Here is a 288,358-nt window from a genome sequence, read left to right on the forward strand (position 1 = left end):
TAAATATTTTTAAAAGTTTTTTTTAAAAAAGCTATAACAGGGCTTCCCTGGTGGCGCAGTGGTTGAGAGTCCACCTGCCGATGCAGGGACACGGGTTCGTGCCCCGGTCCGGGAAGATCCCACATGCCGCGGAGTGGCTGGGCCCGTGAGCCATGGCTGCTGAGCCTGTGCGGCCGGAGCCTGTGCTCCGCAACGGGAGAGGCCGCAACAGTGAGAGGCCCGCGTACCACAAAAAAAAAAACAACAACTAGACTGTTAAGTGTTGGTAAAAGTTTTAACAAATAGGGAACAAAATAGGGACTCCAGAAAAACGACCCTTGATTTAAACATATAGAGCCCTTTGATTCATGGCAGAGTTTGCACCAAAGAGCTGAGGGAAAATTACAATCGTCTCAATAGGTGATGCTGGATCAGTTCAGTATATACATGGGGGAAAATAAAACTTGGCCCCTATGTCATGTCATACACAGAAATCATTTGCAGGTGGAGGATGGATATAAATGCAAAAGTTAAAAGAAAAAACTAACAGAAGGCAACTTTGGAGAATACCATCATGTTGTCTGAGTACAGAAAGTTCTTAAATAGGTTACAAATAACTAATTACAAACAAAAAGACTGAAAACTGGACATTAAACTTAGCAACTTCTGTGCATCAATAGATACCACTGCCAGAGTAGAAGTGGGAGAATCATTTGCAACATGTATAACTGACAAAAGTCTTGTATCCACAATAAAGAACTCCAAAATATAAATCAAGAAAAGACAAACAACCTGTAGAAAAATGGACAAGAGGACTCAACAGGCACTTCACAAAAGAGAATATCCAAAAACGTCAATGAACAATCGAAAAGGTGCTCAACCTCTGTAGTCACCAGGGCAATGCAAATTAAAAAACATTTCATCATTACAGAATGGCTGTAATTTAAACGATGGACAATATCAAGCACTGTGAGGATGTGGAGCAACTGGAATGCTCATACACTGCTGGTGGGAGTGGAACTTGAAACCACCATTTGGAAAACGGAGTCTCACCAGAACTACAGGATCTAGCATAACATACACATACTCTATGACAGCAATTTCACATCCAGGCATATCCCAACCAGAAATAAGGACATATACAAAAACCAGCACAATTTGTCATTACCAAAATTGTAACCAACCCAAATATCCATCAACATTAGAATGCAAAAAATTTTTAGTTTAGTCTTACAATAGTTTATTACATAGCAGTGAAAATGAGCAGTGGTTCCGCCACACGCAGCAACATGGATAAATCTCACATTGTAACCTTGAGCAAGAGAGGCCAGACATCAAAGAATACATACTGAATAGTTCTATTTAAATAGTTTAAAAATATATAAATCTATGATGTGAGAAATCATCCTGTTGGGAAGGAGGGTGGGATTATTGATAGGGAGGGGACAAAAGAGAATGTCTAAGGAGCAGATAATGCTCTGTTTCTTGGGGCCTATAGGGTATGTTCAATTTGTGATACACATTGAGCTATATAAACTTAGGATTTGTTCATTTTCTATATTTTATCAAATTTTTAAGTTAAAACACAAGAGATATATATCTTATCATTTTTTTCAGTTTTCTAAAAACCTCATGAATCACATGATGTCACTTCCTGCCTTGCAGGTACAGAACGGCTTCCTCTATAACACTCACAAGGCTACCTGATCCAGCTCCTGCCTACCTTTCTGTCCTCAATTTGCATCCCTCTTCCCCCTTCCTCACAATGCTCCACACTGGTCTTCTCACTTTTCTTCACACATACCAAACTTGTTCTTATCTCAAGGTATTTGTACTTGTTCTGTCCTCTGCCTGATGATCCTTCCTGATCCTTCTTTGTGCCTATTTCTAATCCTTCAGCCCTCCATTAAAATATCTCTTCAGAACTGCTTCCCCGACTGTCTACCGACTGTACCACATTCCACCCCACTTTCCAGTCACTCTCCATGCCTGGGGTCAGTCAGCATTTTCTACAAAGGGCCAGACAGTAAAAACTCTAGTCTTTGCAGGCCAGGTGGTCTTGGTCACAATGACTCAAAATTTCCATCTTAGCAGGAAAGCAGCTACAGACAACATGTAAACGAGTGGGCATGGCTGTGCCCCACTGAAACATTACTTATGGATCCTGAATTTGAATTTCATATCATTTCACATGTCACGAAAAACCTGTCTTTTGATTTTCTTCCTCCCAAGCATTTAAACATGTAAAAATGGGCTTCCCTGGTGGTGCAGTGGTTAAGAATCTGCCTGCCAATGCAGCGGACACAGGTCCGAGCCCTGGTCCGGGAAGATCCCGCATGCCACGGAGCAACTAAGCCCATGCGACACAACTACTGAGCCTGCGTTCTAGAGCCCGCAAGCCACAACTACTGAGCCTGTGCTCTAAAGCCCGTGAGCCACAACTACTGAGCCTGCGCTCTAAAGCCCATGAACCACGACTACTGAGCCCACGTGCCACAGCTAATGAAGCCTGCGCGCCTAGAGCCCATGCTCCGCAACAAGAGAAGCCACCACAATGAGAAGCCCGCTCACCACAATGAAGAGTAGCCCCCGCTCGCAGCAACCAGAGAAAGCCCACGCACAGCAATGAAGACCCAATGCAGCCAAAAATAAATAAATAAATTTATTTTAAAAAATAAAAACATAAAAACGACTTTTAGCTCACGCATAAAAAAGGCAGGCAGTGGGGCCAGATTTGGCCCCTGACCACAGTTTGCCAGCCTCGGCTCTAACCCATGTCCCCGGTCTGCTTTCTTCCCAGCCTTATCCCTAACTAAAATAGTTCAGCTCTTCACATGTTTATCTTCTATCTTTCCCCACCCCTAAAATTTCAACTCCAAGAGGGAGGGGCCTCATCTGTTTTGTTCACCATCGCGTGTTTACTACCCATCTCAGCATCTGACACACAGAAGCTGGAAGAAGTGAAGGCCCAAGCCCACCTGGGTGTGACTGTGGCCTTGGCCTGGACCTTGATGGGTTTCTTCCGAGTGGTGCTCACAGGAGCCAACACAGGCTCCTCCTTCGAAGACTCTCCAATTGAGGATTCGGGTCGGGCTGACTGAGATCGTAATAAAAGGATTTCTCCTGAGTATAAACTCAGCTTGGTGGCGTGCTCAGGATAGGGCCCGGACCTTAATCTGGTCCGAATGATTTCTGCCTCTTCCTTTACCGGATATTCTACGGTGAACAAGCCTCTGAACAGAAGACACTGGTGTCACTCCCCGGCGTGGCCTGGCCGCCATGCCCTGCTGTGAGACTGCACAGCTCCCCCTCCAGGCCACTCTCGCAGTCTGCTGCCTCCCGTTGTCTGGCCCAGTGCTCCCACCCTAGTGCAGCTAGTGGATCAGTAAGTGCTAGCTGAATGGAAGAACAAATCAATCTCAGTTCTGGCCATCTGTCAAGACCCAGCTTTGATCCATCCTCCCCCACGGGCCTGTGTTTCATTCAGCTTTGTGTCCTTTATAGCACTCAATGTAGAGGCTGGGTACACTATGCACTCAATGTAGAGGCTGGGTACACTATGCATCCATGTTGTTCCCTGTGCCTCCAGACTTAAGTCATTTCCATCTATGTTCTTTGTTTTATTTTTCTTTTGCTTTCTCTGCTAGACTGGCCAAGGGCCTCTCATTTCTTCATTCACTTACCAAACATCTACTAAATGTTGGGCACTGGTCATAAAGATGACCCCATACAGGAGTTCCCTGCCTCTGGGAACTCCAAGCAGGAGTGGGGGGCGGGGATGGGAAAACAAAGAAATATTTATAACGCTAGGTAGTAAGATTTATAATCGTACTATATAGTCTCCTTACCTGCCGCCAGCAGGACGGAGTTCATGAACTGGGACGCTGTCTTCTGAAACCGCCTCTTGATCTCTGCCAGGGCCCGACTCATCTTAGACATCTTTTCATCCATGCTGCTGATTCTGCGGGTCATCTGGGGAAAGGCCGAGGGGAAGGGCATTGTCACCTGCCCCGCCAGGAGCCGTCTGCCCAGCCCAGTGACCACAAGGCTAAGCCCTGGCTTAGAGGATGTGCCGCTCCTGCCTGGGACCCACCTCTCTCCCCTCAGCCCAGTGAATCCCCACACACTGACCCAACCCACCTCAAACGTCCCCCCCCAGGGAGGTTGGTTGCACTGGGCAGAACTGTTCCTTGCCTTGGACCCTCACCACTTTCTCTATGCAGCCTGAAGACAGAGGTTAGCCCTTTGTGAAGTGATCAGTTGCGTGGGAGCCTGTCTCCCCAGCCAGACTCTGAGCTCCTAGAGGACAAGGATCGGGTTTTGGTCTCCTTTGTGTCCAAGTGCCCATCACACAGAAGGCACTCAATTAATGCTTGTTGCGCTATGAATAACTGGATGGACAAACGCCTCTCTGGACGTTTGCTGCCTGTCTCCCTCTATCGCACGACCCACAGAACCCTCTTCACCCTGCTGGCCACTCTCTGCTGAGAGACTGCCCTAGGCCAGGGTTACACAGATTGACTGGTTCCCATGGGCACCAAGTCCCAGGCCTCCGGCCTCAGTTCAGGATTACTCCGAAGGGCCACACTGGCTCCGGAGCTCCTATGGGACAGTGAGGCCGCCCTGCAGTTCAACCTCTGCCTCTGCCGGGGCGGAACTAGGTTCAGATTCTGAAGTTAATGGCAATCAGGGTGTGACTTTTTCTTCAGGAAGGCGTTACAGACTTGCTAAGCTACCAGCAATCACTCCCCACATTGAGCTTGCACATCTGCTCATTCCTGTCCTTCTTGCCCTGGGTTCTGGTCACTTTTTACTTTCTTTATCCCTAAACTTCGTCAGCCCTGAAGGCAGGGTCCATGCAGTCTATATCTCCCACTTCACACAGAGGAGGTGTGAAATAATTTTTCCTCTGCAGAATTGAAGCCTCAGGTGGAGAGAGCAGGGTGAGTGGTGGACAGACTTTCTGAAGAGCGATAAAGTCAGCCACGTATCCCTCTTTGTCCTGTAGGCAGGGCTTCTGTAAACGATGCTCCAATTAATAGCAAAGCCTCAACCATCCTTCTGTTTGTTGGCCCCAACCTCTGCCTCTGGGCTAATTTTATTTATTTATTTATAATTTATATCCAGTCTTGCTTCCCAAAAGGATCTGAGGCAGCACTGGGCTAATAAAGCATTTAAATTGAGCCATTTCCTTGCTTCCAAAGCGCTGTCTTGATAGAAAATTTAGTGAGGAGCCTGGCCGCAGGGCTATAAAAGCTGGGACTGCCATTCTGCCTATCGCTCTGATGGGTGGTTCCTTCCAGGGTGATGGGTTTAACAAGTTTTCCACTGACAGGGAGTGTGAGGGAAGAAACCACCCTACTCTCACCCCTCAGCTTTCCTAGATGGCCACAGGTTTGCTGATGAGTGGGTGACAGCCAGCTCCAAACACACACACACACACACACACACACACACACACACACACACACGATTGCAGTTGAATGGATTTTTAAAGTCCCAGGAGAGAAGTGTGGGATAGCTGGGTGGGCCTTTACACATCACTATACAAATTGGGAAACTGAGGCCCAGCAAGGAAAGGGAAGGCCTGAGGCCACCTCCTAGCTGAGGCTCTCTGCCAGCCTCGAGATTTCACATAAAAATATTCCAAGATGTTTAACCTGGAAGCTAGGGTCAACATTTGGAAATCCTGTTACCCACAATAAGTCTTCATTTGTTGTTGTTTATCTAGTCAGAAGGTTGTAATATACAGTACACCACCCTGCTCTCTCAAACAGAAGAGGTTAAGACGAGGATGCTCTGGGGCAAGTCAGTCTCCTTGGTCAACATCAACAACTATCCTCTAGAATGCAGTGGTTTTCAGAAGCTGTTTTAATGTATTTGTCTGTTTATCCCTACGCTAGATGTCTCCAAGATGGTTATGCTTTTTGAGTTACAATGTTCTTTTTAATAGATAACTTCCAGCCTCCTTCCGCACTGTCAGCCTCTGCAAGCTTCCCTTAATGAGGATTCCACCTTTAGATCCCCACTGTTCACTAAAAATATAATGCGAACTGCATGTGTGGCTTTGAACATTCCTGAAGCCACATTAAAAACATTCTCAGGCTTCCCTGGTGGCGCAGCGGTTCAGAGTCCGCCTGCCGATGCAGGGGACATGGGTTCATGCCCCAGTCCGGGAAGATCCCACATGCCGCGGAGCGGCTGGGCCCGTGAGCCACAGCCGCTGAGCCTGTGCGTCCGGAGCCTGTGCTCCGCAACGGGAGAGGCCACAACAGTGAGAGGCCCACGTACCGCAAAAAAAGAAAGAAAGAAACAAACAAAAAAACATTCTCAGGGAACTTCCCTGGTGGCGCAGTGGTTAAGAATCCGCCTGTCAATGTAGGGGACACGGGTTTGAGCCCTGGTCTGGGAAGATCCCACATGTCGTGGAACAACTAAGCCCGCGCACAGAAACTACTGAGCCTGCACTCTAGAGCCCGTGAGCCACAACTACTGAGCCTGCACTCTAGAGTCCGTGAGCCACAGCTACTGAAGCCCGCGTGTCTAGAGCCAGTGCTCCACAGCAAGGGAAGCCACTGCAATGAGAAGCTCGTGCACTGCAACAAAGTGTAGCCCCCGCTCACCACAACTAGAGAAAGCCTGAGCGCAGCAACAAAGCCCCAACGCAGCCAAAAATAAATAAATAGATAAAAACATTCTCAGAAGATGAAATTAATTCTAATAACATATTTATCTAACCCAATACATCAAAAATATGATTATTGCAACATGTAATCAAAATAAATGATCAATAAGAAATGCTACATTCTCTTTTCACACTAAGTCTTTGAAGTGCAGCGTGTGCTTTCACTTCCAGGCCATCTCAGCCTGGAATTGTCACATTTCAAGTGCTCAAGAGCCATTTGTGACTCCTGGCTACCATATTGGACTGCACAGCTCTGGACCTCTGATTCTAGCTCTCTAAGGCTGCATTTAGCTAAGAAAACATAAGATGTTAATGACTGAGGGGATTTCCTAGGCCAAGAGGACATGTTCGGTACATGGAACTTAGAGTGATTTCTCTCAGCTGTTCATGGGGGCCTTCAACTGCTTACGTCCTGGTTCTTAGCCATGTTCCAAATTTCAGAGATTACCAGACAAGAGGTTGCCAGAAAAACAAAGCATTACTGCAATTTTATGTGAACAAAAATTTTTCTATTATCTATTGCCTTTGATAAGTAAATGCACATTTTTTAAAATACAAATTGACAGAATGGACTCATTGTCATACAAATTGACAGAATGGACTCATCAATCAGCAGTCATCTCAGCCCTGATGGACTCAAAATCCTGGCGTTGTTTTGCTCTTTGGCATGAGGAATGTAGGCTGAAGTCACTGGCATCTGAGTTTCCTGGGTGCTCAATGAGATCCCTTTAACGAACCCACCAGCTCCCTCAGCGCCCCTCTCTCCCACACACCACACCAGTCAAGCTGGATCACAAACCTGTGTTGATGCTTTTGCCCCTTCCATTAGAGTGAAAGTATTTCAGAGACTAGAGGGAGTGAGGCTTCTTTCACTTCGACATCCCCAGCAGCCAATCCGGCACACGGCAGGTGCTAATACATGTTTTTGGGGTGTTTTTTTTTGCGGTACGCGGGCCTCTCGCTGTTGTGGCCTCTCCCGTTCCAGAGCCCAGGCTCTGGACGCGCAGCCTCAGCGGCCATGGCTCACGGGCCCAGCTGCTCCGTGGCATGTGGGATCTTCCTGGACCGGGGCACGAACCCGTGTCCCCTGCATCGGCAGGCGGACGGACTCTCGACCACTGCGCCACCAGGGAAGCCCGCTAATACATGTTTATTGAATTAGCTAATGAACTAATGAAGTTGAAATGCTGCTGAAATGTAAGAGCAGTGAAAAAAACAGGTGTAACGCTTCCCTCCAGGAAAAACACAGGTGTTCTCTGTGTCTTGTTTAGATAACATGGGTCTCCAACAAATGCCAGCCTCGCGTGTCCCCATGTAAAGGGGAGACGTGGGGCTGGCTGCTCCTATGGGCTCTGTCAGCCCTGCGAGCCTGTTGGCATGTGGTGGCAAATGCCCTCACAGTGCAAACGCCTCCTTCAGAGTGACTATAATTTATCAGCCAAACTGGGACACTTCTAAGAGGGATGCTACTAATAACTCCTGGGCTGATAGGCGTAAACCGGGACTGGCCCCGGGAAGACTGGGAGGTGTGGTCCCCCCGGCTCCCACTCCAAGGAGGCTTCTTGAGTGAGCCAATCCCCTGTGTGTAATGCCAGCGGTCAGTGCCACCAAGGAGCCCATGGCCACCCCAGTCTCATGGTGAATGTCAACTATTCTCTTCCAGACTATAAACTCCTCAGGGATCAGGGACTTTGTCCCCTCATCCTCTCCATCTCTTTCCACAATGTTGACTCTGGACCAGGCACACAGTAGGATCCACAAAGACCCAGTGAATGAAGAACTGAGTTTCCAGACTCCAACATTGGCTCACCTACCCCCTTAGCAAGTGCTTCATTTGAAGCAGTCCCTGTGCTTCAGGGCAACAGTACCTGTAGGAATCACAGGGAATTCCCACTTTGGTAGAGAAGGCTGGCTTGTAAATAAAGCAGTGTTGGAATGGAGGTGAGTCACTGCTGGGAGGGCTGAGCAAGGGGACAGGCAGACTCTACCTGGGATGGGAAAGGGGGTGGTGGAGAGGGTCATCAATACATGGGCAGTTACTCTATCCGGCATCATATCTCCCTTTTCTGGTAACAGCACCGTGATTTTCCTTTATGGAACACACTCCTGCCTAATCATTTGCCCGAGTGGTATACCTGGGGCTGATCACACCCCTCGGCTCCTGGGATGGACATGACTACTCGAGCCTGGCTAGTAAGAGCAACACACATACCTCACCACAGAGAACATTTCAGGTGCAGGAAGTAGATGGAGCCAATGATGTTGGTGTTGGCACCTCTACTGAAGTGCTTAGCAAAGAGAACTCCTCTTTTTCCTGGGGAGACCAAAGCTGGTAGAACAATAAGCCTGGAGAGGCTCATGACCATCTTGTCACCATAAGAGAAACTCCTTGGAAACAGAGCCAACGAAGAGGAAGGCAGAGCCAAGAGATGGGAAGATCTGATGAAATCCTTTGAGGGCCTGGATCCAGCCATGCCTGATGCTGCCTATCTACAGACTGACTTTTCAGTTTATTGAGCCAATACAGTTTCTTTTTTTTTTGCGGTACGTGGGCCTCTCACTGTTGTGGCCTCTCCCATTGCAGAGCACAGGCTCCGGATGCGCAGGCTCAGCGGCCATGGCTCACGGGCCCAGCCGCTCCGCGGCATGTGGGATCTTCCCAGACCGCGGCACGAACCCGTGTCCCCTGCATTGGCAGGCAGACTCTCAACCATTGCGCCACCAGGGAAGCCCCTGAAAGACTCTTGATAGAAGTTTCACAGAGAAGGTGGTACTAAAGTCAGACAGTGAACGATGAGTACAAGTCCATTAGACAGGTAAAGAGGTGGGGCCTTGTATGGGTAGGGGAGGCAGGAAGAACAAAGGCATTCCAAAGTGACAATCCATGTTAAAACACTCTGGGGTCAGGCCTGGGTGACTGGTCTGTGTGCCTTACCCGTTTATTGTGCGATGTCACATGTGGACAGCTGTTGGCCGATATGGGGAGTGTTACTGTCTCATTCAGGGAGGTAAAGGTGGCCATGATAGAATCCTGTCCTAGCACCATCAGCTTCATTTGCTCATTCACCTGTGGATAAAAAAACCAGGACTCAGTGGATCCCTGCTTCTGTTGTCCCACCTACCCGTTCCTGACCGGGTAGGGGGGACAACAGAAAACCACAAAACACAAAACCCCTCTTGGCTTGGGCCTAAGAGAGCTGTAAGATCTTTCTGGTTATTATGCTAGAATCCTGTTTTCAGGGAGAACACATAGGAATTCCAATTTTTCTTTGAGGGATAAGCAGAAAAAATAATGATGGTTCTTTACCCCTGCCCTTTCCCTTTCCAACCCAAACCTGTAACCAACTGTGAAGGAGACACAGGGATCCAACAGGCGAGTCAGCTTTGGCTCTGGTAGAGTTGGATAGGAGTCAGAAGCCAACACTGTCCCTGATTCTGATGCTGGGTCCACCCAGGCACCAGGTCTGACTAGGAAAGCACGCAGAGCTACCTTGGCAGGGGGACCAGACCTCACCCCTCTGCAGGTGGGTGGGCAGATGGCAAAAGGGAACCTAGCCAGGGTCGTGCCACACATGCTCATTTCCCTCTCCTGCAGTCACCAAATGTGTCACCACTCCTCCCCTGAGGAGGGGCCACCCTTTTTCATCACTTCCAAAATGGTGGGATTTCCTAGGTAGCAGTCCCAGAGAAGAACACAGGGAGGGTGAGTTGCCCTTATAGCAACTCACTCCTTACTAAGAACTCTGTGGCCTGGAGTGAGTCCCAGGTCTGCCTCTGGTTAGCAAGCCACTGGGCCTCCCTGAAGCTCCCAATCTTCAATATCAGAGTCAAAATGCTCGTGTTAGGTTCAAATAAGATAAAGATTATGGAAGTGGCTTTCTAAGTCACAAAGGCCCACACCAAAGACGAGCAGATATTGTCAGGATGTGGCAGAGCAACGTGCACGTAAGGCCCTGGATGGTTCAGGTGTGCAGAGAGTTATTTATGCACAGTGGCCCCACCAGGGCCTGGGCATCTGTAGCTCTACAGCCCCTGACCTACACGTGCCCCAGAACTCCTCGGAACTAAGAAAGTGCTCTCCATCTTCACTCCTCCCATTTCCTTCTAGGATTCCACTTGCTGGTCCAAAGGTCCACACTCAATTTCCTCACCATCCAGCCCCTTCCTCATTCTCTGCAGCCTGGATGCTAGTCCCCTTCCACACTCTGAAAACATCTGATCCATGACCATCTTCCTGCCAAGTGTGTGACATCTTCAAACTTGTAGATCACTCTCACTTAAGAGAGACACTACCTGCTCCAGTTCTCCTTCTAGAGACTGTAGAACAGAGCTGTGAGCTGTGGCTGGGAGCTCAAGCACTGTGGTTGGACACTTGAGGCAGGTTGCTTAGCTTCTCTGAGCCGGGGGACAATAACAGAATCTTTCTCTGGGGCACTAAGCAGATTTCACAGGTAAAATAAGCAAAGGGCTTAGCTTGGTAGAGCTGTTTTTAATTATCTTGGCCCCTGGGTGGTTTCTCTTCCTCTTCCCAATGTCCCAACGATGGTGCTCTGTGAACTCAGCCACTGCTCATCTTCCTGGGAGTTCGTGAGCCACATGTATATGACGTGCATATCATCCCCAATCTCTCGTTCTAGGTGAGGATCCCTGTCCAGAGAGAGATGTCCACTGAGCCCAATTAGCACATCAAAAACCATATGGGTCTCTGAGCCTCTCAGAAACTGCTTTGTTTCCACCCAGACACACACACTCCATGTGGAGTCATCTATAATTCCCTCCTCCTCTCATTTATCCCCTACAGCCCATTTCTGAATGCCACTGATTTATTTTACTGAAATGGCCCCTTTAAAAAATATTACTAATACCCTCCATCATGTCAAGTCTGGCTAGTAACTCCTTAACTAGTCTTTCTACTAGCCCCATCTGCTGATCTTTCCCTCTCCAGTCAACCTTCCACATAAATGCTGGATGGAGCATAGCAGCCCTCAGCTTAAAAACTAACCAGCTGGTTATACTCCCACTATAGCTGAGTCAGGTCCTAACAGGATGATCCTCCCACAGAACTTGGAAAAAGTACAAAAAACAACTACTCAAAGGCTCAGAAGAATAAGCAAAAGCAGGCAGATTTCGAAGAGTCAAAACTTAAAAGGATCAACATGGGATGAGTTCTTTCTGGCCCAAAGAACCAAAGGACAAAACCTGGGGTCAACTACAGTCACAGAAAAGTAAGGAGAGAATTACAGAAGGGACAGAGAAGTAGAGTCCCAAATGCTATGATTAAACAGTCCACAGCTTTGGCTGATCCCTGAACCATGTGTGAGCAGTGAAAACTCAAGGCAGTTTACTTCCAGGGAAACAGAAAACTGAACTGAGATTTGAGCTGCTGCCCACTGCGGGTGAGACAAAGTTTGCATTATGAGTCTAAACAAGCCCATTGCCTGTTAAAACAAAAAAAATCAACACTCTTCAGAGAAATACATCAGAACTCAGAGACTCTAAAACATAACATCCACAATGTCAGCAATCCAAAATAACTCAACATGTGAAGAGCCAGTGAAGTGTGAGCTGTTCTCAAGGCAACAAATAACCAATCCTGTCTGATATGTCCCAGATGTTGAAATTACCAGACAAGGCTTTATAGCAGCTAACTTAACTATGCTCAATGAGACAAAGGAAAATATATTTGTAATGAAAGAAAAATTAGGAAATCTCAGCAGAGAAACAAAAAATATAAAAAACAACTAAACAGAAATCATAGAGTTGAAAATAAATATCTGGAATTTTTAAACATCACAGGATTAGCATAACAGCAGAATGGAAATGACAGAATAAAGTCAGTGAATTTGGAGATAGATCCATGTAAATTATCCAATCTGAAAAGTAAACAGAAAAATATTGAACAACAACAAAAAGAACAGAGACTCAGGGACCTTTGGGACAACATAAAAGGTCTAAAATACATGTAATTGGAGTCTCAGAAGAAAAGGAAGGAGACTGGAGTGCATTCTTCCCCTAAAACAACAGCAGAAGACTCCCCAAAATTTGTTGAAGGATGTGAATTTACAGATTAAAGTAGCTCAGTAAACCCCAAACAGAATTTATATGAAGACAACCACATGCAGACACATCATAGTCAAACTTAGAAAACTAAAAGAGAAAATCTTGAAAGGAATGAGAGAAAATGAACAATGATTTGAATAACTACAAACTTCTCATCAGAAACTATGGAGGACAGAGACAGTGGAACATCTTTAAAATGCTGATAGAAAAAAACGTCAACCAGAATTCCATATCTGGCAAAAATATTCTTTCATAAAGACATTTTTCACATGAAAGAAAACAGAATTTGTTGCCAGAAGATCTCCATTTCAAGAAATGCTAAAGGAAGTTTTTCAGGATGAAGAGAAATGATACTGGAGGGAAACTGGATTTTCAGAGAGGAATGAAAATGCTGGGAACGATAAATATCTGGGCAGAAACAAACTTGCCACTGCAGCCTCCAAGACAGCATGCAAACTCCTCAGCATGACATCCAGTGCCTCTCACCTCCACCCCCCTGACACATACAGCTCTTCCCTACGTTTCTTTCATGAGAAGCACTTGTGAACTTTTAACGATGCCACCCTGAGTCCCAACTCCAAGCCTTTACAGATGATATTCCTCTATCCAGAATGCTCTCCCTCCTTCTTATCTGTATCTATGAGAATAATATGCACACACACTCATGTTACAACTCAAGGCCACTTGTGTTCCAGGCCACTCCTGACTGTACCAGCCCCTGTTGTGCATTTCTGTATGCAGCTCTAGGGAACAGAATAATGAACTAAGACACACTGCTGAAACACTTTAGTGTGTCAAAGCACCTTCCCCACCACTGTTTCATTTAGTTCTCACAAAAGCAGTGTGAGGCAGGAGGGAGGCTCTTGTGACCCACCTTGTATTGATGAGCCACCAAGACTCAGAGAAGCTGAGTGGTTTTCAGAAAGCTGCACACCCAGGGTTTGGCAAAGCTGACACTAGTACGTGGCTCCTCAGACCCTCATCCCAGAGTTCTCTGTCCACTTGGCCATACTGACATATAACATATGGTGTCTGCCTGCAACCAATTTATAATCTTTTTGGATTGTAAACTTTCATATAACTACAAAAAGTTAAATAGTAAGGCAATAACTCAATACACTCCTGGACTGGAGATCTTGGACCTGGTCAAGCAATAGAAAGACTTGTGAAAACTACAAACTCCAGAACCCACGACAGACCAACTGAATCACAATCTCTCTAGGGCTGTGCCTGGGATCTATATTTTTGTTAAAGTCCCATGGGTGATTCTGATATGCAGCCACAACTGAGAACCTCTTCATTACATGACTAATTGTACAATGACTGAAATTTGTCATTTCAGTCCGGATTACTTTTTAATCCAGACAGTGGGCACTGGGAGAAGAGAGAAATGGGTGTGGACTGGAGTGCCATGAGAACAGGAAGTCTGAGTAGGGCTTTGAAGGAGGGAAAATTTGGATTGGCAGAGAGAGAAGATGTATTATATTTCAGGACATTGGGGTAGGAAGGGTGATACACGTTCAAGGAATTGAATGTTTCTGAGCAGTGGTATGGTCTACAGGAATCGAGATATAAGAATGAGAATCCAGTGGTCAACATAGAGGATGAACAGGAAGGGCATGAGACAGGATGCTTGAGCCCTACCATGAACTCTAACAGTGCTTCTGTCTGTAACTCTTACCTTGGGTGGATTCTATGTTCTGTGATCTTTCTCTGAATCCCAATCCTATGAGCTTGTCCTTCTCTCACAGCCCTTATACTTTTCTACCACATATTCTTATTATTCCCCTAGATTTCTGAGTTCCTTGAGGGGTATTGTCTATCTTTCTATCCCCTAGATTGGTGATTTTCAACAACAGGTGATTTTTGCCCCCCAAAAACATTTGGCACTGTCTGGAGATATTTTTGGTTGCCACAACTAGGAGAGGGGGTACTCCTGGCATCTAGGGAGATACTGGTAAATATCCTACAATGCACAGTTATTAAAAGGATTATCCATCTCAAAAAGTCAGTAGTTCCAGGGATGAGAAACTCTGCCATAGGTAAAGTGACAAGCACACTTAATTGCTTTATTAGTATATTAAATGTATTAAGTTATTATTTAATATTAGTAATTAAACATTTATTATTTAATAACTCTTTGATGAATAGCTGAACAACCAAATGAATGAAAAAAGGATTTGTGTCTATCAGCTTCCTTTACCTCTCAGATTTTTTTGTTTCACAGATAGTAAAACTATAAAAACAAAAACTGGGGAGACCAACATAGAATTACTTTTCTTATTGCCACACATAGGCATTAAAAATAAAACTATCAAACTACTGTAACAGTTACTTCCTAAAATAAAGGACATTTTAACTATAAAATATAATATCATTAATAATAAAAATAAAACAGGAAGCATATTACCAAGAAAGGTCAGTACAGCAGCCAACAGTTGCTGTAGGCTGGTGAAAAGTTCACTTCAGTCAGCCCTGGACCACTGCCCATCAACGTGGGAACCTCTGATATTACAAGCTCCTTGAGGCTAGGGCTCCTGTCATACAGGTAGCCCTCTGGCTCTTAATGCTGGACAGCCCAGTGGCAAGCCCCACCTCTGCTGCCCACCCCTACCTTGTATTCCAGAGAGAGCAAAGTCTCTGTCTTGGAGGTCCAGCTCCACTTGTGGACTACATAGCCGTTGTAGTCGTTGGCGGTCCCACCTTCTTCATCCAACACCAAGACGTATGGGCAGCTAGAAGAGATACATAAATGAGGAGCTTCCTCCAGGACCTGGAAGGAATCCCCCATCACTACAGGCTATAGGCAGGCAGGGCTCTGAGACTCTGCCCCAGGTGGAGGAACTGTGGACTCTTGCAGGTGGCCCTACTTACCCAACCTAACATGGTCTGATGTCCCCTCACACCTCTTGATGCTACTGGGGAGTCTGCTGGGAAGGTCAGATCTGAAGGAGATGGTGGAGGCTCAGGCCTAACCCAAGGGGGAGAGAAATGGAACGTGTGCCCGTAGCCCAGGAGCCTGAGCATATAAGATCTCAGGCACCAAAATGGGAAACGGAACAACCGTCACATGAAAGTAAGTCAATCCCTCCTAGAACAGTTCCTTAGGAAAATCAGACAAAATCAACATTTGGCTACCAAGAATATGTGCTACCCATGGCCTCTCCTACACTGCTTCCTAGTATAAAACACTTCCCTTCCCTAAAGAATTCTTCCATGAATCTAGCTAACAGTGAAGATCTCAGTGCTCTGGCGGGAACAAGTGGAGTAGGACTTGGGGAATTTCCCTTCTCATTGGCTATGACATGAATCCAGCAAGTAAGGGCCTCAAAGCACCTATGTCCCTACAGGCATTGCTTTGGCCCTGCCACACTGTCTTCCTAGATCTCTGGACACTGCCTGGTCCATCTTTTTCCCAGGGGCTCCTACTTTGCACCTCGGTGCCCCACTTTGTCACCCTCAGAGATACTTCCATGGGGCCAAGATTCCCCCAACTGACTCACCAGGCCTTCAGGTTGTAGGGAATGCAGCCCTGGCCTTCAGCATTGAACACGGCCAGGAAGGAGAAGCTGGGTGTGTCATTAAAGAGGCAGGTGATGGCTCTCCCTCTGCAGCACATGGGGATCTGACACACGGCGATGTGTCCAGAGGGATAGCTCGCAGAAATTGTTAAGTAGAACTAACAGAAAACTCTCAGAATTCTGCTCTTAGGTGCCTCATGGAAAGCAAGTCTACATGTCAGTGTTTTAGCTGTTTGGTACATCATTCCCAGTCTTCTGCACTTTGCATAAGTAACAACTAAATGACTATGGAACCAACCATGCCCTGGGTGCTTCCCTGTATCCTCTTTCTACTCCTCACAACCACCCTGTGGTAGGTACTATTACCTTCATCTCACAGATGAGTAGGGTTTCCCTGCATGTAAGGGGTTTCCTGAGATGCATTACTTTCAGTGATAAAACCAGGAAAGTCCCAGACAAACCAGGGTAAGTTATTCACCCAACAGATGAGGAATCCAAGGTGCAGAGAAGTGATCTGCCTTACATCACATCACAGGAAGTGGCAGAGCCAGTATCTGAACTCTGAGGCCAGGATATTTCTAATGCTGTTAGGCTGCTTCCCCTTCTTACCAATCTAGAAGAGTAGACAATGTCTCCCTGTTCATTTCCTACTTAGGAGGCCGCAAGGAGCACTGGTCCTGACTAAAACAGATATGGTGTGGGCAGCTACTATCCTTTTTGCCAGAATTTCAGAAGTGCCCCAGACAGGAAGAATTTCAGTGATCCTACAATCCCACTCCTGGGCATATATCCAGAGAAAACTATAATTCAAAAAGATACACGCACCCCAATGTTCACTGCAGCACTATTTACGATAGCCAAGACATGGAAGCAACCAACATGTCCAGCAACAGATGAATGGATAAAGAAAATGTGTTATACACACACACACACACACATACACACACACACACACACACACAATGGAATATTACTCAGCCATAAAAAAGAATGAGATAATGACATTTGCAGCAACATATAGGACCTAGAGATTAACATACTAAGTGAGTAAGTCAGAGACAAAGACAAATATCATATGATATTGCTTATATGTGGAACCCTAAAAAAATGAACTCATTTACAAAACAGGAATAGACCCACAGACATAGAAAACAAACTTATGGTTACCAAAGGAGAAAAGTGAGGGGAGGGATAAATTAGGAGTTTGGGATTAATATATACACACTCCTATACGTAAAATAGATAACCAACAAGGACCTACTGTATAGCACAGGGAACTATGTTCAATAATTTGTAATAACCTATAATGGAAAAGAATCTGAAAAATAATATACATATACACATATAACTGAATCACTGTGCTGTATACCTAAAACTAACACAACATTGTAAATCAACTATACTTTAATTTATTAAATTTAAAAATAAACAAATAAATAAATTAATTAATTATTAAACCAAAAAATAAATAAAATTCATTAGATGGATTTCGCACTATGCTGGAGCAGGAGAAGAAAAAAATCAGTGAACTTGAAGACAGAACAACTGAAATTATCCAGCCTGAGGAGCAAAAAGAAAAAAGAATGAAGAAAAATGAACAGAACCTAGGAGACCTGTGGGACACCACCAAGTAGACCAATATATGCATAACAGGAGTCCCAGAAGAAGTGAGGGGACAGAAAGAAATAATGGTTGAAAACTCCCCGATTTTTATGAAAGATATGACTCTATACATTCAAGAAGATCAACAAACTGCAAGTAGGATAAATTCAAAGACAGCCACGTTATTATCGAACTGCAAAAAGACAAAGAAAGAATCTTGAAAGCAGCAAAAGAAGAGACTTGTCATGTACAAGGGATCCTTAATAAGATTAGTGGCCAAGTTCTCATCAGAAACCAAGAAGGCCAGAGGCACTGGAATGAAATATTTAAAAAGCTGAAAAAAAAAGCTATCAACCAAGGCTTCTATATTGAATAAAACTATTCTTCAAAAATGAAGGAGAAATTAAGATTTTTCCAGATAAACTAAAGCTGAGACAGTTCACCACTAGTACACCTGCCCTACAAAAAATGCTAAAAGGATTCCTTAAAGTTGAAATGAAAAAACACTTGACAGTAACTCAAAGACAAACAAAGGAAAACAGAACACCAGTAAAGGTAACTACATAAGTAAATATAAAATTCAGTATTATTATTTTGTTTATAATTCCTTTTTTCCTATATGATTTGAGAAAACAAATGCATAAAACAATACTTGTAAATCTATATTAATGGCAATGTATGTATAAAGAGTTAATTTCTGTTAACAACAAAATAAAGGAGGAGGAATGGAGCTGTATAGGAGCAGAGTCTTACATGCTACTGAGGCTAAGTTGGTCTTAACTCAAACTAATACGTTGTCAAATGTAATTAGTTTCTTCAGGCTGCTGTAACTAAGTACCACAAACTGGGTGACTTGAACAGCAGAAATTTATTCTCTCACAGTCTGGAGTCTAGAAGTCTGAAATCAAGGTGCTGATAGGGCCATATTCTTGGAGGCTCTGGGGAAGAACACTTCCTTGCCTCTTCCTATTTTTCTAGTGGTTACCAAGAATCTTTAGCATTCCTTGGTTTATAGATGTATCATTCTAACGTCTATCTCAGTCATCACGTGGTGTTCTTCCCTCTCTGTGTGTCTGTTTTCTCTTCTTATAAGGACATCAGTGGATTAGGGCTCATTCTAATCCAATATAACTGCATCTTAATAATTATATCTGCAAAGACCCTATTTCTAAATATGGTCATATCCTGAGGTTCCAGGTAAACATAAATTTTTGTTAGACATTATTCAACCCATTATACCAGGGAAACCAATAAGAAAATAACTAGAAAGTGTGGAGAAAAGGCAATCAGAGAGCTACCATATAATCCAGCAATCCCACTCTTCATCATATACCCAGAGAAAAACATGGTTCGAAAGGATAAACACACCCCAATTGTTCATTGCAGCACTGTTTACAATAGCCAAGACATGGAAGTGACCTAAATGTCCACTGACAGATGAATGGATAAAGATGTGGTACATATATACAATGGAATATTACTCAGCCATTAAAAAGAATGAAATGATGTCATTTGCAGCAACATGGATGGACCTAGAGATTATCATACCAAGTGAAATAAGTAGGACAGGGAAAGACAAATATCATATGATATCACTTATATGCTGTATCCAAGAAGAAAAAATGAAAGAAATGAACTTATTTACAAAACAGAAATAGACTCACAGACTTAGAGAAGGAACTTATGGTTACTGGGGAGAAGGGTGGGAGGAGGGATAGATTGGGAGTTTGGGATTGACATGTACACACTGCTGTATTTAAAATAAAATGCCTTGGGACTACCCTGGTGGCGCAGTGGTTAAGAATCCACCTGCCAATGCAGTGGACACAGGTTTGATCCCTGGTCCGGGAAGATCCCACACACCACGGAGCAACTAAGCCCATGTGCCACAACTGCTGAGCCTGTGCTCGAGAACCCGCGAGCCACAACTACTGAGCCCATGGGCCACAACTACTGAAGCCCTTGTGCGTAGAGCCTGTGCTCCACAATAAGAGAAGCCACCATAATAAGAAGCCCATGCACCACAACAAAGAGTAGCCCCCACTTGCCACAACTAGAGAAAGCCCGTGCACAGCAACAAAGACCCAATGCAGCCCCCATACATACATAAAAATAAAATGCCTTTCCATGAAAAAGAAAGAAAAGAAACAGCAAAATGGCAGAATTCAGTCCTCCCATATCATCAATTACTTTAAATATAAATGGATTACTCTCCAAAGGCAGAGATCTGCCAAATGGATAAAAACAAAACAAAATATATTACTCAACTATATGCTATCTACAAGAGACTCACTTTAGATGCTAAGACACAACTAGGTTGAAAGTGAAATGATGGAAAAGGATATTCCATGCAAATAGTAACCAAAAGAAAGGTGGCTGTATTGATATCAGACAAAATAGACTTTAGTAAAAATTTTTACAAGAGACAAAGAAAGACATTATGTATTGAGAAAAGGGCCAATACCTCAAGAAGATATAACAACTATAGACATATAAACACCTAACAACAGAGCCCTAAAATATATAAAGCAAAAATGCACAGAATTAGAGGAAGAAATAGTTCTACAATAAAAGAGACTTCACTACCTTACTTTCAACAATGGCTAGAAAAACTAGACAGAAAATCAGAGGACTTGAACAATAGTATAAACCAACTAGAGCTACCAGGCATATACAGAACATTCCACTTGACAACAGGAGAATACACGTTCTTCTCAAGTTCACAAGGATTGTTCTCTGGTTTACACAGTATGTTAGGCCACAAAACAAGTCTCAATAAATTTCAAAAAACTGGAACCATAAAGAGTATATTCTCTGACAACAGAATGAAACTAGAAATCACTGGCAGAAGGAAATTTAGAAAATTCACAGACAGTGGAAATTAAGCACACACTTTTAAACAACTAATGGATAGAGAATAAATCACAAGGGAAATCAGAAAATACTTTAAGATAAATGAAAACAAAAACACAAAATACCAAAACTTATGGGATCAGGTGAAAGCAGTACTCAGAGAGAAATTTACAGCTATAAATATTCACATTATGACAGTCTCTAGGCCCAATCCATGTTGCTGCAAATGGCATTATTTCATTTGTTTATACAGTCTAGAGATTGTCATACTGAGTGAAGTAAGTCAGTCAGAGAAAGACAAATATCTTATGATATCACTTATATGTGGAATCTAAAAAAATGGTACAAATGAACTTACTTACAGAATAGAAATAGAGTCACAGATGTAGAAAACAAACTTATGTTACTAGGGGGGAAAGGGGGGGAGGGACAAACTGGGAGATTGGGATTGACATATACACACTACTATATAAAAAATAGATAACTAATAAGAACCTACTGTATAGCACAGGGAATTCTTCTCAATACTCTGTAATGACCTGTATGGGAAAAGAATCTGAAAAAGAGTGGATATAGTAAATCAACGATACTTCAATTTAAAAAAAGATAAAAAGATTAAAAATTTAAAAAACTATGAGTGGATATATGTATAAGTGATTCACTTTGCTGTACAGCAGAAACTAACAACATTGTAAATCAACTACACACTAATAAAATTTTTTAAATATTCATATTACAGGAGAAGAAAGATCTCAATTCAATAACCCAACCTTCTACCATAATGAACTATAAAAAGAACAGTAAAGTACAACTAAAGCTAGCAGAGGAAGGAAATAATAAAGATTAGAGAAAAGAAAAACAAAACAGAGAACAGAAAAAACAATAGAGAGAACTGGCAAAACCCGAAACTGGTTCTTTGAAACGATCTGTAAAATTAACAAAACTTTAGCTACACTGACTGAGGGGGAAAGAAAAAGGAAGACTCAAATTCCTAAAATCAGAAATGAAAGTGGAGACATTACTACTGACCTTACAGAAATGAAAAAAGATCATAAGAGAATTATATGAAGATCTGTACCTCTACCAGTTAGGTAACCTAGTTGAAAAGGACCAATTTCTAGAAACATGCAAAGCAAAGTTGCAGGATACAACACCAACACATAGAAATAAGTTGTCCTTCATGAACATGGGATGTCTTTCCATTCATTTCAGTCCTCTCTACTTCAGCAATATTTTGTAGTTTTCAGTGTACGAGTTTTACACCTCCTTGGTTAAATTTATTCCAAAGTATTTTATCCTTTTTGATGTTATTGTAAACGGTATCATTTCCTTTTGTTTATTACTTTTCTATTGTAGTTGTTGCTCATATAGCATTTCAGATCATTTGTTCCCGGTGTTCATGGATTGGAAGAATTAATATTGTTAATGGCAATGCTCCCCACAGTGATCTACAGATATTGGGTTGGACAAAAAGTTTGTTTGGGTTTTTCTGTAACATCTTAGGGTCTTTTTGGCCAACCCAATACAATGCAATCCCTAACAATCCCATCAATCTTTTTTGCAGCAATGGAAAAGTTGATCCTAAAACTCGTACAGAATTGCAAGGGTACCCAAATAACCAAAATAATCTTGAAGAAAAGAATAAAGATGAAGGACCCACACTTATTGATTTCAACACTTACTACAAAGTGATAATAAAACAGTGTGGTACTGGCATAATAGACATATATATCAACAGAACAGAATTAAGAGTCCAAAAATAAGCCCATATATCTATGGTCAATTGATTTTCAACAAGGGCGACAAGACCATTCAATGAGGGAAAGAACAGTCTCTTCAACAAATAGTGCTAGGACACTTGGGAACCACATGCAAAAGAATGAAGTTGGACCCTTACTCATACTATATGCAAAGATCAACTGAAAAATGGACCAGAGATCTAGACCTAAGAGCTATAACTATAAAGCTCTTAGAAGAAAACAGAGGAATAAGGAATAGTTTCTTAGATATAAAATCCAAAAATATAGAAAAACTGGACTTCATCAAAATTTAAATCTTTTGTATATCAAAGGATGCTATCAAGAGTATGAAAAGACACCTCACAGTACAGGAAAAATATATGTAAATTATATATCTGATAAGGGTCTAGTATCCACAATATAAAAAGAACTCACAACTTAATCAAAAAATTGGCAAAGGACTTGAATACACATTTCTACAAAGAAGATTATACAAAGAAGGCACATGAAAATGCTCCTAATCATTAGTTATTAGGGAAATGCAAGTCAAAACCATGACAAGGTATCACTTCACACCCACTAGAATGGCTGGAAATTAAAAATTGGAAAATATCAAGTATAGTCAAGGATGTGGAGAAATTGAAACCCTCACACATTGCTGTGGGAATGTAAAATGGTGCAGCCACTTTGGAAAACATTCTGAATGTTTTCATAATAAGTTAATAAGTTAAATATAGAATTATCATATGACCCAGTAATTCCACTCCTAGGTATAGACCGAAAAGAAATGAAAACAGTGTGCAAATAAAAACTTCTCCAAGAATGTTCATAGCAGCATTATTCATACTAGCCAAATGGTGGGAGCAATCTAATGTCCATAAATGAAAGAATGGATTTTAAAAAGTGGTATATCCATTCAATAGAATATTAGTCAGCCACGAAAAGGAAGGAAATTCTGACACATGCTACAACATGTATGAATCTTGAAAACATTAAGTGAAGGAAGCCAGGCATAAAAGGCCACATACTGTAAGATTCCATTTATATGAGATGTGCAGAATAGGCAAATCCATAGAGACAAAAAAACAGATTGGTGGTTGCCCCTGGGGGTAGGCAGAAATGAGGAGTGACCAATTAATGGGTATAGGATTTTCTTTGGGGGTGAACTCAATAGAGGAGTTGGTTGCACAACACTGTGAATGTGCTAAATGCCACTAAATTGTACACATTAAAAGGACTGATTTTATGTCATGTGAATTTCACCCCAATCAAAAAAACAAAAGGAGAGGGGCTTCCCTGGTGGCGCAGTGGTTGAGAGTCCGCCTGCCGATGCAGGGGACACGGGTTCATGCCCCGGTCCGGGAAGATCCCACATGCCGCGGAGCAGCTACGCCCGTGAGCCATGGCCGCTGAGCCTGCGCGTCCGGAGCCTGTGCTCCGCAACAGGAGAGGCCCACGTATCGCAAAAAAAAAAAAAAAAAAAAAAAACAAAAGGAGGGAATTCCCTGGAGGTCCAGTGGTTAGGACTCTGTGCTTCTACTGCCAAGGGCTGGGGTTCAATCCCTGGTCGGGGAACTGGGAGAACTGATGCATACTACAACATGGAAGAACCTCGAAAACATTATGCTAAGTGAAAGAAGCCAGATAAAAAGACCGCATACTGTGTGACTCCATTTATATGCAGTGTCTGGAATAGGGAAATGCATAGAGACAGAAAGGAGATGAGCAGTTGCCAGGGACTGTGGGGGAGGGGAAATGGGGAGTGACTGCTTATTAGGTACATGGTTTCCTTCTGAGGTGATGAAAAAGTGCTGGAAACTAGATAGTCGTGATGGTTGTACAACACTATGAATGCCACTGAATTGTACACTTCAAAATGCTTAAAATGGTAAATGTTATGTGCATTTTACATATTAAAAAAAAAAGTGCACCTCACACAGCAGTTCTGAGTGCTCAACAAATCCCTAAAGGAACAGCACTTAGCACAGTACTGGGCACATGGGGATTATGGTTTGTTTTTAATGTGGTGAGTTGTATCTTTGTATGAAAAAAGGACTTGAGGGAAGTTTGACAGGAGACTCAGCCATTGAGGAGAGAGGTCCAAGGAGATGCTGACAGCCCAAATGAAAGCGATGCCGGGGATGGTTCTGGGGTCTGACACTGACCAGTGCAAACCCACTGGGGCTTGGAGCTTTTTGGCAATCCAAGGGCAGACACATCACTTCTACCTGAAAGTTTTGCCCAGCAGTCTCCGTGAAGACAGAATTAGCTGCCAAGTCCAGGGTTCTGTGGAACCCATGAGGGAGGGAAGTGTCTCCCAAACATTTTCTCTAATCCAGAGGGATCCAACACCTGCACGTGTGTTTTGGCCATTTGATCACAGTAACGCAGATGCTGTCCTTCAAGATCACTGGGTCCAACTTTCTCACCTTATAATGGAGAGAAGTGAGGCCCAGAGAGATGGAATGGCTTATGCAGGGTCACCAAGAAGAACTGGGCCTAGAATCCAGGCCTCTTGGGACTCCCACAGCAGAAATACATTAATGACCAAGATCACTGGGGTCTGAGTCAAGCGCACCAGCATCGATGGCCTGAGGTCTCGGGTGGTCCCAGCAGGGGGTCCTTGGGATTCTGTGGCAGGGAAGGGAACATGGATCCCAGCAGGCTGGTCTGCAGTACCTTGATCCCCTGATCTACACTTGTCCACCCCTCTCTGGTCCTGCCAATAGCAACCTAATTCACGGACACGGCTTCACGAGTTCAGGGTGATGGTCCCATTCAATGCAGTGTTGAGGAAGAAAAGGGGGGAGAGGGAGCCCCATGACCCCTGTGAGCAGCAGCTGCCTGGGAAGGTGTGTGCTGAGTTCAATGCACAAGGTGCCCTGGAAGCAGGGCTGAGCAGAGGGTAATGAATGCACTCATTTATGGTCAGAGAAACCATAGGACTCCTTTGACAGGCACTGCAATTCTGAACTCCCAGTTCAGTGGAGAGGAGGCCAAAGGAAGCGAGGGGGGCCATGGCCAGAAAGGCCTGCCGAGCCGCCTGTTGAGACGGCTCAGAGAGCCACCTCCCTCTAAGGTAAAGTGGTACATTCACTCCATTCCATTAATCATTGCATATAATACTCGATAAACATCTGTGAATGAAGAAAGCAACCTGACTCCATTCATGCTAAAATATGCATAACTCTCAGCCTTTACCCTGCATGTTAGAAATCTTAGTTTTCCTCAGTCTAGGGTTCTTGGTGCATGGACAAGCTTTGAAGGTCTGCAGACCCCCTGCAATCACAGGAAATGTTTTACATGCATGTGTATCAGTTCATATTTCTGGGAAGAGGGTCTATAGCTTTCACCAGATTCTCAACGAGAAAATGTGTCCCCTTGTGCCACTCACACACCCCGAGGTTGGGACCCAGCTGCCCACATTCTCATGAATACCGCCAGACCTCAGCTGCAGATCAACCCGAGCATGTGCCAGGTGGGGTATGTGCAGTGCGGGTTAGACTCCAAATACAGGGATCTTGGGGGCAAAGTATGCAAGAACCACAGTACTTACCCATTGAGCCTGGGACAGAAGGACAAAGACACCCCCCCCCCCAGGATGGAGGGTCTCCTATCACCTTCTCTCGGCTAGAGATGAATTGTTCTGTGTCTCCAATCTCTTCCCACCTGGGACAGCCTCGAAGGCAGGAACTGCTGCTGCACCCCCAGCCCGCACTGACACGTAATCACAGATAGTCGGGTTCAGTACGTACTGGTTGATCAGGACTGAATTTGAGGCTTGACTCTTGGTACTTCTTCTCTGACCTGAACAAACTCTTAATATCCCAGAGGACCCGTCACCAGACTTCTCTGACCAAATGAAAAGCCAAAGGAAACACTCTGGCTTTGTCAAAGCCTGGAGTTCTCTGGGCTGAGCTGCTGGGGAGAAAGGGAAGCACCAAATAAAAGGATACTAAACGAAGAAGGACCCATCATAGAAGGTGTAATGCAACTTGATGGCCTTCTTGGGTGCCTTCCATTCCTGAGAATACCGGTCCAAGTGAAGATGATGGGCAGGAGGTTGGTGAGGGGTGGGAGTGGAAGTCTGAGCACCTGGAGGGTGCGGATGGTGGGAACTTGGGATCTGAGCAACCCCTTTGGGGGTAGACATAGATGAGGGGGCATCTTTGCCCTGTAGTTGCGTAAGATCATGGGTAGAAGATATTCCTCCCTTTCCACGATACCCTTTCGGCTTCTCTGCAGGGAAGGAGACCAACATATTTTCTAGCCACTTGCCTCTCACTCACCAGACTCTCTACAGCCCCTCCCCAGCTCCCCAGACTCCCATTCCATTTCCCTGTCCCCAAAGTATCTGTCCCTACCCTAACCCCTCGTCCTTATAGGTAATGTTTTTAGGAAGAACTGGGAAGGTCCCCATACCCCTTTGAGACCGGCCCTGGCCTGATTTCCACCTTTTGCACAGGAGTGGGGACCCATGGAGTGGAGCTGCGTGTGGAACGGGGTGGCAGAGCTGGAGGCTTTGATCACCTCTCAATCCTGAGCTTACAAAGGAAGACAGCTTCCTTCTGGAATGTCACAGTAAGGAGCAAACTGGGTGGCTGCCCTCTACACATATTCTACGACTGCAGTGACAGTGGCCTGTGAGCCCCAGGACACATATATGCTTAGATGTAACTAGGTTTGAAATCCTTTATGGCCCATGGTCCGGGCCTTTGGAGGAACGCAGATTCACTTGCTCGGACTTGTGGGACACACAAAATCATAAATACCATTAATCACCCATGTCAGTGTTTTTTGTTTTGAGAGCTGTTCCTTTTTTTCTAAGAGAACATCTGACAAATTATGTCAAGAAATAAACATTCTTAACTGTAAGGGTGTGTAAACTTTAAGAAGCCATGCAAAGGGGTCTCACTGGTGAGGAGGCAAAGAACATTGCCCTGGGACAGGCCCATTGAGCTGTGGGACCTCAGACAATGCCTTACCATGTGCTTGGGGTACCTCAGTTTCCTCATCTGTAAAACGGGAATAAACCTGCCTTCCTCATAAGGTCATAGTAGGACTGAAAATGACTGTGATTGTGGAAGGACTAGGGACCTGTGTGTGAGGGACAACTATCACCCTGTCACTGTGGCTGGGGGCACGGGGTAGCCAACATGTCCGTGATCCCCCTCCACGCACACACAGGCTGTGCCCTCCTCTCCCATACACCCCCAACCACTAAGGTGCTCACACAAGGCGACACATCTCCTGCAGCTTCTCCCGTGCTTCAGGGCAGGGGTCGCTGAACTCGATAACCTCAGAGGCAGAGGTTCCCGCTCCTCGTTGTGGGGATGTCAAGACTACTTCTTCCAAATTTGGGGGTTTGCCTGTAGCTGGAGATGAACAGGTTAGGGAGGGTTTTAGAAAATGGTTTCTCAAGATGTCATGTTCACCTGGGGTGAGGGGGCGGGAAGAGCAGGACAGCTGCATCCCTTGAGAATCAAAATAACTGTGGGAATCATTTATGCTTCCAGGGATAAGCATCCCCAGCAGGTCACTGATGAAACAGAGGCGGCGCTCTGTGAGTCAACCGAGTGTGTGTCAGGAACACTCATGCAGAGTGGTGAATCCAGCCACATTTCCCCAAGGGCGGCCTGGTCCTGGGTAGAGACAGCACACACATGGCTGTGGTGGATGCAGAAGGGATTCCCTTGTGACACTTCTGACTTAAGACAAAAAGTCCCAGCTCCATCTCAATGGCTCAATGGCTCAAGGGCTTCAACACTTCTCTGATGCTGGCTTACCTCGGCCTTCGGCAGAGGGCAGAGTATATCAACTGAGACTCAAGACTGTGATGTTTTGCGGGCTTTTGTGTGTGCTTGTGGTAAAATACGTATAACAAAAATTTACCGACTTAAATTTTAAGAGGCAAGTTCAGTGGTATTAAATACATTCACAGTGTTGTGCAACCGTTATCACCATCTATTCCCATAACTCTTTTTATCTTATAAAATTGAAACTCTGTAACAATACCCCCCATTCTCCCCTACCCCCAGCCCCTGGCAACTGCCAATCTACTTTCTATCTTTATGATTTTGACTACTCTAAGTACCTCCTATAAGTGGAATCATACAGTATTTGTCTTTTTTGTGACTGGTTTGTTTCATGTAGCATAATGTCCTCATGTTTCACCCATGTTATAACATATTGCAGAATTCCCTTCCTTTTTAAGGCTACATAATATTCCATTATAGGTATAGACCAAATCTTTCTTTTCAATTTTTTAAAATATTTATTTATTTGGCTGTGCCAGGTCTTGGTTGTGGCACTCGGGATCTTCATTGCGGCATGCGGGATCTTTTAGTTGAGGCATGTGGGATCTCGTTCCCTGAACAGGGTTCGAACCAGGGCCCCCTGCATTGGCAGCATGGAGTCAACCACTGGACCACCAGAGAAGTTCCAATGATTGAGTTTTATATGTTGAACCATGCTTGCATTCCAGGAATAAATCCTGTTTAGTGTCATGTTGTATAATCCTTTTATTATGCTGCCGAATTCTGTTTGCTAATATTTTGCTAAGGAATTTTGCATCAATGTTCATCAGGTATATTAGTCTGTAGTCTTCTTCTAGTGTCTTTGGCTCCAATATCAGGGCAATACTGGCCTCACAGAATGAGTTGGGAAGTGTTCCCTCTTCAATTTTGGGGAAAAATTTTAGAACAATTGGCATTAATTCTTCTTTAAATGTTTGGGAGAATTCATCACTGAAGTTATCAGGTCCAGGGATTTTCTTTGTTGGGAGATTTTTGATAACTGATTCAATCTCTTACTATTTATAGGTCTAGTTCAAATTTTCTATTTCTTCATGATTTAGACTAAGTAGGTTTTGTGTTTTAGGAACCTGTCCACTTCATGTAGGTTATCCAATTTGTTGGCATACAGTTAGTTGTTCATAGTACTCTCTGATAATCCCTTTTATTTCTGTAGAATCAGTAGTTGTGTCCCATTTTCAATTCTGATTTTAGGAATTTGAGTCTCCTTTCTTTTTTTCTTAGTCCATCTAGCTAAAGATTTGTCAATTGTGTTGATCTTTCTGAAGCATCAACTTTTGGTTTCATTGATTTTCTGTTGTTTTTATATTGTCTATTTAGTTTATCTCTGCTCTAACCTTTATTTCCTTCCTTCTCTAGCTTTGGGTTTAGTTTAAAGTTCCTTAAGTTGTAAAGTTAGGTTGTTTACTTGAGATCTTTCTTGCCTTTTAATGTAAGCATTAATAGCTATAAATTTTCCCCTTAGCGTTGCTTTCATTGTACCCCATAAGTTTTGGTATGCTGTTTTCATTTTCTTTTTTTTTGCAGTACATGGGCCTCTCCCTGTTGTGGCCTCTCCCGTTGCGGAGCACAGGCTCTGGACACGCAGGCTCAGCGGCCATGGCTCACGGGCCTAGCCACTCCACAGCATGTGGGATCTTCCCAGACCGGGGCACGAACCTGTGTCCCCTGCATCGGCAGGTGGACTCTCAACCACTGTGCCACCAGGGAAGCCCGCTGTTTTCATTTTCATTTGTCTCTAGTATTTTATAGTTTTCCTTGTAATTTCTTCTTTGATCCATTGATTAGGTGTGTGTTATTTAATTTCCACAATTTTGTAAACGTTCCAGTTTTCCTTCTGTTACTGATTTCTAACTTCATCCCATTGTGGTAAGATAAGATACTTTGAGTGAAATCTATTTCTTTTAATCTACTGAGACTTAATTTGTGGCCTAACATATGATCTATCCTAGAAATGTCCCATGTACACTTGAAAAGAATGTGCACTGTTTTTGTTGTTTTGTTTGTGTTCTGCATGTGTCTGTTAGATCTAGTTGATTTATTGTGTTGTTTTTTATTTTCTTACTTCTGTCTGTTATTCTATCCATTATTGTGAGTGGGTTATTGATGTCTCCCACTATTACTGTAGAACTACTTGTCTTCAACTGGTCAGGTTTTGCTTCATATATTTTGACAGCCTGTCATTAGGTGCATAAATGTTTATAACTGTTGTATCTTCTTACTGTATTGAAATTTTATTATTATAGAATGTCCTTCTTTGTCTCTTGTAATCTTTTTAAATTTAAAGTCTATTTTATCTGATATTAGTATAGTCACCCCTGCTCTCCTTTGGTTACTATTTGCATGGAATATCTTTTTCCATATTTTCACATTCAAACCCAATTGTGTCTCTGGATCTCAAGTGAGTCTCTTATAGCGTATAGTTGGATCATGAGTTGCTATTCATTCTCCCAATCTCAGTCTTTTGATTACAAAATTTAGCCAATTTACATTTAAAGGAATTACTGATAAGGAGGGACTTGCTTCTGTTACTGTGTTTATTTTCTATATGCCTTATTAGAGTTTTTGTTCTTCATATCCTGCATTACTGTCTTAATTTGTTTTAATTTTTTGTAGTGAAATTTTACAATTTCTCATTTCCTTTTCTGTATATTGTAGTTATTTTCTTTGTGGTTACCATGGGGATTACAACTTCAATAACGTACAAAACTTCAATAACGTACAAAAACTCTCCTCCTTTACAGCATCATCCCCATCACTGTCAGTTGTTAATGTCCTAAAAATTACATCTTTTTATATCGTATGTCCCAAAACATAAATTAACATTTCTTTTAAATCTTTCAAATTATGTAGAAACTAAGATTTGGAGCTACAAACCAAAGTTAACAGTAATACTGGCTTTTACACTAATTTTTTTCTTTAAATATATTAGTCTCTTAAATCATGTAGAAAAACAAAAAGTGCAGTTACAAACTGCTGTTATAATAATACTAGCTTTTATTCTTTCCTATGTATTACCTTTATTGAGGTCTTTATTTCTCCATATAGCTTTGTGGTTCTCTCTAGTGTCCTTTCATTTCACCTTGCAGGACTCCCTTCAGCACTTCCTGCAGCACAGATTTAGTTGTCATGAACTGCCTCAGGTTTTGTATGTCTTAATTTCTTGCTCAGTTTTGAAGCACAGTTTTCCTGAATTCAGGATTGATTCTTAGCTGACAGGTTTTTTCTTTAAGCATTTTGAATGTATTTGCCCTGTACCTTGTATCCTCCAAATTCTGATGAGAAACCTGCTAATGATCTTATTGAAATTCATTGTATGTGAGGATTCACTTCTCTCTTACTGCTTTCAAGATTCTCTTTTCGTCTTTGTCTTTTGAAAGTTTGACGATTAATGTGTCTTGGTGTGGGTTTCTCTGAGTTCATCTTTCTGGGAGCCTGCTGAGTTTCTCTGACGTTTATATTCATGTCTTGCATCAAATTTGGGAAAATTTCAGCCATTATTTCTTAAATATTCTCTCTGCCTCTTTTGATCTCTCTTCCTCTTCTGGGACTCCCACATGCATATGCCACTTGATGGTGTCCCACAGTTCCCTTAGGCTCTGTTCATTTTTCTTCAATCTCTTTTCTTTCTGTTCTTCAGACTCAATAATTTCCATTGTCCTGTCTTCGAGCTGATTCTTTCTTCTGCCTGCTCAAATCTGTGGTGGCAACGTTTTGTGCTTATTTCCATTATTTTCACAGTTATCCCCCATGGCAAGTCTTAGGTGGTATGAGGATATGATGACATAAAATTGTGGAGGTGATCATCCATGGCTGAATTTCCAGAAGCATCTATTCAGGTCCTGCCTGCTTCTGAGCCTCTGCTGCCTACTCAGCTGGAGCCACATGATCTTCCTTGATATATGTAGGCTCATCTTCACCTTGGACTCAAAAATAAAATGAGTCTTCAGGCCAGGGGCATTGCTTAGGCTCCAACTGAGCCCTGAAGGCCTCAGAATGGAGACTTTCTCACTGTCAGCCTCGAGGTTTCTGGTTGCTGCTTGGGTACCATGTCTGATATCTGTCACCTTCAGTGGTTCCTGGTCCCTTTCCTGACTCCTCCAGCCATGAGACCAGAGACTTGACCCTGAGGCCCACCTACCTGCTGGCTGACCTCCTGGAACATCTGCTGGCTTGAGCATCCATTTCTGGCCTGCCTCTAGTTGCTTTGGGTCCCCAAGTATGACAACCAGGAACCACTGTTGACAGATTTCTCTCAATTCTCTGCCTGTAAAGTTGGGCTGTGCTCCAGAAATAGCTGTTGTCTGCTCAGGGAGTAGGTCCAACTCCTGGAGCCTGTCTGCTCCAAGTCTGCATGACCCTAGAACTGCAAAGGGGGCCAGCTGGCAAGGTGTGACAGCACGTGTACATGGAACAGATAGCAGAGGTCCCAAACCCAAAGTGACTTAAAACCACAACGACTCTACAATATGTTCTTTAAGCTAGGGTACTTTGGAGTGAAAGTGGGTATAATTAATAGTTATGCCAGGACAACAGCATAAACTGGGACTTTCCTGGGCAAGCTAGGACACACGGTTACTTATAAACTATTAGGGAAGGTTAACCACCCATCCTAGCACACATGTGTGAAAATAATTTCTAAACAGTATCAGGAACCTATAAAAAATGCAGCAGCGTTGAACATCCTAGTGAGAATGATGCAACATCATGGGGTAATCACATCCTTGGGTGGCAGAGGAAAACAGCCACATAGACAAAGAGACCAACAGACATGTAACTTTTGTTTTGGAACAACCTTACTCAAGGCATCACCCCTGAGGTCATTAGGAAGAAAAATCATGAAATCACTGGGTGTCCTGAGGATACTTTGTTTCCCCTCAAAGTGACTGCATTGATTTAGGGCCAGCTCAGGAGGAGATATGATAAACCAGGAGCATATAAAGAGGGATGCTGGAAGTGATGCTCACAGTGACAGAAAATGTGTCATGAGAGGTAAAGGAACAGGGGAAACAAGAGTCTGAGGATGTCACCTCCATCAGGGAAGGTGTTCCTTGTCTTAAAATCCACACATGTACCCACAGCATTCAGAACAGTGACTGGGGCTTCCCTGGTGGTGCAGTGGTTGAGAGTCCGCCTGCCGATGCAGGGGACACGGGTTCGTGCCCCGGTCCAGGAAGATCCCACATGCCGCGGAGCGGCTGGGCCCATGAGCCATGGCCGCTGAGCCTGTGCGTCTGGAGCCTGTGCTCCGCAACGGGAGAGGCCACAACAGTGAGAGGCCCGTGTACCAAAAAAAAGAACAGTGACTGACAACTAGCAATTGTTCAATAAACATTTGTTCACTGACTGAAAGGCTACAGGATCAACTTGATACGGAGAGTGAGGCCTGGAAGAAGGCAAATCTCATAGCAACCCGAGGTGGGCTCAGGAATAAAATCCAAGCTTCTCAACTTCTAGCCTTACCTCCAGTGTCTGTGGGAATCACTGGACAGTCTTTGAGCATCCCAAACTTCTGTGGATCCTCCCACCACCACTTTGCGAATACAGTCCCTCCCCTACCCCACCACTCTACCACCACAGCCTTGGGGGCCCTGGAAGTTCCACGAGAGAAAGTTCCTTCTCTGCCCTCTCCAGCCCCAACTCATCTCTCCTCCAAGCTCTGGCTGCACAGTCACTGCTACCCTGTTTGGTCTCACCTGCCACCAGTTCTTTCCTTTAAGCCTTTCCTTCTGCTCTGTGTTTTCTGCAATAGAATAGAAATGGCCTCTATGTCTGTTTTCTGCCCACATAAACTGACCCAGCTGGGGACACACGGTTAGGCTTGGTATCCAAATACGTCCGTTCAGGTACTGGTTCCCCCACTTGCTGGGTGAGTATGGGTAACATAGGTCTCTCTCTGAGAAGAGGGGGTGAGTATGGGATAACATAGGAGGTGGAAGATGTGGGTTTGCTAGGGGTGTTGCCCCAGGTGAGAGGAACCGCATTAACAGAAATGGAGCACTTGTAAACATTCAAACGATGAGACTGCAAAGTGGAGTGACTTGGTTGAGATATGTCACCTTTTATGGGACAGAATCTGTCAATAGCTGCTGGGTCTCCGGCCAGGGCAGCTATATATCCTTCCTATCAGAAAACCAAATCAAATCATCTCATCAACCTACACAGGAAATCTTCTATCCCCCTCCCCATCCCACCCCCACCACCAAAGGTAGGTCAAAAGGTCTTGCTGGGAATCACTGTTACCTGTTTTTTCTTGACTTCCCTTCCGGTTGAGAGGGAAAAGCTCAGACAGCCAGTAGAGGACTCGTAGACAAGCTGGTAAGGTGAGTTCACTCCCATGGCTGGGATGTTTGTGGAAGAATCTGGAGTGGAACAGATGGGATTCTGCTTTCAATTTTTTTATTTTAATTTTTTTAATCAAAAGTATAATAATGAAGTTTTTGTCCTAGTTGTATGGTAGACCAGATATTCTAAAGTGCCCTGTTGTTACAAAACAACCAATTTCTGGAAGAAAAAGATTTTTTAATGCTGGAGAAGGCTCAGAGTAATTAAGAGAAATCTTTAAAGTTCTCTTCTACGGTGTTCTCCCAGTTCTCACGACTCTCCTGGTTCTGGCTCTGCTTGGCTCTGTCTTGCTACCCACCAACTGGCCCTCCCGATTTACCCCCTCCTCCTGGGTGCTGCCTCTCTCTACCTTGGCATCATTTCCACAAACTCCCCCTTTCAACACCTCACACTGTTCTCATGGCCAACGTCTCAACCTGGGCTCAGCAAAGCTGGAGGGATAGGAGGACAAAATGGAGAACGGAGAGGGGTGAAAGGATGATTCTTGGGGGTGGTCTCAGGAAGGAGCTGAGTTGCAAAGCTGACCGTTGGCTGCCACCTTTTCACGGCGCATTCTTGTAGACCTGTCTGGGGTGGGTGCAGTGGATACATACACACATGCCCAGGCCAGACCCTTCCAGGCCTAGAAAAATGAGCCAGGATCCGGTGAGCCAGACTTCGCTGACTTACTGGACATGGACTCCAGCGTGGCCTTCATCTTCAGGGTGAGGAGCTCGGTCAATAGGTGGATAGACTGCCTCCGGAACCTGTGCAGGGTCTCCTGGCTGGATGGCCCCGTTGGCCGTGGGTAGGAGAGTGTGTGGAGAATTTGGCCGGCCCAGTGGAAGCGGGCAGCATCGGCAGTGGTAGCACTGGCGGAGGTGGCTTGTTCTGGACAGGGGCCTGCACAGGGGCCGGTTCCATAAGCACCACGGGCGGGGCTCCAATGCTGATTTCCAGGCCCAGGATCTCAGAAGGGGTAGGGATCATGGGGTCAGTGATCAGCTCCTCCCAGGTAAACTCAAAGATGTTTCTGATGCCCTTGGGTACAGAAATGCCTGCACCCTGGCAGACGATGAGCAGCCTGGAGATGCGGGCCAGCACCTTGGGGTCCATGGCGGTGTATTGCTGGTATAGTTCTCGGTTAGTCTTGATGTCATTCATGGTCCTAGAGCACGCATACTACTAGGTAATACTGTCCATCTCAGACAAGAAGGACCTTCAGCTGTGAGGAGGCAGACACCCTGAGAGCTGAATGAGAGCCAAAGTTCTCACCTAAGGTGAGGCCTTGGGGACAGATGGAATGGAAGTGCTGAAATGGCCCTTACAGGTCATTAAGCCAGGGCATCCTATGCGGGAGGATAAATAATTGGTCACTCTCTCCCACAAAGGGATGCCCCCCCGTCACCCCACTTCCCTTCCTGGGGATGCGTCAGAGACCACGTTAGTGAGTCACTTTGGGAGGGGCCTGGGGATGAGCAGGTTCCCCAAACAGACCCTGGGCTGGAGTAAGGAAAAGGACGGGGAAGGGAAAAATGTTCCATCGCACCTTTTGTAGTCAGAGATCTGAGGGTGGAAGATCTGCTTGTGGTCTCTCAATAAAAACCTGCAAAAACAAAAAGATGTTTCATTGGTTCCTTCTGGGGGTAGGTGATGTGGATGGAAGCTCCTGGTTGCAACACAAGGATGGGCCTGGATTCAACATGTACATCCAAGGGCGAATGGGAAAGGAGGATGATGAATTTTTTTAGTCCAACGACTAATATCGTTTACCACATCTCCTCAAATCTAGAACTTCTGACAACTCCTGCTACCGCAGCCTTCCAGTCATCAGTTCTACCTGACAACCACTCCCCATGACAACCATCCTGACAACCACTCCCCATGACGTCCATGGCCCTCTTCTCCTGCCAGACAATCCTCATTCTTTCACTCTTCAAACTGTGTCCTCTGGAGCCACCCCAAATTTGCCATTCCAGAACTGCACCCCTGGTGCATACCCTCAGCATTTACAGTGCGGCTGCCCTGGTGTGAAAAGGCTATTATCTTTCTGGTTTCACTGATGAGGAATCGAAGGCTTATAGAGACAGAGCTCTTGGTCACCAGTTGCCTGCCTGCAGACTCTTGGCATAGAGACCTTTCCAAAGACAACACGACTTCCTCACGGGCTTCCAACTGAACTGCCCATCCACCAGCAAAAAAATCTCCTAGGAACAAGAGTCCCACAGAGCAACCCCTTCAGACATTCTGCTGGTTTGCAGATAACCTGGCTTTCTACATCTATTTGCTAACTCCCTGGCATCTCTATTCCTCAGCTTTGGAGACTCAGAAAAATAGGTTCATTTTTGAAATGATAAGTCTACAGAACAAAGAGACCACTCAGAATCTTGGTCATCTGGGCAACCAGCCAGAAGGATCTGACCCTGACCATGCAGGGCAGATCTGTTTTAAAGCCAGGATTCAAATGAAGAGAAGACGAATACAATCCTTTAAATGTTAACTGGTTTGAGGAACCCCACTCCACCCCCTACCAGTTCCTTTCTTGTGAGGTTAATTTTGAAGATATGCCTTACAAACAGATAAAAGCTGGGTTTTAAAACAGCTTTATTGAGATGTAATTCACATACCATACAATTCACCCTTTTTAAAGTGTACAATGGTTTTTAGTATAGTCACAGTTGTGCAACCATCACCACTACCTAATTTTAGAACATTTTTATCACCCCCCCAAAAAAACCCATTAGTACTCACTCTCCATTCCTCCTCCCCCCAGGCAACGACTAATCTGCTGTGTGCCTCTATATATCTGCCCGTTCTGGACATTTCATATAAATGGAATCACACACTATGTGGTCTTTTGTGACTGGCTTCTTTTACCATCATGTTTTTGAGGTTCATCCAAGTTACAGCATGTATCAGTACTTCACTCATATACTTCATTATATGGAAAGACCACCATTTGTTGATCCATTCAGTATTGTTTGGACACTTCGGTTGTTTCCACTTTTTGGCTATTACGATGGAACATTCAGGTACAAGTTTTTCTGTGAATGGATGCTTTCATTCTCTTGGGTTGATACCCAGGAATAGAATTGCTGGGTCGTATGATAACTCAATGTTTAACATTTTCGGGAACTACCAGGCTGGTTTCCAAAGTAGCTGCACCATTCTACAGTTCTTTTTACAAAACCTGTAATGTATGAGGTTTTAAATTTCTCCATGTCCTTGTCAACACTTGTTATTATGTCTTTTTGATTTTAGTGCCATCCTAGAGGGTGTGAAGTGGTACTTCATTGTGTTTTTGATTTGCACTTCCCTAACGACTAATGATGTTGAGCACCTTTTCACGTGTTTATTGGCCACTTTTCCACTTTTATATCTTCTTTGGAGAAAAGTCTTTTCAGATTGAACAACTGTTTTTTTTTTGAAAAGAAATGTCATTTTAAATTAAACGCACAAATAACCTCTATTTGTTACCATGTATTTATCTCTGCAAAACTCAGCTAGAGGTGACCACGTGACTCCATTCTGGCCTATGAGATGCAGGTGGAGCTGTTGGGTGGGATCCTGGATATCTTTTCAAGAAGTCTGTCTGCATGGAGAGAACACTTTTTCTTTACTCACTGCCCTTCTCTTTCTTCTTGTCTGGAATAGATGAGATGGCTGTAACTCTGGCAGCCATATGGAGCCATGAGGTTACCTTGAGGAGGGAAGCCATGCATGAAAGGTGGCAGAGCAGAGGCACAGAGCCTGGACTCCTGCTGACATTGTGGCACCCACACACCGGCACTTAACCACCTGCCTCCAAATTTGTTTCACCTGAGAGAACGAACCCCTCATCTCTTTAAGTCCCTTTATTCAGATCTCTGTTCCTGCAGCCAAATGTGATTCCTGACAGACAACCAGCCGTGTGGGAACAGCATCACTCCCTCCTTTCCATATATCTAATTTTCATTGTCACTCGTCCATTTTTCCATCACTGAGACACAGGCCTTGCCCTCAAGTAGCTCAATGTTCAACAGGCAAAACAGACTTACAAAATTGATATAAGGGTCACATTGCCCAAAAAATGTACAAAGGCCATGAAAACCCAAAGCCAAAAGTCTAAAGGAAGCTGCACTGAAGGCTGTCATAGAAGATGAATAAGAAGTCACCAGGCAGGTAGGAGGGAGAAGGCATTCTTGGTAAAAAGAAGAGTATGTGCAAAGGAACAGAGACATTTAAAGCATGGCAGGTTCAGGGAACCACAAAACACATCAGTATGGTTGGGGCCTTGGGGCTCTATGGGAAAGTAGCAGACAAAGCTGGGAAAGTGTCTAGAATCAAATCGTGAAGGGCCTTGCATGCCATGCCAAAGAATTTGCATGCTATGTAATCATATACTCAGTGAAAGTACTCAATGTATCATCTTGAATTGCTAGTTGCATCTCATGTGGTCTCTGCAAACAGAGGGCAAGCATCACGTCTTCTCCCCCTTTTACAGCCTCCACGACACTAAGACACCAAGTAAGCTGCCACATGCCAGAAAGTGAAAAATACTTATAGCATGAAAATCCGACAGATAGCCCAATAGGCCCATGTAGATGGCTATAAACAAAGTTTCAATTAACAATTCCCACAAAGAAATAAAAAGAGCGTGGAAGAAGTTTATAAAGGATATGAAAAATGACGACTCTCATTCCAACATCTTCAAAGTTTTGCGGGCTGTCTCCTCTTGAGGGCAGGACAGAGATGAGGGGAGGAGTGCACACGCACACAGGCTACTATGCCAAGTCTGAGTGCTCTCTGCCAGGCAGAGGGAAATCCAGAAAAGGCAGTGTCACCGGGCGGCTAAGAACTCAGGCCATGTGACCTCGAGCCTCGCACTAGTGGACACTAGGCCCTGCCTCCCAGGACTGTAAGGACTAAATGAGGGCATATGTGTTAAGGATTGGCACAATGCCTAAAAGAGGTAAGTGCTCAATGAATGCTAAGCAGAAAAAGATAACCATTTGAAGTGGTTGAAGAAGGCTGTGCAATGGAAATGACAGAAACTGGTTCAGAAGTAGGTGACTAGTGAACAAGGACAGGAAGAACACTCCAGGTGATGAGAACAGTGCTTGCTCAGGTTGGAGGCTCTAAATTGCCTGGCAAGTTTGGGGAACTGCAAGTAACTTGAGGATGCTACATGTTACTTGGGGGGGCGGTGGGATGTGTGGGAGGGGTGGGCAGCAGCCTGCTGAGAGGAGCTGGTGTAAACCGCTGAACCCTGACTTCATCTTGCAGATGGGAAACCACAGGACTGCTAGCAGAGGTGGCATCTATATTGTAGGGCGCTCCTCCCACGGGCCAGCAGTGTGGTGGGAAGGAGTGTGAGAAATACGACTGCAGTGGGATTAGCCAAGGAGGAGAGCTGTACCCACAGCACCCTAATTTCTGCCTACAGTAAAAAAGCAATTTCCAGCCCATGCACCTGAAAGAGTACTTCAAAAGGCACAGACCCAGCAAACTCCCAGGGGTACACCGTGGGGTGCAAGCAGAACAAGGGTGAAAAGTGGGAAAGTTCTAAACAGGCTTTGGGAAAATCAAGGGCACCCAACGAAGAAGGAAGCTGAGGGGGAAATTCAGGCATGGCTTTGAAAAAGAGAAAAGGGCATGCTTCCTTCTCGTACTGGCACTGATTCAAGAATCCATTTTTGGGTAGAAGTTGTATCCAGCTGTATATTTAAAACCAAAATTAAACTGTGCTCCCTCAAGTAATCTGGTCCTGATTTTCTTTGCTATTTTCTCTAGTCTCCGGCTCTCTCTGGTTTTAACCAGAACGCTTTTGGTAAGGACAGTGAGCAGGCCAGATGTAACCATGTGACTGCCATCTGTGAGTAAGTGCAGCTTCAGGCTGGGACAGGCAAGAGAACAAGCCCGCACCTGATGCACGAAAGACATGGAAATGGAATTAGAAAAACTAATAGACGCTGTCCTCTCCATTCAATATATAAAGAACGTTCTGGACAGATGCTTGAATTCTCTAGCAGATGAGAGGAAGAAGGGCTGAGCTATGGAGAGGAGTGGATCTGAGAGGAAGGAGAGGGGGGGTCATGTGCATACGATCAAGCTTAACTGCCTGCTGCCCAGCAAGGTTTGCTCTCGAGACTGCAACCTCAGTCACCGCTCTTCCTCGAGTTGAATCCACTTGCAAACCACCTGCATCCTCCACCAGGGGGATCCACTGTGGCACCAAAGGGCCATTAAGATGAGTCTCCCGGCAAGACCCATCGAGAGACAAAAAAATGATCAACGCTTTGACCCAGTGATTTTAGTTCTGAAAGTAATGCCCAAGGGAACAGTTTTAAAAGGAGGAGGGAAGATAGTTCTTCAAATGTGGTCAAACCAAACAAAAAGATGCTTAGAGCCACTTCATTCCTAACAGTGAAATAATGTAGCCAGCCAACAACTGAGGAACTGTTTGACAACGATGCAGATTAATATGAAGTATTAGGCAGCAAAAAAATAACTTGTGCTCAGTTTTGAGAAATGTTAAATTAAAAAAAAACCACACAAATGGTAGGTCTACATTGATTACACATCCCATAAACACCTATGCTGATCATAATTGGAAGCAGAGATACAAAGTCTTTCAGTTTTAAGGTAAAGATGACACTTTAGGAAAGAAGACAACAAACGAGGGCCCCTGAAAAAAAAGCAGCATGTTCTCAGACAGGCTTGTGACCTGGGAGACCTAGGCTGGGAGCAGGGCCCATTCTTGTATTTCCTGGTTTCCATATCAACCCTGAACAACCGAGACTGTCTGTGCAGAGAGGAGTGGTGTGGGGACTGAGAGGTCAAGAGCTACACCCGTGTTCAAGCTCAGGGAAGCTTACTTGCTGATAACGACCAAATAGAAACAGAACACATCGTACCCCAGGGAAGGTTTTTTACAACGGGGCAAAACCACCACCTAGCAGGTGAGCTTAGAGTTAGAGAGAACATGGCAGTTAGAAATGTAGCGGGGAAAGATGCTGTTTAAATGGAGGGTAGAAAACAAGTAATATTTGTGACCACTCCCATCACTGGACAGACGTACATTTACTGGGCATGGTTACACGAACAGCCGGGATTTACCGAGAAACGGTAACAGAAGATCAATACTCAGCCTGGGTGACAGGTTTTCACTAAAACACCCTGATTCTTTCGATTGTTCTGGTTTTCCCATCTTCCTAGACAATGATCTACACCATCCCACCGTTCTCCCCACTCTGCCCTGCCCCCCACACATGCTCTGAACGTTAAGCCAATGTCCGGGTCCACACCAGCAAATGCCTCACCACCTACCAGCAGGGCAGGTGCCAGGACCACGGGAGTTTCATTTTCTCTCATGGTTTTCAGCAGGTTAACAAATTCTTTTCAATTATCACGACTTACCTTAGCCATATAGTTTTTTACAGGAACTGCCTGACGTATAACTGACTTAGTTCAATTCACTGGCTGAAAAAAAATTAAACACATATGGCGTGGCTACTCTGTGTTGTATTAACTGTAAAGACCAGTACCCACTCCATTCCAAATTCTAAATTCTACTGCCTCATCTGTGTGTCACAAAAAGGTCAGCTGATAGCCATCTCCCAGGCTGCACTATGGCTTTAAGAGGAAATAAATTATCCCACAAGTCTTCAGCAAATGCACCGCTAAACATAGCAGGAATCTCATGTATATGGATTTAAAGTTTCTCCTTTGGGAATTTTGCAAGCAAACAAAATGATTTATTTAGCCAATTCAAACGAACTGTATCAAAACACACAAAGGCCTGGAGAAAAGATTACAATGAAAACAAATAATTCAAAGCAATTTCTGATCCAAAATATTTCGCTTAGCTCCACAATGCCACGAATGAGGTGTGGTCATGCTTTCTGATAGATTTCAGCACTGCTAGCTCCCAAGTCAAACAAGCCATAGGAGTAGCGTGAATGCTTAATGTATGCTTGGAAGAGATGTGTTTGCCAACCCTTTAGTTACTAACAGGAGAGTTATGTACAGTCAGACCACAGAACATGTAAAAACAGATCATTTAGAGTTGTGCTGTGCATTCAGTAGCACTAGACTTGTGTCTTTTGAGCATCTGAAATGTGGTGTAGTATGACTAAGGAACTACATTTTATTAAACTTAAAACTTGATAATTCAGTTATTGGCAAACTCTTAAATGTTTTCAGTATGTTTGGATGAACCTGGGTATGTGAATCTACTTTCAAATGTATTTTATGAAATCTAAATACAGATCAAGTATTCCTCATGAAAATTTAGCATCTGAATTAAGATGGGCTGTAAGTGGATACACAGATTTTGAAGACTTGGTGTGAAAAGAAATGCAAAATATCCCATTAAACGTTTTGTATATCGATTAAATGTTGAAATATTTTGGATATACTGGATTCAATAGAGTTGACCCTTGAACAACATGGGTTTGAACTGTGAGGGTCCACTTATGCGCGTATCTTTCAATACTACTACAGCACTACAGGATCCACAGTTGGTTGAAACCAGATACAGAACTGTGGGTACAGAGGGCCGCCTGTGGAACTTGAGCATCCACGGATTTTGGTTTCCATGGCAGGTCCTGGCACATACAGAGGGATGACTGTATACCACAAAATTAATTTCACTTTTTAAATGTGGTTCCTAGAAAACTGAAACTGACACACACAGCTTATACCTCATTTCTACTGGGCAGTGCTACCAGAGCACGGGTCTGCAGCCTAAGAACTCCAGTGCCATCTGCTGGACACACTCCTACAAAACAGGCCCACAAGAAACACTAAAACTGGAATTGTGTTAACGCTGAAGGACCCTGAGTCTGAAATGGAAGAGGATAAAACAACTGGGCTCATAAAACACTCAACATATGCTGTTAAAATGAGATTAGAAAAAGGCTTATACAGTCTTTGAAATCCTAGAGAATATCCAACTTACAGTTATTAGTCGACAGTGACCCTGAGTCAGCATGCACAGGCTGCTCTGCCGTCCAACGTGGGTGCCCTGGGCAAGGACAAAAGGTTATTTGGGGACCCCTTCCGTGACCACTGCCTCCTATACTCATGTGCTTGTTGCTGCCTGCCTAGTCTTCCCATCCCTTCTCTACACTATGCCTCTCGAGACCTTCTGCTCTACCTTATAAACACAACCTCTTCCCATCTTTCTCTAGTCTATTATTCACCTTCTCTTTTCTTCTATTTTTCCTTATGATTCTAGGATATCTAATAATTGTTTTTTCCTTTTAGTATTCCAATTTTTCTTTTTGTCTCCTCTCCTTTTGTCCTACAAGTTGTTTCAGTTGGTTTTACACTTTTACATTTAAGCCTTTGGTCCATTCTGAGGTGCTTTTGTTTTTTATGTGGTGAGACGTATGAGTCCAAGTCCATTGTTTTGCATGTGGCGAGTCAGCTGTCTCAGAACCATCTGTAGAAGACTGTTCTTTCCCTACTGGATGATTTTGGCACCGTCAAAAAATTAAGTGACCATAGATGTATGGGTTTATTTCTGGACTCTCAACTCTGTTTCAGTGATTTATCAATATGTCAGTACCACATTGTTTTTTTTATAAATTTATTTATTTATATATTTTTGGCTGCGTTAGGTCTTCGTTGCTGCACGCAGGCTTTCTCTAGTTGTGGTGTGCAGGCTTCTCATTGTGGTGGCTTCTCTTGTTGCAGAGCATGGGCTCTAGGGGCCCGGGCTCTAGAGTGCAGACTCAGTAGTTGTGGTGCACAGGCTTAGTTGCTCCGCGGCATGTGGGATCTTCCCGGATCAGGGCTCGAACCCATGTCCCCTGCATTGGCAGGCGGATTCTTAACCACTGTGCCACCAGGGAAGTCCAGGACCACATTGTTTTGATCCCTGTAGCTTTGTAGTAAGTCTTGAAATCAGGAAGTGAGTCCCCCAACTTTGTTCTTATTCAAAATTGTTTTGAATATTTGATATTCTGGGTCCCTTACAATTCCATATGAATTTTAGGATGAGTTTGTCAATTTCTGCAGAAAAAGGCAGCTGGGTCAGTTGGTTTTCATTTTTGTTAGGAGAGATATTTGCCTGATCAGGCTGACAAAATGACCATTTAATAGGTCTCGCAACTCCACCCTTGATCTGGACTTCAGAGGTTAAGTTTGCAAGAATTTGGAATTTTGTCTATTACTGATCCATACTGGGGCAAAAGACTGAGAGCAGAGGGTGCTGAAGAAAACATGAGTCTGAAGCAAACATGCACCTAAACAATCTGCCACTTAGATATCACGTGACTAGTCACGGACCCTCTCTGTGCTCCCATCAACACCACTGTGCTGTGGGAACAGAGACCACAGGCTCCAGCAGGTGCTTTGAGGACCTGCTCTAACACCTTCTTACAAGACTCACTGGCCTGGGAGGCAGCTGTAACAGCCCTGTGGACCTGGTGGTCAACTTCTACTGCTTGTCTGCAGCTGTGAAGAGAACATTGAGGTGTAGTAGGTAGAGGACGGGAATGGTACTCAGGCACAGGAAGTCCTTCTGGAGTTCTGCTCACCCACTTGTTAGTAAAGACAAAAGGACCTTGCTGTCCCTCACTCCAGCGCAAGTCCATCCTACCCAGGCTGAGATGACTCAGCTCCCAAGAGAGATCAGGGCCCAGAGCGGGAGAACCAGGGAGGCAGGTGGAGATGAAAATCCAACCCTGGTGGCTAAGGAGCACAGCTCTTACCATGCCCAGCAACCTCCACATGTGCTCATCACTCAATACACACTTAATGAACGCCCACTAAGCGTGGCTGTGATAATCGCCACTCAAAAAGGAGTGATAGTAAGAGCAAGTGACGTCAATGTCTACCTTTCTGGACTGTGAAGTCCTTCCTGGTCTTCCTGTTCATTTCAAATGATATGCTTAATTCTCCATTAGTGTCAGGGTCCTCCTGGAGACTAGATCACTTTGCCTCCCAGTGTACCCTCATGTGCCATCATTTGACAGGCTAAAATTCTTCCTGACAGATGCTCCACCAAATGACCTGGAAGCTGAATGCTTGGAACAAAGACACCTACAAGCTAGTACTGGCAAAAGGAAAGGAGTGGAACCCTTAAATCTGAATAAGTCTTGGGAGTGGGTATGAAGCAGACAGGATGGCAAACACCTTAGTATCAAGTATTACAGAGTATGTTTACTCTACCTCAGCTCACATGTAAATCCAGATGAACTGGTATCTCCATACCAATGAGAATGAAATGAACAGCTAAGTGGCCGGAGTTCCCACAGTACCATTCACTTTCTTCCCTGCTGACAAATACAGCCTGAAGTCTGGATCTTCAGGGAAAAGACAGGAAGAGAAAGTTACAGTTCAGTCCCTAAAGTTAAGTTATTTTCTCTGCTCTGGGAGAGGAAGGCACCATCAATAGTACAGACCCAAGTTATAGTGTTTTTAAGTTCATGTCACTTGTTTATAGTATGAAATCATATCATCCAGAGTTTCAAAAGTGACCGCCTGGGCTTGTGGTAGGCCGCTGGGGGCTGGAGTGGATGATGTATGTGAAGAGCTGGGGTCATGGCTCTGGCCAGGGTGCTGCCCCGGGTCACTCTGTGCAGGTGCAGGTCTGTTCCATGCCTGGCTACTCAGAGAACCAGTTCTTTTTTGGTCCACAAAGTAATTCGATGGTGGGGCAAACTCAGGGTCTCTCTCAGCCCGGAGATCTGATTGCCTCTTCAACCAATACCCAAAGGAAAAGTCTAGTAAAAATAAGAAAGAGTATTATTAGAACTGATGATTGAATCATTGAATGTTTATTGTTATTACTTTTTAATTATTGTATATACTTCTTAAAAGCCACCTTAAATTCTCTGGAGAACAAGGACAGTAATAACAGAACTATAATACAAGATATATGCGATGCCTACAAAGGATAAGGAACCAGGCCAAGAAAAAGGAGTGAGAACTTCCATGTGGAGAAAGGTTCAAAGAAGGTTCTGTGGAGAAAGAAGGCTGGCAGGCTCTAGAGACAATGCCAAAAAAGTACTAAAATTGCATGTGAGAGACAAACATAAAAAATCAAGCACTTAAATCATTTGCTTGACATAATGTTACAGGTACTTCATAGCAAAACACAAGTTTTGTCTTTTATTGAGTTTTAGAAGACACAAAAGGCACCTGTCCAGATCTATCTTGGTATTCCATCTCTATTTCTAACAGTAGCACTAACCAAAGGCACTCACCCATCTGCATATCTTTTACTTTAGTCGTGGATCTCATCAGTTCCAACAATTCACGCTAATGTACCACTGAAATGATCTTTTTCAAAAAGACATAAACCAGAGTTTTCTCCCAAAGAGAGGCTGCTGTAGGGACCGTGGTGTATTTACAGAAAAAATTTACAGACAATTCTGCATAACCCAATGGAACCGTATGTGAATCTGAGTTAATACACTGGGACACAGACTGTTTTCAACTGAACATAAAAGAGACTGCTAAAAACACGGAATACATTAAAGTACCAAACCTTCATAAGGTTTTAAAAACTGGTTCCTGAAAAACAGCATCCCAGGGGCTTCCCTGGTGGCGCAGTGGTTAAGAATCCGCCTGCCAGTGCAGGGGACACAGGTTCGAGCCCTGGTCCGGGAAGATCCCACATGCCGCGAAGCAACTAAGCCCATGCGCCACAACTACTGAGCCTGCGCTCTAAATCCTGCGAGCCACAACTACTGAGCCCACGCGCCACAACTACTGAAGCCCGCGTGCCTAGAGCCCATGCTCCACAACAAGAGAAGCCACTGCAATGAGAAGCCCATACACCGCAATGAAGAGTACCCCGCTCACTGCAACTTGAGAGAGCCGCGCAGCAATGAAGACCCAAAGCAGCCAAAAATTAAAAACAAAAAACAAAAAAAAACCAGCATCCCAAAGCTGTAAGACCACATGGGGGCAGCGGGAATTTCAGAAACCTTCCCCCAAGTGCTTCTCAAAAAAAAAAAAAAAAAAAAAGAAACTCATCCTTTAGGCATGACGCCTTGTAGACCCTGGTCTTTTATAATCACACTGTCTAATGCTCCTGGGTATTGAGAAGAAACAAGTTCAACGATGTGGAGAATTCCTTAAGCTTCCAAGGACCAGTAAGACTCACCAGAATCACACTCTGTTCAGGAGAACTGACCCCCTTACCTTTTCCTCTGTCCCACTCCCGGATGTGTGGCACCCCAGGCCGGGTATCCTTCCTCTCCTGAACGATGACTTCGACTTTGCTACTCTGGGCAGCTGTATGAGGAGCTGGCATGACCTCTGGTTCTGGTGGCAATGGCCCAATAACATCTCCATCTATTTTTGGCAATGGAATAAGACTTCATTATAACAAAGCTTAAAACTACTTTAAAAAATTAAATAGAACATGCTCATCCTGAGAGTACAAACAATAACCGGTATTTATTGAGTATCTATCATGTGCCAGGCAGTGGGCTAAGTATTTTGTATACAATAGTTCACTTAACCCTGTAATAACCCTAATAAAGTCAGGACTGGTATTCCCACTTTATACCCATTTTATAGATAAAGAAAATTAAGATCAGAAATGCTACACAGGTGGACAGTGACAAGGGCCAGGATTCAAACCCAGGATGGATGGATTTCCAAGTCTCTGTTCGCCACTATGCCACCCTGCTTCCCCTGACCAACAATCGAAGGACCAGAAACCCCCCAATTACTCAAATAAAGTAAGAGTCTCCGACTAAGCAAGGGGACTGAGGGTGATGAAGAGCTAGAGCCTGGCGACAGGCTGTATGCTATTCTATTTTGGCCATATTTTAAAAGAAAATAGATTTTTAAAAAGCACTGGTGGCACTTTACATCTTGTGGAAATGACAGATGTTCAGGAGTACAGCAAAAACAGAGAAACAAAACACAGTTTAACATGTCACAGGGAGACAGCATTTATACAAAACTAAATGGACCATTTTCCGATTCCCAAGTGTTCTGATCTCCTTCCAAAGCTAAACTGAAGTGTGTTCAGAATTAGAAAATGGCCCGTGGCTTAGCACAGGCTTCCGGGAGAGCTGGAGAAGCTTCTATGTGCCCCTAACACCCACACCCCCTTCTTCCTTTTGGGACTACAGTGCCCCCCAGCTTCAGCTGGATATGTGTCACCTCGTCAGAGAGGCCATTTCCCAGCCTCCCCTGCAGCTAGGGATGGCCCGTGGATTCTGGCCATTGGGATGTAAATCCGTAGGTTGCGTGTGATCCTGATTCACATCCCTAGAATGGAAGCTGGGTCCCCGCCCCTTCTTCCCCAGGGCTGGATCATGAACAGGTGCTGGGGAGCTAGCGACCGTGCAGGTGAGAGGAACCCTCTATGGAATGACAGAAGGATTAAGACAGGAACAGGCCAGGGAAAAGGTGACCGTACAGGGCAGAGCTACTACCTGCCCTGGACACCCACCACCTCTGAGGTGTTAAACTAGAGAAGCAGACGTCCACCTGGTTTGAGCCAGTCTCTGCAGTGTCTCTGTTGGGGAGTTTATCCCAGTCTAGCATAACTCTCACAGTGAGCAAGTCTGACCACAGTACTGAACGGTGCTCCCAGCATTTCAACAGTCCCTTGGTAAGCTGTCTATACCCATATTTGTAAATCCTTTATTTTATTACTTTCTGAATGCACGTCTTCTTTAAAATACATTACTTTCTAATAACCAACAAAAACCGCAGCCATAGCAAATGAAAATAGGTCTAAAACATGTACGTGCACAACTAAATTTTATCCTAAAATACCTTTCAATTATTTTACTTAAGTATTTTACTCCTAAGTCTCAGTTACTAAACCATGCTGTTCTATGAAACAACACAATATACTGCTAATACCCTTGTCTACAGCCTAAAATTTTCTTTGGAGTGTAATTCCATGCCACTTTGGTTATAAAAACTGTTCCTGGCAATATCTCCAAGGTGCACTGCTTGCTTAGAGAATAAAACTAGATGGCTGATTTCCACATTGCCAGTCCTATTATTGAGACATCAACAAAATTTTTCCTTTTGTGGTTTAGAAACACGAGCCAAGATATACCTCTAACTTCTTGCTCTGCTCCATCCTCTTTAGATGTTTTCATCTTTTTTTGTCGGAGTTTGGCAAGTCTTGCTTCTAACATAGCCTTTCTCTTTTCCTTTATATTTTCTCGTTTTGTTCTCTGATCTGTTGTCTGAACAGAACAGAAAATTAGAAAATGATTAGCGTATTCACAATATTTCTGTTGAAAAGGATGAAATAATTAATTTTATTCTAAAAATAGACTAATTGATTTTCATGCCACCTCTAAGAAGCCATCCTTGAGATCTTCAACATGAAGACCCGTTAAGTCCTCTTACACAAGCCCTCTGATGTCTTCTGAAGTTTAGTAAGAGTTCAGAGTATCCTGGAAGGCTTACCATTCAAGAAAATTCTGTCCTACTCCTTAACCACCCTCTAATAACTTTCTATTTTCTCACCCAGGCCGCTCCAAAAGTGCCATATTTGAAACCAAGTTTAAAACATCAAAGTTATACAAGTTACTTTTGAACAACTATAATCTTAAAGTCTGAAACACCAAAATAATATCGCAATTACCTTTATGAAACCGATAATTGCATTCTGAATAGCAATGTAAATTTCTAATTAATTTACTAGATTTTTTTGCAGTACGGTACAACAAGAAACCCAACCGCTCAAATCCTTAACATCAACTGAGTTTAATTTGTACCTGCTCACGCAGCATTTCTAAAGTTTTCATCTGCTTGTTTCTCAACTCTTTATCTCGGGCAAAGGCAAAGTATCCAACACCAAGTTGCCGGGCCTCTGAAATAAGTCAAAATTATCCAAAAGGTTAGATTTCCCTGATCAGTGAATTAAATTCAGACCAAATTCCTACCACAGCAAAAAGTAACACAATGATGTCTCACACATTTTGTTTTGTTTTTTCTAAGAAGCAGCTAAAACAAAAGTTAGAAGTTGTTTCCATCCTGTTTGCCAAGTGACAAATATTCATTAACATTTTAGTCATAGGCTGTCTCCACTTCTCTTGGGGAGCAAACTCGGATTAACAGACCCTCTGTTAGGAAGATACTCCCAATATGAATATTTTTAGGCTATGAAGTGAAAAAAGGGGTATTTTCAATTCCGAAAGCAGAATCTTTTATTTCCACATAAGAGCTGCTGCTTCACGAATACTTCCTTTTATGCTTGTCATTTGTTCAAGATAAAAAAATGATTTAAAAAAGCTGCCAGATGGGGGCTTCCCTGGTGGCGCAGTGCTAAGAATCCGCCTGCCAATGAAGGGAACACAGGTTCGAGTCCTGGTCTGGGAAGATCCCACATGCCGCGGAGCAACTAAGCCCGTGTGCCACAACTACTGAGCCCATACACCTAGAGCCCGTGCTCTGCAACAAGAGAAGCCACCACAATGAGAAGCCCATGCACCGCAACGAAGAGTGGCCCCCGCTCGCCGCAACTAGAGAAAGCCCGTGCACAGCAACAAAGACCCAATGCAGCCAAAAATAAATAAATTAAAAAAAAAAAAGCTGCCAGATGACTATACCATTTTCACGAATGTCTTCGTAATGTACGGGCCCCATTGGTCTTCTCAGGGACTCCCTCTCTTCTTCCTCCCATTGCTGGCGCTGGAGTTCTTTTCTCATATCTTCAGATAGTAAGGTTTTTTCATTTGCAGGACTAACGAAACTAGGAAAATCGAGCAAAAACCATCTTAGATAAGAGTTGTGACACGGCAATGCTTCAGTTCAGGAGTGCGATCATGGATGAGTAACTCTAGTTATGAAGAAGACAGTTCCTTACAGAGGCTTCTGACCCACAATACCACTGGGAACCTGCAAAAACTATTTTCACCTTTCTTTAATCAAAGCAAGCAACATGTTACATTAGCATAATGAAATCTTGCCTCACCACTCAGACAAATTATTTTCCCTCCCACCCTGGTCTTGGGCTGAATGGAGGGGGCAGGAGAGGCAGAGAGGAGGAACTACGGGCCTCCTGTGGACGGTCTCCCGTGCAGGACCTCATGTCCTGTCAGGTGGCTCAGGGCTTCTGCACTTTCTTCCCTGTGCCAAGCCCAGGCCTACCTGAACCTGGATGATGTGGACAAGGTGGACCTTCTCCCAACACTTTCCACACAACAGCTGCCCTTGGTTAGAATTTTATTCCCTGGGATGTTTTAGCAAGTTACCTCTTGGGTGTGTCTTAGGCACCACAGAAAAAATTCTAGCCATAAAGCCCTTACTTCAAAATGCAAAGGTGTATAAACGAAAAGTTAAGCTAACTACCTGCCTGCCCCCACCTGCTGTGGGATAACCAAGAGTATATTCTTAAACACTTTCTCCGCAGTGGTTTGTTTGTTGGCTTGGTCTGAGCTCATTCTCTATTTGTTACTCTGTAGGCAGACATCCTTCCAAGTAAACAGATAGGCTCTAACTCATCCCTTTTAGTAGCTACACAATCTGGATGATCAATCACTCAGGTTGTTCCCTGAGTGTGGACTATGTGTGTATGTGTATGCTAACCCCAAAAAAGTGCTTCCACTAATATTCTTATACATTAAAAAAATACTCTTACAGCAGAGCACCAAAGAAAATAAACTAAAAACAGCCTTGCGCACAAAACAATCCCCGTGTCTGCATGTCATGGGCAAAGCTTTGCATGTCACACACTTACAGCCTCCCCTGAAGATTTTTATCCATTTCCAGCAGATGTGGCAAATCCTTTCTCATACAGCGCCGGGATCGCCCTAAAGAATCCACATAATCCACCCTGAAATAAAAGTGAAAAGACGTGGAAAATTGTACATGACATATGATTCCGTAAGTTAGGAAGTTGGTGCACAGTAAAAAGTTAATTTAGGCCCCATCACCAAGAAAAACCCTCAACCTGAGAGACCACTACCATTGGTAAGAACATGTTTTTCAAAGGTAAAAGTTGACACACAGTAAGTTCATTGAGCCCTTTATTAAATCTTAGTTTTAGAAACTGTAGAAAATGATCATGTACATCTCTGACCTCAAGACAAATACGCCACAAAGACCCCTGCTGCAGCATCTCAGAACTTACTTTAATTTGGTTTAAACAATTCCAAATATTTTATCAGCATCATAATAACTTTGCTCCGTACCATATTCTCAACTTGCTCACTTCCTTACAGTCTTCCCAAATTTGACTTTTTATTCTTTCCTGTATTTCTTCAAATTGGTACAATTCTTCCCAATGAATTAGAACTTTCTTAATATAAGTATTTTGAGAGACTCTTTTTGACTAGGAGGAAGCCAAGCAACACACATTTTATACCAAAGAAGCACCTCAGCAGTGGGCCAGTCTGTTATCTTTCACCCCTGTTCCTCTTTCCTCATCCTGGCCCCAAGTATCTTTGTCCAGGTATGAGGCAGGGGAGCCAGGCAGCCGGCAAGGCCAGTGAAATACTGAGACTCTCCCATACAGGAAAAGGGCAGGTTTTCATGAGTAACATTTCATTTGCATTATGATGCAAAACATTTTAAATTTTTTAAATTATGGGCAAGGACTCCCTCACAGCCTTTGGCAGGAGGCTGAAGAAAGCACAGAAGGGCCAGCGCTGCTGCTGGACCAACTCAAGGTCAGATTACCATGCATGTGGCTTTGCTTTTGTTAGCCTTTTCTTTTGTCTCACACCTGCCGATTCCAACTGTCAGCCTATGATTTAAAAACTGAATGTTTGGGAATCCACAACTATAGTCCTAAAACTGATGACCACAGAAATAAAACCTCCAACAGCAGAGAGCAGGTTCTTTCTCCCTTTTCTTCTTTTCCTTTTTTCTTCTTCTATGAATGGAGAACAAAAAACATTGAGCCAGATGGTCTGAGTAGTTATTTACAGTATTTTTGTGGAAAGATTTTCCACCACCTGGAACTTAACTACTTAAAGGATTTTACAAGCAGTTACAATTCTGGAACCTAATTTAAAAACAAAAAAAGTGTCAGAACTGCTTGCAGTGCATCTTCCTTCACCATATGGTGGCATGTGACACCTTCAATTGCCCTCCAAACTCTTCAAATCAGTAACAAATTGATTGTAATCATACAGGCATTAATATGAGGGGAAAAAAAAGACATTAAACCTTTCAAAGGAGATGAGATTTCTCCTATGAAAAGCAATCACAGGCCATTCTGTCTCTGGAGAAGGCCTCCAAAACATTCAGATCCCATCAAAAAGAAGTGGCAGAACAGCAGCCAGCAACTGCCCCATGTAATCAGCAATCACTGAGCAAGCTCTCAGAGAAACAATTACTCGAGGTACAAGGGGGACACAGGAGGGCTTGGAGTCATGCCCTCTTCACAGGGCTCTAGGGGGAAGTTAGGGCACACGCTCATGAAACACTCCTAACAGGAGCAGGCAGGGTGTAAAAAGTACCAGAAGTTTGCCTCAATCTTCTTCTGGTAATGAGGCCAGTTATGTGTCAATATAAATAAAAGGTAAGACCCAAAGGAGCAGAAAGTATGTTTAAGTGCTACCAGAGTTGAGATGAGGGAGAAACCACTTAGACTAGAAATGATGAAGAGACCATGACAGAAGGGATGGCATCATACAGGCTCCTCTTCTGGTTGCTATAGCAAGTGTGTGGCCACTTAGCCCACACCAAATATAAGTGTTTTAGAAGGTAGGTAAGAAGACCCCTCCACAGCATGAAGATGCACGTTCTCTGTGTTCCCAAGCAGTAAGACTGCTCTCCTCACTCATAAATGACTCCTGCCCACAGGGGCAATGGCTGACAAAAGGTCAACGAGTGCTGCCAACAATCCTAAGCAGTTCCTAACAAACACCCCCATAAAGAGGACATTTGAGCCTTGAAGTGGGGGAGGGGTGGGCTCTGCACCAGCAGGAGGGGAACAGGCAGGGTTACTCCCAGGACACAGCATCAGTGCATCTCCATGCAATTTCAAGCCCTTTTGAACAAGTTTCTAAACAATGTCTTAGGTACAAAAAAATCATAATGGAATTTTCATTCTGGTCTCTTTGTAAAGAAAAGACTAGTTTAGTTTCCCCATCATTCACCTACTAGGCATCACCATCCCTGTTCTACAGATGAGGAAACTGAAGCTTAGAGAGGGTAGGAACTTGATCACAACCATATCACAAGTGAAAGGCAGAGCTACTGCTGTCCAGATCCAGGTCATGATGCCTAGACCACACTGCCAGAAAATGTCACAGCCAGAGTAAGGCTCACTGGATCAGCTCTGCCAGCCTCTTTGCACTGGAAATAGAGATAACACTATCTACGTGATGACTCTCCATGATGCCCGAATAAGGACATGGGTAAGGTAGCATGGGTAACAAAGGAACATTCTTCTGCCTAAACAACTTTTTCACATCAATGAAACAGGCCTATCAATGCCTCCATACCTGGCACAGTGCCTGGCACATGGCAGGAGTTCAGTCTATCTGTAATTATTTCCTTATTGGAGCTACTCCTTCTATACCTATAAATCCAATCCTATTTAAAGTGGAGTCTCTAAAGAAAGAAAACTGATTAAGAACAGAGAGAAAGGGACTCCCTTGGTGGCACAATGGTTAAGAATCCACCTGCCAATGCAGGGGGCATAGGTTTGAGCCGTGGTCCGGGAAGATCCCACATGCCATGGAGCAAATAAGCCCATGTGCCACAGCTACTGAGCCTGTGCTCTAGAGCCCGCGAGCCGCAACTACTAAGCCCGCATACCTAGAGCCCGCGCACCGCAACGAAGAGCAGCCCCTGCTCACTGCAACTGGAGAAAGCCCACGCACAGCAATGAAGACCCAATGCAGCCAAAAAAAGAGAGAGAGACTGGGACTTCCCTGGTGGTCCAGTGGGTAAGGCTCAGCACTCCCAATGCAGGGAGCCCGTGTTCAATTCCTGGTCAGGGAACTAAATCCCTCATGCATGCCGCAACTAAGAGTTCACATGCTGCAACTAAGAAGTCTGCACGCCACAACTAAAGAGCCCGCATGCCTCAACAAAGAGCCCACATGCCACAACTAAGACCCAGCACAGCGAAAATAAATAAATAGTAAATAAATAAATATTTAAGGATAGAGAGAGATGGCTTGATATCAACCAAACAACATAACTCTCAAAAACTAAACGCAAGTCTGACAATGTTAACATGACCAAATGGCATAATATCACCAACCATTCTTCACTGGGATCCTGGGGAGGAGGGATATCTTTTTCAGAAACGGTTTCTTCATCATCATCTCTTTCTGTCTTTCTATAATCTCTATTGGCACCAAGCTCTTCCATTTCTTTGCGTTTGTCTATGATCTTCTGTGTGAAATCCACAAGGTACATATCCTCCACTTCTTCATCTAGGACATAAAAAATAATTTTCAGATTCTTGACATCAAAGAAGAAGACCACACGTGGAATTGACAGGAAGCAGTCACATTCAACACTAGGCGGCTATATTACCCGACAATTCAGTAGTTGATGTCTCCACCCACCCCCTAAATGCTCACAAAGACACAGAGCCACCTCGAGACTGACAGGGAAGCTGTAAATAGACCACTGGACACATGTACCACATAAAAAAATCTTTAAAAGCCTAATGTTTTCTGCTGCATTGTCAATAACAAAAGGCTTTAAGATAACAAAACCATTTGATTTCAAGAGACTCATATAGCCAATTACATAATACAGAAGCAGAACTGTATTTCTCAGTAGTCTTTGTGGCTATCAGTAATACCCCTCTCTAATCATGTGGGCCATATCCCATAACCCTAATTATACTGCTACAGTATGGCAAATGTTTGAAGGGTCATAACACAAGTAAAAGAAGTCATCTGAATTCTTTTCAATCCAAAGAACACCACTTTCAGGTAAGGCACGGTGCCAGGATCTGCAGGGCATACAGAGATGTGTAAAGTGCCATCTGCCTGCAGGCTTCATGATCTACTTGAGCTAAAACATACACTGAAAGTTAAACAGCAATCCATGATTTTAATTTAACACAGTATAGTGGGTGTATTCACAATGTTTCATGAAGTTTCACTCTGCTAGATTTAAGCTCTAAAGAACAGATAGTAGGTTCCCTACTACCAGGGGCTGGTGTTACCCTCACTGTACAGTGGAGAAGAGCTGAGGCTCCAAAACTTGACTAGCCCGAACATGCTGGTCCAATATGCCTATCAGGAGGTGGGCCTGCCGGTATGGACAGAACCAAATCTCCACGTCTACACACTCCTTTGGACTTGATTTCTATATTAACAATATAAGTAAAGTTTGAATCAAACGAAAAAAGACTTTTTTTTTTAAGCCACAAAAACATGTAACTCAAATGGGAAAGAGATACACGTTCCCAGAACTGAGGTGTAAGACCATGTAACAGTGAGGCCTCCTGCTGACTGACACCCTGCTGCTTCTTTAGGAGGAAGGCAAAGCCTCTCCCAGGGCCCTCAGCTTTGCGCGCACCCAACCTGCCCAGGCTGGGCTCCCCACCACACAGGGAACAGGCCTCTGCTGTCTGGGCCGCCCATGACCAGGGTCCCGCCCCGCTACCCTCCTGCTGCCCCACTACCCCCTCTCCCTGCCCCTCTGACCCAGCCCTGCTAGTCGGCTCTGCCAGCTCTGGCCCTCTCCTCCCTCCGATCTGCTCTCTCCATTCTCCCCCTGCAGAATCCCTTTCTCCAGTTTTCCAACACCTTCAAGACCCCCATCAGAGGCACCTTCTCCCTAGAGACTTCCACACATGCCTTTTAAAGGCAATAAGATATGTACTGCCTTGTAAAATCTCTTCTACTGCTGTTGAACTGTAGGTTGGGTTTTATTTTTCTGGGGCAGGTATGAGGAAAGGGGGATCTTTTTATTATTATCTTAAAAGCAACTATAAGCACATCACAGAAAAAAACTAAAAATAGAGAAAAACAGGGGAAAAGGAACCATAACTCCAGTACCCTGATATAACCATAATTCCTCCCAGGTTTTTTTTAACATAGCAATAACTGTAATTGTGGCCTATTTAGACCTTGCTTCCTAAATTTGTTTTGTTCTGTGCCATTTTCCTCCACTGATGATACCCCGCCTTGAGGGCAGAGGCAGAGAATCTGGCTTATACCGTACTAGCTTGTCCCTTCATAGCACCTATCATGGAGCCCAGCACCCACGGGGCAACTGAAAAACTATTGCTGATTTTCTTGTCTCTGTGCTGGCACGGAAAGTAATCAATTTTATTCTTTAAATTTCTCCCTATTCTTACAATTATTTTAACAAATAATAAAATACCACAGAGGTATATGAATTACAGAAAATAAAGATATATAAATAATCATATTTACCTATAAAGGCTCCTTTAGTCATTTTTTCATATAATTTGGCTTTTTCTTCCAATTTCTCCCTAGTAGTAAAAAAAAAAAAAGCAAGTATTAGAAATGGTCTTATCACTGCAACTCCTGGTAAGTCTGCCCCATCCCCAGCCTTACTGCTGCAACCTGCCCAAGGGACCCAGCCTGACTACAGCTGAAACCCCGCCCTGAGGGGACCCTCAGGCCCAGCCAGGTCTGCTCTGCCAACTAAACGCAAGCTCCGTGAAATCCTAGCCCATGTTTCTCTCATTCATGACTGTATCCCAGGGCCTAAAACAGTATCTGGTGCATAGCAGATGCTCAGTAAGTATCTGATGAGTGAATACATGAATGAATTAAGTTTCCAATTTAATTTAAATGCCAAATGTAACTTAAATACCAAAAAAAGAGAGATGTCTAAACAAAAACATTTTCTATTTGCAACCTTCCAAATGGATCAACAAATTCTATTTGTTTTACAAATTCCTTGTCTTATACAAGGGTCCCCGGTCTCCCTTGGCTCATCAGGCCTAAGGGAGGTAGAGACCAACTTCTTGGAAGTCTGTTAAAAATATATCGTGTCTATTTTATACAGAACATGAATAATGTATTCATGACAAATAGCTAATAAAAAACAAACATCAACCCTGGTATTTCAATACAGCAGTCTCCCTGCTCATGTTAATTCTAGAGACATTTATTCTTTCGTGGGTAAGACAGCTGACAATTCTTTTATTCTAGAAATACCTATAATGGTAAAGAGCCCCAAACAAGTCATCTGAGTTTTTGCTTGTGAAGGATCACACTTAACCATAATAGAAAATTTCATTTCTAATGGTGTCCCAAGGGAATTCCCTAGTGGTTCAGTGGTTAGGGCTCTGTGATTCCACTACAGGGGGCATGGGTTCGATCCCTGGTTGGGAAACGAAAATCCCACATACCATGCAGCGCAGCCAAAATAGTATTAACAATAATAATAATAATAATGGTGTCCCAAGGCAATGAAGTTCCTTGGTCACACTGCTGTGTGCTCTGGAATAAGTGACTTAACCTCTCATACACCTCAATTCCCACATCACAATAGGAAAGATAGCACTGCCTCTTAGGGTTGTAATGAGGATCAATTAGATAATACACGTAAAGCATGCCACCAGTTACGGCCTCTTCGTATCTATGTCAGAAAGATTCCTCTTTCATTTTACACATTCATTCGCAAGCACTGACTACATAAGTGCCAAGCACTGTTTTAGGTGCATAAGACAAAGTTCCAGCTCTCATGGGGGTCACACTCTAGAGAAGGAGAAAGACAATAAATAAATCAATGAAAAAGAGGATTTCAGACAGTGAGAAGAAGGGAAGGAAATAAAAGCAGGTTTTCCCAATAGAAGCCCTTTGTCATGCATTGATGGAGTGCTCTGTGGACCAGCTTAGTCATATCAACTTCTAAGAGGTTAAGTTGCTCTTTTTCAGATGGAACTTAATGTAACAAGCAGTCTTGTTACAGAATCTCATCATCTTAGTAAAAATAAAACTTCAAAAAATTTAGAAAACAAAATACACTGTCTGGACAGAGAAAATGGGCAGGACACTAAGATAGGGTAGTCAGGGGAAACCTCTCTGAAGAGGACGTTTGGCCTAAGGCTTGCATACCAAGAAGTCAACCATGGAAGGAATCTTCAGGGAGAAAGCATGTCAGGCAGAGGAAAGATGAAGAGGGAATGAACTTGACATGTTCAAGGAGACATCAGCGTGGTAGAGGGTGCTGAACAAAGGGGAGACTGGTACAAAATAAACACAACAGAGACAGGTGGGGACAAGAGTGCAAGGGAAAGGATAAGAAGTTTGGATGCAGTGTAACAGAAAGAAGACAGTTTTAAGATGGCAGGAAGAGTCTTCAGATGAATAATGGAGGGACTTCCCTGGTGGCGCAGTGGTTAAGAATCCGCCTGCCAATGCAGGGGACACGGGTTTGAGCCCTGGTCCAGGAAGATCCCACATGCTGTGGAGTAACTAAGCCTGTGCGCCACAGCTACTGAGCCTGCGCTCTAGAGCCCGCGAGCCACAACTACCAAGCCCGCGCGCCACAACGACTAAAGCCTGCGCACCTAGAGCCCGTACTCTGCAACAAGAGAACCACCGCAATGAGAAGCTCGCGCACCACAACGAAGAGCAGCCCCCGCTCACCACAACTAGAGAAAGCCCGTGTGTAGCAACAAAGACCCAATGCAGCCAAAGAGTATACATTAATTAATTAATTAATTAAAAAGTAATGGCACTCAAGGAAGACGTCAGGGAAATGGCCACTGGATTTAGTATATGAGGAAGTCATTGGTGACTGTAAAGAACATTTCTTCAGTCAAGTAGTGAAGATGGAACTCAGAGGGCAAGGGTATGGGACACTTATCTGGAACCCACTATGTGCCAGACACTATATAACTCCTTTAATCTCTTAAGGGGCTTCATGAGTTAAGTATTAACCACCACACATCACAGACAAGAAAAGCATCTCAATGGAAAAGTAACTTGCCTGAGGCCTTACATCCTCATGGACCTACCTCGGCCTGTTGTAAGCTCTGGAGAGATGCAGAAGTCCTGCAGATCATGGGGAGACTTGATTCCCCACGAGCACAATGAACGTATTATGTAAAAAGTTACTGGATAGAAAAATCACAGCAAAGTACCAAGGAATACTCTCTTATACAGAGGAAACTAAAAAAGATCATGCCCATAGTTAATACTCAATGGTGAAAAGGTGGAAGCTTTTACTCTAAGGTCAGAAACAAGACAAGGATGCCTACCCTTAACATTGTTATTCAGTGTAGTATTGGAAGTTCTAGCCAGAACAATTAGGTAAGAAAAAAAAAAAAAGGCGTCCAAATCAAAAAGGAAGAAATAAAACTATCACTATTTGCAGATGACATAATATTATATATAGAAAATCCTGGGCTTCGCTGGTGGCACAATGGTTAAGAATCCACCTGCCAATGCAGGAGACACGGGTTTGAGCCCTGGTCCTGGAAGATCCCACATGCCATGGAGCAACTAAGCCTGGGCGCCACAACTACTGAGCCTGCGTGCCTGGAGTCCATGCTCCGCAACACCACTGCAATGAGAAGCCCGCCCACCGCAACGAAGAGTAGCTCCTGCTCACTGCAACTAGAGAAAAGCCTGCACGCAGCAATGAAGACCCAATGCAGCCAAAAATAAATTTAAAAAAAAGAAAATCCCAAAGACTCCACCAAAAAACTGTTAGCACTAATAAATGAACTCAGTGAAGTTGCAGGATACAAAATCAATACTCAAAACTCTATTGCGTTTCTATACACTAATAATGATCTATCAGAAAGAGAAAATAAGAAAACAATCCCATTTACAATTGCATCAAAAAGAACAGAAGAGACTTCCCTGGCTGTCCAGTGGTTAAGACTCCATGCTTCCACCACAGGGGGTGCAGGTTTGATCCCTGGCTGGGGAACTGAGATCCCACATGCCATGTGGCACAGCCAAAAAAAAAAAAAAAAAAAAAATCATAAAATACTTTGGAATAAATTTAACAAAGGAGATGAAAGACCTATACACTGAAAACTACACAGCACTGATGAAGAAACCAAAGATGATGCACATAAGTGGAAAGGTATTTACAGATTAGAAGAATACTGTTAAAATGTCCATACTACCCAAAGCAATCTACAAAATCAAAGCAATCCCTGTTAAAACTCCAACGGCATTTTTCGCAGAAATAGAATGAACAGCCCTAAAATTTGTATGGAACCACAAAAGATCCCCAAAGAGCCAAAGCAATTCTGGAAAAGAAGAACAAAGCTGGAGGCATCACGTTCCCTGATTACAAACTATATTACAAAGCCATAGTAATCAAAACAGTATGGTACTGGCATAAAAACAGCCACATAGATCAATGGAATGGAAAGAGAGCCCAGAAATAAACCCACACACATGGTCATTTAATTTATAACAAACGAGCCAAGAATATGCAATGGGAAAAGGACAGTCTCTTCAATAAATGGTGCTGGGAAAACTGGACAGCCACAGGCAAAAGAATGAAACTAGACCATTATTGTACACAAAAACTAACTCAAAATGGAATAAAAACTTGAATGTAAGACCTGAAACCATAAAAATCCTAGAAGAAAACACAGGCCACAAGTTCCCTGACATCCGCTGTGGCACTGACTTTTTTTGGATTTGACATGAAAAGCAAAGGCAACAAAAGCAAAAATAAAGAAGAGGGACTATATCAAACTAAAAAGCTTCTGCAGAACAAAGGAAATCATCAACAAAATGAAAAGGCAACCTATTGGATGGGAGGAAATATTTACAAATCATTTATCTGACAAAGGCTTAATAGCCAAAATAAACAGAGAACTTACATCTCAACAGCAAAACAACAATCCAATTTTAAAAATGGACCTGAATAGATATTTTTTCAAAGACATACAGATGGTCAACAGGTACATGAAAAGCTGCTCAGCATCACTAATCATGAGGGAAACGCAAATCAAAACCACAATGATATATCACCTCATACCTGTTAGAACAGCTACTATCAAAAAGACAAGAAATAACAAGTGTTGGTTGGTGAGGATGTGTAGAAAAGGAAACTTTCATGCACTGTTGGTGGGAATGTAAACTGGCATAGCCACTATGGAAAAAGAGTATGGAGATTCCTCACAAAATAAAAATAGAACTACCATATGGGGACTTCCCTGTCAGTTCTGTGATTAAGACTCTGCACTTCCAATACAGAGGGGAGGGGTTCCATCTCTGGTTGGGGAACTAAAATCCCACATGCCGCACAGCGTGGCCAAAAAAAAAAAAAAAGAACTACCATATGATCCAGCAATTCCACCTCTGGGTATTTATCTGAAGTAAATGAAAACACTAATTCAAAAGATACATGCACCCCCATGTTCATTACAGCATTATTTACAATAGCCAAGATAAGGATACAATCTAAGTGTCCACTGATGTATGAACGGATAAAGAAAAGGTGACATACATACACAATGGAATACTATTCAGCCATAAAAAGCAATGAAATCTTGCTATTTGCAATGCTATGGATGGACCTTGAGGGCATTATGCTAAGTGACATAAGTCAGACAAAAGAAGACAAATACCGTATGATTTCATTTATATGTGAAATTAAAAAAACAAAAACCCAAACAAACTAACAAAAAAACCCTAAACAAAAAAACTAACAAGTTCATAGATACAACAGGATGGTGGTTGCCAGAGGTGGCAGAGGGTGGGGAGGAAATGGGTGAAATGGGTGAAGGGGGTCAAAATGTACAAACTTCCAGTTACAAAATAAGTAAGTCATGGGGATGTAACATACAGTATAATGACTGTATTGCATAGTTGAAGTCTGTTAAAAGAGTGGATCTCAAAAGTTCTCATCACAAGACAAAAAAAACTGTGTGGTGATAGATGTTAACTAGATTTATTGTGGTGATCATTTCACAATATATACAAATATCAAGTTATTATGTTGTATACCTGAAACTAATATAACATTATACTTCAATTATATCTTAATAAAATACATATATAAAGCATTAAAAAGTTATAGCATCTTTCAACAAAATTAAAATTCTAAGAATGATGTCCAGTAGTGAGAAAAATGTCTCAAAAATGAACATACCTTTAAGTCAAGTCTCATGTCTGTTGAGGATAGGCCAAACATTAAGAAAAACAATCCCCCAGATGGGCTAATATTCTGCCCTTTATTCGCAGACCCAAAAGAGCTGAGGAGCCTTAGCAACCACTGTTTTCAACTTTCATTATGCAATAGATCCAAAAGCACATATGGCAGTCATGACAGACATTAAAACTTGGGATTCTGAGTCCAGGGTGATACTGCAAATAAGGGAAGAGCTCTTCTTTACAGAAGAATGCCAGCTAATAAACAGAATGAAAAAATAATAAACATGGAATGATAGAATTAGAAAAATCCTAACTTTGAAATCATCACTGTAATAACTGACCCATCAGTGATGACAAAATCGTCGCATGAAAACATACTGGCAAACAGGATATTCACAGTCTCAGTTTCCCTCCTTAGATTATTATTAATTACAAATGCGGAAGAGCATCTTTACAGTGGAAAAATCTAGCAGACCTATCTTAACTAAGTGATCAAAGTTATCATCACCAACAATGACTTAAACTGACATCATGAACCTCCCGATGTGATTCAATGGGAGGACATATCATTACCTATATATTCAATAGTATTCTTATCAACAACAGTTAGTGTGACTCTAATCAGATTGTGGGACACTGTAGAAACAACTGGGCTGGACTCTTTAAAAAACATTAACGGCATAACAGACAACAAAAAGGGAAGGGAACTGTTTTAGATTAAGAGAGACTAAAGAGATATGAAAATTAAATGCAATATGTACTCTTTGATTGACTCTTGGATTAAATGTTTTAAAAAACAATAAAGGACATAACCTTTATTTAGGATAAATGGTGAAATCTGAATATGGACCATATGATAGTATTATTTTATCAGTGTCAAATTTCTTGGGTATGACAGCAGTATTGTGATTATGCAAGATAATGTCCTTATTCTTAAAAGATATATGCTGAAATATTTAGAGGTAAAGTATCATGATGTTTAACGAAGTTTCTCTACACACACTGGAGAGAGGGAGGGGGAAGAAGAAAGTAAATTTTAAAAGATGTTAATTGGTGAACCTAGGTGAAAAGTATTAGAATATTCATCACACTCTTCTTTCAAATATTCTGTCAGTTTGAAGTTTTTCATATTAAAAAGTTGAGGGGGAAATTCACTTTCTAAATGCTAATAGCATGCCACCTAGTAGCCCCAAACCACACCACCATGAGGACACTTCTTAAACACTTGTTGATAACCTCAGTGCCTAACAGGGGCTCAAAGTGGGACTGTTTCATCTTTTAAACTGAGGCTTTCTCTTGTCTTCTTATAAGACTATAAATATGTCTGCAAATTATATTATTTTCAGAGTAATAAGAGTATTTGGCTATAAGGATGATAAAAATTAAAATTGTAAATCAAAAAGAGTAAAAGTTGAACTTTCATTCCTTTACCTGGGTAGCCACAACAGCAGCTACATTTATCAGAGCGAAACTTTACCTCGCTTTGTCCAAAGTCTTCTGTTCCTCAATCTTCTGTTCAGCATCCTTCTCAGCTCGATTTGAAACTCCTGTGTTTTGTCTGCTCCAGATACTTGGTTTCTGGAGAATAATTTAAAAAGACAAGACAGAATCTCCAAATGATCGCAAAAACTCTCTACTTGTCTTGTACATCAGAAGGAAAAAAAAGATAATTCGATCTTATGAATCAGTGGAAATAACTAGACTTCTGACAGCCAGCCTATGTCCTGTAAATACACTGTACACAGCAAAGCTGGAGCTGAAAAAAAAAGCCCTAATTACATAAAAAAAAATTTCTTTACACAATTGCAGTTACTTTTCTTTTATCTCCTGAATGATTACAACCTAATTCAAGACTAATGAAAACATATATAACAGAGATTTAGTAACACAAGTAACAGATACCATTAGCTATAAAATTGTAAAAACATTCACAACTCTTAAAGACCCAGTTATATTTCTGCTATATTTCTATATTATCTAATTGTTTATCTCTGTTTGGATTTATAACACCTGTAAAACTAGATCATCTTCCATGGAAATGTAAATAAACACATTCTAACAGCATGTACTATTCCAAAAGAAGTGGCTAAAGAATTGGATCATTACAATGCGCTTTTTTTTTTCTTTTTTCTTTTTTTTTGCGGTACGGGGGGCCTCTCACTGTTGTGGCCTCTCCCGTTGCAGAGCACAGGCTCTAGACGCGCAGGCTCAGCGGCCATGGCGCACGGGCCCAGCCGCTCCACGGCATGTGGGATCTTCCCAGACCGGGGCACGAACCTGTGTCCCCTGCATCGGCAGGCGGACTCTCAACCACTGCGCCACCAGGGAAGCCCATAATGCGCTTTTAAATCTTACTAATTTCTATCTTAATATTTAAAACATTTCATGCAGATGTTCAAATACAAGACAGGGATTTTTATGTAGCAGACACCATGAACACTTTCAAAAGACCTAAGTACAGTGTAATTTCCCTGTTTGGAATTGATGGAGATAATTAGATCTTATTTTTACCTTAGTAGTTGGTTTTGGTTTCCCCAAAACTCCAGCATCTTTTAGAAGTTTTTCTTGTTTGAATTCTTCTTGTTTTCGGAAGAGTTCAGCCTTAAGGTCTACCAACTAAAATAAAACCAATAAGCAAACAAAAACAATTAATTCTAATGAGTGACTGGATTTCTAAGTTTTTACAATTCTCAAAACAAGATTACAAGCTCCTATAAATGGATAAAACTGGATATAAAACTAAAAGTTTAAATGTAGAATCTAGTACAAAATAAAACCAAGTCATATTTCATTCCAGCTCTGTTGTAAATGTATTTAACTTTCAACACTTCAAGGCTTTCCTCTGGGCAAGGGGAGAATGATAAAGCAAGGTAAATGAAATCTGCATCTTTTAGATTCAGATTCAACTAACATTATTAAGCACCTTCTGTCTGACTGGCACTGTCCTTGGCTTTTTCTTGTAGTAATTTCACTTAAACATCACAACAATTTATTATTTCTATAGGAAAACGTCTTTGTTCAGCAACAATCTGAGCACCAGTATATGTCTGGCACTTAACATTGAAGAGCAGGATACCAACATGAATTAGACATAATGCTGCCTCAAAGAGCCTACAATCTCCTAAGAAATGTAACTTACAATACCAGTCCGTTGTAAAAAATGCCGTGAAGAGTGGAATTAAGTAGCAAAAAGTTCAGATAAAGGAGTATTTCCTTCTGGCCAGAGTGATCAGAGATGGCTCTGAAATGAAGCTTAAAGGATAGGCAAGATTTCAATAGCTAGAAAGAAAATGGACTGAGCGAATTTTGTTTCGGCATGTTTTGGAAACTGCAAGTTTAGCTGAACAACAGGGTTCAAGAAGAGGAAAGGCCAGAGCAAAGGGTACAGGGGAGTTGGATCAGTCACCACTATCTACTCCAAAAAAGGATGTAATGACAGTTTCCTTTTTAAGGATCCAAGTACAGCTGCTTATACACATGGTCATTTATAAAGCAGATACTTATAAAGCCCAGCATCACAAACTGACTTTTAAGGTAAATCAAAATGACTGAGCTCAATGATTTCTATTTTGGAAGGAAGCAATTTAAAAATAGGCTTGGCAGGGTTTTTAATAATGCCAAGGGCAGGTTCATTCTAGGGCCTAATACTCTAAATTTAAAAAAAAAAATTTTAAACTTAAACCTTGGGACTTCCCTGGTGGTCCAGTGGTAAAGAATCCACCTTCTGATGCAGGGGACGTGGGTTCGATCCCTAGCCGGGGAACTAAGATACCCACATGCCACGGGGCAACTAAGCCCACGTGCTGCAGACTACAGAGCCCACGCTCCACAACTAGAGAGAGAAAACCCGCACACCACAATTAGAGAGAAGCCCGCGCACCACAACGAAAGATCCCGCATGCTGAAACTAAGACCTGATGCAGCCAAAAATTAAAAATAAATAAAGTTACATGTATCACTAAAAAAAAGACTTGTACATTTAAGGAAAAAAACTTAAGCCTGTTCTTCTAAGCCTTTTTTTTTTTTTGATGTGGACCATTTTTAATGTCTTTATTGAATTTGTTACAATATTACTTCTATTTTGTCTTTTGGTTTTTTGGCCCAGAGGCATGTGGGATCTTAGCTCCCCAACCAGGGATCGAACCCACGTCCCCTGAATTGGAAGGCGAAGTCTTAACCACTGGACTGCCAGGAAAGTCCCTCTAAGCCTTCTTAACTACATTAATTTTCTAGCCAGACATTTTCCTATTAAACTTTTGAACTTTAAAATGAAGATGCTCAGAAAAGTGTCAATTCCCAGATGGCATTCACATTATGAGTATTGCTAATTTTAACCCGTCAGGAAAGGATAACTTTAATTTTACAGCTTTTTGATCCCTAATCCTCAAACATAATAACTAGTACCAATTTTCAGTATTAGACGGGGGAAAGGAGCTCAAATATTGGGCTACTTCCGTCTTCTCCTTCATATCGCTTGCATCCTAACATTCTGCAGTAAATCCGAGATTAAACCAAAGGTTAGGCAATTTGCTCTGATATAACGGAAAAGACAACAGCTTTGGAGTCAAACAGATGGAGTGAGCCCAGTTCTACCACTAAGAACTCAGTATGTAAGCTGGAGAAAGCCACTTCATTTTCGGAGCCTCAATGGCATCACCTATAAAATGGGGATATTACTAGCACCTGCCTCCTAAAACAGTCAGGAAGATTCAATGAGGTAGTGCATACAAAGTGCTGGCACAAAAGTACTCAGAACAGGTTTTCTTCCTAGAAGCAACTAACTTAACAATGCTGTTTACATTCTGTTAGACCTTACAGCTTCCGGGCAGCGCAGCCTACGGGTGTATTAACAACTGTTTAGTTCCTGGTGGGGACTCTGGGCATCTCGGACCCTGGAGAACAAATCACACTAATGTTCTGGGGGGACCATGCCCGTCCCTGAACTAAAGGGAGACATATCTGCACAGCTAGCAGAGGCTGCGTTCCCCCTCCGACGGTAACGAAGACAAGGCTGGCAAAGAGACCTGGCCTGTTGTCGCGGAGGGGAGGCAGGGACATTCCAAACCCGGAAAAGACACCAGGTTCTGGTCCGCGTCTGAGGGGCAAGCCTGGTGCCGGTGCACGGCGGAGGGGAGACGTCACGTTCAGGGTTCTACAAGCAAGAAGTGGGCCCTGGCTTTTTCTGGGAGAAAAGCCAGGTACCGGGGGTCCTGTCTGAGGGGAAGCCAAGTTTGGGTCCCCGAGTGAAGAAACAAACGAGGTCGAGATTCCTGTCCGGCAGAAGCGAGGAGACGTGGAGTCCGCAGCATCATCTACACCCGTACTCACCGAGGACGCCGTGACGTCCAAAGGCTTTTTCTTCCGGTCCATGGTCGCACTAGAGCGCCCCAGCACAAAGCGAACGCCTCACCGGGTCTCCGCAGGCCTCTTATACAGGCTTCCGGCGTAACCGGAAGTGTCCTCATGAGAGCGACGCTGTTTACGACGCTGGCGCCATCTTGAGAAGGTCAGGATGTGGTGCGTGCTGCGTCCTTCACCATTTTGAGAAGATCAGCGTACCCAGGAGTGAAGCTAACTGCTAAGGCCATCTTGAAGAGGGCGGAAGGCAACAGGGCTAGTATTGTCGCCATCTTGAGAAGGGCGGCATACGTCTTGCAGAGCAATGCACGCCAGCTTGAGTGGGTCAGTTGCGCGGGGCGGGTGTGTGTGGCAATGGCGCCATCTTGGAAGGGCAAGGGAACTGAAATGAATGTCTTCCAGTGACAAGAAAGATAGGTTAATCGGACTGCAAAGATCTACCTAAATACCATTTTAAGACCTGATGTATGCTGGGCACTGTTTGGTGCTTCTCAAAGGTTAATTTATTTAAATTCTCACAAGAGTCATATGAGATAAGGATTATTATATTAATTTTAGTAAAAATAACAACAATAATAATAACTAACATTGATATAATGCTATATATGTATAGTGTGTCACTTTACATATTTCAGCTGGTAAGAACATGAACTCCAGAAGCCAAGTTCCTCAGCTGGAATCACTGCTTCACCACTTATTGACTGTGTGACCTTGCAAAAGTTACTTACTTGGTGCTTCAGTTTCCAAATGGGAATAAAATAGTATTTACTTCATGGGGTTCAGTTAGTGTTAGATGAAGTAAATGAGCTTGGTAGACAGACCAATGACACGTGCCCCCCCCCCACACACACACATACAAGATGTCCATCTTCTAATCCCTAGAACCTGTGACTGTGTTACCTTATATGGCAAAAGGGAATTTGCAGATGTGATTAACGATTTTGAGATGAGATTATCCAAGTACTGTAGGTCCAATGTAATCACAAGGGTGTTTATAAGAGGGAGGCAGAAAATTCAGAATCAATGAGAGATAAGAAGTAGCTACACTGTGGGCTTTGGAGAGGGAGGATGGGACCACTGCCGAGGAATGCAGGCAGCTTCTAGAAGCTGAAGAGACAAGGAAATGAATCCTTCTCTAGAGCCTCCAGTGTAGCACTGCTGACACTGAGATTTTAGCCTTGTAAGGCTCATTTCAGACTTCCCATCTCCAGAACGTTAAGAGAATAAATTTGTGTTGTTTTGAACCACTAAGTTTGTAGTGATGTGTTACAGCAGCAGTAGCAAACTGATACAAATGATAATGATTGCAGCAATAGCATATGTGTGTACCTCTTTTCATGGATTATCTCATTTAATCCTTGCAAGGATCCCAGAGGTGGGAGCTATTTACACCATGTTACCGAGGAGAAAAGTGAGGCCCAAGAGGTTAAGTGACATGCAAAGGACATTTGCCAGCTACCAAGTGATGGACCCTAGGGTCAAAAAATAACTCAAAGGCATTGAGTTAATTATTTGCATGCTATTTACTTGTAAAGAGGGGAACCCATATAGATTGACTTCATCTAATAAAGGCTAGAAGAGGATTTATATAAAAGAAAGAGGGGAGAAGGAAAAGCCATAAATAGATTGGAAACCATGAACTTCAGTTTCCTTGCCTAGTTGTCCACTGGTAATGAGGCCAGTCAGTGTACTGATCTTGGGCTGCTAGAAAGCAAAAACTTTCAGTTGTTTATGGATGCCGCAGAAGACCTTGAGAGTTTAGCTTTCTCTGTATAATGCCTGTCAGTGTCCTGGCTGTCATCTCCACGTTCATTAGGCAGGTTTGTACCAATACCATACTCCGAAGTTCTCGCTCCCGTGGCATCCAGCTGATTTCAGTTACCTACCAAGTCATTTAAATTACTGGGAGCAAACCAGTGAGTCTCCTCTGTTCCCCGAGCCCTCGCACACACCCAGGTCTGGAGAAGCACAGAAAGCTTAATCCTGGATTGGCCAGCATGCCCTCCTGGCACATCAACCGTTTTTCACATATTCCGTTCCTCAAATTCTCCTCTTCCTTTTATACTTTCCAAACGTCTGGGTCTGTCTGGAATTGCCTTCCTCTACCAGGTACGAAAATTGAGGCCACAGCCCTCTGTTCTTTACCACACCATGCTCTCTTCCTGGGGTGTCATCCTCTAAACCAGATCTCAGTCCACTGGGTCTCCTACACAGACCTGGGTTTGTTCTGGAAGAAAGGGGGTGGTCAGGACCCTCATCTGCTGAAAAGCACAGGATTTCCTCCGAGATCAGGCTCAGCCGAGCTGCACCCCTCTGGTTACCTTGAGAACCTCACATCAGCCCCCTCTGAGCCTCACTTCTCGCACCCAGTTGGGTGCACGGATGTTTGAGATAAAGAGGAGTGTGGAAATGGTCTTCTGGCTGAAAAGTGCTATGCATGCATCTCTCGAGGAATAGAGAAGTTCACTCAGCGCCAGTTTTCTCGCCGCAGAAGGCATGTGCCTGGCGACAGTCTGTGTTATGATGCTGCATGTTTTGCAGCGCTATGAGCTCAGCTTGTCCCCCTACCCCTGTTGGGTCCCACAGGGGTAAGGCTGGGTGGCAGAGCTAGTATCTTCTTCCTTTTCCTCTCCTATTGGCCTTTAGTTGTCTGTCAAATCTCCTAGGTACTTTAAATAAAGGTGGAGAGAGGCGGCCTTTGGAAACACACAGCAATTATTTCCCTGTGAGCACGGCCAACCAGGCATGCTCTTATTTTAAAGGGGGACCCCGCAGTCATTTTCTGGCATGAAGATTCATAGCGACAGGGTTGCAAGTTGTAGCCTGTGCTGCTATTGTAATGTTTTAATTGGTAATTAAGTCAAGAGGTTTAATTGAGCCCAGGCTCCTTTTGGCAAGTGAATGATTTCTCTCCACCCCGTATCCTGTTTCCTCAAACTGAAAATGTGTCTCTCCCAGATGTGTCCAGCCTGCAGTGTCTTAACATTTGTTCAGTCTCCAACACACTGTCTCTGATAATAAATTACGCAGCAGTGGATGAATTAGCCAAGTCCATTGTGTGAAAAAAGATTAGGTCGGATCTAAGGAAATTTAGGTTCTAAGTATGAGCATAGGATGAGGTATAAAGATACCGAGCCTCGTGCCCTGGATGACAGAGAAGCTAACATTTATTAGTCTCAGGCACAAAATCAGTTATTGGCATTATCTCATTGAATCCCCACAACAGCCTCAAGGGTGGGTGCTATTATTATTTTATTTGGCAGATGAGTAAAATGAGACACAGAGAAGTTAAGTAACTAGTCCAGGGTCACACAGCTAGTCTTGGCCCCAGGATTTGAACCCAGGCAGCCTAGTGCCAGGACCTCACACTGTCCTCCCTCTGTGGATCTGAGACTATATTCGCTTTGCATTAATTAATTAATTCATTTATTCATTCATCCATTCAACTTTACTGGGGAAGGGGCAAATTTTTATAGGAGCTGGCCCCAGAATATTTCTGCAGGAGGGACCTGTCATTAGGTCATTGCAGTCAGAAGGGACCCACTAGGTGAACGCCAGGAGGCCTGATGGGGCAAGCTGGGACCGGACAAGGACCACTTGGTGCCCTGGAAAGCCCAGCTGAGCTTGCAAATGTGGAGTAACTGGATGCTGAGTGGGGCTTTTCCTGCAGCCTGGGAAACTGGTGCTTGAAGCCATCACTGAAAAAAAGAGGTGCTAAGAACTCTACAGCCTTGAGAAAACTGCCAACAAGTAGGGCCCAAGTGCTGTCTCCCAACTTCAACCGAGCAGATTATTATGAGCAGGGGAAGATGCTTCACTATGTTCAACCCCACCCAGGCCCACTGCATAAACAGAGGCAGCTGGGAGGGTCAGAGGGAGCCTGAAGCCCAGTGAGGCCCTGCAAGGGTGGGGCACAGAGGGCAAGTCAGGGACCTGGCAAGGCCGGGGCGGGGGTATCCCTCAGAGTGTAACCGAGCAGGACACCATAGGGCCTTCCCAGGACACACCCCCCCCACCCCCAATGTACTCTGCCTACCTCTTGCCTGTAGAAAAACTTTAGCCTCCTAGGTCTTCCCTGAGTTCCAAAGAATAAATTTAATCAGAGAAGTGAGAAAATGCAGAAACAAAGGAAAACAGTCAAACACAACAAAATAATAATACTTTGGCCATTAAACAAAGTCAAGGACCTTTTCTTCCTCCTCAAGGGCTATAGGTAACATGCTGAGCCATATCCTTTGAGCTCTTTTACAGAGACCCCCCCACCAGCTGGAAGAAGTTAAATGTATGCTGCCCACAAGCACGTAGACCACAGGATGGTTGGAACCAGAAGGTTGATGAGGTTGACTGCCAATTATCTCACCACCTACCAATCAAAAGTATGTCTATGAGCTGATCACGCACCTGCAACCCTCTCCTCAGCACCTAGCCCCTTCCTCTTTTCCGTACATTATCTCTGAGCTAAACCTGGGGTGTTGGGGGTTGGTTCTTTGGGATATGAATCCACCTTCTCCCCAGGATTGCTGGGTTCCTCAATAAAGCTGTCTTTCCTTTTACCCAGCACTGTCTCTCAGTATTGGATTCTTGAGCCACGAGCAGCTGAACCTGAGTTCGGAGACAAGAGGGTCTTGAAGGCCACGAAGTGGGGAAAAGCAGAGAAACAAAGGCTGCTTTTGCCCTTGCTCCCTGCTCCCCCCTTCTGGTCCTGAGTTATGTTCCTAGGGCCAAACTAGGGTACTTAAAACAACGAAAACGTATGGCTTCACAGTTCTGGAGGCTAGAAGTCCAAGGTCGAGGTGTCGTCACTGATATTAACATTGATCACCTGGCTTGATGCAGGATTTGCCAGGTTTCTCCACTAGACAGTTGTCTCAATCCATGCTCTTTGGAAGTACGTCACCTGGATCAGCCCACCCTCAAGTGGCACTTTGCGTATTTTAACTCATTTAACTTTCACAGTAACCTTACCAGGCAGGGCCTATCATCATCTCCATCTTACAGTGGAGGGGTCCGAGGGAGGTCAGGTGGTGACGGAGGCCATGGGAGCTCTCCTGCCTCTCCAAGCAGACGGGGCGCCTGCACCCATCTCTTGCCAAGTCTGCCACCTTCTCTGCATCCTGCCTGCGGTCCTCACCCATCACACATCCAGAGGTGGAAACAATCCAAGTTTCTTTGTGGCCCCAAGTCTGGTGTGAGACTGTACCTGAAAGAAAGAGGCCCCGAACCACATTCCTTCCTGTTGGCACTCTTGGGTTCTGGAGTCTGGAGCCTGAGCTATTTATTGTGGACACCATGCTGCCCACTTTCATTTCCGGCATGGTCTAGATGGACACAGACAGAGACAGAGCGGGGGAAGCGTCCTCAGCGGATGAGCTGTGAAACTCACAAGAGGGACTCTAACAATGGCTGCGTCCCTCCTGGATCCTGCAAGGGAGAGGCAGGCTGCAGGGAAGCCGGGCGTCAGCCGGGACCATGATTTTGGCATGAGGAAGCTAGGATCATGGTCTTGGAGGGTGGGGGAGGAATCATCGAGACAGGGAGAAGCAGAGGCTGCCTGGGGGACTAGGGCTCTGTTTGGGAGCACACGTGCTCCATCCCTTCATTCCAAAGAGCCTCCCCTGCACCCCAACTCCATCTTCTTCCTCCCTGAGAATTCACCCTCAAAACGACTCACACAGGGAATCGACTGTCATGCTTTTACTCAAGCATTCTGTACTCAACACACAGCTAACAAGAGCCTGCTCTGTCCTGGGAATCGTGCCAGGGGTTCTGCACATGCTCTCCCCCTTTATCCATAGAGCGGCCTGGGGGCTGGGGGAAGGATTTTCACACCCATTTTACAGATAAGGGGACAGAGGCTTGGAGAGTGAAGGTGACTCACAGCTGGTGTTGGAACCAGAATTCAATTCAGGGTTTGTTTGTTTGGGTTTTTTTTGGCCGCACTGCGCAGCATGCGGGATCCTAGTTCCCCAACCAGGGATGATCAAACCCAGCCCCCTGCAGTGGGAGAGCGGAGTCTTAACCACGGGGCTGCCAGGGAAGTCCCTCAATCCAGGGGTATTGACTGCAAAGACTCCGCTCTTGCCACCCATGACTCATCCACTCATTCATTCAAAAAAGTTATTTTTGGCCCGTGCACATATGCCAGCTGTTGTGCAAGGCACTGGAGGTACAGAAATAAATGAGACGGACATGGTGCTTGTCCGCGTGTCCTCACCTTCCAGGGGGAAGACAGACCCCTCCCTCACCCGGCAAGCAGCACATCAGCTCATTGTGAATCGCGGTCATTACCATGGAAGGATGATGGTGATGTGATGTGAGAACAGAGACGCATGAGGTGGTGGGAGGGGATCTGATACAGACTGTGTGACCAGGGAAGCTATCTCTGGGCAGGTGACATTTAAACTCTACCTGAATAATTGGAAGAGCAGCAGGAAAGGTATTTAAGGAACATCAAGAATGAAGGCCGTGGGGTCTGAAACAGGACCAGAGGGAAGGCAAGAGTGAGTGGAGTAAAGTGAGGAGGCGGAGAAGGTAGGATGTGCAGTCACAGAGGTGGCCAGGGTCCAGGTCCCGCAGGGCCTTGTAGATCAAGGTAAGGGGTCCAGAATTTATCCTGGGTGTGACAGACGCTGTTGGAGGGTTTTAAGGCAAGCAACGAGTCCCTTCTTTCAAGATGCCCGTATTTTAGAGCAGAGGTTCTTAACCTCAGTGCTGCTGACCTTTTGGACTGAGTAACTCTTTGTGGTGGGGCCTGTTCAGGCTTGTCTGGAACTGGAGGATGTTTAGCAGCACCCCTGGCTTCTCCCCACTAGATGCCAGTCACCCCTCCCCACTCCACCCCACCCTTAGTCATTACAATCAGAACGTCTTCAGATGTTACCAAATGCCCCGCCCCCCACCTTGAGAACAAATGACTTAACATATTAGTGGTTTACTTGCTGCTGTCACAGCAAGGAAGGGGCTGGATCTGCAGGAGAGACCACCTGTAGACCCAAAATGCTTGGGAATGCCAGACTTGGAGGCAGGCAGCTGAGCTCCAGGGCAGCTAGAAATTGTAATCTCTCTAATATCAGGACAAAGTTGCCTGACAGGACACCTTGACTTAGAAGTCCAAACAAAGAAAATAATATCCAACACTGTTCTGGCTTATGAATCACTAACCTAACCTGACCACAACCCTGAGAAGCAGTTACCTCTGAGATCCCCATTTTACAGGTGAGGAGGCTCAGAGAGGTTAAGCGACTGACCCAAGGTCACCCAGCTAGAGATGAGAGGACTGAGACCCAAAATCAGATTTCTCTGATTCTACAGCCCATGTGTTGCTTTATGTGTGTGTATGTTTACGTAATAAATTCTAATATCTTTCCCGAGCTTGTTTTAAAAAATAAAGCCAGGATAGCCTTTTGTTTTCATCTAAGCCTGGGATTTATCAGGCTGTCTATCCAGGTCACCCAGAGAAGGCTTGCGAAAGCCAGAGTACCCCTCCCTTCTCCTCCCTCCTCGGGTCCTGTGTTTGGGTAACTACGCCTTCCATAGAGAGTACATATTTAAGCATTTCCAGGGCCCGGAACATCTGCTGCATGGGATGCTCGCGTTCCCTCCTGCAGGTGCATGGTTCTGCGTGGGCGAGACCGAGCGTGTAGAAGACGTGCTATAAATGTCAGCACGATATTCACACCCGACTGTCTAAGAATTAACAAGCCTTTGCCGAATGGCTTCTGTCGGCAGCCCCAGGCATGGGGGACACACCCACTTCAGGGACCATGCGTTCATGGTTTGTGCCGATGGCATCGCGAACGCGAACGCGTGGGGTTGTGTTTTGGAGAGGTGGGAGCACACGCACGTTCATGTTCACACAGCCCGGCCAGAACCCAACCAGCCTGGTGGAGCCCAGCCAATGAGTCAGCCGGCTGCCGCCCAGGGAAGGGAAGCAGGGTGGTGGTGATGTCTTCAGATGGAATGCTGCTTCCTGCCACCAACGGAAGAAAAAGAGTCTTCCTGGTAATTTGGAGGAAACAACCAACCAAATCAAACCCCGACTCTTAACCAGCTCTAGGGAGACTCATTAGTGTGAGAGGTACTTTATCACAAAGGAATTGGGCTTCTCTTCACAGAAGTAATCAACGTGAAAGCCTGTTTCTCACAACCAATTTTGAAAACAAGCCAGAGTGAGTTTTACCAAGGCTTCTGTTTCTTCCTCCCTTGCATCATTAGGCAGACAGCTCTTCATTCTCAGTGTCCTTACCTGAGGTGTGTTCCCAGCCTTTGGTCTATCACATTGTCCTGGGATGAGACCAGATGGTGGGTGTCTTGCTAGGGCATTGGGAATAGGGACAGACTTCTGGTAGCCAGGTCTAGGGGGTCCAGTGGACACCTGAGGTCTCTCTCTATCCTGTGTCCAATCTCCCTTCTGGTGAGAGCACCCCAATTTATTGTGGGGAACCACCATTCCCTCACTCTAAGTCTACATGGTTTGGGAGGAGCTGGCCCCCTCCTAGTTCTGAAGATGAAGATGTGACCCAGGCCCAGCCAATCAGCAAATTCCATTGCCATGGGCTCAGTCATTGGTTTAAGGATGGGTACATGACCCATTTAGTCCAGTGAGCGACAAGTCTGGGACCTTAGTTGGAACTATTGGGAAAGGGAAGTCCTCTTTTCACTGGTGTTGCCAACAGCAAAGAGAGCAGGCTGGGGCTGCTCAAAGTCATCTTGCCACCAAGAGGGGAGGGTCTGTCACAGACTAAAGCTGACCTAGAGGAAAGTAGAGCTCAGAATACGAGCAATAGAAAGCTTCCAGATGATATCTCTAGGGCACCTAGGTCCACCCGTGCCTGAAGCTATCATGGCCCTGGGCTGTATTAGATAAGTGAGGCCATATATCCCTCTGTGCTCAAGCCATTGTAGATTGGGTTTCTAACACTCTCCACCAGGAGATTCTTAACTCACACCAGACATTTACTTAACCAAGGGATCTGATGCTCCCAAGAAATTAGGGCAGGGCTCAGTTCAAGGGCAGACTGAGGGTGCCTGCTTATAGCTAAGAAGCTTGAGTCTGGTAGATGCTAAAGGTCCAAGCCCAAGACTAGGAATTTTCCTCCATGTTGTGTGGTAATCAAAACCAATCCTCTGTGTGAAGATGCCCAACATCATTAGTTATCAGGAAAACATACGTCAAAACCACAATGAGATACCACTTCTCACCCACTAGGATGATCAGAATTTTAATGGAAAAAAGCACATCAGCAAGGGTGGAGAGAAAGTGGAGCCCTCATGCGCTGCTCTGGGGAATGTAAAATGGTGCAGCTACTTTGGAAAGCGGTTTGGCAGTTCCCCAAAAGGTTAAATATAGAGTTACCATATGACCCAGCAATTCCCTTCCAAGGTCTATACTCTAGAAAACGGGATACATGTTCACACAAAAACTTGTACACAAATGATTCATATCAGCACTATTCACAATAGTCAAAAGGTGGAGACGACCCAAATGCCCATCAACAGATGATGGGTAAAAAAATGTGGCCTATCCATGCAATGCAATATTAATCATCCATAAAAGGAACGTATGTTGGTACGGCTACAACACGGGTGAGTCCTGAAACACTGCACTAAGTGGAAGAAGCCAGACACAAAAGGTCACATATTATGTGATTCCATTTATAGTTAATGTACAGAATAGGAAAATCCACAGAGACAGAAAGTGGATTAATAGTTGCCATGGAATGGGGAAGGGAGAAATTTAAACTAACTGCTAGTGGGTATGGGGTTTCTTTTGTGGGATATGGAAATATTCTGGAATTAGATAGTTGCACAATATAGTGAATATACTAAAAAAACATTAAAATGTATACTTTAAAATGGTGAATTCTATATTATGTGAAGTGTTATCTTGAAAAATGCTATATAAGAGAAGAAAAGAAAAAAACAGCTCTGCTGGGAGGAGCTGAAAGAAACCAGGCAAGACCTCGTTCATGAGAAGGAAGTTGGTTAGAAGGGAGTGGCCCAAAGATGAATAACTAGGTAAGAGTATAAGGAATTTTAGACCAAGCTTATTTTTTGTACAAATACCCCACGTCTGCATGGGTTGAATGCCCAGCACTCAGCCACCGAGAACCCAGCGGTGGCTGCTCCAGGAAGTTAACCTGCCCCTAGGTTTGCCTCAGTGGGTGGAAGTGAGCCGGCCTCCAGCCTGCCCATAGGTGTCGGTTCCCCGAAGAGCTGGGGCATTGCCCAGATCAAAGATTAGGAATGGCATACTTGGGTCCCAGGGGAAAACAATCATGCATGGCAGATGAAAGCTGAGGTCAAGAAACAGTGGGGAAACGGGGTGCCAGGATTTGTGGACTGAAGAGTGTGAGGACCATGCCACGCAATTCCAGCTCCCCTAGAAAAGATGCTTTCTTAAAACCATCCCTTATGTGTACACAGGGCTCTATAGCTTACAGATACTAATGATAACATTTGCAGCCCACACTGTCCCTGCCCTCCTGCCTGTGGCTTCTTGCTGCAAACACCTGTGACTCTGCCTGCAGGTGCTTCTCTGGCCCCAGGAGTAAACTTGGACCAGGCACAAGGCAGGCTGGAAATGCCTGGGAGGTAATGCCCAGAAGCAGCCCTCAAACAACTACCAGTGGCAGCTGGTGCATCAATACCCCAGCCCTCTTGCCCCCTGGGAAGTGTACAACTCTTGAGCTGCATCCTCAGCCATCTCTCGGAGTTCCCCAGCAGCATCGAGTCCCATTGCCCACAGCCTGCACATTATTGCACCTCCTCTTCCCTGTCTCACGCCCCCATTCCTTTACATTAACAACCTGGATTACCTCCAAGTAAACTACTCGCGTGGAAATCTTAAGTCTCAGAGTCTGCTTTGGGGGAACCCAAACTGATAAGAGCTCACATTTATCGAATGTTTAGGAATTAAGCTAATTTTTACACAGATTATCTCAGCTACCCTTATGACACCTCTGAGGTCAGCATTGTTATACTCACTTACCACATGAGAAAACTGAGGCTCAGGAAGGTGAAGCAACTTACCTGCTGGCTGACAACTCAGATTCAAACCCAGGCAGGCTGAGCAGTTTCCAATAAAATCACCTCTTTCTTACACCATGAACCTCCCTGTGGTCTTGATCCAAACATCAAACTGACTTTGCCTTGAGAGCTGACTCTTGTCACTGTGTTGAGAAGGATTCTGAGCTTCATCTAGGCTCTGTAGTGAGGACTTAGACCTTCATCACTGGTGTCTGCCCAGCTTCTCTTTCTCTTTTCATCAGGAGGATGGCTCCTTCCCGACTCTTTGTGATTCCGTGGGCTGCCAATCCTGGTAACCAACATCCAGCCCCACCACTGAATACATGACTCCAGCTGGCCAATCTGAGACCTTTCCTGAAATTTTCAAATTGGAGGAAGAGGGGCATGCTCTCAACCTTTCCTCCAGGTTAGGAAACAGAAAGGAGGTAACCTCAGAGCTGCCAGCTGCCAGTCACCAAGAGCCTTGCCTGAGAAAATAATGCCAGCAAACATCCAATCACCTAGACGAGAAATGAGGAGGTGACGGAGACCTGATGAGGTTCCCAGGAGGGCCCAGAGCTTCCCTGCTGCCTGTAGCTCCTTCTCTGGCTTTCTGAGCTACTCCAGTAGCTGTACAACAAACCCCTTTTTGCTTAAGCTGGGCTGTCATTTCCAACCAAAAGAGTCCTAACAGAATGCCATGATTGATTAGTAATGTCTGCCTTTGGGAAGTGAGTGGGGAGCAGAGGTTCATGTGGCAGATATATCCCATTCCTGGCTAAGGGTTTGTTTGAGACAGTGAGCATGAACCATGATTAATACTCTTAAAGCAATAAGAATATTAGTCATCAAACCATTAATAAATACTTATTGAGCCCATACGCTTGCCTAGTCTGGTGCTAAGTACCCGGGGACCATAACATGAGAAGGGTGAACAGAATTAGCATTGAACATCTACTGTACGCTGGATGCTTTATGTGTGTGTCCTCTAATTTCGTTTCACCATCATAACACCCAGTTCTGAAAGATTTTATTAGCCCCATTTTATAGATGGTGACCTGAGGATCAGAGCTAGTCAAAGGCAAATCCTGGATTCAAATCCAAGCCTTTGATCTCTGGTCTGAGGCTCTTTCCACCACACCACTTGCTTATTGCACTCTTTCATTTATTCCATATACAGTGATTTGGCTAAAAGCAACAACAACAGCATGACAACACCATCATAGCAGCTACATTTGCATAGTCAGGCATGGCTCTAAGCACTTATTATACTTAATTCACTTGCCAGTTCCTATGTTAACTAGAAAGGCAGAAAAATAGGTGAATAGGTGTTTCCTGCCCTCAAGGAGCTTGTTATCCAGCCAATGACACAAACACTTAGGTGGGTAATTAATAATTTCATGTTCACGTCCACACTCTCAACCTAACGATGTCAAGACTCAACTTAGGCATCACCTCCTCCAGGAGGCCTCCCTGGATTCCCCCAGCCTCTAGGTGCTGGGGAGTCCTGGGTGGTCCATCTCTGATCTCCAGTTCCCAACACCAGACCTTTCCCAGAGTGGGTGCTGGGGAGTATTTGCTTCGTGAACATACACATAGAAGTCTCTGGGGATGGATGGATGAGGGAAGGGGATGGATGGATGACTTTCCAGGGTCAACAGGAAAGCAAATCTCTGGGGCCTTTCAGGGACCAGGACGCTAAGCCAGCCTGATAGACTAAACAATGAAGAAATGGTGTCACAAAGTAATATATTTTGGGCTTCCCTGGTGGCGCAGTGGTTGAGAGTCCGCCTGCCGATGCAGGGGACACGGGTTTGTGCCCCGGTCCGCGAAGATCCCACATGCCGCGGAGCCGCTGGGCCCGTGAGCCATGGCCGCTGAGCATGCGCGTCCGGAGCCTATACTCAGCAACGGGAGAGGCCACAACAGTGAGAGGCCCGCGTACCACAAAAAAACACAAAGTAATATATTTTAAATTATTCGAATGAAAGAATGAACATTTTAAACAGCACAACGCAAAAAACACAACGAGGAGTGTGTGAGGAATGTGTTCCGGAAGACCGTGCATAATTCAAAACTCTCATAATTCAAGACCCCCAAGCACCGGACAGAGGCAACTTGTTTATGGTTTGAGTGGCGCCACCGTGTGGCAGCAGTGCAGTATGACTTAGAATTGTGGAGGCCTGCCTGCTATGAAAATGCTTGACACTTGCATTTCCTTCCACTCGCTGGTGTGTGTGTGTGTGTGTGTGTGTGTGTGTGTGTGGGTGGGTGGGTGGGTGTGGGTGGGTGGGTGTGTGTGGGTGTGTGTAGGGGGCAATATTTGTATTACCTTCAGTTTTGCATTTAAAATAGGGCTTTGTTAATGTTGTACAAAGCACTGCCTCAAATTAACATAGAATGTGACCCCTCTGAAATGTCACAGTCTGAATGTGTGAAGCCCCAAATTGCTGCTCCCTGACTGTGACAGTTTCCACAAGGCACCACGGTCAGTGGACCATTGCCTCTCTCTCGGGTCCAGAACCCAGGACATGGAGGCGTGAAGCCAGGGTGGCTGCCCAGCCCCAAGGGGCACCATCCACACTGTAGAAGTGCCCCTGCTCAGAGGCAAGCCCGTTGCTCTCAGCTCTGGGGTAGCCCCACTTTAGTCTTGAGTTTGGGATTCAAGACAACGTCTCAGACTATCCAATCACTTGTCCAATAAGTGAATATGGATTGGCACTTACGATGTCCCGGCTGCTGCGCTGGTGCAGAGGGGGTCCCTGTTCTCACTGAGCGCCGTCCAGGAGGCTGCTTTCCTACCAGATCCCGCTCTTGACAATCTCCATCTTATGCCGGCTATGTGGTATTCAGGCAATTCTGGTCCTGTACTTTCTTGGGGGCAAAGAGAAATCATTCAATGTTCAATAATATTGCAAGAGCATCTATTGTTGCCGGCCACCTACCCCTCGGGCTCCTCGGGCTCTGGGAATGAGGCAGGTGGCTGAGCTGCTCCACCATTAAGGGTCTGGGATGGCCCCAATTTCAGATATTTTGGTCTGTGATTCTACAGAGTAGTTCCCAGCTTGGGAGGACAAGGGTCCCAGCAGCCTCTGTCAGTGTCCTGCGAGGGCCCCTGGCTTGTCCATCTGGTGGGGCCTGAGGCCTTTTTCTGGCTGCCGGACATGCTGGCAAAGCACCGCCCCCTGGGAACAGCCCCAACCAATGGCTGCAGAGAGTCGGGGTGTAAGCATGCCAGCTCCCTCACCCCTCAGGTAGGACAAATGTGAGCTACTTCCTCCCTGACCCTCAGCTAGTCCCCATGGCTTTCCGCTCCAATTGTCCCCAGCAGTGTCCACATCTGAGCAAGTTTCACTGGCTGCTTTCCTCTCTCTGTCTCACTTGGGCTCTGTCAGCCATGCACCCTGGATCCCCTCCCAAGAAAAATGTATGCACTTAAATTCTCCACTCAGGGTCCGCCTCTGAGGGAACTCAAACTAAGACAGAGGAATATTTTCAAAAAGCCCCAAAGGTGATCCCAAGATCCTTCCCTCTGTCCCCCTGAATTAACAACCCCTTCAGCAAACCATCAGAAACTCTTGGAAAGTCAGCTTGCCTGGGATTAACTCCCAGCAATGCCACTAGCCAGCTGTGGTACCTTGATAAGCTACTTAAGTCATCTGGGCCCCCGTTTTCTCACCTGTCAAGGAGAGAGTCTCCTTTCCCAAGTGTTGTGAGGATTCCACGAGAGGCATATGGACTCACCCTATATGGACACGGACACTGAGAAAACACTCAATTTATGATGTTTTAAATGTCAGGAAGTATTACCTTAATATACATGTCACAAAAATCTTTGTCAGACTCTGTTCTGATTTACTTGCTATGTAGGTCACATAGCAAGGAAATGCCTAAAACGTACAATTTAATGGCCACTTAATAAGCTCTTCTTCCCTTGGACTGGAATGATGTTCTGGAATTATAAATGAGAAGGACCCTTGTTCCCTACCAGCTGGCGGACAGACATATGAACAAATAATTGTACAGTGTGAAAAGGGCTTTAAGAGGCGTCTGTGGTAGGCACTTGTGGGTTCTGGCTGCTGGGTACCCACTTGGCCTCAGGTTCCAGAACCATGATTTTTCCCTCCAGAAGCTGCCCCTCCCCATTCTAGTTCCTGGACTCCAGGGGTGTCATGCGACTCAGGCTAGGCCAATCAGAGTTGTCGATCCCCTGGCCACAGTGACTGGTTCAAGGACCAGCACATGACCCAAGCCAGACCAATGAGACTCAATTCTGGGACTTTTGCAAGACTGCTGGGAGATAGGAGCCTTGGGCTGAACTTCAAGCCCTGGGCTGAACTTCCCACACAAAGGAACTCAGAGAGCTTCCCTGGTGGTGCAATGGTTGAGAGTCTGCCTGCTGAGGCAGGGAACACGGGTTCATGCCCTGGTCCGGGAAGATCCCACATGCTGTGGAGCGGCTGGGCCTGTGAGCCATGGCTGCTGAGCCTGCGCGTCCGGAGCCTGTGCTCCGCAACGGGAGAGGCCACAACAATGAGGGGCCTGCGTACCGCAAAAAAAAAAAAAAAGGAACTCAGAGCCAGTCGATGCTAGAAGCAGAGTCTCAGCGGCTCAGTTTAACCCTTTGTCTCAGCTGTGTTCAAAGCAGTTCTACCACACGGTCATTTCCATTAAATAAACCAATGATGTAAAAGGAAAAAATCTTTTATCTTAAGCCATCTACTACCAAGAGTCATGCTAAGGAGTGTGCAAGACACAAAGGAGGCACAGGGCAAGAGGTCAGCCACTGCATGAAGGGTCTGGAAAGCTTCTGAAGAAGGGGGCCTCTGATCTAGGTTCTGAGGGATGAATAGAAGTTTGTTCTTCGATGATCAAGGCAGGGAAGGGCATTTGAGGCAGAGGAAGTAACATGGCAAAGGCATGGAGGTGGGACTTGGGAGTCCTTCAGTATGGCTGGAGTATGGGACATAAGAAGATGAGGCAGGGATGTTAGAAGGGGCCAGATCATGGACAGTCAAATGCCAGGCTACCAGGCTGGTCTTTTCTCCTGTGGGAGTCCAGGGGAGCAGAGGGTAAATGCCTGTGTGTGGTAAGCACAAGGGAGGGTGGATCAGGCCTCACCAGAGCTGTAGAGACTTACTGAACATCTCTTGTAGAAAGTACCCTCCTCACAAGCAGATATCTTAAGGGCTTAATATGCTAAGATTTCAGTTTGGGTCACACCCAGTGAACATGGGTCAAGGCTAAAGTCTGAGGGACCCTGGACAAGCTAACTATCTCCCACCTCAGTAGCCAAGGTTAATGAAATAGGTGTTTGGCATTCATGTGGCAGAGGGGCAGATGTTGTATGGGAAGGGGAGAGGAAGATGTGGGTGGCAGGTTCAACCTCTGCTCCCCACCCTGAGCAATTCCACTCTGGCCCCAAACTTGCATCCCCCTGCCTCAGTAAAACAGAGCCCTGCAATTATGGGGCCACCCTTCTTAAAAGGCACGAGGGCCCAAACTCCTTGGAGCCTCCCACTAGGGCAGCCTCTTCAAGAATCTCACCCCCACCTCAGAGGCTATGCAAACCCACCCAATTTCCTAGTGACATTTTAGCAGCACTTACACGTTGGTGCCTTGGGCACCTCCTATTGTCTGGCTCTTTAATCCAGTCTGGGGGTCAACAGAAGACCCTTGAGAACCCGGACTCATGGACTGGGGCAAAAATGCTGAGTGGGTTGCCTAAGGCCACACAGCCTGCAGTTGACCTCAACTCTGCATGGTTCAGTGCATGGTCTGGAACGGCAGTGGCGTCTCCCGCAAGCTTATTAGTAAGGCAGAATCCAAGTCCCCACCCCAGGCCTACTAAGTCAGAATCTGCATTTTAACAAATCCCTGGGTGAAAAGCGCTGGGCTATATGCTGAACGAAACTAGCCAAGGAAAAAGACAGAAGAAAAATAATACCCAAAACTACATTTTTCAATTTGGGGTTGAAATGAGGGAATTATAAAGGGTTATCTTTTTTCTTTTCTGCACATCCCAAAATGTGGTTATATTACTTTCATAACGAAAAGAAAACACTTAAAATTTAAGATAATCTAAAACACAAAATTACACAAGGTTATAAACTGTAAATTAAGAAATGGTTATTTGCATTTAAAAATAGGACTCATTTTTGGTCTGTTATTACTTTTTTTGTTTTAATTGTCCCCTCCCTTAAAAATTTTTTTTTCTGCCTCCAAAGCCAGAAGCAGAAGTGCTTTTGAAGGCAGGCATGGACCTTGTCCTCTGGGAATGTCTGTGTAGGGAAGGGTATCTTTTTGTCTGCAAAGGGAACTCATTATAATATAGGTCTTAGCAAAAAGCATTTCCATGTTTGTTGAAATGAAAGACAACAAATGATTTAAGTGTAAGTGTGATTCGGGACTTAACCTTTTCCCCATAATGATCTCCCCTCATTTGTCCTTTTTCTGCCTGCACAGCATGAAGGCTTCTCCCCTTTCCTGAATTCTCAAGGGTTTCAAGCCAAAGCTGCTGACTTCAGACTTGGCCTCTTTGTCTAGTTCACTCTTACCCATTCTTCAGCAATCAGAGTGAATGTCACTCCTCAGGGAAGTCTTCCAAGACCCATTAGTCCTGTATTAGGCCAAACTCTCAATTGCAAGTGGTGGAAAAACAAACTTAAACTAACTTAAGCCAAAAAGGGTGATTTTTGGTTCAGATAAAGCCTGGGGGGTAATGGCTTCAGGTATAGCTGGATTTAGAGTCTCAAATGACATCACCAGGAAGCTGCCCGATATCAAATCTCTCAGGCTTCCTCTAGAGAACTCCAGGTTTAGGCAGACTGTGCCTGGGGCGCCCATGGAAAAGCCAGATTTTTGATCCTCCAATTTAGAAACCCCAGCAGAAAGAGAACTGTCTTTTCCCAACTGTCCCTACAAAAGTCCCAGAGTTGAACGTCATTGGCCAGATTTAGGTCACAGGTATATCTCTGACCAACCATTGAAGTGGTCAGGGAATGGAATGCTCTGATTGGCCAGGGTCATGTACCTACCCTAAACTCACCATCACCACCTGAATCATATGGACTGGTAGAAGGTAAAAGTGGGTCCCCAAGGGAAAATTGAGAAAATGAGGGCATGAGGCTGGGTGGGCATTAACTCCAGTAGTTTACAACAGACCACCTGTTACAAGTTTTCATGGCACCCTGCAATTGCCTTTGTAACATTTGCTGGGTTTTAAAACCTATATATTAATTTGAGGGGTTACTAGATTCATGTCTGTCTCCCTAACTAGACTGAAACTGTAAGGGCAAGGATTATGTGTGCTCAGAGATAATAGTATTCACAATGCCCCACACATAGTAGGTGTTCATCAAATATTTATTGAATGGGTGGATTCTTTCCAGCTGCTTTAACAACAGCTATGTTTACTCACATTTGCCAGAGGCAATTCTGGAATGCATGGTAAACACAGCCAGAACCTCTGTTCTACCTGTGCCCTAGGACAATCTGTGACACAGAAATGCTGCCCTGCAGAACTGGGGACAACTGCCGTGCAGCCAATGGCAGCTAGAGACTGTTGTCAGATAGTACAGACCGTGGGGTGGGTTGGCAGCAGACAGAGTGGGGAGACTGGGGTAAGATTTTGAATTCTGTTGCACTGTAGCACCTGACATCTCAAAGTAGACTATCTCAAGCTTTACAGGCTTCCTGTATGGTAATATGATTACATCCATTTATTTTGAGCAAGAGACTGAGGTTCAGAATTGCCCACAAGGTCTGCGGGCTCATACCCAACAGAGCCTGTACTTGAACCAATATTTGTCAGTACTTGGTGTCTTCCTGACATCAGCTCTGCCATTAGCTTTTTGCGTCACCTTCAGCAAGTCTCTTTACCTCTGGGAGCCTCAGTATGCTCATCTGTAAAATGGGTGTGGTTATCCTCACCTGAAAGGGGTGTTGTGAGATGAGATGAACTCTTATACAATATGCAGAAGTCCTGGGCACATAGTGGGCATTGTGTTCCCCTTCCTTTAGACATTTCTCCAGCTAAGTTGTGTATCCCAAGTGCCTCCCTAGCTGGACCTGAAATAGAGATGTGAGCTAATGGGGGGAAGCCACCAGGGGGGGTCTTCTCTGGGTTCAACTAGACAATGAAATTCGTATCTGACCATAGGTCGCTCAAGACACAGTCCAAGAAACAGCCTGCCTGAGGGCAGCACCAGACCTTTCCCATCCCTGCGACTTCCCACAGCAGCTCAGCAGCTCAGGAGTGTCTGGTCCTCAGGTGACGACTTAGGTCCAGGAGATGAAGTCCACACTAGGCAAGAAGTATGGATCTCAAAGACTCATGCCTCAGGAGTCAATGTCTTTTTTAACAAAAACTCCATATGCAAAGTTTCCAGGGAGCCTGCAAGGGACACGCCCAGTTATAAGACTCTTTGTACACAGGGAAGCTTAACATTTTGGCGTCCCCATCGGGCATTTATAATTCATTCATGGTCCTTCCAGTCCAGATGCAATTTACCAATCAAGAGTCATTTTTAACATAAGCAATGTTGCCTGGCAACACAGCTGACATGCCACCTGTCTCCGGTTTCTAGGGTTAACAGAGATAGTAAGTGAACCCAAGGTCGGATTTGTTCTTAAGAGAAGGAGAAAGGGTTTGGTTAACCCTTCATGCACAGGTATTTACTGATGTTCCTCCCCACACATATGAACACACACACACACACACACACACACACACACACATACACACACACACACAGAGCCGCCCTTTCCCCAGTCCTTTGCTCTCTCCCATCTGACATTGTTTCAGAAAAAGAATGATAAACAGAAACACGGCAGGGGCGGGAGGGCAGGGCGGGTGGTGGTGGGGGGAGTGGGGAGAAGCTTTGAGTTTTAAAAGTCTAGACTTTTTGGATTCAAATGCCAAGAATTTCAAAAGCAAACACTTTCTAGTTTGAAAGTTAAGACTTTTGAGTTTCAAATGCTGGGAACTTTGAAATCCAAGGCCAAGACTGATAAGTTTCAAACGCCATTTTGATTTTCCTGAGTTTGGCCTTTTGGGTGAGTCAGTGCACAGGCTGGTTGGTGTTCTAATCGATAGATTTGGGAAGAACAGATGAAAAGCCAGGTGACCTGGGCCTCAGAATTTTGAACGGTTTTCTAGATTGAGAAAAGGAGCGGAAGACGAGGCATGAGGGGCTGCAGACAAGGGGCCCAGGGCTGAGGGGGTCTGCCTGTCCTCTTGGGCAACCAGTAAGGACCACTGCTGAGAGAGCAGCAGGAAGGACCTGTCTGGTTCCATCTGACTTACCCCGTGTGCACAGCCCCTGCTCATCACTCCATCGGAGATGGTGAAGGTACCTGGAGCTTGGCAAGGTGCTGGTGGCCTGGAGGGAAACCTGTGACCTAGCCCTTTGATGGTTCTGAGCAGAGCCCACCTGTGGTCTCCCGGCCAGGTGAAGCAGCAGGGGAAACCCAGCCCCACCCTCCTGGAAGCCCACATCCCACGAAGATGAGAGCAATGAGCCCTGCTGCTATTGTGTGTGTGAGGGAGGGGATGGGACTCTTGACCCCAGTTCCCCTGTGTGAGCTGGGAAAAGGTCATTGACTCATTCAACAAATTGTCTTTCCTCTCTGAACACAGGTTTGGGGGCCAGACTGCCTGGGATTCCCAGTTTTGCTACTTCCTTGAGCAAGTTGTTTCATCTCTTTGTGCTTCAGTTTCCTCACCTATAAAATGGAGACAAAAAATACTACCCAAGTTTTTTTTTGTTTTTTGTTTTTTTTTTTTGCGGTATGCGGGCCTCTCACTGTTGCGGCCTCTCCCACTGCGGAGCACAGGCTCCGGCTGCGCAGGCTCAGCGGCCATGGCTCACGGGCCCACCCACTCCGCGGCATGTGGGATCTTCCCGGACCGGGGCACGAACCCGTGTCCCCTACATCGGCAGGCGGTCTCTCAACCACTGCTCCACCAGGGAAGCCCACTACCCAAGTTTTGAAGGGTCATTTTGAAGTCTAAAAGGATTCGTATATCTAAAGAAATCACAAAAACACCATGCAGCTGGTAAGCCCTCCACAAACGTTTAGTACTATTATTACTACGTGTCAGACCTTTTTCTATGAACCAGGGGTACAGTGGTGACAAATCAAAGCATTGGCCTCACGGAGCTTAGTGAGGGAGACAGGTAGTAACAGACACAAAACTAATGTCTGTGTTTGGAAGAAAGATAAAGCAGGAAAAAGCCAAGGTGGGCCCTTTACTCTGAGTGCTGGCCCCTCTGGTGTGGGCAGCAGCACCCATGCACCTGGACTTACTAGCACCCAGGCAGTGCTCACTGAAAGGGGCCCTGCCCTCCTCGCTGCTGCCCAGGCGACCAGCCGGAGGGCTGGAGAGCCCTGGCCCTCAGGAGCACCAGGAGAGATGACAGAATCACAGATACAAAGGAAATTCCCGGAAGCTCTATTCCTGCCAACCAGATGTTCCCACGCCTTTCTCAAACAGATTAGTGTCCTAGCAACTGGAAAAGGGGAGAAAAGGTCTGTTTCTCTCTGGGAACAGAATGGACAAAAGACATTTGTTTAAGTTCAACCTCTGGGAAAGACCCACGGGGGGCGGTGGGGGGGCGGTGGAGGGGAACGCACTGGGGAAGGGAGAATTCAGTTCAGGATACCCCCTTCCTTCCCGTCCCAGGTCACTGTCCCGCTTCGAGAGCCCTCAGTGACTCGCTGTTGTCCTTCAGAGCGAAGAGAACGGGACTTCTGATCCTCTCCACAAACCTGCTTCCTTGTTAGCCTCCAAAACCCCTCTTCCTTGTCTTTATTTAGGGGACGCCATCTACCCAGAAAACTGGGGTCCTCCAGACTCCCTCCACCCCTCACTCTCACATACAAACCTCAGCAATGTGGTCTGGTTCTATCTCCTCCTGTATCTGCTATCTAGAAAGACAATACCGTAGTCCACCCCCCAACCCAGCCGCGGTTTCATTTTCCTTGGTTTCAGTTACCCGGGGTCAACTGTGGTCTGAAATTTTAAGTGGAAAATTCCAAAAATAAACACTTCAGAAGTTTTAAATCGCTCACTGTTCTGAGTAGTGTGATGAAATCTCGCGCCGTCCTGCTCCCTCCCACCTGGGACGTGAATCATCCCTCTGTCCAGCACATCCACACTAGATTCGCTTCCGGAGTTAGTCACTTAGCAGCCGTCTTGGTTTCAGATCGGCTGTCCTGGTATCACAGTGTTTGTGTTCAAGTAGCCCTTCTTTTACTTAACAATGGTCCCAAAGTGCAAGAGTAGTGATGACAGCATCTCAGATATTTTCTCTGACTGTGCCTAATTTCTAAGTTAAATTTTATCATAAAAGAAGCATAGTCTATATAGATTTTGGTACTGCTCGTGGTTTTAGGCTTCCACTGGGAGTCTTGGAATGTATCCCCCAAGGATCAGAGTGGGGCTCCTGTACTGCTGCGTAACAAACAACTCCAGACCTCAGGGAATCCAATGATAGCATCTGTTCATGTGCCCAGGATCAGCTGGGGGTGGGCTGGGTAGTTCTCTAATCTTGGATGGACTCTCATGTGTCTGGGGGTTGCTGGCTGGCCATGGATCTAGGCTGGCCTTGGCCTGGGGCAACTGCACACGTCTCCCATCCTCCACCAGGCCAGCCCAGTGCATAGTGATGGCAGAGGCTCAGGATGAACATCCCCCAAGTGCATGGGCCTATTTTAGGCTCTGCTGCGGTTACATCTGCTGACATCCCATTGATTGGAGCAACTCACGGGCCAAGTCCACCACGAAGGAACAGGTGCTGCAAAGTTAAAGTGCAAAAGGGTAAGGCCTCACGAGGTAAAGAGTTAGGACCAAGTGGTGTAGCTTCCACCACCTTTTCTGCATCCCCCTGCTTTGCCCCAGACCACCAATTAGCTCAATTTTTTCCCCAGCCTCTGACCACCCCCTTTCATCCTCTCTTGAAGTCCATTCCTTTGCAGAATGGACCTTTGCACGCCATCCCAAAGGAACTTCCAAAAGAATCCCAAAGGAACTTCTGGCAACGTGAACCTGACCATGTCTTTCTCTATCAGAAACCCTACATGGCTTCCTGTTGCCCTGAGAGTGAAATCCAAACTCCTTACGGGACCACAGAGCCCTTGGGATAAGGCTTTGCCATTTTTCTCAACCTCATTTCTGACCATGGCCTCCTTTCCTCTAAATCTTGCAGCAGCCAGAGTCCTCATTTAGTGCCTCCAACTGGCTCAGCTTGTTCCTCTCTTCTGGGCCTAGAACATGCTCCCCTTACCCTCTCATGACTGCCTTCTCCTTGCCATTTAAATCTCAGCTGAAGGGCCACCTCCTCAGAGGAGCCTTCCCTGATCTTCCTCTCAAAGTAGATTCTACTTTGCCTCTGTCACAGCCTGTTTGTTTTCTTCTAACCACTCATTATATCTCATTATACCTCATAACTTTCCCCCATTTCCCCCCTTCCCTCTAGAATTTAAGCTGCATGAGGGCAGGGACTTTTTACACCTCATTCGCCCTTTAAGCCCTGCACCAACACCATAGATGGTGGCTATGGACTTAACTGTGTCTCTCCAAAATTTATACGTTGAAGCCCTAACCCCCAATGTGATGGTATTTGGAGTGGGGCTTTTGGGGGTGATTAGGTTTAGGTGAAGTCGTGAGGGTAGGGCCCTCAAGATGGGATTAGTGCCCTGATAACAAGAGGAAGAGACACCAGAGGTCTCTCTCTCCATGGGAGCATGAGGAAAGGTCACATGAGGATGCAGTGAGAAGGTGGCCGTCTGCAACCCAGGGAGAGAGCCTCACCAGACACTGACCCTGGTGGCACCTTGACCTTGAACCCCCAGTCTCCAGAACTGTGAGAAAATAGATTTTGGTTAAATCCTACCAAGTCTGTGGCATTTTGTTATGGCAGCCCTGGCTGACAAAGACAGTGGTCACAGTGGATGTAGAACCAAAGCACACATTTCTCATTCTAGCACCCAAGGCACTAAATACCATGTTCCTACAAAGACACCAGGGATGGGGGAAAGGGGGAGGAGGACCGCTGGGACCTGGCATTAGACCTGTCTACTGGGGTGGGGACCAAGGACCGGATGGCAGCCCTGGGGTCTGTATAGACACATTCCCTAATTCAGCGTCCAGCTTAGCCACAGTGAAGAGTGAACAGAAAACAATTTCTGAGCCCAAATCCAGCCCCGGGGACAGCCACTTCACAAATATCTACTGAGCACCTTACTCTGTGTCAGGGATGCAGCAAGCCCTTGGAGACCTGGGAGGACTGGGAAGGACATTCTTCTGTCATTCACCAAACACTTAGCCCCTCTCCTACATGAGCACAAGGCCAGGTGCTGGGACTACTCCTGGGGTATTTTGGCCAGTCTTGTGACCCATTTGCCTACATGTTTGTGTCCCTCACTTGTCCCCCAGCACCTTGGGGATTCTGGCACCTGCGGGCCTGGCACACAGTATGGAGCTGGAGAAAGGGGCACTGGTCGAAAGCAGATGGACCCAGAACTTGCCCTCAGAAGGCCACACACAGTCCAGGCAGGAACAGACACTCACATACAGGATGGCAGGGCTGCCATCCGGGGACAAGACAAGCCCAGATGTGGGGAGAGCACTTGGCTCACAGTAGGTACCAAATCAGGATTTTTAATTCCCCGCTCTTGGAAAACTCTTATTTTTTGTGACCCTGGTCAAAAACCTCTCCTGCAGGAAACTTTTCTTTCTCTCCACTCATAGTAGATGCTGCAAGCGCTCCACCCAGATCCCTGTCACCAGACGGTGCACCCACCTCCCAGCTGCTGTGTGTGTTGGCTGCTAACAGCTCTGGCTGCACCTTCTCCTGAGAATGGCTTTCAGCCAACAGGAGCCTTCTGGGGGTGTGCGGGGTGGCGTCTGGGATGTTACACTCTTCCCGTGGGATGGGGGAAAGTATTGTTCCCTCAAGTATTGTTCGTGCTCCAGAGCAACCTGTGGGGTCAGGCTGAGGCCAGACTTCTGAAACCACCTCCCTGCTTGGTTTCTTCCCTGCCTCATCCGGCTTCCCTCCCTCCCTTACCAGGTACTCCTGAGCTTTCCCTAAATAAATGCTTGCACCAAGCGTCCCTAAGGCTTGGTCTAATCTAAGACAGTGTGTGTGTGTGTGTGTGTGTGTGTGTGTGTGTGTGTCTCTGTGTGTGTATTGATACTATATATCTATATCTGTATCTTTTTTCTTTTGCTTAACGTTAGCTTTATTTTATTTTTTTATTACTTTTTAACATCTTTATTGGAGTATAATTGCTTTACAATGGTGTGTTAGTTTCTGCTTTATAACAAAGTGAATCAGCTATACATATACATATATCCCCATATCCCCTCCCTCTTGCATCTCCCTCCCACCCTCCCTATCCCACCCCTCTAGGTGGTCACAAAGCACAGAGCAGATCTCCCTGTGCTATGCAGCTGCTTCCCACTAGCTATCTGTTTTACATTTGGTAGTGTATATATGTCTATGCCACTCTCTCACTTCGTCCCAGCTTACCCTTCCCCCTCCCCATATCCTCAAGTCCATTCTCTACATCTGCGTCTTTATTCCTGTCCTTCCCCTAGGTTCTTCAGAACCATTTTTTTTTTTAGATTCAACATATATGTGTTAGCATACGGTATTTGTTTTTCTCTTTCTGACTTACTTCACCCTGTATGACAGACTCTAGGTCCATCCACCTCGCTACAAATAACTCGATTTCGTTTCTTTTTATGGCTGAGTAATATTCCATTGTATATATGTGCAACAAAAAGAATATATCTATATCTGTATTATGTGATGTAAGCCTCTTCCACGCCTCTCAAACTTCCCTGACTCCTGTTTCCCTTTTCACCAGCTCAACTTATATAACCATGTGGAAATAGTGGGGTCACAACACAGAAGAAACTTGATCTCTGAATCACTGCATGGAGAAGGTGGTTTGGGACTTCACATTAGTTAAGAAATAAGCTTATATCATATTTGAGCCACTATGCATTTGGGGGTCTGTTGGTTACAGCGGTAATGTTCTTGTAATTAATACATTTGGGTCGAGTCATTTGTAAGCCTGGTTGATGCTGTGGACAAGCGTGAGCCTCGTAGTAGTCAAGCTGGGGCTCCAGCTCTGCCACACTTTGCTGCCCTGGGATTCAGTTCCCTCAGCTGCAAAGGAAAAAGCACAAACCCTCCTCTGAGGGTGATCAGGAGCATTAAATGAGATCACTCCTAGCCATGGGGCTTAGCCTGGCGCAAACTTGCCAGAGGCTTGATAAATGTTAGCTCCTTTCCCCAGAAGGTTCACAATGCCATCACCTTGAGTTTGGGGGCATGATTTCACACTGTGTGCTCTGGCCTAGGCTGACCTCTCCTTGAGTGTGCTGGGTAGAGGGGCCTATGGCTAATGTGGCGTGATGGTTAACTTCATGTGTCAGCTTGGCTGGCCTTAGGGCACCCAGATATTTGGTCAAACATTATCCTGGGTGTGTCTGTGCGGGTGTCTCTGGATGAGATTAACATCTGAATCAGTAGACTGAGTAAAGCAGCTTGCCTTTCCCAGTGTGGGTGGCCCTCACCCAATCCACTGGAGGCCTGAATAGAATAAAAGGCTAAGTAAGAAAGAATCCTTTCTCTCTGCCAGTCTTTGAGCTGGGACACTGGTCTTCTCCAGCCTTAGGACTCGAACTGGAACTTACAACATTAGCTTTCCTTGGTCTAGACTTCTCAGTCTCCAAAATCACGTCAGCCAATTTCTTATAATAAATCGATCTATATCTATCTATGTCAATATATCTGTATATCGATATATCAACATCTATCTGTCTGTATGTATGTATACACACACACACACACACACACACACACACACACACACACACACACACACACACACACATCCTATTGGTTCACTGGAGAACCCTGACTCATTCACATGGGGTTTTCAGCCAGCCTTCATTGCTGGAGCATGGCCACATCACACAATGTCACCCATATGTGCCTCTTCCCCTTCAGCCATCTCCAGGATCCCTGCCCCAGGGCAGGGCCCCTCACCCTCACTTGGACCATCACACACCCCTCATTGGTCTCCCTGCCTCTGATTTTGCCTCTCCAATCCATCCTCCCCAAGGGCCACAAGAATGAGGTCTCAAAACCCCACATCAGTCCATGTTATACTTGTACTAGAAAGCTTAATAGTTGAGCTTACAAGCCTCAATTTGCTCATCTGTAAAATGGGAAGGTTGACTAGATGAACTCGATGCCTCCTTCCAGCTATTTGTTTTCATGGTTTGGAAATGTGGTCCTTACTCCCTGGGCTGGACTGAAGGTTACTCTTCATCTGGCCCAATGGGTCTTCATTACTTTCTCTCCTATGAGTCACATGTGTAAACATTCTGCCCCATCCACACTGTTCTGCTCCTCTGACACCCAGGGCTCCTTACTGCCACTGGCCATTTGCCCACATTGCTCATGTCCTCCTACCAAGCCTGCTCTACCTCTTGTGAAAAATCTTTCCCATCCTTAAAGGCCCAGTTCAAATGCCACCATCTTCATGAAGCCTCCCTTGAATTTCAACAGGAGATGACAAGATTGCTCCCTCTCCTTAAAATCCCAACTAAATTGCATGGTGGAAGGGACTGTGATTTAATTGTCTGTGTGTCTTGCACTGAGCACAGTCCTGCCCTTAGTAAGTATTTTTACAGTATCTGTTGCATCGATTCTATTTTACATCTACAATGTCAACATTTGTTTTCCATCTGTACCACCCACTTTATGTTTTGTTTCCTCTCTCCTTGTCTTGGACTAATCAAGAATTTTTTATTATTTCATTTCCCCCCTCTGTTAGATTATTAGTTATATATTCTTTGCTGATTAATTTAGTGGTCACCCTCAATATTATGACATGCATCTTTAGAAGAGTCCAATGTAAATTAGTACTTTTATCACATTAGAGACCATGCTAGGACCTCACAGTATTTTACCTGGCCCGTTGTTTTCATGCATTTTAATGCTACATGTATTTTATTGTGTTTTGTTTTGTTTTGTTTTTTGCGATACGCAGGCCTCTCACTGTCGTGGCCCCTCCTGTTGAGGAGCACAGGCTCCAGACGCACAGGCTCAGCGGCCATGGCTCACGGGCCCAGCCGCTCCGCAGCATGTGGGATCTTCCCGGACCGGGGCACAAACCCACGTCCCCTGCATCGGCAGGCGGACTCTCAACCACTGCGCCACCAGGGAAGCCCCTGCTACATGTATTTTAAACCCCAGAAAACATTATAGCTTTTTTGTGCAGTCAAGTTCCATTCCAATTTACTCCAAATTTACCCTTCATTTCTTTCTGCATGTTCATATTTCCATCTGGGATTATTTACCTTCTGCTTGGAGAACTCCCTATAGAATTTCTCTTAGTGTGGTCTGTGGGTAACATCTCTCTCAGTTGTATGTGTCTTTATTTTGCCTCCTTTTGGAAGGATATTTTCTCTGTGTACAGAATTTTAGGTTGGTAGTTGATTTTTGTCAGTACTTTAAAGATGCCATCCATTGCCTTCCACCTTCCAATGTTTCTGTTAAGAAGTTAACTGTCGGGCTTCCCAGGTGGTGCAGTGGTTGAGAGTCCGCCTGCCGATGCAGGGGACACGGGTTCGTGCCCCGGTCCAGGAAGATCCCACATGCCGCAGAGCGGCTGGGCCCGTGAGCCATGGCTGCTGAGCCTGCGCGTCCGGAGCCTGTGCTCTGCAACAGGAGAGGCCACAACAGTGAGAGGCCCACGTACTGCAAAAAAAAAAAAAAAAAAAGAAGAAGAAGTTAACTGTCAGTCTGACGGCTGTTGCTCTGAAGGTAATGCGTCTTTTTTCCTCAGACTGCTTTTATGTCTTTTCTGCTTGTTTGTTTTTTGCCTTTGGATTTTTGCAATTTTACTCGTACAGGCTTAGGTGTTGTTTGCCTGACATTTATCCTGCTTTGGGTTTGTAGTATTTATTGGAACTATGGCTTGATGTCTTTTTATCAGTTTTGGAAAATTCTTGATCATTATCAGGACTTCTGCTTCTGTCCCATTATACTTCTCTTCCTCTTCTGTGACTCCAGTTCATGTACGTTAAACCTTTTCACTGTGTGCCGTACATCTCTTTGCTGTATTTTTCATCATTTTTGTTTTTTATATTGGAAATATTTTTCTACATATTTCTACTGACCTACCTTCCAATTCACAAATCCTCTCTTCAGAGGCACACAGTCATCTGTAAACCCACCCATTGAGTTCTTGATTTCAGTGATTGTGTTTTTCAGTTATTGAATTTCCAGTTGGTTATTTCTTATAGATTCCAATTCTCTGGTGAAATTCAGCATTTGTTACTTATTCTTGAACATATCAATCACAGTTGTTTTAACGTCCACAGCTGATGACACTAAAATCTGGGTCACCTTTGGGTCTATTTCTATTGGCTATTTTTTTTTCATTTTGGTTCCGCTTATTGGTGTGTCTGGTTTAAAATAATTTTTTAAAATTGAATGCCAGACACTGTGCATGAGAAATTGAAGATGATCTTCATGCTGTTAGCTTCCTCCAGAGAAGACTTGTCCTTTCCTGTGACATAGCTAGAGTTAGGGTATATTGCCTTAATTTCATCAGGGGCTCAGCTGATACAAGTCTGGGTCGCTATATTTGTAAGTCTTGGCCTACCTGTGGTTTCCCCTTACTCCTGTGCTAGAATCCCCTCCTCCCCTGCCATGGTCCCAACGACAACCCTGGATGGTTCCTAGAGCTTCTCCTCTCTGATGGGCTCCAAACTGCAACTTTGTCTCCTAAGTGCTGTGAGACTGGAGAACACTTCAATTCTGCTTTTCAGTAGCAAATGCCTGTGGGAAAAACTGGTAGCAAGGGTTGGGCTTACTTCTCTGTGCCTCCCTTCTCTCTAGGATCTTCAAGTCTTGGTGGCTTTGGTAGCCCTGAACTTCGAACTTTGTCTAGTCAACCCCAGGAAACTACTTAGAACTCATTCGGCTTCTTCACCTCCCCCCACTGTGCAGATGACCCAAGGGAGAATGTTGGGCTCATCTCAGTGAGCTGCCCTCTGTCTAGTATCTTGATCCCTCGAGTCCTGGATGCCTGTGCAGCCCTCTGATACAAGCTACATATGGAATGGAGCGATTAATATCTTCCCTTCTCATGGTTTTTGAAGAAGGGACAATGATTGGTTTAAACAAACAAACAGACAAACAAACAGAGCTTCCCTGATGGTGCAGTGCTTAAGAATCTGCCTGCCAATGGAGGGGACATGGGTTCGATCCCTGGCCTGAGATGATCCCACATGCCAGGGAGCAACTAAGCCCACGTGCCACAACTACTGAGCCCACATGCCACAGCTACTGAAACCCGCATGCCTGGAGCCCGTGCTCTGCAACAAGAGAAGCCACAACAATGAGAAGCCCGCGCACCACAACGAAGAGTAGCCCCCACACACTGCAACTAGAGAAAGCCCACACACAGCAACAAAGACCCAACACAGCCAAAAAATAAATAAGTAAATACATAAATTTATAAAACAAACAAACAAAAAACCTAACTGTGCAAATGTGACAGGGCAAACAGAGATGGTTTGGGGCAGTTCTGGCCACATCTCAAGTATGGAATCTGCTTATTTAAAGACATTTCTCTGGAGACATTTAGTCCAAGCCCATAGACAGTGACCTGGATTGAGGGTCAGGCAAGGAAGGCAGTTTCCTGGTCCCCCAATCTTAGGGTGTAAAACATCCCTGCAAATGTATCAAGATAGAGAAAATTATATATCCCAGGGCTCTGGAGTAGGGTCCTCTGTGGATTCAATGAAATCATCCTTTGATGAGCCCCCGTAGCCAGAGGAAGGGTGAGAGCATGCCCACCGACTCGTCTTCGGACAGGGATCAGGCTTTGGTCTTCCTGGGTAAGATGTGCTGGTTTGTGGTTGGAGCTGAGCTCCTGGTGCTGCGCATGCCTCCTCACCCTTCCCCACGCTGTGCTGGGCCTCTTCCCTGAGCATCTGAGGCTGGACTGGTTTTTTGTTTTTTGCTTTTTTTTGAATTTTAGAATTTTATTTATTTTTTTATACAGCAGGTTCTTTTTAGTTATCCATTTTATACATATTAGTGTATATATGTCAATCCCAATCTCCCAGTTCATCCCACCACCACCTCCCGCCACTTCCCCTCTTGCTGTCCATACATTTATTCTCTTCATCTGTGTCTCAGTTTCTGCCCTGCAAACCGGTTCATCTGTACCATTTTTCTACGTTCCACATATATGCATTAATATACGATATTTGTTTTTCTTTTTCTGACTTACTTCACTCTGTATGACAGTCTCTAGATCCTGTGGTACCTATATACAATGGAATATTACTCAGCCATAAAAAGGAATGAAACTGGGTCATTTGTAGAGAAGTGGATGGACCTGGATTGGTATTTAAAGAATAGTTTTTGCCATGTGACTCAAAGGCTGGACTGCCTGGGGCTCCCACGGGTTTTTCCAGCCCAGACACTTGAAATTGCTGTTTCTCCAGCGGAGCCGGGGTACGTTTCCCCCATGACCCCTCGGGGGGTAGAGTGAGAGGTAAGAAGTCGGCAGAAGCAGTCAAAGTGCTTTCTTCTGCCCTGGAATATCATGGGCCTCAGTCCTGGCTGGACCAGGCAGACAGCCTCAGACTGGAGGAAAGTACAACAGATGACCCCTCGGCTGTTCTTGCTCTGCCCCCACCTCACTGAGTGACCTTGGACAAGTCACTACCCAACACTCATCTGCTTTTCTCAATAGCTGCAGAATAGAGGGTTGGGCTGAGGTTCCTTCCAGGTCTAGGCCCCTGAGATGACATCCCTCGAATGCCCCAGACTCCAGACCTCCTTTCATCACAGCTGTACTGCAAGGTTGGGGGTTATGTGCCGCACTTCACAGATGAGTAAACTGAGACTCAGAGAGATACAGTGACTCTGCCTGAGGTCATGCTGCAAATCAGCTGTTCTCTTAGGATGTAAGCTGTAAGAGCAAAGATTTTGTCCAAGTGGCTGATCTATGCCTGCACAAAGTGCAGTGCCTTGCACATAGTAGGTGCTCGGCAAGGATCCACTGAGTGGAGCTGGGATTTGAACCTAGGCCTGGGTGACTCAGAAGCTTATGCTTTTTCCAGTGCCCAATGCTGCGTCTTGGCAGTCCATCTGGAAATATTTGGATTATTTTCTCGGAAGGGGAAGGACATATAAAAATGTAGGATGCCAATTTTTTGATGGCAGCAATCAGGGAAGGAGTGAAAGAAAAGCTCAGGACGATGGGGAGCCCAGCCCTAGACTCAGGGCTTAGAAAGAGAAGCAAGGCCCAGAGAGGCCTTGGACAGGCGCTCGGAGCCCTGCTGGGGCTCTGCAGTAATTGCAGAGCAATTGTTAGGGCGTGACTCCACGCAAACTCCCTGGAGGGCTGGCTGGCTCGGGTATGATTACCTTCACACACGGTTCTCTGAATTTTGTGGTCTCAGCCCCTTTTGGTAAAACAATTTGGGAGCATGTACCCCTTAAATATGTACATAGTATAAATTAAATATATGTACCATGCTCAATCCATGTATTAAATACCAGTAAAGCTTACTTTCTTTATATTTTCAACGATAAAGAGAAAGATAAGTAGTAATAGTTCCTTCCTGCAGCCGGTGGTTTGCTCAGCCCCCCTGCTTCACCGGATCAGATTGTGCCTGCCCCTCACCAAAGATTGGCTGGTTCCCAGGAAGTGCAGGCAGAGTCTGGGGTCAAGAATGTTCTAGGGCACCAGCCCTGAGCACCTGGACCCAAACCTTCTCTCCTTCTCCCCAGAGAGCCCTGGCCTGCGGCCTGGAGGCCTGGGTGCGGCCTGGGTGCCATCCCTTGGTGAGTGACCTTGGCTGAGTTCTGCCCCGACTTGTTCTCCGTGGCAAGGCTTACAGTCCTCATTCTGCTGGTCCTGCTTCCCTGACAGGCCCCCCTGCAGCGACTGTCGTGGGCTCGGGATACCTCTCCCATTTCCGTGGTCTTAACAGAACTAGTAACGGTAGCTAACACTTACGCAGGCCCCGTATGAGCCAGGCACTAAATGCGTTACACAAATTAACTCATCAACCCTCACAACAGCCTCATCAGGGAGGTGTGATTACTATCGCCATGCCCATTTTACTGATAAGAAAACTGAGGTAAGGTTCAGAAACTCACCAGAGGCCACGCAGTTTGGAGGTGGATCTGAAACCAGGCACCTGTTTCCAGAGCCTTCTGGGTCCTAAACCACTCTTCCACACCACCTCCCATTACTGCTTCTCCCGCCCTCATCATGCATTCATTTCTCCCACACTATTGCTCCTCTTCCCTTTTCTCCTCCTCTGCTTACAACGTCCCATTACTACTACCTTCCTTCTCTCGTCCTGTTACATTGCAAGGTTATTAATTTGCTGCCATTCTTATTACTACTTCCTTGCATCACTCCCCAAATATTGCCCTGCTGTTTGCACAACTTCGCTTTCTCCTCTCCCCGCCGCCCCAGGTACAATGGCCTCTCCTATTTTAACCCTCCCATTCCTACTACAGTTCCTCCTGTTCAGGCTGCTACTGTTTTTCTTGTCACTATCCTTAATGTTACCTCTCCAAGCATCACTCATCTTCCTATTACCACTACTTCTCTGATCACTCCTCCTGGCAAATGACTTCCTCCGCGAGTCTTCCTCATCCCTCTTACTTTTTCTTTCTTCTCTTTCAGTTAATAGGATTTCTTCTATTACTCTTCCTCCTCTTCTTTCCTCTGACATTTTTTCCCTTCTGCGGGTTTCAGAAATGCTTGCAAATGCTTTGACATTCCTCCCACAAGAGGGGGAGTCTGTGCCTGGAATTCGGAAGGCTTGTGACTGCTTCGAGGATTAGCAGGAAGTGATGCTCGTGACTCCTGACGCAGGGTCATGAAAGTGGAGTGGCTTCCACCTGTCCTGCTGGCACACTTGCTCTGGGACCTCTGAGCCCCATGTGAGAAGTTCAGCTGCCCTGAGGCCGCCATGCTGTGAGGAATCCCAGGCCACAGGGAGTCATTCCAGCTCGGGCACCAGCACGGCAAGAAGCCTCCAGATGATTCCAGCCCCCAGCCTTCCCAGCTGAGGCCCAGATATCATGGAGCTGAGACATTCCATCCGCCCTGCCCAAGTTCCTGACCCGTAGAACTCACAACCATAATAACATGGTTGCTTTATGCCACTTAAGTTTAGAGCGGCCTTCTATGCAGCAGTAAGTAACTGGAACACTGTCCCCTCACTCACATGGCCCATCGTCCTCGTATCACTCCTCTTCCTCTCCCGCCACTGGAGGGGTACCAGGCCTCTGTCCTGCCTTCCTAACTGACCTTTTCTGTCAGAGCCTCCTGACCTGGGCGCTGGCACCTTTGCCTGTCCCATCAGTGATCCCAGCCCCGTCGTCCTCTGAGCAGCGGGCATCCTGACTATGAGGCCATCAATCTGGATGCAGACAGCAGTGATTCACAGTTCTGCTGCGGGGGGAGACTCACTTCCTGGTCAAAAGCTCACGGCCATTAAGACAAGTTGTGGAGTCAGCACTCTGCAAACACGGGCCTGCGTACTGATATGCCCGTCCCTCGCCCCAATCCCCTGGGCCTGCTCCCTACTTACTGAAGTGATTAATAATTCAAGATTAATATGGGGCTGGGATGTGACCCGTCTGAGGGTCTTAGGAGCACAAATAGGCAACAGTTATATCAGATAGACTGTGTGGGCAGCGCTATCTGGGGGTGCTTGGAGCTGGGCAGATATGGGTTTGAATGCCAGTTCTGCCAACTCCTGGCTGTGTGACCTTGGAAAAGACACTTAAGCTCTCTGGGCCACATTGCCCTCCTTTGTAAAATGGGCTTGCAGATGTATCGGGGATCTAAGATCACATAAGAGCCCACCCTTACCTTACAGAAGGGGTACTTCTGAAGGCCAAAGTTTAGGTGGCTTCCTTGACAGGATCAAGATGCCTGGGTTCCACCATTGGACTCCCTTTTGGAATACAAGCACCTGGCTCCAGCTTTCCTGGATCCTGTTAGGACATTATGATGGTCCCTAGTTTGCAGGTGGGGAATCTAAGGCTCAAAGAGATAAAGTCGTTTGCCCAAGGAAACCTGGCTCAAAACAGACTAACCCAAGATGCAAGCAGAGGCCAGTTGTTTTCCTCCCAGCACTCATGCGTGGTAGCGTGCTCTACACTGACCCCCACGTTCATATTTCACTCTGCTGTTGACTAGCAAGACCCTCTCCCTCCCACAGCAGGAGGTGGGAGGGAGGGCATCCAGGCAAACAGGCTTACTTGATTGGGCAGCGGGGAGGCAGCATTTCCTGAGGTACAAATGCTTTTTCATATTGTCATAAAATTTAATTTATTTAAAAACTTTACATTTTAGATGGGTAATGCATCTCCAGGGTTCAAAATTTCAAGAGGCACAAAAGAGGATTCCATGAAAATCGAGTCTCTCCCACCTGCCCCCAGCCACCTGGCTCCCCTTGCCAAGGGCATCGGTGTGTCCACTGGAGACAATTTTCCACACACTAGAGGCAATATGAAGGTAGAGCCTACCCCCTTTGTTCTGCGCGTATTATAAACACGCACTTCACTTTGCCCTCTTCCAGAGAGTACCTTCCTCCTTTTTTATAGCTGTGTAGTACTCCTTTGTCTGGATGGCTCACACACCTCCCCTCCATCTCATTCTAATGGAAGAAGCAAATCTGACTTCCAAGGATAGGACCCACTGTGCCCCTTCCCTGCCTGTTCTTCCTCAGAGCCTCTGAGACCTGGTGAGCTCAGTGGCTGCCGTGCTGATGGAGGGGAACTGTGATGGGGTTCAGTGGACAAAGCTTGCAGACAGACACACCTCCTCACCACCAGCCTCCAGCCTTTGCTGGCTCCACGGACAGGCCCTGCCCTCTCTGAGCCCCCTGTGCCTCCTCCACAAGATGCAACTGGAACACCCCACTCTCAGGGCAGGGGTGAGGGCTCCTGTGGAAGGTCCTTTGCCTCGTATAGGCCTGAGGCCTGGGAGCACTCCCTCACTAACTGATTCACCAATTCATTCATTTACTCAGTCATTTATTTACATATTCCTTCACCCATTTATTCACTCATTAATTTACATAAATCATACATCAATTCACTAACTCATTCAGTCAGTCACTCAGTTATTCATTCATTCATTCCGTCACCATTTTCTCACTCATCCGTACACCTGCTTATTCAACTCATTCATTCACTCATTCATTCCCTCACATATTCACCCATTTATTTAATCATTCATTGTTTCGCTCGTTCACTAACTAATTCGTGGTAATTAGCGTTATTGGGACGTGCTGTGGGCTGGGCAGTGGGAGGCTCGCCGGGCGAGCCGGCTCAAGCAGCTGCAGGTACCCCACGGTCTCGCTCCGCGCCGCCCCCGCCCGCGCCCGCCGCCCCGCCCCCGCGCCCGGGAAAGCGCGCGCTCTCCGGCAGCGTCTGCTCAGCCGCGGGCTCCGGAGCTGAGTCGAGCGCCTGGCGGCCGCCCGGACCCCACGACCCTCGGCAGCCGCCCATGCCCGCCGCGCCCTGGGCCCGCGGCCCTCCCCAGCGCTGCGCTGCGCCGCCGGGCCCGGCGGGGGCGGGGCCGGGGCCGGGGCCGGGGCTGGGCTGGCGAGGCCGGGCCGGGCCGCAGGGCGGCCGCGGGGATGCGGGGCTGGCGGAGGAACCTCGCGCTCTGCCTGCAGCGGCTGCCGGACGAAGGTAGGACGCGGCCGCCGCCCAGGCCGGTTAGCACCGGCGCGGCGAGGCAGGGGGCGCGGAGGGCGGGCCCAGCGCGGGGCTGACCGCGGGCGTCCGCTGAGGGTCCCGCGTGAGGCGAGGGGGCGGGCGTCCGCCTGCCTCCGAGGCGCGGGAGGGGAGCGCCTTAAGCGGGGAGCTCGAAGGGTCACCGCAGGAAATGCGGTGCGGAGCGCATCCAGGCCGGGGGAAGCCGGCAAGGGGGCTGCACGAGGCGCGCGGAGGTGGGACCCGGGCAGTGCGACCGCGCGGGGCTGCGGCGAAGGCTCTGGACGCTCCAGGACGGGCGCGCGGGTCCGGTTCCTGGAACGGCCGGGGCCGGCTCGGCGACCCCGTGCCTCCTCGCCCCCCGAGAGTTCGCCGGCGCTTCGAGTGTGCGGGCGCTCACGGCGAGGGCCTTGGGATCCCGAGGCTGCAGTCGCTGGGACCCAACTTTCCTTCGCACGCCCTGCAGCAACCCCGCCCCGACCCCGGCGTCTGCAGTTGCTCAAAGTTGCAAAGAGGCCAGAGGCGGGAGCGGGTGCGGGGCGGGCGAGGACCCGGCCGCACTGCCCCCTGCGCGGCCTGGCCCTGCAGCAGCGCTGCGGCGCAGCCCCCTCCGCCCGGCCGCCTCCGGGGCTGCTCCACTGCTTACCTGTCGTCTGAGCCGCTGGCCGCGGAGGGAGGAAGAAGGACGCGCGCCCAGGTCCTGCCACCGCTGAGGGAAGTTCGGCTTCGGTGCTGATTGAGAATTGCCAGCACCGCGTCGGGGGCAGAGTGAGGTGGGGATGGCAGCTGCCCACCCTCTGCTCACTTAGTGGGCACGATGGCGGACTTACAGGCAGTGGGCACTGTGTACCCAGGCCCTCACTTCCGCCTGTGTCTTTAACCTTCAGTTCTACACCTCAGGAGGGCGCTATTCTTTCCACCTTACAGGTGAGGGCACTGAGCTTCAGAAAGAATGCCTCTTGAGCAAGGTCACACAGGCAGTAGGCGGTAAAGCTGGGAGGTGAACCTAAGTCTACGTTACCGGCAAGATTTTGGTAGTGCCAGTCCCCCGCCTTCCCATCTGCCCCCCGAGCTGGGCCTGGCTCAGTTCATGGGAAAGGATCCATTTACAAACGAGGCCAGAAGCTCCTGTTTAGGGCATGGGGGGAAGGGAGGAGGAGGACAGCGAGAGCGGGTGCCTGCCCCTCCTGTCCTGTTCGCAAGGCTAAGTCAGGTGTGTAACTCCTGCACAGGGGGTGCCCAGGTTTCCTTCCTTTCCGGTGAGTGAGCAGGCAGATGGACAGGGCTGCCAGTCAAGGAGTGGAGTAAATTAAGAAGGAAATCTTGGGCTTCCCTGGTGGAGCAGTGGTTGAGAGTCTGCCTGCCGATGCAGGGGACACGGGTTCGTGCCGCGGTCCGGGAAGATCCCACATGCCGCGGAGCGGCTAGGCCCGTGAGCCATGGCCGCTGAGCCTGCGCGTCCGGAGCCTGTGCTCCGCAGCGGGAGAGGCCACAGCAGTGAGAAGCCCGCGTACCACAAAAAAAAAAAAAAAAAAAAAGCAGAGCCAGGTGCCCATCATCAAACTTCAGAAAATGCGGCAATCAGCCACAGGCGTGCTCTATGGTCTTGGACAAGTCATTCCCTCTCTCCGAGGTTCACTTTCTGTGTCTGTAAGGGAAGGGCCTAGGGAGATGAAATGAAGTCTTGGCCGGGGCACAGCGCACAGCCCAGAGCAGGCTCAGAAGTGGGGGCTGTGATGCCCTGAGAGGGAGGTTGTTGCTCTCTTGCTTCTGATCCCCACTCCCCATGTGTGTGTGGCATGTGTGGCGCATGTGGGTGGTGTGTGTGTGTGGTGTGCGTGCAGGCACGTGGGTGGCATGTTTGAGATTCATGTGGGTGTGCACGAGGCTCAAGGGTGACACGTATAAGGTGTGTGGGTCTTGTGATGCCTGCAGCCCTTTTGCCTGCCACTGGCCACATTCTTGAGAGGAGGCCACTTCTCCCTCCCTCAGTGCCATGAGGTACCCAGCATTTGAGTTTTCCTTGGAAAATCTTACTTGAGGTTGATCTTTGACCTCAGCAGTAAATCAGAGGGTGGCTGGTGCATCCACCCGTGCCAGTAGGGAATTACTTTTTTAAAAAGACAAAATCCCCAGCTTTCTCTGGGCCATGGGAAAATTGTATCCCATGGGCTGGGTCTCACATGAGAAACTCTGAGATGTAGATGTGGGTCCAGCTGGATGAGAGGCTTGTGGTGGGAGGTCATCCAAGCTTGAGTGTGACAGAGAGAGATGCAGAGACAGGGGCACAGGCCTGACATCCTTAGAGGAGAGCTCCGGCCAGCAGGACATTTTGAACAAGACCAGCTTCTCTGCTTATCATGTGGTGTAATTTAAGGCCCTGGGGAAAGAAGAGTGGACTTGGAGACCAGATTTATGTTCCCAGCTGAGCCCCTCTGCTAGCTAGCTGTGTGACCTTGGGCACACTACTTAATTCTTCTGAGCTTCAGGTTTTTTCATCCATGAAGTGGGAAAGGTAACCTTGCAGGTGGTCTTGAAGAGTCAGTGTTAACAGGGCCTAGCACGTAGTAGGTGCTCAAGAAATACTAATCCTGCTCTTCCTTTCTGGGTCTTTACATCCACTTCAGAAGGGACCTGGTGTACTGGTCATTGGAGAACTCAGGACTCGGTGCGTTTCTGGATTCTGAATGATCAGCTTGAGGCTCCCCACTCCTGGGGTTTGGGGGGTCCAATCTGGGTTGTGTCTATCATGTGGCTACTTGAATCCATCTCCCAGCCTTGCCCAGTGAGGTTGGCCAAAAGTGTGGTTGTGCTCAGCACACACTTACACAGCATATGTGTTTGGATCACTGCACAGTTTTTAGGACCTTACGTAGTAGTCACGTCCCTTGAAGAGAAACACGTGCAGCCACGGGGATTGAGGAACTCTGTGATTCTAGCTTCATGATGCTTTTGAGTGTGTGTGTGTGTGTGTGTGTGTGTGTGTGTGTGTGTGTGAGAGAGAGAGAGAGAGAGAGAGACTTGTGTTCTAATGAACCTCCACCTTGAGGCTTGTGGCCCTGTAGACAGTGACACCTTCTCTTCTATTCACTACAGTAAATGCTTCTAGAGGGCTCCCTCCCCCTCCCCCAGGCTCTTCCTGGTCTCTTTGTGGGATCAGAAAAATAAAACCCAGTCCTCAGCTTCAAGTTGCTCCCAGTCCCTTAGAAAACAAAAGTTCAAGGTGCCCAGTGCCTGGGGAACGTGAAGTTGAAAGCAGCAGCCAGTTCCTGTCAGGGAGGCCACTCAGGGGAGGAGAGCGCCGTGACCCAGTGGAGAAGGTCAGCTCTCCACCGGCAGGTTCTTCCCGTGGTGTGGCCTGATTAATTTTCCTCCTTATGCCAGTCCTTTCTGCTCTCTAATGGACTCTTGGAATGTTAGCCAGGAGGCTTAATAGAAGTCATCACGTCCAGCTCTCTTATTAGAGAGAGGGGGAAATATAGAAGCAGTCAGGAAGAAATGACTTTTTATTCATTCAACAAATATTTATTGGGTCCTGTTCTGGGGGCTGGGGATACAGCCATGAACAAAACAAAGACCCTGCCGTAACAGATTGTACATTTTAATGGTGGAGACAGCACAAGTAAACAAGTAAATAGGAATGGGATCGTTTCAGAGTCAGCATTGTAATGAAGACGACACAGGAACATAAGGTGATGTGGTGGAGAGTCCCAGGGGAGGGGAATTCTTCAGGTAGGGTGGCCAAGGGGGTCAGGGGAGACCTCTCTGAGAAGGTAACTTTTGAGCCAAGACTAAAGAACAAGAAAGCTCAGCCATGCCAAGAGCAGAAGGAAGAGCTGTGTAGGCAGAGGGAACAGCAAGTACCACGAAGAGCCCTGGTCTGCAGGGGATAATGTGGGGAGGGCCGGTGTGACCTGTTGGAGGAAGAGAAAGAAGGAGTGAGGGAGGAGAGTGATGAGCGAGGAGGCTGGAAGAGCCAGATCATGAAAGGCCAGCTCACCACAGGGGAGGAGCGTGGATTTTATTCTGTGATGGGAGCCATCGGAAGTCTTGACCAAGGACTTGGGCTGGATCCGAAGATGAGCAAGGTTTTGAGTGATGGAGATGGCAGTGGGGAGAGGCATGCCCGGCAGAGGAATGGCATGCATGCGTAAAGGGGCGGAGGTGGGAAAGCTGTAGGAGCTGTGGCTGCCTGGTGCGCAGGAACCAAAGGCATTGAATACCTTTGGGGAACTGTCCAGGGTTCTGACAGGCACATTCAGCGGCTCTGCAATTAGGGACTTTTAGGGGATCTTGTGTGTGTGTGTGTGTGTGTGTGTGTGTGTGTGTGTGTGTGTGTGTGTGTGTGTGTGTGTGTGTGTGTGTGTGTGTGTGTGTGTGTGTCCCAGTCCCTGTGGTATCCAGCTAGCTGATGTGGCCCTTTGCCTGTTACCTAGGAGACAACGGGAAGATGATGGGGTGGGATCTGATTGGCTATTTACTCCCGCTGCTCATCTCTGTGTCAGAACTGCAGGCAGAGGTTACACATGGTCCATGCTGGCATGCCAAGTGCTGGCAGGGGAGCTGCGAACGTTTGCTGCCCCAAGTCCTCCGCGTGTGTGTGTGTGTGTCTGTGTGTGGTGTGTGTGTCTGCCAGTATATATATGTGCACGTCTAGAACAAAGCGGCGGCATCTGGAGCTAATGCGCTTCCTGCTGTGAAACATCTGCTCATTGCCTTGAATCAGGTAGTGGGGGCCCAGATAAATTTAAGAAGAACCAGCCAGACTTGGGAAAGGATCTTTTGTTTGGTTTTAACAACTGCAGTGTCAACACTGAAGCCGATTTTAAACATTTCCCTGTACCTTCAAAAATGCACGTAAAGCTTTGAGTGGCGGAAGTTATGTCCCGTGACACAGACTATGATGTCAGTGTGCAGAATCGCCTCCTTCCCCTGGCGCAGCCAAGAAGAATGGTATAAGATTGTAGGGTTTCTCTCCTCTCCTCTTTTAAAACAATAGTATCTCTTTTTCTTTTACTTTGTGAGCAAAAGGACAAGGAATCTACCCTTTAATTTTGCTTAGAAAGGGGATGGGGAGACAAAAAACCAAAACCCCATCAAAGTGTTTACTTTGCAGTTGACTTTCTAAAGCAGCAGCCCAGGTAGGCTTGGGGGAAAAAACACAACAACAACAGCAAACAGCTCCAGGGCTGCAGGAGATTTATCATTATCTGTCTGTCTCCTCCCACCCCTGCTTCCCACTTTGCAGGGCTTGGCAGGTGATGCAGCTTGTGAGGAAGGAAATGGGGATTTCCCTGCTCTCACTCTTGGCTTCTCTGTCCTGGGCTCAAGTTTGAATGTGCCACGTACGATGAACCTTCTCTGCCTTTTCCTTGTCATCCTATTACTTTTTTCCAACGGGAAAAAACCATGCAATGCCTTCCACCCATATCCCTATTTCCCATGCCTCCCTCACTACTGGTCAGAAGTGTTTTTTTTTTTTTTTGCGGTACGCGGGCCTCTCACTGTTGTGGCCTCTCCCGTTGCGGAGCACAGGCTCCGGACGCGCAGGCTCAGCGGCCATGGCTCACGGGCCCAGCTGCTCCGCGGCACGTGGGATCCTCCCGGACCGGGGCACGAACCCGCATCCCCTGCATCGGCAGGCAGACCCTCAACCACTGCGCCACCAGGGAAGCCCCAGAAGTGTTTTTATCTGAAACATGCATCTGGGGGTGGTTTACACCTGCTTACCCATTACCCATTATGCTCCATTACCTAGAGTAGGGGTCTCACACTTAAGTGCTTAAAGGGGCAAGGCAAGTGACCCAAAAGATGAAGGAGGCCGCAGGGCCTTTGTACTCGATGTTCCTTTTTCTGGGTTGATCTTTCATCTTATATGGGCATGGTTCACTCACTACATTTAGATCTGCACAACTGTCTCCTCCTCACAGAGGCCTTCCCAGCCATCCCATCTAAAATTGCACCCTTTAGTCCTGTAACTTTCTTTTCCTTCCCAGCTCTTTGTACTGCCTGACCTTATGTCATGTTCTTGTTTGTTGCCTTTCTCTCCCACCAATATGTAAGTACCATGAGGGCTATGACTATGCCTGTCTTATTCTTCATTGTATCCTCAGGAACTAGCACATTGCCTGACACGTAGTAGTTGCTGAATAAATATTTGTGGGCAAAGGGAGTGAAATGGGCCTGGGGGACAAAGTTGAACCAGAGAGTTAGACTTTATAGGAGCCCTGGCTCAGCCCACCAGATCTTCTAATTTTTTTCTAGAGAAGCTAAAAAACCAGAGTTTGACGTGCTACCTCCCAACTTTAAAATGCTGAACACCAATGCAAACGCACTCTGAGGGGTCCAACGACACTCGCTTTGAAGCTGGAGACCTCTGATATTCAAAGCCCTCTGGGATCTGGCTGCAGTAACCTTTCTTTCCTCCTTAATTGTGCACAGACCTTGCTCTGCCCCGGACCTCTGAGCCTTTGCTCAGGCTGCTGCCTCTGCCTGGAGTGCCTCTCCCCTACCATCTCCTTCACCCAGCAAATTATCGTTTCCTCTAATTCCGATCTGAGACCAGGCCAAGGTGCAGCTTCCTGTTGCCCCCTCCCCCTGTCTCCCACCATGTTTTTGTCCTGGCCCCTCTCCTGTTGGAGGATAACCGTGTGTTTGTTCATCTGTCTCCTCCGCTAGATTCAGAGCTCCACGGGGCAGAAACCCCATCCCATCCATCTGTGGGTCTGCAGTATCCAGCCCAGGGACGCCAACCTGGGAGCAGGCCAGCACAGGCCTGAGTGTGGAGGCGGCAGCAACCCCGCTCATGGGGAGCTGCATTTGTACGGCAGTTTATGCTTTGCAAAGCATCCTTATTTGTATTATTTAAGTAATAATCCATTCAGTTGGCAGACACTTTTTGAGCACCTGTTGTATGCCAGACATGAGCACACAGTATACTGAAGGCCAAGAAGGCCTCTCATCTCACGGAGCCTACAGATGTGGGGCTGAGCCCTGTGGGCTGCTGCCTCTTGCTGTGCTTCCCAAACACCAGCGGCTTGGATGTGCCCACTCTTCTTCCTTTGGCTGGTCTGCCTCAGTTTACACTCCAGGGACTCAGTCCTCTGCAGTCCTTGGCTTGAATGGCTCCTCAGAGTGCATGCCACTGAGGGCTAGGTGGTCCACGGCCTTCTCTGAAATCAGGAGATGGCAATAAAGGGCAGGCACAGGAGTTTAGATAACCCCCAGGCTCCATTCCGGAAAATTAGCTAACTTTTCCATGTGCTGAGTTCAGAGCATTCTGAGGAAATATTTGTTCCTTTTTTTTTTTTTTTAATATGGAACGCTTCACGAATTTGTGTGTCATCCTTGTGCAGGGGCCATGCTAATCTTCTCTGTATCGTTCCAATTTTAGTGTACGTGCTGCCGAAGCGAGCACTGTTTGTTCGTTTTTAAAGTTTATTCTTTCATTCCGCAAACTATTATTAAGTCCCTACTATGTGCCGTGTCATTCTCTTATACCGTTTCATTTTCTCTTCCCAGAAACCCAACCACGTATAGGGCTCATTATCTCTGTCTCACAGTTGGGCGCCTGAAGCACAGAGAGGTTAAGTCACTTGCCCAAGAATGCACTGCTGGGACGTGGCAGAGCAGGAATTTCATGCCAGGAATGTCTTTCTCCCGAGCCAGGGCTCTTTCTGTGACCCCAGGTTGCTCCCTTTGGAATTCCAGTCCCAAGAGTCATGAGTGATGGGGTGCTCAAGGAAGGAGCATGGAATTCTGTCTGGGTTGGGGAATTGAAGTTGACACCTGACTTGAGTTTCAAAGAGCAGTGTTTCAAAGAGCAATGATGAGTTGTCCAGGAAGGAAAGGAGCAGGGAAGGGCATTTCAGGCCAAGAGATCAGCATGTGCAAAACAGAGTTCAGAAACACATGCTGTGTCCACAGCTGTGCAGTGTGGCTTGCATGTCAGCTGCATGAGGTATGTGTACGTGCGGGGAGTGGGGCACAATTCGGGAACGGTGGGTTGGGGCTAGATTGTGAGGGTAGAGATGGCCACATCCAACTCGTAAATAGACCTCGCTTGACGCTGGCAGTGGCTTAAAAAAATTAGTTGCCATTAAATTTTAAGTGTGTGTGGGAGAAGGCAGGGGGAGATTTCACATAGGAAAAACAGATGTGCAGCTTTCTTCAGAGGATCTGGCAACCCTGGACTTGCGTTTCTGCTGTTCCTTGTGGAGCATGGTCACCACAGCCCCCATCCCACCGATGACACATTCACGCACTTGCCCAGTGCATGAGACCTTGAACTCACCCACTAAAGGAGTTTAAGCATCATTTCTTTAGGTAGCTGAAAGGTTTCAAGCAGGAGAGTGATTATCTTCAAAAAGCTCCTGCTGGCTGTGAGGGGGCTGGGAGGCAGGGTGAGGCAGGGAGACCCCCCCCAAATGACTATCCTTGTCATTTGCTCAGCATTGCTGGATGCCTTATTCACTCCTTGTATCAACCCTGCAAGGCCAGGTTAGCAGATGAGGAGATAGAAGCTCGAAAAGCAGATGCCATGAAAGGAAGAATGGAGAGATTGGACCACATAAAAATGTAAAACTTTTATATGACCAGGGAAACCATTCACAAGGTTCAAAGACAAGCCACAGACCAGGAGGAAAAGTCTTTAAAACATACACCCCTGATAAAGAATAGTATCCAGAGTGCAAGGAGGTCTGCAAATCAGTAAGAAAAGATAAGCAGTCTAGGAGGATGTAATGGATGCAAGCAGGAAGTTACTAGATGAAGAAACACAAATGGCCAGAAAGTGAATGAAAAGATGGTCAACCTCACCACCTCAGGGGATGATTCTGTCAGCATTAGGAAAATGCTCATAGAAACCACAGCACAATATCAATGTTGAGGGGAAATGAAAAAATGAGTAGCGTCTACTGTTGGTGAGACCATGGGGGAGCAGAGACTGACGTATGCAACAAGCGGGTAGGGTCATTTGGGGGCCAGTTTGACAGTTACCTGTCAATATGGAAAGTGCTCATATCCTTTGAGCCAGCCATCCTTTTTCTAAGTATTCTCGAGACAAATCTAACAGATGCATAAAGCAAAGTGGATAAGGATGTTCATTGCAGTGTTAATGAAGAAAACCAAAGGGCATAAACCAGCTGTCCATCAACAGGGGACTGGCGTGAGAACTCAAGGGTCACATGGTTCAGATAAAAAAAAACAAAAAACACCTCGAAACATCAGCCAAGAGTCATTCTCCAGCGTCTGTCTTCTGTTTGCCAAGTCCCCGCCTCTCTCACAGGAGGTAACCACCATCATCTGTTTCTAGCGTGTTCCTCTAGAAGTTTCTTCTATGCATAATAAGCAACTGTACATTCCTATTCTTTCTCCTTGTTTTACACAAGTGGTGGCCTGCTACCATGTGTTTCTGCACTTTGCTCTTTTATTAGGAGATATATTGGACACAAAGAAGAGTGACTCAAACATTGGTACTTTTAAAAGATCAACATAAAGCGATCACTGATATATCCGACTGGGGATGAGAAATAGATCACTCCCAGCCCCGAGGCCACGAGGCTTTCCAAAATGGCTGTTCTGACTTACGCTCCCTTAGGGAATTTGTGTGATTTTACAAAAAGGATAAAGATTTGAGGTGGTTTTACTTGTTCAAGGTCCCCCAAGCTAGATAGGTAGTGGCTTTGGTTTGGCCTCAGGCCTGTCCAGCAGGGTGGAGGCTGAAGCCCCAAGCAGAGGGAAGCAGGCAGCGGAATAGGCCAGACATGGCAGAGGACCGTGCGGGGGACCTGGCCGACCTGGTGACACTCAGGGTTTCCTGACAGGGATTCCTCAGGGCCTGGGGGGTTACGCCGGTATCTTTCACTGCGCTGGGGGATGTGCAGGAATGCGTTTTAGGGCGCTGAGTGAGAGGGGCCTGCCGAGAGACCCCAGTCCTGGAGGCATCTGGCTGCGTAGCCCTGGGAGCTGGCAGCCCCGTTGGGGAGCCCCATGGGGGTGCCCTTCAAACAACCATTTTTTTCAACCGAATAAACAAATTCTTCACCTCTCCCCTCCAGCAAGGGTAATTTATCCTAGGGTGAAAAATGAATTCTCCCAGGAGGGTCTGCTGCCAGAGGCCCTGGAGCCATGAATTTACTGTCTGCCTTCTGTCCTGATGGAACTGGGTCTCGAGATTTACGTCTGGGGTTTATGGGCAGCTGGCTCTGGGTTGGCAGGAGTCCTGGAGGGCAGCTGTATTTTATAGTGAGGCTGGGCCCTATGAGGGTGTAAATCACTGTGGCCGCCCGGCCTCCCAAGAGAGGCCACCTCCTTCAAGTGGGTGGGGAGGGGCTGGGGGAGGGGTGATACCTGGGGACAGCAGGAAGGACCCCCCTCAGAGATTACCTGGTCCAGCTCTCTCCGGTTCTTAGTGGAGGGGTCAGATTCTGGTTTGAGTGATTTACTTTTTGCGGTTGTTTTGTTTCTTTCAAATGTAAACCAGCCAGAACCCCCCTCCAAACTGCTCTGGAGTGAGCATCAACAGTTTGCTGGGACGATTTGCTGCCTGAGCTCTCGGTGACCTCTGCCCTGCAGGAGCTCACAGGTTCAGCTAGTGGTCCCCATCGCGGGGTGTGGCTGCCACACCCGGGACATTTCTTGAGGAGGAAGATGGAGAAAATATTAAGAGTTTTGCTTTACGTTTATGTTTTATCACAATTTAATTTTTTCTATGTCTGTGTGTATCGTATGATGTGATACACAGATATAGTGAAACATGGGTATTACATACATAATATGCATATGTTACTGCAGAGGAATGTACATTTTCTGTAGATGGGAGTGCAAGATCAAAAGGGTTTGGAGACCACTCCCTGCCTACCTGATGGGAGTGTAGCAGTAGGGAGGGCCCTGCCTGGGGTCTCCTTTTCTTGGAGGGCAGAGGGCACCAGCATTTACTGAGCATCTGCTAAGTACTGGACATGGGCACACCATTTCTCTAGAGGCCTGGATCCTATAGCAACAGTGGGAGGCAAAGATGGTTAACCCCATTCTACAGACCAGGAGACTGAGGCCCAGAAGGGAGAAGGCCCCACTTGGTCCCTGAGCTGGGACTGGCCTCCTGTTGACCAGTTTCCTGGTTCTTCCTTTGTCTATATTTCCAAAAAAGAAATCTTGTAAAATGTGTTTGGGCATTCAAACTATTTAAAATAATTAAACACAGCGATATCAATTTAAAAAAAGATATTGCAGAGCCCCCCACCCCGTGCAGCACTGGTAAGTGCACACTCCTCTGCCCTCTTGCTATCATTAAAAAAATAATAATAAGAGTATCATTTTAAATTAAGTTACTTTCTCCCTGATTAAGCATGCAATTATTGTTAAATGTAGACCATTTTGAAAAGAAGGATAAAGACCAAGAAGAAAACTAAAATCATCCTCCACTAACTCATTATCCAGGCACGCTTTGGTGCACTTCCTTCCAGTCTTTCTTCCACTGTCTATTTTTGTTTAGATCATATGACATATACCATTTTATGTTTTGCTTTTTCTTCACTTAGCTTTATAGGGTCACCATCTCCCTGGATTATTCTAGCTGCAGAATGCCCATCAAGTGGCTGTATGGGGCGTAGTTTATTTACCTGCTCCTCTCCCCTTCAAGTTGGATAACAAAGTTGTTTCCAGCATTTTGCTGAGGCGCAGTGAGACTCAGCTTACTTGTGGTTGTCATCAGCCTGTAAGGCAGTTCCACTTGGGCTTTTTCCTCTGCAGATGTTATTTCTCACGCTTGTCACTTTTAATGGCTACATAATCTCCTGGAGTGTTGCTATTCCTCATGTTCTAGACCATTTCTCCCTCTCTGTATCCCATGAGGTCTCCCTGCTCCCTCTGGGAAGCCACCCCCTTCCCTGAGCACCTTGGATTCAGGGAAGTAACCTTGGCGGGGTGGGGGCAGGGAAGGGGCTGTCGTCATCTTTCAGGACCCCAGGCATTTGCTGCCTCCCTCCTGCCTGTGTCCTGGCCCCGGCACCAGACCCCGTGTGGGCTGATTCCTTCCTTCCCTGCTTTCATTCATTCTTCAGTTGTTTAACCACAACCTGTTAGGTGCTAGTCACTGCTCTAGGTGCTGGGGCTACAGCAGCGAACGAGACAGTCTTCGTCCTTATGGAGCAGGGGCGCTGGGCCATGAATAGGTGAGCAAGTAAATAAGAGTTCACAGAAGCAAAGGAAGACAAGGAAATGGGATGAGATGATAAAGGGTGACGAGGTGGTCAAGGAGGGCCTTCTGGAGGAGATGACATTTGTGCTGGGACCAGCCAAGGGAAGACCTGGGAGAGAAGCTCTGCAGGCAGAGGGAAGAGCAGGGAGAGGCCCTGAGGCAGGAATGTGCCTGGTGTGTTTGAGGAATGGAGGCCAGCGTGCAGGAGAGTGGAGCGGGGTGAGGCCAGAGGGCTCAGAAGGGCCCCGCAGGCCGAGGGGAGGAGTCTGGATTTCTTCAGAGAGTCCTGGGAAGCCTTTGCAGGGCCTGGCCCACATTATGTGCCCAGTTGAACAACTGCTGTTACTGTTGTTCCCTCCTCGTGAAGGAGTCGGAGGGCTGAGACTTGCTCAATGCACAGTGCACCAGGGTTGCCGTCTGGCCTCCTTCGAGTCTGACCTGTTTCCTTCCTGCTGCATCTCACACCTGTTCTCTCTGACAGTGACCCTAGGACAAGCTGGCTCTGCGCCTCTGCAGCTCCCCACCCCCTAACTCCCTCGGCCCAGGAACTGGGGACCCTGTGGGCCTGTGTTTGCTCTGAACTGTCCCTCTGTGTGAACTGGGCCGATTCTGCCTCCTGGGGCTTTCAGGGGGCTGTGCTGGCACCTAGTGGGGGCTCACTAACGTCAGCTGTGAAGATACTAAATCAAACATCTTAAAAAATTATTTTTTAGGGCTTCCCTGGTGGCGCAGTGGTTGAGAGTCCGCCTGCTGATGCAGGGGACACGGGTTCAAGCCCCGGTCCGGGAAGATCCCACATGCCACGGAGCGGCTGGGCCCGTGAGCCATGGCCGCTGAGCCTGCGCGTCCGGAGCCTGTGCTCCGCAACGGGAGAGGCCACAGCAGTGAGAGGCCTGCGTACCGCAAAAAAAAAAAAAAAAAAAAAATTATTTTTTATCTAGAAATCTCTATACTGTCTGTGAGGGTATGTGTGAGTGCCCTGCAGCAGCCCTGGCCCTGCGGGCACCCTGGAGGGAGGTGGCAGGTGGCCACTTGGGGAAAATAAAAAGCAATTGCATTGGATTCTGCACTTAATTTAATGAAAAGGGCCTGCAGGCAGGCAGAGGCAGAGGCAGTGAGGCAGAGCTTGCGGGTTGCGGGCAGGAGTGATTCTGGAGAGATTTATGGCGCTTCATAAAACATTCAGATCCAGGCTGAGCTTGGATGGTGCTGGGCTCAGTGCCCTGGGCTGTCTCCGCAGCCTGGGAGGCAGATGGTCTGAGACTCCCCATGGCTGTGATTGCTGTGTGGCCCTGGGCAAGTCACAGCCCGTCTCTGGGCTCTGGAGCACCATCAGGCATTCTGGGTTCCCTCCTGCCCCTCTGTCCTTGGCCCCAGCCTGCTGCCTGCCTCCGCCAGGCCTACGAGGCTTTCCATATCCATGAGATCCTCTTCCCCACAGCCTGTGCCCTCCCCAACCCAGTTGTTTTTCCATTTTACAGAGGAGAACACTGAGGCTCTGAGAGGTTCACTGATGTGCCCAGAGCTGTACAGCAAGTCTGGGGCAGGTGTGGGGGGTTGTCTGGCCCCTTTAAGTGTGGGAAGTCAGGAACCTCCGTGGTGTGCTTGAAGGCCACTCAGGTTTTCAACGGGGGGGGGGGGGGCGATTTGCCTTTCCCCCATGTGAAGTCTGTCCTATTGTGTTTCATCTTCCCATTCAACAGAGAAGGGCCAGGAGAGTTAAGGGATCAGGCTGGACCCCACAGCAACTAGCAACAGAACTAGAATATAATTGCCTCCTGGTCCAGCCTTTCTCCCCAGTACAATGCAGAAGTCTTTCAGCCTCCCCTGTCTTGAGCTCAGCTCCTCCACTCATTTGCTGTGTCACCCTGGGCAAGTGACCTGACCTCTCTGAGCCTCCATGTCTTCATCTTTAAAATGAGGATTACAGTATGCCCACCTCCCAGGCTTGATGGGAGGATCAGCTGTTGGCAAATGGCCTAGAATAGTACCCGATATCAATTTCTTTTCAGAAAAATTGTAATTCTAGGGCTGTTCAAACTCTGGAGAAAAATCTTACTAGAAAGGAGCCCCTTCTTTACAGGACCTGGGCTTTGCTGGTGTGGCCCCTCCCGAGGCGGAGGAGGAGGGAGGGAACTTAATGTGGGCTGGTGGTTGCAGATGGCAAGCAGCTAATTTATTTACTTCTTCCTAATAAATATGCACGACACATACATAAAATATCTCACTTGTACCGTTCCACCCAGATCCTGGCAGACAGCGACAGTAGGCAGCGTCGCTCTGAGGCAGGCTCTGTGTGTGTGTGGAGTCTAGCAAGGGGGCTAATGAGCTGATTGTTCCTGCTTTAACCTAATTTCTTGCCATGTATCCAGCAGCGCTCAGAATTCCCAGTTCAGGAAGTGCTGGGCATCCCCTCCAGGCTTCCCAGCTAAGCTCAGGTTAAGGAAGGCCCCAACACCTCTTGCTCCCCTCTGAACTGGGCCAGACTGACCTGGGAGGGGGTGAGCTCCCCGTCAAGGCTGGTGGGGTTTGGGCTGGGGGACTCCCGGGGCATCTCTGGAGATGCTTTGGCCACTCTGGTGGGCCGAGTTTTTGCATACTTGACCTGTTTCTGGTTCGTGCACTGGCGTCTTGACAGGGGCCCCAGCCTCACGCTCTCCCCGCTGCATTCAGTTCTTCTGTTCCCCTCACCCAGCTCATCTGGGAGCCAGGAAGTCCAGTTATAAGACAGGATAACAATTCAGGGAACTGCCACCCCCAGAGCTGAAAGAAACGTGGAGAGGGGCAGGGGGCAGGGGCAGCCTGCAGACTCAGAAGGACTGGGATTCCCCTCACTCCTTCTGAGACCTTGGACAAATTACCCAACTCCTCTGAGTCTCAGTGTCTTCACCTGTGAAATGGGCAGTGTTGGTATTTACCTGACAGGTTTGTCATGAGACTTGTTCATTTGTTTGTTCGACAAATGTTTGCTGAGCAACCGATATGTGAAGACACTGCCTCAGGCCCTGCGGGTACAGTGTGAATAAGACAGACAGGACCTTGCCCAATGGATCTTACGTCCTAGTGTGCGAGCCAGCCAAGCGCCTTGTCAACAAATGGATGTCCACTCTAGTGACAGGCCATGAAATGAGAATGTAGCCAAGGCAGGGTGTTCAGGGAGTGGAGACCCCCCTCAGCTGTGGTCCTCAGGAAGGCTGCTCTGAGGAGGTGATGGTCAAGCACACACTTGGATGATGAGAAGGAGCCCACTCTGCAGGGAATTGCACAGGCAGAGGGAATAGCCAGTGCAGTGGCCCTGAGGTGCGGACAGGTCTGCATGTTCTGGGAAGGCCAGGGCTGCACAGGCACATGAGGCAAAGCAAGTGACACCTCTGGCATAGGGCCTGGCACAGGGCAAATACTTGTTGGTCCTCTTCCTCCTTCCCCGGCCCTCCTGCTTTCTTGCTCTCCCTGGCCTGTGCTTGAGTCCTTCATGTAATCAAGGTGTGAGGGTCAGAGGTTCCTAAAATATCTAAGCTTTGCAACTTGACCTCTTTTAGACTCATCCTGAATAAGCCTGAGTCTCTTGAATGGCCTGTGGTCTCTCTCTGTGCCCACCTTGCAGTCATATGTATCATGTATTGCCAGCAGACAAAGGACTCATCCAGAATATATAAAGAGCTCTTATAAATCAACAAGAAAAGGACAGACAACCTAATAGCAAATTGGCCAAGAGACCTGAACAGGCACTTCACAAAGGAGATCCAAATGATCAGTAAATGTGTGAAAAGGTGCTCAGCAGCATCTCACAGAGGGAAATGGGAATTAAACCACAGAGAGGTACCCATCAGAGGGCCCATGTTGAAAAGGCTGAAACTGCTGAGTGTCTGTGTGGAGGTGGAGCAGTGGGACCATCATGCACTGAGGGTGGGAGTGGAAACGTCACTTTACTGCAGGTTCCCTGGAGAGAGGAAGTGCAGGTATATCACACCCACAGCAACACGGGATAAATTCACCAACTGCTGTCTCCTGTCTCCCAGCCTGTCCCCCTGGCAGCCCGGTGCTGGGTCTCTTTTCCCACTCCGCCCTCCTCAGCCTTCCCTTGGCCGCTCTGCTCATCAGCTCTGCTTCAGGCTTGCACACACCAGGGTCGAAAACAAACCAGGCCCTCTCAGCTGAGCCATGGCTACCTGCTCACTCTCAAGCCTGCAGAGGAGGCAGTATCAGGCAGGAAGCTTTGGGTTATAAGTGACAGAAACCCAACCCCAACTGGCACAAGCAAGAAAGAGAACTTACATGCTCATAACAGCTTCAGGAGGGGCTGAATCCAGGGGCTCAAAGGATGACATCAGAGCTCTGTCTCTCTACTCCCTGTCTTTCTTTCTCTGTGCTGGTGGCTTTGCTCCAGACTCATACCATTCTCCAGTCCGGTGGAAAAAGAATGCACAGATGGCTCCAGCAAAAGTTCTGGGGCCGTCCCCCACTGGACAGTGTTGGGTCACATGTCTTTTCCTCAGCCAGTCACTGTGGCCTAGAGAATGAACTGCTCTGACCGGCTACACCTAGCTATGCCCGCCTTGGAGGCAAGGTCAGCCCCATGAACTGCATGGACAGAGGGTGGGGGAGGGCATCTCCCCAGAGCAAAATTAGAGTGTTGTTACCAGAAGACCAGAGTCTAGATGTTGGATGAACAGAAACAACTGACATCCACGGTGGAGGCCTCAGTTCATTTGGATGAGGAGAGTGGGCTCGGAGTGTATTAGTTCCAGAGAAACAGAATGGATAAGAGATCTATCTATTTATATATTTATCAGAAAAGCGATTTATTGTAAAGAATTGGCTGACATGATGGCGGAGTTGGCATACAGAAATCCATAGGGCAGCTCAGGCAGGCTGGAGACTCAGGCAGGGTTTCTACGCTGTACTCTTTAGGCAGAATTCTTCTGGGGGGAACCTCGGTCTTTGATTTTAAGATGTTCAATTGATGGGGTGAGGCCCACCCACATAACGGAGGGTCATCTGCTTCACTCAGAGTCAGGTGATTGTAAATGTCAATCACATCTACAAAATATCTTGACAGCAATGTCTAGACTGGGGTTTGACCAAACGGCTGGGTACCATAGCCCAGTCAAGTTGACACATAAAGTGAACCATCACAGAGCAACAAACGTGCTTATTTAAATAAGCACCATGTGGCAATGTAAAGATGTATTTGTCCCCTTCTCACCTGAGGCTGGGAGAAACCACTGAGGGAAGGTCAGGAGAGGCCACATGACCTCAGCAGAAGGAGAAGGGAGGAGAACCTTTTGGGGCCACTGGGAATTGCGTGTGGTTTTCATTCCCTACTCATTAACAGGTGTTGTTTCACATCTGCTCTGGGTTCTGGGGTGCAGGGGTGGCCAGACCAGCTCTGTCCTGCAGGGTCCTCCAGCTGGCAGGGGACGCAGTTCACCCTATGAAGTCCCCCAGGCTGCTCGGGAAGCAGCTCCTGCATCGGCATGAAGTCCCATGGTGGGGTCAGCAGCTCTCTGAGTGCCCTGACGTGAGGTGGTTTAGCCATCAGCCGCTATGCTGGAGGAAAGGGGGATGCTGTGACACTGACAGGAGAATTACGGTAATTAGTGGCAGAGGAGACCATTATGCATGCGATGGACAGGCCTGCCTCACTGCCCAGAGGAATGGTGTGGAAGAGCTTCTGGCCACCTGTGCCACTGTGGAGCTGGGAGCCTCTGGGGAGGTGCTCCCTCTCTGTGCTGGTCTCCCGGTTTAGATGAGGGCTGACTGCATGCCTGGTGTTCAGCCCAGAGCCAGGAGCTCTGTTCACCTTGACCCAGAGGAATGTTCCAGAAACTGAGACTCAGGAAGAGAAACTGCTTTGCCCCAGGTGGCATAGCAGGTTGGTGAAGGCGGGAGGCTGGATTCCAGTCCATGTCAGCCTGATCCCAGAGCTGTGACATTGTCACCTTCATGGGGGAATCCCAACGCAGCCGCCACCCTGGGCTTCTTTTCTGGTACCACCCAAAGAAATGCCCCCAGTCCTTCCCACCTGTAGAGTTGTTTGCAGGGTGACAACGTGCAGCCTGTCCACTGTCACGTGATATCCGATCACAGACCGGCCCAGGAAAGTTTGCAAGAAGATTGTCTTGGGAACCTTCTTAAAATTAACTGTATTGAGGTATAACTTACATACAGTAAAATGTCCTCATTTTCAGTGTACAGTTTGAAAGTTTTGACAGTTGTATACACCTGCATAACCACTGCCCCAATCCATGCATAATTAGTGTTCCCATCACCCACCAAAGCTATCTTGTGCCCCTCCTTTTCCTGCCTCTCCCTGGCAAGCACCCATTTGCTGTTCATCAGTATAAATTTGATTTGTCTTTAAAAAAATATATTTATTTATTTAGGCTCCACCGGGTCTTAGTTGCAGCACATGGACTCTTAGTTGTGTATGCGGACTTCTAGTTGCGGCATGCATGTGGGCTCTAGTTCCCCAATCAGGGATCGAACCCCGGCCCCCTGCATTGGGAGCACAGAGTCTTATCCACTGGACCACCAGGGAAGTCCCGATTTGTCTTTTTTAGAGTTTCATAGAAATGGGATCATACGTGTATAGTTTTTGCACATTCAGCATGTCTTGAGATCCCCACATACTGCTTTGTCTCAGTATCTCGTTCTTTTTCTTGCCGAGTGTATCCAAGGACTGTCTTTATTCAGTCTCTTTTTCGTGGGCATTTGGGTGGTTCCTGGTCTTGGGTTGCTGTGACTTAAGCTGCCAGGTGCCCTTATAGAAAAGGGTTTGTGTGAACACATGTTTCCATCTCTGTTGGCTAAATATGCAGGAGTGGGATTATGGGGTTGCAGGCCAAGTGTATGTTTAACTTATAAGAAGCAGACCCATTTTATGGATGAAGAAATCGAGGGTCAGAGAGAGAAAGCAGCTGACGTGGCTCACCCAATGCGAGACAGTCCAGCCCAGGGCTCTCTTACCTCATCATTGACTCACCCAATAAATAAGAAAGAAAAAAACCCTTTCATTCATAATGTTTATTAGCACCTATGTATACACCATTTATTTCACTTAATGCTCACAACAGTTCCCATGAGACCAATCATAGTATTATGCCCATTACCCAGATGAAGAATGGAGGTGACCAGAGAGGTGACGGTGTGGCTGAGACTCAAACTCAGATCTCTAGGCCCTTGGTCTTTCATTGCACCAACTAGAGAAGCAGAGAACACAAGACCCCACTGCCCAGCCCATTGCCAGTTGATCACTGCAGTCTTTCCTGCTGACTCAGCCTCGGAGGCTTTTTTAACACAGCTCCACACAGCCACTCATGCTGGATCGGGAAGGCAGGCAAGAGAAGAGCTACCACAACCAGCCCTGGCCCTGGCCCATCTCAGAGTCCAGGTCTGCCCGGCACAAGGGCCCTCCCCAGCCAAAGGCTGAGCCAGAAAGGACTCCAAGCTCAGAACCTCTTCGCCCCACAGCCTGGGGCGAGGAGGGGGCTGTTGCTCTGAAGCCAGAGCTGTGCGGGTCTGCACCTTCCCAGCCAGTCCAACTGGGTGGGGGCTGGAGAGAGCGTCCAGGCAGAGGGGCCTGTTACGTGCTTCACATGAGACCCAGGTCTGACATGCGCCCTGCAAGCTGGATGTTTATCTCCCATTCTCAGATGAGGCAGCTGAGATCTGAGGCCTAGAAACCGAGAAGAGACAGACTCAAAGCCAGGTCTGCCTGGCCCAGCGCCCAAGCTCCCTCTGCCACATCCACAGTCCTCCTTTTGCTGGGACTTCCTTGGCTCCAGGCCAAGGGCTGGACCTGGTTTTATTTATTTATTTATTATTTTTTAATTTTTTTATTATTAATTAATTTTATTTTTGGCTGCGTCGGGGCCTCGCTGCTGCACGCGGGCTCTCTCCAGTTCCGGTGAGTGAGGGCTACTCTTTGTCGTCGTGCGTGGGCTTCTCATTGCGGTGGCTTCTCCCGTTGCAGAGCATGGGCTCCAGGTGCGCACGCTTCAGCAGTTGTGGTTCGCGGGCTCCAGAGCGCAGGCTCAGTAGTTGTGGTGCCCGGGCTTAGTTGCTCTGCGGCGTGTGGGATCTTCCCGGACCAGGGCTCGAACCCATGTCCCCTGCATGGCAGGCAGGTTCTTAACCACTGCGCCACCAGGGAAGCCGTGGACCTGGTTTTACTTGGACCTGGGATGTTGTTAGCTGGTCAGTATCTGCCCAGAGGTCCTCCCTGCTGGGTTACAATCCGAGTGACCTTGATTCTTACTTTGATAAAACTTTACTGAGAAGTGGGATGAGCAAACCCTGAGCTGAGTGTCAAGAAGGGAAGGGCCTCCCAGGCAGGACCACAGCCTGGAGGTGGGGCTGTTCAGACTGGGGCTAGAGAGGAAGCAGGGCAGTGTGGGCTGCTGGTTTGGACTCTGCTGAGCTGTCAGGAGCTAAACTGTCATTTCACGGGTCTCCCTTCCCCTCTTTGTCTCTGTCTCTGTCTCTGTGTCTTTCTGTCTCTTCCTGGCAGCCTCTACCTGTGGTCTCTGTCTGGGTCTGGACCTCTCTCTCTGTCTTCAGAGTCCTTTTCTTTTTCTGGTTTGCAAGCATGTTTCCACTTGTCACAGATTCCCTAAGAAGGAATCACGGACCATTTGTCTCCAATCCAATCTGTCATGAACATCACCAGTAGAAATAACCAACACAAAATAAAACTGACATTGGCTAAAACCGTGCACAGTAAAAATAGTTATTGATCTAGAAATTAACAGAAGATTTAAATCTCCATGCCAACATTAAGATCTGCAAAAATCTGATCCGAGAGAATTGAAATTGACAGAAATCACGACTGGAACAGGGAATCCATGGTGGCAGAAGTTGCTGCAATTGGTGGTGTGTGTGCTGTGGGCAAAGGAACTGATTGATGAGTCAAATCTTCACTGCAAATTTTAATTAGGAAAGACTCCATTTCAGTGAAATCGACCTCAATAAAACAAAAATGGCAACGGAAACCGTGGAAGTGGCTTAACTGCACTTTGTAGAGGATTAAACAATGGCTTAAATGGGGTCTTTGGGGCTCGTGCCAGAAAGCGCTTCCTCGCGTTCATCAAGTTGTAAAATTTGTGCATTTGTATTCAAGATGTCCTTGCCACCTAACAGGGGTCAATATAGACCATGACATCTGTAGGAAAGACCACGGTGCCTTCAAGTGCTCAGTTAATGCAGAACGAGAGAGGAGGTGTTTGTGAACGGTCCAACGTTGCTCGACTTTGGCTGTACCCTGGCCAGACACCACCTTTAAAACCTGTGTCTGATACCCTCACTTCCTCCTGTCTTCAGTGACTCCTCACTGCTGCCAGGATCAAGGTCAGCATCCTCCCATGCGGCCCACCCTTACCACCCTCTCCACCCTCCCTCTCACTGCTTCCCTCTGCCATCTCTGGGCTCCAGCCACACTGGCCTCCTGTCCATTCTTGCAGGAAAACAGCCAAATGAGAGGCAGCGTAGCACGGGGGGTTCAAATTCATTCTCTGCTCCTTATGAGCTGTGTGACCTTGTGCAGGTTACCTAACCTCTCTGTGCTTCTTCATCTGTAAAATGGGAATAGTAGCGCTTGCCTGAGAGTGTCATCACGCGATAAGCTGCGTTAATGCAGGAAAGCCACAGAGCCGAGCCTGCCTCAGGGGAGCACTCAAGGGTGTTCATTCTTACTCCCATCCCAGGACTTTGTGCACGCTGTTCTCTCTGCATCGGGGGCTGGTGGGGGCTTCTCTGGTTACTCCCCACTAATCCTGTGGACCTCAGCCCAGCATCCTCTCTGTAGGAAAGCCTCCCATTGCTCCCTGTTACACCCTCTCACGCCCTGAGCCCTACAGCTGCTGGCTGGTTCTGCCATCCTTCTATCCCCAGCATTGCCCCAGAGCCTGGCACTTAGCAGGCGATCAGCAATTCAGGGCCTGCTGGGCGGTAGCCCACTCCCTCTGGTGGTGATGGGGGTGGGTTTGAGACTCACCAGCGCCACCTGTGGCTGATAGGATTCATAGCATCCATGCAGCTCTGTCTTCCGCGGCCTCTCACACAGAGGGTGGGCCTGAAGCTTCCCCGGTACCGTCCCCCCACCCCGCCCCCCTGCCACCTGGGCTCTGAAGAGACAGAATGAGTCTCGGCAGATGCCTGAGCAGATGCCAGCTGCCTCCCTGATGACAGCCTCTTAATTGCTTCCACCCCATCCTTTTTGTTTTCCTTAAAGGGCTGTCGCCCAGCGCGGCCCCCAGAGTGGACACAGTAGGCAGCTAGCCCTTCAGTGACTCATCAGCTGTGTCCCGCCCTCCCTTCCAGTATCACCCGCATCCAGAGTGGCACCCACAAGTAGGAATTCCTTCGTTAAGCCCACAAGGCCATTCTTTAGGGCACCGGCATGAAATGGACCTGCTGTGGGCCGGCCATGGTGCTGGCGGTTCTCTGGGTTCTTACCAGCAATGGTCCAGCTTGCCAACTGGAGGCTGGCTTTCTGGACTCCTCATCCCAACACATGCTCAGTGGATGTTTTAGACCCTGGTGTAGCCACAGGGCCTTGAGAATCAGAATCTCCAGGGGGTGGGGGGTGGGGAGATGTTTAAAATGCTCGTCCCCAGGCCCCAACCCAAGCCTCAGGAATCAGCATTGCTGGGAGTGGGATGGCAACACTTTAGTTTCCCTTCAACTTAAAATTGTAAAATAGGTACTTCCCTGGTGGCGCAGTGGTTAAGTATCTGCCTGCCAGTGCAGGGGATATGGGTTCGAGCCCTGGTCCGGGAAGATGCCACGTGCCGCGGAGCAACTAAGCCCGTGTGTCACAACTACTGAGCCTGCACTTTAGAGCCTGTGAGCCACAACTACTGAAGCCCATGCACCTAGAGTCCATGCTCCACAACAAGAGAAGCCAACACAATGAGAAACCTGCACACCGCAACGAAGAGTAGCCCCCACTGGCTGCAACTAGAGAAAGCCTGCGCGCAGCAACTTAGACCCAATGCAGCCATAAATAAATAAATAAAATTGTAAAATAAACATCTGGTTATAACACAGAGGAGGAGTATAAAGATAAAGAAAAGTGAACACCCTTGTAGCTACCCAGGTTAAGAAATAGAACACTGCCAGCCCCTTAGAAGTTCCCTGGGGTTCATCTCAAATGGCGTCTCCCTTACTCCTCCACCCAGAGGTACCCACAGTCCTGACTTTTTGGATGATCATTCTCTCCGTTTTCTTTATGGTGTTACCCCCTTGTATCAACATATATCACTACACGACAAAGTTTGTTTTTGCCTGTTCTTGAACTTCACATAAATGGAATCTCATAGTGTGTAGTCTTCTCTGTCCAGCTCTTTCCCCTCACCACCATGTTTTTGAGCTCCATCCATTGTGTTGTGTGTAACAGCAACGTGTTCTTTTTCACCGCTCAGTAGTATTCCATTGCACGAATGCACCACCATTTCTTTTTTTAAAAATAAATTTATTTATTTATTTTATTTTTGGCTGCGCTGGGTCTTCGTTGCTGCGCTCGGGCTTTCTCTAGTTGTGGTGAGCGGGGCTACTCTTCGTTGTGGTGCACGGGCTTCTCAATGCGGTGGCTTCTCTTGCTGCAGAGCACAGACTCCAGGCACGCGGGCTTCAGTAGTTGTGGCTGACAGGCTCTAGCGCGCAGGCTCAGTAGTTGTGGTGCACGGGCTTAATTGCTCTGCGGCATGTGGGATCTTCCCAGATCAGGGCTCGAACCCATGTCCCCTGCATTGGCAGGCAGATTCTTAACCACTGCACCGCCACGGAAGTGCCTGCACCACCATTTTTATTCATCTATTCTACTATTGATGGACTTCAAGATTGTTTCCAATTTTTGACTTTTATGAAAAATGCTGCTCTGAATATTCTTGAACCTGCTGCCTCCTGGTAGCCAGATGCACACATTTCTGTTGTGTGCATACCTTCAAGTGCAGTTGCCAGCCCGTAGGGTAAGCATTTTTTTAAAATAAATTTATTTATTTTATTTTATTTATTTTTGGCTGTGTTGGGTCTTTGTTGCTGCATGTGGGCTTTCTCTAGTTGCAGCGAGCAGGGGCTACTTTTCATTGTGGTGGGAGGGCTTCTCATTGCGGTGGCTGCTTTTGTTGCAGAGCACAGGCTTTAGGCACGTGGGCTTCAGTAGCTGTGACTCGCCGGCTCTAGAGCACAGGCTCAGTAGTTGTGGTGCATGGGTTTAGTTGCTCCGCAGCATGTGGGACCTTCCCGGACCAGGGCTCGAACCCGTATCCCCTGCATTGGCAGGTGGATTCTTTTTTTTTAATTAATTAATTTTTTTTGAATTTTATTTTATTTATTTTTTTATACAGCAGGTTCTTATTAGTTATCTTTTTTATACATATTAGTGAATAAATGTCAATCCCAATCTCCCAATTCATCCCACCACTACCACCAGCCCCCTGCCACTTTCTCCCTTGGTGTCCATACGTTTGTTCCCTACATCTGTGTCTCTATTTCTGCCCTGCAGACCAGTTCATCTGTACCATTTTTCTAGGTTCCACATATATGAGTTAATATACGATATTTGTTTTTCTCTTTCTGACTTACTTCACTCCGTATGACAGTCTCTAGATCCATCCACGTCTCTACAAATGACCCAATTTCGTTCCTTTTTATGGATAATATTCCATTGTATATATGTACTATATCTTCTTTATCCATTCGTCTAAATATCCTAAATGTCGATGGGCATTTAGGTTACTTCCGTGACCTGGCTATTGTAAATAGTGCTGCAATGAGCATTGGGGTGCATGTGTCTTTTTGAGTTATGGTTTTCTCTGGGTATATGCCCAGTAGTGGGATTGCTGTGTTATATGGTAATTCTATTTTTAGTTTTTTAAGGAACCTCCATACTGTTCTCCATAATGGCTGTATCAATTTACATTCCCACCAACAGTGCAAGAGGGTTTCTTTTCTCCACACCCTCTCCAGCATTTGTTGTTTGTAGATTTTCTGATGATGCCCATTCTAACTGGTGTGAGGTGATACCTCAATGTAGTTTTGATTGGCATTTCTCTAATAATTAGTGATGTTGAGCAGCTTTTCATGTGCTTCTTGGCCATCTGTATGTTGTCTTTGGCGAAATGTCAATTTAGGTCTTCTGCCCATTTTTGCATTGGGTTGTTTGTTTTTCTAATATTGAGCTGTATGAGCTGTTTATATATTTTGGAGATTAATCCTTTGTCTGTTGATTCGTTTGAAAATATTCTCCCATTCTGAGGGTTGTCTTTTCTTCTTGTTTATAGTTTCCTTTGCTGTGCAAAAGCTTTGAAGTTTCATTAGGTCCCATTTGTTTATTTTTGTTTCTATTTCCGTTACTCTAGGAGGTGGATCAAAAAGGTCTTGCTGTGATTTATGTCAAAGAGTGTTCTTCCTATGTTTTCCTTTAAGAGTTTTATAGTGTCCGGTCTTACATTTAGGTCTCTAATCCATTTTGAGTTTTATTTTTGTGTATGGTGTTAGGGAGTGTCCTAATTTCATTCTTTTACATGGAGCTGTCCAGTTTTCCCAGCACTACTTATTGAAGAGACTGTCTTTTCTCCATTATATATTTTTGCCTCCTTTGTTGTAGATTAGGTGACCATAGGTGTGTGGGTTTATCTCTGGGCTTTCTGTCCTGTTCCATTGATCTGTATTTCTGTTTTTGTGCCAGTACCATGCCGTCCTGATTATTGTAGCTTTGTAGTATAGTCTGAAGTCAGGCAGCCTGATTCCTTCAGCTCCATTTTTCTTTCTCAAAATTGCTTTGCATATTCAGGGTCTTTTGCGTTTCCATACAAGTTGTAAAATTTTTTGTTCTGATTCTGTGAAAAATGAGGTTGGTAATTTGATAGGGGTTGCATTGAATCTGTAGATTGCTTTGGGTAGTATAGTCATTTTCACAATATTGATTCTTCCAATCCAAGGACATGGTATATCTCTCCATCTGTTTGTGTCATCTTTGATTTCTTTCATCAGTGTCTTATAGTTTTCTGAGTACAGGTCTTTTGTCTCCTTACGTAGGTTTATTCCTAGGTATTTTATTCTTTTTGCTGCAATGGTGAGTGGGATTGTTTCCTTAGTTTCTCTTTCTGATCTTTCGTTTTTAGTGTATAGCAGTGCAAGAGATTTCTGTGCATTAACTTTGTATCCTGCAACTTTACCAAATTCATTGATTAGCTCTAGTAGTTTTCTGGTGGCATCTTTAGGATTCTCTATGTATAATATCATGTCATGGCAGGTAGATTCTTAATCACTCTGCCACCAGGGAAGTCCAGGGTTAGCATATTCTTAACAGCTTTATTGAATTATGTTTTAGGATATGCATATTTGGAGAGATACTGCCAAACTTCTTTCTAAAGTTGTTGTACCATTTTATATTGCCCCAAGCTGTGTATGAGTTCCAGTTGCTCCACATCCTCACCAATACTTGTTAGACTTTTTCTTTCTTCTCCTTCCCTCCCTCTCTACCTGCTTTTTCTTTCCCTCCTTCCTTCCTTCCCTCCTTCCTCCTTCCTTCCTTTCTTTCTTCCTTCCTCCCTCCTTTCCTCCCTTCCCTCCCTCTACCCCTCCCTTCCCTCCATCCCTCTTCCCCTCCCTTCCCTTCTTCCTTTCTTTCATTTTTATCAACCTTCCCAAGGGATTCTGATGCCCTCAGAGGGAGGTCTCAACTCTTGCTGTGCATCTAAATCACCTGGTGGGCTTTAAAAATGCAGACCCTGAGGCCCTGCCAGGTCACTGTGAATCAGAGACCCCCAGGTTAGAGCACACACACCCAGGTCACTCTGAATCAGAGACCCCAGGCTGGAGCACAGACACCTGTGGTTTGAAAGCTGTGTTCCCCGATGTGTCCTTAGGAGTTTCTACTCCACCAGCCCCCTTGCCAGGCTGCCATCCAGCTTGACCAATGGTTCCCAAAGACCACTTCTCTCGGTCTCAATCTCTGACTGAAGGCGATGGTTTCTGTCCAGCTGCTGCTCTATTGCCCCTGGGCTCTGGGAGCTGAGGTGGTATAGGAAGCATTAAAGGCAGCTTTACTCCTGTGTGGACTGCATCTCTGAGGTTCCCATGGCAACCTTCTCAGACTGGTCCTCAGTGGTAGCCATGCCTCATCCATGGGCCAACTTTAGGGAGGGGAGATCCGACAGGCAGCCCTTAGAATAATGGGTGACACTAGGGGTTGCAGGCTATAGGGGCCAGGCAGGCTGGCCCTGTGAGTGAGGAAGGGGTGCCAGGGGTAAACACATACACACACACACACACACACACACACACACACACACACACACACATGCATACATGTGTACGCAGAAGCACAGCTACACATACAAACATTCACCTAGATGCGTGCGTGTGCACACACACACACACAGAATCAGAACATCTAAGCCAGCATTTCTCAACTGGGGACGATTTTGCCTTCTTGGGGACATTTGGTGATGGCTGGAGACATTTTTGGTTGTCATAACCGGGGAGGGGTGTGCTGACGTCCAGTGGGTAGAGGCCATGGATGCTGCTAAACGTCCTAGGATGCATAAGACAGCCCCACCGCAAAGATTTATCCAGTCCAAAACATCAGTAGTGCCACAGGTTGAGAAACCCTGATCTGACAAAGCTACTTCCGTTTCAGCACACATAAAAGTTTTGTGTCATTTCAAAACCTAAACTTTTATTTTGCAACTTGACTTTATGTTGAATTACACATCGGGCTAGGTGCCAGCTTCTTGTCACTGGTTAATTCCTCCAAAGCGCTGCTTCTCGGACTGTCTGTTGAAGGGCCAGTATTTTATTTTTCTTTTTTATCTACTGGAGACTGATACACTTGAAAAGTACACTAGCAATGAATTCTTGAAAAACGAAGTAAAACAAGAAGACATGAAGAATACAAGCCACTGATCAGGAGCTTGGGTATCGTGGCAATGTCGAATTGCTAACCGTTTATTGTTTCTGAACTTTTCTGTTGCTGTCCAGCAAGAGATAGTGCAAGGGCAGGCCTGTGTCCTCAGGCTGCACTTTGCATAGCTCCACTCTCGATGTGGCTGAGACTGTAATTGCCTCAACATCTCCAATCCCAGCCCCATGTGGTCCAAATACCCTCCAAGATTTCTGTGCACCCAGGGCAGCCTCCCTCCACAGCCCCTGGCTCTGTCCTCGTGCTATTGCTGCTTTAGTGTAAGAGTCACATCCCTGCCCACTTGGTTGGTCTCTGCCCACACAATGCCCATCTGGGTTCAGGCTGAGACACAGCCTTAGAGAGTGACATGGAACAGCAGACTTGACTAAGATGCTGGCCAGGAGGAAGCAATGGAGGGGGTTTCACTGCACAAACTCACATATCTTCTAATTGAATGTCAGACACCTTTGTCCTTAAAGTCTTCTCCCCACCTTCACCCCATTGCCACAGCCCCTGTTCCTCTGCTCAGCGCCCTCCCGTGGCCCACACCTCCCTCAGAGGGAAAGCCACAGTCCTCCCTGCAGCCACCCCAGCCTTCTGCAGTCTGCTGTATAACCTCTGATGTCCTGAGACATCTACTCCCTTGCTCACTCATCTTCCAGCCACATTGGCTTCCTTCCTGATCCTCAGACACACCAGATGCAGTCCTGCCTCAGGGCCTTTGCACTGGCTGCAGCCTCTGCCTCACTCAGAGATCTGCATGGCTGGGTCCCCCACTTCCTTCATTTGTGTGAAGATTTGCTCAGAGAAGCCTCCTCCCCCACACAATCCTCTCATGCTACTCTTTTTTTTCTTCAGTGCTTATTTCCACCTACATTATATTGTTTCTTTGTTCTGCTTTTATTGTTTTAATAAATTTATTTATTTTATTTATTTATCTTTTGGCTGTGTTGGGTCTTCGTTGCTGTGCGCGGATTTCTCTAATTGCAAAGAGTGGGGGCTGCTCTTCATTGAGGTGCGCAGGCTTCACACTGCGTGGCTTCTCTTGTTGTGGAGCACGGGCTCTAGGTACGTGGGCTTCAGTAGTTGTGGCGCTCAGGCTCAGTAGTTGTGGCTTGCGGGCTCTAGAGCGCAGGCTCAGTAGTTGTGGTGCACGGGCTTAGTTGCTCCGCGGCATGTGGGATCTTCCCGGAACAGGGATCGAACCCGTGTCCCCGGCATTGGCCACCACTGCGCCACCAGGGAAGCCCTGTTCTGCTTATTGTCTTTGTCTCCTAGTGGAATATAAGGGCTACAAGTTTTATTCCTTGCTGGCGCATAAGAGCTGCTCAGCATCTCTTCAGTGAATGAATGACTGCTGGAGTATGACCGAACGCATGGGGTCTGGGCATAAATGGTACTGGGTTATCACTGTTGTTGTCCTCATTATTTTTTCTCTCGTTGCCTCTGCTGCCCAAGCCTCAGGCAGAGAAGAGGCTCCGGGCAGCTCCAGGAGTATGGTGACTTCACTCTGACTCCAGGTGTTCCTTATGTCATCCCTAACCTCTTGCTGTCTCTCCTGGTTCCCAGGACACATGTGACACCTCAGCCCAGAGGCTCGCCTGTCCCCAGGGAAGGGTCTGGCGCTTAATAGCCTCACTGTGGCTGACTGCCTCCCAGATGGAACCCAGCTGAATCACTGAATCACAGGGAGGTGATTTTTGAATGAGGACCTAAAGGGAAGAGGGAGGGAGGGAGCTGTGCAGACAGCAGGAGTGGAGGGTAGGGATGGGGTGTGTTCCAGGCAGAGGGCACAGCAGGTGCAAAGGCCCTGTGGTTGAAAAACAGGGTTGGGGGGGGAGGCCAGTGTGAAGGGAGTGGCAAGAGATGAGGCCAGAGGTCACGGGGGACCAATCACATGGGACCCTGTAGGCCTTTTGAGGAATTTGGGTTTCATCTAGTGTCCTGGGAGCCATGGGAGGGTATAAGCAGGGGAAAGATGAGATCTGATTTCTGACTGCCATGAGAAGTGTGGGTTAGGGAAGGTGGGGGTGGAGGCAGGGAGATCTTTGAGGAGGCTGCTGTTGCTCTCCAGGAGAGTGAAGCTGACGGCTGGACACCGGTGAGGGAGGGAACTGTGGGGTCCCGAGGAGTGTTCAATTGTTCCAGCAGTGCGGGTAGAGAAGTTAGCCAGGGCCAGAGGAGTCAGGGAGGGCTTCCTGGGGGAGGTGACCCATGAATAGGCCGGCAGAGTCTAGAGGATTTAGGAAGGTGGAGAGGAGGCCTTCCAAGGAGGTGGCTGTGCAGTAAACGAAGGAGAAAAGCAGAAGGACGTGGTTTATGTAGGGGACAGACAGTAGAGGCTGAGATCCAGGGGCACAGGAGGTGAGCCCAGATAAGCACAGTGGTCAGACTTCAGGAGGGTGCCTTGTCCATTCATTCATTCACTCATTCATTCATTCAAATGAGGTCCTTTGGGAACCACAGAAGCTTATCCAAAGGGAGAGAAGAGTGATGATCATTTCATAGATTACCGGTGGTGAACTGACCTTCAGAGAGGACCAACTCCCTAATTTTACAGTGGGGGAAATGGCCCAGAGCAGACAGGAACTTGTCCCAGGTCACACAGTGGCCATGTGACTGCCTGTCTCACCCAAAGCCCTGGGAAGAGGAGTTTGGTGGGACTGAGGGCAAGGTTGGAGGGGTCAGGGGCTGTGGAAAGGAACTTTTGGGAGATTATAGTCTGCTTGGCAAGAAACCAATAACTCATGCTGTCCCTTTGGACATGGCCTGGGGTCCCACGATGCCATCCTCTACCCTGTCCCCACCCTAAATCTGATGACTTGTAGCTTGGGTTCACTCACCACCGTGGGTTCTGTGTCTGTAACTCTGACACTGTCTGCTGCTGTTCCAGGGGCCTGTGGTCAGGTCCCAGTGTGGTGTGGTCCCATGATAAGTGCTCTGTGGCTCTGGACCCACCATCCTGGAGCTCCGTGAGACTAACATTCTGGGGCTCCAGGGTTTCAATCTAGTGTGCCTTCATGGACGATTATCCAGTCTCCTGTGGTTGTGTGGCTTTGTGTCCCCATCCTTGGGAGCTCTGTGCCCTCGTGGGCTATCACCCAGTTTCCTACTGGCCTGGGCTCTGATTCCCACACTGTGGTGGCTTGTTTGAATGGCCAGCATCCCAAGACTTAGTCTAGATCGCTGACACTGCTGCCCTGAGGACAAGTGGACAGGTAGAGGCCATCCTACAGCTGGGCCAGTCTCTCTGAGGAGAGCCCAGAGGGCTCCCTTGGGACACATTCTCCCTTTCTTTATCTGGGGCCCCCGGCAGGGCCACCTCTGGGTGCTGGAGCATGTGGGTGCTGCCTGCGGGGGTTGGGGCGGGGTAACAGGCATTGGTATTTCTGGCCCCACTTGTGCCGCTGCCTTAGTTCATTCCGACTGCTGTTAACAAAATACCCGGACTGGGTAGCTTATGAACACCAGAAATGTATTTCTCACAGTTCTAGAGGCTGGAGGTCCAAGATCAAGGCACCATTGTGGTCAGGTTCTGGTGAGGGCCCACTTCCATAGCTGGCGCCGTCTTGCTGTGTCCTCACGCAGGGGGAGCGATAAGGGACCTCTCTGGGGTCTCTTTTATAAGAGCACTAATCCCATTCGTGACAGTCATCTCCTGAAGGCCCCACCTCCTGATAAGAATTTGGGGGGACACAAGCATTCAGTCTGTAGCTGCCACTAACGAGCTATGCAGCCTTGGGCCTCCTCCTTTTCCTGTGCTTGACGTTGGGGATTTGGGGTGAATGCACAGCAGGACGGGGACTGTGCCGGTGATGAGGTGGGTGGGTACAAGCCCCTGTGCTTGTACCCAGCAGTGTTGTGAGGGCTCCTGGTCTTCTGTGTGCCCGGCTGGGGGACACAGGCCTGCAGGCCACCCCAGGAAGGGTGATGCTCAGACATGGCTCCCTCCAGGGGCCTCCCACTGGCTCCCCCAGGCTGTGGTGTTGTCCACCCTGCAGCCTTGTGTCCACTTAAGGAAAACGGGCAGACCCAGGCGAGCTTTCCGAACCTCCCGAAATGCCGGGTGAGAGCCCCACGATGGCCGAGGGGAGGTGGAGCTGAGGGTCACACGGCTGGTCAGAGCCCTGGACGGCCCGGCCCTGGTCTGCCTCTAAGCGCAGGCCCCGGAGCTGCCCGCCTGCAGGGATGGCCACATGGTAGAAAACAAGGTAGGAAGGGCACAGAGGCTGGAAGCTCTCCCAGGCCCTGGTGTGGGCTGTGCCCCTGATCCTCATTTTCCCACATTTGCTGTATTTAATCACACGCACCCACACACTCTCACAGGGACCACAACAGAGGCATCTGTGTTTGGAAGGAACAGCGGAGTGGGTGTGAGGGTGGGCCTGGAGCCTAGCTGTGGGCTTCAGGCTCAGAGCCATGCACCCCTGGCCCTCCGCCCTGCTCCACGTGCCTAGGTCTATACCAGGTACATGGGATTAATCATAGCCCCACGTCATGGGGTTATGGGGCGGGGGTTGCTGTATGCAAAAGCTGGGGAGTGTCTACCGCAGAGGAAAACTCAAACTTTAGTTATTTTTATCCCAATTTTTCAGACAAGGAAACTGTAGTATGAGAGCAAACGCCTGGCATGTAATAATAAGGCAGGTCCCTTTCACAGAGCCCTGGCCAGCCCCAGACCTGCGTTATTTCGTGAAGCTGTTACAACCATGGGATGCTTGGGCGATGTCATACCCACTTCACGGATGAGGGAAGTGCAGGATTTGAACCCAGTGCTGTTGGACTCTAAACCTCCCTGCTCCAGGCCGTCCCCTCCTGGGGACTCAGTGGGCAAGAGGTCTGGGGGTCAGAGTGGGGAAGGCGTGGGTGCAGGCGTGCCTAGTGGGGAGCCCCTGTGGCACATGGGCCCTACTATAATTGCAGCATTTCCGTCACCTCCACCCAAGGGCCCCACGACTTAATCTGCATACTCCGTGTGCCTGCCCAGGCGTTTGCTCCTAATTATTGCGCCGTGAAGGCAGTGCCAGGACTATTAGCAGGCATATGCCCCCTGTTTCCTGGCAGGTGGCCCTGTGGGTGCACCTGTCGGACAGCCATCCTGGCCCACTCGGAAAATGCTTGGTGGCATTTTGTTTCTGGCTCAGGAAAGTTTCAGAACCATCAGACGGACAAGCTGCTCGCCTGGTGGCCTTTGAGCCTCCCATGGGGCTGCTTCTGCTCAGAACGGCTCTGATGAGGGTGGACGGCAGGGGATGGGCAGAGAGGGTAGTAGGCTGGGTTGTGTTGGAAATTCCTCCTCTGCCACTTGGAAGCTGTGTGATGCTGGAGCAGTCACTTTCCCTATCTGAAAACCCGTGCCCTGACTTTGTTACAGGGTGGCAATGAGACATCGATTCTCCATCCTGGCACCCGAAATGTCTCTGATTCAGCCATAGTTGTTTTAAGCTCCCCAGGTGATATCACTTGTCATAAGGTGAGGCTTGATGCCTTCGGAGCCCTGAACTCTGTGCCGGGCACCTTGTAGGTGCTCAGTAAAGGCTGTTTCCCTCTTGGCAACACATGCCCAGCCCTTACCAGCTTGCAGGACATTTTCACCTCGTTTGTCTCCACAGAGCAGCTTAATGATTGTCTGAGTTCTTAATCATCCTCCTCATTATACTGATGGGGAAACTGAGGCCCAGAGTGGGGAAGCAACCACGCGAGAGTAGGGGGAGAGCTGGCCTCTGAGCCAGGCCTTTTGGACCCCAGAGCTCACACTCCTAAGACTGTTTCCCATTCTGCAAATGTTTAACCCTGGCAGACAAAGGCTTTTTGACTTTCAAAAGATACCAGATTCCACCCGTCTCTTTACTTCCTCTGTCCCCACCTGGGGCCAGGGACCCTTGGCCCTCCCCCAACGTGTGCAGGGACCCCCTCCCTGCCCTCCCTACCTACACCCTCGCCACCTGGTGTCCCTTCTCCCTCCAGCAGCTAGAGGATGCTGTTAAATCACAGGTCAGGCCACATCCCTCCTCTGCTCCGTGCACTACAGTGGCTCCTGCCTTCCCCAGAGGAAAAGCCAGAGTCCTTAGGAGGCCCAGCTTTACACCCCCTCTACCCCCCGGTGCACCCCCTCCTCCTTGGTTACTGCAGGCTGTCTCTGGCCCCTCCCTGCTGGAGAGTCCCCCATGATCCCCTCCTTTTCAGCCTTTCTTCAAATGCCCGCCACTTAGTGAGGCCTTTTAGGACCCCCCTATTTCTTTTTATTTTATATTTCAATGTTTCATTTACTTCTAAATGGCACATGTAACCCAGGAATACCCCTGAGGCATTTTAAGGGCAAATCGTGAACTTTTTTCTTTCATCTGTATCTCCAACAGATAAAGACTTTTTTTATATATAATTAAAATAACAGCATCAACCCAACAGAATTCACCATATTTTTTAATCTTGCCTCCTATTCAGTCCTTGTGCAGTTTCCCCTGTTGTCTCCCAAAATGTCTTTTCACACTTGGTTTTGTCAAATCAGGATCCAGCCAAGGTCCTAGAACTGCATTTGGTTGATCGGTCTCTCAAATCTCTCTTAATCTATAACAGTGCCTTCTCCCTCTTTTTTTCTTTTTTTCCACTCTAATTATTTGTTGGCAAAACCCGTCATTTGTCCTGTGGAATGGCCTCACGGTGTCATTAATACATTCTTCTGTCCCCTGTACTTTCTGTCCACTAGGATTTGGATCTAGAGCTGGATTTAATTCAGGTCCGATTTTGCAGGCAAGGCTATGTCACAGGTGGTGCTCTAGGCTTCCTTCCACATCCTATCAAGACGCACATGTGCCACAATGTTCCACTTTTGGTGATGCTAAGATCAGTCCAGGGGTTCAAGTGCTGTCTGCCTGGTCCCTGTGTCATATAGTTCTGTTCAACATTCCATTGATGTCCAATGCTGGATCCTTTATTTCATTAGGATTTCCATTCTGTTATTTCTTCTGCACCTATTTGCAGTCGTTCTTCTGTATAGAATGACTTTCCCTTATTAGGTTCCCCTAAAATACTGTTCATACAGGATGACAGGATAAATGCTTCATTCTTTACCTGCATTTTCTGCTTATAGAATACTCAGTTGGTGCCTGGACTACCTCCAAAGGAACCAAGGAGGTTTTTCTTTCTTTTGAGAATTTTGAACACATGGATTTTTACAGTTTTGCAGTCATTATTCTTTCTGATGCTCAACTTGGCCCACATGTGGCCAGTGGGAGCCCTTCAAGCTGGCTTCTGTGTCCTTTCAATCCTCCCCGTCAGCCTTCAAGCATGTCCTTACTTTATGGGAACACAAGTTGTGCCAGGCTCGTCTTGTACGTTCCCTGCACCAGTCCTGTAATCAGCCTCTTCTCGGAGGAGCCCTGGGGACCCTTTTAGTGGGAAAAGGTATTTAGAGACCAGTCTGGGTTCTGAGGAGACCACCCCCTTTAGAATTGGCAACATCTCCCTCTGTGCTCAGATACCCCTCACTCCGCTCCATTTATTTCTAGCATATTTCACCTTCTAACATCCTGTGACATTTACTTGATTCTTACATTGGTCATCTACTCTCTGTCTTCCTACTAGAATATCAGCACTGTGAAGGCTTGGTTCTGTTTGTGGCTGTACCTTCCAGCCTGGCATACAGAAGGCACTTAATAAAACATTTGTTGAGGGGCTTCCCTGGTGGTGCAGTGGTTAGGAATCCACCTGCTAATGCAGGGGACATGGGTTCGAGCCCTGGTCCAGGAAGATCCCACATGCCGCAGAGCAACTAAGACCATGCGCCACAACTACTGAAGCCCGTGGCCCTAGAGCCTGTGCAACAAGAGAAGCCCCCACAGTGAGGAGCCTGCACACCACAACGAAGAGCAGCCCCCGCTCGACGCAGCTAGAGAAACCTGTGGGCAGCAACGAAGACCCAACGCAGCCAAAAATAAATAAAATAATTTTTTAAAAAACCAACCAAGCAAAAAAACCATTTGTTGAAAGAGTGAATGGATGGATGGATGGATGGCCATTGTCCTCTCCCTCCCGAAGCCTGGAGAAGTGGTTAAGAGAGGTCTGCCCCCACCCCCTCTCCTCCACCTGTAGAGCCTGGGGCCTCTGTCTTATTCAGATCAGCAGAGCTGGGCGGCAGAAATGTCACACCACTTGGCCCCTGGGGAAGAAAGGGCCAGGCTGAGAAGATGAAAGATATGTCTGATGAGATGCAAATTTGTTTCAGGAAGCAGGTGGGGGTGGCAACAACCCGTGGCCTCTGGGGCTTTGTGAGGCTGAGGCAGGGATGGAAAAGCAGAATCCAGGGTGGAGCCTGGCCTGGATCCCTCTGTGATTGGTTTCCTTCTCTTAGCCCATCTCCTGGGCTCTGTCACCTCATTTTGGAGGGAAGTCAGTTGGCCCTGTGTTTGAATCCTGACCTGGCTGCCTCAGTGGCTGTGTGACCTTAGGTGATGGGAGGAACATCTCCGGGCCTTGGGGCAGAGGAAGTGAGACTCACAGGGAGGGTGAACCCAGGGAAGGCCATGGACTATAGCCTATGAGGCCAGAGAACAGCAGAGACTTGCTTGGGGCTACCCTGTAGCCCAGGGCTGGCTGGGACCTGGACTCAGGCCTCCTGACTCCCTGCCTGGGCTGATCTGCTCTTTCATCCCTGGTCTCATCTCCTTGACGGGGTCATGTGCTCTCCCACACTCTCCCTGAAGCCACCATTTCTGCAGAAGGAGTCCTGTGAAAATCTGGGGACCATGGAGTGGAGCACCTGGCAGCTGCAGCTCAGATAACAGGCAAGCTCTCGACGGCTGGAAACCAGAATCCCCAATCTCCCTTCTCAAGTCCTGACAATCAGGACTCCTGTGCCAGCAAGGAACCCATCATCCAGCTGTGGCCTCCTTCAACTCAAGTCCAGGCTTTGGGACCACCACTAAAGGCAGAGTTTGAGGAGCATATCAATCTATGCTCTGTTTGCTTGTTCGTTCATTCATTCATTCATTCTGCATTTGCTGAGCCCCTGTTCTGCACTGGAACCCGAGATGAGGAAGACTCTTTGGGGGTCCACGTTACCAAAACCCCAACCCAACTGGCTTAAGCAAAGAAGGGAATTTATTGGCTACAGTAACAGAAAAGGGATATTACTGACATCAGGCACAGTGGGCTCCAGGTGCTGAGGTGACCTCATCATCAGGATGTGATCATTCTCACCACCCCCCTTCTGTTTTGGTGTCACAGTGGCCACTAGCAGCTCCAGCATGACGCCACTTCCCTGCACCCCGCAGTGGACAGGATTCCCCTTCCCAGGCGTTTGGTTGAGTCCCGGGATCGTCTCTCACTGGGTTGACTTGGGTTGTGTGCTTGTCCCATCACCGTGGCCAGGCTGGGAGTGTGCTGGTTTGCAGGCTCTGGGTCAAGGGCCCTCCCGGAGCTGGGGGGCTGAGCTCCACCCAGCCTGAGTGCAGGGGAGGAGCAGCTCCTCCAGGAAAGTGGGATGATGCTGCCAGAAGAAGAGGGAACAGGAGGCAGAAAGAGCAGGGGTCCGTGCAGGTGCCAGTTCTCGGAGAGCTCATGGTCTAGAGGAGAAGCTGGACTGCGCGTGGGGAGAGGAGGTGAGCGTTGAGCACCTACTGTATACAGATGCTCCAATATGTAAAATCATCACGCAGTGCAGATTCTTGTCCCCAGGGTGCAGATGGGGAAACTTCCTGAGCTGGGAGCTCTTAGAGGACAGGGACCACGTCCTCCCCGCTCTGCTCCTTGGGTAGCACCTGACACAGTGCCAGGGAGCTTCTTGGTAAGACCTGGGTCTTCTGGCACCCAGGGAGCCACCTCCCAAATCAGTTCCGAGTGGCTGGACTTGAGTGACTTCTGAGTGGATCCTGTGCCCCTTTAGATGGAGACAACCCACGGCACTTTGAACTTGGGAAGAGTTGGGAAACACGTCAACTGAAGCTCAGTGGGGCACACTGAGTCAGGATTCAAACTCAGGCCTGCCCATCCTCGAAGGCTTGTGTTCTCTGATTTCTCCCCTCACTCTGCACAGCTCTCTTGGAGATTTGCTGTTCAGCGAGACGCCGGGCCTCCCTTCCCTCGGGAGGGCTTGCAGTGGAGTGGGTAGGTTTGGGATGGCGGTGGCCCACACCCTGTCTCGTGTCTCCGGAAGGAGCTGTGTGATCTCTCTCCGGTGCCCGCTTCCATCTTTCTGGGCTGCCCCCTAGTGGCCTCTGCCACCCTCGCCGTAAGGATGAAGGGACAGAATTCCTCACTGGAGTCAGTAGAAAGGACCCAGGAATGCTGGCCTCACTGAGTCGCCCCAGCAGGGCTTTCCCAAGCCCGACCTCTGCCAGCAAGAGTCTCCCGATGCATATGGCTGGAATCCACGCCGGGGAGGCCCTCTGAGCCTAGGGCCTGCTCCCTTGTTAAAACAGGTTGATCTGCAAACTTCAGGGCGGCATTATGATGTGACAGAACCAAATGGAGACTCCTGGGTGGACTCAGAAGGACTGGGAGATCAGTGAGGAGGGAATCAGTGTCTCACTGTGTAATTCATTTCTAGTAACTGCTGGGTCTGTTTACTTGAAATTGCCCTGCACTCCATCCATAGTGGGGAGCCTGCACCTTGGTGAACACGGGGCCAAGGCCTGGAGGTGGGATTATTGCAGAGTGACAGGGATTGGCAGGAAGTCTGCGTGCGGGAGAAACCTCCGACTTTCTGAATGGAGGCCCAGCTGCTGGTTCAAGCACGAACTCTGATTTGTGTGGTGCTGTGATTCCCGAGAGGGTATCTGGCCCTCCCCGTGAAGGTGTTCTGTGGCCTGATCCATTGTTGGGGCCTCAGTGGTTTGGAGAAAGATCGAGGAAGCATGAGCTGCCCTGGTGGGGAGGGACCAGAGCCTAGCATCCAGTCCACCTCTGCCACGCACCTGCTCCGTGACCCTGAGCCCCCTGCCGCCCCTGCGTGTCTCTGAGTGTAATGCTGCTTGTCCTGCCCACCTCAGGGGCTAGGCGGGGGGGTGGGGGGTAGGGGGGGATCAGAAAGGAGGCTAGCTGTGTGTGAGACAGGAAGGGACGCCAGATACATTTATTGAGCACTTGCCGGATGCCTGGAGCACTCATAGGTATCCATCGACTCCACCCACCCAGCCACTTGGGTGGGGATTCTCTCATTATCCTGTTTTACAAACCGGGGTAAGTGTGGCAATTGGTGTTGAAGCGGGAGGGCCTCGGACTCAGCATTCTACACTGATGGCCCCTGAGATGCCTGTGCTGACCTCAGGGGACCCTGTCCTTGTCTGCAGTGGCTTCCAGGCTTGGAGGGGGTCAATCTCAACCTAGTATGAAAAGCATTACTGAGACCCAGCAGGCGAGGACTCCAGCAGGCAGGGATGTCTGAAGGCTGAGCAAGCCTCCTTGTGCAGAGAAATTCGAGGCGTCAGGCCGGAGAGGAGGAGCATTCCTGGGGGAGGGCCTGCAGTGCAAAGGCCTGGGGGCATCGAACAGCCCAGCCTAGGGAGGAGGGAGGGGGATTGGCAGATTTTTGGCAAAAGAAGGGGTGGGCGAGGCGAGCACTCTGGGAGGAAGAGGACCAGGTCCGGCGGTGGAGGCTTACCACCGGGTCTGGTACAGCCGGGAGCCGGGAACCGCACTCCCCAGGCCGGGGCTGTGGGGGAGGAAGGGCCCTACTGATGCCACCGCTGCTGGCTCCGGGGAGGATTATCTATTTTAGCAACTGGGGAGGGCGGAGCAGGGAGTGCCCAGCCTCTGCCAGTAGCGCAGGCAGCTCCGAGGAACGCGGCGCAGCACCGGGCGGCTCAGGCAGCCGGGCCCTGGGCCCCAAGGGCAGGCAGCGTGATGCTGGCTGTGTCACTCAAGTGGCGGCTGGGCGTGGTGAGGCGGCGGCCCAAAGGTACGGGGCCCCGGGGACTGGGGCTGGACCCGGGTCTGGATGGAGGGCGGTGGCCGAGGGGCCTTGGAGAGTCCCGGCTTCCCCTCCCCACCCTGTTACCCCTTGCTCCGCCTCGACCCTATCTGCCTGTGTGCCGCTGGGTTCTGGGTCTCTGTCCCTGAATCTGTGCGTGTGACTCCTTTCTCTGCCCTGGCCGTTTCCCCATGTCTCCATCTCTTTGTCTGTCTGAGTCTCTCTAACTCCGTCTCTTCATCTTTCCCTCCACCTCTGTCTCTGTCTGTCTCTCTTTGTCTGGTTCCCTCTCTCCTCCCTCCACCTCTCTGCCTCTGAGCCGACCTCTCTGCTCCTTGTCTTCTCTCCTGCTCTCTCTTGCTCTTTTTGTCCCTGTCTGTGTCCTCTCCTGCTCTCTCTGTGACTGTCTCCCTTGCTCTCTACTTTTCTTTGCCACCGTCTCCTTCATTGCCCCCTCACATGGCATGTCCCTGGCGGCCTTTCCTTTTCTCCTGATTCAGGGCATGGGGCTGTCCGGGTGGAGCTAGTGTGTGTGTGTGTGTGTGTGTGTGTGTGTGTGTGTGTGTAGGGCGAGGTGGGGAGCTGGGGCAGGGGGCCGTGGGCAAATGCAGGACTTGGACCTGGGTGCCTGAGCCCCAGAAGGGGGCTCCTGAAGGAGGCGCGGCTGTGGTGGGAGTCGGGGGAGGGAGGAGTGTCTAGAGCAGGGAGTCCAGGCCTCCAGGCCCTGTGACCCCAGGTCTCAGCTGTGGCCTCCCTGTGTTGTGGTCTCATCTGCAGCATGGGGTGGCAGGTGATGGTGGATTCGCAGCCTCTATGCTTCAGGCCTCAGAACTAAGAATAATTGTACTGTTCATAAGAACAAGAGTAACTGACATTAATTCAGTGCTACTGTGTGCCAGACGTTCTGCTAACTCACTGATTCCTCACAACAGCCCTGCAAGGTTGGCCCTGTCCTTATCCTGAATGTACATGGGGGGAACTGAGGCACAGAGAGGTTAAGTAACTTGCCCATGGCCACACAGCTGACATCCAGGGGTTTTCTCAAGCCAATTCTTATAACTGCCATGAGCATTTTCTAGACACTGAGGGACCTACATGGGGGGAAGTGCTGCTTCAGGAGCGGTCAAGAGGTAGCAGGGTCTGTGGGATGACAAAGGGCTCTAGACCCTGCACTGGCCACGGACAACTGGTGGTCTGACATCCCAGAGGTCCCTGGAAGCCCCTTCCCTGGGGACAGAGTAGCATTAAGAACAGTATTTCCCTTGGGGCTTCCCAGGGACCCCTGTGCTGGGACTGTCCCCAAGGGAGAATTCCCCTCAGCCATCAAGACTGTTATCCTCCTGTTCAGGTCCACAGCCCCAGAGAACCCAGTGGAATCCTCCCATGCTGGAGGGGTAGACAGATACATGCAGGGATAGTCTGACCTGCTTCTGATTTGAGTGTTCCCCAGGATATGGAGAACAGCCAACTACATGCCATGAATCAGGTTCTGGGTCTTGGAGATTCAGGAAGTGCCTGTATTTTCCCCGACAGACCTGGATTCAAATCGTGCCCTGGCTCTTTCTTCCTGTGTGGCTCACTCAGAACCTCAGTTTCCTCATTGGTAAAATGTACCCAAGACAAGCCACCCTCCCAAGATTGCAGTGACGGTTAGGAAAGATTGGGGGAGGGACTGGCACACAGTGGACTCCTGGTAATCTTGATTTTCATCTTCCCATCGGCAGCTGAGCTTCCTCTTCCCCCTCAACCCTCCGCCCCCACCCCACAAACACACGGACCCCAGGCTGCTTGTGTCTGGGACCAGCAAGCCTCTAACAGGAAAGAAACAAAGAAAGCAGAAGGGAGCACGGCCTGACTGTGAGGGCACACTGTGTGCTGGTGGCTGCCAGGTACCATGGCATCTCCACTCCTTCAGGGGGGCTCGAAGGGAAGCACAGGGACCTTGTTCGCCCGTATAGTGAACCTGCACATCCATTTAAAATGGGATTTATCGGGACTTCCCTGCTGGTCCAGTGGTTAAGACTCTGTGCGTCCATTGCAGGGGGCACAGGTTCAGTTCCTGGTCGGGGAACTAAGATCCTGCATGCTGCACAGCGGCCAAAAAAATGAAAAAATAAATAAATAAAATGGGAATTCTCAGGGGAGAGGGATTCAAGAGGCTGGGGGAAGGGGAGGTGTTTCTTCTTCTTTGCCAAAGTATTTTTTTTAATGCGTGAGGACACATCTTCCCACTTCCAGCCCATATTTTTTAATAGACAAACCTTCCTGTTTTCCATCTTTTCTGGGTAAGACCCCCAAGTTCCTCACCCTGTGACTGCTTAAGTGGGGGGTCCCTGGGCCCCATAGCTATCTGCAACCTCTCCCGTGTCCCCCAGACTGGGATTTGAGGCTTTGCTTAAATTGAGGAGGAGTGCTTCCTGCCCAGGGCTGGAACTGGAGAAACGGGTGCAGACCGGCTGGCCTGCCAATTTCTGCCACAGCCCAAGAGGCCGAGGGAGCCCCTGCTGTGTGCACACGGCAGTGGGAGCACTTCTACCGTGCTGGACACTCAGTGTCTACCCCTTGCCCACTTCAGTCCTGACAGTGGCCTTTTTTTCCACATCTGGACAGTAGGGAAGCAGAGGCTTGAGGAGGGGAGGGGCCTGCAGAGCTGGACCGACTCTAACACCCAAGTGCTGCACCCCTGAGCCAGGCTTGGGCCTCTGGAGGCATGAAATGGTTACATTCAATTCAAAGAGTGAGAGATTTAATTTGATGCGTGCTGATGTGCCAAGGCAGGATACACAGGTCCTGGAGCCAGTGGCCAAGTGTAAGTCCCAGCTGTGCCACCAGGGCAAGTGCCTTCACCTCTCTGGATCTCTGGTTTCCCATCTGTGAAATGGGATTAATACTGAGTGGCTGCGAGGACCACTGAGATGATACTTTCAAAGTGCTAGGTGTCAGAGCACCAGAAGGGGACCACCTGCAGTTCCTGACCCAAAGGGCTCAGACCCGGGGAGAAACGACTTGTAGATGATGTCAGGGCATCAGGGAGGTGGGCGGACAGAGTCCCATTGGCGCCTGGAGAAGGAAGCAATGATTTTGCTTGCAAGAGGTCAGGGGAAGCTCCCAGAGCAGGGTCTTTAAGGATGAGTAGGAGTTTTCCAGGCAGCTAAGGGAGGAAGAGAGCTTTTAGGCAAAGGGAACAGCTTGTACCAATGCCTGGAGATTTAAAAGAGCTGCCTTAGAGAAGCGGTCAGCTGACTTTGGCCAGCATGAAGGGTTTGGCACAGAAGGGAACCAGGGCAGAGGAGGTGGGAGACTGTGGAGCTTGCACTTTGTCCTGGGGGCAGTGGGAGCCATGGAAGGCCTGTGAGCAGCAGGGAGTGGAGGACAGTTCTGAGTGTTAGAATGGGCTCTGGCTGCTGTGCTGACCACAGGCAGGGATACGGGGAGAGACTGGGCTGGAGTCCAGGTGAGAGGTGAGGAGCTGGGGCTCAGTCGATGTTTGTTGAGGCAGGAGAATACCCTGTGCCATCCACTCATTTAAAGGATACCTACTGAGCACCTGTTACGTGTCAGGTACTGTTCTAGACCGTGAGGGTACAACAGGGAACAAGATGGACAAAAATCCCTGCCCTCATGGAGCTGACCTTCTAGGAGGAGTGACAGCCAAGGGACAAGACGAATAAGGGTAATATATTTCCCTTATTTGGTAGTGACACATGCTGTGAAGAAAGATGAGGCAGGGAGAGAGCATGGGGTGTGTGAGTAGTGGGGTACAGTTTCAAATGGGGTGTTGAGGGAAAGCCACACTGAGAAGGTGACATTAGTGCAAAGCCCTGACGGAGGTGGGAGAGGGAGGCAGGTGGCTATCCAGGGGAAGAATGCGGCTGGCAGAGGCTACAGCCAGTGCAAAGGCCCTGGGACGGTGGACGTGTTGGGTGTCCCCAGGCCGGCAAGGCTGGAGCAGGATGGGTGAGGGGCCTCTGGTCTGGCCCCTGTGCTTCTGGAGGAGCCACGGGCAGTCTAGGGATGACAAGCTTTTTTTTTTTCTTTTTTAATTAATTAATTTATTTTTGGCTGCGTTGTGTCCTCGTTGCTGCGCGTGGGCTTTCTGTAGTTGCGGCGAGCGGGGGCTGCTCTTTGTTGCGGTGTGCGGGCTTCTCATTGTCGTGGCTTCTTTTGCTGTGGAGCACGGGCTCTAGGCGTGCAGGCTTCAGTAGTTGTGGCACATGGGCTCAGTAGCTGTGGCGCACGGGCTTAGTTGCTCCGCGGCATGTGAGATCTTCCCGGACCAGGGATCAAACCCGTGTCCCCTGCATTGGCAGACGGATTCTTAACCACTGCACCACCAGGGAAGCCCAGTGATGAGGTTATTCAGGATAGTAATCCCCCCGCCGGCTGAGTGCGGCCTCCTGCGCGGGCCCTCCCAAGCTTTCTCCTTCTGCCCCCACTCTGTGGCGCACCTCTGTGATGAATTATTCACTCCTTCCTTCCCCTCCATAATGAGACTCTCCTCTGTCTGCCTCTCTCCTCCACATCCGGCTCCCGGCATTTCTCACACTGCGGCAGCTGCGCTGGGGTCTCAAATCTGACTCTCGATGTGGAAACGAGCCTCCTCCCACCAGTGCCTAGACAGCAACCACTTCCCCGGCCTCTGCCCTCCTTGATGCTGGGAGCACCAGAATTTCAGATCACCTATGGTGTCTAGAGACCCCGGGGCTTCTCCCTTTATCAAGAAGCCAAGGGTAAACTCTCATCCCTGGAATAATTCCTGGAATCCCAGCAGCCTGGAGTGAACCTCTGGACCTGTTCTTTGTTTCCCAAGCATTTATTAAGCACTTGTTGTTTGCCAGGTGCTGTGCTAAGTACTTCATGTGTACTTTCTCATCCTCACAACAGTCCTGTGAGCTATGAACTAAATCGCCCCATTTTACAGGTGAGGAAACTGAGGCTTAAAGAGGAAGTGACTTTCCAACTTTCCAAGGTCACACAGCCAGGAAGGAAATGGTGGAGTCTGTGCACCGGCCCCACCCCACCCACCCACCCACCCAGGCCGTCTGACTTCCAAGTCCAAACATCTCACTATGGGCATATTTCTCAGTGGTCAGTTATCTGGCCTCCCCACCAGGAGCAGGGGACCCCTCTGTTGCGTTCCCAGCGTGTAGCTACTGGTCTGTCTTCCCCAGACTCCCCCAAGGTTATCCGCCCTCCCTCTGCTCCCCTCGCCCCAGGACAGCCCTGCAGAAACAGTGATGGGGTCCCCCAGGGTTCCCCCTCCAAGCTGAGCAGCCGTGTCATCCACCAGCACCAGTGCTGATCTTGTTAGCCAATGTCCCAGCATTGTGTCCGTTCGTTGGCTTGAATGTTCAGTCCAGCAGGACCATCTGCCTGTCTTAATTGCCCAGATAATTGTGAAGGCTGCTGGTCCTGTCTCCTGCCTGGGGAGATGGGCTGATGGAGCAGAAAGAACATCTGTCAGGCAGGGCTGGCTGGATAACCGCCCTCTCCGTGGTCCTGGAGCAGTTCCCTGCTCCTCCTGGGAATTGCCCCTCAGTCTCCCTTGTGTGCCCCCACCCTGCTGTCCCGTAGCTGGAACCCTGCTCACCCTCCCCGCCATCCGCCCATCGCTCTCCTTAGGCTAACCTTGTCTCTCCAGCCCCTGCATTTCGCCATCTTGGCCGAGGTGACAGCGACTCATAAGCAGATGTGTGGGCAGGTGAGCGGACAAGGGGAGCAGGCATCTACCCAGCAACCTCTTACAGCCACACAACTGGGGCAGCTGGGGTCCCTGCAGCTAACCTTAAGGACAGTCCCTGCCCCTCACTAAGTCTTGGTACCCCATTTGCAAAATAGTCTGTTGAGGAAAGTTTGTTTGAGGTTTGGGTCGTTTGGAGCCCAAGCTGGGGACGGAGGTGAGGGTGTCCCAGGCTGGCAAGGTTGGAGCTGAAGCAGCCCCCAGAGACTACAGGTCCTGCTCCTGCCCCAGCCCACGCGTGTACCCCCTTTTTATACATGAGAAGGTTGAGGCCAGTTTTGTTCAAGGTCACCCAGCCGGTCAGGGGTGAGATAGGACCTGAACCCAGGGTCCCCTCTCAGGCCCCCATGCTGCCATTGCTGGAGGGGGTGGTGCTGGCAACGTGGAATGTTCATCACCTCTTAGGAGTCAGGCTTATCCGGGGATGGAAGGGCAAGGCAGAGGGGGATGTCCGGGGAGTTGAAAGTGGGACTGAGGGATGCCCGAGGGCTTTGGAAACGCAGATGGGACACCAACCAGCTGGAGTATCCCCCAGGAGGTGACAGTGGGCAACCCTGGGGGACTTGCAGGATTTGGCCAGGCAGAGGAGGGATTAGGGCCAGCGCATTCTTGGGTTACTGAGAGTGTGAAGGCTTGGAGGTGGGAATGGGCTCAGGGTGCTGGGAATGGTGGGAGACGAGGCTGCACAGGAGGATGGCCAGTTTTGGACACCGGTTGGCGACCTCCCAAGGATTCTTCCTAAATGGTGCTGAGGGGGCCGTGGAATGTGGGGTACCTCAGGTAGCAGGCGCTGGCCCAGAAATCTCAGTGTCAAGACTTGTCCTCAAATAAGTGGCCTCTGCCAGGGCCCACCCCAGCCCTGCAGCCCCTGCCCCCCACCTCCACCAGTGGGGTCCTTCTGCCTGGATCTCATTGGTATAGTCTCAGCTGGGCTGTACGGGCTCCTTGGATGGGCCTTCGCAAATTCTCTCCCTGCTTGAGCTTCTACCACTAATGAGTCCACAACTGCAGGGTTCTCTTTCAAGTAGTCCACCAGGAGGACAAAAAGTAAGACTATCACACAAAGCCCTTTTGAGAATGTGTGTCTGTTGGGCTGGGATTAAGGCTTTGGAGCCAGACACCCCGGTTCTTGTCTCCTGCCCCTCTGGACTCCAGTTTCCTCGTCTGTAAAAAGAGGTGATTGTGCCAACCTCATGGGCCTGAAGCAAATGCCACTGGAAGTTAAAAACACACTGATGTCCAGTGTGGATTAAAGAGCCTGGCCCCAGACTTGGGGTGGGGGATGGTTTGGATGGCCACCTGCTCTTTCCAGCCACACACCCAGGAGAGGGCCTCAAGGTAGGAGGGGAGCTGATGGGACCCCACTGGAGCCACATCCAGACTCTAAACTGTGGCCTCTCCCTACAGGGCTCAGATGCCATGACCTGGGTCCAGGCATGGCCGCTGGGTCTCTGCAGGCTGGTCCTGGGGCAGCGGCCTGGAGGAGCCACAGGGAGACAGGCTCTAGCTTAGGATAATGGAGTGACTCCCATCCTCATGACTGTTCAGGAATAGGGTGGGCTGCTCAGGAGGTGGTGAGCTCCCTGTTTGTGGAGGTATGCAAGCTCTACCAGACAGCAGAAAGGATTCCTGCATCAGATTGTAGAGGGATGAATTATTGGTTTCTTTCCAGTATAGCAATCCAGAGGTGATGTATAGTCATCATTTATTTCTCATTCATTCATTTGGCAAACACTTATTTAGCGCTTACTGGGTGTGAGGCCCAGCCCTGGGCATAGGGTCAAAATCAATGAGCAAGACAGTTGAGGGTCCCCTCTTTGGTGGAAAAGAACAGTGAGCAAATGCATTGGAGGAAAGGCTGGGAGAGGGTAAAGGGGACCCACCTGGTGTGGTCAGGGCAGGCTTCTTGGTGGAGGTAGCATTTCGGTCAGGCTCTAAGGATGGAGGGGGAAGGGGGTTCCAGGAAGAAGGAGGAGCCCATGTAAAGGACCCAAGGAGGGAGCATCTGAGTCTGACGCTCTGACCCTCAGCCCATCTTAGCTGGGGGGCTTGGCCAAGTCCCTTCCCCTCTCTGGGCCTCAGTTTTCCCTCTGTAAGACAGGAGCAGCAATGCCTACCTCAAAGGGCTCTTGAAAGATTCCATGAGACACTGTACTCAATAAAGTGGTAAAACCTTGTGTAAATACCCTTTTTCTAGGGCATTTACACATAGAGGGTAATGCTTTTTTTAAAAAATTTATTTATTGGGCTTCCCTGGTGGGGCAGTGTTTGAGAGTCCGCCTGCCGATGCAGGGGTCACGGGTTCGTGCCCTGGTCCGGGAAGATCCCACATCCCACGTGCCATGGAGCGGCTGGGCCCGTGAGCCATGGCCGCTGAGCCTGCGCTCTGCAACGGGAGAGGCCACAACAGTGAGAGGCCCGCGTACCGCAAAAAAAAAAAAAAAAAAAAATTATTTATTATTATTATTGTTTTGGCTGCATTGGATCTTCGTTGCTGTGTGCGGGCTTCTTATTGTGGTGGCTTCTCTCGTTGCGGAGCACGGGCTCTAGGCGTGTGGGCTCAGTGGTTGTGGCCTGCAGGCTCCAGGCTCAGTGGCTGTGGAGCATGGGCTTAGTTGCTAAGCAGCATGTGGGATCTTCCCAGATCAGGGATAGAACCCTTTTCCCCTGCATCGGCAGGTGGATTCTTAACCACTGCGCCACCAGGGAAGCCTCAAAGGGTAATGCTTGATCAAGAGGGTGGGTGATGGGAGTCCAGGGACAGTATTGGCCACAGGCTGAACCTGAGTCCAACCTCCTGCACCACTTGGATGCCGAGGGCACAGGATGAGGGGCTGCGCCTGCTGCTCCTAAAGCCTCATCGATCACCAGCCGCGAGGGACGTTGCTGTCCTCAGGCTCCTGTGTGCTCCACTCCTGCCCCGTTCCCGACAGCTCAGTCGTGTGGCTGCCCAGGCCCTCCATGTGTCACCCTGCCAGCATCTTATCGAGGGGGCTCAGGAGAGCCCGCCCCTCCTTAAATGTCATCCATGAGGCGGCCACAGTGCCGGGACGCCCCATTCAGTGCATTCTCTCCCCCGAAGCAGGTCTCCATCTGTCAGGACCCACCCCTTTGCCTGCCCAGCCCACCTGCTCCTGCGGGACCTCCGACCCCAGCCATGCGGGCTGGTGCCTCTCCCTACTATACTTCGCACCTTCCCCCTCTCACCCTTTGTCCAGGCTGCCCCTCTGCCTGGAATTCCCTCCCTGCATCGTCTTGGAGGGTTTGGTTCCTATGTCCATCAAGACTTAGCTTAGATACCGCCTCCTCCGGGCAGCTTTCCCTGATGCCCCTGAGTGGCCTGACTGTTTGGCCCCCTTTGTTTTGTTTGGGTTCGTAGTGAATCCTTGTTGAGTGTAGTCCTTTCCACAAGAGACACTTACATTCTGCATCATGTGTAATGTTCTTGGCACAGAGTTGGTCCTGTGTGGGCAGTAGCTGGGCCTTGAACCTGGGTCTCTTGACCCCCAGACCAGGGTTCTCTCTAGGGCTGGACGTGTGGGGGGGTTGGGGAGGGCACTGCCATGGTGTCCTTGGCACCCTGAGATGAGGACGCGTGACGGGGCTGAGCCCTGACAGCCTGCCCACTTATTTTCCCGTTTTGCTCAGGCACCAAGAGGGCAGGTGGGCAGAGTCTGAGTGGTCCCCGTGGGGAGGAGGGTCAGCCAAGGCCCCCACCCCCACCCAGGGGCTCTCTCAGCACCCAGTTCAGTTATTTTTCTAAGGAACGTAGCTTGTCCTCATTCCTCCCTCCCTCTAAACCTAGCTTGTCCTCATTCCTCCCTCCCTCTAAACCCTTCCATGGCTCTCCAGTATCCTCAGGAGAGAGCTTCGACTTCTTAACATGCCATTCAAGGCAATTATTTATTTTTTATTTTGAATCCCAGGCTCTGGGGGGTGAGTTGAATTCCTCAGTGTGTGGCACACCTGGTCCTGAGCCAGCTGGCACCTGCTCTGGCTGTTTTATCTTACTTTGTCTCCTTCATGCCCTACCCCCACTCCCAGTTACCTCCCTCGAAACCTTCACTCTGTGAAACAGATCTTTACACATGTATGTGCCCTTATAGCACATGTAGTGCTTTATGTATGTTTTTAGTTTACATAAGTGATAGTACAGGGAAATATCATTCTCTTTCCTGCCCTCTCCCTGCCTCCTCTCTTCCCTGCTCTGTCCTCCCTCCCTTCTCCCCACCCCTTCACCTTCCTCCTCCCCCCTTCCTTTCTCCCTTTAACTCACACTGTGTCTCTAAACCTATTCACACAGCTGTGTTTCTCAGCTGGGTTGTCCTCCACACCTCCATGGGGTGTGGCCATCGCATTACCTGTCCCCTCCCGCAGGATGGAGATGCAGGTCATCTTCACCAATGACATTCCTATTCCCGCTTAGGGATCCGTGGGGGGGGGGGTCACCCAAGGATAACTACCAGGAGGGAGGGCGCTGGCTCTCTCATGCCTGCCTCAGTTTTCTGCCCCCCAGCAGTGCCTCTGCCTCTCCATCTCCGCGATGCTCACCAGCTCCTGGTCTCGCCTGCATTTCTCATGTTTGCCACCCTGAAGAGTCAAGTGGGAGAAGCATCATTTCCCCTTCACTTCTCTGCTTACCAGTGAGTGGAGCGGCTCTGCATGAATTTGGGGCCGTTTCCTTCACGCCTGGTGCCTTGCCTGTTCATCATCATCCCCGTTTTCCCTTTTCTTCTTGTTTTGCATCGCGATGCATCCTGACTCCATGCTTTTGACCTCTAACCCTGGCAGGTCCCCAAACTCGCACTGCTGGCCCTCGTCATCAGAAGGGAAACAGGCTCAGAGCAGGAAGGGACAGGCCTGAGGCACAGAGAAAATTGGCTTCCAGGTCTCCTGCCCCTGAAGTGCCTTGCGCTTCCCCCTGCCCCTGGTCCCCCCCATGCCGTCTGGACCCTTGCAGCCCATCCCTTCTGCTGCCATTTGGAAACAAGTCAGATCACACAGGACCCAGTTTAAAACCCTGCAGTGTCTCCCCTGGTGCTGCATCTGGAGCAGAATCCCGACTTCTCTCCTCCTCCTGCCTGCTCCCCAGACAGCCCACGCTCGCCTGGAGACTTCTCCCTGCAGCCGCCCTAGGCTCCTTCCCATCCTGTCTCAGCCTAGAGGCACCTCCTCTGAGAGGCTCCCCGACCCCCCACCTCATGTTGTCCTGGCCCCCCTCGCCCTCCTCACCATCTCGATGACTTACCTGTATTTGCAGGGTTTTCTCCTTTGATCTCTGTCCCTCTGCTAGACCAGCAGCCTGAGAGGTAGGCTCTACATCTGCTTTGCCCGCTTGGAAACCTCGCGCCCAGCTGAGTTTCTGGCAGGTAGTGGGTGCTTTTGTGTGACTGAGTGACCAGAGAGGTAGGGCCAGGCCGTGTTCACACTGACCACCTCCACGGGCCCTGCACTCTACAGTTTTTCAGGCGTTTTGTTTATTCACAGAGTTTCTCAACAAAACCCTGTGAACACAGACATCTTCATCATTAAGAGGAGGGAGCTGAGGCTCAGAGAGGCCCCCTGCACGGTTATGGCCCCGTGTTTCTCCTCCAGGAGGGAAGCCATTGCAAGTGTCAAGCGTGGAGGCCAAGAGGGAGCCCCAAGGAGCTGCCCCATCTGTGGCCAGGCCTGGGCCTGTGGCCCCTTGGCCCTCCCTAGTCAGAGGATTTAGAGAGACTCCCCAAGAGCAGCAGCTTGGGGACCCCGCCGCCCAACAGTCCCTCTCTTTCTTCCTGTATCTGTGAGTGTGCATTTCTCAGGGGGCTGTGGATGGGGTGCTTGTGTAGGTGGCGTCAGCAGGGCCTGGGCTTAAATCCCTGCTCATGCCTCACACTGTGTGACTAAGAGCAAGTGGCTTCACCTCTCTGGGCCCCTGTTTCCTCGTCTCTGAGGTGGGGATGCAATGAGAAGATACGTGTAAAATGCTGAGAACACGGCCTGATACAGAGGTTCTGTGCAAAGAACCAGCTGTGGGTCCTCTCACCTCCCCCCCGAGCCTTGCCCTTCCCTGGTCTCACATACAGCCTGTTGTTCTTTGCTCTTGCAGCCCCCTGCTACCCCATAGCCCTGCCTGCCCCTGTGCCCTCCAGGGCCAGAGGAAAGCCGCGGTGAAGGGTGCTGGGAACTGGCAGGTGTGGGCCTGGGGGCCTAGCCTGGGTGCAGCCCACTGGTGTGGCATTACCCCTGAAGTCAGGTGACGGCCCATGGGGCTGGGGCTATGGGGCAGCTTGGCGGAGTGGGGCGCCACAGCCAGACAGCACCCCCTAAGGCGGGGTCACCTCGTGGCCCTCACCTGTGGCTGGTGGCATCACAGACTGGGTTTCAGTGTCCCCGTCTGTAAAATGGGGGCAACAGTGCCCACCTTATGGGAACGTCTTACAACCAGGAGAGGGGAGGGATTGTCCTGGCCTGGCCCTCGGGGTGGTGTGAGGCGGGAGGGAGGGAGAAAGGGACGAAGGGAGAAGCAGCAGAACAACAACAAAGGGTTTATATCTTGTTATTGAATCGCCATCTCTGCGTCCTTCCCACCCAGACTTCATTTCCGGCTGTCACTCAGGGTCCCTGGCAGTCTGCTGTGCTTATGACTAACCAGCCCTGGGGCCTGAGAGGAAGGAAAGAGGCCAGGGTCCAGGCCCCTCTCTGCTCTGGGGGGCCTCAGACACCGTCCTCTCTGAGTCTCGGTTTTCCCATCTGTGCAGCATGGGGGTGGTTCCCACTTGTGGGGGTCACTACCCCTGGGTGGCCGGGGGCCAGGGATGCCGGTGTCCTGCAGTGTGAGGACAGCCCGCTCAGCAGTGGTGCCAGTGGCTCCCCATTAGGAGACTCTGAGAAGGCCCTGCAGGCCTGGCCGCACGTGGGGAAGAGGGCAAGAGTGTGTGCTGGGCAGACCTTCCGAGGTCTGTTCGCCCTCACTCCTCACGGGTTGGGAAGCAGAGGCTCAGGCAGAAAGAAGTGAGTTGCCCGGAATGACAAGGTTCTTGGGTGGCAGGGCTGGGGTTTGAACCTGGGTGCATCTGGCCAGTGCGCTCGTCTACCTTGAAGTTCTGCCTTTCTGGCCTGGATCCATGCAAGGCATTGGTGTGAGACTCTTGGCAGGAAAGTGGATGGATAAATGCTTCCTGACCCAATATGTAGACTCCCTAACCCTAGAAGGTGGTGCTTTTGTTATTCCCATTGTGCAGCTAAGGAAGCTGAGGCCCAGAGAGGTTTGGACACATGCCCCAGGTCATACAGCAATCCGTCTTTCAGTTGTCTCATAAAACCTGAGGACGTGGTGTCGGGGCCTCTCCTGACCATGGAGGGGCTGCCTATCAGCTCAGTGGCCCTGCCACCTTCCCCAGGCGGCCCAGCCCCCATCACTGTCATCCACAGTGTTGGAAATGTAGAACACTCGCACTCTGTGACCAGGAGCTGCTGGTAGGCCGGGCCCCTAGCAAACCTGGCTTCTAGCCACAGTGCAGGCCCAGCAGTCTGTCTCCCTTCCCCTCTGCTTCCCCAGGGTTTGGCCGCATTGGGAGAGAGGGGTCGTGTTTGGAGCAGGGCCCAGCAGCAGCTTCACCCACTCTCGGCTCCCAGAAGGGACTCTTGCTGCTCATCCCAGGCCCTCCTCCCTTCTCTCTCAGAGACGCTCTGTGTCTGAGGTCCTTGCAGAGCCTCTCACACCCTTGCTCTGCAACCATCTGTGCTTCCCGTTGCCTGCAGGATAGAAGCCAAACCCATAACACAGCATTTCTTAAACTTCGTATGCATCCTCTGGGGAGCTGGTGAAAATGCAGCTTCTGGTTCAGCAGGTCCGGGTGGGGCCTGGGAGCCGGAATTGCTGAGGAGCCCCTGGCAGTGCCGGTGATGCTGCTGCTGCTGCTGGTTGTCAGACCACACCTGGAGGAGCGAGTGTGGCCAGGCCGCCTGTGGCCTGGCTCCAGCTGCACCTCCTGCCTGGTCTCTTCCTCACTTGTCACTTGGGACTGTGTTCATGGCACCTTCCTTCCCATCCTTCAAAGTCAGGCTCAAAAACACCTCCTCGGTGGACCCCTGACAGAGCTGATTGCCCCTCATCTGCACTCCCAGACCCCTTTATCTTGAGAGGCACATAGCAGCGCCTTTAAGAACAGACCTCTTAGGTGTGAACCTGGCTCCACACTTACATCTGGGTGACCTTGGGCAAGTCAGTTAACCTTTCTGTGCCAAATATTTATTTAAACCCTACCTTGTTCCAGAATGGAGCAACAGTTGCTTCCAAACCCACCTTTGGATAAAATGAATGAAGTGAAAATGTGCTTGGCGGGCTGACAGGAACAGAGGACAGAGGGAAGATGCTGATCCTTGCCTGTCTCCTGGTGTCTGAGTCCCCACTGCCTGGCACAGCAGGTGCGCAGAGAAATGCTGCGTGGAAGCTCTCCCATAATCCATGGCATGACCTTTCCAGGAGCTTCTCGTCCACAAAAGTAAATTCCAAAGGAGCAGCGAGAGAGACAGAACCACGGCAAGGTTTTGGATCTTCCGTCTTAATCGCTCATTTAAATGCGTCTGTACAGAGAGCAAATATTTTCTACGAGAGGGGGTGGACGGAACTCCAAAGGTCTGTGCACCACACAGCCCTCCTCCCTGAAGGGGCTGTAAATGGGGGGAAAGAGGGCGAGGGTCTGTTGAGAGCCGTGTCCCTTTCTGCCTGGTGTGGAGCTGGGACTGCTCCAGGGTGGCTCTCAGTGCCCTGGGGATTGTCAGGGTCTTCATCAACAGCCTTGTGACCGTTGCAGGGCACCGTGGACCACACTGAGAGTCTACATTCCCTTCCTGCCTGGTCCGATTCTCCCAGCAAACGCCTCCCAGTTCAGGTCCCCCCAGTCTGACCCAGTGCTCACCATCCCTCCCATGGCTGGGACCTTTGCATCTCTCTTTGACCTTTGGCCTCACTACTGGCCCAAGGGTCCCTGCCCCTGAGACATACCTAAAGTCATCCAAAGAGGACAGCACCCTTGGGAGGGGGGCAAGGAATATGACCTGTGGATACAGGCATACAAGTGACCCCACCCCATACTCAGAGCCTGGATTGTTCTGAATGTGCCGTTAGTGGGGCTGGCAGGAGCCAGCATGGGCAGCCCAGGAACTGTGGGCTGGACTCTGCGGCGGGCATCCCCGCTGAGGAAGAAACTCAGATGCAGTCCCTGGTCCTTAACCACGGGGCTGCACCCTCCCATTTGCTGCAGGACAGAGGTGATTTTGAGCCCCCTTGTTCCCATGCATCTGAGAGCTTCCATGGGAGCCGGGACCTTATCTGTCTCGTTCTCTGCTGCGTTCAGCTGGATGCAATAAGTCGTTAGTTGTACAGGCTGTTGACACCCCGAGTCACTATCGCCCATCCTTCTCCCCAGCACCTCTGCGGTGTCTGGCTCTCAGGTGGTAGCAACACGCACTGGTGGGTGGAGAGCAGGAGCAGCTAGAGAGCTGGAGGAGGGGCCCTGGGTGTCCGTCAGGGTCATCCTGAGCTGGTGCGGAGGAAGCTAGGAGTGTGCCGGGCTGAGGCCCAGCCGGGGCTGGAGTTGTGACCAGCTGCCCCTGCCCATCAACCCGGATGCACAGCTCGCTCTGTCTTCCCACAGAGCTGGGGGATGCTCTGGATAACAGGCTGCTGGGCTGGTCTTCCCCAAGTCCCACCTTACAGGAAAGGAAACCGAGGCCTGGGAGAGGTAGCTGGAACTTCAGTGGAAGGGCCCAGGGGACTGCGAGTGCAAGGATTTCTAAACTGAGACACACCCTGGCGTCGTTCCACGGCTGCGTTTTATCCGGCTTATGTCCTGGGAATCTGCTACTTAAAAAAAAGAAAAAAAAAAGTTTGGAAGGCCCTGTTCCTCTTTTCCAGGTAGAAAAACTGAGTCTGGGCTGGGAGGCAATCGTTTACCAAAGACCCAGGGCGAGTCAGGGGCAGAGCTGGCCTCAGGGGTCTGTCTGCCTGGGGACCCTGGGGGAGGCCTGCCATCTTCAAAGACCCCTGCCCAGACTCAGGCTGGAGGGGGGGGTGTTGAACCCCATCCAAGGATCAGCCGTGACAAGGGCCGTGTCCCCTTTAAGCAGAGAGCCGCCCGCTGCAGTGGGTGGACTCTTGCCCAGCCAGTGGGAGCTCTGAGCTCCCCTCCCATAGCCCCTCCCTGGCTCCCAAGGGAGTCAGTGGCACCGGGGAGACGAGCAGACATGCTGTGTGGGCTCAGCCGGGAGACCCCTGGAGAGGCGGGTGAGTAACGGGGACCAGTAGGCAGAGTGGCGGGGCCGAACCCTCTGATCCCTCTGGAACTGCCACCCAGAGAGGGGCCTGGGATGGCAAAGCCTGGGACAGCCACTCCCAGACCCAGAGCTTGGAGGGAGGGCAGGCATGGGACACCTGGCCGGTGGGCAGGGGAAAGGGCTGTCTGTCTGACCGTGGCTGCGGGACTGAGTCCGCTGGGCTGTCCTGCATGGCACGGCCGGAGGGCAGCGCTCCTGCCTCAGGCGTGCCCCAGGGAGACGCATCCTGCCCCTGCGTGAGCTGTGGGCGCCGGCTCCCTGGTCAGGGTGCTTTGGGGGGAGCTTCTACATGGGCTCATGGCAAGAGGCAGAGGCCCCGGCGTGGTGCTGTCTGGTCGGTGAGCCTCAGGCTCTGGGAATGCAGAGGGGACAGGTGTTGCTCAGCTGCCACATTCCTGGGTGGGCCCGGGGCTGGGACCCTGGGAGGGGCTCTGGGGCTGGCTAGGTCACCCTTCACTCCATGTCCTGGCCGTCCTGTCAATGCCTTCCCATAGTCGATGTACTCCTGGTGTTACGTCCTTGCAGCAGCTCCAAGGGTAGGGACTGTGGTCCCAGTGGACAGACAGATGGGGAAGCTGAGGCTCGGAGGGGCCAGTGGCTGACCAAGGCCCATAGTGGCTGAGCCGGGATTGGCCCCCTGATGACTTTCATAGCAGAGCTCCCCCAACCATGCTTCCGAGGGCCCGTGAACTTAGGCTCCCACCTCCCCGCCTGTCGCAGAGGGCAGAGACAGGGTTACCCCTAGGTCCCCAGATCATAATAATGTGGTTAATAATAGTAGCTTACAGCTGTTGAGACCTTACTCCGTGCCAGGCTCTGTTCGGAGCTCTCTCTGTGCATTTTCTCATTTAATCCTCACACCACTGTGTATTCAGCACTGTTATTCTCCCCATTTTACAGTTGGGGAAACTGAGGCACAGAGGTGTTAAGTGACTTGTCCAAGGCTAAAGCTAGAAGTAGCACAGCTGGGATTCGACCCCATGCGGTCTGCCCCTGCCCCCTCCTGGCGACTCCACTGCCCTCCTGGCTTGAGCACATCTGTCCTCTCAACATCAGGCCCAGGAAGTGGGGTCACCTGGTCCTGCAGTGGTCAGAGCCACAAGGGCAGCAGTGCCCTGGAGACCTCATCTGGGGCACCGCCAAGGAGGTGTCTTCCTCTTCCTCATGGAGCTGCCCCCTCTACCCAGGCTCAGGCCTCAGCATCGCCTGCCTAGACCTTAGCCCCAGTCTCCTCCCTGGCTTCCTGGCCCTCATCCCCCACCGCACCCCACCCCCTCCATGCTGCTGTAGGAGGGAGTTTGCTAAAACTCAGGTTTGATCACAGCTTCTTATCCTGGCATTCAAGGCCCCTCATGATCTCCCTGGCTTTTTCTCTCTCTGATGACTTCCTTGACCCCCACCCTCACCCCTGCAGCCCCCACCCTAGTCTCCTCCCCAGGTCACAGAGCTTCATGATCACACGTGTCTCACTTGGTGTCAACACTGAGGCTTTTTTAAAGAAAAGTCTAAAGAGGGAGCTTCAGGCACAGTGGGATCCAGGTGCTCAGTTAACATGATTAGGACTCCAGGTCTCTGCTTCTTTTTAGGTGAGCTTTATTTCCACACAGACTCCTCTCCTTGAGGCTCCCAGAGGGCCCCTAGTACCTTAGAGCTTATGGTCAGACAGCTTGATCCTCCTCAAGGAAAGAGAACCTGTTTCCAATAGTTTCAGCAAACATCCCCAACAGGTGGCCACTCCCTGCACCCTCCACATTTCACAGAGCAGGCTGAGACCCTGAGCAGTCAGGCCACATGCAGTGCTCCTCAGGGAGAGCCAGGCTGGGGTTTGGGGCCAGTGGGACACAGTGCCCAGGGCCCTTTCTCCTCCCCGATGGACTCTGCCAGCACGAGTCCTTTCTCAGGCCCATGCCCTGGCCATGCTGTCTTGGTCCTGGGAGGCTTGTTCACCCCACTAACCCTGAGCCCCTGCAGGAAGGGATGTGACTGGGCCTGGGGCACACAGTAGGCTTGAAAGCAGATTCGGGCAGGAAACTCCCATGCCCCACAGTGTCCACCCTCCTCTGACTCCTGGCCACCAAGTGGTCTTTGTTCCCAGCTCCTGGGAAGGCTCAGACAGGGTGTGTGTGTGTCGGGGTGGGTGGGAGGGTACTTCTGCCATGGCCTGAGCTGCCCACTCCTCTGGGGGGCCCTCACCAGAACCACCTGGATCTTCTGTCAGGCCTGACCTCCTCAGGGCCATGGCTGTGGGAAAAACCCCAGTTCCCAGACCACGGAGGCCAAGGTCTCCAGACCCAGGGAGGCCTGGGTTTGCATCCTATCTCTGCCTCTTCCTGATTCTACGACCTTAAACAACTCATTCCACCTCTTTGATCCCCATTCTCCTAATCTGTAAGTGGGAATTGAATTTCACGTGATTTACCGAGAATTTACTGTGTGCCAGACTCTCTATGCCAAAAACAGCAGTGAACAGACAGGCAAAAAACCAGCCCCCCAGGGCTGACATCATAGTGGGAAGGGGCAGATAGGAAATGAGATCACTAAGTTAAAAGAAAAAAAAAGTGAGGTCTGCTAGGTAAGGAAGGCGATGGGAAGTGCTGGAGGTGTTGGGAGTGTAGGTGTAAGTTCAAACAGGCCGCTTGGGAAAGATGAGAAGGTGAAGATTCCACAGGTTCCTGAAGGAGGTGAGGAAGGGGGTTTTGTGGGTGTCTGGAAAGGAGCATTCTTGGCAGAGGGAACAGCCAGTTCAAAGGCCCTGAGGTGAGCCTGAGTCTGGTGTGTGGAATGGTGAGGAGACCAGCGCACTGGAGTGGAGGCAACCCAGGAGAGAGCCTTAGGAGGTGAGGTCAGGGAGGCCTGGGGACTGTCAGTTGTGGGGAGAACGTTTGCTTTCATTCTCCGCCGGGTGGACTGAGTCCTCACTGCTCCGCTGGTGACCCAGTTTTGTGGGTTTGAGAGGGACGTGGGAGAGCACAGACCCAGAAGGCCACGGCCCCTCTGGAGCCTGCATCCCTGCCCCACATGACGTTGGGGCCATCGTGGTCCCATGGAGGGGGGTGTCAGCCCAAGCGTGGGCTCAAGGCCCAGTGCCAGGGGCCCCGCACACCTTGTGGAAGAGGGATTGCAGGGCTGGCAACCTCTCTGGTCGTGTCCAGCCTGTGGGTGCCCGAGCGCTAACGTGGGCCTCCTGGGCGCCGGTGCTGCCTCCCTGGGCGCCCCTCTTTTGGGGTCTTTTGCCCTTGTGTTTGGAGGGAGAGAGCAGAGCTGAGGATTAAGGATGTGGTCTGCTGGGGGCCAGACAGACCAATTCCAGTCTGTCTTCTGCAGCTCCCCAGCTGAGTGGGCTGTCTGGGCTTCAGTCTCCTTGTCTGTAAAATGGGATTGTTAGTGAGCTCGCAGAAGAGTTAAACATGTCAGTGCCGGTCAACATGTCAGTCCTCAGTCACCTCAGGACTGTCATGGGGTGAGGGGAGAAGGCAGGAGGGGGCCCATGGCTCTGCCGCTTAGGAGCTGTGTGACCCCAGGCAGCTCCCTTAACCACCTCTCTGTGCCTCAGTTTCCTCATCTATAATGTGGGGATGATCGTGACACCCACCACATAAGATTATCATGAGGATAAAGTGGTAATAATTTAAAATTTCTTAGAATATGGCCTGGGTTCAAATCCTGACCCTGCCCCTTACAATGGGAAGTCGCCTAACCTGGCCGTGCCTCAGCTCCACCATCTGTGAAATGGAAATAACGATCATCCCACCTCAGAAGGTGATGGGGATACGTGAGGCAAAGCTTGCGAAGCACCTAGCACAGCACCTGGCACTTGATCAGGAGGAGTTGATACCATTACTAATGGGAAAATCTTTCTAACGAAGTGAGTAAAAGGGCCGGGGAGAGAACTTCCATGTGTCCTGGCTCTGTGTACCACATAACCTCGCTGATGCCTCCCACCAACCCACGAGGTGGGCACTGGCTCCTCCACTGTGCCGAGACTCAGAGAGGAGAAGCGACTTGTCCCAGATCCCTTAGCCAGTCGGCAGCAGATTTAGGATCCAAAGCCCATCCTACCCTTTCCATCGAGCCAGCGATGCCTTCGGAGGTGGGGCCGACCCATCCAGGATTGGCCGATCACTTGTCGGAGTGCAATCAGCAATGGGCCGCTGTGTGCAGTTGTGGTTGGACCCAGGGGCGACTGGGGGCCCCCTTCTCCTCAGTGGCACTTGGGCCGGCTGGCCCTGCTGCTGGCTTTCTGTCAAGCGGTTATTTTCTCTTCAGCCCAAGTTGAGCCTCCGGGCATTGGTTTTCCCAGTGGCCCCTCTCTGATGGTGAACGCTCCCTCCTGGAGTCCCGCAGAGCCAGGCATCAGTCACGCCCCCATCGACAGCCCTCCCCAGCCCCCGCTTCCCAAGGCCCTGTCCTGCTTAGGCGGGACCCTGACAAAGGCAGCCTGGCCAAGGGCTGACTTCCTTGTTCCCTTTCTCAGAGCTCAGTGGCTCCCTGGGGCTCCAGAGAAACGGAGGTAATGAAGGCAAATTAGCAATGCTTTCAGGAGAAATAAAATAAAAAAGAAACCCATCCACCCGGGCTGCAGCTTGGGGGCCGGGGACCAGGTGTACGGTCTGTGCTCAGCACGGTGTCTCTCCCTCCTGCTCCCCCGACTTGCCCAGCCTGAGTCGGCCGGATGGTCTGGCATTGCTGCGAAATGAATTTCCCTCTGAAGCGAGTTCTTACAGGACAGATTGACTGAAGGAAAAAGCTCATAATTGCCCATTGCTGGAAGGAGGAGACAGGAAAAACACTCGGATAAAAATATCTCTGTTTTTTGTGCACTTTTCCAGCTGAAAATTGGTGGGAAAGATGTTTTTGAAAAGCCTTCATCTATAAGCATATAATTACCAGGTCCCAGAACAAAAAATAGAGAGAGAGCGGGAGAGAGCAGGCATGTTCTCCGAGGGAGGAGGACTGGGGTCCGAACCCTCCTGGGGTTTTCTATAAATAAAATAATTCCCTCAAGTTCTCATGCCTGGGCTGGTTGGAGCCAGCGATAGGGGGAGACACCCCCGTTTTACAGATAAAGAAATAGAGACTCAAGTCACACGGTTAACTAGCAATTCTGTCCTTGCCTTGGTTCTTGGTTTGAATGCTGCCTGTTTCCCCCTGACCTGAGGATGTTTGTGAGAGTGGGGCACTGTCCCCTCTGAACAAGCATCAGCAGACATTGTAGCATTCCTTATGGGTGCCTTTCTGAATGTGGCAGGGGTCTTAGATATCCAGAAGCCCCGTATCTGGCCATCAGCTATCCTGAGTGGCCTCCACCGCCGAGAGAGGTCATCAAGGCCACACCCTAAAATGCACGTGCGTTCTCTACAGAAGAGTCTCTCAAGTCCTCACTTATTGCCCACTGACTCTGCGCACAGTTGTATGAGTCTTGGTTTGCATCATCACACAGTCAGGCCTGTCTGACAGCTGAGCCCAAAGGCAGCAGACCCCCACATCTCAGCTGTGCCAAGTGTGCCATCGCAGCCCAGTTTGGCACCGTGTCATTCACTGGATCAAAATTTGAATATTGGGATGAGGAAAGGGCAGAGAGGTAGTGTTGAAGACACACCACAGAGACACCGCAGGAAATGGGTGTTCTGCTTCAGCAGCCAACATCCCGCACCCTCTGCTTCAGAATCAGCGTTAACCCACCGCTGTTCCGCTCCATTCTTTGGGATTCTACGGCTCTGAATTTGGCAAACTTGATTCTCTGCTTTCTTGTCCGTAGGAGATAATCTTCCCCCTCCCCCACCTCCAGACTCCTAAACTTGGAGCCAGCAAGCTTATCTCTGGTCTTCCCAGGACAGCCCGGGGAGAGAAGGATTTTCCAGTGGCAGAGTCTAATTTGCATGGGATAAGACAGATTTTAATTCCAGAATTGCCCACATGAAATACCAGAGATGTTCACTGTCACACAGTTGATAGAACCCAGTCTTTTTAATTTTATTAGCTCAGAAACGTCTTGTTGAATCTAAATTAAGTGCAAATTAGGGAACCGTAATAGGAGGCTTTATACTTAATGGGGTGTTGCCTGAATCCGTGGCTGTGGATGTGAACACAGGGCCTAGGGGTGGGGGAGGTGAGCAAAGCTGCTGGGGGCCAATTCCCGGGGCCCTGGAAATGATTCGTTATTTCCCACCTTCTGGCAAAGCTAAGGGAACCTATCCCTGGTCCGGAGAAGCCATTTCTCAATGGTTAGAGCTGCAGGTGGTGAAGGTTCTCAGGCTTCCTTGGACCCAGGTTGAGCTACAGTCTTGACCCCAAGCTGAACCTGACCCTGACCCAGCCTGAGCCCCACCCCTGACTCTAAAGCAGTGATTCTCAGTGAGGGGCAGGGCGGGGTTGGGGGCGACAGTGTGGGTTGTCTAGAGTCATTTTTGGTGTGGTGACTGGGGTGGGATGCTACTGTCATCTAGTGGTTAGAGGGCAGGGATGCTGCTAAACATCGTACAGCAATCCAGCAAAAAAGAAATGTCAATAGTGCTGAGGTTGAGAAACGTGCTGTAGATTGTAGATTTCTGGTTCTGACTGAGCCCGGACTTTGGCCGGGCTGTGGCCTGATCTTGACCCAGGTTGACACCACCTCTGGCTGAACGCTAATCTGAGCCCCTCCCCACCTCGTGAAAAGGATGTGGCTGGGATGGGATAAGAGGCTTCTGCCCCCAGCTGGGGCTGATTTCCTCCCTAGCCCCCTCTCTCCCCCTCCTCTGAAGAGTGAGGAGGGGGACAGTCCTGTGAGAGGCCTTGCTGTGGCCAGGGGGCTGGGGAGGGAGTGGCCTGCCCACAGCTGGTGAATGGGCGTGGGGGCAGAGCAGGGAGGGGGGCGGGGTGTAGGCTTGGGTGAGGCCTGAGACAGCAGCAGAAGCCTGGGGGGGTGTACAGTGCCTGGAGGGGCAGGGGTGGCCCGCTTGACGGTTTGCCAGTTGACCTTACCCATCTCAGTCCAGGGCTGAGAAGAGACTTGTAGAAGGAATGTGACAAAAAGAACCTGGTCAAGGGAGCCTGGAGCATAGGGCAGGGTGGGCGGAGGTGCCTGGGGTCTGGTCCTGGCTATTAGCAGAGGCTCTCGTGGCCAAGGGTTGTGTGACCGTGGGCACAAGTTGTCCCTCTCTGAGCCTCAGCTTCTTTCTGTATATGTGGAATGATAGTTGTGGAGATGGTTAATCACTGGACCGTCGTGCAGAGCCCAGTCTGGTGGGTGCTCCAAAGAGCGTTACTCAAGAGCACAGACAGAGTTGCCCTTGCGGGGAGAAGCCATGAGGCTCCCCCAGCGGAGACTCAGGTGGAGCTGGTGGCAGGAAGGAACCCCTCTAACAGGCCACATCCACGAAGCAGAAGATTCCCAAGGCAGGAGCGCTTTGCCTGATGGAAATGACAGCGGAACTCAGGGCCTTTCTTTCTCTCCTGCAGACGATGGGCCTTACTCCAAAGGAGGCAAGGACGCAGGAGGGGCTGATGTGGCTCTGGCGTGCCGCAGGCAGAGCATTCCAGGTAACCAGCCTCCTCTCCTTCCCCTTCTCTGTCCTGGAGCACAGAGAGCTCCAGGTGGGGGTCAGACAGCATTGTCTCTGCAGCTAAATCACTTTGTGACCTTAGACTAGTCACTTAACCTCTCTGATCCTCCTTTGTAAGGAGGATTTCACCCAGTGTCATGCAGCCAAGGGTACTGAGGGGACTTACCAAGTATTGGCCTCACTTGTCCTGGAGCTGGGGGCCTAGAATTGCCCCACGCTGCCCACTCACCCCCTATCTGTCAGCAGAGGAGTTCCGAGGGGTCACCATGGTGGAGCTGACGAAGAAGGAAGGCAGCACGCTGGGCCTGACCATCTCGGGTGGCACCGACAAGGATGGGAAGCCCAGGGTCTCCAACCTGAGGCCTGGGGGGCTCGCAGCCAGGTGAGAAGTGGGCTCAGTGGGGGCAGCAGGAAGGGGGCCAGGCGGCAGTGGAGGAGGGTACTAGGGCTTTCCGCAGAGCAATCAGACAGCTGTTTCCTGGAGCACCTAAGAGCTTGGTGTCTGTGGAGGGAAGGCCCCCAGTGGAGGCTGGGATTCTAGGCCCCGGCTGCTTCTTTCCCTTTGCACCAGAGCTGACTCAGCTCGGCCACAGCATCCCATGCTCGCCGCTCTTGGGCCCTCCAGGCCTTTGCATCCTGTTCATCCCCCCACACTGCCTCTGGGAAGCCCCCAGCACCCCAGGCTGAGGCAGGCGATCGGCTCTGCTGGCACAGCCCTGTGTGCCACTTCTGCACACACTGCCTGCACCTATTATTTTACCTCTGGGGTCCCTTGGACCATGAGTTCCATGAAACCTAGGAGTTAGCCTCTCTATCACTGCCCCTCTGGGCCCAGGAAGAGCATTAAGGAATAGCAAAGGGGGTGATGATCTGGCCACTCTGTGGGCTGTCTGGGGCCGGTTAGAGCTATGACTATGAGGGTGACACCTCAGCAGGAGGGAAAGCGGGCAGACCAGCATCAGGGGAAAAGCTGGCCTGGGTGTCGGGCAGGTCTAGGTTAGAATCCCCACTCTCCTAACTCACTCGCTGTCTGACCCTGGATATGTCTGACCTCTCTGAGCCTCAGCTTGCCCATCTGTAAAATGGGGATCCAGAGACCATAAGGATTCAGTGGGAGGGGGGACATGAAATGCCAGCACCTGTCACCACGCGTGTGCTCTGGCCTCCTTTCTCCCAGGAGTGACCTGCTGAATGTGGGCGACTACATTCGGTCAGTAAACGGGATCCACTTGACCAGGCTCCGCCACGATGAGATCATCACTCTGCTCAAGAATGTGGGAGAGCGTGTGGTGCTGGAGGTGGAGTATGAGCTGCCCCCGCCCGGTGGGTGCCCTTGGACTGGGAACTTTCTCCACTGCCTTGGTCATGGGTGGACAAAGCTGCCTCCTTGCCAGCACCTGGGTGGTGGGTGGGCATCATGCCAGCTGGGGTGGACTGGTCCTGGGGACTGGCCACAAACACCCATGCTGCACCTGGGGCCTTGCCTACAGCTGCAGTACGCTGTCACCAGGAGGTGGTAGGGACCTGCTTATAACCCCTTGTCATCCTGCATATTTAGTTTCCAGATGCTTCTCCTTTAGGAGGGAAGGTTTTAGGAATGTCACTGAATAAATTGTTCCCCGCCCTCCCATGCTGCACTGAGTACAGTGGCCTAGGGTTTAGCTTAGCTCTGAATTTTCAAAATTGGTCTGAAGTCTTGAAATTTGAGTAACTGTCTGGAACTCAGCTCTGGCCTAAGACTGTGCACCATGGACTCAAGCCTGAGTTCTACTGTTATCTCTGTGGGAGCATGGGCTGGCCCTTTCCCCTCTCTAAGTGGTGGACTGAGTGGGTTTTAGGGAAGAGTGTGCCTCTAAGCTTCACTTGTCCTACCTGTAAAATGGAGCAAGGGGAATTTACCCTTCCTGTAATGTCTTTGACTGGTCAACCAACTCTCCTGGAATGAGCTTTGGGGACATCTGCCAGCTTGGTGATGCAACTGAAGGACTCAAGGAGTCCTCCATTTCTCCCCAGCCCCTGAGAACAACCCAGGGATCGTTTCAAAGACAGTGGATGTCTCCCTCTACAAGGAGGGCAATAGCTTTGGCTTTGTCCTCAGAGGTCAGTGTAAGAGTCACATTTGGGGTCAAGGGACGGGAAGGCTAATGCCAATTCTATGTATGTTCTATTTTGCTCTAATGAATTACATACATGTATAATCTTCCTTCTGACTTTTAAGAACCATTAAAATCAAGTATTAAACGGAAAAATTGGCCAAGCAACAAAGTGGCCAAGCAACCATTAAAATCAAGTATTAAATGGAAAAATTGGCCAAGCAACAAATGATTGGGGGGAGTGAGAGGGAAAAGTTGTAACAGAAAATGAAGTTTGGAGCTGCCTAGCAACGAGGGGAAAAAGGGAAATAGGATGAGGTCACAGGAAAGGAAGCAAGCTGTTTAATAGAGAGAGGACTTTGGTCCTATTCCCTACTTTTTGTCCGAACTCTGGGTGGGATTTGCAGTTGATATCTCATAGGAGGGACTATGAAAAGCAAGCACAGAGTCCTCAAGCAGATTTAATTAAGGAAGCCTGCTTAAGGTCTGGGTTGGGGCCTCCGGGCGCCAGGGAGGGAGTGGATAGATGACTGTCGAATTCTGTCCAGGAGGTGCTCATGAAGACGGGCACAAGTCCCGGCCGCTCGTCCTGACCTACGTGCGGCCCGGCGGCCCTGCCGACAGGTGAGCCTTAGCCGGGATGCAGCTTACAGCCTCACCCTGCACTGCCCTCCCCCAGCTCCCCTAGGAAGAAGGCAGAAGGGACATCATACACATTCTCCAGATGAGCAAACTGAGGTCCAGACAGGGGACACCCCTGCCCAGAGTCGCTCAGCAGATTATTGGTGGAGCCAGCACTAAACCCCAAATAAGAGCTTCCCCCAACCTTTCTTCCCCAAGGTCCTGCTATCTCGAGGCGGTGGGGGGGGGGGGGCGGGGCGGGGGCGGGATGGGGATGGAGAGTGAGCTTTAGTGTCATATTACCCCTTCCCTGGCCTTCATTTTCCTGTCTGTGGAGTGGGTCCAATAGTGCAGCCCCTAAGAGCTGCTGTGAAGGAAGTGTGGGGCATGGTGACCAGCGTCACTGTGGTTCTCTGTGATGCAGCTTCCCCAGTCCTGGCTGCGCTGCCAGCCTGGCCCTGCCTGAGCCCCGCTCAGAAGCTCAGAAGCACCAGGAGGAGAGAGTGGAGTAGGAACACACCCAGCTTCCAACTCCTGACCCCATGACCTCCCAGCGGGAGATTCCTGGCCATTTTAAGAAATGCCTGGAAAGGCCTTGTCAGAAATCTAAACCTGACCTTGGGACGGGTCTGTGATGAGTTATTCATAGAACCTCCCAGAATAGCTTTGGCCACCTGTTTGGGCAGGCATTCCAGAGCTGGGATGTGACCCAAACCAAGGTGAACACCTCATGCCCCTCCCCTGGGGCCCAGTGGAATTCCTTCCCAGGCATGTTTCTCACCAGCCCAGAATCACTGCTGAGAACCAGGGTGGGGACCTGGGCAGGGACCGCTGTGCTGGCAGCTCGAAGCCTCCAGACTGCCCGCCCCTGATGCTGAGTGGCCCGGCAGGGCTGGGACCCTGTCGGGGCCCTGGTGGTGACCTCGAAGGGCATCTCCAGCTCAGACGCTGGAGGGCTGAGCTGGGACTGAATTTATTAAGCGCCTCTGGGAGGGGTCGGAGCTGACCCGACCCCCGTCTTCAGTGCCCGCTTCAGTTATTCAGCTGCTTCCACATAACCTCCCTGGTTCTTTCACCCACATGTGCATTCCTTCCCTCATCCGCTCTGTCCCTTTCTCCTTCTCCCGCACCCTGCCCTCCCTCTGTTCTCTGGCTCGCACTGGGTGAGGCTGACTGACCGGGCCCTTCCCCACAGGGAGGGCTCCTTGAAGGTGGGGGACAGGCTACTCAGCGTTGACGGGATACTGCTGCATGGGGCCAGCCACGCCACTGCTCTGGCCACCCTGCGGCAGTGCAGCCACGAGGCACTCTTCCAGGTGGAGTATGATGTGGCCATTCCAGGTGAGTTGGGGGCCTAAGGGCTAGGGTTGGAGCAGGAAGAGGCCCAGGGATAGAGGGAAGGGGGTAGCAGGTATAGATCCTCACCACTGCAAAGGCTGTGTGACCTTGGCCCAGTCACAGCCTCTCTGAGCCTCTCTGGGTAGTAATACTCTGCCAGGTGTTGTTTGTTGCACTGGGGATCCACCTGAGAACAACACAGATGAGGTCTCCATTCGCATGGGATATTCTGGTGGAGAGAGACGGACAATAGATGGAATAAATCACATATAGAGTGTGTCAGATGATGATAAGTGTGTAAAAAAATCAGGGAGAGAGATGGGAAGGCTGCATGATGCCCTCTAATCTGCAGCTGTCCAGGTGAGAGAAAGGTGATGGTGGCTGGGCCAGGGGCTGAGCTGGGGGATAGACGGGGTCAGATTCGGGAAGTACAATGAAGGTCCACTGGCCTGGTTTGCTGATGTTTGGACATGGGGGTGGGGGTGAGAGTAGGAGGAGCAGGGTTTTGTTTTCCAGCCACTGGGTGGGTGAATGGGATGCCGTTTTCTGAAAGGGGGAATGCTCGTAGTGAAACCCACAGTTCCGTGTATTCAGTCGGCTCTCGAATATATGCGAGCAAATTAGTATTGTCCAGCAAAGGCCTAGGCTCAGAGCCCCTGAGACCTGAATTCCTACCCCTCATCTGCTTCTGAGTGGCTGTGTGACCTTGGACGAGGTCTTTGCCTCCACGCACCTCAGTTTTCTTGTCTGTAAAGTGGGTGCAGTGATCCCTCCCTGGCAGTGAGGGTTAAGTCGAGATGGAGAAAGGTGCTCAATATTTGCATCTCAAACTCTTCTTTCCTTCCACTTACCAGACACAGTGGCCAACGCTTCAGGGCCCTTGATAGTGGAAATAACCAAGACACCAGGGTCCACCTTGGGGATCTCGCTCACCACCGGCTCCCACCGGAACAATCCAGTCATCACCATCGACCGCATCAAGCCGGCCAGTGTGGTGGACAGGTGGGCACCCACTGAGAGCTGCCACGGCGTGGGGGCTGCAGGGGGAGAGCTGCCCAGAGCTCTGTCCGGCTGGACCAGCCTCCCCCTTTGCTCCCTGACCTGGCCAGGAGTGGGGCCCTGCATGCCGGAGACCGCATCCTGTCCATCGATGGCACCAGCACTGAACACTGCTCGCTGCTTGAAGCCACCAAGCTCCTGGCTAGCGTGTCGGAGAAAGTGCGGCTGGAGATCCTACCTGCGCCCCAGAGTCGGCGGCCCCTGAAGCCCTCAGAGGCAGGTGGGTCCCCTTGGCAGACCTCAGAGCTCAAACCTGAAGGCTAATGGACCAAAGCCTTGGGCAGGCTAACATTTACTGGAACAAATGTCCATTCCCACAGGGAAGCTCGAACTGTCAAGTGCAGCAGCTAAGGGTGGGGAGGTGGGGCGGATAAACAACTTGGGTGTTTGATTTGACAGCTTGCTGGCATGGTTGGCCCAAAAGCTAGTTCCATCACTGGTTATATTAATAGAAGTATAAGGGCTAGAACAAGGGAAGGGACAGTCTTCTGTGCCCTGTGCTACTCAGAGTTTGGACCCTGGACTCAGCTCAGGGCCCTCGGCAGGTCCAGAGGAGGCAGCCAAGCAGTCACGGAGGGCCTAGAGCCACCCCTGTGAGGGGTCGGGGCTCCCAGCTTGGACCAGGGACCTAGGCGCTGGGCAGTTCTAAGAGCAGAGGGAGCAGATGGTCTGGGGTCCCAGAGGGCAGAGCGGGGGCCTGGGGCAGGCTGGAGGGTGGTCAGAGGAAGGCAGCCTCCTGCTCAGGGCAGGCAAGTGCTTCCAGCAGCCTAACCCTTGGGTTTCGAGTTCACATCCCAGCTTCGTCCCTAACAGCTGGACAGGTGCTTTGCCTCTCTGAGCCTCAGCTGCCTCATCTGTAAGTAGGCGTCAAGACCCCGAGTGCACAGGCTTGGTCAAGGGGGTCAGGCTGTGAATTCCAGCCCTTGGGGCACAGTGGGGGAGGGGGGCGAGGATGGAGTCTGCCTGCCCCACCCTTTGCAACCCCAATCTTCCAGAAGAGAAAAATTCTGCAGATCAGATGTGTGAGGACCGGCATCTCTGGTCTCTGCCAGGGTCGGTAAGGACCCCGACAAGCCACAGCAGGGGCTGATGGAGGAGGCTTTGGGGCTTGAAGTCCCGTCCTCTGTTCCCCTACCCCCTGCTGTGGTGCCTGGGCTTCCCACGGGTCATGTGGGTTCACCCACATGACAAGTCTACAAGGTTGGTACAGAGGTGCTGAGGCGCCCAGTAGGGCAGGTCCTTCCAAGAGCACACAGCTGCTGACAGTGCCCCTGGCTCTCACTGAATAAGCCTCTGCTAAGCACCCAGCACTGCTGTAAGCACATCATACGTGCTAACTCATTCTGATCCTCCCAGCTTCCCTAGGGATTTGTCCCATTTTACAGATGTGACAATGAGGCACAGGGGGGCTAAGTGACTTATCCCAGTCCCACAGCTGGTCAGTGATGGAGCCAGGATTGGACCCGGCTGCTAGCCCCAGAGGTGGCCCAGCCCCCGGGTGGGGTTGGAGTCACCAAACAGGGAGGCAGAGTCAGTGGGCTGAGATCACCGGGAGACCTCACCCATCCCTCCAAGAACATGTTGCACCAGGCTGGACATCCCCCCACAAGTCCTGCAGCAGAAGGAAGAACCAGTACAGGGCCTGGGGCAGTGGGTAGGAGGGGGATGCTGGGGATGTGAGGGGGGCAGGATCTGGTAGAGGGTCTGCGGGGTCCCCTGGGAAGCAGATGCTTAGCTGGAGTAAAGAGTTCGCTGGGGTTGATGCCTGTGGAAGGTGGAGGGGAGGAAGCGGGAACAGCCTCAGACTGCGATGCAGGTCCGGGCAGGCCTGGGCCAACCCAACAGGGACCCAGGTGGCCCCCGAGAGCCCAGCGCGGGGCAGAAATGCCAGGCCCTGGTGCCCTGCGTGCCCAGCCCCCGGCCCAGGCTGCAGCACTGCGGCAGACTCCGAAGGTGCTGCAGCTGGTCATCGTCGGCAAACTGCACTCCTTGGAGCTGACCGGTCAGTTCTTGAGCTCCAAAGCCAGTCAGCCTGGTTCACATCCTGCTCCTCCAGCACCTCCCAGCTGTGGGCCTTGATCTGAGCCAGCTTTCCCTCTCCTGTCCCTGCCTCTCGGGCTGAGCCCTGAGCACAGTGCCCGGCACACGGTGGGCATCCAGGACGTGCCGGCAAAATCTCGAATGCCTGGCTTGGCTTGGGAAACTCTGCATCTTCTCTTCCTGCTCTCCTCCCCTCATTGTGCGGGCAGGAGCTCATCCTTCATGGGTGTGGTGATCCAGACCTGCTCAGCCCCCAACGTCTGTCTCTCCTCTTTCTCCGCCACAGTGAAGGTGCAGAGGAGCGAGCAGCCACATCGCTGGGACCCCTGCATGCCCTCCTGCCACAGCCCCCGGCCTGGCCACTGCAGGACACCCACCTGGGCCACCCCTGCCAGCCAGGACCAGAGCCGATGTAAAGTGCCCTCCCCGCTGTCACTCTCCCCTATTCCTAGGGAGGGGCTGGAGCCTGCTTTATAGGGAAGGAAGCCAAGACTCAGAGAAGTCAGGGGTCCTCACAGCATCACCTCACACATTAGTGACGAGATGGGCCCCTGTCTGGAAGCTGGGTTTCAACAGGTCTGTGAAAACCCTGCAAGCTTTGAGGCCCAGAGTGGGAGAGACTGGCTCGCAGAGGTCACACAGCGAGCACGGTGGAGGGGGGAAGGCATCCCTGTGTCTCCCTGAGGCAGGGTGAAGGGCTCTGCTGGGGCTCATTGTTCTGTGCTCTCATCTCCCCCAGCCTTGTCCTCATCTCCCTTTTCCTCACCGACCATGAACCACGCCTTTCCCTGCACCAATCCCAGCACCCTTCCTCGCGGATCCCAGCCCATGAGCCCCCGGACCACAATGGGACGGAGGAGGCAGCGAAGAAGAGAACACAAGAGCTCATGTAAGCCATGGTCTCTTCCCTCCCCTCTGGGCTGCCTCTGTGCCTGAGAGAGAGATTTGCCAAAGGGTATGGGGTATTTGGGGCAGGGCTGGGGGTGGGTGGGGGGCATCAAATAGCATGCGTGGTACACCAGGCTGCTGCGGATGGTTGGGCAGGTTGTGCACTGCACAAGGGCACACCTGAGGGGTGACAGTTACTTTGTACACTTTGTCTTGTATTTTTATTATGAAAAATTTCCAGCAGGTGGTGGCAAAGTGTCTTGAGGAAAGGATGCCTTTTCAGATTTGCACGAAGGTCTCACAGTAACTCCATTTCATTTTTCTCTCCTTCAGCCCTCTGATCCATTCCAGGGTGTGGTGTTACTTTGTCTTTACCACCTCTCTGACATTTGTTAATTTTCCCTAAGACAGAGACACACAGGCCTGAAACTAGCCATCCAGAATATAGTAATTTTTAGTTTTATTAGATATATATTTCTACTTAACTTTTGCTTATAAACATTTCTCTTTATTTATGATCACTATATATAGTTCCTTTTGAAATGAAGGTATTTAAGGTTTTTTTTTTTTTTTTTTTTTTTTTTTTTGTGGTACGCGGGCCTCTCACTGTTGCGGCCTCTCCCGTTGCGGAGCACAGGCTCCGGACGCGCAGGCTCAGCAGCCATGGCTCACAGGCCCAGCCGCTCCGCGGCATGTGGGATCTTCCCGGACCGGGGCACAAACCCGCGTCCCCTGCATCGGCAGGCAGACTCTCAACCACTGCGCCACCAGCGAAGCCTGTATTTAAGTATTTTTAAAGATGAATAAATGTAAAGACAAATAGTGATGAATGATAATGCAGGAAACATGTGGAAGTAGCAAAAGTCACAAGAATGCCCAGAATTTTGAAATCTTTCCTGGGAAGAATCTTTCCTTTGTTGATGTTGAAAGTGTTCCCAGCCTCCTTCCATGTGAGTTGGGGAGGCCTCCAGAAAGAACGGAAGGTCAGACTGGGCCATTTAGGATTGAACCAGGTGAGGGAAAAGAGAAATATAAGTCATCTGGCACCTGAAAGGAGCGAAATATGGATATGAGCTTCCTGGCAGCCAAGGTGGAAAGGGAAACAGAATTCAGAGTCAGATGAGAGATACAATACCCCTTTACCAGCACCTTTGTCACCCACTGAAGCAGGGGGTGTGTAGGTGAAAAGATTCAGAAGTGTCGTTCACAGGCAGGAGCTTATGGAGCCTGGGAACTCTTGGGACCCCTTACCTGTCTCCTTCCTTGATGATAACAATTAATTAGTTAAATAAAATTTTTTGAACACCTCCAGTGTTCCAGGTACAATCTTATCATTGAGGTGAAAAAATAATGAAATAATGAAAAAATCAATAGTGAAAAAAATAGTGAATATAAATATAATAACACAATATACCCAACAATAAAGTGTTACATGTATTGTAATGTATATATAATATATAAGAAAATAATATATAAAGACACAACAGTATAATTAATAGAAAGAAATATAATAAGTTTTATTTAATAATTGATATCCTTATCGATATCCTTATCCATATTAATAATACAAATGTATTTTATATATGGAATATAAAATAAAATATATTAAATAACATATCAAATAGTTAAACAGAGTTATCATATGACCCAGAAATTCCACTCTTAAGTAAATGCCCAAGAAAAATGAAAACATATGTCATGTTCACCCAAAAACATATTTACACATGTTTATACAGTGTTATTCATAATACCCAAAAGGTGGAAACAACCCAGATGTCCATCAATGGATGGATTTTAAAAATGTGCTATCATCATACAGTTAGATATTAGCCAGCTTCAAGAAGGAAGGGAGTTTTGATATGTGCTGCATGGATGAATCCTGAAAACATTATGCTAATTGAAAGAAACCAGACACAAAAGACCGTGTATAGTATGATTCCATTGATATGAAATGTCCTGAATAGGCAACTCTAAAGACATTGAAAGTAGATTAGTGGTTGCTTAGGACTGGAAGAGATGGGAGGATTTGGGTGATTAACTAAAGGCAACAGGGTTTCTTTAAGGAATTGAAAATGTCCCAAAATTGAGTGAGAGGATGGCTGTACAACTTGAACGTACTAAGTATTCAATATACTAAAAACAGAGTGTTGAATTGTACACTCTGTGGGTGTATACTGTGGTAGCCAAATTGTATCTCAATAAAGCTGTTACCAAAAATGGCATAATATATACTATCGTATCTAACAGTAATATAATGTGATATTTGGTATATGATATAATAATAAAACAAATTGAAATATAACATCACACAACATGACATGACATAGTATCACCGACCCTCAGAGCCTCTGTTTTACAACACGGCAGTCCCGAGAGCTGTCTTCCTTAATCCTTGCCACAGCTCTGCCAGGTGGGACTCGTGATCTCATTGCTCAGGTGAGGAAACCAAGGCTTAGAATGGGCCTCGACTTTGCCCCGCCCCACCCCGGGCCAGTCAGGCCTCCCGCTCACTCACCTCTCTGACTTCAGGTGTCTGGGCCGAGGGAGGATGGGCTTTGGCAGGAAGGCGTCCCTGGGGCTGTGCCTTGAGCGCCGTGCCTGCCTGCCCCGCAGTGTCGCTGGCCTCCAGCACCGTGGGGCCAGGCGGCCAGATTGTGCACACAGAGACCACCGAGGTCGTGCTCTGCGGAGACCCCCTCAGCGGCTTCGGTCTCCAGCTGCAGGGAGGCATCTTCGCCACCGAGACCCTGTCCTCCCCACCCCTCGTGCGTTTTATTGAGCCTGACAGCCCGGCGGAGAGGTGAGCCTACTGCCCCCAACCCACTGGGCCTACCACTCTCCAATTCGGGGGTGGGGGGCTTACGGGCAGCCAGGGAAACCAAGTCATACACCAAGCCTGGCTGCACAGTTGTATCTCATCAACTATCACGTCAACCCCGTTACCAGCCCCATTTTGTAGATGAGGAATCTGAGGCTCAGAGAAGCTGATTTCACCTGCCTAGGGTCACACAACTCGAGTGACCCAGGACGTGAACCCCTGTGTGACTGAAGTCAGAGTCCTCTATATACATCTCCTAAGGCATGGCATCATCCGCATTGGACAGACAGAGAAACTGAGGCCCAGCAAGGTCACACTTTAGCCAGAGTCCTGTGGTAAATTGCCTGAGGATCTACAGCTGGCACAGGGTGGAGCTGAGCTTTCCACCCCCGCCCGGGAGGCGGGGCCCAGGTTGGGGCCTGGCCCTGCTCCTGCGCAATGTTCCTGTCTCCCAACGGGGCCTCTTCTCTCTGCCGGGCTGTCCGGTTCAGGTGTGGGCTGCTGCAGGTAGGGGACCGCATCCTGGCCATCAATGGCGTTGCCACCGAGGACGGGACGATGGAGGAAGCCAACCAGCTGCTGCGGGACGCGGCGCTGGCCCACAAGGTCGTGCTGGAGGTGGAGTTTGACGTTGCCGGTGAGTGGGTGCCCCGAGCTTCCTGCTCTCCTTCGGGACCCTGTGCTCCCTCCTCTCACTACCCTGCTCCCCCCAACCTCCCGCCCTGCCCTGATCCTTCTCCCCGCATTTGCAGTGTGTCGCCAGCACTAATGGTGGGAGAAAGGCACTCGCCGGGGTGGAAGGAATTGCACATGCCAGTGTGGGGGTTGATGAGGGTTTTTGCAGTGGAACAGGAGCTGGGGGGTGGGGTGGGATGAGGGTTTACGCAGAGAACCCCAAACAACTCGGTTAGAATTCTGGTTCTGTGATTTGGACACTGTGTGACTTTGGACAGGACCCTTCCTCCCCCACCCTTAGTTCCCCCCAGTGTAAAATAGGGAATGGAATCCTCTATCACAAGGGGTGTTGTTCAGACTAGACGAGATAAAGCGTGTGAAAGCACCAGCTGAGGCCCGGCCCATGAGAGGCGTCCAGTAAGTCATTGCTGGATCCGAACGGACTGGGCTGGGCCATGGGGCCCCCGGAGAGGCGGCAGCCGTAAGGTTTGGGTTCTAGTCCTGACTCTGCTCTGACCTGATGGGTGCTTGTCTCCGACAAGTCAGTGCACCATGTCTCAGTTTCCTCATCTGTGGGTGCAAGGAGCAGGATGGGGTTGTTTGGGGTCCCCCCCCACTGGACCAGAATGGATGTGGGGCAGGGACTCCCTGAGGCCCTTCCCTTGAGTCTCACGTGGGTGTGTGTCTGTTTGCACCCAGAGTCCGTCATCCCGAGCAGCGGCACCTTCCACGTGAAGCTGCCCAAGAGGCGTGGCGTGGAGCTGGGCATCACCATCAGCTGTGAGTCCGCTCCCCGCACGCTCTCCGCCTGCCCCGAGAAAACGCCCAGCACCTGGCCGGGCGGGAAGGCTCTGGGTGGGAGGGAGGGCTGTCTGACGTGGCTTCCCTCCACCGCAGTGCCCGGTTGTGTGTCCTTAGGCAAGGCTTCTCAAGGCCTCGGTTTCCCATTCTGCACAATGGGAATCTCCTGGCCTTTTTAGTCTCCGGGGGTAGTGAAGTGGTTTGTAAGGCGCCAGACATACAGGCCAGGTTTAGTTTTCTGTTTGCCTCTGTGTTCCCAGGGCCCAGAAAAGGCCTAGAACACAGTAGGTGCTTAATTCATGTTTGTCAAAGGAATGAAAGTGAGGGACTGCAGAATGGAAAGAGAAAGGTAGAATACATAAGCATGGGAACAGTCAGAGCCCTCCCCAGCCTGCATCTCACTCAGGAAAAGCCGAAGTCCTCTGATTTCATCTCCTGCCATCTCCTCGTCATGCCCCGGAGGGGTAACTGTCCAGAAGGGCTGCTGCCGCAGCTCCTTCCTGCCCTGGACCCTGCAGTCAGTGGTGGTGGGAGTTTAAGCAATCGAGGGGGAGAAGCTTCTTCCAGCCCAGGAACCGCTGGGCAGGGCAACCAGGTGCAGTTGCCCAGGTTGTACAGGACACAAGGTGCCCATTCAAGGTACACTTACAGTTTTCTAACATTTTCTCAACAGACTAATTAGAAAGGGCACCTTTGTCTCATTTGCAAAGGTGCTGCATGGGCTAGAAGGACCGCCTTACACCTGGTCACTCATGGAAAAACCCATTAGCCCAAATGGATTCTTTCTGCAGGAAAACTCAGCCACCCATTGTCTTAGATCGTGCTCCCTGGGAAACAGCTTTTCACGCTAGGAATTACCTGCAGGGACCTTATTGAGGAGGGCTCTCAGGGTCAACACCTGTGGGCGGAGGAGGCCTCAGGACCAGGCAAAGGGAGGAGCTGTGCTGCGATGTAGTCCCGGTAGAGGGCTCGGCCAATCCCACGGGGAGCTCTTTGCTGGGGAGGCCACGGGAGTTGTCCTGAGCCGAGGCTGGGAGCCTTGCCTTGGCACCACTACGTGAACCAGTCATTGGGTGCAGGCATTTTATTGGGTGAGGCTGCTCCCTCAGCCAAAAGCCATTCCCCAGCGGGATCCTGCTGTGAGCTGTGGCAGCCAGCATTCCCTGCAGCAGGGGAAGGAAGAACTCAATTGTTGAAGTCACCTAGTTCTGGGACCTGGCCCTGTGCCAGGTGCTGGGGACACAGACACCAGCTAGACACAGCCCCTCAGGGAGCTCCGTTTGCTGGGAGATGGGCTGAGCGTGGGAGGTGTTGTCGCACTTTGTCTAGTTAATCTCTGATGTCCCCGTGAACTCTGTGGCCTCATCCCCATTTTACAGAGGGGAAATTGAGGCACAGAGAGAGGAGCTGATTTGCCCACAGTCAGCCAGCCAGGGAGCTGTGGGAGCAGGGCGCGTGGCTCCAAGTCTACGCCCAGCTCCTGGGCCCCCCAAGGCTGAAGTGACCAAAGGTGGGCTTCATGGCTCCTTCCCTCCAGCGGCCAGCAGGAAGCGAGGGGAGCCCCTGGTCATCTCCGACATCAAGAAAGGCAGCGTGGCGCACAGGTAGGGGAGCCCCTGGCAGGGCGGGGGGCTGGCCCACGAGGATGGGCTCGGGGCCTGCGTGTGCCAGCCTCCTTCCTGTCCTCACCCTGCTTCTGCAGGACGGGCACCCTTGAGCCGGGTGACAAGCTGCTGGCCATCGACAACATCCGCCTGGACAACTGCCCCATGGAGGATGCTGTACAAATCCTGCGCCAGTGTGAGGACCTGGTGAAGCTGAAGATCCGCAAGGATGAGGACAACTCCGGTGAGGGCCCTGACCGCTCCACCGCCAGCCCCCGACCCTGCCCGCGCAGACCAGACAGTGCCCAGCTGGCAGTCCGGGGCTCCCTGCGGCCAAGGAGGGAGCGTGGTGGGTGCCACCCAGGGGCTGCTGGTGGAGACCCCTTGAATGAGGATGCAGTGGGGTGGATGGCAGATTCCTCCCTACCCCCGGGTCTGGGCTTCTCCAAGGGCCCTTGCGAGGTTGGCTGGAGTTTGATGGCAGCTTGGATCCAACAAGCCCTGCGCAAAGCCACTGTGGGCAAATGATTGGATGGGATGGTGAATGGGTGGGGGTGGGAGATGTACCGCTCCATGGGTGGCTGTGAGTAAGCCGAGGCTGCAAACTCAGACACATCTGAGGCTGGACAGCTGACAGGAGTGAGTGAATTGGGCTGAAGGTAAGAAAAACAATACAGTTTGGGTAGACAGAAGGAAGGGGAGAGAATCTCTTGTTCAGACGGGCAGCTGCTGCCAGCTCCTACCCTGGGAAAGAGGATCACTTGTGGGCAGCTTTCAAATTTTTTTAAGAAAAACTGGAAATCTGGGGTTTTCTTACCGTCGATATTATCATCACCACCATATCCTTGTTATTTTGTGTGGTGTGTGAAATCTTTATTATTAAATGCTGCTTCCACATTTCTGTCCTTTTTAGAATAGCTGTTTGAGTGGAAGGAGACATTTCTGGAAGCAGAAGATGGCCTCAGTTGGTGCTATCTGAAGTCCTGGCATGGGGGAATGGATGTGTTAATGCGGGAGGAATGGGTGAATTAATGACTGATGGAATGTTTGAACTAATGGCTGAGGAAATAGGTGTATTAATGGCATGAAAGAATGGGTGTATTAGTGGCAAAAGGAATGGATGATATAATGGCTGAGGGAAAGGGTGGAGTAAGGGCATGAGGGAATGGCTGAATTAATGGCTGAGAGAATGGGTGAATTAATGGCTGAGGTAATGGGTGAATTAATGGCACAGAGAATAGCTGTATTAATGGATGGAGGAATAGGTGTATGAGTGGCTGAGGGAATGTGTGTATTAGTGGCTGAGAGAGTACATGAATTAGGCTGATGGAAAGGGTGTATTAATGGCATCAGGGAATGGTTGAACTAATGGTAGATAAAATGGGTGCATTAATGGTTGAGGGAATGGGTAAATTAATGGCAGGAGGCAACGGGTGTATTAATGGCTGAGACAATGGGTGTATTAATGGCTGAAGGAATGGATGAAATAATGGCTGAGCAGAGTGGTGAATTAATGGAGAGGGAATGGGTGAATTAATGGCTTAGGGAATGGGTGTATTAATGGCATGAAGGAATGGGTGAATTAATGGCATGAAGGCATGGGTGAGTTAATGGCTTAGGGAAAGGCTGAATTAATGGCTGAGGGAATGTATATTAGGGCTGAGGGAATGGGTGAATTGAAGGCTGAGGGAAGGGGTGAACTAAAGGTGGAGAGAATAGGTGTTTAAATGGCAGGATGGAATGGGTGTATTAATGGCTGAGGGAATGGGTGAATTAATGGCTGAGGGAATCTTTGGATTAGAGCTGAGGGAAAGGGTGAATTAATGGCATGAGGGAATGGTTGATTACCGGGCTAAGGGAATGAGTAAACTACAGGCTGAGGGAATAGGTGTTTTAATGGCATGATGGAATGGGTATATATATATATATATTTTTTTTAATTTATTTAATTTATTTATTTTTGGCTGCGTTGGGTCTTCGTTGCTGCACGCAGGCTTTCTCTAGTTGAGGTGAGCGGGAGATACTCTTTGTTGCGGTGCGCGGGCTTCTCATTGCGGTGGCTTCTCTTGTTGTGGAGCATGGGCTCTAGGCACATGGGCTTCAGTAGTTGTGGCATACAGGCTCTAGAGCACAGGCTCAGTAGTTGTGGCGCACGGGCTAAGTTGCTCCGCGGCGTGTGGGATCTTCCCGGACCAGGGCTCCAACCTGTGTCCCCTGCATTGGCAGGTGGATTCTTAACCACTGCGCCACCAGGGAAGCCCGGAATGGGTATATTATTGGTTGAGGCATTGGGTATATTAATGAGTTCAGGAATGGATGAGCTAATGGCTGAGGGGAGTGGTGAATTAATGGAGACGGAATGGGTGAATTAAAGGCTTCAGGAATCTGTGTATTATGGCTCAGGGAATGGGTAAATGAATGGCATGAGGAAATAGATGAATTAATGGCTTAGGGAATGGGTTACATAATGGTCAAGGCAGTGGCTCCATAATGGCATGAGGGAATGGATGAACTAATGGCTAAGAGAATGGGTTTTTTAGGCATGAGGGAATTGGTGTATTAATGGCAGAGGGAAGAGGTGAATTAATGGCTGAGTGAATGTGTAAAGTAATGACTGAGGGAATGAGTGTATTCATGGCTGAAGGAATAAGTGAGTTAATGACTCAGGGTATGGGTGAATTAATGGCTGAGGGATTGGCTGAATTAATGGTGGAGAGAATGCCTGAATTAATGTCTCAGGGATTGTCTCAATTAATGGCTGAGGAAATGGGTGAATTAATGGATGTGGGAATGTATGTATTAGTGCCTGAGGGAACTGGTGTATCAAAGGCTGAGGGAATGGCTTAAATAATGGCTGAGGATTAGTGGCTAAAGGAAAGTGTGATTGAGTGCCTGAAGGAATGGGTATATTAAGGGATGAGGCAATGGATAAACTAATGGCTCAGGGACCTGTGAACTAATGATTGAGGTAACAGTGAACTAATGGTTGAGCAAATGGGTTTATAAATGAGACAGGGAACGGGTGTATTAATGGCATGAGGGCATGGGTGGACTAATTGCCAAAAGAATGGGTGTATTAGGCATTAGGGAATCGGTGTATTAATGGTTGCCGGAATAGGTGAATTATGGCTGAGGGAATGTGTGAAGTAATGACTAAAGGAATGAGTATATTAGTGGCTGAGGGAATAGGTGAGTTAATGACTTAGAGATGGGTGAATTAATGGCTGAGAGAATGCCTGAATTAATGGCTGAGAGAAAAGGTGAATTAATGGATACGGGAGTGGGTGAATTAATGGACGTGGGAATGTGTGTACAGTATTAATAGCTGAGGGAATGGCTGTATTAATGGCTGAGGGACTAGCTGAAGTAATGGCTGGAGGAATGGGTGCATTAGTGACCTAGGTTATGGGTGTATGAGTGGCTGAGGGAATGGGTGCCGGAGTGTATGATTTAAGTGAAATGGAGAGGGACTTGCCTGACAGTCCAGTGTTTAAGACTTCGCCTTCCAATGCAGGGGGTGCGGGTTTGAAACCTGGTCGGGGAGCTAAGATCCCACATGCCTCGTGGCCAAAAACCAAAACATAAAACAGAAGCAATATTGGAGCAACTTAAAAAGACCTTAAAAATGGTCATCATCAAAAAAAAATTTTTAAACAATAAAATAAAAAAATGAAATGGAGAAATGTGTGTATTAATGGCTAAGGGAATGGCTGAATTAATGGCCGAGAGAATGGGTGCATTGAAGGCCTAGTAAATGGGTGTATTAGTGGTTGAGGGAATGAGTGAACTAATGGCAGAGGGAATGTGTGAATTAATGCCTGAAGGACTGGGTGGATTAGTGGATTACAGTATGGGTGAACTAAGGTGGAAAGAATGGGTGAATTAATGGTAGAGGGAATGGGTAAATTAATGGCTGAGGAAATGGATGAATTAATGGCTAGGGATGGGTGAATTAACAGACGGGTATGGGTGAATTAATGGATGGAGGAGTGTGTGTATTAATGGTTCAGAGAATTGCTGTATCGAGGCTATGGGAATGGCTGAAATAATGGCTGAGGCATTGGCTGTATTAATGACTGACACAGCGGGTAAATTAATACCTGAGAAAATGGGTGCATTAATGGCCGAAGATGTGGGTGTATTTGTGGCTGAGAGAATGGGGGAATGGCTGAAGAAATAGTTTAATTAATGGCCGAGAGAATGTCTCAGGGATTGGCTGAATTAATGGGTGAGAGAATGGGTGCATTATTCGCCTGAATAATGGGTGTATTACTGTTTGAGGGAATGGATGAACTAATTTCTTAAGAAATGGGCGAATGTAGCTTATGGAATGGGTGAACTAATGGCTGATGTAATAGGTGAATTAATGCTTGGAGGAACTAGGTTCATTAGTGGCTTAGAGAATGACTGAACTTGTGGCAGAAAAAAATGGGTGAATTAATGACTTACGGGAATGGTGGGTTAGTGGCTGAGCGGATGGATGAATTAATAGCTGAAGGAAAGTTTGTGTTAGGCCTGAGGGTATGCATTAATTAATGCCAAGAGGAAGTGAGTGTATTAATGGCTGAGGGAATGGGTGAATTAATGGCTGAAGGAATGGGTGTGTTAATGGCATGAAGGAATGGGTATATTATAGATAAGGGGATAGATGTATTAATGGCTCAGGGAATGGGCGTATTAAAGGCTCAGGGAATAGGTGAATTAATGGTTGAGGGGATGGGTAAACTAATAGCTGAGAGAATGGATAAACTAATGGCTGAGGTAGTAAGTGAACTAATTCCTAAGTTAACTAGTGAATTAATGGCTGAGGGAATGAATGAATGAATGGCTGCAGGAGGTGTATTAGTGGCTGCAAGAATGGGTGAAACTGGATGAGAATATGGCCGGCTTAATGTTGGAGAGAATGGGTGAATTAATGGTGAGGAATGGGAGATGTAGTGGGTGAAGGATTGGCTGACTTAATGGCTGAGAGAAAACTGAATAAATGGCTGAGGGAATGGGTGAATTAATGGAGGTGTGAATGAGTGAATTAGTGGATGGGGGAATGTGTGTATTAATGGTTGAGGGAATTGGTGTATCAAAGGCTTTGAGAATGGATGAAATAATGGCTGAGGGACTGGCTGAATTAATGGCGGGGATATGGGTGAACTAACTGCTGAGTGAATGGGTGTATAGGAATAAAACAATTGGTGTATTGATGGCTGATGGAATGGGTGAATTAATGGTTGAAAGAATGGGTGCATTAGTGGCCTAGAAAATGGGTGTATTAGTGGTTGAGGGAATGGTTGTATTAATGGCATGAGACAATGGGTATATTATAGATGAAGGAATAGGTGTATCAATGGCTCAGGGAATGGGTGTATTAAGGGCTGAGGGATAAGGTGAATTAATAGTTGAGTTAATGGGTGAATTATTGCCTGAGGGAATGGGTGAACTAATTCCTACGGTAATCAGTAAACTAATGGATGAGGGGATGGATGCATGAATAGCTGCCGGAAGAGATGTATTAGTGGCTGAAAGAATGGGTGAAATAATGGGTGATAAAATGGCTGACTTAATGGTGGAGAGAATGGATGAATTAGTGGCTGACGGAATGAGTCATAACAGCTGAGGGAATGGGTGAATTAATGTGGAGGGAATGGCTGTATTAGTGGCTGAGGGAATGGGTGAACTAGTGGCATGAGGGAATGGGTATATTAATGGATTGAAGAATAGGTGTATTAATGGATGAGGGAATAGCGGAGGGAAAGGGTGAGTTAATAGCTGAGTGAATGGATGTATTTGAGTCTAATGGAATGGGTGAACCAATGTCTTAGGAAATGGGTGAATGTGGTTGATGAAATGGCTGAACTAATAGCTGAGGGAATAGGTGAATTAATGCCTGAGGGAATGGTTGAATTAACACCTGAGGGTATAGGTTAATTAAAGGCTGAGGGAGTACTGAATTAACGACTGAGAGAATGGATGTATTAGTGGGCTAGGAAATGGGTATATTAGTGGCTGAGGGAATGGGTGAATTAATGTCTTAGGAAATGGGTGAATGTAGCTGATGGAATGGGTGAACTAACGGCTGGGGAATAGGTGAATTAATGCCTGAGGGACTGGGTGCATTAGTGCCTTAGAGAATGAGTGGAAAGACAAACGGTGGATAGAATGAGTGAAATATGGCAGAGGGAATAGGTGAATTAATGATTTACGGAAATCGTGTATTTGTGGCTGAGAGCGTGAGTGAAGTAACGGCTGAGAGAACGGATGAATTAATAGGTAGCGGAAAGCTTGCTTGAGGGCCGAGGGAATGGGTGAGTTAATGGCTGAGAGAATGGGTATATTAATGGCTGAGGGAGTGGATATATTAATGGCTGAGGAAATGGCTGAATAGCTGAGGGAGTCAATATTAGGGCTGAGGGAATGGGTGAATTACTGGCTGAGGGAATCATTATTAGGGACAAGGGAATGGTGAATAATGGCATGAAGGAATAGGTATGTCAGTGGCTGAGGTTTATCAACAGCAGAGGGAATGGGTGAATTAATAGCTGAAGGAATGGGTGAATTATTGCTGAGGGAATGTGTGAAGTAATGGCTGAGGGATTGGCTGAATTAATAGCTGAGAGAATGGGTGAATTAATGGGTGTGGGAATGTGTGTATTAAAGGCTGATGGAATTGGTGTATCAAAGGCTGAGAGGATGGCTGAATTAATGGCTGAGGGAATAGTTCAAGTAATGGCTGAAGGAATAAGTGAATTAAGGGCTGAGGTGGTGGGTGAATTAAAGGCTGAGGAAATGCATGTATTAGTTTTTGAGGGAATAAATGAACAATGGCTGAGCGATGGGTGTATCAATGTCATGAGGGAATGGATGTATCAGTGGCATGAGGAAATGGGTGAATTAATGGCCAAGGGAATGAGTGAATTAGTGGCTATGGAATGGGTGTATTAGTGGCTAAGGGAATGAGTAATAACGACTGAAGGAAAGGGTGTATTAATGGTTGAGGGAACGGGTAAATTAATGGCAGGAAACAATGGTTGTATTAATGCTGAGGAAATAGATGAATTAATGGCTGGGAGAATGAGTGTATTAATGGCATGAAGCACGGGTATATTAATGGGTGATGGAATGGATGAATTAATGGCTGAGAGGAGTGGTGAATTAATGGAGAGGCAATGGATGAATTAAGGGCTGAGGGAATGTGTGTATAAGAGCTGAAGGAAGGGGTAAATGTCATGAGGGAATGAGTGACCTAATGACTAAGGGAATGGGTGTATTAGACTGAGGGAATCGGTGTATTAATGGTGGAAGGAATAGGTGAATTAATGGCTTAGGGATTGGGTGAACTTTGGCTGAGGGTATAGGTAAATTAATGGCTGAAGTAATCGGTGAGTTAATGGCAAGGGAGTGGGTGGATGATGGCATAAGGAAATGGCTATATTAATGCCTGTGGGAATAGATAAATTAATAGCTGAGGCAATGGTTGAATTTATGGCTACGTGAATGCATGTATTCGTTTTTGAGGAAATAAATGAACAATGGCCGAGGGATGGGTGTATGTATCAGTATCATGAGGGAAAGGTGTATTAATGGCTGAGGGAATGGATGAATTAATGGCTGTGGGAAGAGGTCAATTAATGTTTAGGGAATGGGTGAATTTGTTTCTTGGAATTTCCGAATTTAATTTTTTATACAGCAGGTTCTTATTAGTTATCTATTTTATACATATTAGTGTATATATGTCAATCCCAATCTCCCAATTCATACCACCACCACCCGCCACTTTCCCCTGCTTGGTGTCCATACGTTTGTTCCCTACATCTGTGTCTGTATTTCTGCCTTGCAAACCGGTTCATCTGTACCATTTTTCTAGGTTCCACATATATGAGTTAATATACGATATTTGTTTTTCTCTTTCTGACTTACTTCACTCTGTATGACAGTCTCTAGATCCACCCACATCTCTACAAATGACCCAGTTTCGTTCCGTTTTATGGCTGAGTAATATCCCATTGTGTATATGTGCCACATCTTCCTTATCCATTCGTCTAAATATCCTAAATATCGATGGGCATTTATGTTGCTTCCATGACCTGGCTGTTGTAAATAGAGCTGCAGTGAACATTGGGATGCATGTGTCTTTTTGAATTATGGTTTTCTCTGGGTATATGCCCAGTAGTGGGTTTGCTGGGTCATAAGGTAATTCTATTTTTAGTTTTTTAAGGAACCTCCATACTGTTCTCCATAGTAGCTGTATCAATTTACATTCCCACCAACAGTGCAAGAGGGTTCCCTTTTCTCCACACCCTCTCCAGCATTTGTTGTTTGTAGATTTTCTGATGATGCCTATTCTAACTGGTGTGAGGTGATACCTCATTGTAGTTTTGATTTGCATTTCTCTAATAATTAGTGAGGCTGAGCAGCTTTTCATGTGCTTCTTGGCCATCTGTATGTCTTCTTTGGAGAAATGTCTGGTTAGGATTTCTGGCCCATTTTTGGATTGGGTTGTTTGTTTTTCTAATATTGAGCTGCATGAGCTGTTTATATATTTTGGAGATTAATCCTTTGTTGATTCGTTTGCAAATATTTTCTCCCATTCTGAGGGTTGTCTTTTGGTCTTGTTTATGGTTTCCTTTGCTGTGCAAAAGCTTTGAAGTTTCATTAGGTCCCATTTGTTTATTTTTGTTTCTATTTCCATTACTCTAGGAGGTGGATCAAAAAAGTTCTTGCTGATCTTGAGAACGAAAAACGGAGCTGGAGGAATCAGGCTTCCTGACTTCAGACTATACTACAAAGCTACAGTAATCAAGACGGTATGGTACTGGCACAAAAACAGAAATATAGATCAATGGAACAGGATAGAGAGCCCAGAGATAAACCCATGCACATATGGTTACCTTATCTTTGATAAAGGAGGCAGGAATGTACAGTGGAGAAAGGACAGCCTCTTCAATAAGTGGTGCTGGGAAAACTGGACAGGTACATGTAAAAGTATGAGATTAGAGCACTCCCTAATACCATACACAAAAATAAGCTCAAAATGGATTAAAGACCTAAATGTAAGGCCAGAAACTATCAAACTCTTAGAGGAAAACATAGGCAGAACACTCTATGACATAAATCACAGCAAGATCCTTTTTGACTCACCTTCTAGAGAAATGGAAATAAAAACAAAAATAAACAAATGGGACCTAATGAAACTTCAAAGCTTTTGCACAGCAAAGGAAACCATAAACAAGACCAAAAGACAACCCTCAGAATGGGAGAAAATATTTGCAAATGAAGAAACTGACAAAGGACTAATCTCCAAAATTTACAAGGAGCTCATGCAGCTCAGTATCAAAAAAACAAACAACTCAATCCAAAAATGGGCAGAAGAACTAAATAGACATTTCTCCAGAGAAGATATACAGATTGCCAACAAACACATGAAAGAATGCTCAACATCATTAATCATTAGAGAAATGCAAATCAAAACTATAATGAGGTATCATCTCACACCAGTCAGAATGGCCATCATCAAAAAATCTAGAAACAATAAATGCTGGAGAGGGTGTGGAGAAAAGGGAACCCTCTTGCACTGCTGGTGGGAATGTGAATTGGTACAGCCACTATGGAGAACAGTATGGAGGTTCCTTAAAAAACTACAAATAGAGCTACCATATGACCCAGCAATCCCACTACTGGGCATATACCCTGAGAAAACCATAATTCAAAAAGACATATGCATCCCAATGTTCATTGCAGCTCTATTTACAATAGCCAAGAGATGGAAACAACCTAAGTGTCCATCATCGGATGAATGGATAAAGAAGATGTGGCACATATATACAATGGAATATTACTCAGCCATAAAAAGAAACGAAATTGAGTTATTTGTAGTGAGGTGGATGGACCTAGAATCTGTCATACAGAGTGAAGTAAGTCAGAAAGAGAAAGACAAATACCGTATGCTAACACATATATATGGAATCTAAGGGGAAAAAAATGTCATGAAGAACCTAGAGGTAAGACAGGAATAAAGACACAGACCTACTAGAGAATGGACTTGAGGATATGGGGAGGGGGAAGGGTAAGCTGTGATAAAGTGAGAGAGAGGCATGGACATATATACACTACCAAACGTAAAATAGATAGCTAGTGGGAAGCAGCCGCATAGCACAGGGATATCAGCTCGGTGCTTTGTGACCACCTAGAAGGGTGGGGTAGGGAGGGTGGGAGGGAGGGAGACACAAGAGGGAAGAGATATGGGAACATATGTATATGTATAACTGATTCACTTTGTTATAAAGCAGAAACTAACACACTATTGTAAAGCAATTATACTCCAATAAAGATGTTAAAAAAAAAGCATGGAAGAATGCCAAACAATGAGTTTAAACAATTAAAGCAGCTAAAACTGGGGGAAAAAAAAGATCTTGCTGTGATCTATGTCAAAGAGTGTTCTTCCTATGTTTTCCTCTAAGAGTTTTATAGTGTCCGGTCTTACATTTAGGTCTCGAATCCATTTTGAGTTTATTTTTGTGTATGGTGTTAGGGAGTGTTCTAATTTCATTCTTTTATATGGAGCTGTCCAGTTTTCCCAGCACCACTTATTGAAGAGACTGTCTTTTCTCCATTGTATATCCTTGCCTCCTTTGTCATAGATTAGCTGACCCTAGGTGTGTGGGTTTATCTCTGGGCTTTCTATCCTGTTCCATTGATCTATATTTCTGTTTTTGTGCCAGTACCATATTGTCTTGATTACTGTAGCTTTATAGTATAGTCTGAAGTCAGGGAGCCTGATTCCTCCAGCTCCATTTTTCTTTCGCAAGATTGCTTTGGGTATTCAGGGTCTTTTTTGTTTCCATACAAGTTGTAAAATTTTTTGTTCTTCTTCTGTGAAAAATGAGGTTGGTAATTTGATAGGGGTTGCACTGAATCTGTAGATTGCTTTGGGTAGTATAGTCATTTCCATAATATTGATTCTTCCAATCCAAGAACATGGTATATCTCTCCATCTGTTTGTGTCATCTTTGATTTCTTTCATCAGTATCTTATAGTTTTCTGAGAACAGTTCTTTTACCTCCTTAGGTAGGTTTATGCCTAGGTATTTTATTCTTTTTGTTGCAGTGGTGAATGGGATTGTTTCCTTAATTTCTCTTTCTGATCTTTCGTTGTTAGTGTATAGCAATGCAAGAGATTTCTGTGCATTAACTTTGTATCCTGCAACTTTACCAAATTCATTGATTAGCTCTAGTAGTTTTCTGGTGGCATCTTTAGGATTCTCTGTGTATAGTATCATGTCATGTCATCTGCAAACAGTGACAGTTTTACTTCTTCTTTTCCACTTTGTATTCCTTTTATTTCTTTTTCTTCTCTGATTGCCGTGGCTAGGACTTCCAAAACTATGTTGAATAATAGTGGTGAGAATGGACATCCTTGTCTTATTCCTGATCTTAGAGGAAATGCTTTCAGTTTTTCACCATTGAGAATGATGTTTGCTATGGGTTTGTCATATATGGCCTTTATTATGTCGTATATGGCCTTTCTATGCCCAGTTTCTGGAGAGTTTTTATCATAAACGGGTGTTGAATTTTGTCAAAACTTTTTCTGCATGTATTGAGATGATCATATGGATTTTATTCTTCAATTTGTTAATAAGGTGTATCACATTGATTGATTTGTGTATATTGAAGAATCCTTGCATCCCTGGGATAAATCCCACTTGATCATGGTGTATGATCCTTTTAATGTGTTGTTGGATTCTGTTTGCTAGTATTTTGTTGAGGATTTTTGCATCTATATCCATTAGTGATATTGGTTTGTAATTTTCCTTTTTTGCAGTACCTTTGTCTGATTTTGGTATCAGAGTGATGGTGGCCTTGTGGAATGAGTTTGGGAATGTTCCTTCCTCTGCACTTTTTTGGAACAGTTTGAGAAGGATAGGTGATAGCTCTTCTCTAAATGTTTGATAGAATTCACCTGTGAAGCATCTGGTCCTAGACTTCTGTTTGTTGGAAGATTTTTAATCACAGTTTCAATTTCATAACTTGTGATTGGTCTGTTCATATTTTCTATTTCTTCCTGATTCAGTCTTGGAAGGTTATACCTTTCTAAGAATTTGTCCGTTTCTTCCAGGTTGTCCATTTTATTGGCATAGAGTTGCTTGTAGTAGGCTCTTAGGATGCTTTGTATTTCTGCAGTGTCTGTTGTAACTTCTCCTTTTTCTTTTCTATTTTTATTGATATGAGTCCTCTCCCTCTTTTTCTTGATGAGTCTGGCTAATGGTTTATCAATCTTGTTTATCTTCTCAAAGAACCAGCTTTTAGTTTTATTGATTTTTGCTATTGTTTTCTTTGTTTTTATTTCATTTATTTCTGCTCTGATCTTTATGATTTCTTTCCTTCTGCTAACTTTGGGTTTTGTTTGTTGTTCTTTCTCTAGTTCCTTTAGGTGTAAGGTTAGATTGTTTATTTGAGATTTTTCTTGTTTCTTGAGGTAGGCTTGTATCGCTCTAAACGTCCCTCTTAGAACTGCTTTTGCTGCATCCCATAGGTTTTGGATTGTCATGTTTTCGTTGTAATTTGTCTCTAGGTATTTTTTGATTTTCTTTTTGATTTCTTCAGTGATCTCTTGGTTATTTAGTAATGTATTGTTTAGCCTCCTTGTGTTTGTGTTTTTTACCTTTTTTCCCCTGTAATTGATTTCTAATCTCATAGCATTGTGGTCAGAAAAGATGCTTGATATGATTTCAATTTTCTTAAATTTACTGAGGTTTGATTTGTGATCCAGGATGTGATCTATCCTGGAGAATGTTCTGTGTGCACTTGAGAAGAAAGTGTAATCTGCTGTTTTTGAATGGAATGTTCTATAAATATCAGTTAAATGTATCTGGTCTATTGTGTCATTTAAAGCTTGTGTTTCCTATTAATTTTTTGTCTGGATGATCTGTCCGTTCGTGTAAGAGAGGTGTTAATGTCCCCCACTATTATTGTGTTACTGTCGTTCCTCTTTTATAACTGTTAACAGTTGCCTTATGTATTGAGGTGCTCCTGTGTTGGGTGCATATATATTTATAATTGTTATATCTTCTTCTTGGATTGATCCCTTGATCATTATGTAGTGTCTTTCCTTGTCTCTTGTAACATTCTTTATTTTAAAGTCTATTTTATCTGATAATGAGTATTGCTACTCCAGCTTTCTTTTGCCTTCCATTTGCATGGAGTATCTTTTTCCATCCCCTCACTTTCAGTCTGTATGTGTCCCTAGGTCTGAAGTGGGTCTCTTGTAGACAGCATATATATGGGTCTTGTTTTTGTATCTATTCAGCGAGTCTTTGTCTTTTGGTTGGAGCATTTAATCCATTCACGTTTAAGGTAATTATTGATATGTATGTTCCTATTACCATTTTCTTAATTGTTATGGGTTTGTTTTTGTAAGTCCTTTTCTTATCTTGTGTTTCCCACTTAGAGAAGTTCCTTTAGCATTTGTTGTAGAGGTGGTTTGATGGTGCTGAATTCTCTTAGCTTTTCTTGTCTGTAAAACTTTTGATTTCTCCATCGAATCTGAATGAAATCCTTGCCAGGTAGAGTAATCTTGGTTGTAGGTTCTTCCCTTTCATCACTTTAAATATATCATGCCACTCCCTTCTGGCTTCTAGAGTTTCTGCTGAGAAATCAGCTGTTAACCTTATGGGAGTTCCCTTGTATGTTATTTGTCATTTTTCCCTTGTTTCTTTCAATAATTTTTCTTTGTCTTTAATTTTTGTCAATTTGATTACTATGTGTCTCAGCATGTTTCTCCTTGGGTTTGTCCTGCCTGGGATTCCCTGCATTTCCTGGACTTGGGTGGCTACTTCCTTTCCCATGTTAGGGAAGTTTTCAACTATAATCTCTTCAAATGTTTTCTCGGGTCCCTTCTCTCTCTCTTCTCCTTCTGGGACACTTATAATGCGAACGTTGTTGCGTTTAATGTTGTCCCGGAAGTCTCTTAGGCTGTCTTCATTTCTTTTCATTCTTTTTTCTTTATTCTGTTCCACAGCAGTGAATTTCACCATTCTGTCTTCCAGGTCACTTATCCGTTCTGCCTCAGTTATTCTGCTATTGATTCCTTCTAGTGTATTTTTCATTTCAGTTATTGTATTGTTCATCTCTGTTTGTTTGTTCTTTAATTCTTCTAGGTGTTTGTTCTTTAATTCTTCTAGGTCTTTGTTAAACATTTCTTGCATCTTCTGAATCTTTGCTCCATTCCTTTTCTGAGGTCCTGGATCATCTTCACTATCATCATTCTGAATTCTTTTCCTGGAAGGTTGCCTATCTCCACTTCATTTAGTTGTTTTTCTGCGGGTTTTATCTTGTTCCTTCATCTGGTACAAAGTCCTCTGCCTTTTCCTTATGTCTATCTTTCTGTGAATGTGGTTTTCGTTCCACAGGCTGCAGAATTGTAGTTCTTCTTGCTTCTCCTGTCTGCCCTCTGGTGGATGAGGCTATCTAAGAAGCTCATGCAACCTTCCTGATGGGAGGGACTCGAGAATGGGTGAATTAACGGCAATAGGAAATGGCTGTTTTAATGCCTGTGGGAATAGATAAATTAATGGCTGAGGCAACGTGTGAATATATGGCTGTGTGAAGGCATGTATTATTTTTTTAGGAAATAAATAAACAATGGCTGAGTGTTGGGTGTATCATTATCACGAGGGAATGGTGTATTAATGGCTGAGGGAATGGATGAATTGATGGCTTAGGGAATGGGTGAATAAATGGCTGAGAGAATGGTTGCATTAGTGGCTGAAAAATTGGTGTATTAGTGGTTGAGGGATGGGTGAACTAATGTCTTAGGAAATGGGTGAATGTGGCCGTCAGAATGGGTGAACCAATGGCTGAGGGAATAGATGAATTAATGCCTGAGGAACTGGGTGCATTAGTGGTTTGGACAATAAGTAAACTAATGGCAGAAAGAATGGGTGAATTAATGGCAGAAGTAATGGGTGAATTAATGACTTCAGGAAATGGTGTATTGATGGCTGAGAGAATGGGAGAACTAATGGCTGAGAGAATGGATGTATTAATAGCTGACAAAAAGTTTGTATTAGGACTGATGGCTTGTGTGAATTAATGACATGAGGAAATGGGTATATTAATGGCTGAGGGAATGTGTGAAGTAATGGCTGAGGGAATGAGTGTATTAATGGCTGAGGGAATAGGTGAGTTAATGACTGAGGGAATGGGCAAATTAATGGCTGAGAGATTGGCTGATTTAATGTCTGAGAGAATACCAGAATTAATGGCTGATGGAAAGAGTGAATTAATGGATGCAGGAATGGGCGAATAAATGGATGTGTGTTAATAATAATAATAATAATAAATGGTTGTGTGTTAATGGCTGATGGAATTGGTGTATCCAAGGCTGATGGATTGGTGTATCCAAGGCTGAAGGAATGACTGAGGGAATAACTGAGTAACAACTAAAGGAATGGGTGAATTATTGGCTGAGGGAATGGGTGAATTAGTGGCTGAGGGAATGAGTGAAATAATGACATAGGAAATGGGTAAACTAATGGCCAAGCTAATGACTCTATTAATGGCATGAGGGAATGGAAGAACAAATTGCTGAGGGAATAGGTGTATTAGTGGCTAAGGAATGGGTGAATTAAGGTCTGAGTGCAAGGGTGTATTAATGGTTGAGGGAATGGGTGAAAGGATGGCAGGAGGCAATGTGTGTATTAATGACTGAGGGAGTGGGTGAATTAATGCCTGAGAGAATGGGTGTACTAATGGATGAGGGAAGGGGTAAACTAATGGTTGAAGGAATGGGTGTATTATTGTCGTGAGGGAATGGATATATAATGGCTGTGGGAATGGGTGAATTAATGGCTGAGAGGAGGGATGAATTAGGGCATGAGGAAATGTGTATATTAATGGCTGAGACAATAGATGAATTAACGACTGAGGGAATGGGTGTATTAATGGCATGTGGGAATGGGTATATTAATGGATGAAGGAAAGGGTGTATCAATGGCTGATAGAATGTGTGAACTCATCGGTGAGGGGAGGGGTGTATTAGGCATGAGAAATTGGTGTAAAAATGGCTGAGGGTATAGATGAATTAATGGTGAGGGTATAAGTGAATTAATGGCTGAGGGAATGACTGGATTAATGATTTCAGGATTGGCTGAATTATGGGCTGAGGGAATGTCTGAATTAATGCCTAAGGATCTGGTTGCATTAATGCCTTGGACAATGAGTAAACTAATGACGGAAAGAATGGGTGAATTAATGACTTCCAGAAATGGTGTATTGGTGGCTGAGAGAACGGGTGAACTAATGGCTGAGTGGATGGATGTATTAATAGCTGACAGAAAATTTGTATTAGGGCTGACAGATTGTGTGAATTAATGGCATGAAATGGGTATATTAATGGCTGAGAAATGGGGGAATCATGGCTGAGGGAAAGGGTGTTTTAATGGCTCAGGGAATAGCTGAGATAGTAGGTGAATTTATGGTGAAGAGGTTGGGTGACTTAATGGCTGAGGGAATAGGTGAACTATGGCTGAGGGAAAGGGAGAAATAATGACTGAGGAAGTGGGTATATTAGTCCCTGGGGTAATGGGTGTATTAATAGCTGAGGATATGGATGAATTAATGGCTGGGGGAATGCGTGTTTTAAACACTGAGGGTATCCATAAACTAATGTCTGAGGGAATCTGTGAAGTAATAATGGAGAGAATGGTGAACTAATGGCTGAGAGAATGGAAGTATTGATAGCTGACAGAAAGGTTGTATTAGGACTGAAGGATTGCATGAATTAATGGCATGAGGAAATGGGTGTATTAATGGCTGAGGGAATGGGTGAAATAATGGCTGAGGGAATGGGTAAATTAATGGATGTTGGGGATGTGTGTATTAATGATTGCGGGAACAGGTGTTTCAAAGGCTGAGGGAATGGTTGAATACTGGCTAAAGGGAAGGGAGAATCAGTGGCTAAGGGAATGAGTGACTTGACAACTGAAGGGATTGGTGATTTAAATGCAGATGGAATGGGTGTATTAATGACTGAGGGATTAGCTGAATTACTGGCTGAGGATATGGGTGAACTAATCAGTGACTGAATGGGTATATTAGGCTTAAAAGTATTGGTGTATAAATGACTGAGGGAATGGGTGAAATAATGCCTGAGGGAATAGGTGAGTTAATGACTGAGGAAATGGGTAAATTAATGGATGGGAGGATGTGTGTATTAATGGTTGCGGTAACTGGTGTTTCAAAGGCTGAGGGAATGGTTGAGTAATGGCTAAAGGAAAGGGGCAATCTGGCTGAGGCAATGAGTGTAATGACAGCTGAAGGAATTGGTGATTTAAATGTGGATGGAATGGGTGTATTAATGGCTGAGGGAATGATTGAATAATAGCTGAGGCAAAGGGTGAAATAATTGCTGAATTAACAGATGAAGTAATGGCATGAGGGAATGGATGTGTTAATGGCTGAAGAAATGGGTGAACTAATCGCTGAGGGGATGGATGTATTAGACCTGTGGGAATTGGTGTATAAGTGGCTGAAGGTATAGGTGAATTAATGGCGGAAAGAGACTTGGTGAATTCATGGCTGAAGGGAAGGGTGAATGAAAAGCTAAGGGATTGCCTGAATTCATGGCTGAGGGATGGGTGAATTAACAGATGAAATAATGTGTGTTTTAATGGTTGAGGGAATTGGTGTATTGAAGGCTGGGGGGAATGGCTGAAGTAATGGCTGAGGTTGGGTGAAGTAATTGCTGAGGGAATGGGTGTATTAGGAAAGAAAGAATTGGTGTATTATTGGCTGATGGAATGGGTGAATTAATGGCTGAGGGATTGCCTGAATTAATGGCTAAGGAAATGGATAAGTAATGGATGGGAGAGTGTGGTATTAATGGTTGAGGGAATTGGTATATCAAATGCTTTGTGAATGACCGAAATAATGCCGAGGGATTGGCTGAATTAATGGCTGAAAGAATGGCTGAAGGAATGGTTGAAATAATAACTGAAGGAATGGGTGAACTCACGGCATTAGGTTGGGGTAAAATAATGGCTGAGCTAATGAGTGAACTAATCGCTGAAGGGATGGGTGTATTAATGGCTGAGAGAATGGGGGAAAGGCTGAAGAAATAGTATAATTAATGGCCGAGAGAATGTCTCAGACATTGGCTGAATTAGTGGGTGACAGAATGGGTGAATTAACAATTGAGAGAATGGGTGCATTAGTCGCCTAGAAAATGGGTGTATTACAATTTGAGGGGATGGGTGAACTAATTTTTTAGGAAGTGGGTGAATGTGGCTGATGGACTGGGTGAACTAATGGCTGAGGTAATAGGTGAATTAATGCCAGAAGGACTGGGTGCATTAGTGGCTTAGAGAATGACTGAACTAACGGCAGAAAGAATGGGTGAATTAGGACTTCGCTGGTGGCACAGTGGTTAAGAATCCGCCTGCCAGTGTGGGACACGTGGGTTCGAGCCCTGGTCCGGGAAGATCCCACATGCCGCGGAGCTACGATGCCCGTGCACCACAGCTGCTGAGCCTGCACTCTAGAGCCCAAACGCCACAACTACTGAGGCCTAAGCGCCACACCTACTGAGGCCCGTGCGCCTGGAGCCCGAGCTCCCCAACAAGAGGAACCACGGCGATGAGAAGCCCACTCACCACAGCGAAGAGTGGCCCCCACTCGCCGCAACTACAGAAAGCCTGTGTGCAGCAACAAAGACACAAAGCAGCCAAAAATAAAACTAATTAATTAATTAGTTTTTAAAAATAGCCTGATAGAAAGTTGGTATTAGGGCTGAGGGTATTTGTTAATTAATTCCATGAGGAAATGGGTGTATTAACGGCTGAGGGAATTGATGAATAATGACTGAAGGAATGGGTGTATTATAGGTAAGGCAATAGGTGTATTAATGGCTGAGGGATAAAGTGAATTAATAGTTGAGTTAATGGGTGAATTATTGCCTGAGGGTATGGGAGAATTAATGGCTGAGGAAATGGATGAACTAAAGGCTGAGGGAATGGGTGAATTTTGGCTGAGGGAGTGGGTGAACTACTCCTAACAGAATTAGTGAATTAATGGCTGAAGGAATGGATAAATGAATAGCTGCAGAATAAGTGTATTAGTGGCTGAAAGAATGGGTGAAATAATGGAAGAGAAAATGGCTTACTTAATGGTGATGAGTATGGCTGAATTATTGGCTGAGGGAATGTCTGAATTAATGTCTGAAGGAACGAGTAAATTAATGTCTGAGAGAATGAGTAAAATAATGGATGGGATATATGTATTAATGGCTAAAGGAATAGGTGATTTAATGACTCAGGTAATGGGTGAATTAATGGCTGAGGGGTGGGCTGAATTAATGTCTACGGGAAAGGGTGAATTAAAGGCAGAGGGAATGTGTGTATAGGGCTGAGGGAATGGGTAAATTAATAGCATGCAGAAATGGGTGTATTAATGGCTGAGGAAATGGGTGAATTAATGGCCGAGCTAATGACTATTAATGAGGGAATGGGTGAACAAATCACTGAGGGAATAGGTGTATTAATGACTAAGGAATGGGTGAATTAATGGCTGAGAGGAGTGGTGAATTAGGGCATGAGGAAATGTGTGTATTAATGGCCGAGGCAATAGATGCATTAATGACAGAGGGAATTGCTGTATTAATGGTATGAGGGGATGGGTATATTAATGGATGAAGAAATGGGTGTATCAATGGTTGAGAGAATGTGTGAATCAATTCCTGAGGGGATGGGTGTATTAGGCATAAGGAAATTGGTGTAAAAATGGCTGAGGTTCTAAGTGAATTAATGGCTGAGAGAATGGCTGAATTAATGAATTCGGGATTGGATAAATTATTGGCTGAGGGAATGTCTGAATTAATGTCTGAGGGAATGGGTAAATTAAGGGATGGAGGATGTGTGTATTAGTGGTTGTGGGAACTGGTGTTTCAAAGGCTGAGGGAGTGGTTGAGTAATGGTTAAAGGGAAGGGAGAATCAGTGGCTGATGGAATGAGTGAATTAACAGCTGAAGGAATTGGTGATGTAAATGCAGATGGAATGGGTGTATTAATGGCTGAGGGATTAGCTGAATTAATAGCTGAGGATATGGGTGAACTAATCAGTGACCGAATGGGTAGGTATATGAGGCATAAAAGTATTGGTGTATTAATGACTGAGGGAATGGGTGTAATAATGGCAGAGGGATTGGCTGAATTAATGACTGAGGGAATGGGTGAATAAGTGACTGAGAGAACGGTTGCAATAGTGGCTGAAAAATTGGTATATTAGTGGTTGAGGGAATGGGTGAACTAATGTCAGGAAATGGGTGAATATGGCTGTCAGAATGGGTGCACTAATGGCTGAGAGAATGGGTGAATCAATCCCTGAGGAACTAGGTGCATTAGTGGCTTAGACAGTGAGTGAACTAATGGCAGAAAGAATGTGTGAATTAATGGCAGGGGTAATGGGTGAATTAATGACTTCCTCAAATGGTATATTGGTGGCTGAGAGAACCGGGTAAACTAATGGCTGAGAGATTGTATGTATTAATAGCTGACGAAAAGGCATTAGGACTGATGGATTGCATGAATTAATGGCATGAGGAAATGGGTATATTAATGGCTGAGAAATGAGTGATTTCATGACTGAGGGGATGTGTGAAGTAATGGCTGAGGAAATGAATGTATTAATCGCTTAGGGAATGGATGAATTGATGGCTGAGGGAATGGGTGAATAAATGGCTGAGAGAATGGCTGCATAGTGGCTGAAAAATTGGTGTATTAGTGGTTAAGGGATGGGTGAACTAATGCCTTAGGAAATGGGTGAATATGGCTGTCAGAATGGGTGAACTAATGGCTGAGGGAATAGATGAATTAATGCCTGAGGAACTGGGTGCATTAGTGGTTTGGACAATAAGTAAACTAATGGCAGAAAGAATGGGTGAATTAATGGCAGAAGTAATGGGTGAATTAATGACTTCAGGAAATGGTGTATTGATGGCTGAGAGAATGGGAGAACTAATGGCTGGGAGAATGGATGTATTAATAGCTGACGAAAAGTTTGTATTAGGACTGATGGCTTGTGTGAATTAATGACATGAGGAAATGGGTATATTAATGGCTGAGAGAATGGGTGAATTCATGGCTGAGGGAATGTGTGAAGTAATGGCTGAGGGAATGAGTGTATTAATGACTGAGGGAATAGGTGAGTTAATGACTGAGGGAATGGGTGAATTAATGGCTTAAGCGTTGGCTGAATAAATGGCTGAGAGAATACCACAATTAATGGCTGAGGGTAAGAGTGAATTAATGGATGTGGGCATTGTGTGTATTAATGCCTGAAGGTACTGGTGTATCAAAGTCTGAAGGAATGGTTGAATAAGTGGCTGAGGAAATAGTTGAATAACAGCCGAAAATGGGTAAATTAATGACTTATGGAATGGGTGAATTAGTGGCTTAGGGAATGGGTGAATTAATGGCTGAGGGAATGAGTGAAATAAGGACTGAATGGATGAATTAAAGGCTAAGGGAATGTGGGTATTATGGCTGAAGAAATGGGTAAATTAATGGCCTGAAGAAATGGGTGTATTTGTAGGTGAGGGAATGGATGAATTAATGGTGAAGGAATGTGTGTAGTAAGGGCTGAGGCAATGGATAAACTAATGGCTCAGGGAATCTGTGAATTAATGATTGAGGGAATGGTGAACCAATGGCTTAAGGATTGGGTTTATTAATGACATGAGGGAATGGGAGTATTAATGTCATGAGGGAATGGGTGAACTAATCACTAAAGGAATGGGTTTATTAGGCCTGAGGGAATTGGTGTATTAATGGCTGATGGACTAGGTGAATTAATGGCTAAGGGAATGAGTGTATTAATGGCTGAGGTAATAGGTGAGTTAATGATGCAGGGAAAGAGTGAATCAATGGCTGAGGGACTGGCTGAATTAATGGCTAAGGGAAAGGGTGAATTAATGGCTGAGAGGATGGGTGTATTAATGGCATGAGGCAATGGGTATATTAATGTGTGATGGAATGGATGAATTAATGGAGAGGGAATGAGTGAATTAAAGGGTGAGGGAATGTGTGTATAGGGCTGAGGGAATAGGTAAATTAATGGCATGAGGAAATGTGTGTATTAATGACTGAGGGAATAGACGATTTAATGCCTGAGGGTATGGGTGTATTAATGGCATGAGGGATAGGTGTATTAATTGATGAAGGAATGGGTGTATCAATGGCTGATGGAATGGGGGAATTGCTGAGGGAATAGGTGTATTAGTGGCTGAGGGAATGGGTGAATTAATGGCTGAGAGGACTGGCGAATTAATGGCATGAGGAAATGTGTAATGGCTGAGGAATAGATGAATTAATGACTGAGGGAATGAGTGTATTAATGGCATGAGGGAATGGGTATATTAATGGATGAAGGAAAGGGTGTATTAATGGCTGAGAGAATGTGTGAAATAATCATGAGGGGATGTGTGTATTAGGCATGAGAAATCGGTGTAAAAATTGCTGAGGGTATAGGTGAATTAATGATTGAGGGTATAAGTGGATTAGTGGCTGTGGGAATGGCTGAATTAATGGATTCAGGACTGGCTGAATTATTGGCTTCTGGGAGTGTCTGAATTAATATCTGAGGGAATGGGTAAATTAATGGTTGGAGGGGATATGTGTATTAACAGTTGTGGGAACTGGTGTTTCAAAGGCTGAGGGAATGGTTGAGTAATGGTTAAAGGGAAGGGAGAATCAGTGGCTGAGGGAATGAGTATAATGATAGCTAAAGGAATTGGTGATTTAAATTCGGATGGAATGGGTGTATTAATGGCTGAGGGAATGGTTGAATAAATAGCTGAAGAAATGGGTGAAATAATCACTGAATTAACAGGTGAAGTAATGGCATGAGGGAATGGGTGTATTAATGGCTGTGGGAAGGGGTGAATTAATGGCTGAGGGAATGGATGTATTAGACCTGTGGGAATTGGTTTATTAATGGCTGAAGGTATAGGTGAGTTAATGGCTTAGGAAATGGGTGAATTATTGGCTGAGGGAATATGTGAAGTAATGGATGAAGTAATGTATTAACTAATGGCGGAGGGAATGAGTATATAATGGCTGAGGAAATAGGTGAGGGAATGGTGAATTAATGGCTGAGGGGTTGGCTGAATTAATGGCTGAGTGAAAGGGTGAATTAGTGAATCCAGGCATGGGTGAATTAATGGATGTGGGAATGTGTGTATTAATAGCTGAGGGAATTGGTGTATCAAAGGCTGAGGGAAAGCTGAATTAGGGGCTGAGGGAATAGTTGAAGTAATGGCTGAAGGCATGGGTGAGTTAGTGGATGAGGGAATGGGTGAATTAGTGGTCGACTGAATAGTTGAATTAATTACTGAGGGAATGCATGTATCAGTGGTTGAGGGATTAAGTGATCAATGGCTGATTGATCAATGATACACCCATACCATTGATCATCACTGATCAATGGCATGGGTGTATCAATGTCATGAGGGAATGGGTGTATTAATGGCTGAGGGAATGGCTGAATTAATGGCTGTGGGAAGGGATCAATTAATGTTGAGGGAATGGGTGATTTAATGGCTATGGGAATGGAGGTATTAGTGGCTGAGAAAGTGCTTGAATTAATGGCTGAGGGAATGGGTGAACTAATCACTAACAGGATGGGTGTATTAGGCACGGGCAAATTAGTATATTAATGGCTGTGGGTTTAGGTGAATTAATGACTCAAGAAATGGGTGAATTAATGGCGGAGGGACTGGATGAATTCGTGTGTGAGGGAATGCCTGAATTAACAGCTGAGGGAATGGGTGAATTAATAGATACGGGAGTGCGCGAATTAAACCAGATGGAGAAATGTGTGTATTAATGGCTGAGGGAATTGGTGTATGGCAGGCTGAAGGAATGACTGAGTTAATGGCTGAGAATATGGTTGAATTAATGGCTGAGAGATGGGTGCATTAGAGGCCTAGTAAATGGTTCTATGGTGGTTGAGGGAATGGGTGACTAATGGCTGAGGGAATGGATGAATTAATACCTGAAGGACTAGGTGAATTAGTAGATTAGAGAATGAGTGAACTAATGGTGGAAAGAATGGGTTAATTAATGGAGGAGGGAATAGGTGTACTAATGAGAGAGAGAATGGGTGTGTAATGGCTGAGAGAATGTGTAAACTGATGATGAGGGAATGGGTGAATTAATGGCTGAGAGGAGTGGTGAATTAGTGGTTGAGGGAGTGGGTGAACAAATCGCTGAGGAGGTGGGTGTATTAGGCATAGAGGAAATTAGTGTAAAAATGGCTGAAGGTATAGGTGTATCAATGTTTGAGGGTATAAGTGAGTTATGGCTGAGGGAATGGGTAAATTAATGCAAGGGGGAATGTATGTATTAATGGTTGCAGCAACTGGTGTTTCAAAGGCTCAGGGAGGGCTTCCCTGGTGGCGCAGTGGTTGAGAGTCCGCCTGCCAATGCAGGGGACACGGGTTCGTGCCCCGGTCCAGGAAGATCCCACATGCCGCGGAGCGGCTGGGCCCGTGAGCCATGGCCGCTGAGCCTGCGCGTCCGGAGCCTGTGCAGCGGGAGAGGCCACAACAGTGAGAGGCCCGCGAACCGCAAAAAAAAAAAAAAAAAAAAAAGCCTCAGGGAATGGCAGAATTAATGGCTGAGGGAATGGTTGAGTAATGGCTAAAAGAATGGGACAATCAGTGGCTGAGGGAATTGGTGATTTAAATGCGTAAGGAATGGGTGTATTAATGGATGAGGGAATGGCTGAATTAATGGCTGAGGGAATGGTTGAAGTAATAGCTGAGGGAATGTGTGAAAAAATCGCTGAATGAACGGGTGAACTATAATGGCATGAGGGAATGGGTGTTTTAATGGCCGTGGGAATGCGTGAGTTAATGACAGAGGAGTGGGTGAATTCATGGCTGAGGGATTGCCTGAATTAATGGCTTTGGGATGGGTGAATTAATGGATGGCGGAATGGGTATATTAATGGGTGAGGGAATAGATGAATTAATGGCTGAGGCAATGGGTATTTCAATGGCATGAGGCAATGGATATATTAATGGGTGAAGGAATGGATGAATTAATGGCTTAGAGGTGTGGTGAATTAATGGACAGGGAATGGATGATTTAAAGGCTGAGGGAATGTGTGTATTAGGGCTGAGGGAATGGGTAAATTAGTGGCATGAAGAAATGGGTACATTAGTCACTGAGGGAATGGGTGTATTAGCTGAAGGAAAGGATGAATTAATGGCTGAAGAATGGGTGTATTAAGGGCTGAGGGAATGTGCGGTTTAACGGCTGAGGCAATGGGTGAATTAATGGCTGAGGAAATGCATGCATTAGTTTTTGAGGGAATAAATGAACGATGGCCGAGCAATAGGTGTATCAATGTCATGAGGGAATGGGTGAATTAATGGCTGACGGAATGGGTGAATTAATGGCATAATGGCTGAAGGAATGGGTGAATTAATGCCTGACTGGATGAATTAAAGGTTGACGATGTGGGTGTATTAATGCCATGAAGGAAAGGGTGAACTAATGGATGAAGGAATGGGTGTATTAATGGCTGAGAGGATGGGTTTTTCCTGGCTAAGGGAATGGGTGAACTAATGGCAAAGGGAATGGATGAACTATGGCTGAGGGAATGGGTTTTTCATGGCTGAGGGGATGGGTTTTTCATGGCTAAGGGAATGGGTGAACTAATGGCAAAGGGAATGGGTGAACTATGGCTGAGGGAATGGGTTTTTCATGGCTGAGGGGATGGGTTTTTCATGGCTAAGGGAATGGGTGAACTAATGGCAAAGGGAATGGGTGAACTATGGCTGAGGGAATGGGTTTAATTTCCTGAATGAATGGGTGAACTAATGACTGAGGGAATAGGTGTGTTAATACTTGAGGGAATGGCTGAATTAATGCCTGAGGGAATGTTTGAAATAATGACTGAGGGAATGGCTCAATCAGTAGCTTAGGGAAAAGGTGAATCAATGGCTGTTGGAATGGCTGAATTAATGGCTGAGGGAACGGGTGTTTTAATAACAAAGGAAAGGTTAACCAATGGCTGACAGAATAGGTGAATTAATGACTAAGGGAATGGGTGAATTAATGGCTTAGGGATATAGTGACTCAATGTTGGTGACATGGGTGAATTAATGGCTGAGGGAATGTGTGTAATAATGGGTGAATTAATGGCATGAGGAAATGGATGTATTAATGGCATGAGCTAATGGATATATTAAAGGAAGAGGGAATGGCTATATTAATGCCTGAGCCAATGTTTTAAATATGGCTGAGGGAATGGGTGAATTAATGCCTAAGGGAATGGGTGCATTAATGGCAGAGGGAATGGGTCTATTAATGGCATGAATGAATGGGTGAACTAATGGCTGACAGTTGGATATAACAATTTCATGAGGGAATAGGTGAGTTAATGGCTGAGGGAATAGGTGAGTTAATGGCTGAGGGAATGGCTGAATTAATGGCTGGCGGAATGGCTGAATTAATGGCCGAGGTAATGGTGTTTTAGTGGTGGAGTAAATGGAATCATTAATGGCTGGGGAAATGGGTATATTGGTGGCTGTGGGAATGAGTGAATTAATGGCTGAGGGAAGGGGTGAATTAATGGGTGTATTAATGGCTGAGGGAATAGATGAATTGATGGCTTAGGGAATCATTAATAGCATGGGGGAATTGGTGACCCATTAGGGAATGGTTCATTAATGGCACGAGAGAATGGGTGAACTAATGGCTGAGGCAATGGATGTATTGGGATGAGGAACTTGGTGTATTAATGGCTGAGGGAATAGGTGAATTAATCGTTTAGGGAACAGGTTAAAAAGCTCAGAAATAAACCCACGCACCTATGGTCAATTATCTACAACAAAAGAGGCAAGACTATAAAATGGAGGAAAGACAATCTCTTCAATAAATGGTGCTGGAAACACTGGACTGCTACATGTGCAAAAATGGAATTAGAACATTCTTTAACACCACACACAAGAATAACTCAAAATGGATTAAAGACCTAAATGTAAGACCAGATACCATCAAACTCTTCGAGGAAAACATAGGTGGAACACTCTGACATAAATTGCAGCAATATCTTTTTCGATCCATCTCCCAGAGTAATGGAAGTAAAAACAAAAACAAATGGGACTACTTAAACTGAAAAGCTTTTGCACAGCAAAGGAAACCATAAACAGAACAAAAAGACAACCCAGAGAATGGGAGAAAATATTTGCTAACGATGCGACTGACAAAGGATTAATCTCTAAAATTTACAAACAGCTCATGTAGCTCAATATCAAAAAAACAAGCAACCCAATCAAAAAATGGGCGGAAGACCTAAAGAGACATTTCTCCAAAGAAGACATACAGATGGCCAACAGGCACATGAAAAGATGCTCGAGGTCGCTAATTATTAGAGAAATGCAAATCAAAACTACAATGAGGTATCACCTCAGACCAGTCAGAATGGCCATCACCAAAATATCTGCAAACAGTAAATGGTGGAGAGGGTGTGGAGAAAAGGGAACACTGCTACACTGTTGGTGGGAATGTAAATTGGTGCAGCCACTATGGAGAACAGTATGGAAGTTCCTTAAAAAAACTAAAAATAGGGCTTCCCTGGTGGCGCAGTGGTTGAGAGTACGCCTGACGATGTAGGGGATATGGGTTCGCGCCCCGGTCAGGGAAGATCCCACATGCCGCGGAGCGGCTAGGCCTGTGAGCCATGGCCACTGAGCCTGCGCGTCCGGAGCCTGTGCTCCGCAACGGGAGAGGCCACAACAGTGAGAGGCCCGCGTACCGCAAAAAAAAAAAAAAAAAAAAAACCCCTAAAAATAGAGCTACCATCTGATCCAGCAATTCCACTCTTTGGCATACATCCAGTGAAAAACATGGTTCGAAAGGATACATACACCCCAGTGTTCATTGTAGCACTGTTTACAATAGCCAAGACATGGAAGCAACCTAAATGTCCATCAGCAGAAGAATGGTTAAAGAAGATGTACATATATACAATGGAATATTTCTCAGCTATTAAAAAGAATGACATAAAGCCACTTGCAGCAACATGGATGGACCTGGAGAGTATTATACTAAGTGAAGTAAGTCAGGCAGAGAAAAACAAATATCATATGATATTGCTTATATGCAGAATACAAAAAAAGATACAAATAAACTTATTTACAAAACAGAAATGGACTGACAGACTTAAGAGAACGAAATTATGGTTACCAAGGGGGATGGTGGGCAGGAAGGGATAGATTGGGAGTTTGGGATTGACATGTACACCCTGCTATATTTAAAATAAAGTGCCTTTCCCGGCTTCCCTGGTGGCACAGTGGCTAAGAATCCGCCTGCCAATTCAGGGGACACGGGTTCGAGCCCTGGTCCGGGAAGATCCCACATGCTGCAGAGCAACTAAGCCTGTGTGCCATAACTACTGAGCCTGAGCTCTAGAGCCCACGAGCCACAACTACTGAGTCTGCGTGCCACAACTACTGTAGCCCACACGCCTAGAGTCTGTGGTCTGCAACAAGAGAAGCCGCTGCAGTGAGAAGCCCGTGCACTGCAACAAAGAGTAGCCCCCGCTCACCACAACTAGAAAAAGCCCACACGCAGCAGTGAAGACCCAATGCAGCCAAAAATAAATTAAATAAATTTTTAAAAAGTGCCTTTCCATGAAAAAAAATAGAAGTGAATATTAGATTATTTCTATTTGACAAGGGAATATTACTGTTGAGATTTTCAAAAGTGATGTGTTTGGAAATGTTCTTGTTTCTCCCAGTATATGTAATTGGTAGATATACCTATTTACTGCTCTGAAAGGCAAGCCATTCTGTCTGACCAGATATTTTCTAAGTTATTAGTGAAAATAAGACATATTTAGGTAGGGGCACTAATGAGGCTGTTAGGCAGGGCTGGACCCAGCAGTTTTCTTGTGTTACTCTGCTGATTTGTGTTTGTTTGGTTAGGTGTCTTCTCACTGCTGTTCCTGGCTCTGTATCCCAGGGGACAGTTGCTTTTTTGTCTCTGTAAGAGCAGGAACAATGGATATCAGTAGATATTCAATGCAGCTTTGATAAATCTGATCCTTAGAAACTTTAAAAACAAAAAAACTCAATTTTACCCCAATAATGACATAACTTGACATTTTCACCTAATGTAAGAGCTCCCAGATTACATATATTCTAGAAAGGCAAGAGTCTTCTATTTCAGAGCACAGAATCTAGAGCCAGATTGCTTGTAACTGCACCATTTACTAAGTTGTCACTGTGAACAACTTACCTCAGTGTTTCATTTTCTTCATCTGCAAAATGAAGGTTAAAATAACACCTGTATCTAAAGTTGTTATGAGAGTTATGTGAGTTTAATAAAAGTAAAGTGCTTTGGAAAAAAATCATTGAGAGAATGGGTGTTTTAGTGGCTGAGGGAATGTGACTTAATGGCTGAGGGAAAGCCTGAAATAATGGCTGACAGAATGTTTGAAATACTGGCTGAGGGAATGAGTGAATTAATGGCTGGGGGAAAGGGTGAATTAATAGCTGAGGGAATCGATGAATTAAAAATGCTGAGTGAATGGGTGTATTAATGGCATGAAGGAAAGGGTGAACTAAAGGCTGAGGGAATGGTGAATTAATGGCTGAGGAAATAGGTGAATTGTTGGCTGGGGGAATGGCTGAATAAAGGCCGAGGGAATGGGTGAAATGATGGCATGAGGCAATGTGTGTATTAATGACTGAGGGAATGGGTGAATTAATGGCTGGGGAATGGGTGAATTAATGGCTGAGGGAAGAGGTGAATTAATGGCTAGGAGAGGTGTGAATTAATGGCATGAGGAAATGGATGTATTAACGGCATGAGGGAATGGATATATTAAAGGAAAAGGGAATGGGTGTGTTAATGGCTGCAGGAGTAGGTGAATTAATGCCTGATTAAATGGGTGAATTAATGGCTGAAGTAACTGGTGAAATAATGGAGTGGATTAATTACGGCTGAGGGAATGGGTATGTTAATGGCAGAGGGAATGGTCTGTTAATGGCATGAATGAATGAATGGGTCAACTAATTGGTGAGGGAATGGGTGTTAATGTCGTGAGGGAGTTGTATTAATGGCTGAGGGAATTAGTGGCTGAGGGAAGAGGTGAATTAATTGCAGAGTGAATGACTGAATGAATGCCTGAGGGAATGGATGAACTATGACTGAGGGAATGGGACTATTAATGGCATGAATGAATGTGTGAACTAATCCGCTGAGGGAATGGGTGTATTAATGCCATGAGGGAATTAGTGTATTATGCCTGGTTGATGGGTGAATTAATGGCTGACGAAATGAGTAAATTAATGGCTGGGGGAATGGGGGAATTAATGGGTGATGGAATGGGTGAATTGACGGCTGAGAGAATGGAGAATCAATAACTGAGGGAATGGATGAATTAATGGCTGAGGGAATTGGTGTATTAAATCCATGAAGGAATGGGTGAATTAATGGCTGTGGTAATGGGTATGACAGTGCCTTTGGGATTGGATGCGTTACTACCATGAGTGAATGGGTGAACTAATGATTGAGGGAATGGGTGAATTAATGGCTTAGGGGACAGGTGTATTAGTTGCCGAGGGAATGGTTGTATTAATGGCCTGATGGAATGGGTGTATTGATGCCTGTAGGAATGGATGAATTAATGGCTGAGGGAAGGGGTGAATTAATGGCTATGCAGTATGTGTATTAGAGCTGAGGGAAATGGGTGAATTAACAGTATGAGGAATTGGGTGTATTAATGGCTGAGGAAATAGGTGAATTAATGGGAGAGAGTGTGTGAAGTAATGGATGTGGAAATGTGTGTATTAATAGGTGAGTGAATGAGTGAATCAATGGCATGAGGGAATGAGTGTGTTAATAGCTGAGGGATTAGGTGATTTAATGGCTGAGGGAGTGCATGTATTAATGGCATGCGGGAATGGGTCAATTACTGGATGAGGGAATGGGTAAATTAATGCCTGAGGGAATGGGTGTATTAATGGCTAATAAAATGGGTGAATTATTGGCTGAGGGAATGGGTGAATTAATGGCTAAGGGAATGGGTGTATTCATGGCATGAGGGAATGGGTATATTAATGGCTGAGGGAATGTGGGTATCCAACACATATTGTTGGATGAGGGAATCAGTGATTTAATGTCAGAGGAAATGGAGGCTTAATGGTGAAGAAATAGGTGAAGTAATGGCTGAGAAAATGTGTGTATTAAGGCTAAGGGAATGGGTGTATTAATGGCATGAAGGAAAGAGTGAACTATTGGCTGAGGGAGTGGATTTGTTAGTGGCTTAGGAAATGAATGAATTAATGGGTGACGGAATGGGTGTATTATTGGCATAATGGAATGGGTGAACTAATAGCTCAGGCAATGGGTGTATTACTGGCAGAGGGATATAGGTGAATTAATGGCTGAGGGAATGGCTGAATTAAATCTGAGAGAATGGTTGAACTAACGGCTGAGGGAATGGGTGTATTAGTGGCTGCGTAAATCAGTGAATTAATGTCTGAGGGAGTGGGTGAATTAATGGATGAGTATGATGAGTGTAAGTGCATTAAAGCTTGGCGGGGCTCTGGGAGTGCCCATTCCTACGGCCTACGCCTGATGGGTGTCCCCCAGCCCTGATGCTTACCCCCCCTGCAGATGAACAGGAGACCACAGGTGCCATCAGCTACACGGTGGAGTTGAAACGCTACGGGGGCCCCCTGGGCATCACCATCTCAGGCACAGAGGAGCCTTTCGATCCCATTGTCATCTCAGGACTCACCAAGCGTGGCTTGGCTGAGAGGTGAGCCGGGGCTCTGTGGGGACACACAGGTGAGCCCAGGGACCCCATGGGGCAGGAGCTGGGCTTTGGGATCAGCCAAACTGGATCTTACCTTTGTTCCAACATCGATGGCCTGGGTGACCTGGGCCCTGTCCCATCCCTCTCTGCGCCTCAGTTCCTCAGATGCGGGCCAGCCCCTGGCAGACCTCCTGACTTCAGGTAACTGCTGGATAAATGTATGCTCATCCCTCTGCTCCCCCAAACCTGGAGATCACCCCATTTCTGGAAAGTCAGCATGTGAGTCTTTCTGGAGCACCTGCTATGTGCCTTCATAGTACAGGGGCCATGTCCCTGGTACCTGGGTCCCAGCGCAGCCTGGCACCTCTCTTGAGGCATTGGGGCAGGGGTCCCTGCTATCCTCTCCCCTACAAAGTTTCCCTGAAATTGTGGCAGAAGGGAGAGATGTGAGAAGAGGGGTGTCCAGGCTGTCCAGTTTGGAGGGGGAAGCAGGTGGATCTGGGCCCAGAAGTGGAACTGGTCCCCACGAGGGTCACAGGGAGGCAACCCCAGTGTGGGTGAGACAGCCTTTCTCTGGACAGCTTTGCAGTGAGCTCCAGGCACTGAGAAGAGCTTTCTGTAAAAGGGAAGCCTCGCCCAGCCTGGCAGGCAGAATGGCCCCTTGGAGGAGGACACAGCACAAGGGGCGAAACCATGGTGGGGTGGTGCAGGAGGATGGGAGGGATTCTGGGGCTGAGGCGTCAACCTGTTGGCGTCTGTGCTCCTGGATCGCCCCCTGCTGGGTGTCCAGCAGACTGCAGAGGCCAGTGGGACCGGTTCTGACCTCAAATGTCTTCATCCACTCTGGCATTTTCTGAGTACCTACTGTGCGCCAGCCCTACAGGGCACAGTAGACAACCTGTCTGCCTTTGCCTGGCCGATCCAGGTCAGCGCTGTCTAACTGAAGTATAATGTGAGCCACAAATTTATTTATAAACTTTTTAGCAGCCACATTAGAAAAGTAAAAAGAAATTTTTTAGATCTTAAATATGTACTTATTTCAACATGTAATCAATATAAAAATAATTAACAAAGTATTTTACATTCTTCTTTCATATTATGTCTTCAGAATCTGGTGTGTATTTTACACGTCCAGCATGTCTCCGTTCAGGCCAGCCACAATTCAGAAGCCCAATAGCCACATGTGGCTGGTGGCCATCGTACTGGATGGCACAGCTCTGGCCTTCCCCCCAAATCCACCATATTCTGACTCAGTCACTCCCCTAGGCCCTCAGGGAGCTTGCTGGGCAATGCTGGGCGTGGAGGGGCTTGACCCTCCGTGAGCTCCCACCTGGGGGCAAAATCTACATTTAGAGTTTAAGACCCCCCACTCCAGTCCACTGCTTCCTTCTCCCCCACCCAGGTCAGGTGCATTCTCAGCACCTGCTGCAACCACCCCTCCCCACCCTCAGCCCTGGCTGCTTCTCAGAATTATCTTCCCTGGCCCTGCTCCCAGAGTTACGATTTCATTGGTCAGGGGGAGGGGCCAGGCATCTGCACTTTTTAAAAAGCTCCTTAGGTAATTCTAATAGTATCCAGGTAGAAAACCATTGGGCTAGTACACTGCTACTGCTTGGCCTTTTCATCCCCCCGCCCATAGCCCTCTCTGAAGTCAGCTGGACCCTGGGGCTTAGGCTTATTCTCTAGGTGGGGAAACAGACCCAAGGAGAGGGAAAGGCTACACATGGATTTCAGCTGGAGGGAAACGTGAATTCATTCCACCCATCCATCCTTCAATTATAATTTGATAAAATACGTATTATCACCCTTACTTTACAGATGAAAGAACTGAGACTCAGGGAAGTTAAAGAACTGGCCTAAGACCACATAGTAGTTGTCAGCTAGTATGTGGCATTCAAACCATCCTCAAAACTCATGCTGGACACTGGTTCCAGAACCTAACTTTTACACTTGAGCAGGAAAATCCCCTCCCAGATGCTAGACTTCATACTTCTGTTAATACAATCACACTTGCTTTCCCCCCCACCCAGGGTGGGTTTAACTGGGGTCAGCCAGGCTTGTGCTTTGGGGTTCCTGAGTTCCCCCAGGGCAGACCCCCACTTCAAGGCCCTGTCTAACTCCCATCCTCTACCCTGTGCCCCCTCTCCAGGACTGGCGCTATCCACGTTGGGGACCGTATCCTGGCCATCAACAGTGTTAGCCTCAAGGGCCGGCCACTGAGTGAGGCCATCCACCTCTTGCAGGTGGCCGGTGAGACCGTCACCCTGAAGATCAAGAAGCAGCTAGACCGTGAGCCTCACCCCACACCTGGGCGCCGTCCAGCCCATTTAGGAAGAGAGATCCCTCAGCCTCTGTGCCAAGCTTTGTGAGGCCCAACCTCACTGAATTGTTGCTCACCCCGTGGAGGTGGGAGGGTACCTGGGGCAGTGGAGACAGAGGAGACAAGGCTCAGAGTGATGGGAGCAATGGGCCTGGGGTCATCCAGCCAGTGCGGGGCCCTCTGGGCCTGAACCATGCTCTTCATCACCTCCTGCCTCTTGAGGTGCCTGCTTGTTTTGCCTGTGGCCATCACTCATACATTCCTCAGGTTCCCCTGAATCTGTCTCCCATGCTTTGGTAGGGAGTGGATGGAGCCTGAGCTTTAAAGCCTTCCTTCTAATCTGGGCTCCACTGTTGCTCACCGTGTGACCTTGGGCATGCTGTGCAGCCTTTCTGAGCCTCAGTTTTCACATCTCTGAAACGGGTTTGCCTATTGGCGTGCCTCCCATCTCACCTGTCAGCTTGCCCAGCAGGAGGCTCAGGGAGCCCAGGGCCTGTGAGTTCCCAAACCAGGGCGAAGTGGGGAAACTGAGGCTGGTTGAGCACCTTTGTCTCCAAGGTCAGAAGCCAGTGGCAGTGACACCCGCTTTTCCTCCCAGGCCCCCTCCTACCCCGCAAATCGGGCAGCCTCAGCGAAGCCAGCGATGCGGATGAGGACCCGCCAGAGGCGCTGAAAGGCGGCCTGCTGGCAGCCCGATCCTCGTCCACTGTGCCCAGTGTGGACAGCGCAGTGGAGTCCTGGGGCAGCTTGGCCACTGAGGGTGGCTTTGGGGGCCCAGGTAACACCTTGGGCCCCTGGACAAGCACCGTGTTCTCCGTGGGCCCTTGTAGGGGCTGTTCCCTCCGCCTAACCCTTCTTGCTCCCCTTCTGCTGGCCTCATCCTTTAGGGACACTTCCTGAAGGCAGACCTGATTGGGCCCCATTAGCCATTCTGAGGGCCGCTCACTCCTGAGAGTGTGGACTGCAGGCCTTCCTGGGCTTTGATCGGCAGCCACAGCACTGCAGCTGCCCATTCAGATCCCCCCACGAGGCCTGGGACCAAGTGGTCTTACTTCTGCCTCCTTCGTTCCCAGCCCGATGGCCAGCACACAGCAAGTGCTCAGTGTTGATTGCATCCCGTTGAAGGCGGGAAGGCAGAAAGCCCCTCGCACCCCATCCTATGAGACCCTCTTGGGTGGACACCCCCAGGGCTCCCCCTGGGGGAGCTCCCCTGCCCATGCGTGTTGAGACCCATGGGTGCCCTTGGGGGGCATCTGAATCTGGTGGCTGGCCTTCTGGCCTCTGGGACCCAGAACCACAGGGACTCCCCAAGGCCCAGCTCAGGGAGTAGTGGAGTGAGGCCTCTAGGTAGCCTCAGGTGGCCCTCGGCCCTGGTCCTCACTCACTGGATATCTGCCCGATCTCAGTCTCAGCTTCTCCATCTCCAGAAGTGGGTGAGCATCTCTCAGCATCACCCCCTGGGGCAAGACCTTCAGAGCTGGCAGGGAGAAGGGGATGGTTAACACAGTGGACCTCCCTCTCAGGCAGGGATCGGCCAGGCCGAGCCCCGTGGAGCTGGGACAGGATCCTGGAGCCCCAGCATTAAGTCTGCTGTTGATCAGGAGATCAAGGGGGTTCTGGGGTAGGAGTCCGGGTGGCAGGGGTCCTCAGGGGACTCTGGGTAGTCAGGCAGGCCCAGAGAGGGCAAAGACCTCTCCTGGGCCACCCAGCACAGCTAGAGATGGGGCAGGAAGGAGGGCAAGCTAAGGGCACAGAGAGGATATAGGCGCCCGCTCTGTCCACCTGCCAGGTTCCTACACTCCACAGGCGGCAGCCCGGGGCGTGACCCCCCATGAGTGGCGGTGCAGCCGGCTGAGAAGCAGTCCCCCACCCACCGAGCCCCGGAGGACGAGCTACACCCCAGCCCCTGCCAACGAGAGCTTCCCCGAGGAGGAAGAGGAAGACGACTGGGGGCCACCAGCTAGGTCTGTGGTGGGGACTCCACGGGGGACACCGGCTCGCCCTCTTGGCCAGGACGGGCGCGGGGAGCCAGTCCCTGTGCCAAGGCGATGGGGGCGATGGGCAAGTCTTGTCTGGCCTCAGGAGGGCACCTCCTGGGAGAGGAGAGGAAGTGTGGAGCAGAGCCATCTCAGAAGGCTGAGGCGGGGGAAGGGCACGCTGGCCGGAGGGCACAGCAGGGGCAAAGGTGTGAGGCTGGAGAGGCAGCCTGGCCGGCCCTCCCCACACCTGGTGTTCAGCTGTTCCCAGAGACACTGAGGGCTCGGACCCACACCCTCCCGACTCGGCCCAGATGGTCATGGCCTCCTGCAGTGGCCCTCGGGTCATGGTTATGAGCGCCAGCCCTGGGCTGGGGACGTGGTGGTTTCTGTGGTGAATTCGATGCTCCTGCGGGGAGCACACCAGTGGAGAAATGCTGGTCCTCGTGCAGCCCCAGCCACCAGCTTCCCACGGCTCTGCTTTGGTCGGGCAGTTCCTTCTGCCTAGAATGCTGTCCCCTCCCCTCTCCTGGCCGATGCCTACTCATCCTTTAGACCTGCCTCTGGGAGGCTTCCCTGATCCTCCCTCCCTCTGCTGGTACCCACAGCTGCTCACGTGAGCCTCCTGGTGGCACTGGTGGTCTACCTGTTAATCACCTGGCTGTCGTGTCTTCTACTTGGCATCCCGAGCTCAGCCAGGCATCCAGTAGCTGCTCACACACGCTCCATGAGGGACCCTCAGATCCTTAAGAACAGGGCCTTCACCTTATTCCCCTCCATAGCCCTGTGCCCAGGAGAGGGCCTGGCTCAAAACGTTTGTAGAACTGACTTGAATGGAGCAGATGGCCTTCAGTCTGTCTTCTCATCTCTGAAACGGGAAGGGAAGGAGGCACCTAATTTGCGTCACTGTCCTGGCCGCTCCCTTTGAGAGGAAAGCCTGCATGCCTTCGTGAGAGAGAGTGCTTTGCACACCAAAGCACACTTGATAACGTCCAGGGCTTTGTAGACGGCAAAGGGCTTTGTAAACGGTGAACGTGAAAACGTGGCTTGTTACCATTCTGATGAGACCCGATTTTAGAGCTGGTAACGGGCCATACCTCCCGTGATGGAAGTTATAGGGTGGCACAGCCCTTTCCCCAGCCCTAATACTCCATCGTCTCCATCCATCTGTGTCCTTGCCAGCTCCAGCTCTGTCCCTGTCACTGTCCTGCAATGCCTTGTGTCTGGGTGGGGCCTGGGGTTGTCCTCTGGGGCTGCACCATGGATCTCCTGTCTGTCTGTCTGTCTGTCCGTCCGTCTGTCTCTCTTCCCAGGCGTCCTGTGTCACCGCTCTCCACCCCGTCTCATCTGCCCCTGTTCTAGCTGGCCATCGACAGTCCTGGTTGCCCCTAACTGCGTCTTCCCCCCATTCCGTGTCACCAACCACCACCCCGGGCCCCCGGCACTGCCACCGAGGACGCCTGCCTTCCTGCCCGCCCACCCAATGGCCCCTTGAGCCCAACGCAGGGCCCCAGGGCCCGGAAGACTCCTCAGGCCCCAGCCCACCCGCCAGGAGCTGACGCTCTCTGGTTCCTACGTTACAGCCCCGCCCCTGGCCCCACCTGCGAGGAGGGCTTCTGGCGCATGTTCGGGGAAGCCCTTGAAGACCTGGAGTCATGCGGTCAGTCGGAGCTGCTGAGGGAGCTGGAGGTACGCCCTGCCCCCCCCCCCAGGCCCCCGTGGGAGGTGGCACGTCGATGGCATTGTGCTCTTGTGTAACACGTACAAGGGTACTCTCCTGGCACCCTCTGTGTAAAGGTGCCTTCACGTGCATACAGACTGTGGATGGACCCGTGTGCAAGTGTGACTGAGCACCGTGGTGTGGCACATTAATTGGGGTGTGTGCACATGTGAGCACGTTTGGCATAAAACGTGTGTGTGCGCACTGGGAGCGTGTGTGTGCATGCAGGTGAGCACGCTCACGCATGCACAGTGCTGAGTACTGTCAGAACACGTGTGTCAGTGTGCACATTTGGATGCATAAGGGCAGTTTTGGGGTCTGTGTGTGCATGTCGTTAGCATGCCCAGTGGAAGCTTGTGGATGTCAACATCAGTAACAGCATGGGACGTGAGAGGCCGAGAGGTGCGTGCGGCTTTCTGTGAGGTCAGCCTTGCCCACGATGGAAAAGGCTGCCTGGGGAGACCTAGGGAGGATCTCATTGGGTCAATTCTGAAGCTCCTTCATATTCTGAGAGCAGTAATCTACACTCTGTTTATCTGTGCTTTTGCCCTATTTTTGTTCCTAAAATTATTGATTGAGCCTTTTTTTTTCTCTATCAGCCTTGCCAATTACTAGGCTCATCAAGGAACCAAGTTTTGTTTTTGTTAACTATGTCTCATATTTCATTGTTTCCTATCTTGCTCTTTTGTATGTCTAGCTTCGATAGTCCCTTCCTTCGACTTTGTCTTTAAATCTTGATACTTTTCCTGGTTTCTTAACTCCTTAGTCTTCAGTCTTTCTTGCTCCCTAACATCGTGCATTTAAAGATAGGAATTTACCTGTAAGCACTTACCTGCCTCCCACAGGGATTAAGTTGTACTTTTATGGTCTATGCAATTCCTAACACTGTCCTCTGGGGCTGCACCATGGATCTCCCCCCCGCCCCCCCCCCGCCTGTCTCTCCATCTGTCTCTCTTCCCAGGCGTCCTGTGTCACCACTCTCCACCCCATGTCATCTGCCCCTGTTCTAGCTGGCCACTGACAGTCCCGCTTGCCCCTAACTGCGTCTTCCCCCCATTCCGTGGCACCAGCCACTGCCCTGGGGCCCCAGCACTGCCACTGAGGACGTGCTGCAGGGTTAAGCTTCTGCCCTCCCAGCCCCATCCTGTGCACTCTCTCAAATGCAGGGCCTCCGTCCACATCTGTCCATTGCTGGGGTTTTGCACATGCTGTTTCCTCTTCCTGCCGGGGACTCTCCTTCCTCCCAATTTCTTGCTCATCGTTCAGATCTCGGCTCTAGAAGCTTTCCCGATCCCTCATACTGACCAGTTTCACTGTTCCAGCCTCTCACATTCTGTGTACCTTGGCCTCTGTGACATTTACTGCCATGTGTAATTTCATCTTCTTTATTTTTGTGACTAGCAAGTTAGCAGAGTGGTCAAGACCCTCGACCCTGGAGCCAGACTCTGAGTTCAAATGTTAATCTTTCTAAGCCTCAGTTTCCTCTTCTGTAAAATGGGCGGGGGGGGATGTTATTTGCCTGGCTCATAATATTGTAGAGCATAAAATGAGTTCTGTGTGTCAAGTGCTTGGAACTGAGTCCAACGCAGTATAAGTGCTAATAATTCAATGCCAATGATTATTATTCTGATTGCTCATCATTGGGCTGAGAGCCCTAGGAGGGCAGGGACCTCATCTATTCTGTTCACCATTGTGACCTTGAAGGCTGGCACACAGTAGGTGTCCATAGATGTTGACCGCACACAGAGCAGGAAGCATCTGAGTGAAGAGCTGTGTCCCTACAGGCATCCATCATGACAGGCACCGTGCAGAACGTGGCCCTCGAGGGCAGGCCTGGCCACCGGCCCTGGAGGAGGAACCAGGAGATACGAGCTTTCCCAGAAGAAATGCAGGAGGTGCTGCTGCCGACACCCTTGGAGATGCACAAGGTGGGTGCTGGGGGAGCACAGGAGGCCTGGATGCATGTCCTGATGCCGTGGGTATTCGCATAGCTCCAGATGGGCCCCGCCCCTCTCTGGGCTTCATTCTCCTCCACCAATAAAACACAGATTTTATAGAAGGTAGAGTTTTCCAAAACTCCTGCCATTTGGGCGATACACACACACACACACACACACACACTCACACTCACACTCACTTGTGATACTTTAAGTAGACTCACTTTTTCCCCACTTAAGTTATCGTGTGCATGTATAATATAAAGGCTTCTATATGTGTGTGTATATATATATATGTGTGTGTGCGTGCATATCAGTACCTTAAATGAGAGGCCAGTGTTTTTGCCATCTATAGGCTACTGTCTAGGAAAACAAAACACAGAAGAGAAAAAAGCCCTCTCAGCCCATAATAACCTTCAGAAGGCTCTAAGCCTGAAGCCAGCTCTTTGGTGGACGGGGAGATGGGACGTGTCAAAGGGTGGTGAAAACACACGTCCACCCCACTGAGACTTTCTCCTGGAATGGAAGCAGGAAGATTGAAAAAGAACTGAAAGGAACTCCTTTTCCTACAGCTTCCACTGTGACTGAGTGCTGTAGATGGAGGGTCAGTGGAGGTGGAGGGGAGGGGGTGCTCCAGAAGCCAAGGCTTGGGCACGATGCCGAGGCAGTAACACACGTGGAAGAGCAGCCAGGTGGGCTAGGGCTGGGTCCCGGAGGCATCAGATGCCAGACCAAGGGGCTTAGGCAGCTGTGGGAGGCTAGGGGGAAAGATCGGGGCTCCAGAGGTCTCCTCCTCCTGTTCCCAGGTGACACTGCACAAGGACCCTGTACGGAGTGACTTCGGTTTTAGTGTCTCAGATGGCCTCCTGGAGAAGGGCGTCTATGTCCACACTGTGCGCCCTGATGGGCCAGCTCAACGTGGGGGTCTCCGGCCCTTTGACAGGGTCCTCCAGGTAATGCTGGGTGGTGGCACTATCGATGGAGTGGCCGTTCCTAGCCCCATAGTGGGGAGAAAGCCTGACTTCTACGTTGGCTGAGTGGCCTTGAGCAGGTTGCCTCCTCTCTCTGAGCCCCAGGTTTCTTTTTTTTTAAAAAAAAAATCCTGTATTTTTTATAGATTTAATTAATTAATTAATTAGTTTGTTTGTTTTTGGCTGTGTTGAGTCTTCGTTGCTGTGCACGGGCCTTCTCCCGTTGTGGTGAGCTGGGGCTACTCTTCGTTGTGGTGCGTGGGCTTCAGTAGTTGTGGCTTACGGGCTCTAGAGTGCAGGCTCAGTAGTTGTGGCGCACGGGCTTAGCTGCTCCATGGCATGTGGGATCTTCCTGGACCAGGGCTCAAACCCGTGTCCCCTGCATTGGCAGGCAGATTCTTAACCACTGCACCACCAGGGAAGCTCTGAGCCCCAGGTTTCTTATCTGAAAAAAGGGAATGACAACACAGTTGTATTGGTGAGGTTAGGCTAAATTATGCTGCAGGAACAAACAATCCCAAATCTCAGTGGTTTAATACACATGAACATTTATTTATCACTTATATGATATGTCCACTGTGGGCCAGTGTGGGCCTTGCTCCACCTGGATTGGTGGAGGCTCCACCCTCTAGTAAATGCCTCGGACTTCATGGCAACTAAGTCATGTGATCTCACTAACAGCAAGGGAGCCTGGGAAATGTGAGTGGGCAGATAGAAGCTGTGGGGCATCCCTGGCACACCCTTTCCCATGCCCCACATTCTAGGCAGGAGGCTCAGCGTGTGGTCTGCTTGTGATGTTAAAAAATGGAGACAGTCTCTAGGTCCATCCACGTCTCTGCAAATGGCACAATTTCTTTCCTTTTTATGGCTGAGTAATATTCCATTGTATATATGTACTACATCTTCTTTATCCATTCCTCTGTTGGTGGACATTTAGGTTGCTTCCATGACCTGCCTATTGTAAATAGTGCTGCAGTGAACATTGGGGTGCATGTGTCTTTCGGAATCATGGTCTTCTCTGGGTATATGCGCAAGAGTGGGATTGCTGGGTCATATGGTAACTCTATTTTTAGTTCTTTAAGGAACCTCCATACTGTTCTCCATATTGGCTGTATCAATTTACATTCCAACCAACAGTGTAAGAGGGTTCCCTTTTCTCCACACCCTCTCCAGCATTTGTTGTTTGTAGATTTTCTGATGATGCCCATTCCGACTGGTGTGAGGTGGTACGTCATTGTAGTTTTTTTTTTTAATATATATACAGCAGGTTCTTATTAGTCATGAATTTTACACACATCACTGAATATGTGTCAATCCCAATCACACAATTCATCCCACCACCACCACCACCCTCCTGCTGCTTTCCCCCCCTTGGTGCCCATACGTTTGTTCTCTACGTCTCTGTCTCAATTTCTGTCCTGCAAACCAGTTCATCTGTACCATTTTTCTAGGTTCCACATATATGTGTTAATATAAGATATTTATTTTTCTCTTTCTGACTTACTTCACTCTGTATGACAGTCTCTAGGTTCATCCACATCTCAACAAATGACCCAGTTTCATTCCTTTTTTGGCTGAGTAATATTCCATTGTATATATGTACCACATCTTCTTTATCCATTCGTCTGTCAATGGGCATTTAGGTTGCTTCCATGACCTGGCTATTGTAAATAGTGCTGCAATAAACATTGGGGTGCATGTGTCTTTTTGAATTACGGTTTTCTCTGGGTATATGCTCAGTAGTGGAATTGCTGGATCATATGGTAGTTCTATTTGTAGTTTTTTAAGGAACCTCCATACTGTTCTCCATAGTAGCTGTATCAATTTACATTCCCACCAACAGTGCAAGAGGGTTCCCTTTTCTCCACACCCTCTCCAGCATTTGTTGTTTGTAGATTTTCTGATGATGCCCATTCTAACTGGTGAGGTGATACCTCATTGTAGTTTTGATTTGCATTTCTCTAATAATTAGTGATGTTGAGCAGCTTTTCATGTGCTTCTTGGCCATCTGTATGTTGTCTTTGGAGAAATGTCAATTTAGGTCTTCTGCCCATTTTTGGATTGGGTTGTTTGTTTTTCTAATACTGAGCTGCATGAGCTGTTTATATATTTTGGAGATTAATCCTTTGTTGATTCGTTTGAAAATATTTTCTCCCAATCTGAGGGTTGTCTTTTCGTCTTGTTTATGGTTTCCTTTGCTGTGCAAAAGCTTTTAAGTTTCATTAGGTCCCATTTGTTTATTTTTGTTTTTATTTTCATTACTCTAGGAGGTGAATCAAAAAAGATCTTCCTGTGATTTATGTCAAAGAGTGTGCTGCCTATGCTTTCGTCTAAGAGTTTTATAGTGTCCAGCCTTACATTTGGGTCCTTAATCCATTTGGAGTTTATTTTTGTGTATGGTGTTAGAGAGTGTTCTAATTTCATTCTTTTACATGGAGCTGTCCAGTTTTCCCAGCACCACTTACTGGAGAGGCTGTCTTTTCTCCATTGTATATTCTTGCCCCCTTTGTCATAGATTAGTTGACCATAGGTGCATGGGTTTATCTCTGGGCTTTCTATCCTGTTCCATTGGTCTATATTTCTGTTTTGGTGCCAGTACCAGACTGTCTTGATTATTGTAGCTTTGTAGTATAGTCAGGGAGCCTGATTCCTTCAGCTCCATTTTCTTTCTCAAGATTGCTTTGGCTATTTGTGGTCTTTTGTGTTTCCATACAAGTTGTAAAATTTTTTGTTCTAATTCTGTGAAAAATGCTATTGGTAATTTGACAGGAATTGCATTGAATCTGTAGATTGCTTTGGGTAGTATAGTCATTTTCACAATATTCTTTCAATCCAAAACATGGTATATCTCTCCATCTGTTTGTGTTGTCTTTGTTTTCTTTCATCAGTGTCTTATAGTTTTGTGAGTACAGGTCTTTTGCCTCCTTAGTAGGTTTATTCCTAGAGACTGTCATATAGAGTGAAGTAAGTCAGAAAGGAAAAAACAAATATCATATATTAACACATATATGTGGAATTTAGAAAAAAAGGTAGAGATGAACCTGTTTGCAAAACAGAAATAGAGACACAGATGTACAAAACAAACATATGGACACCAAGTGGGGGTGGTGGTGGGATGGATTGGGAGATTGGGATTGATGTGTGTACACTACTATATATGAAGTAGATGGCTGGTGAGGGCCTACTATATAGCACGGGGGGAAAAAAAGGTCCAGTCTGTTTGCAGGACATATATTAAGTTAACCTTAAAAATGCATTCCAATATACATGATGTGCAGACAAATACCGTTTTTTTTTTTGTTTTGTTTTGTTTTTTTTGGTCTGTATTCACTTCTAGTCCTTGAAGGATGTGGAAGATGGGTTATTTTTTTTTTCATTTTAACATCTTTATTGGAGTATAATTACTTTACAATGGTATGTTAGTTTCAGCTTCACAACAAAATGAATCAGTTATATATATACATATGTTCCCATATCTCTTCCCGCTTGCGTCTCCCTCCCTCCCACCCTCCCTATCCCACCCCTCCAGGCGGTCACAAAGCACCGAGCTGATCTCCCTGTGCTATGCGGCTGCTTCCCACTAGCTATCTACCTTACGTTTGGTAGTGTATATATGTCCATGCCTCTCTCTTGCTTTGTCACCGTTTACCCTTCCCCCTCCCCATAGCCTCAAGTCCATTCTCTAGTAAGTCTGTGTCTTTATTCCTGTTTCACCCCTAGGTTTTTCATGACATTTTTTTCCTTAAATTCCATATATATGTGTTAGCATACGGTATTTGTCTCTCTCTTTCTGACTTACTTCGCTCTGTATGACAGACTCTAGGTCCATCCACCTCATTACCAATAGCTCAATTTCGTTTCTTTTTATGGCTGAGTAATATTCCATTGTATATATGTGCCACATCTTCTTTATCCATTCATCTGATGATGGACACTTAGGTTGTTTCCATCTCCTGGCTATTGTAAATAGAGCTGCAATGAACATTTTGGTACATGACTCTTTTTGAATTATGGTTTTCTCAGGGTATATGCCCAGTAGTGGGATTGCTGGGTCATATGGTAGTTCTGTTTGTAGTTTTTTAAGGAACCTCCATACTGTTCTCCACAGTGGCTGTATCAATTTACATTCCCACCAACAGTGTAAGAGGGTTCCCTTTTCTCCACACCCTCTCCAGCATTTATTGTTTCTAGATTTTTTGATGATGGCCATTCTGACTGGTGTGAGATGATATCTCATTGTAGTTTTGATTTGCATTTCTCTAATGATTAGTGATGTTGAGCATTCTTTCATGTGTCTGTTGGCACTCTGTATATCTTCTTTGGAGAAATGTCTATTTAGGTCTTCTGCCCATTTTTGGATTGGGTTGTTTGTTTTTTTGTTATTAAGCTGCATGAGCTGCTTATAAATTTTGGAGATTAATCCTTTGTCAGTTGCTTCATTTGCAAATATTTTCTCCCATACTGAGGGTTGTCTTTTGGTCTTCTTTATGGTTTTCTTTGCTGTGCAAAAGCTTTTAAGTTTCATTAGGTCCCATTTGTTTACTTTTGTTTTTATTTCCATTTCTCTAGGAGGTGGGTCAAAAAGGACCTTGCTGTGATTTATGTCATAGAGTGTCCTGCCTATGTTTTCCTCTAAGAGTTTGATAGTTTCTGGCCTTATATTTAGGTCTTTAATCCATTTTGAGCTTATTTTTGTGTATGGTGTTAGGGAGTGATCTAATCTCATACTTTTACATGTACCTGTCCAGTTTTCCCAGCACCACTTATTGAATAGGCTGTCCTTTCTCCACTGTACATTCCTGCCTCCTTTATCAAAGGTAAGGTGACCATAGGTGCATGGATTTATCTCTGGGCTTTCTATCCTGTTCCATTGATCTATATTTCTGTTTTTGTGCCAGTACCATACTGTCTTGATTACTGTAGCTTTGTAGTACAGTCTGAAGTCAGGAAGCCTGATTCCTCCAGCTCCGTTTTTCGTTCTCAAGATTGCTTTGGCTATTCGGGGTCTTTTGTGTTTCCATACAAATTGTGAAATTTTTTGTTCTAGTTCTGTGAAAAATGCCAGTGGTAGTTTGATAGGGATTGCATTGAATCTGTAGATTGCTTTGGGTAGTAGAGTCATTTTCACAATGTTGATTCTTCCAATCCAAGAACATGGTATATCTCTCCATCTATTTGTATCATGTTTAATTTCTTTCATCAGTGTCTTATAATTTTCTGCATACATGTCTTTTGTCTCCTTAGGTAGGTTTATTCCTAGATATTTTATTCTTTTTGTTGCAATGGTAAATGGGAGTGTTTTCTTGATTTCACTTTCAGATTTTTCGTCCTTAGTGTATAGGAATGCCAGAGATTTCTGTGCATTAATTTTGTATCCTGCTACTTTACCAAATTCATTGATTAGCTCTAGTAGTTTTCTGGTAGCATCTTTAGGATTCTCTATGTAGAGTATCATGTCATCTGCAAAGAGTGACAGCTTTACTTCTTCTTTTCCGATTTGGATTCCTTTTATTTCCTTTTCTTCTCTGATTGCCGTGGCTAAAACTTCCAAAACTATGTTGAATAAGAGTGGTGAGAGTGGGCAACCTTGTCTTGTTCCTGATCTTAGTGGAAATGCTTTCAGTTTTTCACCATTGAGGACGATGTTGGCTGTGGGTTTGTCATATATGGCCTTTATTATGTTGAGGAAAGTTCCCTCTATGCCTACTTTCTGCAGGGTTTTTATCATAAATGGGTGTTGAATTTTGTCAAAAGCTTTCTCTGCATCTATTGAGATGATCATATGGTTTTTCTCCTTCAATTTGTTAATATGGTGTATCACGTTGATTGATTTGCGTATATTGAAGAATCCTTGCATTCCTGGAATAAACCCCACTTGATCATGGTGTATGATCCGTTTAATGTGCTGTTGGATTCTGTTTGCTAGTATTTTGTGGAGGATTTTTGCATCTATGTTCATCAGTGATATTGGCCTGTAGTTTTCTTTCTTTGTGACATCCTTGTCTGGTTTTGGTATCAGGGTGATGGTGGCCTCGTAGAATGAGTTGGGGAGTGTTCCTCCCTCTGCTATATTTTGGAAGAGTTTGAGAAGGATAGGTGATAGCTCTTCTCTAAATGTTTGATAGAATTCGCCTGTGAAGCCATCTGGTCCTGGGCTTTTGCTTGTTGGAAGATTTTTAATCACAGTTTCAATTTCAGTGCTTGTGATTGGTCTGTTCATATTTTCTATTTCTTCCTGATTCAGTCTTGTCAGGTTGTGCCTTTCTAAGAATTTGTCCATTTCTTCCAGGTTGTCCATTTTATTGGCATAGAGCTGCTTGTAGTAATCTCTCATGATCTTTTGTATTTCTGCAGTGTCAGTTGTTACTTCTCCTTTTTCATTTCTAATTCTATTGATTTGAGTCTTCTCCATTTTTTTCTTGATGAGTCTGGCTAATGGTTTATCAATTTTGTTTATCCTTTCAAAGAACCAGCTTTTAGTTTTATTGATCTTTGCTATCGTTTCCTTCCTTTCTTTTTCATTTATTTCTGATCTGATTTTTATGATTTCTTTCCTTCTGCTAACTTTGGGGGTTTTTTGTTCTTCTTTCTCTAATTGCTTTAGGTGCAAGGTTAGGTTGTTTATTCGAGATGTTTCCTGTTTCTTAAGGTAGGATTGTATTGCTATAAACTTCCCTCTTAGAACTGCTTTTGCTGCATCCCATAGATTTTGAGTCGTCGTGTCTCCATTGTCATTTATTTCTAGGTATTTTTTGATTTCCTCTTTGATTTCTTCAGTGATCACTTCATTATTAAGTAGTGTATTGTTTAGCCTCCATGTGTTTGCATTTTTTACAGATCTTTTCCTGTAATTGATATCTAGTCTCATAGTGTTGTGGTCAGAAAAGATACTTGATACAATTTCAATTTTCTTAAATTTACCAAGGCTTGATTTGTGACCCAAGATATGATCTATCCTGGAGAATGTTCCATGAGCACTTGAGAAAAATGTGTATTCTGTTGTTTTGGGATGGAATGTCCTATAAATATCAATTAAGTCCATCTCGTTTAATGTATCATTTAAAGCTTGTGTTTCCTTATTTATTTTCATTTTGGATGATCTGTCCATTGGTGAAAGTGGGGTGTTAAAGTCCCCTACTATGAATGTGTTACTGTCGATTTCCCCTTTTATGGCTGTCAGTATTTGCCTTATGTATTGAGGTGCTCCTATGTTGGGTGCATAAATATTTACAATTGTTTTATCTTCTTCTTGGATCGATCCCTTGATCATTATGTAGTGTCCTTCTTTGTCTCTTCTAATAGTCTTTGTTTTAAAGTCTATTTTGTCTGATATGAGAATTGCTACTCCAGCTTTCTTTTGGTTTCCATTTGTATGAAATACCTTTCTCCATCCCCTTACTTTCAGTCTGTATGTGTCTCTAGGTCTGAAGTGGGTCTCTTGTAGACAGCAAATATATGCGTCTTGTTTTTGTATCCATTCAGCCAATCTGTGTCTTTTGGTGGGAGCATTTAGTCCATTTACATTTAAGGTAATTATCGATATGTGTGTTCCCATTCCCATTTTCTTAATTGTTTTGGGTTCGTTATTGTAGGTCTTTTCCTTCTTTTGTGTTTCTTGCCTAGAGAAGTTCCTTTAGCAGTTGTTGTAGAGCTGGTTTGGTGGTGCTGAACTCTCTCAGCTTTCGCTTGTCTGTAAAGGTTTTAATTTCTCCATCATATCTGAAAGAGATCCTTGCTGGGTAGAGTAATCTTGGTTGCAGGTTTTTCTCCTTCAACACTTTCAATATGTCCTGCCACTCCCTTCTGGCTTGCAGAGTTTCTGCTGAAAGATCAGCTGTTAACCTTATGGGGATTCCCTTGTGTGTTATTTGTTGTTTTTCCCTTGCACTTTTAATATATTTTCTTTGTATTTAATTTTTGACAGTTTGATTAATATGTGTCTTGGTGTATTTCTCCTTGGATTTATCCTGTATGGGACTCTCTGTGCTTCCTGGACTTGATTAACTATTTCCTTTCCCATATTAGGGAAGTTTTCAACTATAATCTCTTCAAATATTTTCTCAGTCCCTTTCTTTTTCTCTTCTTCTTCTGGAACCCCTATAATTCGAATGTTGGTGCGTTTAATGTTGTCCCAGAGGTCTCTGAGACTGTCCTCAGTTCTTTTCATTCTTTTTTCTTTATCCTGCTCTGCAGTAGTTATTTCTACTATTTTATCTTCCAGGTCACTTATCCGTTCTTCTGCCTCAGTTATTCTGCTATTGATCCCATCTAGAGTATTTTTCATTTCATTTATTGTGTTGTTCATTATTGTTTGTTTCATCTTTAGTTCTTCTAGGTCCTTGTTAACTGATTCTTGTATTTTGTCTATTCTATTTCCAAGATTTTGGATCATCTTTACTATCATTATTCTGAATTCTTTTTCAGGTAGACTGCCTATTTCCTCTTCATTTGTTAGGTCTGGTGGGTTTTTATCTTGCTCCTTCATCTGCTGTGTGTTTTTCTGTCTTTTCATTTTGCTTATCTTACTGTGTTTGGGGTCTCCTTTTTGCAGGCTGAAGGTTCGTAGTTCCTGTTGTTTTTTGTGTCTGTCCCCAGTGGCTAAGGTTGGTTCAGTGGGTTGTGTAGGCTTCCTGGTGGAGGGTACTAGTGCCTGTGTTCTGGTGGATGAGGCTGGATCTTGTCTTTCTGGTGGGCAGGTCCACGTCTGGTGGTGTGTTTTGGGGTGTCTGTAGACTTATTATGATTTTGGGCAGCCTCTCTGCTAATGGGTGGGGTTGTGTTCCTGTGTTGCTAGTTTGGCATAGGATGTCCAGCACTGTAGCTTGCTGGTCGTTGAGTGAAGCTGGGTGCTGGCGTTGAGATGGAGATCTCTGGGAGATTTTCGCTGTTTGATATTATGTGCAGCTGGGAGGCCTCTTGTGGACCAGTGTCCTGAAGTTGGCTCTCCCACCTCAGAGGCACAGCACTGACTCCTGGCTGCAGCACCAAGAGCCTTTCATCCACAGGGCTCCTTAATTTGGGATGATTCGTTGTCTATTCATGTATTCCACAGATGCAGGGTACATCAAGTTGATTGTGGAGCTTTAATCCGCTGCTTCTGAGGCTGCTGGGAGAGATTTCCCTTTCTCTTCTTTGTTCTCACAGCTCCCAGGGGCTCAGCTTTGGATTTGGCCCCGCCTGTGCGTGTAGGTCACCGGAGGGCGTCTGTTCTTTGCTCAGACAGGACGGGGTTAAAGGAGCCGCTGATTCGGAGGCTCTGGCTCACTCAGGCCGGGGGTGGGGGGGGGGGGTAGGGAGGGTCACGGAGTGTGGGGCGGGCCTGCGGTGGCAGAGGCCAGCATGACATTGCTAGCCTGAGGCGCGCCCTGTGTTCTCCCGGGGGAGTTGTCCCTGGATCCCGGGACCCTGGCAGTGGCGGGCTGCACAGGCTCCCCGGAAGGGGGTGTGGATAGTAACCTGTGTTCGCACACAGGCTTCTTGGTGGCGGCAGCAGCGGCCTTAGCGTCTCATGTCGGTCTCTGGGCTCCGCACTTTTAGCTGTGGCTCGCGCCCGTCTCTGGAGCTCTCTTAAGCAGCGTTCTTAATCCCCTCTCCTCGTGCACCAGGAAACAAAGAGGGAAGAAAAAGTCTCTTGCCTATTCGGCAGGCCCAGACTTTTCCCCGGACTCCCTCCCGGCTAGCCGCGGTGCACTAAGGCCCTGCAGGCTGTGTTCACGCCGCCGACCTCAGTCCTCTCCCGGCGCTCCGACCGAAGCCGGAGCCTCAGCTCCCAGCCCCGCCCGCCCCAGCGGGGCGAGCAGACAAGCCTCTCGGCTGGTGAGTGCCGGTCAGCCCGATCCTCTGCGCTGGAATCTCTCCGCTCTGCCCTCCGCACCCCTGTTGCTGTGCTCTCCTCCGCGGCTCCCAAGCTCCCCCACTCCGCCACCCGAAGTCTCCGCCCGCGAAGGGGCTTCCTAGTGTGTGGACACTTTTCCTCCGTCACAGCTCTCTCCCGCTGGTGCAGGACTCGTCCCTATCCTTTTGTCTCTGTTTATTTTTTTCTTTTGCCCTAACCAGGTACGTGGGGGGTTCCTTGCCTTTTGGGAGGTCTGAGGTCTTCTGCCAGCGTTCAGTAGGTGCACCGTAGGAGTTGTTCCACGCGTAGATGTATTTCTGGTGTATCTGTGGGGAGGAAGGTGATCTCCGCGTCTTACTCTTCCGCCATCTTCCCGGAAGTCCCCGACAAATACTGTTTGACTCCACTTATATGAGGTACCTAGAATAGCCAAATTCATATAGACAGAAAGTACACTGGTAGATGCCAGGGGCCAGTGGTTGGGGGCGGATTTCAGAGTTAGTATTTAATGGGGACAGAGTTTCAGTTTAGGAAGGTGAAAAATTCAGAAGATGGATGATGGTGAGAGTTGCATAACAATGTGAATGCACTTAGTGCCACTGAACTGTACAGTTAAATATGGTTAAAATAGTGTTTTATGTGACTTTTACCACAATAAAGAAACATTTAAAAAATAAATAAATAAGGGGCTTCCCTGGCAGCGCAGTGGTTGAGAGTCCGCCTGCCAATGCAGGGGACACGGGTTCGTGCCTCGGTCCCGGAAGATCCCACATGCCGCGGAGCGGCTGGGCCCGTGAGCCATGGCTGCTGAGCCTGCGCATCCGGAGCCTGTGCTCCGCAACGGGAGAGGCCACAACAGTGAGAGGCCGGTGTACCACAAAAAATAAATAAGATTTTTCAGATGAGAAAAAAAAATGGAGACATGCAGGTGCTGGAGGGTGAAGGATGCATGGAAGGGTTGAAAGACTTGAAATGAGAGTGCCTTCCTCTGTGTGAGTGTTAAGATTCACCCTGTGTCTGGGCTGGGCAGGGTCTGTATTTGAGGAAATTCTCACCTACTTCAGTGCATGCTGAGCTGACGCCATCTGCCCCATGGCTGTGCATGTGCAGGTCAACCACGTTCACACGCGGGACCTTGACTGCTGCCTGACGGTGCCGCTCCTGGCCGAGGCGGGCGATGTCGTGGAGCTGGTCATCAGCCGCAACCCACTGGCCCAGAGCAGCCGGGCCCCACGAGCACCAGGCCCCAGAGGCCCACGGATGCTTTGAAGTCAGCACATGGTCTGGACACGTTGGAAGATCCTGGCGCCCACACATGCAGCCAGGCTGAAGAAGTGGCCACCCACTCGTCCATCTGTCATCTGGCAGGCTCTGACCAGACTCTTCTCCATGTCTGCGGCACCCAGTTGCGGTGATATCGAGGTCTTTCTCCAGTTGGACCTCCAAGATGCCCAGTATGGGGCCTGCCCAGTAGGGGTCAAGGCAGGCTGCTCAGCTGGGCGTACAGGGGCTGCCCCAGGTACCTCCAGAACCCCTGGGAAGAGCGTCTAGTGCGGGGACAGCTCAGCTCCACGTAAGGAGTGTTCTCCCAGAAGAGCCATGGAGCCTGAGTGCTGTGAGGGAGGAGTGAGCGCCCTGTCTCAGGAGGTGAGCAAGGCGGGACCTGATCCCACCTGTGCGGTCGCAGGAGGGTGGGGGCTACTTCATTTGGACAGCCTCCCACCAGGAAGGAGGCTGCTCAGCGGAAGAGTCCAGCCACTTCCCTTCTCCAGAGTCTGGTGTTCAGGGCTCACCAGCATCCCCACTTAGGAGACTCTGAACTGGGGTGTCTGGATTCCCAGGAAGCACTGGCCCTTTGAGGGGTTCTTTCATTTCTGAGACTCTGGTCGAAGCCTCTGTAGTTTGAGACCTCAGTTCTGGGCCCATTGGGCGAGCTTGGTGTCAGGCTTTGGGCTGTCAGCCCCTCCTGCTGCTTTAGTAGGACGTGTGGCCACTGGACCATATGAATACACCCGTCTTAGCCCAGGCCCCTCAGGGTGGGTGGGAGTCATTTCAGGACAAAAGACCCAGGGGGTTCCATTCAGCTGCTATTACAGTGAAGATGGGAAAACCATGGAAATAAGTAGGATATGTAAGATGATAGAGCTCCTAGCCTAATAAATCAGTGAAGGAGGAGAGAGAAGCAGAGCCAGACAGACAGACAGGCAGGGGAGACAGGCCATCCTTTCTCACACCCAGCAGTGACAGTGTCCAAAGTGGTCATTCAAGGAAGTTGATTCTCACTTGAAATCTGGAAGCACCAGTATCCCTTAACATCGCTTTCCTCATTTTCTGCAGTCCAGAAACCCTTCTGGTTTTGAGAAGGGCCCGGGGTCTCCACCTGGTGGTCTGGGCTGTGGCCCCTGAGATGGAGGTGGGCAGAAAGGATTCAGCCAGGTCTTGGGACCTGTTCTGCCCCTGCCCAGCTCTTAACAGTGTCTCAGGAAAACGGGGTGCCCACTCCCACCTTCATCCTCCTCTACCCCTGAATCCCCTGGAGGCCTGAAAAAGGCTCTTCCACTCAAGGAACTCGATAGGGAGTCAAGACATCTCTTCCTTTCACCCTGGGTCCCTTCTCGTTGCTGTCTGAACCCCTCTGGTCTGACCCCCTCTGGACAATTAAGGGGTTGACAGTCTCTGAGTAGGTACTGGCCTGCCTGTCAGGGCAGAACCATGTCTGCCCGCTGGGCTTGGGAAAGCTACGCTCGACAGCAGCCGAGGACGATGCAGCGACCCTGAACAGGTTTCTGCCCTCCTCGGGCTGAGGCCTCTGCGGTTCCCCCAGACGTATGCAACCAGGCCCGGCGGGTGGATCTCCTGGCCACGCCGGCCTTCTCATATGCAATATTCCTCTGTCTTCTCATGGGGATTGTTCACCCCCCAGAATTGACACCTCCTGACACCTGTCCCCCAGTGAGCGTCCTGCCTGCCTATGCATTTTGGGTACAGCCCCTGGGACATGCCCCTTCCACCCCCTAAAAGCTGTATTTTTCTCTGGCTGAGATTGGAGCATATTCCTTGTATTTTTCTATATGGGGTTTTCTTAGGGCTCTTGGGAAGCACAACATGCCAAGGGGTGGCACTGTAAAGGCCACTTGGGGTCTCCTTGGGGCCCACGTGTACATTTGCCCTACCGACTTGCAGTGACGTGGGAGTGGGGGGCGGGGGGTGCTGTTGGGATGATCTTTTTAAATAAAATTATTTAAAAGCACTTGGATTAGTGTGTCTTCTTTTTAAAACAAAAAAAACATAGGCTGGTGATACCTATCTAATTACCCATGACAGTTTTCACAAAACTAGGACAAATAATCCTAAAATTTCTATCGAACCACAAAAGACCCAGAATTGCCAAAGTAATTCTGAGGAAAAAGAACAAAGCTGGAGGAGTAATCCTCCCAAACTTTACACAATACTACAAAGTTACAGTAATCAAAGCAGCATGGTATTGGCACAAAATGGACATATGGATCAATGGAACAGAAATAGAAAACCCAGAAAAAACCCACTCACTTATGGTCAATTAATTTTCGACAGAAGAGGTAAGAATATACGATGGAGAAAGACAGTCTATTCAGCAAGTGGTACTGGGAAAGTCGGACAGCTGCATGTAAATCGATCGATCAATGACATTAGAACACTCCCTTATGCCATGCACAAAAATAAACTCAGATGATTGGCTTAAATATGAGACACGACACTACGGAACTCCTAGAAGAGAACATAGGCAAAATATTGTCTGACATACAACATAACAATGTTTTCATAGGCCAGTCTCCCAAAGCAATAGAAATAAAAGGAGGAGCAAAGAAATAGGACCTAAACAAAACTTGAAAGCATTTGTGCAACAAAGGAAAACATACACAAAACGAAAAGACAACCTGAGATGGGGAGAAAATATTTGGAAGTGATCTCATGACAAAGGCTTAATTTCCAAAATACACAAACAGCTTATAAAAAACAACAACAACCAAAAAAACCAATAAAAAATAGGAAGAATAAACATTTCATAAAGAACACGTACAGACGGTCCACAGACACGAGAAAAGATGCTCAACATCACTAGTTATTAGAGAAATGCAAGTCAAAACTACAAGGAACTACCACTTCACTGCAGTCACAATGGCCATCATCAAAGAGTCCACAAATACTAAATGCTGCAGACGGTGTGGAGAAATAAGAATCCTCCTAAACTGTTCGTGGGGATGTACATTGGTAACAGCCACTATAAAGGGCAGTATCGAAATTACTATAAAACTAAAAAGAGAGCTACCCTACGTTCCAGCAGTCCCACATGGGGGTGTATTTCTGGAGAAATCCATGATTGAAGAAGACACATGTACCCCACTGTTGATTGCAGCACTATTTACAATAGCCCAGACACAAAAACAACCAAAATACCCACATATAGATGAATGGATAAAGAAGATATGGTACCTGTGTACAATGGACTCTTAGCCATAAACAAGAACTAAATAATGCCAAAGGAAGAAACATGGATGGAACAAGGATGATCACAGACTAAGTGAAGTCAGTCAGAGAAAGACAAATAGCATATGATATCACTTATAGCTGGAACCTAAAAAAATGATACAAATGAACTTATTTACACAACAGACTCACAGATTTAGAAAACAAACTTAGGATTCCCAAACAGGAAAGCTCAGGGGCAGAAATAAATAAGGACATTTAGATTAATATATACACAATAATATACAAAAAATAATGAACAAGGACTTACTGTACAGCAAAAGGAAGTCTACTCAACGTTCTGCAAAAACCTATATGGAAAACAAAACAAAAAAGGATATAACTATACATATAAATGAATCAGGTTACTGTACACCTACAACAAACACCACATTGTAAATCAACTGTATACCAATATACCATAAATATTAAATTAAAAAAGAAAAGAAAAGAAATGCCTACTACATTCCCCTCCGGCCAGGGTGATCTAGGCTGGTATCATATACCCTAAGCATGAGGAGCCTTCGGACCCAAAGCTGGACTGAAGTGGAGGTGGGAGAGCAGGAGAGGATGTGCCCACAAAGGAGAATCCCAAAGAGCTGTACTTTCTGTCACTTCTCCATGGAACCACAATCACCAGCTGCAGGTGGTCCCTCCGACAGGTAAACGAAGCTGAGTGAAGCCAAACCATGGTGGACCGTCGGGGATGCAGGAGCTTCAAAAAGTGACCGAGCCTCCACGGCTGCTGGTGGTGGGGTTCCCACATCCAGCCTCCTTGCCAGGAGTCACCCCACCTACACACCGCAGCACCCGCAGCAGGGTGGTTTAGCCAGGGTTCGGAATTTTCGGGGGCGTGAAGCTTAACGGAGAAGAGATAGAGACACACAAGTCCTTGGGTGTTGCCTCTGGCACCTTCCCCTCTAATTCATAGCCCAGTAAGATGACTCTTCCTAAAGCTTTTGGTTGCCAACGAACTAGAGTTGGCCACGAAGAAATGCTGCCACCTTGTGGACGATTCCCAGAACAACAACTTTACAACCTGTGCTTCAGGGCACCTCATATTCACGAAGCCTATGAGGCTTTTAATGACGCGTGTCCTCAAAAATGACCTGGGGTAGGTAACCGAAAAAGGATTCGAAATACACAGACTTTCACGAACCCAAATTTCAAGAGGGAAACTTTACACACACTTAAAAAAAATACACACCACAACAAGATGCAGAACATCGCTCATTATTGGAGAAATAAAAATCCAAAGTGTAACGACGCATCGCCTCCCAGCAGGCAAAATTGCCAGTATCAAAAAGTCTACAATCGATGGGGCTGTGACTGTGGAGAAGAGGGAACCTTCCCACTCGGTGAGTGGAAATGTACATTGGTAACCGCCACTAGAAAGCACTGTATCCCAGTGGCTAGAAAACTACGGAGAATGAAACCCTATATTTCTCCTGTCCCACTCCTGTGTTACCCGAGAAAATCCATAATTCAACAAGACACATGCATCCCAACGTTCATTGCGCCACTATTTACAATCGCCAAGACATAAAAACAAACAAATAGTCCAGCGAGTAATGAATACATAAAGAGGTGCTACGTGTATACAAGGGACTGCTACTCAGTCAGGAAAAAGAATGAAATAATGCCATTAGAAGAAACATGGGTGGACCTGCGATGCCCAAACACTGAGTGAAGTCAGCCAGATAGAGGAGGACCCATAGTATATAATATCACTTATAGTAGGAATGGAAACATACATACAACTGAACTAGTTTACAAAACAGAAACAGACTCACTGACTATCAAAATAAACCTAGGGTTACCAAAAAGTAAGTGGGGTAGGAGATAGAAGTTAGGCAGTTCACATGAACGCATACACAGTAAAATACCTATAAACACAAATATAAAACACGCACTCGACAAGGACTACTGTACAACACCAGGACCTCTACTCAATGTTCTGCAATAACCTATAAAGAAAAAGGAATCCGAAAAACAGTAGCTATGTTACATGTGTAACTGAATCAGCTTGCTGTACACCTACACCAAACCCCACACTGTAAATTACGCCTAATGCAACATACCATAAGAATTAAACTGAAAATGAACGCAAAAGGACAGAAATGGGAACACTTTTCGACTCCTGCCTCGGTGATATGCGCTGGTGACACATCCCCGCAGCCTGAGCAGCCTGGGGTCCCAAGGGTGCACTGAGGTGGAGCAGAGAGACCTGAGGACGATGTGCCTGCAAATGCAGCTCCTTAAAGCTGTCGTGTCTCTTCCTTTCTGGGTGGAACCAAAACTTCAGAATCTAGGTGCACCTTCATACAGATAAAAAGAAGCCAAGTGCACCAGAACCATGGCGGATCATCTGGGCTGCAGGAGATTCAAAAAGTGACCGAGCCTCCACGGCTGCTGGTGGTGAGGTTCCCGCATCCAGCCTCCTTGCCAGGAGTCACCCCACCTACTCACCGCAGCACCCCCAGCAGGGTTGTTTAGCCAGGGTTTGGAATTTTCCAGGCCGAGAATCTTAACGGGGAAGAGGTAGTGACACACTAGCCCTTGGGTGTTCCCCCGGGCACCTCTCCCTCTAATTCACACCCAGTAAGATGACTCTACCTAAAGCTTTCGGTTGCCCAGGGAAAAGAGTTGGGCACGAAGAAATGCTGCCGCCTTGTGGACGTTTTCGTAACAACAACTTTCCACCCGGTGCTTCAGGGCACCTCATATTCACAAAGCCTGTGGGGCTTTTAATGACACGTGTTCTCAAAAGTGAGCTGATTTAGGTAACCGAAAAATAATTCCCAAAACACAGACTATCAAGAAGCCAAATTTCAAGAGGGAAAGTTTACTCACACTGTTTAAAAAAAAAATTCACACCACGACACGATGCAGAACATCGCTCCGTATTGGAGAAACGCAAACCCAACGTAGAGCGCGGCATCGCCTCACGGCATGCAAAATGGCCAGCACGAAAAAGTCTCCAAACAATCGATGGGGGAGTGAGTCTGGAGAAAAGGGAACCTTCCCACTCGGTGAGTCGAAATGTACATTGGTAACCACCACTAGAAAGCACTGTATCCCAGTTCCTAGAAAACTAAGGAGAGAGCGACCCTATACTACTGCAGGCCCACTCCTGGGCACTACTCGGGAAAATCCATAATTCAAAAAGACACAACCACCCCAACTTTCATTTGTGGCACTATTTAGAATCGCCAAGACACAAAAACAAATAGTCCAGCGAGTGATGAATAGAGACAGGGGAGGCCCTACGTGTATAGAAGGGGCTGTTACTCAGCCAGGAAAAAGAATGAAATAATGCCATTGGAAAGAACATGGATGGACCTGGGATGCCCAAACACTGAGTGAACACAGTCAGACAGAGGAGGACCCATAGCATATAATATCACGTATAGGAGGGATGGAAACACACATACCACTGAACTAGTTTACAAAACAGAAACAGACTCACCGACTTTCAAAATAAGCCTAGGGTTACCAAAAAACATAGGTGGCGAGGAGATATAAGTTAGGCGGTTCACATGAACACACACACAGTAAAATACCTATAAACATATGCATAAAACACGCACTCGACAAGGACTACTGTACAACACCAGGACCTCTACTCAACGTTCTGCAATAACCTATATGGAAAAGGAATCCAAAAAACACTAGATATATCATATGTTTAAATGAATCAGATTGCAGTACACCTACAGCAATCACCACACTGTAAATTACCCCTAACGCAACATAGCATAAGAATTAAACTAAAAATGAATACAAAAGGCCAGAAATGGGCACGCTTTTCACCTCCGGCCTCGGTGATATGCGCTGGTGTCACATCCCCGCAGCCTGAGCAGCCTGCGGTCCCAAGGGTGCACTGAGGTGGAGCAGAGAGACCTGAGAACCATGTGCCTGCAAATGCAGCCCCTTAGAGCTGTCGTGTCTCTTCCTTTATGGGTGGAACCAAAACTTCAGAAGCTGGGTGGGCCTTCCTAGACCTAAAAGGAAGCCAAGTGCACCCGAACCATGGGGGATCATCTGGGCTGCAGGAGATTCAAAAAGTGACCGAGCCTCCAAGGCTGCTGGTGCTGGGGTTCCCACATCCAGCCTCCTTGCCAGGAGTCACTCCACCTACACAGCGCAGCAGCCCCAGCAGGGTGCTATAGCCAGGCTTCGGAATTTTCCGGGGCGTGAAGCTCAACGGGGGAAGAGGTAGTGACACACACGTCCTTGGGTGTTCCCTCTGGCACCTTCCCCTCTAATTCACACCCAGGAAGTTTACTCTACCTGAAGCTGTTGGTTGCCGAGGAAAGAGTTGGGCACGAGGAAATGCTGCCGCCTTGTGGACGTTTTCCGTAACAACAACTTTACACCCGGTGCTTCAGGGCACCTCATATTCACAAAGCCTGTGGGGCTTTTAATGACACGTGTTCTCAAAAGTGAGCTGATTTAGGTAACCGAAAAATAATTCCAAAAACACAGACTTTCAGGAAGCCAAATTTCAAGAGGGAAAGTTTACTCACACTGTTTAAAAAAAAATTCACACCACGACACGATGCAGAACATCGCTCAATATTGAAGAAATGCAAACCCACCGTGCAGCGAGGCATCGCCTCGCGGCATGCAAAATGGCCAGCACGAAAAAGTCTCCAAACAAGCGATGGGGGAGTGAGTGTGGAGAAAAGGGAACCTTCCCACTCGTTGAGTGGAAATGTACATTGATAACCGCCACTAGAAAGCACTGTATACCAGTTGCTAGAAAACAAAGGAGAATACAACCATATATTTCTGCTGTCCCACTCCTGTGCGTTACCCGGGAAAATCCTGAATTCAACAAGATACATGCACCCCAACGTTCACTGCCGCAGTATTTGCAATCGCAAAGGCACAAAAACTACAAAATAGTCCAGCGAGTGATGAATACATAAACAGGAGGTCCTACGTGTATACAAGGGACTGTTACTCAGCCAGGAAAAAGAATGAAATAATGCCATTAGAAGGGACATGGGTTGACCTGGGATGCCCAAACACTGAGTGAAGCCAGCCAGATAGAGGAGGACCCATAGTATATACTATCACTTATAGGAGGAATGGAAACGTACATACAACTGAACTAGTTTACAAAACAGAAACAGACTCACCGACTTTCAAAATAAACCCTGGGTTACCAAAAAGAAAGTGGGGTAGGAGATATAAGTTAGGCGGTTCACATGAACACATACACAGTAAAATTCCTATAAACATATATATAAAACACGCACTCGACAAGGACTACTGTACAACACCAGGACCTCTACTCAACGTTCTGCAATAACCTATACGGAAAAGGAATCTGGAAAAGAGCAGCTATATTACATGTGTAACTGAATCAGCTTGCTGTACACCTACACCAAACACCACACTGTAATTTACCCCTAACGCAACATACCATAAGAATTAAACTAAAAATGAACGCCGAAGGACAGAAGTGAGTACACTTTTCGCCTCCTGCCTCGGTGATATGCCCTGGTGTCACATCCCCGCAGCCTCAGCAGCCTGGGGTCCCAAGGGTGCACTGAGGTGGAGCGGAGACACCTGAGGAGGGTGTGCCTGCAAATGCAGCCCCTTAAAGCTGTCGTGTCCCTTCCTTTCTGGGTGGAACTAAAATTTCAGAATCTAGGTGGGCCTTCATACAGCTAAAAGGAAGCCAAGTGCACCCAAACCCTGGTGGACCGTCTGGGCTGCAGGAGCTTCAAAAAGTGACCGAGCCTCCACGGCTGCTGGTTGGTGGGGTCCCCACATCCAGCCTCCGTGCCAGCAGTCACCCCACCTACACACCCCAGCACCACCAGCAGGTTGGTTTGGCAAGGGTTCGGAATATTCGGGGGCCTGAATCTGAACGGGGGAAGAAGTAGTGACACACAAGCCCTTGGGTGTTGCCCCTGGCACCTTGCCCTCTAATTCACAGCCCAGTAAGATGACTCTTCCTAAAGCTTTTAGTTGCCCAGGAAGCAGAGTTGGGCACGAAGAAATGCTGCCGCCTTGTGGACGTTTAACGTAACAACAACTTTACAACCGGTGCTTCAGGGCACCTAATATTCACAAAGCCTGTGGGGATTTTAATGACACGTGTCCTCAGAAATGACCTGGGATAGGTAACCGAAAACAAATTCGAAACACACAGACTTTCAGGAAGCCAAATTTCAAAAGGGAAAGCTTACTCACACTGTTTAAAAAAAAAAAAAAAAACCCGACCACGACAGGAAGTGGAAAATCGCTGATTATTCTAGAAATGCATATCAAGAGTATAAAGTGGTATCATCTCGCAGCAGGCGGTATGGCCAGCATCAAAAACTCTACAAACAATCGATGGGGACTGATAGTGGAGAAAAGGGAACCTTCCCACTCGGTGAGTGGAACTGTACACTGGTAACTGCCACTAGAAAAAAGCACTGTATCCCAATTCCTGAAAAACTAAAGAGAGAGTGAACCTATACTTTGGCAGTCCAACTTCCGGGCGTTATTCGGGAAAATCCATAATTCAAAAAGACACAAGCACCCAACGTTCATTGCGGCACTATTTACAATCGCCAAGACACAGAAACAAAGAGTCCAGCGAGTGATGAATACATAAAGAGGAGGCCCTATGTGTATAGGAGGGGCTGTTACTCAGCCAGGAAAAAGAATGAAATAATGCCATTAGAAGCAACGTGGGTGGACCTGGGATGCCCAAACACTGAGTGAACTCAGTCAGACAGAGGAGGACCCATAGCATATGATATCACGTATAGGAGGAATGGAAACACACATACCACTGAACTAGTTTACAAAACAGAAACAGACTCACCGACTTTCAAAACAAACCTAGGGTTACTAGAAAACATAGGTGGCGATGAGATATAAGTTAAGCGGTTCACATGAACACATACACAGTAAAATACCTATAAACATATATACAAAACACGCACTCGACAAGGACTACTGTACAACACCAGGACTTCTACTCAACGTTCGCAAATAACCTATATGGAAAAGGAATCCGAAAACCACTAGATGTATTCTATGTGTAGTTGAATCAGCTTGCTGTACACCTACACCAAACCCCACTTTGGAAATCAACTCTAGTGCAACATACCATCAGAATTAAGCTGAAAAAGAAAGTAAAAGGAAAGAAATGGGTTTGCTTTTCGTCTCCGGCCTCGGTGATGTGCGCTGGTGTCACATCCCCGCAACCTCAGCAGCCTGGGGTCCCAAGGGTGCACTGAGGTGGAGCAGAGAGACCTGAGGAGGATGTGCCTGCAAATGCAGCCCCTTAAAGCTGTCGTGTCCCTTCCTTTCTGGGTGCAACCAAAATTTCAGAATCTAGGTGCACCTTCATACAGATAAAAAGAAGCCAAGTGCACCAGAACCATGGCGGATCATCTGGGCTGCAGGAGATTCAAAAAGTGACCGAGCCTCCACGGCTGCTGGTGGTGAGGTTCCCGCATCCAGCCTCCTTGCCAGGAGTCACCCCACCTACTCACCGCAGCACCCCCAGCAGGGTTGTTTAGCCAGGGTTCGGAATTTTCCAGGCCGAGAATCTTAACGGGGAAGAGGTAGTGACACACTAGCCCTTGGGTGTTCCCCCGGGCACCTCTCCCTCTAATTCACACCCAGTAAGATGACTCTACCTAAAGCTTTCTGTTGCCCAGGGAAAAGAGTTGGGCACGAAGAAATGCTGCCGCCTTGTGGACGTTTTCCGTAACAACAACTTTACACCCGGTGCTTCAGGGCACCTCATATTCACAAAGCCTGTGGGGCTTTTAATGACACGTGTTCTCAAAAGTGAGCTGACGTAGGTAACCGAAAAATATTTCCCAAAACACAGACTATCAAGAAGCCAAATTTCAAGAGGGAAAGTTTACTCACACTGTTTAAAAAAAAAAATTCACACCACGACACGATGCAGAACATCGCTCCGTATTGGAGAAATGCAAACCCAACGTAGAGCGCGGCATCGCCTCACGGCATGCAAAATGGCCAGCACGAAAAAGTCTCCAAACAATCGATGGGGGAGTGAGTCTGGAGAAAAGGGAACCTTCCCACTCGTTGAGTGGAAATGTACATTGATAACCGCCACTAGAAAGCACCGTATCCGAGTTCCTAGAAAACTAAAGAGAGAGTGAACCTATCCTTCTGCAGTCCCAGTTCCGGGCGTTACTCGGGAAAATCCATAATTCAAAAAGACACAAGCACCCCAACTTTCATTGCGGCACAATTTACAATCGCCAAGACACAAAAACAAATAGTCCAGCGAGTGATGAATAGAGAAAGGGGAGGTCCTACGTGTATACAAGGGACTGTTACTCAGCCAGGAAAAAGAAAGAAATAATGCCACTGGAAAGAACATGGATGGACCTGGGATTCCAAAACACTGAGTGAACACAGTCAGACAGAGGAGGACCCATAGCATATATATCACTTATAGGAGGAATGGAAACATACATACAACTGAACTAGTTTACAAAACAGAAACAGACTCACCGACTTTCAAAATAAACCTAGGGTTACTAAAAAACATAGGTGGCGAGGAGATATAAGTTAGGCGTTTCCCATGAACACATACACAGTAAAATACCTATAAACATATGCATAAAACACGCACTCGACAAGGACTACTGTACAACACCAGGACCTCTACTCAACGTTCTGCAATAACCTATATGGAAAAGGAATCCAAAAAACACTAGATATATCATATGTTTAAATGAATCAGATTGCAGTACACCTACAGCAATCACCACACTGTAAATTACCCCTAACGCAACATAGCATAAGAATTAAACTAAAAATGAATACAAAAGGCCAGAAATGGGTACACTTTTCACCTCCGGCCTCGGTGATATGCGCTGGTGTCACATCCCCGCAGCCTCAGCAGCCTGGGGTCCCAAGGGTGCACTGAGGTGGAGCGGAGACACCTGAGGAGGATGTGCCTGCAAATGCAGCCCCTTAAAGCTGTCGTGTCCCTTCCTTTCTAGGTGCAACGAAAATTTCAGAATCTAGGTGGGCCTTCCTAAAGCTAAAAGGAAGCCACGTGCTCCCAAACCCTGGTGGCCTGTCTGGGCCGCAGGAGGTTCAAAAAGCGACCGAGACTCCACGGCTGCTGGTGATGGGATTCCCATATCCATCCTCCTTGCCAGGAGTCACCCCACCTATGCACCGCAGCACCCCCAGCAGGGTGGTTTAGCCAGGGTTCGGAATTTTCCGGGGCGTGAAGCTTAACAGGGAAGAGGTAGTGACACACACGCCCTTGGGTGTTCCCTCTGGCACCTTCCCCTCTAATTCACAGCCCAGTAAGATGACTCTTCCTAAAGCTTTTGGTTGCCGAGGAACCAGTTGTGGGCACTTAGAAATGCTGCCGCCTTGTGGACTTGTCCCGTAACAACAACCTTACAACCGGTGCTGCAGGCCACCTAATACTCACAAAGCCTGTGGGGCTTCTAAAAACACGTGTCCTCAGAAATGACCTGGGTTAGGTAACCGAAAAAAAATTCGGAACACTCAGACATTCAAAAAGCCAAATTTCAAAAGGGAAAGTTTACTCACACTGTTTAAAAAAAAAAAAACCCCGACAACGACTGGAAGTGGAAAATCGCTGATTCTTCTAGAAATACAAACCAGAAGTATAAAGAGGCATCACCCCGCAGCAGACAGTACGGCCAGCATCAAAACGCGTACAAACATTCGATGGGGAACGAGTGTGGAGTAAAAGGCACCTTCCCACTCGGTGAGTGGACATGTACATTGGTGACCACCACTAGAAAGCACTGTATCCCAGTTCCTAGAAAACTAAGGAGAGAGCGACCCTATACTACTGCAGGCCCACTCCTGGGCACTACTCGGGAAAATCCATAATTCAAAAAGACACAAGCACCCCAACTTTCATTGCGGCACTATTTACAATCGCCAAGACACAAAAACAAATAGTCCAGCGAGTGATGAATAGAGACAGGGGAGGCCCTACGTGTATAGAAGGGGCTGTTACTCAGCCAGGAAAAAGAATGAAATAATGCCATTGGAAAGAACATGGATGGACCTGGGATGCCCAAACACTGAGTGAACACAGTCAGACAGAGGAGGACCCATAGCATATAATATCACGTATAGGAGGAATGGAAACATACATACCACTGAACTAGTTTACAAAACAGAAACAGACTCACCGACTTTCAAAATAAGCCTAGGGTTACCAAAAAACATAGGTGGCGAGGAGATATAAGTTAGGCGGTTCACATGAACACACACACAGTAAAATACCTATAAACATATGCATAAAACACGCACTCGACAAGGACTACTGTACAACACCAGGACCTCTACTCAACGTTCTGCAATAACCTATATGGAAAAGGAATCCAAAAAACACTAGATATATCATATGTTTAAATGAATCAGATTGCAGTACACCTACACCAATCACCACACTGTAAATTACCCCTAACGCAACATAGCATAAGAATTAAACTAAAAATGAATACAAAAGGCCAGAAATGGGCACGCTTTTCACCTCCGGCCTCGGTGATATGCGCTGGTGTCACATCCCCGCAGCCTGAGCAGCCTGCGGTCCCAAGGGTGCACTGAGGTGGAGCAGAGAGACCTGAGAACCATGTGCCTGCAAATGCAGCCCCTTAGAGCTGTCGTGTCTCTTCCTTTATGGGTGGAACCAAAACTTCAGAAGCTGGGTGGGCCTTCCTAGACCTAAAAGGAAGCCAAGTGCACCCGAACCATGGGGGATCATCTGGGCTGCAGGAGATTCAAAAAGTGACCGAGCCTCCAAGGCTGCTGGTGCTGGGGTTCCCACATCCAGCCTCCTTGCCAGGAGTCACTCCACCTACACAGCGCAGCAGCCCCAGCAGGGTGCTATAGCCAGGCTTCGGAATTTTCCGGGGCGTGAAGCTCAACGGGGGAAGAGGTAGTGACACACACGTCCTTGGGTGTTCCCTCTGGCACCTTCCCCTCTAATTCACACCCAGGAAGTTTACTCTACCTGAAGCTGTTGGTTGCCGAGGAAAGAGTTGGGCACGAGGAAATGCTGCCGCCTTGTGGACGTTTTCCGTAACAACAACTTTACACCCGGTGCTTCAGGGCACCTCATATTCACAAAGCCTGTGGGGCTTTTAATGACACGTGTTCTCAAAAGTGAGCTGATTTAGGTAACCGAAAAATAATTCCAAAAACACAGACTTTCAGGAAGCCAAATTTCAAGAGGGAAAGTTTACTCACACTGTTTAAAAAAAAATTCACACCACGACACGATGCAGAACATCGCTCAATATTGAAGAAATGCAAACCCACCGTGCAGCGAGGCATCGCCTCGCGGCATGCAAAATGGCCAGCACGAAAAAGTCTCCAAACAAGCGATGGGGGAGTGAGTGTGGAGAAAAGGGAACCTTCCCACTCGTTGAGTGGAAATGTACATTGATAACCGCCACTAGAAAGCACTGTATACCAGTTGCTAGAAAACAAAGGAGAATACAACCATATATTTCTGCTGTCCCACTCCTGTGCGTTACCCGGGAAAATCCTGAATTCAACAAGATACATGCACCCCAACGTTCACTGCCGCAGTATTTGCAATCGCAAAGGCACAAAAACTACAAAATAGTCCAGCGAGTGATGAATACATAAACAGGAGGTCCTACGTGTATACAAGGGACTGTTACTCAGCCAGGAAAAAGAATGAAATAATGCCATTAGAAGGGACATGGGTTGACCTGGGATGCCCAAACACTGAGTGAAGCCAGCCAGATAGAGGAGGACCCATAGTATATACTATCACTTATAGGAGGAATGGAAACGTACATACAACTGAACTAGTTTACAAAACAGAAACAGACTCACCGACTTTCAAAATAAACCCTGGGTTACCAAAAAGAAAGTGGGGTAGGAGATATAAGTTAGGCGGTTCACATGAACACATACACAGTAAAATTCCTATAAACATATATATAAAACACGCACTCGACAAGGACTACTGTACAACACCAGGACCTCTACTCAACGTTCTGCAATAACCTATACGGAAAAGGAATCTGGAAAAGAGCAGCTATATTACATGTGTAACTGAATCAGCTTGCTGTACACCTACACCAAACACCACACTGTAATTTACCCCTAACGCAACATACCATAAGAATTAAACTAAAAATGAACGCCGAAGGACAGAAGTGAGTACACTTTTCGCCTCCTGCCTCGGTGATATGCCCTGGTGTCACATCCCCGCAGCCTCAGCAGCCTGGGGTCCCAAGGGTGCACTGAGGTGGAGCGGAGACACCTGAGGAGGGTGTGCCTGCAAATGCAGCCCCTTAAAGCTGTCGTGTCCCTTCCTTTCTGGGTGGAACTAAAATTTCAGAATCTAGGTGGGCCTTCATACAGCTAAAAGGAAGCCAAGTGCACCCAAACCCTGGTGGACCGTCTGGGCTGCAGGAGCTTCAAAAAGTGACCGAGCCTCCACGGCTGCTGGTTGGTGGGGTCCCCACATCCAGCCTCCGTGCCAGCAGTCACCCCACCTACACACCCCAGCACCACCAGCAGGTTGGTTTGGCAAGGGTTCGGAATATTCGGGGGCCTGAATCTGAACGGGGGAAGAAGTAGTGACACACAAGCCCTTGGGTGTTGCCCCTGGCACCTTGCCCTCTAATTCACAGCCCAGTAAGATGACTCTTCCTAAAGCTTTTAGTTGCCCAGGAAGCAGAGTTGGGCACGAAGAAATGCTGCCGCCTTGTGGACGTTTAACGTAACAACAACTTTACAACCGGTGCTTCAGGGCACCTAATATTCACAAAGCCTGTGGGGATTTTAATGACACGTGTCCTCAGAAATGACCTGGGATAGGTAACCGAAAACAAATTCGAAACACACAGACTTTCAGGAAGCCAAATTTCAAAAGGGAAAGCTTACTCACACTGTTTAAAAAAAAAAAAAAAAACCCGACCACGACAGGAAGTGGAAAATCGCTGATTATTCTAGAAATGCATATCAAGAGTATAAAGTGGTATCATCTCGCAGCAGGCGGTATGGCCAGCATCAAAAACTCTACAAACAATCGATGGGGACTGATAGTGGAGAAAAGGGAACCTTCCCACTCGGTGAGTGGAACTGTACACTGGTAACTGCCACTAGAAAAAAGCACTGTATCCCAATTCCTGAAAAACTAAAGAGAGAGTGAACCTATACTTTGGCAGTCCAACTTCCGGGCGTTATTCGGGAAAATCCATAATTCAAAAAGACACAAGCACCCAACGTTCATTGCGGCACTATTTACAATCGCCAAGACACAGAAACAAAGAGTCCAGCGAGTGATGAATACATAAAGAGGAGGCCCTATGTGTATAGGAGGGGCTGTTACTCAGCCAGGAAAAAGAATGAAATAATGCCATTAGAAGCAACGTGGGTGGACCTGGGATGCCCAAACACTGAGTGAACTCAGTCAGACAGAGGAGGACCCATAGCATATGATATCACGTATAGGAGGAATGGAAACACACATACCACTGAACTAGTTTACAAAACAGAAACAGACTCACCGACTTTCAAAACAAACCTAGGGTTACTAGAAAACATAGGTGGCGATGAGATATAAGTTAAGCGGTTCACATGAACACATACACAGTAAAATACCTATAAACATATATACAAAACACGCACTCGACAAGGACTACTGTACAACACCAGGACTTCTACTCAACGTTCGCAAATAACCTATATGGAAAAGGAATCCGAAAACCACTAGATGTATTCTATGTGTAGTTGAATCAGCTTGCTGTACACCTACACCAAACCCCACTTTGGAAATCAACTCTAGTGCAACATACCATCAGAATTAAGCTGAAAAAGAAAGTAAAAGGAAAGAAATGGGTTTGCTTTTCGTCTCCGGCCTCGGTGATGTGCGCTGGTGTCACATCCCCGCAACCTCAGCAGCCTGGGGTCCCAAGGGTGCACTGAGGTGGAGCAGAGAGACCTGAGGAGGATGTGCCTGCAAATGCAGCCCCTTAAAGCTGTCGTGTCCCTTCCTTTCTGGGTGCAACCAAAATTTCAGAATCTAGGTGCACCTTCATACAGATAAAAAGAAGCCAAGTGCACCAGAACCATGGCGGATCATCTGGGCTGCAGGAGATTCAAAAAGTGACCGAGCCTCCACGGCTGCTGGTGGTGAGGTTCCCGCATCCAGCCTCCTTGCCAGGAGTCACCCCACCTACTCACCGCAGCACCCCCAGCAGGGTTGTTTAGCCAGGGTTCGGAATTTTCCAGGCCGAGAATCTTAACGGGGAAGAGGTAGTGACACACTAGCCCTTGGGTGTTCCCCCGGGCACCTCTCCCTCTAATTCACACCCAGTAAGATGACTCTACCTAAAGCTTTCTGTTGCCCAGGGAAAAGAGTTGGGCACGAAGAAATGCTGCCGCCTTGTGGACGTTTTCCGTAACAACAACTTTCCACCCGGTGCTTCAGGGCACCTCATATTCACAAAGCCTGTGGGGCTTTTAATGACACGTGTTCTCAAAAGTGAGCTGACGTAGGTAACCGAAAAATATTTCCCAAAACACAGACTATCAAGAAGCCAAATTTCAAGAGGGAAAGTTTACTCACACTGTTTAAAAAAAAAAAAACCCCGACAACGACTGGAAGTGGAAAATCGCTGATTCTTCTAGAAATACAAACCAGAAGTATAAAGAGGCATCACCCCGCAGCAGACAGTACGGCCAGCATCAAAACGCGTACAAACATTCGATGGGGAACGAGTGTGGAGTAAAAGGCACCTTCCCACTCGGTGAGTGGACATGTACATTGGTGACCACCACTAGAAAGCACTGTATCCCAGTTCCTAGAAAACTAAGGAGAGAGCGACCCTATACTACTGCAGGCCCACTCCTGGGCACTACTCGGGAAAATCCATAATTCAAAAAGACACAAGCACCCCAACTTTCATTGCGGCACTATTTACAATCGCCAAGACACAAAAACAAATAGTCCAGCGAGTGATGAATAGAGACAGGGGAGGCCCTACGTGTATAGAAGGGGCTGTTACTCAGCCAGGAAAAAGAATGAAATAATGCCATTGGAAAGAACATGGATGGACCTGGGATGCCCAAACACTGAGTGAACACAGTCAGACAGAGGAGGACCCATAGCATATAATATCACGTATAGGAGGAATGGAAACATACATACCACTGAACTAGTTTACAAAACAGAAACAGACTCACCGACTTTCAAAATAAGCCTAGGGTTACCAAAAAACATAGGTGGCGAGGAGATATAAGTTAGGCGGTTCACATGAACACACACACAGTAAAATACCTATAAACATATGCATAAAACACGCACTCGACAAGGACTACTGTACAACACCAGGACCTCTACTCAACGTTCTGCAATAACCTATATGGAAAAGGAATCCAAAAAACACTAGATATATCATATGTTTAAATGAATCAGATTGCAGTACACCTACACCAATCACCACACTGTAAATTACCCCTAACGCAACATAGCATAAGAATTAAACTAAAAATGAATACAAAAGGCCAGAAATGGGCACGCTTTTCACCTCCGGCCTCGGTGATATGCGCTGGTGTCACATCCCCGCAGCCTGAGCAGCCTGCGGTCCCAAGGGTGCACTGAGGTGGAGCAGAGAGACCTGAGAACCATGTGCCTGCAAATGCAGCCCCTTAGAGCTGTCGTGTCTCTTCCTTTATGGGTGGAACCAAAACTTCAGAAGCTGGGTGGGCCTTCCTAGACCTAAAAGGAAGCCAAGTGCACCCGAACCATGGGGGATCATCTGGGCTGCAGGAGATTCAAAAAGTGACCGAGCCTCCAAGGCTGCTGGTGCTGGGGTTCCCACATCCAGCCTCCTTGCCAGGAGTCACTCCACCTACACAGCGCAGCAGCCCCAGCAGGGTGCTATAGCCAGGCTTCGGAATTTTCCGGGGCGTGAAGCTCAACGGGGGAAGAGGTAGTGACACACACGTCCTTGGGTGTTCCCTCTGGCACCTTCCCCTCTAATTCACACCCAGGAAGTTTACTCTACCTGAAGCTGTTGGTTGCCGAGGAAAGAGTTGGGCACGAGGAAATGCTGCCGCCTTGTGGACGTTTTCCGTAACAACAACTTTACACCCGGTGCTTCAGGGCACCTCATATTCACAAAGCCTGTGGGGCTTTTAATGACACGTGTTCTCAAAAGTGAGCTGATTTAGGTAACCGAAAAATAATTCCAAAAACACAGACTTTCAGGAAGCCAAATTTCAAGAGGGAAAGTTTACTCACACTGTTTAAAAAAAAATTCACACCACGACACGATGCAGAACATCGCTCAATATTGAAGAAATGCAAACCCACCGTGCAGCGAGGCATCGCCTCGCGGCATGCAAAATGGCCAGCACGAAAAAGTCTCCAAACAAGCGATGGGGGAGTGAGTGTGGAGAAAAGGGAACCTTCCCACTCGTTGAGTGGAAATGTACATTGATAACCGCCACTAGAAAGCACTGTATACCAGTTGCTAGAAAACAAAGGAGAATACAACCATATATTTCTGCTGTCCCACTCCTGTGCGTTACCCGGGAAAATCCTGAATTCAACAAGATACATGCACCCCAACGTTCACTGCCGCAGTATTTGCAATCGCAAAGGCACAAAAACTACAAAATAGTCCAGCGAGTGATGAATACATAAACAGGAGGTCCTACGTGTATACAAGGGACTGTTACTCAGCCAGGAAAAAGAATGAAATAATGCCATTAGAAGGGACATGGGTTGACCTGGGATGCCCAAACACTGAGTGAAGCCAGCCAGATAGAGGAGGACCCATAGTATATACTATCACTTATAGGAGGAATGGAAACGTACATACAACTGAACTAGTTTACAAAACAGAAACAGACTCACCGACTTTCAAAATAAACCCTGGGTTACCAAAAAGAAAGTGGGGTAGGAGATATAAGTTAGGCGGTTCACATGAACACATACACAGTAAAATTCCTATAAACATATATATAAAACACGCACTCGACAAGGACTACTGTACAACACCAGGACCTCTACTCAACGTTCTGCAATAACCTATACGGAAAAGGAATCTGGAAAAGAGCAGCTATATTACATGTGTAACTGAATCAGCTTGCTGTACACCTACACCAAACACCACACTGTAATTTACCCCTAACGCAACATACCATAAGAATTAAACTAAAAATGAACGCCGAAGGACAGAAGTGAGTACACTTTTCGCCTCCTGCCTCGGTGATATGCCCTGGTGTCACATCCCCGCAGCCTCAGCAGCCTGGGGTCCCAAGGGTGCACTGAGGTGGAGCGGAGACACCTGAGGAGGGTGTGCCTGCAAATGCAGCCCCTTAAAGCTGTCGTGTCCCTTCCTTTCTGGGTGGAACTAAAATTTCAGAATCTAGGTGGGCCTTCATACAGCTAAAAGGAAGCCAAGTGCACCCAAACCCTGGTGGACCGTCTGGGCTGCAGGAGCTTCAAAAAGTGACCGAGCCTCCACGGCTGCTGGTTGGTGGGGTCCCCACATCCAGCCTCCGTGCCAGCAGTCACCCCACCTACACACCCCAGCACCACCAGCAGGTTGGTTTGGCAAGGGTTCGGAATATTCGGGGGCCTGAATCTGAACGGGGGAAGAAGTAGTGACACACAAGCCCTTGGGTGTTGCCCCTGGCACCTTGCCCTCTAATTCACAGCCCAGTAAGATGACTCTTCCTAAAGCTTTTAGTTGCCCAGGAAGCAGAGTTGGGCACGAAGAAATGCTGCCGCCTTGTGGACGTTTAACGTAACAACAACTTTACAACCGGTGCTTCAGGGCACCTAATATTCACAAAGCCTGTGGGGATTTTAATGACACGTGTCCTCAGAAATGACCTGGGATAGGTAACCGAAAACAAATTCGAAACACACAGACTTTCAGGAAGCCAAATTTCAAAAGGGAAAGCTTACTCACACTGTTTAAAAAAAAAAAAAAAAAACCCGACCACGACAGGAAGTGGAAAATCGCTGATTATTCTAGAAATGCATATCAAGAGTATAAAGTGGTATCATCTCGCAGCAGGCGGTATGGCCAGCATCAAAAACTCTACAAACAATCGATGGGGACTGATAGTGGAGAAAAGGGAACCTTCCCACTCGGTGAGTGGAACTGTACACTGGTAACTGCCACTAGAAAAAAGCACTGTATCCCAATTCCTGAAAAACTAAAGAGAGAGTGAACCTATACTTTGGCAGTCCAACTTCCGGGCGTTATTCGGGAAAATCCATAATTCAAAAAGACACAAGCACCCAACGTTCATTGCGGCACTATTTACAATCGCCAAGACACAGAAACAAAGAGTCCAGCGAGTGATGAATACATAAAGAGGAGGCCCTATGTGTATAGGAGGGGCTGTTACTCAGCCAGGAAAAAGAATGAAATAATGCCATTAGAAGCAACGTGGGTGGACCTGGGATGCCCAAACACTGAGTGAACTCAGTCAGACAGAGGAGGACCCATAGCATATGATATCACGTATAGGAGGAATGGAAACACACATACCACTGAACTAGTTTACAAAACAGAAACAGACTCACCGACTTTCAAAACAAACCTAGGGTTACTAGAAAACATAGGTGGCGATGAGATATAAGTTAAGCGGTTCACATGAACACATACACAGTAAAATACCTATAAACATATATACAAAACACGCACTCGACAAGGACTACTGTACAACACCAGGACTTCTACTCAACGTTCGCAAATAACCTATATGGAAAAGGAATCCGAAAACCACTAGATGTATTCTATGTGTAGTTGAATCAGCTTGCTGTACACCTACACCAAACCCCACTTTGGAAATCAACTCTAGTGCAACATACCATCAGAATTAAGCTGAAAAAGAAAGTAAAAGGAAAGAAATGGGTTTGCTTTTCGTCTCCGGCCTCGGTGATGTGCGCTGGTGTCACATCCCCGCAACCTCAGCAGCCTGGGGTCCCAAGGGTGCACTGAGGTGGAGCAGAGAGACCTGAGGAGGATGTGCCTGCAAATGCAGCCCCTTAAAGCTGTCGTGTCCCTTCCTTTCTGGGTGCAACCAAAATTTCAGAATCTAGGTGCACCTTCATACAGATAAAAAGAAGCCAAGTGCACCAGAACCATGGCGGATCATCTGGGCTGCAGGAGATTCAAAAAGTGACCGAGCCTCCACGGCTGCTGGTGGTGAGGTTCCCGCATCCAGCCTCCTTGCCAGGAGTCACCCCACCTACTCACCGCAGCACCCCCAGCAGGGTTGTTTAGCCAGGGTTCGGAATTTTCCAGGCCGAGAATCTTAACGGGGAAGAGGTAGTGACACACTAGCCCTTGGGTGTTCCCCCGGGCACCTCTCCCTCTAATTCACACCCAGTAAGATGACTCTACCTAAAGCTTTCTGTTGCCCAGGGAAAAGAGTTGGGCACGAAGAAATGCTGCCGCCTTGTGGACGTTTTCCGTAACAACAACTTTCCACCCGGTGCTTCAGGGCACCTCATATTCACAAAGCCTGTGGGGCTTTTAATGACACGTGTTCTCAAAAGTGAGCTGACGTAGGTAACCGAAAAATATTTCCCAAAACACAGACTATCAAGAAGCCAAATTTCAAGAGGGAAAGTTTACTCACACTGTTTAAAAAAAAAAATTCACACCACGACACGTTGCAGAACATCGCTCCGTATTGGAGAAATGCAAACCCAACGTAGAGCGCGGCATCGCCTCACGGCATGCAAAATGGCCAGCACGAAAAAGTCTCCAAACAATCGATGGGGGAGTGAGTCTGGAGAAAAGGGAACCTTCCCACTCGTTGAGTGGAAATGTACATTGATAACCGCCACTAGAAAGCACCGTATCCGAGTTCCTAGAAAACTAAAGAGAGAGTGAACCTATCCTTCTGCAGTCCCAGTTCCGGGCGTTACTCGGGAAAATCCATAATTCAAAAAGACACAAGCACCCCAACTTTCATTGCAGCACAATTTACAATCGCCAAGACACAAAAACAAATAGTCCAGCGAGTGATGAATAGAGAAAGGGGAGGTCCTACGTGTATACAAGGGACTGTTACTCAGCCAGGAAAAAGAAAGAAATAATGCCACTGGAAAGAACATGGATGGACCTGGGATTCCAAAACACTGAGTGAACACAGTCAGACAGAGGAGGACCCATAGCATATATATCACTTATAGGAGGAATGGAAACATACATACAACTGAACTAGTTTACAAAACAGAAACAGACTCACCGACTTTCAAAATAAACCTAGGGTTACTAAAAAACATAGGTGGCGAGGAGATATAAGTTAGGCGTTTCCCATGAACACATACACAGTAAAATACCTATAAACATATGCATAAAACACGCACTCGACAAGGACTACTGTACAACACCAGGACCTCTACTCAACATTCTGCAATAACCTATATGGAAAAGGAATCCAAAAAACACTAGATATATCATATGTTTAAATGAATCAGATTGCAGTACACCTACAGCAATCACCACACTGTAAATTACCCCTAACGCAACATAGCATAAGAATTAAACTAAAAATGAATACAAAAGGCCAGAAATGGGTACACTTTTCACCTCCGGCCTCGGTGATATGCGCTGGTGTCACATCCCCGCAGCCTCAGCAGCCTGGGGTCCCAAGGGTGCACTGAGGTGGAGCGGAGACACCTGAGGAGGATGTGCCTGCAAATGCAGCCCCTTAAAGCTGTCGTGTCCCTTCCTTTCTAGGTGCAACGAAAATTTCAGAATCTAGGTGGGCCTTCCTAAAGCTAAAAGGAAGCCACGTGCTCCCAAACCCTGGTGGCCTGTCTGGGCCGCAGGAGGTTCAAAAAGCGACCGAGACTCCACGGCTGCTGGTGATGGGATTCCCATATCCATCCTCCTTGCCAGGAGTCACCCCACCTATGCACCGCAGCACCCCCAGCAGGGTGGTTTAGCCAGGGTTCGGAATTTTCCGGGGCGTGAAGCTTAACAGGGAAGAGGTAGTGACACACACGCCCTTGGGTGTTCCCTCTGGCACCTTCCCCTCTAATTCACAGCCCAGTAAGATGACTCTTCCTAAAGCTTTCGGTTGCCGAGGAACCAGTTGTGGGCACTTAGAAATGCTGCCGCCTTGTGGACTTGTCCCGTAACAACAACCTTACAACCGGTGCTGCAGGCCACCTAATACTCACAAAGCCTGTGGGGCTTCTAAAAACACGTGTCCTCAGAAATGACCTGGGTTAGGTAACCGAAAAAAAATTCGGAACACTCAGACATTCAAAAAGCCAAATTTCAAAAGGGAAAGTTTACTCACACTGTTTAAAAAAAAAAAAAACCCCGACAACGACTGGAAGTGGAAAATCGCTGATTCTTCTAGAAATACAAACCAGAAGTATAAAGAGGCATCACCCCGCAGCAGACAGTACGGCCAGCATCAAAACGCGTACAAACATTCGATGGGGAACGAGTGTGGAGTAAAAGGCACCTTCCCACTCGGTGAGTGGACATGTACATTGGTGACCACCACTAGAAAGCACTGTATCCCAGTTCCTAGAAAACTAAGGAGAGAGCGACCCTATACTACTGCAGGCCCACTCCTGGGCACTACTCGGGAAAATCCATAATTCAAAAAGACACAAGCACCCCAACTTTCATTGCGGCACTATTTACAATCGCCAAGACACACAAACAAATAGTCCAGCGAGTGATGAATAGAGACAGGGGAGGCCCTACGTGTATAGAAGGGGCTGTTACTCAGCCAGGAAAAAGAATGAAATAATGCCATTGGAAAGAACATGGATGGACCTGGGATGCCCAAACACTGAGTGAACACAGTCAGACAGAGGAGGACCCATAGCATATAATATCACGTATAGGAGGAATGGAAACATACATACCACTGAACTAGTTTACAAAACAGGAACAGAATCACCGACTTTCAAAATAAACCTAGGGTTACCAAAAAACATAGGTGGCGAGGAGATATAAGTTAGGCGGTTCACATGAACACACACACAGTAAAATACCTATAAACATATGCATAAAACACGCACTCGACAAGGACTACTGTACAACACCAGGACCTCTACTCAACGTTCTGCAATAACCTATATGGAAAAGGAATCCAAAAAACACTAGATATATCATATGTTTAAATGAATCAGATTGCAGTACACCTACACCAATCACCACACTGTAAATTACCCCTAACGCAACATAGCATAAGAATTAAACTAAAAATGAATACAAAAGGCCAGAAATGGGCACGCTTTTCACCTCCGGCCTCGGTGATATGCGCTGGTGTCACATCCCCGCAGCCTGAGCAGCCTGCGGTCCCAAGGGTGCACTGAGGTGGAGCAGAGAGACCTGAGAACCATGTGCCTGCAAATGCAGCCCCTTAGAGCTGTCGTGTCTCTTCCTTTATGGGTGGAACCAAAACTTCAGAAGCTGGGTGGGCCTTCCTAGACCTAAAAGGAAGCCAAGTGCACCCGAACCATGGGGGATCATCTGGGCTGCAGGAGATTCAAAAAGTGACCGAGCCTCCAAGGCTGCTGGTGCTGGGGTTCCCACATCCAGCCTCCTTGCCAGGAGTCACCCCACCTACACAGCGCAGCAGCCCCAGCAGGGTGCTATAGCCAGGCTTCGGAATTTTCCGGGGCGTGAAGCTCAACGGGGGAAGAGGTAGTGACACACACGTCCTTGGGTGTTCCCTCTGGCACCTTCCCCTCTAATTCACACCCAGGAAGTTTACTCTACCTGAAGCTGTTGGTTGCCGAGGAAAGAGTTGGGCACGAGGAAATGCTGCCGCCTTGTGGACGTTTTCCGTAACAACAACTTTACACCCGGTGCTTCAGGGCACCTCATATTCACAAAGCCTGTGGGGCTTTTAATGACACGTGTTCTCAAAAGTGAGCTGATTTAGGTAACCGAAAAATAATTCCAAAAACACAGACTTTCAGGAAGCCAAATTTCAAGAGGGAAAGTTTACTCACACTGTTTAAAAAAAAAATTCACACCACGACACGATGCAGAACATCGCTCCGTATTGGAGAAATGCAAACCCACCGTATAGCGAGGCATCGCCTCGCGGCATGCAAAATGGCCAGCACGAAAAAGTCTCCAAACAAGCGATGGGGGAGTGAGTGTGGAGAAAAGGGAACCTTCCCACTCGTTGAGTGGAAATGTACATTGATAACCGCCACTAGAAAGCACTGTATACCAGTTGCTAGATAACAAAGGAGAATACAACCATATATTTCTGCTGTCCCACTCCTGTGCGTTACCCGGGAAAATCCTGAATTCAACAAGATACATGCACCCCAACGTTCACTGCCGTAGTATTTGCAATCGCAAAGGCACAAAAACTACAAAATAGTCCAGCGAGTGATGAATACATAAACAGGAGGTCCTACGTGTATACAAGGGACTGTTACTCAGCCAGGAAAAAGAATGAAATAATGCCATTAGAAGGGACATGGGTTGACCTGGGATGCCCAAACACTGAGTGAAGTCAGCCAGATAGAGGAGGACCCATAGTATATAATATCACTTATAGTAGGAATGGAAACATACATACAACTGAACTAGTTTACAAAACAGAAACAGACTCACTGACTATCAAAATAAACCTAGGGTTACCAAAAAGTAAGTGGGGTAGGAGATAGAAGTTAGGCAGTTCACATGAACGCATACACAGTAAAATACCTATAAACATATGCATAAAACACGCACTCGACAAGGACTACTGTACAACACCAGGACTTCTACTCAACGTTCGCAAATAACCTATATGGAAAAGGAATCCGAAAACCACTAGATGTATTCTATGTGTAGTTGAATCAGCTTGCTGTACACCTACACCAAACCCCACTTTGGAAATCAACTCTAGTGCAACATACCATCAGAATTAAGCTGAAAAAGAAAGTAAAAGGAAAGAAATGGGTTTGCTTTTCGTCTCCGGCCTCGGTGATGTGCGCTGGTGTCACATCCCCGCAACCTCAGCAGCCTGGGGTCCCAAGGGTGCACTGAGGTGGAGCAGAGAGACCTGAGAACCATGTGCCTGCAAATGCAGCCCCTTAAAGCTGTCGTGTCCCTTCCTTTCTGGGTGCAACCAAAATTTCAGAATCTAGGTGCACCTTCATACAGATAAAAAGAAGCCAAGTGCACCAGAACCATGGCGGATCATCTGGGCTGCAGGAGATTCAAAAAGTGACCGAGCCTCCACGGCTGCTGGTGGTGAGGTTCCCGCATCCAGCCTCCTTGCCAGGAGTCACCCCACCTACTCACCGCAGCACCCCCAGCAGGGTTGTTTAGCCAGGGTTCGGAATTTTCCAGGCCGAGAATCTTAACGGGGAAGAGGTAGTGACACACTAGCCCTTGGGTGTTCCCCCGGGCACCTCTCCCTCTAATTCACACCCAGTAAGATGACTCTACCTAAAGCTTTCTGTTGCCCAGGGAAAAGAGTTGGGCACGAAGAAATGCTGCCGCCTTGTGGACGTTTTCCGTAACAACAACTTTACACCCGGTGCTTCAGGGCACCTCATATTCACAAAGCCTGTGGGGCTTTTAATGACACGTGTTCTCAAAAGTGAGCTGACGCAGGTAACCGAAAAATATTTCCCAAAACACAGACTATCAAGAAGCCAAATTTCAAGAGGGAAAGTTTACTCACACTGTTTAAAAAAAAAAATTCACACCACGACACGATGCAGAACATCGCTCCGTATTGGAGAAATGCAAACCCAACGTAGAGCGCGGCATCGCCTCACGGCATGCAAAATGGCCAGCACGAAAAAGTCTCCAAACAGTCGATGGGGGAGTGAGTCTGGAGAAAAGGGAACCTTCCCACTCGTTGAGTGGAAATGTACATTGATAACCGCCACTAGAAAGCACCGTATCCGAGTTCCTAGAAAACTAAAGAGAGAGTGAACCTATCCTTCTGCAGTCCCAGTTCCGGGCGTTACTCGGGAAAATCCATAATTCAAAAAGACACAAGCACCCCAACTTTCATTGCGGCACAATTTACAATCGCCAAGACACAAAAACAAATAGTCCAGCGAGTGATGAATAGAGAAAGGGGAGGTCCTACGTGTATACAAGGGACTGTTACTCAGCCAGGAAAAAGAAAGAAATAATGCCACTGGAAAGAACATGGATGGACCTGGGATTCCAAAACACTGAGTGAACACAGTCAGACAGAGGAGGACCCATAGCATATATATCACTTATAGGAGGAATGGAAACATACATACAACTGAACTAGTTTACAAAACAGAAACAGACTCACCGACTTTCAAAATAAACCTAGGGTTACTAAAAAACATAGGTGGCGAGGAGATATAAGTTAGGCGTTTCCCATGAACACATACACAGTAAAATACCTATAAACATATGCATAAAACACGCACTCGACAAGGACTACTGTACAACACCAGGACCTCTACTCAACGTTCTGCAATAACCTATATGGAAAAGGAATCCAAAAAACACTAGATATATCATATGTTTAAATGAATCAGATTGCAGTACACCTACAGCAATCACCACACTGTAAATTACCCCTAACGCAACATAGCATAAGAATTAAACTAAAAATGAATACAAAAGGCCAGAAATGGGTACACTTTTCACCTCCGGCCTCGGTGATATGCGCTGGTGTCACATCCCCGCAGCCTCAGCAGCCTGGGGTCCCAAGGGTGCACTGAGGTGGAGCGGAGACACCTGAGGAGGATGTGCCTGCAAATGCAGCCCCTTAAAGCTGTCGTGTCCCTTCCTTTCTAGGTGCAACGAAAATTTCAGAATCTAGGTGGGCCTTCCTAAAGCTAAAAGGAAGCCACGTGCTCCCAAACCCTGGTGGCCTGTCTGGGCCGCAGGAGGTTCAAAAAGCGACCGAGACTCCACGGCTGCTGGTGATGGGATTCCCATATCCATCCTCCTTGCCAGGAGTCACCCCACCTATGCACCGCAGCACCCCCAGCAGGGTGGTTTAGCCAGGGTTCGGAATTTTCCGGGGCGTGAAGCTTAACAGGGAAGAGGTAGTGACACACACGCCCTTGGGTGTTCCCTCTGGCACCTTCCCCTCTAATTCACAGCCCAGTAAGATGACTCTTCCTAAAGCTTTTGGTTGCCGAGGAACCAGTTGTGGGCACTTAGAAATGCTGCCGCCTTGTGGACTTGTCCCGTAACAACAACCTTACAACCGGTGCTGCAGGCCACCTAATACTCACAAAGCCTGTGGGGCTTCTAAAAACACGTGTCCTCAGAAATGACCTGGGTTAGGTAACCGAAAAAAAATTCGGAACACTCAGACATTCAAAAAGCCAAATTTCAAAAGGGAAAGTTTACTCACACTGTTTAAAAAAAAAAAAACCCCGACAACGACTGGAAGTGGAAAATCGCTGATTCTTCTAGAAATACAAACCAGAAGTATAAAGAGGCATCACCCCGCAGCAGACAGTACGGCCAGCATCAAAACGCGTACAAACATTCGATGGGGAACGAGTGTGGAGTAAAAGGCACCTTCCCACTCGGTGAGTGGACATGTACATTGGTGACCACCACTAGAAAGCACTGTATCCCAGTTCCTAGAAAACTAAGGAGAGAGCGACCCTATACTACTGCAGGCCCACTCCTGGGCACTACTCGGGAAAATCCATAATTCAAAAAGACACAAGCACCCCAACTTTCATTGCGGCACTATTTACAATCGCCAAGACACACAAACAAATAGTCCAGCGAGTGATGAATAGAGACAGGGGAGGCCCTACGTGTATAGAAGGGGCTGTTACTCAGCCAGGAAAAAGAATGAAATAATGCCATTGGAAAGAACATGGATGGACCTGGGATGCCCAAACACTGAGTGAACACAGTCAGACAGAGGAGGACCCATAGCATATAATATCACGTATAGGAGGAATGGAAACATACATACCACTGAACTAGTTTACAAAACAGAAACAGAATCACCGACTTTCAAAATAAACCTAGGGTTACCAAAAAACATAGGTGGCGAGGAGATATAAGTTAGGCGGTTCACATGAACACACACACAGTAAAATACCTATAAACATATGCATAAAACACGCACTCGACAAGGACTACTGTACAACACCAGGACCTCTACTCAACGTTCTGCAATAACCTATATGGAAAAGGAATCCAAAAAACACTAGATATATCATATGTTTAAATGAATCAGATTGCAGTACACCTACACCAATCACCACACTGTAAATTACCCCTAACGCAACATAGCATAAGAATTAAACTAAAAATGAATACAAAAGGCCAGAAATGGGCACGCTTTTCACCTCCGGCCTCGGTGATATGCGCTGGTGTCACATCCCCGCAGCCTGAGCAGCCTGCGGTCCCAAGGGTGCACTGAGGTGGAGCAGAGAGACCTGAGAACCATGTGCCTGCAAATGCAGCCCCTTAGAGCTGTCGTGTCTCTTCCTTTATGGGTGGAACCAAAACTTCAGAAGCTGGGTGGGCCTTCCTAGACCTAAAAGGAAGCCAAGTGCACCCGAACCATGGGGGATCATCTGGGCTGCAGGAGATTCAAAAAGTGACCGAGCCTCCAAGGCTGCTGGTGCTGGGGTTCCCACATCCAGCCTCCTTGCCAGGAGTCACCCCACCTACACAGCGCAGCAGCCCCAGCAGGGTGCTATAGCCAGGCTTCGGAATTTTCCGGGGCGTGAAGCTCAACGGGGGAAGAGGTAGTGACACACACGTCCTTGGGTGTTCCCTCTGGCACCTTCCCCTCGAATTCACACCCAGGAAGTTTACTCTACCTGAAGCTGTTGGTTGCCGAGGAAAGAGTTGGGCACGAGGAAATGCTGCCGCCTTGTGGACGTTTTCCGTAACAACAACTTTACACCCGGTGCTTCAGGGCACCTCATATTCACAAAGCCTGTGGGGCTTTTAATGACACGTGTTCTCAAAAGTGAGCTGATTTAGGTAACCGAAAAATAATTCCAAAAACACAGACTTTCAGGAAGCCAAATTTCAAGAGGGAAAGTTTACTCACACTGTTTAAAAAAAAAATTCACACCACGACACGATGCAGAACATCGCTCCGTATTGGAGAAATGCAAACCCACCGTATAGCGAGGCATCGCCTCGCGGCATGCAAAATGGCCAGCACGAAAAAGTCTCCAAACAAGCGATGGGGGAGTGAGTGTGGAGAAAAGGGAACCTTCCCACTCGTTGAGTGGAAATGTACATTGATAACCGCCACTAGAAAGCACTGTATACCAGTTGCTAGAAAACAAAGGAGAATACAACCATATATTTCTGCTGTCCCACTCCTGTGCGTTACCCGGGAAAATCCTGAATTCAACAAGATACATGCACCCCAACGTTCACTGCCGCAGTATTTGCAATCGCAAAGGCACAAAAACTACAAAATAGTCCAGCGAGTGATGAATACATAAACAGGAGGTCCTACGTGTATACAAGGGACTGTTACTCAGCCAGGAAAAAGAATGAAATAATGCCATTAGAAGGGACATGGGTTGACCTGGGATGCCCAAACACTGAGTGAAGTCAGCCAGATAGAGGAGGACCCATAGTATATAATATCACTTATAGTAGGAATGGAAACATACATACAACTGAACTAGTTTACAAAACAGAAACAGACTCACTGACTATCAAAATAAACCTAGGGTTACCAAAAAGTAAGTGGGGTAGGAGATAGAAGTTAGGCAGTTCACATGAACGCATACACAGTAAAATACCTATAAACACAAATATAAAACACGCACTCGACAAGGACTACTGTACAACACCAGGACCTCTACTCAATGTTCTGCAATAACCTATAAAGAAAAAGGAATCCGAAAAACAGTAGCTATGTTACATGTGTAACTGAATCAGCTTGCTGTACACCTACACCAAACCCCACACTGTAAATTACGCCTAATGCAACATACCATAAGAATTAAACTGAAAATGAACGCAAAAGGACAGAAATGGGAACACTTTTCGACTCCTGCCTCGGTGATATGCGCTGGTGACACATCCCCGCAGCCTGAGCAGCCTGGGGTCCCAAGGGTGCACTGAGGTGGAGCAGAGAGACCTGAGGACGATGTGCCTGCAAATGCAGCTCCTTAAAGCTGTCGTGTCTCTTCCTTTCTGGGTGGAACCAAAACTTCAGAATCTAGGTGCACCTTCATACAGATAAAAAGAAGCCAAGTGCACCAGAACCATGGGGGATCATCTGGGCTGCAGGAGATTCAAAAAGTGACCGAGCCTCCACGGCTGCTGGTGGTGAGGTTCCCGCATCCAGCCTCCTTGCCAGGAGTCACCCCACCTACTCACCGCAGCACCCCCAGCAGGGTTGTTTAGCCAGGGTTCGGAATTTTCCAGGCCGAGAATCTTAACGGGGAAGAGGTAGTGACACACTAGCCCTTGGGTGTTCCCCCGGGCACCTCTCCCTCTAATTCACACCCAGTAAGATGACTCTACCTAAAGCTTTCGGTTGCCCAGGGAAAAGAGTTGGGCACGAAGAAATGCTGCCGCCTTGTGGACGTTTTCGTAACAACAACTTTCCACCCGGTGCTTCAGGGCACCTCATATTCACAAAGCCTGTGGGGCTTTTAATGACATGTGTTCTCAAAAGTGAGCTGATTTAGGTAACCGAAAAATAATTCCCAAAACACAGACTATCAAGAAGCCAAATTTCAAGAGGGAAAGTTTACTCACACTGTTTAAAAAAAAAATTCACACCACGACACGATGCAGAACATCGCTCCGTATTGGAGAAACGCAAACCCAACGTAGAGCGCGGCATCGCCTCACGGCATGCAAAATGGCCAGCACGAAAAAGTCTCCAAACAATCGATGGGGGAGTGAGTCTGGAGAAAAGGGAACCTTCCCACTCGGTGAGTCGAAATGTACATTGGTAACCACCACTAGAAAGCACTGTATCCCAGTTCCTAGAAAACTAAGGAGAGAGCGACCCTATACTACTGCAGGCCCACTCCTGGGCACTACTCGGGAAAATCCATAATTCAAAAAGACACAACCACCCCAACTTTCATTTGTGGCACTATTTAGAATCGCCAAGACACAAAAACAAATAGTCCAGCGAGTGATGAATAGAGACAGGGGAGGCCCTACGTGTATAGAAGGGGCTGTTACTCAGCCAGGAAAAAGAATGAAATAATGCCATTGGAAAGAACATGGATGGACCTGGGATGCCCAAACACTGAGTGAACACAGTCAGACAGAGGAGGACCCATAGCATATAATATCACTTATAGGAGGGATGGAAACATACATACCACTGAACTAGTTTACAAAACAGAAACAGACTCACCGACTTTCAAAATAAGCCTAGGGTTACCAAAAAACATAGGTGGCGAGGAGATATAAGTTAGGCGGTTCACATGAACACACACACAGTAAAATACCTATAAACATATGCATAAAACACGCACTCGACAAGGACTACTGTACAACACCAGGACCTCTACTCAACGTTCTGCAATAACCTATATGGAAAAGGAATCCAAAAAACACTAGATATATTATATGTTTAAATGAATCAGATTGCAGTACACCTACACCAATCACCACACTGTAAATTACCCCTAACGCAACATAGCATAAGAATTAAACTAAAAATGAATACAAAAGGCCAGAAATGGGCACGCTTTTCACTTCCGGCCTCGGTGATATGCGCTGGTGTCACATCCCCGCAGCCTGAGCAGCCTGCGGTCCCAAGGGTGCACTGAGGTGGAGCAGAGAGACCTGAGAACCATGTGCCTGCAAATGCAGCCCCTTAGAGCTGTCGTGTCTCTTCCTTTATGGGTGGAACCAAAACTTCAGAAGCTGGGTGGGCCTTCCTAGACCTAAAAGGAAGCCAAGTGCACCCGAACCATGGGGGATCATCTGGGCTGCAGGAGATTCAAAAAGTGACCGAGCCTCCAAGGCTGCTGGTGCTGGGGTTCCCACATCCAGCCTCCTTGCCAGGAGTCACCCCACCTACACAGCGCAGCAGCCCCAGCAGGGTGCTATAGCCAGGCTTCGGAATTTTCCGGGGCGTGAAGCTCAACGGGGGAAGAGGTAGTGACACACACGTCCTTGGGTGTTCCCTCTGGCACCTTCCCCTCTAATTCACACCCAGGAAGTTTACTCTACCTGAAGCTGTTGGTTGCCGAGGAAAGAGTTGGGCACGAGGAAATGCTGCCGCCTTGTGGACGTTTTCCGTAACAACAACTTTCCACCCGGTGCTTCAGGGCACCTCATATTCACAAAGCCTGTGGGGCTTTTAATGACACGTGTTCTCAAAAGTGAGCTGATTTAGGTAACCGAAAAATAATTCCAAAAACACAGACTTTCAGGAAGCCAAATTTCAAGAGGGAAAGTTTACTCACACTGTTTAAAAAAAAAATTCACACCACGACACGATGCAGAACATCGCTCCGTATTGGAGAAATGCAAACCCACCGTATAGCGAGGCATCGCCTCGCGGCATGCAAAATGGCCAGCACGAAAAAGTCTCCAAACAAGCGATGGGGGAGTGAGTGTGGAGAAAAGGGAACCTTCCCACTCGTTGAGTGGAAATGTACATTGATAACCGCCACTAGAAAGCACTGTATACCAGTTGCTAGAAAACAAAGGAGAATACAACCATATATTTCTGCTGTCCCACTCCTGTGCGTTACCCGGGAAAATCCTGAATTCAACAAGATACATGCACCCCAACGTTCACTGCCGCAGTATTTGCAATCGCAAAGGCACAAAAACTACAAAATAGTCCAGCGAGTGATGAATACATAAACAGGAGGTCCTACGTGTATACAAGGGACTGTTACTCAGCCAGGAAAAAGAATGAAATAATGCCATTAGAAGGGACATGGGTTGACCTGGGATGCCCAAACACTGAGTGAAGCCAGCCAGATAGAGGAGGACCCATAGTATATACTATCACTTATAGGAGGAATGGAAACGTACATACAACTGAACTAGTTTACAAAACAGAAACAGACTCACCGACTTTCAAAATAAACCCTGGGTTACCAAAAAGAAAGTGGGGTAGGAGATATAAGTTAGGCGGTTCACATGAACACATACACAGTAAAATTCCTATAAACATATATATAAAACACGCACTCGACAAGGACTACTGTACAACACCAGGACCTCTACTCAACGTTCTGCAATAACCTATACGGAAAAGGAATCTGGAAAAGAGCAGCTATATTACATGTGTAACTGAATCAGCTTGCTGTACACCTACACCAAACACCACACTGTAATTTACCCCTAACGCAACATACCATAAGAATTAAACTAAAAATGAACGCCGAAGGACAGAAGTGAGTACACTTTTCGCCTCCTGCCTCGGTGATATGCCCTGGTGTCACATCCCCGCAGCCTCAGCAGCCTGGGGTCCCAAGGGTGCACTGAGGTGGAGCGGAGACACCTGAGGAGGGTGTGCCTGCAAATGCAGCCCCTTAAAGCTGTCGTGTCCCTTCCTTTCTGGGTGGAACTAAAATTTCAGAATCTAGGTGGGCCTTCATACAGCTAAAAGGAAGCCAAGTGCACCCAAACCCTGGTGGACCGTCTGGGCTGCAGGAGCTTCAAAAAGTGACCGAGCCTCCACGGCTGCTGGTTGGTGGGGTCCCCACATCCAGCCTCCGTGCCAGCAGTCACCCCACCTACACACCCCAGCACCACCAGCAGGTTGGTTTGGCAAGGGTTCGGAATATTCGGGGGCCTGAATCTGAACGGGGGAAGAAGTAGTGACACACAAGCCCTTGGGTGTTGCCCCTGGCACCTTGCCCTCTAATTCACAGCCCAGTAAGATGACTCTTCCTAAAGCTTTTAGTTGCCCAGGAAGCAGAGTTGGGCACGAAGAAATGCTGCCGCCTTGTGGACGTTTAACGTAACAACAACTTTACAACCGGTGCTTCAGGGCACCTAATATTCACAAAGCCTGTGGGGATTTTAATGACACGTGTCCTCAGAAATGACCTGGGATAGGTAACCGAAAACAAATTCGAAACACACAGACTTTCAGGAAGCCAAATTTCAAAAGGGAAAGCTTACTCACACTGTTTAAAAAAAAAAAAAAAACCCGACCACGACAGGAAGTGGAAAATCGCTGATTATTCTAGAAATGCATATCAAGAGTATAAAGTGGTATCATCTCGCAGCAGGCGGTATGGCCAGCATCAAAAACTCTACAAACAATCGATGGGGACTGATAGTGGAGAAAAGGGAACCTTCCCACTCGGTGAGTGGAACTGTACACTGGTAACTGCCACTAGAAAAAAGCACTGTATCCCAATTCCTGAAAAACTAAAGAGAGAGTGAACCTATACTTTGGCAGTCCAACTTCCGCGCGTTATTCGGGAAAATCCATAATTCAAAAAGACACAAGCACCCAACGTTCATTGCGGCACTATTTACAATCGCCAAGACACAGAAACAAAGAGTCCAGCGAGTGATGAATACATAAAGAGGAGGCCCTATGTGTATAGGAGGGGCTGTTACTCAGCCAGGAAAAAGAATGAAATAATGCCATTAGAAGCAACGTGGGTGGACCTGGGATGCCCAAACACTGAGTGAACTCAGTCAGACAGAGGAGGACCCATAGCATATGATATCACGTATAGGAGGAATGGAAACACACATACCACTGAACTAGTTTACAAAACAGAAACAGACTCACCGACTTTCAAAACAAACCTAGGGTTACTAGAAAACATAGGTGGCGATGAGATATAAGTTAAGCGGTTCACATGAACACATACACAGTAAAACACCTATAAACATATATACAAAACACGCACTCGACAAGGACTACTGTACAACACCAGGACTTCTACTCAACGTTCGCAAATAACCTATATGGAAAAGGAATCCGAAAACCACTAGATGTATTCTATGTGTAGTTGAATCAGCTTGCTGTACACCTACACCAAACCCCACTTTGGAAATCAACTCTAGTGCAACATACCATCAGAATTAAGCTGAAAAAGAAAGTAAAAGGAAAGAAATGGGTTTGCTTTTCGTCTCCGGCCTCGGTGATGTGCGCTGGTGTCACATCCCCGCAACCTAAGCAGCCTGGGGTCCCAAGGGTGCACTGAGGTGGAGCAGAGAGACCTGAGGAGGATGTGCCTGCAAATGCAGCCCCTTAAAGCTGTCGTGTCCCTTCCTTTCTGGGTGCAACCAAAATTTCAGAATCTAGGTGCACCTTCATACAGATAAAAAGAAGCCAAGTGCACCAGAACCATGGCGGATCATCTGGGCTGCAGGAGATTCAAAAAGTGACCGAGCCTCCACGGCTGCTGGTGGTGAGGTTCCCGCATCCAGCCTCCTTGCCAGGAGTCACCCCACCTACTCACCGCAGCACCCCCAGCAGGGTTGTTTAGCCAGGGTTTGGAATTTTCCAGGCCGAGAATCTTAACGGGGAAGAGGTAGTGACACACTAGCCCTTGGGTGTTCCCCCGGGCACCTCTCCCTCTAATTCACACCCAGTAAGATGACTCTACCTAAAGCTTTCGGTTGCCCAGGGAAAAGAGTTGGGCACGAAGAAATGCTGCCGCCTTGTGGACGTTTTCGTAACAACAACTTTCCACCCGGTGCTTCAGGGCACCTCATATTCACAAAGCCTGTGGGGCTTTTAATGACACGTGTTCTCAAAAGTGAGCTGATTTAGGTAACCGAAAAATAATTCCCAAAACACAGACTATCAAGAAGCCAAATTTCAAGAGGGAAAGTTTACTCACACTGTTTAAAAAAAAAATTCACACCACGACACGATGCAGAACATCGCTCCGTATTGGAGAAACGCAAACCCAACGTAGAGCGCGGCATCGCCTCACGGCATGCAAAATGGCCAGCACGAAAAAGTCTCCAAACAATCGATGGGGGAGTGAGTCTGGAGAAAAGGGAACCTTCCCACTCGGTGAGTCGAAATGTACATTGGTAACCACCACTAGAAAGCACTGTATCCCAGTTCCTAGAAAACTAAGGAGAGAGCGACCCTATACTACTGCAGGCCCACTCCTGGGCACTACTCGGGAAAATCCATAATTCAAAAAGACACAACCACCCCAACTTTCATTTGTGGCACTATTTAGAATCGCCAAGACACAAAAACAAATAGTCCAGCGAGTGATGAATAGAGACAGGGGAGGCCCTACGTGTATAGAAGGGGCTGTTACTCAGCCAGGAAAAAGAATGAAATAATGCCATTGGAAAGAACATGGATGGACCTGGGATGCCCAAACACTGAGTGAACACAGTCAGACAGAGGAGGACCCATAGCATATAATATCACGTATAGGAGGGATGGAAACACACATACCACTGAACTAGTTTACAAAACAGAAACAGACTCACCGACTTTCAAAATAAGCCTAGGGTTACCAAAAAACATAGGTGGCGAGGAGATATAAGTTAGGCGGTTCACATGAACACACACACAGTAAAATACCTATAAACATATGCATAAAACACGCACTCGACAAGGACTACTGTACAACACCAGGACCTCTACTCAACGTTCTGCAATAACCTATATGGAAAAGGAATCCAAAAAACACTAGATATATCATATGTTTAAATGAATCAGATTGCAGTACACCTACACCAATCACCACACTGTAAATTACCCCTAACGCAACATAGCATAAGAATTAAACTAAAAATGAATACAAAAGGCCAGAAATGGGCACGCTTTTCACCTCCGGCCTCGGTGATATGCGCTGGTGTCACATCCCCGCAGCCTGAGCAGCCTGCGGTCCCAAGGGTGCACTGAGGTGGAGCAGAGAGACCTGAGAACCATGTGCCTGCAAATGCAGCCCCTTAGAGCTGTCGTGTCTCTTCCTTTATGGGTGGAACCAAAACTTCAGAAGCTGGGTGGGCCTTCCTAGACCTAAAAGGAAGCCAAGTGCACCCGAACCATGGGGGATCATCTGGGCTGCAGGAGATTCAAAAAGTGACCGAGCCTCCAAGGCTGCTGGTGCTGGGGTTCCCACATCCAGCCTCCTTGCCAGGAGTCACTCCACCTACACAGCGCAGCAGCCCCAGCAGGGTGCTATAGCCAGGCTTCGGAATTTTCCGGGGCGTGAAGCTCAACGGGGGAAGAGGTAGTGACACACACGTCCTTGGGTGTTCCCTCTGGCACCTTCCCCTCTAATTCACACCCAGGAAGTTTACTCTACCTGAAGCTGTTGGTTGCCGAGGAAAGAGTTGGGCACGAGGAAATGCTGCCGCCTTGTGGACGTTTTCCGTAACAACAACTTTACACCCGGTGCTTCAGGGCACCTCATATTCACAAAGCCTGTGGGGCTTTTAATGACACGTGTTCTCAAAAGTGAGCTGATTTAGGTAACCGAAAAATAATTCCAAAAACACAGACTTTCAGGAAGCCAAATTTCAAGAGGGAAAGTTTACTCACACTGTTTAAAAAAAAATTCACACCACGACACGATGCAGAACATCGCTCAATATTGAAGAAATGCAAACCCACCGTGCAGCGAGGCATCGCCTCGCGGCATGCAAAATGGCCAGCACGAAAAAGTCTCCAAACAAGCGATGGGGGAGTGAGTGTGGAGAAAAGGGAACCTTCCCACTCGTTGAGTGGAAATGTACATTGATAACCGCCACTAGAAAGCACTGTATACCAGTTGCTAGAAAACAAAGGAGAATACAACCATATATTTCTGCTGTCCCACTCCTGTGCGTTACCCGGGAAAATCCTGAATTCAACAAGATACATGCACCCCAACGTTCACTGCCGCAGTATTTGCAATCGCAAAGGCACAAAAACTACAAAATAGTCCAGCGAGTGATGAATACATAAACAGGAGGTCCTACGTGTATACAAGGGACTGTTACTCAGCCAGGAAAAAGAATGAAATAATGCCATTAGAAGGGACATGGGTTGACCTGGGATGCCCAAACACTGAGTGAAGCCAGCCAGATAGAGGAGGACCCATAGTATATACTATCACTTATAGGAGGAATGGAAACGTACATACAACTGAACTAGTTTACAAAACAGAAACAGACTCACCGACTTTCAAAATAAACCCTGGGTTACCAAAAAGAAAGTGGGGTAGGAGATATAAGTTAGGCGGTTCACATGAACACATACACAGTAAAATTCCTATAAACATATATATAAAACACGCACTCGACAAGGACTACTGTACAACACCAGGACCTCTACTCAACGTTCTGCAATAACCTATACGGAAAAGGAATCTGGAAAAGAGCAGCTATATTACATGTGTAACTGAATCAGCTTGCTGTACACCTACACCAAACACCACACTGTAATTTACCCCTAACGCAACATACCATAAGAATTAAACTAAAAATGAACGCCGAAGGACAGAAGTGAGTACACTTTTCGCCTCCTGCCTCGGTGATATGCCCTGGTGTCACATCCCCGCAGCCTCAGCAGCCTGGGGTCCCAAGGGTGCACTGAGGTGGAGCGGAGACACCTGAGGAGGGTGTGCCTGCAAATGCAGCCCCTTAAAGCTGTCGTGTCCCTTCCTTTCTGGGTGGAACTAAAATTTCAGAATCTAGGTGGGCCTTCATACAGCTAAAAGGAAGCCAAGTGCACCCAAACCCTGGTGGACCGTCTGGGCTGCAGGAGCTTCAAAAAGTGACCGAGCCTCCACGGCTGCTGGTTGGTGGGGTCCCCACATCCAGCCTCCGTGCCAGCAGTCACCCCACCTACACACCCCAGCACCACCAGCAGGTTGGTTTGGCAAGGGTTCGGAATATTCGGGGGCCTGAATCTGAACGGGGGAAGAAGTAGTGACACACAAGCCCTTGGGTGTTGCCCCTGGCACCTTGCCCTCTAATTCACAGCCCAGTAAGATGACTCTTCCTAAAGCTTTTAGTTGCCCAGGAAGCAGAGTTGGGCACGAAGAAATGCTGCCGCCTTGTGGACGTTTAACGTAACAACAACTTTACAACCGGTGCTTCAGGGCACCTAATATTCACAAAGCCTGTGGGGATTTTAATGACACGTGTCCTCAGAAATGACCTGGGATAGGTAACCGAAAACAAATTCGAAACACACAGACTTTCAGGAAGCCAAATTTCAAAAGGGAAAGCTTACTCACACTGTTTAAAAAAAAAAAAAAAAACCCGACCACGACAGGAAGTGGAAAATCGCTGATTATTCTAGAAATGCATATCAAGAGTATAAAGTGGTATCATCTCGCAGCAGGCGGTATGGCCAGCATCAAAAACTCTACAAACAATCGATGGGGACTGATAGTGGAGAAAAGGGAACCTTCCCACTCGGTGAGTGGAACTGTACACTGGTAACTGCCACTAGAAAAAAGCACTGTATCCCAATTCCTGAAAAACTAAAGAGAGAGTGAACCTATACTTTGGCAGTCCAACTTCCGGGCGTTATTCGGGAAAATCCATAATTCAAAAAGACACAAGCACCCAACGTTCATTGCGGCACTATTTACAATCGCCAAGACACAGAAACAAAGAGTCCAGCGAGTGATGAATACATAAAGAGGAGGCCCTATGTGTATAGGAGGGGCTGTTACTCAGCCAGGAAAAAGAATGAAATAATGCCATTAGAAGCAACGTGGGTGGACCTGGGATGCCCAAACACTGAGTGAACTCAGTCAGACAGAGGAGGACCCATAGCATATGATATCACGTATAGGAGGAATGGAAACACACATACCACTGAACTAGTTTACAAAACAGAAACAGACTCACCGACTTTCAAAACAAACCTAGGGTTACTAGAAAACATAGGTGGCGATGAGATATAAGTTAAGCGGTTCACATGAACACATACACAGTAAAATACCTATAAACATATATACAAAACACGCACTCGACAAGGACTACTGTACAACACCAGGACTTCTACTCAACGTTCGCAAATAACCTATATGGAAAAGGAATCCGAAAACCACTAGATGTATTCTATGTGTAGTTGAATCAGCTTGCTGTACACCTACACCAAACCCCACTTTGGAAATCAACTCTAGTGCAACATACCATCAGAATTAAGCTGAAAAAGAAAGTAAAAGGAAAGAAATGGGTTTGCTTTTCGTCTCCGGCCTCGGTGATGTGCGCTGGTGTCACATCCCCGCAACCTCAGCAGCCTGGGGTCCCAAGGGTGCACTGAGGTGGAGCAGAGAGACCTGAGGAGGATGTGCCTGCAAATGCAGCCCCTTAAAGCTGTCGTGTCCCTTCCTTTCTGGGTGCAACCAAAATTTCAGAATCTAGGTGCACCTTCATACAGATAAAAAGAAGCCAAGTGCACCAGAACCATGGCGGATCATCTGGGCTGCAGGAGATTCAAAAAGTGACCGAGCCTCCACGGCTGCTGGTGGTGAGGTTCCCGCATCCAGCCTCCTTGCCAGGAGTCACCCCACCTACTCACCGCAGCACCCCCAGCAGGGTTGTTTAGCCAGGGTTCGGAATTTTCCAGGCCGAGAATCTTAACGGGGAAGAGGTAGTGACACACTAGCCCTTGGGTGTTCCCCCGGGCACCTCTCCCTCTAATTCACACCCAGTAAGATGACTCTACCTAAAGCTTTCTGTTGCCCAGGGAAAAGAGTTGGGCACGAAGAAATGCTGCCGCCTTGTGGACGTTTTCCGTAACAACAACTTTACACCCGGTGCTTCAGGGCACCTCATATTCACAAAGCCTGTGGGGCTTTTAATGACACGTGTTCTCAAAAGTGAGCTGACGTAGGTAACCGAAAAATATTTCCCAAAACACAGACTATCAAGAAGCCAAATTTCAAGAGGGAAAGTTTACTCACACTGTTTAAAAAAAAAAATTCACACCACGACACGATGCAGAACATCGCTCCGTATTGGAGAAATGCAAACCCAACGTAGAGCGCGGCATCGCCTCACGGCATGCAAAATGGCCAGCACGAAAAAGTCTCCAAACAATCGATGGGGGAGTGAGTCTGGAGAAAAGGGAACCTTCCCACTCGTTGAGTGGAAATGTACATTGATAACCGCCACTAGAAAGCACCGTATCCGAGTTCCTAGAAAACTAAAGAGAGAGTGAACCTATCCTTCTGCAGTCCCAGTTCCGGGCGTTACTCGGGAAAATCCATAATTCAAAAAGACACAAGCACCCCAACTTTCATTGCGGCACAATTTACAATCGCCAAGACACAAAAACAAATAGTCCAGCGAGTGATGAATAGAGAAAGGGGAGGTCCTACGTGTATACAAGGGACTGTTACTCAGCCAGGAAAAAGAAAGAAATAATGCCACTGGAAAGAACATGGATGGACCTGGGATTCCAAAACACTGAGTGAACACAGTCAGACAGAGGAGGACCCATAGCATATATATCACTTATAGGAGGAATGGAAACATACATACAACTGAACTAGTTTACAAAACAGAAACAGACTCACCGACTTTCAAAATAAACCTAGGGTTACTAAAAAACATAGGTGGCGAGGAGATATAAGTTAGGCGTTTCCCATGAACACATACACAGTAAAATACCTATAAACATATGCATAAAACACGCACTCGACAAGGACTACTGTACAACACCAGGACCTCTACTCAACGTTCTGCAATAACCTATATGGAAAAGGAATCCAAAAAACACTAGATATATCATATGTTTAAATGAATCAGATTGCAGTACACCTACAGCAATCACCACACTGTAAATTACCCCTAACGCAACATAGCATAAGAATTAAACTAAAAATGAATACAAAAGGCCAGAAATGGGTACACTTTTCACCTCCGGCCTCGGTGATATGCGCTGGTGTCACATCCCCGCAGCCTCAGCAGCCTGGGGTCCCAAGGGTGCACTGAGGTGGAGCGGAGACACCTGAGGAGGATGTGCCTGCAAATGCAGCCCCTTAAAGCTGTCGTGTCCCTTCCTTTCTAGGTGCAACGAAAATTTCAGAATCTAGGTGGGCCTTCCTAAAGCTAAAAGGAAGCCACGTGCTCCCAAACCCTGGTGGCCTGTCTGGGCCGCAGGAGGTTCAAAAAGCGACCGAGACTCCACGGCTGCTGGTGATGGGATTCCCATATCCATCCTCCTTGCCAGGAGTCACCCCACCTATGCACCGCAGCACCCCCAGCAGGGTGGTTTAGCCAGGGTTCGGAATTTTCCGGGGCGTGAAGCTTAACAGGGAAGAGGTAGTGACACACACGCCCTTGGGTGTTCCCTCTGGCACCTTCCCCTCTAATTCACAGCCCAGTAAGATGACTCTTCCTAAAGCTTTTGGTTGCCGAGGAACCAGTTGTGGGCACTTAGAAATGCTGCCGCCTTGTGGACTTGTCCCGTAACAACAACCTTACAACCGGTGCTGCAGGCCACCTAATACTCACAAAGCCTGTGGGGCTTCTAAAAACACGTGTCCTCAGAAATGACCTGGGTTAGGTAACCGAAAAAAAATTCGGAACACTCAGACATTCAAAAAGCCAAATTTCAAAAGGGAAAGTTTACTCACACTGTTTAAAAAAAAAAAAACCCCGACAACGACTGGAAGTGGAAAATCGCTGATTCTTCTAGAAATACAAACCAGAAGTATAAAGAGGCATCACCCCGCAGCAGACAGTACGGCCAGCATCAAAACGCGTACAAACATTCGATGGGGAACGAGTGTGGAGTAAAAGGCACCTTCCCACTCGGTGAGTGGACATGTACATTGGTGACCACCACTAGAAAGCACTGTATCCCAGTTCCTAGAAAACTAAGGAGAGAGCGACCCTATACTACTGCAGGCCCACTCCTGGGCACTACTCGGGAAAATCCATAATTCAAAAAGACACAAGCACCCCAACTTTCATTGCGGCACTATTTACAATCGCCAAGACACAAAAACAAATAGTCCAGCGAGTGATGAATAGAGACAGGGGAGGCCCTACGTGTATAGAAGGGGCTGTTACTCAGCCAGGAAAAAGAATGAAATAATGCCATTGGAAAGAACATGGATGGACCTGGGATGCCCAAACACTGAGTGAACACAGTCAGACAGAGGAGGACCCATAGCATATAATATCACGTATAGGAGGAATGGAAACATACATACCACTGAACTAGTTTACAAAACAGAAACAGACTCACCGACTTTCAAAATAAGCCTAGGGTTACCAAAAAACATAGGTGGCGAGGAGATATAAGTTAGGCGGTTCACATGAACACACACACAGTAAAATACCTATAAACATATGCATAAAACACGCACTCGACAAGGACTACTGTACAACACCAGGACCTCTACTCAACGTTCTGCAATAACCTATATGGAAAAGGAATCCAAAAAACACTAGATATATCATATGTTTAAATGAATCAGATTGCAGTACACCTACACCAATCACCACACTGTAAATTACCCCTAACGCAACATAGCATAAGAATTAAACTAAAAATGAATACAAAAGGCCAGAAATGGGCACGCTTTTCACCTCCGGCCTCGGTGATATGCGCTGGTGTCACATCCCCGCAGCCTGAGCAGCCTGCGGTCCCAAGGGTGCACTGAGGTGGAGCAGAGAGACCTGAGAACCATGTGCCTGCAAATGCAGCCCCTTAGAGCTGTCGTGTCTCTTCCTTTATGGGTGGAACCAAAACTTCAGAAGCTGGGTGGGCCTTCCTAGACCTAAAAGGAAGCCAAGTGCACCCGAACCATGGGGGATCATCTGGGCTGCAGGAGATTCAAAAAGTGACCGAGCCTCCAAGGCTGCTGGTGCTGGGGTTCCCACATCCAGCCTCCTTGCCAGGAGTCACTCCACCTACACAGCGCAGCAGCCCCAGCAGGGTGCTATAGCCAGGCTTCGGAATTTTCCGGGGCGTGAAGCTCAACGGGGGAAGAGGTAGTGACACACACGTCCTTGGGTGTTCCCTCTGGCACCTTCCCCTCTAATTCACACCCAGGAAGTTTACTCTACCTGAAGCTGTTGGTTGCCGAGGAAAGAGTTGGGCACGAGGAAATGCTGCCGCCTTGTGGACGTTTTCCGTAACAACAACTTTACACCCGGTGCTTCAGGGCACCTCATATTCACAAAGCCTGTGGGGCTTTTAATGACACGTGTTCTCAAAAGTGAGCTGATTTAGGTAACCGAAAAATAATTCCAAAAACACAGACTTTCAGGAAGCCAAATTTCAAGAGGGAAAGTTTACTCACACTGTTTAAAAAAAAATTCACACCACGACACGATGCAGAACATCGCTCAATATTGAAGAAATGCAAACCCACCGTGCAGCGAGGCATCGCCTCGCGGCATGCAAAATGGCCAGCACGAAAAAGTCTCCAAACAAGCGATGGGGGAGTGAGTGTGGAGAAAAGGGAACCTTCCCACTCGTTGAGTGGAAATGTACATTGATAACCGCCACTAGAAAGCACTGTATACCAGTTGCTAGAAAACAAAGGAGAATACAACCATATATTTCTGCTGTCCCACTCCTGTGCGTTACCCGGGAAAATCCTGAATTCAACAAGATACATGCACCCCAACGTTCACTGCCGCAGTATTTGCAATCGCAAAGGCACAAAAACTACAAAATAGTCCAGCGAGTGATGAATACATAAACAGGAGGTCCTACGTGTATACAAGGGACTGTTACTCAGCCAGGAAAAAGAATGAAATAATGCCATTAGAAGGGACATGGGTTGACCTGGGATGCCCAAACACTGAGTGAAGCCAGCCAGATAGAGGAGGACCCATAGTATATACTATCACTTATAGGAGGAATGGAAACGTACATACAACTGAACTAGTTTACAAAACAGAAACAGACTCACCGACTTTCAAAATAAACCCTGGGTTACCAAAAAGAAAGTGGGGTAGGAGATATAAGTTAGGCGGTTCACATGAACACATACACAGTAAAATTCCTATAAACATATATATAAAACACGCACTCGACAAGGACTACTGTACAACACCAGGACCTCTACTCAACGTTCTGCAATAACCTATACGGAAAAGGAATCTGGAAAAGAGCAGCTATATTACATGTGTAACTGAATCAGCTTGCTGTACACCTACACCAAACACCACACTGTAATTTACCCCTAACGCAACATACCATAAGAATTAAACTAAAAATGAACGCCGAAGGACAGAAGTGAGTACACTTTTCGCCTCCTGCCTCGGTGATATGCCCTGGTGTCACATCCCCGCAGCCTCAGCAGCCTGGGGTCCCAAGGGTGCACTGAGGTGGAGCGGAGACACCTGAGGAGGGTGTGCCTGCAAATGCAGCCCCTTAAAGCTGTCGTGTCCCTTCCTTTCTGGGTGGAACTAAAATTTCAGAATCTAGGTGGGCCTTCATACAGCTAAAAGGAAGCCAAGTGCACCCAAACCCTGGTGGACCGTCTGGGCTGCAGGAGCTTCAAAAAGTGACCGAGCCTCCACGGCTGCTGGTTGGTGGGGTCCCCACATCCAGCCTCCGTGCCAGCAGTCACCCCACCTACACACCCCAGCACCACCAGCAGGTTGGTTTGGCAAGGGTTCGGAATATTCGGGGGCCTGAATCTGAACGGGGGAAGAAGTAGTGACACACAAGCCCTTGGGTGTTGCCCCTGGCACCTTGCCCTCTAATTCACAGCCCAGTAAGATGACTCTTCCTAAAGCTTTTAGTTGCCCAGGAAGCAGAGTTGGGCACGAAGAAATGCTGCCGCCTTGTGGACGTTTAACGTAACAACAACTTTACAACCGGTGCTTCAGGGCACCTAATATTCACAAAGCCTGTGGGGATTTTAATGACACGTGTCCTCAGAAATGACCTGGGATAGGTAACCGAAAACAAATTCGAAACACACAGACTTTCAGGAAGCCAAATTTCAAAAGGGAAAGCTTACTCACACTGTTTAAAAAAAAAAAAAAAAACCCGACCACGACAGGAAGTGGAAAATCGCTGATTATTCTAGAAATGCATATCAAGAGTATAAAGTGGTATCATCTCGCAGCAGGCGGTATGGCCAGCATCAAAAACTCTACAAACAATCGATGGGGACTGATAGTGGAGAAAAGGGAACCTTCCCACTCGGTGAGTGGAACTGTACACTGGTAACTGCCACTAGAAAAAAGCACTGTATCCCAATTCCTGAAAAACTAAAGAGAGAGTGAACCTATACTTTGGCAGTCCAACTTCCGGGCGTTATTCGGGAAAATCCATAATTCAAAAAGACACAAGCACCCAACGTTCATTGCGGCACTATTTACAATCGCCAAGACACAGAAACAAAGAGTCCAGCGAGTGATGAATACATAAAGAGGAGGCCCTATGTGTATAGGAGGGGCTGTTACTCAGCCAGGAAAAAGAATGAAATAATGCCATTAGAAGCAACGTGGGTGGACCTGGGATGCCCAAACACTGAGTGAACTCAGTCAGACAGAGGAGGACCCATAGCATATGATATCACGTATAGGAGGAATGGAAACACACATACCACTGAACTAGTTTACAAAACAGAAACAGACTCACCGACTTTCAAAACAAACCTAGGGTTACTAGAAAACATAGGTGGCGATGAGATATAAGTTAAGCGGTTCACATGAACACATACACAGTAAAATACCTATAAACATATATACAAAACACGCACTCGACAAGGACTACTGTACAACACCAGGACTTCTACTCAACGTTCGCAAATAACCTATATGGAAAAGGAATCCGAAAACCACTAGATGTATTCTATGTGTAGTTGAATCAGCTTGCTGTACACCTACACCAAACCCCACTTTGGAAATCAACTCTAGTGCAACATACCATCAGAATTAAGCTGAAAAAGAAAGTAAAAGGAAAGAAATGGGTTTGCTTTTCGTCTCCGGCCTCGGTGATGTGCGCTGGTGTCACATCCCCGCAACCTCAGCAGCCTGGGGTCCCAAGGGTGCACTGAGGTGGAGCAGAGAGACCTGAGGAGGATGTGCCTGCAAATGCAGCCCCTTAAAGCTGTCGTGTCCCTTCCTTTCTGGGTGCAACCAAAATTTCAGAATCTAGGTGCACCTTCATACAGATAAAAAGAAGCCAAGTGCACCAGAACCATGGCGGATCATCTGGGCTGCAGGAGATTCAAAAAGTGACCGAGCCTCCACGGCTGCTGGTGGTGAGGTTCCCGCATCCAGCCTCCTTGCCAGGAGTCACCCCACCTACTCACCGCAGCACCCCCAGCAGGGTTGTTTAGCCAGGGTTCGGAATTTTCCAGGCCGAGAATCTTAACGGGGAAGAGGTAGTGACACACTAGCCCTTGGGTGTTCCCCCGGGCACCTCTCCCTCTAATTCACACCCAGTAAGATGACTCTACCTAAAGCTTTCTGTTGCCCAGGGAAAAGAGTTGGGCACGAAGAAATGCTGCCGCCTTGTGGACGTTTTCCGTAACAACAACTTTCCACCCGGTGCTTCAGGGCACCTCATATTCACAAAGCCTGTGGGGCTTTTAATGACACGTGTTCTCAAAAGTGAGCTGACGTAGGTAACCGAAAAATATTTCCCAAAACACAGACTATCAAGAAGCCAAATTTCAAGAGGGAAAGTTTACTCACACTGTTTAAAAAAAAAAAAACCCCGACAACGACTGGAAGTGGAAAATCGCTGATTCTTCTAGAAATACAAACCAGAAGTATAAAGAGGCATCACCCCGCAGCAGACAGTACGGCCAGCATCAAAACGCGTACAAACATTCGATGGGGAACGAGTGTGGAGTAAAAGGCACCTTCCCACTCGGTGAGTGGACATGTACATTGGTGACCACCACTAGAAAGCACTGTATCCCAGTTCCTAGAAAACTAAGGAGAGAGCGACCCTATACTACTGCAGGCCCACTCCTGGGCACTACTCGGGAAAATCCATAATTCAAAAAGACACAAGCACCCCAACTTTCATTGCGGCACTATTTACAATCGCCAAGACACAAAAACAAATAGTCCAGCGAGTGATGAATAGAGACAGGGGAGGCCCTACGTGTATAGAAGGGGCTGTTACTCAGCCAGGAAAAAGAATGAAATAATGCCATTGGAAAGAACATGGATGGACCTGGGATGCCCAAACACTGAGTGAACACAGTCAGACAGAGGAGGACCCATAGCATATAATATCACGTATAGGAGGAATGGAAACATACATACCACTGAACTAGTTTACAAAACAGAAACAGACTCACCGACTTTCAAAATAAGCCTAGGGTTACCAAAAAACATAGGTGGCGAGGAGATATAAGTTAGGCGGTTCACATGAACACACACACAGTAAAATACCTATAAACATATGCATAAAACACGCACTCGACAAGGACTACTGTACAACACCAGGACCTCTACTCAACGTTCTGCAATAACCTATATGGAAAAGGAATCCAAAAAACACTAGATATATCATATGTTTAAATGAATCAGATTGCAGTACACCTACACCAATCACCACACTGTAAATTACCCCTAACGCAACATAGCATAAGAATTAAACTAAAAATGAATACAAAAGGCCAGAAATGGGCACGCTTTTCACCTCCGGCCTCGGTGATATGCGCTGGTGTCACATCCCCGCAGCCTGAGCAGCCTGCGGTCCCAAGGGTGCACTGAGGTGGAGCAGAGAGACCTGAGAACCATGTGCCTGCAAATGCAGCCCCTTAGAGCTGTCGTGTCTCTTCCTTTATGGGTGGAACCAAAACTTCAGAAGCTGGGTGGGCCTTCCTAGACCTAAAAGGAAGCCAAGTGCACCCGAACCATGGGGGATCATCTGGGCTGCAGGAGATTCAAAAAGTGACCGAGCCTCCAAGGCTGCTGGTGCTGGGGTTCCCACATCCAGCCTCCTTGCCAGGAGTCACTCCACCTACACAGCGCAGCAGCCCCAGCAGGGTGCTATAGCCAGGCTTCGGAATTTTCCGGGGCGTGAAGCTCAACGGGGGAAGAGGTAGTGACACACACGTCCTTGGGTGTTCCCTCTGGCACCTTCCCCTCTAATTCACACCCAGGAAGTTTACTCTACCTGAAGCTGTTGGTTGCCGAGGAAAGAGTTGGGCACGAGGAAATGCTGCCGCCTTGTGGACGTTTTCCGTAACAACAACTTTACACCCGGTGCTTCAGGGCACCTCATATTCACAAAGCCTGTGGGGCTTTTAATGACACGTGTTCTCAAAAGTGAGCTGATTTAGGTAACCGAAAAATAATTCCAAAAACACAGACTTTCAGGAAGCCAAATTTCAAGAGGGAAAGTTTACTCACACTGTTTAAAAAAAAATTCACACCACGACACGATGCAGAACATCGCTCAATATTGAAGAAATGCAAACCCACCGTGCAGCGAGGCATCGCCTCGCGGCATGCAAAATGGCCAGCACGAAAAAGTCTCCAAACAAGCGATGGGGGAGTGAGTGTGGAGAAAAGGGAACCTTCCCACTCGTTGAGTGGAAATGTACATTGATAACCGCCACTAGAAAGCACTGTATACCAGTTGCTAGAAAACAAAGGAGAATACAACCATATATTTCTGCTGTCCCACTCCTGTGCGTTACCCGGGAAAATCCTGAATTCAACAAGATACATGCACCCCAACGTTCACTGCCGCAGTATTTGCAATCGCAAAGGCACAAAAACTACAAAATAGTCCAGCGAGTGATGAATACATAAACAGGAGGTCCTACGTGTATACAAGGGACTGTTACTCAGCCAGGAAAAAGAATGAAATAATGCCATTAGAAGGGACATGGGTTGACCTGGGATGCCCAAACACTGAGTGAAGCCAGCCAGATAGAGGAGGACCCATAGTATATACTATCACTTATAGGAGGAATGGAAACGTACATACAACTGAACTAGTTTACAAAACAGAAACAGACTCACCGACTTTCAAAATAAACCCTGGGTTACCAAAAAGAAAGTGGGGTAGGAGATATAAGTTAGGCGGTTCACATGAACACATACACAGTAAAATTCCTATAAACATATATATAAAACACGCACTCGACAAGGACTACTGTACAACACCAGGACCTCTACTCAACGTTCTGCAATAACCTATACGGAAAAGGAATCTGGAAAAGAGCAGCTATATTACATGTGTAACTGAATCAGCTTGCTGTACACCTACACCAAACACCACACTGTAATTTACCCCTAACGCAACATACCATAAGAATTAAACTAAAAATGAACGCCGAAGGACAGAAGTGAGTACACTTTTCGCCTCCTGCCTCGGTGATATGCCCTGGTGTCACATCCCCGCAGCCTCAGCAGCCTGGGGTCCCAAGGGTGCACTGAGGTGGAGCGGAGACACCTGAGGAGGGTGTGCCTGCAAATGCAGCCCCTTAAAGCTGTCGTGTCCCTTCCTTTCTGGGTGGAACTAAAATTTCAGAATCTAGGTGGGCCTTCATACAGCTAAAAGGAAGCCAAGTGCACCCAAACCCTGGTGGACCGTCTGGGCTGCAGGAGCTTCAAAAAGTGACCGAGCCTCCACGGCTGCTGGTTGGTGGGGTCCCCACATCCAGCCTCCGTGCCAGCAGTCACCCCACCTACACACCCCAGCACCACCAGCAGGTTGGTTTGGCAAGGGTTCGGAATATTCGGGGGCCTGAATCTGAACGGGGGAAGAAGTAGTGACACACAAGCCCTTGGGTGTTGCCCCTGGCACCTTGCCCTCTAATTCACAGCCCAGTAAGATGACTCTTCCTAAAGCTTTTAGTTGCCCAGGAAGCAGAGTTGGGCACGAAGAAATGCTGCCGCCTTGTGGACGTTTAACGTAACAACAACTTTACAACCGGTGCTTCAGGGCACCTAATATTCACAAAGCCTGTGGGGATTTTAATGACACGTGTCCTCAGAAATGACCTGGGATAGGTAACCGAAAACAAATTCGAAACACACAGACTTTCAGGAAGCCAAATTTCAAAAGGGAAAGCTTACTCACACTGTTTAAAAAAAAAAAAAAAAAACCCGACCACGACAGGAAGTGGAAAATCGCTGATTATTCTAGAAATGCATATCAAGAGTATAAAGTGGTATCATCTCGCAGCAGGCGGTATGGCCAGCATCAAAAACTC

General features: G+C 47.6%; 3 protein-coding genes across 5 annotated transcripts; 1 reads left to right on the plus strand and 2 right to left on the minus strand.

The window, feature by feature from the left end:
- Positions 1–2,848: 2,848 nt before the first annotated feature.
- Positions 2,849–35,740, minus strand: LOC309828299 (uncharacterized protein C3orf20; the record flags this gene model as incomplete). The annotated part of the gene is given in 13 exon segments (XM_082663543.1): positions 2,849–3,210; positions 3,828–3,951; positions 9,600–9,731; positions 15,339–15,459; positions 16,228–16,380; positions 26,396–26,594; positions 26,597–26,632; positions 26,635–26,678; positions 27,673–27,808; positions 34,496–34,504; positions 34,507–34,614; positions 35,267–35,365; positions 35,368–35,740. Coding segments are annotated over 13 exon segments (1,896 nt in total).
- Positions 35,741–42,362: 6,622 nt separating this feature from the next.
- On the minus strand, positions 42,363–68,965 carry CCDC174 (coiled-coil domain containing 174). The gene is made up of 12 exons (XM_082664762.1): positions 68,860–68,965; positions 66,043–66,147; positions 65,009–65,109; positions 57,862–57,920; positions 55,722–55,896; positions 52,239–52,334; positions 51,109–51,251; positions 50,275–50,369; positions 49,605–49,737; positions 47,717–47,869; positions 45,737–46,290; positions 42,363–43,583 (listed from the first exon to the last, which is right to left on the minus strand). The coding sequence occupies exons 1-11, from the start codon at positions 68,899–68,901 to the stop codon at positions 45,992–45,994; spliced, it is 1,401 nt and encodes a 466-aa protein (XP_082520888.1). The 5' UTR covers positions 68,902–68,965; the 3' UTR covers positions 42,363–43,583; positions 45,737–45,991.
- A 36,663-nt stretch (positions 68,966–105,628) lies between these two features.
- Positions 105,629–237,005, plus strand: GRIP2 (glutamate receptor interacting protein 2; the record flags this gene model as incomplete). Of its 3 annotated transcripts, none has more annotated exons than XM_082663617.1 (24): positions 105,629–105,683; positions 169,225–169,305; positions 169,575–169,710; positions 170,506–170,651; positions 171,342–171,428; positions 171,970–172,045; positions 173,238–173,383; positions 174,235–174,382; positions 174,490–174,659; positions 176,766–176,891; positions 177,219–177,368; positions 179,981–180,167; positions 180,677–180,822; positions 181,560–181,640; positions 183,199–183,265; positions 183,364–183,509; positions 214,944–215,088; positions 217,235–217,374; positions 218,004–218,183; positions 219,195–219,369; positions 220,965–221,070; positions 222,886–223,029; positions 223,845–223,991; positions 234,955–237,005. In XM_082663617.1, the coding sequence occupies 24 exons, from the start codon at positions 105,629–105,631 to the stop codon at positions 235,111–235,113; spliced, it is 3,144 nt and encodes a 1,047-aa protein (XP_082519743.1). In that variant the 3' UTR covers positions 235,114–237,005. The 3 variants fall into 3 exon arrangements, with proteins under 3 accessions (XP_082519743.1, XP_082519742.1, XP_082519744.1); XM_082663616.1 differs by lacking the exon at positions 105,629–105,683 and adding an exon at positions 145,658–145,712; XM_082663618.1 differs by lacking the exon at positions 105,629–105,683 and adding an exon at positions 161,695–161,734.
- Positions 237,006–288,358: the final 51,353 nt, after the last annotated feature.

Source organism: Grampus griseus, assembly GCF_964374135.1.
Source record: "Grampus griseus genome assembly, chromosome: 10".
In the NCBI taxonomy this organism is placed as follows: Eukaryota; Metazoa; Chordata; class Mammalia; order Artiodactyla; family Delphinidae; genus Grampus; species Grampus griseus.

Coding starts and splice junctions, on each gene's coding strand:
- CCDC174 (XM_082664762.1), bottom strand. CDS start 68,901: ATGGACCGGAAGAAAAAGCCTTTGGACGTCACGGCGTCCTCG. Junction 66,148..68,859: donor TGGACGTCACGGCGTCCTCG/GTGAGTACGGGT, acceptor GTTTTATTTTAG/TTGGTAGACCTTAAGGCTGA. Junction 55,897..57,861: donor GACTAAAGGAGCCTTTATAG/GTAAATATGATT, acceptor TTTATGTCCTAG/ATGAAGAAGTGGAGGATATG.